Consider the following 288,358-nt stretch of genomic DNA (forward strand, 5'->3'; position numbering starts at 1 on the left):
TCTTAAAGGAGTGATAACCTTGTAGTTTATATATAAAATCCTGAACAGTTCCTTAAAATCATGTTTAACAATTCATAGGATTTTGTTTTTTAAAGAAACCATGAAAATGTGATTTGTGTGTATGTACATTCATGTTTTCTGTATTTATTACACAGAAAAGTAGAATCACCAACAATAAAAGTATGCCATTGTAAATGGCCTGTACTTATAAAGCGCCTTTTTTAAGGTCAGGGGACTCAAAAATTCTTTACACCACATTCAGTCATTCACCTGCACTTCCACACTGATGGAGACAGGCTGTATTACAGCAAAGAATGCTGTGGGATTCACTGACAGAAGAGAGGTTGCTGTAGGCGCCACTGGGCCCGCTGACCATCATCAGTAGGCAAAATGGGTGAAGTGTCTTGACCAAGGACACAACAAAGCCAGAATTCTGCCAAAAATCCAGAGACCTTATGATTACTCAAATGAGATGTTTTATCTAAAACTACTCTCCATAACCATTTTGAAGGCATTAGGCATGCAAGTTCAATAAGACTCCCAATAGATCACAATCGTTAGTTCCTCCTCATTCTTTGCTCTCTCTTATTTTATTATGTACCTGTAGATTCTCTACTATTCAAGTGTGGACCTGTTTCTGTACCCTTATGTCAAAGTCTTTTCATGTTAAAGAGTTAAAATAACTTAAGAAAGTAAACTGTCTGTGATCAACAGCATTTCAGGAAATCTCACCTCTGCTGTTTTTTCCTAGTTACAGCTAGTAAGGCAACTTCAGGCTAATTACTGTGCTATTAAAGGGGTCAAAATGTGTTAAATGAATTCATCATTAAATAACTTAATTTAAAAAAGTCATAAATGTGTTGCAGTAACAAAATACTCTAAATGAGTAATGCTTTGGAACCTTGCATGAGCTAACCTGTTAAGTTCAGATAATGTCAAGTTTACTGTTTATATTGAGGCTTGAATTAAAAAAATATTTATAGCTGAACACAAACATTTGCATTTCTAATTAGTTTGCAGCGGTGTTGTGTTAACAAAATCATAAAATGATGACATATGTGGCTGTATGAAAGAAAGTTCGAATTTACCTCTTGATGAGAACAGCTATTCGTTTTACCAACATTACTATCTGCAGTTTGGAAGAAAACAGTTCTGTTTTAAGAAGAAAGTAGTAGTTTACTTTCTCAGGTTGGTTTCACCTTCAAAGTAGCAAAAGTTACATGAGTAGTAGAGAAGGCACAGAGAAGGAGCATGAACTCATGTTTGTGATATAATAGGGGGCTCATGATTTTTGAATCTGCCTGCATAGCATGTTAAAAATGCACATGGAGAGAAGTTTACATGCACATGTTTTTAATAAACTGCCTATATTGGTGTTTTTTCCACATGTGCACTTTTGGCAGTATTCTGACTCCATACACAACAACTTAGACAAAGAAAGCTTGGGATTCCTGTCTTCTACACAATAGGTAAGACGTTACACGAGCAGCAGCACCTTAGAAAGGTCGACTAATGTTGGTAATCTCTACTACAAATGACGTTAATTAAGAAGGATGACCAAAGGCATGTTCTGTAGAGAAGTACAAAAAAAAACCTTACCACTTTCACACTACAGATTGTCTGGCATGTTTTAACTGAGGCCCAACACTGACTTGCGTTTTATCAGGAAAAAGTCATGATTTCGGGTGATGACTTCTTTAATAATTTGGAGAAAACCACACTAAAATGGGGTTGAAAGTAAAGGTTTTAAAACACTGAAAGAAACAACAATAAACAAAATAAACAGAGAAGGCAAATCACTTAAGACTGCATTTAAACTCAAGCAGGTTGTGTTTAAAATGTTTAAAACTACAGCTGTAAAAAAAATTCTATCTTGCTGCACATCATTTTCTGCCAGACATTCATATATGATCATGATTCCCTGACAGCAGAGGTAAGAACGGTCCCAGGATTGCTTAGTTGAACAGGTAGGAACTCTTGGATACTGCCTTCATTGCTGAGGCTGGAACAGGAAGACATTTACATTTCTTTGTAGAAAGTAAGGACATACAGACAAAAGTGATGTGTGCTGAGCATGAGGATCCAACAGAAGACGACAGTTTCTCAACCCTCTTTTTGGCCAAACAGCTGGCTTTGCAAATCTTTATTGATATTCTATTTTAATTCACAGATAGCTGCAGTGCCATTGCTGGGATCTAACAAAGTACTTTCTGCAGGAGAATTAATGCCTGTCTTGGACAATCCTGCTTGTTCCCCTGATCTTAATCCGATTAAAACCATTTGGGGATTTACAAAAATCAGTTCCAGACCATTATGGTAGCCCTTTGTAAGGATATACATGGAGGGATTTTCTCCTCTGCCTATAGCAAGCCTACTAGGCATGCAAAATTAGAGAAATCGATCAGTGCAATGATCGGTACTACTCACTGCTGAGTCCTTTTTTTTATTTTTCATTATTTGTTTGGATATTTTGGGGTTTTAGTGTTAAACATTTGTTTGAGTTTAAATGCATAACGATTTGCTTTCTCTATTTTATTTTAAATTGATGCTCAATTATCTTGTGTTTTCATTTTAGGGAAAAACCTACTAGTCCCAGTTAGGTTAAATGTGAAGAATTGTAGCCTATTTTGTTTTTGAATTCAAAATGTTTGAGTAGCCGACGCTGCTCGTAAATTTTCTAATACCTCACTTTGGAAGGGAACTCTTCACACACATTCATTCATTGAGCTTTAAATGTGAGACCTTTGGGTCTGGTCCTCTTCAGATAAATAATAAAAAAAAAACAATCAAGTGTTTCTTTTTTGTGAAGCAGCAAGAGATTGAGACAAGTTTATATTTTATAAATGTATGTGAACTTTGTCGCAGAGACAACAGATATCTATAAATGAGTTTGTGAGCCATTTTGCTAAAGAACTTGGACAATGGATGGAAGCAGTGATTTATGTCTCCCACCGGTGTGCTGGAGGCCTCGACCAACCAGGACATAGAAAAATTGACATTGCTATAAAAGCACAATTCTGCTTTTCATAGTGGACATTTCAGTCAAGCGTAGTGAGACTTTTGGGTAATTTTTAGTTCTGCCATTGAATTCAGTGTAATACTGTGAATTGTCATGTAACAAAGGATGAAAATGTAAAAAACCTGAGCTGCCAGTTTTCCTGATAGAGCTCCACTCCAGAAAACCAAACTGTTGGTTCCTGATGACGGCACACAAGTTTTGTTTTCACAAGTTCTACAAGGTGTGATGCTCTCTGTGTTGCCCATTTTTTCCCCCTTTTTTTTTATGAGACCCAAAATGTGTTTTACAAAAGGAATTAAAAATAATTCAACATGCTGTCTTAAAGGGTCGGTTCTCTCATATCCTACAGTCTGGTTTCATTGCAGGTAGTACAGTTACAGGTGCTGGTCATAAAATTAGAATATCATGAAAAAGTAGATTGATTTCAGTAATTCCATTTAAAAAGTGAAACTTGTATATTATATTCATACATTACATACAAACTCATATATTTCAGATGTTTATTTTGTTTAATTTTGATGATTACAAATGACAACAAATGAAAATCTCAAATTCATCATATCAGAAAATTAGAATATTACTGAAGACCAATAAAAACAAAGGATTTATAGAAATGTTGGCCAACTGAAAAGTATGAACATGAAAAGTATGAGCATGTACAGCACTCAGTATTTAGTTGGGCCTCCTTTGGCCTGTATTACTGCAGCAATGCGGCGTGGCATGGAGTCGATCAGTCTGTGGCACTGCTCAGGTGTTATGATAGCCCAGGTTGCTCTAATAGTGGCTTTTAGCTCTTCTGAATTGTTGGGTCTGGTGTATTGCATCTTCTTCTTCACAATACCCCATAGATTTTCTATGGGGTTAAGGTCAGGAGAGTTTGCTGGCCAATTAAGAACAGGGATACCATGGTCCTTCAACCAGGTACTGGTAGCTTTGGCACTGTGTGCAGGTGCCAAGTCCTGTTGGAAAATGAAATCTGCATCTCCAAAAAGTTGGTCAGCTGCAGGAAGCATGAAGTGCTCTAAAACTTCCTGGTATGTGGCTGCGTTGACCCTGGACCTCAGAAAACACAATGGACCAACACCAGCAGATGACATGGCACCCCAAACCATCACTGACTGTGGAAACTTTACACTGGACTTCAAGCAACGTGGATGAAGTGCCTCTCTTCTTTTCCTCCAGACTCTGGGACCTTGATTTCCAAAGGAAATGCAAAATTTACTTTCATCAGAGAACATGACTTTGGACCACTCACCAGCAGTCCAGTCCTGTTTCTCTTTAGCCCAGGCAAGACGCTTCTGACGCTGTCTGTGGTTCAAGAGTGGCTTGACACAAGGAATGCGACAGCAGAAACCCATGTCTTTCATACGTCTGTGTGTGGTGGTTCTTGAAGCACTCACTCCAGCTGCAGTCCACTCTTTGTGAATCTCCCCCACATTTTTGAAGGGGTTTTGTTTCACAATCCTCTCCAGGGTGCGGTTATCTCTCTTGCTTGTACACTTTTTTCGACCACATCTTTTCCTTCCCTTCGCCTCTCTATTAATGTGCTTGGACACTGAGCTCTGTGAACAGCCAGCCTCTTTAGCGATGACCTTTTGTGTCTTGCCCTCCTTGTGCAAGGTGTCGATGGTCGTCTTTTGGACAACTGTCAAGTCAGCAGTCTTCCCCATGATTGTGTAGCCTATAGAACTAGACTGAAAGACCATTTAAAGGCTTTTGCAGGTGGTTTGAGTTAATTAGCTGATTAGAGTGTGGCACCAGGGGCCATCAATTTTGAACCTTTTCACAATATTCTAATTTTCTGATATGATGAATTTGAGATTTTCATTTGTTGTCATTTGTAATCATCAAAATTAAACAAAATAAACATCTGAAATATATGAGTTTGTATGTAATGTATGAATATAATATACAAGTTTCACTTTTTAAATGGAATTACTGAAATCAATCTACTTTTTCATGATATTCTAATTTTATGACCAGCACCTGTACACTTTGTGAGTTATCAAATCTTTAACAAGACAAATAATGGATCATTTAGGTTAAATTCAGTATTCAGTATCTGGGTATAGCTAAACCTTGTAGCTTTTTCTTGTTCTTCATTATTCTTTGTTAATGCGTCTCCTTTAGAGGTAAATGGTCACATTATTTGTGTATACCAGAAAGACCAAAATCAAGCTGATTATGATCAAATAATGTCATGTACTCCAAGCATCCATCCTGATAGTGTTTAGGTCTATTTTGAGCCTAAATAGATCCCAAGCACTGGGTGAAATAAGCTGACATAAGCAGGTGTGGCGCCATCTACCAGCAATATCACTGAACTACCAGAAAGCCAGATGGTGGCTGCAGCTGCTAAATATATCTGGGTCATGCTGAACATGACGTAATGTGTTGTGGAAAAATCGACAGCTTTAAAAATAGAGCTGAAAACATTGCTAACACCAGTAGCACTATTTGGTAGGAATTGTGCTACTGTATGTTTCTGTCAACTTGCTTTAGCTCCAGCTTCAGTGAAGTCTCATAGTTGAGCTGTTTTCCTAGAGAAACTAGAGTTTTATCTTTCTTAGAATCAGACATCTTGTTGCACCTTTTTACATTCACTTTTTTTTTCGCAACTATACTGGAAGTTCCACTCTCATTTGCCTCCATTGCTTTGGTTTATTGACCGTTTGGCATATGGATGGAGTAATCCCAGTCACGTGATTATATTATTGTTAATATGGAAAGGCTATATGTACTCACAAATTGAGCACAAACCAAGCTTCAAAGAGTGTTAATTCCTTTTGTTGGTTTAAGGCTCAGTTCATAACATGTAAATTTGACACCAGGCATCTTTCTTTACTCTTGAACATTTTGACTGTTATGCATAACTTAAACAAATAAAGAAATTGACTTTCTTTATGGATTAATTAGCCGACAAAAAAGTGTAAGCTATCAATTTAGTTGAAAAAAATAAAGTAGAATCACCCAGTCATCTACATTTCTGAAGCAAGGACCTGCATAAGTCTAATTTAATAAATGAGTTTTTGTGAAACTTGTGAAAGAGGTGTTTGGGAAGCTTAAAGTAACTCTGAAATGTAATATTTGATGAAAGGATACTGTATGGACACAAAAGAAAAGTTGTAATTCAGAACTGTTGGAAGGATTTTAAAGCTAGTCCAAAGATGTGAAATAACATGATGTGTGGAAGAAAATGTGTTGGTTGCAGTCAGCAGGGTCGCAACATTAGAGGACATACAAACCAAATAGGTACAGTTGGGGTTGCACAGAAAAAGGCATGGAAGAATGGAAACAGAGGTTTTTCAATAAGCTTTGTGCATTAAATTTGGGCACACAAGGAATTTGACTACAATTCCAAGGGAAGTAAAAATCTAAGTACTTTTATGAAACATCTATACATTCCCATCTTAACAAAAGGGGAAGAAAAGTATGAGGAAGCACCATCTTCCTTCGAACAAGGAAGAGTCTTTTTCATCCTTTCTTTTGAGGACAGATTCACTGTTGCATCTCTAGTCCAGTCTGTTGCCCAGGGAAACAGTCATTTATAACCAACAGATTCCAACCCATCTATTTACAGTCATAGAATAGGTACCATTTGAGCTTTTTCAGATGTTAAACTGCTGTGAAAAAATACGCCTTGTTTCTATGGTTACACATGATGACAGCAGTCCAAAAGAAATAGAAAAAAAAAAATAGAAAATACATGATAGCGAAAAACCATCCTGCTCCACAGCCTCCAAAACCAGATGGAAAAGTTTTCCAATTAAATCATTACCTCAAGTAGAAAAGTGAAAATAAAAGTTTTGAAAGGAATAAATTTGAATGACAGTAACAGAACTATTCAAACAGGCTGCCACCTTGAGCTGCATTATTCTAGAAGTGCACAGAATTAAAAGAGAGGAAAACTAATCTATTCAGTGACATTGATCAGTAAAAAGTCTGAAGTTTCAGTCCAACTAAAAGATAATGGTGGAAACTGATGAAATAGATAAAAACATGCTCAGGCTTTTTTCATGTCTGCTTTTATACAAGAACACTGCAGCCTTAATGACGAAAAACACTTCTTTTTTATCTTTTTATCACCAAAGTTCATCTGAAGAAATTTAAGCTGTCAGAAAACCCAGAAAGACATTAGTTAAAGACATAAGTTAAAATCTATCAGGGTTTTTGTTTTTATACACTATTACATTTTCTTTTCCTCACTTTAAATTATTCCTCCAACTTTTTTCTCTCATCAAAGTAAAAAAAATTGCAATGTTAAGGTATTTCTTTCCAATTGTCAAGCTGATGAACCTGGCCTTCTTTTATAAGTATTTATGACTTGAATTCTTAGTTACAAAGCTTTCGGTTTATACATCTAAGACTATACATTTCAAGGCCTGCATCAGGCAACACCTGCAGAATACACTTCCATTCAGTGCTTCAAAGCCTTTTCACAAAAATGTGCAGACCTTCTCTATAAATATGCAGAACACTGTCACGGGCAAAAATATTCATTATTTTTATTGTGTTGAAGCACAAGCTTTACATTTGTGCATATTGTCGGAAGACAGTAAGCTGATGCATAACTGCTTTCAACACAAACAATCTTGAAATTGTGACATGTTTGTATTTAGATCTCTTGAATGAGTAGTTGTACTTAGTAGAACTTACTGTAAGTAAGAGTAGCACAACATCACTTCTAACGTGGGTTTTAAAAGTAGCCATCCAAGAAATCACTCAAGTAAAAGTAAAGTATTTTTTTATTAAAAAAAGGCTACTTAAATACTGAAAATCTCAATATAATATCAGATTTAATATTTAAAATTGTAATAAGACAGGTCAAAATGTAAAATTGTGTGCAGATTCTTGTATTTCAAATGCTATAATAACTAAAGCAAATAAATTAAAATGGATATCTAGGCAGAAGAAATATTTTCAGAATAATTTTTTACTTTAAACTTATGAAATCAGTCCATACAGTAGGCAAAATAAACCTGTTAATACAGTATCAAATCCCTCCAGTAACATTATTTATTCCTTATTGTACAGTTTAGTTTAACCTGATATTAGGTTGTTTCTTTTTACACAGTGTTTGGCTTTGCCTGGAGCACTTTTGTTGAAGACAAGCTTATATTGTTTATTCTGGGATGTTAATCACCGTTGACAGAATAGTCAAACATTTTGCTTCAAGAGGGGTGCTGATATTTCATAGAGATATTGCTAAAGTAAAAGCAAAATGTATGACACAGTGAAGTACTCCTAAAAGCATAAAAACTAACTCAAGTGAATATATTTGAGTAAATGTAATTAGTTGCTATCCACCTCTGCTTTCCTCTCCCTTATTTGTAACCCTAATGGTTACATTACTTATATTTCTGTTTGGACTCAAACTTAATAAGATATAATGTTAATGTCAAGTTTAAAGGATTATTAATTGGATTCAGGTTGGGACTTTGACTGGACCATTTAGTAAATAAATAAATATGCTATTAAGGAATATGATCTATCTTTTTCACTTTGGTGCGTGGCCTTTAGTGTGTGTTAAGAGGTTGTTATCCTGCTAGAAGTCGGATCTAATTTCAATTCAGTTTATTTATACACAGTAGCTCTAATTCACAACATGTCATCTCAAGGCGCTTTACAAAGACAGTTCATTTAGATCATCCAGACAGATTGGTTAAAAGTTTTCTAAGAAAAACCAGCTGATTGCATCAAGCCATTGACTTTGCAGGATTGGCTCCTCCTTGGTGAGCATGTGGCGACATTTTGTTGTTGATTCTGCAGCAATCCCTCACACTGAGCATGGATTAGTGACAGTGGAGAAGAGAAACTCCCTTCTAACAGGAAGAAACCTCTGCAGAGGAGCTCTGAGCCAGTTTTGAGGTCAAAAAGGATAAAGGAGAAGACATACCTGCTGACACATGGCTTCAGGGAAATTAAAATGACACTTTCAATAGCAGCCTTTTTCTTTTGTAAAGAATCAGACTGGAGCTGGATCTCTGCCGCTCATTTAGCTTTGGAAGGTTTGCATATGTGCCATATAGTTTTCCTTTTGAGGCGGTGGATTAAAAGATGCTCAATTAGATGTTGGAAACTTAAGATATAACCTTACCTTGGTTTAAAATTCTTCACAGCTTTATTTCTGGCCTTTCTGCTTTGTTCATCTGTCTTCATGATGCTTCATTAATATGTTCTAAAAATCTCTGGGACCTTGAGAAGTTTGATGGTTTTATACAAAAATTTATTGGCAACCAGTTAGACTATTTCTACTTTTTATATTTCTTCTGGTTGCAAAGCATTTTTTAGGAGTATGAAAGTGAAAAGAAGAAGATGTGTAGAACACAATTCAGATTTTTATGTGCATCGTTTCTCCCTCTTCCGTGAAATGTTGTGCACGGCTTTGGGTTCTGGGTTTGATCACATCTCCTATAAATCTCTGCAGATCTATGGTTTTGATGTGACAAAACCTGGAAAAGTCCAATGGGTGTGAAAAATTATGAAGTGTTTCACCTCGGTTATACTTTGGTGTCACATGTTGAATTTCTAACCATCTGCTGGTGAATCATTACAGAGCTCCTTTTAGAAGAGGAACAGAAACAGTGACTCCTGATGAGCAAAAGTGAATTTAAAATATTTCGGAAATTGCTTCAGGTTGTATAACTTAAACAAAACAACAAAAACAAACGAGTCTGATGCCAGCTCATTATAATCAGGAATGTCACTGCATCATTTTCTCACCCCTGTTGCTTGTTTAGGAGGTAGAGAAAGGAAAAAGGCTCAGGGGGATATACTTACAAATTGAAACTCTTGCAGAGTGCCTGTCACCTGTGCTTTGCATATGGTGACTCTAATTGCCGCCAGTCTCCACGTTTTGGGTCAGCAGCTATGTGGGACAAACCTCCTGCTGTTCCAGATACTGTAGCTGTTTGCTGCAGGCTGACAGGAAGCTAAAATCGCACCACCAACAGGGAGCTGAGTGCGGCAGGACGTCTCAGACTAACTTGTACAGAGCAGATCTAAACAGCTCTTACAACTACCAGCGACAAGTTATTTCATTTTAGAAGAAATTCTACACTTATTCTATTATTCATTAAAACTATCGAAACTAGATCTCAAACAGAAGCTCAACGATGATTTTCTAACTTAGATATCAGTCAGTGATGCTCTATTTTCACCGACTGTCAGTGTTTCTTAAGCTGTGTTTCTTCAAAGGAAGATAAATCCACAGCTGTTTCATGTTGGTTCCACTGAAAGACCAAACAATCTTCTTTTCATTTATTTCATCATTTCTTTTTTAGGCAGGAACTGACAGCCATTTTTCTATTTAACTCTGAATGTTTATGTATGGGGCTGCATGGTGGTGCACTGCATAACACTGTTGCCTTGCAGCCAGAAGGTTCTGGGTTCTATTCCGGACCCAGGATCTTTCTGCATGGAGTTTGCATGTTCTACCACTGATTGTGTGGGTTCTCTCTGGGTACTCCCACAGATAGGTTAAAGCTGAAGTCTGTAAGTTTTTAAAAATCACCTTTTTGTCATATTGGCTAAAACTGTCCCTTTGCCCAGACAGCAGTACATGTGATATGTAACCTGTGAAAAAAACTGCTTCAATTGGTCCCGCATACTGCCTGTATTTCAATCTGGAAAGAATATTTCGGGACGAGTCAAAACAACCAATCACAGCCAGAGGAGCGTCTGATGGAGTGTCAATCACAGCGCACCCCACCCCCCCCACCTCTCACCGCTTAACCTGCCGCCCGGCTGCCGCAGTCAGGAGGACGCACGTGGAAGTCATGGCGGAGCGACAGCCACCAGCGAAAGAGAAACTGCCCTTACTGCCCCTGCCGACAACTGCTTACACGGCAAACTTCGGTATAACCAGCATCTTATATCTAGCTGCTTGGCGGTGAGTGTTATCGCTCTTACCGGTTCACACTCCATGCCGCGTACGCTGCTTGGACGCTTCTGGTCGCATGCGGTAGCCGCACAGATGCTGTGAGAGGGGTGGAGCTTGGAGGTGGGGCATGAGTGAAGCAGAGAGGGTGGGGGAGTGGCGTGAAACCTGTTTTTCTTCAAATTTTCAGTCGAAGTCTGCTCTCTTCTCAATGTTACAGACTGCAGCTTTAATCTGCTTCTCAATATTGTCCTTAGGTGTGAATGTTTTTGTGCATGTGTGTTTCTGTGTTGTCCTTCGACAGACTGCCGGAGATAGGCACCACCATGACCCTGATGGGATATGCAGGTAAGGATGAATGGAAGAAGGAAGCTTAGTAAAATTGACTGATCTAGGGTTTTTTTTAACAGACACTAAAATAATTTTATAAAATCTCCAAAAGGCAGTTTAACTGCTGTCAAAGCTGTGTTTATGATTGAAATCATATGCATGATTTATTATCAGTGGTACCTTATAAATACAAAACAATCTCATCACCCTTGTAATGCAGGCATGTCCAAAGTCAGTCCCCGAGGGCTGCTGTTCCGCACGTTTTAGAGGTTTCCCTGCTTTTGCACAGCTGATTCTGATGATGCCAGTTCAGCAAAATCCTGTTAATCAGCCATCAATGAAAGTGAGTAGGGAAACCTCTAAACTCTGCAGGACAGCAACCAGAAGGACAGGCATTGGACATGCCCGCTTTAAAGTCATGAAAAACAAACCAGTGAAATAAGTTAGAAAAAAGAGTTTAGCATTTAAAAACCAGAAACAAATGCAAAAAAAAAAAGAATAGTATGAGATCCACAACAGAACAATGACAATCTATATAAATAAATACAGGCATTGAGGAGTGAAGAGTTATAAACCTCAACATAGAATTCTGTTAAATTGTGGTTTTCTTGAAAATCTTTCAAGTACATCACCAAGGTCTCCTTTTTAACAGAAATTTTCCAAAATACAGCAACAAGACATATTTTCAATATTTTCATATGATGCCAATAGACACAGACTAGCATTCTGTTATATTTATATTTCTTTTGTTCAGTAAAACAATGTTGGGTTTTAAACATTTTGCAAAAGAAAAAAAACTAAACCTATTCCTTAACATTGCATTTCAAGACTTTTACTATTTATCAGAATTAATGAAAATAATAATTGAACTTTATTAATCTCACACTGGAGAAATTCACCTCTGCATTTGAGCCATCCCCTAGGGGAGCAGTGGGCTGCCACCCTGTGGGGTTAAGGGTCTTGCTCAGGGACCCAGAGTGGCAGTCGATTGGAGTGGGGCTTGAACTCAGAACCTCTGGGGGCCAAGGCCCAGTCCTAACCACTGGGCTGCCGCTCCCCTACTGGTTTTACGCTGGCCATGTTCTACTTGGCACTGAGGCTTGATCCAAATACCTCTCATTATAGCTCTGACCTCCACTTTTCTTGGGGTCAACAGTAAAAAAGTCCATCTAGGGTAGAAGAGGAAATTCAGGCTGCTGTGCTAAATTTGGAAACCTTCAGCCTTAAAGACGTCATTATGCAACAGGCACATGCAAACAACGCTGGTCAAATTACAACTACAACCTCCTGGAAAAGAACTACAAAAAACAAAACTTAGACAAATGCAGCGAGCTGATCGCAGGAGAGTTCCTACCATTTTAACGTTGAACTCAGCTTGAAATCAAAAGATCATTTAAAAATATGTCTGAGTAATGAAATTTGGATTTCCTTTAAATGGAGTCACAAAGTGTGTCTTTTTTAAAAGCACATAGAAAGTGTACTTTGGGCTGATGACATCACAAGAGCTACAGGAATGAAGCTAAGTTGCTAATATTTGTAAACATTGGTATAGACAAACAATAGTGAATGGAAATAATTTAAGTTTTTAAGGCATTTGATTGGAAGGGGTCCAACCGGATTGGAAGCCCCTCCTTAGCTCTAACTCAGTTGGCTGTTTTCAAGTGTGAGGCTGGTGACAATTGCTGGTTAAAGGTGCAGGCGACACAGCAGTTCTACTGGAAAACTCATAAGGACTTCAAATTCACCCTATTAAAATGCATGAGCTGAATGCTGTTTAATGGATCAAGAAGATCAAAGACAATTTTGAGTAATGAACTCTGGCCTGTTTCCAAGTGTTGTACTCTTCCCAAATATCCCAGAGGTCTCTAGATTTACTCCCATGGCCTAAATGGTCAGAACAAGTAAACATCTCAGAAAGAAGAATTACTTAAAATATAAAGGGGGGAAAAAACAAGAAAATTTAAATGGTTAAGCATAACTAAACTCTAATCAGTAGAGTGATGTCACTTCAGGCATGTGATGACTAAAGCTTTATTTAATAATGATTAAGTAACAATTCCAGGCAAAATAGCTAAATACATTCAAAAGCTGTCCAAGCAACTCTGTTCCACAGTTGACAAAGTATTTCTAAATGAAGTTGATTGATTTCACATAAGAATCCAGTCTGTCAAGTCAATTTATCACAGCAAGGACCTCAGGAGACTTAAACATGGGAAGTAAAGGAGTTGTTCACTTGATTTAGCTTCGTTTTACCAACAGTAAAATAATACTGAAAATTATCGCCCAACGTATATTTCAAAAAAGACAGAAATGGATTAAAAAGCATCAAGAGGCAAAGTAAACATTGGTAAGGTCTACATCCGCATCAGAAATACACAACCATCTACACACAAAGTGACAAATTAGAGTTACTGATGAATTTATCATGCAGGATTTAAACTGCAAGAGGAAACTGGAGTACCTGGGGAAAAAACATCCACCCATGCACACAGAGCATGCAAACAAGAGCATGCAAAGTCCTCGTCGAGGTTTAACACACAACCTTCCCAACACCAAAGGGCAGTATAGAGGTGAGTGATGGGTCTTCTTTTTTGTTTGTTTTTTAAAAGCCACAAGATCTTTTTGACACAAATTCTCTATGTGTATCAAAAGTCGAACAAGAGAGACATTTTGTACTGATATTATTCTGCAACATTGTAAATCTGCTTCAAATCCATTAACTTCCTGTGCCTTACAGTGCTCAAAAAAATTATCTAATTTATACCAGGTGTTTAATCTATCAAAGATTGATCTATATCAAAAGTGTGCATGAGGGCAAGAGGCAAAAATGGTATATGCAAAAGATACTTGTGATTTATCAGATCAGGAAATTTCTTTGATAACTCACCCCTGTGTGCGCCATCAGGGTTCTCAGGAAGCCTAGTGGTGGAGGTGGGGAGGTTTTATGTTTATTTGTTTTTTAGTTTTTTTTTAGTTTCTTTTTTTTTTATCTATGCTACATCTATTTAGTCTCTTTGCTAATTAATCCCACTGCCTTTTCTCATAATCTTTTCTCCATGTTGGAGTCAATGTTCCTATCTCTACTTATTACTGTATGTCAGAGATGTTGCTCTGATCCACCTGCAGCAGAAGCAAGGCGGTTTCACACCAGCGCAGAAAAGCTGTTTTTTTTATCGGGTGGAAAAAGGAAAACTCTCTGAACTTCATCCCCTCAGCCCTGCTTTCAGAGCTGGCTCTATATCTATGGAGCAGCATATGTTCACCTGTCTGCAAGCGTTCAGGATGTCGATGAAACAGTCTAAAGAGTGCGACCTTTTCTTAGGTATATGTGCAAGTAAGTAATACCGTTTCCACGGTCCTTATGCTCATTAAAATCCAGCATATCTGCTTACAGTAACTTTAGTCTAATATTGACAATTTTCAGTGTAACCAGCATTTGTGCTGAAATAATCTGGACAGAGGCCTGTGGAAGGGAGGCCAGATATCAGTCAAGTGGCTGATATACTAAAAAATATATATATATATATTTTTCTGCTGAATGAGGATAAAATTGAGAGTAGGGGCCGTCACCCTAAAATACGCTGGCCTCTTTATGTTCATCCCTCTACACGCCTTCATTCAGCCATAAATGGTCTATGCAAAGCACTGTATGAATGTCACTTTGTCCAACTCTCCACCTCATTCACCAACACATCCATTTCTGTTTCCTAAACTGAATAATAATATTGATCAATCGGCTCATTTTAATACAAAGATGCATGGTGGCCACACTGCAAGCGGGATAAATGAAAAGAAGAGTTATGAAGGAAAATAAAGTTTGCTGTAAAGACTGATTGTAATCCAAGGCAATTTGCACTGGCTCTAATATCTCAGCTTTAGGGATAAATTCACAATATTATTCTTTTCCTAAACGCTAAATGTTGAGAATTATTTCAGGCAGAGAATTAATGAATTGTTGATTGTTTTCGACACCTGTATGGGGAATTTGTGTTGGTAAGAGCCAGCAGCCAGGAACCCCAGAGTGGTTAATAGCAGCAATAAATGTAATATAAGCCTTGAATTTGGATAGGATGTCCAGCTTGCTATCTATAAGAGTTTCACTGGTGACATTAAGATATTTTCAAACTTTTCTATAGATACAGGAGTTATATTTAATCTACATAAATCCACTGCCATTCTATATATAAATTTTATATGCTGAAGGTGTGTAATAGAGCTATTTTCCACATGCGGAGCAATGGTAACAATCAGCTTTTCTAAGCAGGTTGCAGTGATAGAAAGTAAAACCACCCTCTGCAGGTATGTGGATCTGATGTAATGGTCTGCCTGCAGTCCTGAACCTTTCAAAAGAATACCTGGAGAATTTTGAACCAGCGAAATGTGACAACACCAACCCTGAACTACTGAATAATTGAACACTTGTCTTGGGAGGAGAATGGAAAGAGTAGTGCCTGAAACACTTCATCTCTCGGTATTCTCAGAAAAAGAACATCTTGCTCATATTTTGTGAAGGAATATTACAGAGCAACAAAAGCTTTGGCATCCTGGCTTCTTTTGGAATCTCATGACTAGATTAATCACCAAAAATATCTTGAGTGCTGAAGGCCGAACAGTTTTCTGTGATTTTATTAAATAAGCAGAGTTTAAAAGCTTGGAAGTCCCAAATTGAAAAGCTGCTCTTCTGAGTGCAGTTTGTCTTTGTTCAGCTTTATAAGTCCCATCATGTGAGAGCACACCACACTAGTAAAACAAACTGCATCTATTTAAGCTTAGAAGAAATTAGCCAAATACTGTATAAAGATGTTTTCCAAACTTGCTAAACTTTTGAAATTCAAATAATTTTTAAGATAAATTTTTCTTTCATTAAGACATGAAGAAAAACAAATTAGCAATTAGATGCTTGCTACTTTGAATTTAGCAATAGAGCTGATGTTAGACCAGCTTCTGCTCATACTTAACATTATTGACCCAATAAAGAGATTCTTGAGCTCAAGTTGTGTGAGAGTTAGTGATCAAGTCATGTGACATTACCTGATGAGCCCTTCAAGCTGGACAGACACATGAGGAGGCAATTAAAATATTATTTAAATAAATGAATACTATTATTTTGATGCTCAGACCTCGGCAAAAGGCGTAGAGTCGAGTATTGCTAATGGTGATAGAATGAGCAGATCTATGAAATAAGATATGTCTTCCTCTTGGGGCAGTGAAGGGCTGGAAATGACAGCAGATAGGACCACAAAGAGGCTTAGATGCTATTGGCTGCTGGGGATCCTTGGATATGAGAGGAAGCTTGGTAAAGATGGGACTAAATGACTTGGCTTCCAGATTGACTGCAGCCTCAAAATCTGAGATTACATTTTCATCAATATGGATTTTTTACAACCAGGAAGTCAGTAATGTTATTATTCAACACAACACTAACAAAATTATACAATCTGTCATATTTTATCATTATAGTGACTGATACGAAAGACCCTCTAAGACTAATTTCATGTTTTGTGCCTGTACTGTAGATCAAGGAGGAAAGTCCAGACATCTTGCTCCCATTCAGATGCATTAAGCCCAAAGATAATATTAGATTCTCATTTATGTAAAAACAATAGGATTTTTCTGTTTTCTAAAATCTCTGCCTGCTCATAAATCATAGTGTTGTGCATATTTTTCAGTCTTTAGTCCTGTTTCCCTGACATATCTACAGTATGAGCTCAGGTTTTACTTTGACTAAGTGAATGTTCTCTCTTTAATCCCATCTGGAACGAAAACTGTCTGCTTTCTTTCTTAGACAGAGGCAACTTTAAAGTATATGTAAATCAGCTATTCTATCTTCCTTTTTTTTGTCTCCTTCTGTTTCTTTAAATCAAAGTCTGCCTTGTTGCATCAGGAGCACTGATGCAACATGGAGGTCCATCCTACTATACGAAGTCCAGTTCAGATGCAAATCAAAGCCCCACTCACCGTTCTCCTGGGATGTTGGAGTCTTCTGTTGTGTATGGGTTATCTGTTCGACCATTTGAATCATGGTGAGTGTAATTATGTAATTTCTTGTGAATAAGTTCCTGGACTAAACTGTAGATGCTTGGAAGCTGAAACCAGAGTCATCCCCCTCTGTTCAGCGAATGTTTTAACAACCCAGGACACACTTTAAATACATTTTACACTTTAAATCAAGAACAGAACGAAATAAGAGTTTCGGGTCCATTGTTTTAGTTCCATTCATCTTACCAGACATTGCTAAAAAAAAAAGAAGAAAAAAAGGAACTCCACAGCATGGTGCTGCCAACACCATGTTTTATAGTATGGGTGGTATAGTTAAGTTGATACCAGCTAATTGGTTGCAGTTTTGTGACTGGTTCATTAGACTTTATTCACGAATACAGTTGTAAAAATACTGACTTTTATTTTCAAAACTCCTGAAAAGCATTTTCTTTCCACCCCAAGTTTATGCACAGATCCATTTTCATTGGTCAAATGAAATCCTAGTGAAGACAATAAAGTTTGTGGCTGTATGGTAACAAATCGTAAAATGGTTCAAGGGGTATTAATTCTTTTTTAAGGCACACCATATATTCATATTTTAGAAAATAAACATAATTATAAGAATAAATAAATCAAATGAGAATTTGGAACGATTATCTTGCTGCTTCAAGGCACAGTTCACTGCAGGTTTCACTGGCTAATTATTCCAGCTCCACAATAGACCTGCTTCTCTAAGAAGAAAAGTAGGAATAAAAAGAATATTAATTACATTTTCTATAAGCTGCTGTCTGGAGGGATCCGTGCTTCCTCTACACAGTGCTGGTGTTTTTGTAATTAAATGCCCAATACAGAACAGCAGTTTAACCTCCAATGTGAAGCAGAATGTCAATTCTTTCCCTGAAAATGCAAACAAGCACAATGAGAAAAAAATATTGATTAAAAACAAACAAAAAAACCAACAACATCCTAACAGTTTAAAAAGGGTTGCAGTGAATAATTAGTTTACCTCTTCAGGATTCCCTCTGGTTTAATTGTTACACTTAAAAGCTACAGATCAATGAATACTTAAGTAGGTTTATTGTTATAGACAAACCTGATTAAATATATAAATAAATTTTTTGAATAGTTCTTTAATTTATTGAAGCAAAAACTTTTGACCAACCTGGTAAAAGGTAGTTTGCCACATTTGTTAACAGAACTTTTCAAGCCAACAAGATGTTTCCTGACAGGCCGGTAGAATCATGAAAACTTATAAATAGAACCTTAAATCATGAAGAGGATAAAAAATATTAAAATAGTATAGCATTGCACAAAACACAAAACCATCACCAATGGCCTGCTCATGGCATCTGACTCTGGATTACTCACCATCCTCTTTGACCTTCCTTTGAGGAAGGTCAAAGAGGAGAGAGTTCTTAGCATCTAGCCAAAGCTAGATGCTAAGAACTGTGTAGGGATCCCTGTACAGGGATTTGCCATTTTAGATGAGTGTCCACACATCTAGTGGATGAAAAAGTAGTGGAGTCAACATTTCCCACAATGCACATTGAAAAGTAGTGATCATCCATGGTCACTTAATGAGCATATGTATCCCAGAATGCTTTGCGAGAGCTCTCCTCACAAAGAATCACGTGATTTGTTGTGGCAGCAAGAAAGAAAAAAAGATGGCACAAGCAGCATGTGGGGAGCTGGGGTCATATGACCACCAGGGAGCGAAAAGCAGTATCATCTGTCAGGACGGTTAGTCATCTGTGTTAACTATCAAGTCCATTATATAGTGCCCGCTCTATATAGTGTTTGAGGGGGTAGTGTGGACATTCAGACACAGCCATAGTGATGTAAAGCTGTGTCGTCTGCATAGTTATGATAACTGATCTTGTTGTCTGCAATAATCTGAGCAAAGGGAAGCATTTAGATGTTGACTAGGAGGGGCCCCATAATTGAGCCTTGAGGAACCCCGGATGTGATGATTAAACTTTCCCTTCAGACAGATAAAAGTCCCTTTCCTTAAAGTATTATTCCAACCAGTCAATTGCTTTCCGATGGAGGCTAAACAGGTTTTCAGTCACTCTAATAAAATTAAGTGATCAATAGTGTTGAGTGGCGGGGGGTACCGGCCTAGAAGTCTAGGTTTTGCACTTGGATTCAAGAGGTTCTGAGTTCAAGCCCCACTGCCACGCTGGCTCTCTGAGCAAGACCCTTAATCCCTTGCACAGAAAGTGAACAGACATTTAGAATTAGTATTTATTTAAAACAGAAAATAAAATAAAATAAAAAATCTTCAACAATAGACCCCACACCCAAACACACCCAAACATTCCGCTACTGCATGGAGCAGTAGAAGTACTGCATTGAAACCTGAAGCTGAATCAACCTAAAAACAGGGCAATCCTGAAAGAAAACATCTTAGAGAGACAAAAGAAGGAGTTCCCCTTTTCACAGGACAGATATTGCATGAAAAACAGAGCTGCAGCATTAGATCAAAGTCTGTTCTGGTATAACAACTGCCTAGTTGATTCAGTTCAGTTTATTTATACTTCATCAATTCACAACAATTGTCATCTCAAGGAACTTTACTGGGGGAATATAACCAGATTGTACAGTCAAACTGATTCAAAGCTTTCTATCTAAGGAAAACAAGGTAATTGCAATGACCCATTGACTTGAAGGTAATGCCTTGCACACAGCATGCTTGTAGCGACAGTAGAGATGATAAACTTCCTTTAACAGGAAGAAACCTCCATCAGAATCAGACTCGGTGTGAGCGGCCATCTGCTGAAGCCGACTGGGGTTCAAGGAGATGGAAGCAGAAAAGTTCAAAGTTCAGACCCGAAGAGTCATTTTTAAAATTTGAAAACTGACATTCACAAATGTTCATCTAATTTGATTGAACTGAGGTTTCTAAGAGGAATTTAGTCAATAGGTCTGCAGGTCTTCAGGTCTGCACAATCTTATTTTTCTCCCAGTTCACTGTTATTTGCTATGCTTTGTTGATTTATCAAATAAAATCCAAGGGAAATGCAACAAACATGGTTACGTGTTTCGGAATAGACCAATACATTGTCCAGGTGAATTTAGTATTCTCCTCATGTGTTGGTATCAGCTGATGCGCATTTAGCAATCATGCCATGAGATCATATAAAGATCATGTATTACTGCTCCCTCCATCAGTAAGTAAGTAAGTAAGTAAACTTTATTTCTATACCACTTTTCACAGACCAGGGTCACAAAGTGCTGCACAGATTTATAAAAAGGTTTCTATAAATTAAAACAACATACAAAAACAGTAAACACATTATTAAACTAAAAAATGAGTTTAAAAAAGTGGGTCTGTAGTTGTTTCTTAAAAGCTATCCATTGGCAATGTTTATCTCCTAATAAAGGATCCTTTCTTTTAAACATTTGGTATCACTGTTTATTATCATTAAATGTAGGCAGGGAAACCAAAATGGTCCTAATGTATCAGAAAAAAAATGTCAGCAGCATTGGTTAGTGTAATTCAGAAGCAATCAGTATCACCATGTGGTTCTGGCTAAAGGTGTTTGAATAATTCTGCTGGGAACTGTGCAGTAAAAATGAGGAATAAGGAAAATGTAGAACATTAAAGGGAGAAGAGGAAGACGGAGGTGACACAAAATGTTCAGGGCCACGACACGAGGATTTGAAGCAATGTAAAAGGGAAAAAGTGTGAGATTATGAAAGTTAGTAAGAAGATGGAAGCAAAGCTGAGAAGAGAGCCAGAGACAGAGGGAGACAAAGGGAAACATGAAGTGAGGGAGAAGTGTCAGACGGTCGGATTAAAGGGAGAGAAAGAATGAAAGAGTGATTGGGGGTGACTGCTGATGAATAATTGGTGGTGAGAACACAGAGCAGTGACGCTCAGCCTTTCCCGCCGCCGCCGCTTTGCTGGAGGGCTCACAAACATCAAGCAGAGCATTAAAAATAGCAGCGATCATTTGAAAACAGGCCAGAGGAAAAGCGTATTTACAAATAATTACTCCCAACATTTGTTTCATCCAACTTGGAGGAGCGAGGCGCGGGATGTGCTACAGTACAACAATTCAACATAGTGGGAAAAAAAATAAATATTTGTTTCCTTCTAAGCGGGACTTTTAACTCAGAGGCAGCCTGACACCTGCTGAGACGATTGACACCAAGCCTCCTTCAGACAATTATTGTCATCCTGCCTTGTTTAGACTCCAGGACATTTTGGAAACTTTTGTTTTATACAAACATCTTTCAGACTTAACATGAATGATAAACAATAGTTCAGCTGCCAAACCTCCTGATCTAAAGCTGATAATTAAAGGAAAAATATTGAAAACAACTAATTCTACAAGAATTTTATCCAGGTTAGATCTACATCCTCCTAAAGACTCAAACAGTTTCACTAAATGGTTCAATGCTTCTATTCTATCAAAGCTTCACCTGATGAAACCGGTTTTATGAGGGGAGCAGAATATGGACCCTGATGGTAATGTGCAACTCTTTTTAAAACTATGGCCAAAACAGAAATATTGTGTTAAAGATATAAAGTCATGTTAGACTAGGGGTAACACATTAAATATCAGTGGGCTCCGAATAAAGAAAATCATCAACCAGTAAATTTAATTTTTAATTATAATCAGTTTTTTTAAACTGAATTTAACATTGAAATAAAATGAGGTGTTTATGCATTCATGTTATACATTGAATTTTTAAACAAAACAAAAAAACAATAGAACATTTTTCCATTTTAAAATCGAACGTGTTTTTTGAAGTAGAGAACAACAATCATTCAGTTTGGTCTAAAGACAATTTACTGATTCACATTCTTTTTATGGCTTAATGAGAGCAGTGGGCTTTAAGCTGCCCTGCAAGGCTTTTAAAACTGAGTTTGAATGGAGACAAAGCCATTCTCAAGGCACATTAAGGTGCTCATTCGTGAGCCTGGAGCAATGTTTATTTTTGATTATATTCATGGTGGAGAATCCTGCTTCACAGTAGTAGGTTGAGCCAAACATACTCAAATGTGCAGGGTCATCTTTGAACACACCATTTCACATTGGTTTCACTAGTTCACCACAGTTTTTCCCAGCAGTCCAAACTTTCTTTGTTCTCTTAGTCTCATCGTCTTCTTCTTTCCCATCGCCCGACTTGCCACAGGTTTTCCTGCTGTGTCTTAAAGTGGCTTGCTGCAGTGACCCAGACTGACAGCATCTAATTGGATAATGTGTATTACGTGCAGACTGGTGCCGGACGCTGCAGAGGGCTTTACCATATTAAAAGGAGAAGCGGTGCAAGTGAATTTAGACACCATCATTGGACAACATGCAGTAATTTATGAATGTTTTAAATGAGGTTGCGTCCGGATTAGTCAGCAGTAGGGTCTGGATCTGAACCATAGTCTGCTAATCTGTGACCTCTGTTTTAGACCAAAATCCTGTAATGATAAAATAAAGGTTATACAATCCAAGCGTACATCCTGAGTGTGTGTGTCCTGATTCAGGTCTTGCATCCTCTGAAGGTGCATATAAACTTACTTCACTAAGTTAACTTTTTCGTCTTTTTGTATAAGGCACACTACACTCTTTTACCAAACTGCACCACGTCTTGAACAAGCTTGTCATTTTACATGAGACCATAACGGTGATGTAGGGTGGAGGCTGTTAATGGGTTGTGGCTTTACAGGAAGTTGATTGGATTTGAGGTGCCATGTTTATTGCTTATCTCTGTGGTTTACCACTCAGCTGGTTGGCATGAAACCGGCGAAGTGCTGCTGGGGTCAGTTTTTCTGGTTCTTACTGTACTGTCATCTACCTGCAGTGGATGCTCCTACAATATGGGGTTAACATAACCTACTTTTCATTGTCATAAGCTGTCAGTAGTTTAGCTTTGTAGGCCTCCAGCAGTGGTGGTTCCAGAAAAACTTCATAGGGGTGGCCAGGGAAGGACCAATGTGCAAGGGTCCCTCCTTGATCACAATAAACCAACAGGTAAAAAAATGAATGCAAATCATATCTATGTTCCAGAGGTATCATGTAACAAATTACAATTGTTTTGCAACCTGGACTGACTGAGGTCTGTTTGTGAGGAAGTCTAGCATCCAGTTGCAGAGGGGTGTATTGAAGCCCAGCTGTTCCAGTTTGCCCATCAGATGCTGTGGGATGATGGTGTTGAAAGCTGAACTGAAGTCCAGGAACAGCATCCGCACCCGGGTGTTGTTCTGCTCTAGGGGTGCAAGGCTCAGGGGAAGAGCAGAGGAGATTATGTCTTCAGTGGAGCAGTTCTGTCAAATGTTGGGTGGAGACTGGAGACCATGTGTTCTTTAACCAGCCTTTCGAAGCACTTCATCATGATAGGAGTAAGTGCGACAGCTGGTACGCACTGTTCTCAGAGCCTCTCTGTCTGTTTTTTTTTTTTTTATAAGTTCCTAACCTTCTAGTAGGACATTCAAGAGGATGGGCTTTGGTCTTGGGCTTGACACCATTTATTTTATTTTTTTCTCCAGCCTCCAAACGAGATGCCTCTGCCTTGGGCTCCATCTCAAATTGTTGTGCCTTAAAGAATGTGGCTGATGCCCGTTTGAAACTATGTAGAATTTTCTAAATAAAACATAGTTATTAATGCAAATATACATAAAAGAAAAAAAGCAAAGCAACTAAATGTAGAACTAAAGCAATAGAGGCGATAGGAGCATTGCTGCATTCCTGCACTCTCAGGTAAAAAAAACGTATTGTTTTTAATGGTGAATTATTGCTGCACTTCAATGTAGCATCACGCCGGAGCCATCCAGTCGTTGACAAAGGATGCATTTGTCAGTTGAGTTCACCGCAGCCTCCAGGAGAGGATAAACATCCTCTGCAGGTTACCACTGCTAGAGTTTGTCTTAGCAACCACAGTCTTATAATAAATGTTTATAAATTATTATTTTCGCTTTAAACCAGGACTATAAATATTACTATTTCTCATAACTATAAAATATCGCTTTGTTTTGCAAAAGTAAATTTTAGATAAACAAGTCTAGAAATTTACTAATTTTATCATATGCAGATTTTTTTATGTAATGAATATGATAAACCTTTATCACTTCTTTGGTGCATCAACACATTGTTAACTGATTTAAAATGTTTTGAGTTTAGAAAACAAAATAAATGTCCCAAAATAATAGTCTAATTCTCAGTAATCAGTTTATAAGGGTGGAAGTGTTAAAAACGGTAGAAGTCTTCATCCATGGTGGCTATTCTGAAAATATAGCCAAGTTCATTTTAGATTAATCCAAGAAATTTGGATACATTTTGATTTTATCAAAATTTTAACAAGATGAAAATACTGCAACAGATAGTAAAAACACACAGCAAGGGGGTGAATTTTTTTCACATTTATTAATAGACAAAATGTTCTGTGGTTCTTTTATGTACATCAGTAATTACACGGTCAGGAAGCCATTCTCAAGTTTGATCTGTAATTCATCAGCTTTTAGTAATGCCTGTTTGTCTTACACTGCTGTCAGACATACAAAATATGCTGTAATCACATTTTAAAAGCCTGCAGAGAACTTGCCATTAATGAGTTTAAGACCATTCAAAAGTCATTCACAATATTTTCTCGTTATTTACAAAAAACCCAGCAACTGCTAAATTATACATATTAACAAACTACTATCTCAATATATATAATGCCGCTATACAAAGAGACAGAAAGAGGAGGGGCAAAGCCTGACTTTACAGCGACCCTATTCAGACTCTTTAAACTGTGAAACAAAGCCTTTTAAATACGCATTAATGCTGCCAGTGTTGGACAAAAATAAATCAACTTGTACTCTTAAATTAGACATGTTTTCCATCACAATTTATAAATATGAATTTTCTGTACATTTTGAAGAACAAATAGATTAGTAAGCGGAAATAAGGCTGAAGTAGAGTGAAGGTGTTACCTGGCAGAGTTAGAGGCTTTGGAAAGTGAGATCGATTGGAGGAAGCCGCTCATTTCTTAACGCCAGCACTGAGGTGACATCGTACAAGGTTCCTACACACTCCCCCCCTTAGATATTTAGAGGAGCTCGGGGCCACTTCACACTCAGCTGGCTTCAAATGATGCTGGGAGGTAATTGTGTGGAAAATCTGAACTTTAGGACTGAAGGTTCCTTTAATGCAACATCAGGACTATGTGAACGGTAAAGCTGGTGCTTTCCGTCAGGGTTGAGCTTTGATGCGTTACACACAGGGGGAGAAGATCAAAAGGCTAAACCTTACAGAGACCAGGTGTCGATTTGTGCTCTTTAAACTTTAGTTTGTCAAACCTATGGTGTCCAAGTTTAAATAAACACGTTAAAATAAAGTTTTAATATACAGTAATTACTATAAAAAGACATTCATCACCCTTGTCGGCCAGCACATCATGGCAAGGTAAGAACTCGTTTGTTGGAGGGGAGTTTTAGTCTCTCCCCACACACGGCGCCATTCCTTCATGCAGTATCTAAAACCAATGCATCGGGCTGCGTCCACAAAGCTGTACACAAAGAAACGTGCATTTTTTTTATTTTATCTTAAGAGCACATCAGCTAAAGAGAGCTTTTAGAACTTGACAATTTGCATGTTTTCCAAAAATGTGGTTCACAATAAATGCAATTCAATGATGCACTGATGGAAATCCTCTTGTCAACTGGACAAGGACTAGAGATGCACTGAGAACATGACTGCTAACGAAACCTGTTTACCAAGTCGCTAGGACAACCCAACATAAGGAGTTTTCAATATCAGAAAATGGTTTAAAATAAGTGAAAGTAAGCAGAGGTTTTAAAAAGCGGGCTAAGAGAGAAAACTGCCTGTCGAGATATGTCTGTGATTCAATTAGGCGTTGAGAACAAGAATTTCAGCAGATAACAGGAAGGAGGAACGGAGAAAAGCAAAGTTGAGCTGTGTTACGCTCTGAAATTCTTAATTAGGCAAACTAATTGCTGAAGTTCACTGCTAAGGACATTTAAGGTGGGAATCGATCAGGTAGAGTTAATTTAAAACGAGGTTTAACCCTCAGTTGAACGTTGTCCGCTCAGAGCAGGGAGGCAGAAAGAAAACAAAAAAGGAGAATCCTGCCCACATGCCACCTAAGATTTGATTTCTTAAGGAAAAATATTTTAACTTAAATTATTTTTTTTTTTCAAAAAAGCAGTTCAAAGGAAAGAAAAAACAAACTGGAAATAGAAGGCAATATTCTGAGCAGTAATCACCATAATCAGTGTTTTCTTTCCACTTTTTTTTTTTTTTTAGAAATGTCAATCTCACACAGCACTTTGACTGAAGAGCAAAAATATTACCGGTAAAAAACCAAAGTACCATTTGAAAATGTGGAGGAAACCAGATGTAGATCTTAATGTAAAACCACTTTGTGACTATGAGGGGGGGGGGCAGTGGCACGGGAAGGGGGGTGCTGCGGGGGCTGCAGCCTCCCTCGTCATAGCATCAGCCCCCCATGGTGGGGGGGCTGTGGAGTAACATAATATTGTACTTAAAAACATGAAATTATTTATGTATTTATTTTTTAAAAGACTGTGTTTGATATGGGATTAAAATGATGGGCTGTGTATAAGATATAAACTAATGATTCATTATTTTAATATTTCATAAAAAACTAGGCTACTCCCCCGGAAGCTTCCGCCATCTCACATTCGTTTAGGCATGGCTAGCAATACGTAGCAGAAACGTATTTCTGACTATTTCGAGGTAAGAAATGGTTTTAATTTCCCTATACTGCCGCCGAGCATTTATTTAGCGTTATTTATTTCTTATTTATTTATATATGCTGTGCCTATTCGTCGTAGTCCTGTGGCTGAAGAAGTCTACGCTAGAATAAGGCTGCACATCACTAAATATTGTGTCTGTATTAAGCTATTTAGTGATAAAATTTGAAATTAGTAAAATTTTTTTGTGTGTGTTTTTTGTTTCAGATATGAAGTCATTCCCCATATCCGTAGTCGAATGGACTTTCAAGACATTCAATGCTCAGTTTAGGCTATATTTAGGCCATGTTTTATTCAAGTATTCCTGATCCTGTTGATTGGGAGCTGTTTTTTGTTTTGAATGATTAAAAGAGAAGAAATAAAGTTTAAAATGTTCATGCTTTGTTCCGATGCATTTTAAATGGCAGTTTTTTGCGACAAATGTAGGCCTACAATATTATGTTAAAAACGTCAGCAACAGCCCTCAACATAATGACGTCATGTGTTTTCCAACCCAGCCATCAGCCCCCCTCGCTTGAAACAGCTTCCAGCGCGCCTGGGGGGGGGCAGCTTTTCATGACTTCGCAGAGACAAACACTACTAAATTTGTGACTGTTTGTAGCATTAACCGTCATCAAGGTCAAATGCTTCATTAATCCCCATTTAAGGTTGAATTGGCAAGCACTGCTCATCAGGTCTAAATGTGTCCCGGGGCAACAGGACACTCCATCACAGTCCTCAAACACCCACACCGTCCTAAAGAGGCGTTTAGTCAGCAAAGCAGAGAAACGTGGAGTGGGTGGAGCAAAGGCCAAATGTCTAAGATTGGTGCTGAGACGGCAAAACAGTCACTTACATTCTTCTAATGCCAACCATGCTTCAGAACAGGGCCAGTCAAACGTTCCGAATATTTCTAATACCATTGGAAGTCCTTTCACTGCTCTCTTGGTGAGTTCCAGCTGCTCGGACTGCTGACTGAGGACATTCATTATTTTAATCATTTGGCAGCTTAAGAAAGTCGCCTTCATGCATCATATTTTATAGACTTTAGCCTTTAAAACATGATAATTGTGAAAATGCATGAGCATCCAGCTTGTTATCAAACAGTGGTCACTGAGGGGCAATGCCATGAAAACATGAATGCTGCTGCTGTAAAACTGAAAGGGCAGAACCAGTCTGGATTACATACAGAGCTGCATTTTTATGGAAATCAGTTCATCCTCATTCTGTTTCCAGCTGCTGAAGCCTGCATTTTGAATCTTTTTCTTTTTCAACTCATTTTAATAAAAAGAAAACAGATTTTTGTAAATCATCTTTGTAAACTTCATGATACACTATAGAAGGTGATAAAACATTCAAGTTACTTTAAAATGAATAATAAACAGCACTGCTGGAGCTCAGCTGGTAAAGAAAAAGTTATAGTCGGGAATATTTAGGCTAATATAAAATGCTCTTTTCTGCTTACAGGTGGAAAGAAGAGGTGCAACAGTAACATTCAGTGGGAGTTCTGTTTAAATATCAGGCTTTAGCAGAAGCAGCAGATATTAACAGTAATCTCTAATCTAACAATAAACGCTAAAAGAAATGGCTTTCCTCCATGAAAATGAGTGGGAAAATAATTAAAACAAAGCAGAAGCCTCGAGAGTCGGCTTCTTAATGCTGCAGTGACTGCTGGAGCTGCTGAGTGGAGTTGTGGGCACTTTATAATTATAGAATGTCAACTTTGTTCATGCTTTCTGGTTTGACCTTTTCCCGATGCTAAAAGTGTGCCCTTTAACCAGTTCTACCGCGCCGAGCACACGGGAGAGCTTGCAACTAAACACAACAAGCTCTTTAGGGCACAATGCAGGTTATTAAACTGTTCTATAACAGCACTGTTCAGCAGGGCAGGAAGTTAATAACCATGTGAGGCAGGTGGAAAGATTTCTTCTATTGAATTATGTCTCCATCTTCAGTCCATAGCCCTGCAGGTGCTGTAGCAAGACACATAAGATGAATCTGAATGGATGAAACTGAAACAGACAAAATCGAGCAGAAAAATCACCGGAGCTCAAAATTCCGACCATCTTTAGATCTCTGAACGCAACAAACCCAAGTCCTGTTTGGCTGCAATAACAGGTCAGTTCGCACAGAGTCCTACGGCAGAGCTAAACTTCAGTGAACATCGGTCATTTCACACCATTTTTACAGCTTTTTTTGCAACAAGACAAAATAAGAATGTTTGATAGGGAGGTTTTAGAGAGGGGCGAATTCAGTAGGTATCAGGGAGGCTGAACAGAGTCACCATTTCATTCTTTTGAGCTCTCAGGGTCCACATTCTCTACGAAAACACAAAAAGATGAATGTTTGCAGCTTATTGAACTAATCCTGCTTAGATGTTAAAAACAGGTTTGAAATATGACCTGAATCATCCTCGGTGATTGGAGCCTCTGGTTCCAACATAAATAATAACCTGTCCCAGCCGGGAAGGCTTGGAAGAAATATTTAGAAAGTTCCTATATTCCTTTGGAGGGAATTTTGTTCCATCATTGTTGCAAGAAGAAACACATTTTGTAAAAAAAAAAAAAAAAAGAAAAAAAAGAAAAAATCCATAATGCAATCCAGAAGTTGGAAGTTACTTTTCTGTTGTCTCAGATTTTATGTTTTTCAAAACACCTTTTTTTTTTTTTCTTTACAGACCTTTTATTTTATTTTAAAGTTTTACTTTTTCCATTTTTTTTTCTCAAAATGTAAAAACTGAAAAAAAAAGAGAAAAAAAAACAATTCTGAAAATAATTATATAAAAAAGTCGGAGAAATCAAAGTTCCATTTCTTTGCTTGCATCAATAATGAAACAGAAGTGACTCCATAAAAATCTGGAGATCCAACTATTTTTTAGAAAAATCGGACATTTAAAATCAGTCAGAAAACGATAATCTGTGCATCTCTAATGACACCAGCAGGTGTTACATTTGATTCCTTTGGATTCTTCTTTCAGTAAAATGAATCAGATATAAAATAAATGATGGGTTGTAAGTTAGAAAGAAAAAAAAAATCACAGAGCTGAGAAAAGTTTAGTCACCAGTTGACATGCCCGTACACCCAATCTGTTTGGTACCGTTTAAATGCTGGCATTGGATCCATCGACAGGAGAACATCCATTTAAAGCCAAGGGTTTAGCTGAGCCCATAGAAGGTATGGATACAGATTTCATAGCTAACAATGAGAGAACAGCCTGTGTAGAAGCCTAAGAGTCACAATACTTTAATAGAAGCTCGTATCACATGACCACCTGTACTTATTTAATGATGTGAAGCTGCCTGGATGGTAACAAGCAAATAGCTTCCACTAAGCTCATAAAGCGGATCGACTTGTTGAAGCTTTACCAGGTGGCTCCATCCAGGTTTAGGGGCTGCTCAAAAAAACAGAGATAGTTCCAGGTGGGCAGCTCCACACAGGCCGATTGGAAATGTCAGACTCTTTGGTCTGGTTTGGCTGCACAGGGAGAGACCCCACAGTGGATCCTCGTTACCCGAAGGGCCAAACACGCCACCATGTCGCCCAGACGCCCGATAAGCTGCCCTCAGTGCCGAGCTGTTAACAACACAGCGGGCTCATAAACTGGAAAGCTGTGTTTTCCTGGAGTGTGTGCAGCAAGGCTTTTCCAGTTTTTTTCTCTTTTTTTTTTTTTCCTTCCGCACAATAAAATAAAAATGGAACAAAAGACCAAGAATAATTTAAATAAAACATAAACATTAAAGGTTGCAAAGTCTGGATGTTTTGAAAAACTACGAGACTAAGGATCTCTAGCAGCGAGCCGCGGCGCCTCGTCACCACCGAGGCGAGGTCATCGAATGTAAAATGTGTTTCATGGAGGAAGGGGAGGAGTCGGCGTCTCCTCTGGTCCTCTCTCAATGCGCCCCCCCCCGTCCTTGTCCCTGTTAGTTCTACAGTTTTAGGGGGGTGGTTGGGGGGGTCACTGAGGCTTTGTTCAGAACTCATGAAAGTGTTCAGTACTACTTCCCAGCATGCACCTCTCTCTGCCAGAGCGGAGCTGGCAGAAGCCTATAAAAACAGGGGGCTGAGGAAGAGGAATGGGAGGGGGGGGCGATGAAGAGCAGTGAGTGTAGGGACGGTGGGAACTGCGCTCAGATGCAGGTGGACGGCTGCGCTGAAGGCTGCTGTTTGCGACTCCTCAGGCCTCCAGACTTCTCCTTGTAGCCGACACACATCTGCTGGGAGACGTCGACCAGAGCGCTGGCCACCGCCAGACCTGCAGACACACAACCACACCACGGTTAACGTCCTACTAAAGGAGTCACGCTAGAAATCGAACCATGCATGTTTATAAGGGCCGCTTAAATTTATTATTTTGACATCAAACATCATAAAAGAATTACACAGTAATAACAAATGTTATACAAGTGTTCGTTTAAACAAAAAAGAAAAAAACATTAAGCAGCAACTAAAAAAAAAACATTAACTATGGATAGCAGACAGAGATGCATGCGCTTCGTGTTATCTAAAGGCATGCCTGCTCAGTCCACCCAAACCTTTCCTGAATAACACTGCTTCACCTCTAGGGGGCGTGGCACACAGTTTGGGAACAACCAGGAAAAAATATATATATGGGCCAAAAATATCAGCCAGCCGCTGTTTCTGTCTGACTCTATTTACCTCATTCAACTTTTGCACATTTCATCAAACCTAAAAACACGATTAACCTTATCCAGGTTTTATGGATTATGGTTAGTGATTATTTTAACCACTTAAATTTAGAGAAGGGTGGCGTGTATTTATATTGAAGCCCCATACTTTGACCAGTCATTGACTGCATTCAAAGTAAAACTAAATGTGATCTCTGTAAAGCAAATGCTACCAACAGTCTCCTAGCCGTAAAATGTTCTGTGCCTCTATTCATTATTATTTTTTGCAATTATTTTTCATGTTTTCTGTTTGCTAGTATGATTTTATCCTTTGATCTGATATTTATTTCTGTCATCCTTTGTTCTTAATCCTCCCTCAGGACAGTCTGACTCACCTACTTTCTTACTTTCTCCATCCGCGGACTTTAACAGACCCCCGATTGGCTAGCCTCTCATAGTACCAGTCCCCAGACCATCAGCACGCCCAGGGCTCTTATTAATTACTGTAAAGTCCTTTTGTCATAACAGAAGTGCCTGCGCTCTCTGTGGAGCGCTCCCTCAGGCACCATTTGTCTAAACCGTGTTAGCTGTGCTCCACCGTCTCATCCTGCTATAACGCTTTTAACTCCTTTCCCATGCAGCCTTTGGTCGCTTTAAATTCTCACACCGCCTTCTGTTGTTGGCGCCTCAGCCTCCAATCACATCTGTTCTCACCCTGCTTACCTCATTCCAAGATGGCCACCCATAAGGCCTCACCGAACAGCCATAAAGAAAACTATAGCTGCTATTCATGTCTTACTGTAGTCATTTCAGGCAATATCGGTAAACTTTTGGATCAGACGAGAAGCAAATATTTGCTCTGGGAGTTTATATTTTGCTGCAAGCTATTTGTTCTCAATGAGGCTAAATGCATTAATTATAAGTGATAAACACAGTTGGTTGGAAGTGTGCCTCAGCGAGTGTAAATACATGTTAATGATGTGTGCTAGAAGTTAGACGCTCAGAGACGCTGCGATCTGATCACCTGTGTGTGATTTTCATTAACACCAGCAGCTGTAAACCCCAAAGGTTCAGTCAGTTTAGGAAACATTTTAAAGTACATTTGAAACAGAAATCCTCTGTGTTAAAGTTGGCTCATTGTATCTATATCAGCCTTCTTTCTTATGTACATTTTATAGCGACCATAAATAATAAAACATCACAAAAGAGTTCATTTTGATTTAGGAGGTAAATGGTTTGATAAATTAGATTTATTTTTTTTATTTAATTTTCTCCTGTAGTATAGTTAGATTGGTTGTATTGTATCTGTGAACACTTTTTTTTTTTACTCCTGCCACATATTTCTAATCAATCTGGACTCTGACTGAGCTAATAGAATATATTGTTTTGCTTTTTGAATTAAATCATCTCTTTGTAGTTCTGGTTGGACAAAAGCAATCTTCAAAGATTCCAAATAAAAAGGTATTTGCATTAATTGTCTTTTAATTTTAGCTCATGCAATAAGTGTTCTACAAAGATTGTTGTGCAAATATGAACGTGCAAACTAGTTTGGTACCATGTCATTACAATGAGCAGACTGCAGTTAGAGAGAGGCTGTAAAAGAAAGATGAGGTTCTAAGCCACGGAGATTTAGGCAATAGTAAAAGTTATTTAAAAAATAATAAAAATGATAGCACTAAATAACGTTTATAGAATACTTTACATAGGTAGCCTATCTCTAAATTTTATAAACAAAAGAAATACAATAAAAAGGAGAGTTTTTTTGTTTCTTCAGATTGAATCTGTCAGCATGATCTTACTCCAAAGCTTTGTTTATTTTTAAATTTTTAGTCTGCTAAACTTCAAAGAAGTCCAGTGACAAAAGGCAAAAGAAAAGGAAGTGAACTAATTTAGAGGAGCATCAAGGAGCAAAACTGTGATAGTACAAATAACTGAACTAAAAGAACGCAGTACAAGGGAAGAATGTCAGATCAAAGAAAATAAATAAATAAAAAACCCAAAGGAGTGAGCAGCTGCAGCTTACCAGACTGTCCTGGAGGAGGGATGCCGCCGGAGCCCCTGGGTAACCGTACAAAGATGGAGAGCACAGCGGCTTTGTTGCCAAAGCAAGGCTCAAGGGCAATAGGTTTTGGAACGGACTGCGGAAGGAAGCAGAGAGAAAAAGAGCATTACAACATCACAAGCCGGCTAAATCTGAGTGATCACAGAAGCTTTGCTGTTACTGTTCTTGTCTGTGTCAGCAGCATGCAAAGGAAAAAAAATCTAACTATTCTCAGCAGAGATAAACAAACTGATCTGCAATCACAAATTCGACACACCAACCCACACACAGTGTGTGTGTTTGCAGCGTGCACAGCAGCTGCATATCAAACACAGACCCTGGCAGTGAGATTTAGGCTGGAGTCGGTGTACTCCAGTCACCACGGGCTGTGTGACACACCTGACTCTCTAATACCGATATCTCCTGTTTATCAGCATCTCATCCATATGTGGAGATGAGTTTCCCTCCTGTAAACACTGTCCGGATCAACCTCGCCTCGCATCCTGCAATATTCATGGCTTTACCTTGACAGAGAATGTGGATATAGAGAATGCCATCTCTGTGCCTGCATGCCGATAACTTTCTCCCTCTCTTTAGCTTTGTGTTGAATTTCAAAGCGTGCAAGAAACTGGGCCATGACATGGTTTCACACACCACCGACACTGCCTCACTGCACGTCCTCAGCCCACAGGTTCAGGGCCTTCTAAAGGCGGGTCTAGATTCCCTGGAGAGTTACCTTTAATGTCCAAAGTGGAAACGGTGCTGGAGGAAAACTTTTTTTTCTTTCTGAGCAGTAGTGTACTCCTCGCCCACATGTTCATCATAACTCATATCTGTCACTGAAACGCAGTGTAGAATGCACATCTGCAGTAATTGTATGCAGGCTTTGACCCATTTTACTCATTTATTCTCTGCTCCGTCTCTCCAAGCCACAGCTATCATACATTCAGGACAAGCAGACCGTTACACATGGAACTAAGGATGAGGTGTAAAGACCCCAATGTCCACAGGTGGAATATATATATATATACTTAGAAGCTTAGGTTTTTACATAAGAGTCTTTAATCATATTGTAACTGTTATAGTGCGGTCAAACCAGACGCAAAACCTGTAGAAATAATTTGACAGTTTTATGGCTTTTGCTCTCCTGACATTTTGCCAAAGATTTAACTGGTGAGCAAAAACAATTTGCATGGTGGACAAAAGGTTCTTCGTCGTAGCATTTGGTCGTCGGTTTCAACTCAATATGGTGTGCATGTATGTTACTGTGTGAGTAACAGGGTTTATATACTTTGGAAAGCCTGACAAAGTAGAAACACTGCTGTCCTTGGGTCCAGCACATTCTCCAGAGAAGCTTCCGGTTGAGAGACTCCAAAATCTATGGCAGGATCATGGCTGCTTTCCATGGAGTTTCAGTCTGGGACCTGAAGCCATCCCGAAGCCATCCCACTGTTGTCCAAGTAGGGACGACCCACCCGGACAACAGAGGTAAGGTGAGGTAGTGTAGTGGAGGTAAGAAAGGAGCGGTGGAAAATCAAAACAAGTATGTCAGTGGAGATAGCACCAAAACCGGGAAGAGGCAGCAGGCCTCACCCCCCTCAGGAGCTAAGGAACCACAGCGGTACATCAAACATGTCCACCAGGGAGAGACCAGAGTAGGGAGAGGCTACGGCATCTGGCCAGTGTCTGTGCTGGAGCTAAGAGAGGACAGCGAATGATGAAGTATTTAACAGTCCTTCTAAGGCTAAATTATAGAAGGCTTTTTTATTAAGCTACCTAAAAATCTCCTCAGAACTCACATTTCATCCTTTCTCAACATTCTTTTCTCCATTTTCCATTTTCATAGAAAAAAAATCTCCATTTCTACTGTGCTCCTTCACCATCCAATCAAGCCATGTCTACTTCCTGATAGTTTATGAATTTAGAAAAAATATAAAAGTTCAGATCTTTCAGCTCCTTTCTTTTAAATTCAGGAAAGTTACAGTTAGTTAACAGTGAAAGCCTCTGAGAGGTAAGTTTATTTTGTTCCAAAGACACTTAGCAATGTTTATTATAAAAAACAAATTAATATGGTCATTAATATGAAGCTACGGCTAACGTGAACAGATTGTTATGAGCCATTAACATCCCATAATCCATCAAAGTCCCTAGCTAATAACAGCATCCTTTCACAGTAAAACATGCGCAGCAGCAGACTGCAGCTCACATACCAGCTTCCTTTCACTCTTCATTATGTGAGACAGAACCTGTCAGTAAAACTCAACATCAGACCAGAAGTCCAATTTAGGTCTTCAGTCTTAAAACTCACAAGTCAAACTGGAGTCTTAAAGGAATAGTACACCCAAAACATGATTAGCCTTCATTTTCTACTCACCCCCATGCTGAACAACACTCTGGAGTACTTTTTTGATATCTCAAATGCATCTGGAGATCTGGGAGGCTTCTTGCTGTCTGCTGACATTCAAATAATGGAGGTCTATGGTGACCGAGACAGAAAGGTCCATAAAAGTCCACAAAAAACGTGTCAATATTCCTCCATACTGGTCGTCCAATGTATTCCAAGTGTCCTGAGTGGGTAGCATCCAGAATTTACTCGAAACAAAGTCATTTAGAAGGTTTTTAGAGCATAAACAGTAGTGTATAGGATTTCCTGAAAGCGCGCACATGCGCGATCACGACGCTACGGAAGCCGGCAGACCAAACCAGATGAAAGTGCGCATTCAGCGTCTGCTCTTCCAATAATGCAAGCGTAGAAGAAGAAATGTGCCGTTTACCTGTGCAAAGAAAGAAACAACGAAAGAAAAATGTCTGAGGACTTCAGTGTTGAGGAAGACCATGAGTTCTTTGCCGAGCTGAATGCGCTGGTTTGGTCTGCCGGCTTCCGTAGCGTCGGGATCGCACATGTGCGCGCTTTCAGGAAATCCTATACACTACTGTTTATGCTCTAAAAACATTCTAAATTACTTCGTTTCGAGTAAATTCTGGATGCTACCCACTCAGGAAACTTGGAATACATTGGACGAGCAGTATGGAGGAATATTGAAACGTTTTTTGTGGACTTTTATGGACCTTTCTGTCTCGGTCACCATAGACCTCCATTATTTGAATGTCAGCAGACAGCAAGAAGCCTCCCAGATCTCCAGATGCATTTGAGATATCAAAAAAGTACTCCAGAGTGTTGTTCAGCATGGGGGTGAGTAGAAAATGAAGGCTAATCATGTTTTGGGTGTACTATTCCTTTAAGCTCCTATTTTTATGAAATAAATATAATTTGAGTCTAAATCAATTCTGATTCAATTGAATTCAGAACTGAAATGAAATTTAGCTGTAGCTCTTTCAGGTGATTCTTTATTGAGTTATTGTAGCTGTTAACAGCTGTAGACAGGAGGGTCTGTGGACCTGGTAATAAAAAAGGATGTTAAAGGCTGTTCTTAATGTTTTGCGAATTATGAAGAATTATTTTTTTCATCCCCAGAGTTTCTAGAGGAGTCTACAGTACAAAACAGGTCTTGATCAGCTTGTTCAGCTTCTTGAAAAAGTGTGCTCTGGTGCTGCTTCTCCAGCAGGTGATGGCAGAAAGATCAAAATGTAAGTAGACCGGTAAATCGGTATTTTCAGCCTATATTACCGTTTTTTTCTTGAATCTTTCTTGAGACCTTCGTGGATGCATCAATTGATTGGTGCATTTAGTAGCCGTACCTTTAGATCACACATTACCACTCCCGCCGTTTCCTACTAACGTTTAGTGTTTAATAACACTTTTTAGTTAAAATTGAGAAACATAAAAGCTGTGAAAGCTTTTATGTTTATTGTGAAATTCTTTATATTAAAGTCTTATCCCCTATCCTTTACATACCTCCCTATTGTGGGACAATAAAGGGATTTACATTTTTTTTTTTTTACATTTCAAATAACCTGCATCCGTCAATCTCTACTCTGCTACAGACGTTTTGAAAATATGCAGCATCCTGCTGCAGCAAGATTTATTGAAAGTAGCAAGAATTACAAACAGTTGATCCGTCAGCTCCTTCAGAACAAAGCTGGGTCCATTGGATCTTATTTAGAAGTGTTAAAGAGCTCAAGGTTAAGTGCTTGCCACACTTTTTAGATTTCTACCTCTTCATCCATTTTACAAATAGAAATGAGTGTTACATGAAATCCTCTTAAATTATAGGGATATTGAAAAACAAGACTAAAAGGTTGATAAAAAAAGAAACTTAGCAAACCTGCTCTGAATTTAGCAAAAACCAACATTATTATTTTTTACAGAGCTGTTTGTGTTCCTATCTGTTCTGTAGAATATAGAACAGATAGGAACACGCTCTGTTCTCCAGTCGTGTGAATTTAAATGCCCAAAGGTCTCATATTTCTTAAGTTAATGCATCGCTGGAGACCTTCAAATCCATGTCAACAAAGTATTACGGCAACATGAATTCAATCATCAAAGAGTTTTCTTCCTCTTCGTTCGCAGATGTTTTTGTGTCCTCCTTTTACCTCCAGGAGAAAATCAGGACATTTTTAAAAGCTGAGGCCTTTGTACAAATGCCCTAAAGGCGTTTTTTCTTTTTTTTTGGTACAGATAAAACACACACACCAATATAACAGATTCTTTGTCAAAAAGGGCTTATGTTCTTTCCTGCTCATGAGTAATTGCATAGTGATTGCCGTATGCTGCTGGGATTTTCGTTGTCATAAATCTTTGAACAAAGACATTTCTTAACAAGTTTTGTATGTCTTTCCTACGTGTCTTAGAGCTTTAGACACTTTTCAGCAGTGATAGTCCAACCTTGGCCAAATGTAGCCTTACAGTCTCCCTGGGAACTGAGAAAGGTTAATAGTTCAGATGCAGACAAATGGGCTCCTGCTGGGATGGAAACAACATCGAAGCAGCAGCAGGAGCCTCGAAAGCAGGCGGATATTAAATTCAGCTACCACTTCTCAGCCCCCGACGTGTAGAAATTTTATAACTAAATTATTTAACAATGGCCTGACTGGGAGAAACGAGCCTGACTAAAGTAAACAAATGACTTCAATTAGGAAGACGGTCACTGACGTGTTATTTTCTCTCCATCTTCTTCCTCTGGGATCATCTTTCATTTTGCCCTTGTCAAGTTTATTTAAACTGGCTGAGCTGGAGACAGCTTTGTCCCATGGCAGCTCTACAGCACACGCCGTTTTGGATCCAGTTCATCCTGGAACCTTTGACTCAGACAAGGAAAGACTTACAACCAACATAGAACAAAAACCCAGCCCTGCCTTCCAGTTAACGTCTTTCAAACATTGGATTTTGTTCCTTATCCCTACTTTTTCTGTTTATCTTTCAAATAAAACTGCTGACTTTATCTTTTTTCTCTGGCCTTATTAATGAAAGAGTAATTCAAAAGATGTAATAAGCCACTGCTTGGGCCATTAACTAATATTGTTGCATCCTCTAAGGAAAACTAAAAACCCTTTCAAGGGATCTAGGAATATTCCTAACAAAATATATTTAATTTAGAAAAAAATATTTCCAATGGGAATAAAATCGAGTAGAGAACACTGCTAGCTGTTTCTGTTTACTTTTACCAAATGTAAATCAATCATTGTTACGCTGACGTCACCATGTTGTTTATTACACTGCAGTGTATTCTGGGTAAATGACGTATGCTTGGTCCTGTTGCCCAGAAAGCATAGCACAGATAAAAACAGGGTAATCTTATTGGGTGAAATATATAACAAAATAACAAAGGATGCATCATTTTGGAAGTAATTGGGGTTTTAGTGCATCATTAAAGGGATAGTTCGGTATTTTTGACATGAATCTGTATGGCATCCCGATCACCAGCGGCATGCAATCACACTGACTTACCCCTGGCAGCGTCCTGTGAGCAGAGTTATCGTCCAGTTTTGGTCAAGCCGAAAGTAGTCCTGCAGGTTTTTAGGTACAGCGAAATAAAACGTTTCTCTTCCCAAAACATTATGTGTCCAAAAGAGTGATATTTTCGCATCCCAAAAACATTGTAGTTGAAAAAGTCACACGTCGTTATCAATTGGTCCTATTTTCTCTCTGTTCGTATCAGTGCGCGCCGTCATTCAGACAGCGAGCCCAACAACAGCCATGTCTCCTTCCGCGGCGGAGGGAGACATGGCTGTTGTTGGGCTCGCTGTCTGAATGACGGCGCGCACTGATACGAACAGAGAGAAAATAGGACCAATTGATAACGACGTGTGACTTTTTCAACTACAATGTTTTTGGGATGCGAAAATATCACTCTTTTGGACACATAATGTTTTGGGAAGAGAAACGTTTTATTTCGCTGTACCTAAAAACCTGCAGGACTACTTTCGGCTTGACCAAAACTGGACGATAACTCTGCTCACAGGACGCTGCCAGGGGTAAGTCAGTGTGATTGCATGCCGCTGGTGATCGGGATGCCATACAGATTCATGTCAAAAATACCGAACTATCCCTTTAAGGCAATTTTGAAGTTGATAAAAAAAAAACTGCAACATATTTAGGCCAAAATGTTCAACTAGTCATGGATAATTAGTGTTTTTTTATTGACCTAATATTCTCAGAGGAAGCAGAATAAACTATAAAACAAAGCTACTAATATTTGCTGATTACAGCAAACATTAGAACCCAAAGCTTAATAAACTGACAACTTGCTGACAGCGGCCGGCATATGCGTGAAATCATAAACCTTAAAGATATAAAAACTTTCAAGGACCTTTAGGGATGGGTATCCTTGCAAGCTTGTTTTCAGAAACTTTCAAGGCCTTAAAATGTTTGTTTTTCAAATTCAAAAACCTTTGTGGATTTTGAATACCTGTGGATCCTTTAAATCCCACCTTCATCTTTAAATAAAAAAAAAAAACATTGAAATGGTTCAACTGTTGCAAAAAAATGCAAATATTCTGTCACTTTTTTTTATGAGCTTGGTCATCCATGTACACCTTGTGAAGAGAGACCTGCTGTTTTCAGGCAGCTCTTAGATTCATTTGATGACATGCACCTATCCCGTTTTCAAGCATCATCATCTGATATTCACACCGGAGATGAAAAGACTTTGCAAGTAGATCCAAAATTGAAGGAGACTTGTTTTCAGGCCAGGGTGGATTATTTTTCATTTCAACAGAAGATGTTTTATGATCTACGCTGGGTACTCATCAGTACAGAATCAAATCTCCAATTTTTGTTTCTTTCTGAAGCTCTAAGGGAGGTGACCCATTTTTGTGCTTTTTAGAAAAACAAACCTGTGTCTTTTTTTACAGGATTCAACTTCAAACTTATAGAAAATTCAATTAGCTGCTCATTTTAAATGCTTTGTTCCTGCAACTTTTTTGTTGTTTTTGTTTTTCTAAAGGTAGTGTCTTTTCTGGTGGTCTTCTTCAGAGGCTGTATCTTAATAGCATTCCCCAGCAGATGCCTTTGTTTTATAGCATTTAAGCCCCCCCCCACCAACACTCCAGAGACTTATCTAGACTGGCCAGGCAGAGCGGCAAAAGGTTTTGTTAAATTACCTTCAGTAATTAGCCCAGCACGTGGGACTGCTGCTGAGCCCGCACACGTTTATATACGTGCGCTAATGTGGGCGTGCGACACAGCGGCATGCTGCTTGCCTTTTATCCGTTGCATTTGTGTGTTGTTCACCAGCAGCCAGAGCTTGCTGTTAGGTCTCACCAGGTACAGACGCCACTGCTGAGGCAGCTTTGATGAGTTTTTCTTTGGCTAGATTCCTTCTCTCTGCCAAGAAGCTGTTAGAGTATAGCAATAGCTCAGGCTGAAGTGGATTTTAACGAGACACAAAACATTAATCGGGGAAAAATAAGCTGAGGTGAGATGTGGATGGTTAAAAATAAAGTTTGGATGTCTTTATCAACAGAGTAATGTGAGGTTAAAACAGTGATGGATGGATAGATGGAGGGACTGATAATGGGTGTGATTACTAATAAAAGACTTTAGAACAGGGGAAAAAAGGGAAAATTTCTCAATGCACATCTCTCTCTTTTCATACATTTTTAGACCTAAAAACACTGCATCGTAATTACATAGGTTCTCTATTCGTAAACCATTTAAGCATTTAAACATAAAGCTCTGTAGAAAACTCAGCCAGAGACCTTCAATTTAAGAGAACCTTCTGTGAAGGAACTGACAGCATAGCACAATTACACAAGATAAAAACAGTCTCTTTCTGCCCACACACGTCCCAGTTTCTCTTGTCCCTTTGTACCTCAAAATAAAAGCAGAGAAGAAAGTGTCACTAAAGTAATCATCTGTTTGCAAGGCTGGTGCTGCAGGCCTCATTTGGCACAAACCAAGTGTATATATCTCATTGAGGAAAGCAAGTTTGGACTTTCCATCAGAAGTATAAACAACTTTAATGATTTTCAACTCCCAGGGTGGTTCTCTGCTTTTTATATATTCCGATTGCAGGTCTTAATATACCGTACTACCGCAGCACTCTGATAAAAAGTAGGATGAAAACAAGGGGGGATAACCCGCACCAAGCCGCTCAGTCTGAGTTGGGAAGAGATAGTATAGAGCACACTCACACTCTGAGCAGGTGATGGCACAGAAAGCTGAAGAGGAAGATCTAAATTGGATCTCTGCTCCTGGGCTGCTTTAGCCCTGATGGAGAGGAGGAGAGCAAGCTGGGAAGAAAGGAAGAAATGAGGTCTAGAGCCAGGAGAAGAAAAGGTAATGCAAAAGATGTAGGGGTGATGGAGGTTGGCTGGATTTAACAGCAAGTTTCATCTTTTATTTTTATGGCAAACCGCAGTGTGTGGAAACATGGCGACACCCACACAAACACGTAAACAGCATATGGATACCAGGAGAAAAAAAAATGCCTTGTGCACGGAGAGCCAGCAGATAAGGCCCCCAAAAGAAGTCACGGACAGCTGATAAGACTCGTAAAAGGATAGTAAATTAGAGGAAAACACAAAGGTAAAGAAAGGATGACAGACAGGAAACAAGCGACAAAACAGCAGCAAAAAGACGAAGAAAGTGTTGCCTTAAAAATGAAAGGAAATACAACAGAGAAAGAAATATGTAAAGTAGTTTCTTAAAGCATTCGGAGTGGTGGAAAATGTGTACATTTTGTTGCGTTAAAACCTAAAACTTCTTTCAATTATCTTGGGTTGTATTTTGTGAATGCATAGGTACTGAAGGGTTTATCAGAATCTAAAGACAAGTTTTATGTTTGTAAAAGTAAAATAAGACAGAAAACATAGTAAGGCACATAACCCTGAAATAAGAATAAATACATAAAAAAAGGTGTTCTAAAATCACAACTCATAATTTAAAACATGAGGTAAAAAGGACAAGAAACTGTATTTTAGCCTTTTTTTTTTATCATACATTCATTTTCATCATTTGGTGCCCACCTTATTCGTTGTTCATTTTTTTTCTCTTTTTAATCTAACAGCGGCAGCATGTAGACCGGTTGTCGGTACAGAATATCTCAGCCCTAGACAAACTGAATGAAAACAGCGATTTATTTTTCTTTTCCAGGAATCATAGGAGAAATTAGGTTCAGACTTTAACTAGGCCAGAAATGTGAAAGCTTTAAAACCTATAAAGCCATTTTGCCCAATTCTAGCTAAGTAGAAGTCATTCAGAGCTACTTATTATTATATAAACTGGTAATAAAACACAATTTATTATCCATGATAATATCAGCATGCTATCTCTATCCAAAGATGTTAGCAATCAATACTAAAACTAAAAAACAAACAGTTGTTCCACCAATTTAATTCAGATATATAAAGGCACAGTTTAAGTGAAACAAAAACATGAGATTCTGAAGTAAAGATGTCGGTACTGTTGATTTCTTTTTAAAGTTTCAGAAACCGACAGCAATGCTGCTATTATAGTGTAGTGTTTATAGGTAACTAGGGATGCACTGAAAATATGGCCAACTAAGATTTTTGGCACATTTTTGTTGTCAGTTATGATCAAGAATATTCATTAACAAGTAACTCTACTGAGAAAAAAAATTGGTTATCAGCTAGTATGGTTGCAAAATATGGTAAAACATTTCAGTATTGTGCATCCCTACTTATCTTTTTTGTAAGTGTCTGCAATAAGAAATTTGTTACCATATTAAGCAACTAAATCTTTAGTTGTATTTTTTTGCTTTTGAAACAAAAAAATAAGAAGGATACATTTTCTTCAGAAGAATATTATTATTTTATGTAAAATAAAAATAAATATTTAAAAACATATTTCTGGTCTTTTTTCAAATATTCTTCAAAGTATCTCAAAGTGTGAAATGTGTTATTATAATACATTTGCTGGCCGGTTGTGTCCTTTTTAAGCATTATAAAGAGCGTAGAAAGTCCAAACAGCGACTTGTGGCTTTTTGGCCATTTTAGAAATGTGCCTTTATCTGAGCAAGTCAACACTGAGTTATCCAGGCCCCCATGATTGATAGAGGGACACAGAGAAGACCTCCTCACCAAGGAGTCTGTGTGTGTCTCTGTGTAGGGGTTGCATCAGTTGGTGGGTTGATTTGTTTATGACCAATATTTAACCTGTTTAGGATAAAATACCTAATTTTTATTTAAAAATATGTAACAAAATAAAGGACCTATAACTCCAAAGTTATTAGCTCTAAAAGCAAGCTCTGTGTAAAATAAACAATTAATAGTATTTTCTTTTTAATTTTCCAGCAATTCTGCTGATGTTACTAAGCCTGATTTGACTATTATGAAGAAATCTTTAATCCTGCAAGGCAAGGCAAGGCAAATTTATTTGTATAGCACAATTCAGTACAAAGACAATGCAAAGTGCTTTACATGATTAAAATACAGGAAGATAAAACAGAATCAAAGCAAGTAGGAAAAAATAAAAAATGCAGAAACAAAAAAAGCATATTAAAAACAGTTGGATTAAAGAATTGTTTAACTAGAACAGTCGAAGGCAATCCTAAACAAATGTGTTTTTAGTCTTGATTTAAAGGAACTCAGGCTTTCCGCACTTTTACAGTTTTCTGGAAGTTTGTTCCAGATAAGTGGAGCATAGGAACTAAATGCTGCTTCTCCATGTTTAGTTCTGGTTCTAGGTATGCAGAGCAGGCTGGAGCCAGAAGACCTGAGTGGTCTGGAGGGTTGATATACTGATAGCAAGTCTGTGATGTATTTAGGTGCTAAGCCATTCAGAGATTTATAAACTAACAGAAGTATTTTAAAGTCTATTCTCTGAGATACAGGGAGCCAGTGTAAGGACTTTAGAACTGGGGTGATGTGCTCTACTTTCTTAGTCTTAGTGAGGACACGGGCAGCAGCGTTCTGGATCAGCTGCAGCTGTCTGATCCACTTTTTAGGCAGACCTGTGAAAACACCGTTGCAGTAATCAATTCGACTAAAAATAAACGCATGGATTAGTTTTTCCAGATCATGCTGATACATTAGTCCTTTAATCCTGGAAATGTTCTTCAGGTGATAGAAAGCCGACCTTGTAATTGTCTTTAAATGCTTTTGGAGGTTCAAGTCTGAATCCAGCACTACACCTAGACTTCGGGCCTGATCAGTGGTTACTAGCTGAAGCGACTGAAGCTGTGTGCTAACTTTAGATCTCTCCTCTATTGGTCCAAAGATTATTACTTCAGTTTTGTTTTTATTCAGTTGAAGAAAATTATGGCCAGTCCATTGTAGCTATGCTTAAATGTCTCAGGTATTTTGGAGCCTCCAACAACTTTTCCTCCAGGGTTGTCCCTCATTTAGATCCATCACTCACTCAGTCCCATCTGACCAGCTTCCCTGTCACACCTGAGGAAGAGGCATCCTGCAGCATCAAAGTGCAAAGTGCGATTGTGTGTCCCCAAAGTGGCTTGTGGCAAACTCAAACCAGGAGTTAATGAAGCTTTCTTTGTTATTTTAAAACTGACATGGTCACAATTTGTGGAGTCCACATATAATATTTGTTGTGCAAGGAGGTGCTCCCACCTGAAGTGTATGTTTCTGCAGCACCTCTAGCATTAACACAGGGCTGATGTTGTAGCAGTCAGTCAGTCTGGTTGGTTGGGAAGTCAGGTTTTGGCAAACTGCTTTTTAAGCTGATGGATTAAAGAAAGCTCTGGAAGATTCAAACTATGCGATATTACTCTTTAAGCAACACAGAATTGATCTCTTAAGGCTGATTTATACTTCGAAAATATCTGCGTGTGTGTGGCAGTAAAAGTAGAGATGCCCCTCCCCTTCTGCAGACACTCTGCTGCATCTCTCCCAAACTGTAGTTGATCGCAGACAGTGCTGCAGACAGGAGGCCTCTGATTGATCAATTCTACACTATGTGTATTTCCTGTTTGGTACCTTACTGGCTTGTTTTGTGTGTATGACCACCATTGTGGAAAACGACTCGTGAAGTTGGATCAGCTATAAGAGCGAGGTGCGCGAGGACGCAGGGACCCTTTTTCCACCAGGATCCCCGCTCTTTTTCTCCCTCATGTCCCTTTGTTATCACATTTTGAGTTTTTCCACTTCCTCGTCTCGGCATTATCTAGACCAACAGCTACTTTGTGATCGTCCCTCTTGTGTTGTGACGTGGAATAACATAGCGCAGACCACTTATTTTTTCTAAAATGACTTGTAAAGACTTAACAGAAGAGGTGAAGTTAAACAGATTAAAGGACATCCTAAGGTCTCAGGGAATGAGTTATCAGATCTAAGGAATAAACCTAACCCTACTGGGACCAGATTGATCTAAGCAGGTGTCCCAGCGGCCTGCATACTGGGGTCCGGAGTATCATTTGTGGTTCTCTATTTCCCATGATTCATTGATGATCAAAGCCGATTGGTTACACTCGGACAACAATGGTAGACTGCTGTGGTGAAAATTGTATTTAAAAATTCAAGTTATATGTTCTATGGACCAAGCTAAACGTTAATATTATTACGTAATAACACAGTATAAAGGGGTAAGAGATAATTAGATCAATAAAATGATTAAACTATTTAAATGTCATTTTATTTCAAGGCTATGAAATAAAATCACACCAAAAATCAACTTAAGCTTTTTGAGGTAATATGAACAAATGTGGAAAAGATTAAAGTTGTGTAAATAATTCTGCAAAGCAATTTATTTCAAAATGGGCAAAAATAAAATAATAAAACATAAAAATAGAACAGGACTTAAAAATCTGCAAATAAAGAAAATAACAGGAATGAAACGCAAAGAGGTACTCAAAAATATGGCTTTTAAATATATAAATAATAAAAAGAGCAGTAAGAAAAAAATAGGGGCAGCAAAACTAATAAAAACCAAAATGAAAAACGGACAGTGAGCTGAAGACCAGGTGAGAAACAGGGATCAGTATTCAGTAAATCAAATTTCAGAATACTCCATAAACCGTTTGCTTTTTATTGACTGACAGGTTTCATTTTTTTTTTCTCACTAGAATTGAAAACCTTGGGCATCCATTCAGGAGAAAGATTGATTTGGGAAAATAAAAAAATAATGTATGTTTCCTGCCTCTTCCTCCACAGTTTACAGCATCACTTTAATAAGTGCAATGACAGAAAAAAAAAACACAGTGAGCAGCTTATACAGAGGCCAAATATGAATGTTTCAGAGTAAACAGAAAGTAGGAGAGTTTCAAAAGACAGTAAAGGATGTTTACATTTGATCAACTCCAAAAAAATAAGAGCATAAATTGTAAAAAGATGAGTGGATATCAGATCATCCACAGGAGAGATGAGTGGAGACATGAAAAAAGCAGCTTCTCTTCAAACATTCAACTCTGTGCTGATCTTCCCAGGAGGCCCTGCAGCCTTTGCTGGCAGTAACCTTGTGCTTGTGAGCCGAGTCCCCTGAGATGCATGGGCCTTGTCAGAGTCGGAGCCCCCGAGCCACCTTCTAGAAACAGCCCTATAATTCTACACTACATCTGCATTCAGAGGTCGTTCATCACTGAGTGCACAGTCACAGGTATGCTGGCCTGTGGCTCTGGGCCCACCGAAAGCCTGACTGCAATTCCCGTAACTTCGCACAACTCTTAACTTTGAGAACAAATTATGAAAACTTCACTATTCCTCAGTTCCTTCAGCATGAATTCAGTTGTTAAAACTTACAACGAAATCAATCTCTAAAGCTTAATAGATACATCTGGACCTGCTTTTACCTTAAATTATGTGGCCATCATCACCTTGGGAAGAATAATGTAAACCTTTTTCATCATACCTTTTGCATTTCTGTAAACTTTGATCTAACCCAAAGGTCATGATGCAATCAGGGCTTCATTTTGGGATTTATTTTTTAAAATGTTTTTCTTTGGGTTTATAGTAGGGGGCTACAACCTCTGTGAACTTTCTGAAAGGTCTCTGCAAAAACAAAGCCTGTACCTTTAATAGAATAGAGTAGACCAGGGGTCACCAACTAGGGAACTCTGGTCAGGATCCTTACTCTGTTTAGCCTTTCCCAGACTGCAGGACATTCTATGTGCCAACATGAATTTATGGTAGTTTCATTTAAATTAGGGTTTTCATCAGGCACACTTTTGACAGCCCAGCTGCGGCTCTACAGGTGCTCTCCACAACCTCTTTCAATCATTTTAGACTTATGGTCTGTTTACGATCTAAGATGAAAAGGGGATGAGACAGACAAGACGAGTGGGCAGAGAACTATGTGTGTGTTCTCTCAGGAAACGCTACACGACTGATCTGTTTAATCTGCCGTGAGTCTGTGGCGATTATAAAAAGTGACAACGGTAAACTCCATTAAGATGCGAAACATAAAAAGTTTGAGGAAACTAACCCACAAGTATTTGAGGTAAAAAGATAAAAAAACAAACTGACTTCTGTTAAATGAATCTTGCTTGCTGATACCTAAGCTTATTTCTATTACTTTGTGCTGCAACTGGATTCATGTGTAGCATAAACAAAAAAAATCTATTAAAGCAGTTTTCGCTTTTCAATTTTGGAAAAGATTCAATGCTATCTCTTAATGAGAATGCTCAAGATAGTGAGGAAATTGTTCTTTAAAGGTCAGGAAGTATATTCTTAAGAAATACGTGTATTACATTCTTCTAAAATGTAGTATAACTAGGAAAAGCACAAACAAGCTTAATAAAATGCTGAAGTTTCCTCAGTAGGTTTTATCTTTTCCAATGACCCACAGTTTTATGCAACATCCATACAGACCCCTTTGAGGGAGTGAGTTGAGGTACTGGACCCTCCTTAAAGTAGTTTAATACCCCTGACCAGACAATAACTTTAATCCTTTTGTATTTGTTAAAAGTACATAGTTTAGTCTATTCTATTAAAAGTACAAGCTTTTTTTTTTCTGTTTTAGTAAATTATTTCTTTCCATGTTTTTACCATAACAACTACATGTGACCTGGACTATGTTGCTGTGATTGTGGAACTCCAACAGTAATAAAACAAAGGAAACATCCAAGTGCAAAAAATATTTTGATTTTCATTTTTCCCAATGGCCAAAAAACCTTTTGTAAACCCAGAAACAATGGGCTTTTATTGGCAGTGGGAAAGGCTCACTGACCAGGAGTCAAACGACTCGGCAAGCGACCTGTGTTAAAATCACCTTCGATTGCCTCAGATCTGATCTGCATACAGTGGGAACATCAGACCTGGCTCGACCTGCTAATTTACGTGATACCATTAAACGCAATGTACATATGTCAGCACACTGCACCAGTCACGTCTAACAACAAACCGAAGCAACTCTTGTTTACATTCGAAAAAAACACCACGCAACACCGGTAAGATGGTAAGACAGAGTCTGAGGGATTAAAGAGCCAAAAAATAATGCACACTTGGTACATGCTGGTCCCCTTCATGCTGCTGCTCTGCACTGACGGCATCATCAACGCTAACCCAGCATGATGGCGTCACCAGACACGCAGCAGTAGGGGCACAGAGGAGATGCAGCTTGCTGGCAGGGGGTTAGACCCAGCTTTTTTTGCCAATGGGAAGGCAGCCAAATGTCAATTGTTAGCAGGTCAACCTGTTTTTGAAAAACCCGGGAAAGAGGCTAAGATGTTTTTCGAAGTTTAATTTCCGGTTAGATTTTTTTTCTCCAAATTTTTTCAGTTACAAAACACGCGCTTTGCTTATAAAAACCATGAAACAAAAAAAAACAATCCACAGATTTTTAGTCTCAGATTAACTTGAATCATCTTGATGATGCTATCTGCTTCACATCTAGGCCCCTACCCAAAGGTAGATCTGTAATCTTGAAAGTAGCTGTGTTTCCATTACAAATCTGTGCAAAACTATGTTGATATTCTGCTCATTTCAAAACTGTAAAGTTTTGCAATTGCATTATTTCCGCTAAATAACAATTACAATTAAATCGCACCTGAATATGTTTTTTGATGTGATAACTGCAAGCAACATGGCAGATGTAAACACATACATGAGATATATCAATAGTTCCGCCTTGGCTCTAATGGGCGCCATTACCCTCAAACTACTTTCAGTCTTACTTCTCACAAGGCAGTAAGGTCCATTTGCAGACTACACCACTCTTATGATGCAAATAAAAGTGTTTTCCATAGCCAGAGATGGGAAGTAACGAAGTACAAATACTTCGTTACTGTACTCAAGTAGATTTTTCTGATATTTTTACTTTACTACTTATTTTTATGGCGACTTTTTACTTCTACTCCTTACATTTTTACACAAATATCTGTACTTTCTACTCCTTACATTTTAAAAATTGTATCGTTACTTTAGTTTTGAATCATTTCAATGGAGTTACCGTTATTATTTTTCACGTCATCAATACCAAATTCAATCTAATTGGATGGGAATCTACGTTGCATTTGACGCACCACTACAAGATGAATCGACAAATTCGGCGGTATTCATTCGCGGCAAATCATTGCAGCTTGGTGGCGGTGGCGTTAGCATAGTAGTATGGACGACGAGATGATTGAAAATGAACACAACGGAGATCTAGTCCTATTGGCAGACATCCATTTAAAATGTAGGCAACGGCATGAAAAAGGTGAGTTCTACTTTTACTTTTATACTTTAAGTAAATTTACAAGCCTGTACTTTGTTACTTTTACTTGAGTAAAGAAATTTAATCAGTACTTCCACTTTTACCAGAGTATTTTTTAACACAAGTATCTGTACTTTTACTCAAGTACGGAAAGTGAGTACTTTTGCCATCTCTGTCCATAGCAGGTTTGGGAAGTATAAGACTTTTGACACGACCGAAAAAATATTTTAATTCGAGCGCAAAAACTTTTCATGTAGCAAGGAATAGAAGGAGCTCCCTGGTTTACAAACACACAGAAAGACCCAACTGCCGGATTGAAATGAGGTTTTTATGAGACGACGCAACACTCACCTTGACGTTTCCTCCTATCAGGTCGGGTGGCTCTTCGTCAGCCTCCAAAGCCACGTTGATGGTGGCAAAAGGCCGACTGGCCATCTGCTGCATCTCCCTCAGCAGTTGCTAGGAGAAAATAGACAAAGATGTCAGTAAGAAACAGTCCAATCTATAAACTGTCCGATCTTTAATTGGCTGCATATCTTTGATACAGATTTGTTTTGCCAAAACCTGCTAAGCTAATATGTCAGAACAGTGTTTATCTCAAGGCTTTTCTTGCTTGGAAAACTGCTCCATCTTCCTGAACAAACTGCATGTTTGTAGCGTTAAAAGATGGGATTATCCGCCTTAACTGAGAACATGAAGACATATTTACAAAAACTCCATCATTAAAGATTATATTTGATACCAATTAGTAATTTAGGATAAAGTATTTGAATTTGCCTTGAAAGGACACAAAGAAGGAAAGCATAAGGCACATCTGGTTTCCTACTACTTTCTCAGCATGTAGTCAAGATCTACATGGTTGTCCTAGTGACCTAGCTATTTGATTCAGGTGGGTTTCTTCAATTCAATTCAGTTTATTTATATAGCGCAAATTTACAACATGTCATCTCAAGGCACTTTACTGAAAGAATTCAACCAGATCGTATAATCAGTCATACAGTCATTGGTTCAAAGTTTTCTATCTAAGGAAAACCAGCTGATTGCATCCACTCATTGACTCTCATCCATCCCTCACACCAATCATTGAAAGCAGACACTCCCTTTTTCTGACAGGTCAGAAAAAGGAAGCATCATTCAAATCAACATGAAGCCAATTATTCATTAGTTATTCATTACTTAAGTAGAAAACTTGTTGACTTGGACTTATTACTATATATTATACCACCTTAGTACAGTAGCTTCATCTAGTCTGGTTCTGTTTGGCTGAACACCAAAAGTTGATTTTGGGTTAAGTTACACTTCAAGTAGCGTCCCTTGACTGATTGAGCCAATCACCTGTGGATTCCATGCTCCAGTTCTAGGATTAATTAGCTTTTAACCGAGCCCTTAATTAAAACTGATGCCTCACAACTTGTTTAGAGCTCATTAAGAGTACGACTCAATTGAATTTGACACAGATAAGAGGTATTTTCTTACAGGAACCGCTTTGTCTATTTAAACTTGTACATCAGAAAAGAACCAACTGGTGCCAACGAACTGTATTCTAATCGTTGTACATTTGTACACAGTGAAAGGCAGCGGCCCAACCTCATCTTCATTTGATTTACAACACAGACCATGGCCAAAGGAGAAGGAGGAGAGGTTATTAAGGATGGAAGGAGAGGAGGAGGAGGAGAAACGGACATTAAAGAATACATAAAGACGATGTAGAGTGAATTAAGAGTAGAGTATAAGGAGTCTGACCTAAAACTGACTGAGCAAAAGGACAAAAGGATGAAAACTGAGAAACAGCATTGAATGTCAAAACATCATTAACTGATTACCGACTTCAAGGCTGGTATAACATCTGCAGCTTTCATCAGAACAAGAAAAATAGATCTAGCTGGAGCAGCTATAAAGAAATCCATCAAAGCTTTTCAAGAGGTTAGACTATTGATCATCATCAAATATGTCTACTGCCACTTCAACTCATAGGAATTCAAATGCTGACAAAGAGACCTGATGTGTGCGTGGTCACAGTTTGGTTTATAAACCAACAATTACGAGAAACTCAATACCCTCCTTAAGTTGTCTCATTAAAATGAGTTGGCATGAAAGAAAAAGGCGCAGTCACTGCGCTTCAAACTGAAATCGGGCAGACAGAATGACAATATTTGTGTAGCAAGAGGCCACAGGTCCTCTAATGAAACCCTTGACGGCTTTCAATTAATCTGCTGAGTGCTTTCATCCTCTGTGAGGCTGCCAAATGTGCTTATTGACATGTTAGCACCTTCCTGCGAAATGTGACACTTACAATGATTTCTTTAATAGGGGTTATGGTGGAAATCTGAAGCCACCCATTTCTCATTCTCTCTCTCTATATATATATCTGTATTGGTAATGTTAAAAGAAAATTCATCCTCTTAAACTCTCACAGCTGTTCTTGCCCCAGATGTCTCAGCTGAAACAGCTATGCTAGAGCGAGCTGTTTCGTCGCTTTTTATCTTCTTTCACAAAAGAAGTTATCAATATTTGTTATTAAAATATATTTCAGACTTATGACGCTCTGAAGTGGTAAGCGGCAAAGCAAGAACAATCAGGATCCCAGCAGTACTCTGTTGAACATCCCGTACATGTGGTGCCATGTTGGCTTGTCATTGAAGTCTGGTTGACAGGCGGCAGGAGGAAACCAGCGGGATTTTTAGACGTAGCGAGCAAACCTGTTGGAAGCAGTATACTGCCATATGGTTCACGGTGTTTGTACAGCCTTTCATTAATTTAATGATTATCTTTTAATTGTATTCAATGAAAAATATCTATTTTTAACTTGTCTTTGGAGGAATCAGGGTCCAAGTTTTGCATTTGCTTTGCAGCTCTTATGTTGGATTTAGAAATGTTCTCCTCCTTTTCCGAAATGAGAGATGAGGTAAAGACCTACATTCTTCAATGCTTAGGTCATTTTGACATGCTAGTTCTATTAAAGTTCTAGTAGAGCTTTGCTTTACAGCGACTGCTTTCTCAGAGGGTGAAGGACGCATTCACACTGGTGGCCTGGTGAATATATTGGTAAAAGTAAGAAAGTTCAGACCTTAAGGGTCTAATTGGCTTTCACAAAGATGTTTTTAGACTAGCCATAAAAAAATATTATCCAGTTGCAGCTAAGGATGCACCAATTTATTTTAATTTTAATTCACATTTAACAATTCAAATCTAAAGGAAGTTTGTTGTTTACAACCAATAGTTGTTGTTTTTTTTTTTTCAAAGCAATGAGTCATCTTGGTCTGTAGAACCAAAATATATTGTATTTATATTTCATTACCTATGCTCATGTATATGATTTCAAGCTTGTACTTTTTTTACCTAAAGGGTCTGTGTGCAGATCAAAACAGAGCTGGGTGGCATAATGAGCAGAGAATAAAAGTCTAGGATGTTGCTATTGAATGTTACATGCTTGGTTGTCCTTGGGGAACACTAACAGGATAAAACATTTGTCTGATCATCCTGCAGCCATGATAAGGCAGCTATGAACCGGCGCAGCAATAGATAGGGAAAAAAAAACCAAACCGCTCTGACCATCGGTCTGTTTGGCTTATCAGAGCATGCCGTTTTTGCTGGCGGTAGCACAGGTGTTCACCTGCCTGCAAGGGCTCAGGGTAAGAAAATGACTGAGTCTGAAGGGTGCTGGGTTCCTGTTTTCACAGCACTTTTCTCACATTTATATGCAAATAAGGAGAAACACAGGTTATGTAGCAGTCCCATCCTAAAAGTCAGTGTATCAGCCTAATGGCAGTGTAATTTTGAAAAGCTTCCCTAACCAGGGTTCGTGCTGCACAGAGTCCAGAGGTAGGGAGATATCAGTCAAAGGGCTGATTTCAGCTAAGCAGGGCTGCTAACGAAAACCCTGGCTAGAATATCAGACCAAGACCCCCTCTTTAGCCAGGGTACCAACAACCTGACAGTGAATCTGAAGAGACAGAAAAGGTTTGGGATCATGAAAAGGAGGCTTTTTTTATTAAAGCTTTCGAACCAGTCACCTCAGATCATTTATGAAACACCATAAGAGGCAGGTGAGCAATTAGAAGCATGGAGGAGCTGCAGTTGTGTCAATTTATTTTTATCCAAATATTAATTAAAATCAGTCTGAATAAATTTTGAAAATCAATGACTTCATAAAATACATATAAAAACAGATTTAATGCTCCCAGGAAAAAAAAAAACTAAGCAAATTTAAATCATTTGAAATCGAAATTGGAATGAAAAAAATACACTTCTGGGTTTAACTGTACGCTGGAAAAACTGATGGATGTAGGAAGAGCATATGGACTTGACAGGCAGATGGCTGGGATGGCCTGTTGGACGGACGGAACAATGCCTGGACAATCTGGCTGATGACTAGGACTTCTACAAAATGATTAAGTTCTGAAAACAAAGAGCTCTCCATGCTTCTTTTCTTGAAACCATTCTTTAAACATAAATTGTCAGATTAAACCTTAAATTGATGAGAAAATCTAGTAGATGGAAGGGAGCTAGTGGATGAAGTACCTCTGATCCCTGAGCTTGGACTTTTTGTTTTTGTCACACAAAATGTATATAGTTAAGCAACAGGAGCATTAAGGGCCAGAACAAGGCTGCTGATAAAACAGAAAGTGGAAAAATCCTCATATTGGAGGGACTTCATTAAAGTTCTCACATCAAAGAGAACATCAAACATAAACCTAATCACTCATGACACCAAGAACTACAAGCAGGAGCTATAAATAGAAACATATTAGTAGAACAACAACAGCCATTAAATATGAATGACTCCAAAGACAGAGACACATGGATGAATCATAACGACAAACAATAGAAACCAGGCCGGAGAGGCTGATCTGCTCACTCTTTAAACTTTCCAGCATCACACGGGAAGCAATGAAAATGTAAATGAGCGACTGAATGTGCCGAATGTTGATTCATCATGATTAGACATATGGTTGCATGAAGTGTTTGACAGGCAGAACATGTCGTCTCATCACAGCAGAGACAGCAGAGCATGTAGCAACACAACATTACTCTAAGCACGTTTCACTCTTAACGGATGGGTGATTTATTTTGGGTTTAAATTGCATATTAATCTTTCACACTATGAAGTATAATCTTATGTAACAATGATCATGTGCTTTCTGCCTGACTAAAACTAGACCCTTTCTGAGCCAGATGATTAACTAAACTTTAAGAAAACTGGAATAAATTCTGTCTTCATCGAGTCGAGAAACCAGACGGCTACATGGCTTTCTGGGTGTGTCTGAGAAGGCAGGAATCTGCATGCAGACAACATCTTTACTCATAAGCACAACTCCTTGAGCGTCACAAAGCCGCTAAATTGATTTACCGGATAAAAAGCAGGAAAGGCAACTGAATGTTGCAGTAAACAAACTTTTTAGATTCAGCCCACCTCACTGAAACCTCTCTGCAGAACGGCTCGGTCTTCTGTCTGTTTCAACAGCAACAATTGGCCAAGGTCACAACCTCGCCCTTTCCAACGTAAAACAACATTTCCTTCCCAGAATATTCTTTAAATGAAACACTTGTTTACAATCATATTCGAGGACAGCCATTAGCAAACTTTAAACAGTTAAATAAAAAATAAAGTTGATGATGAACTAGTGGGGTTACCAAAGGTCATATAAATAAACCAGTAATGGAGTATTAAGGTCAAATAATTTCGACGAGTCAGGTCTTTTTCACATGGAGTGGTTTATACAACATTACTGTTGCAAGAAAATAGCACATTTTATAAATAGAAATTGGAAAAAAATGCAATCCAGGAAAAAAAAAAAAGTACTTGTAGGTCACTTAGCTTTCTCAGATTTTGTTGTATTCTATTTTTTCTCCAAATTTATTTTTCAAATTTAGACTTAATTCTTCATAAACCTGAGGGAAGGTTCAATAATCAGAAGACACCCTTCCTTAATGTGAAAAATTAGTTCTCTTTAAGTTTTCTTTTGCGTTTTCAGCTTCATTTTGATCCATGTTTCCTTGTTTTCTAGTTTTACTGGTTTAATTCCTATTTTGTGGTGTTTTCTAGATGTATTTGAGATCTTAGGTATTTCTTGATAGCCTTGTTGCCCTCTTGTGTTGGTCTCCTTTTCCCTTTTTAGTCTCCTCTGTTCACACCTGTGCCCAATCAACTCATTAGTCCTATCTTTGCTCTGTCTCTTATATATACTCTCTCTGTGCAGTCCCTCAGTGCTGGTTCCTCGTCTTTTCCTTGCTCCCCACGAGTTTTTCCCTGAAGTGGTCTGGTTTTCGGTTCATCTTAGATTTTGTACTTTGGTTTTTGGATGTTTGCCTCAGATATTTCATTAAATCTACAAGAACTCACCTCTGCCTCCTCAGCTCTGAATTTGGGTCCTCAAAACCTCAACCCAACCCAAGTTTTGGAACAGTCTAGCAGAGGCTTCACTCCTTTTAACTGTTTTTTGACTATAATTTAGATAATAATCAATATTATCTAAATTATGGAGTACACTAGTTTAAAAAAATAACAGGAGTGAATCCTGATTAGAATAATGTGTAAATCTCCTAACCGTATCTGGATAACAGAGAGTTGATAGTTTATCTTCAGCTTGTTAAGTATTTTAACTAAATATTAGTAGGGGTGCATGTAGGCATTTGGACCTCTATGCAGAATCTGATATTATGTGAAAACAGTTCAGATTTGAATTTCTAGTTTTGAAAATATTGTACAATAGGTTATATAATCATCCTACTCAGTGAAAAGACTGGCTCAGAAAGGCCTAAAATTATACATTTCAATGATTAGTGTATGAAAACTCCTCCTCAGCAATGTCTGAACACAATGGGCTCCTGCTTCTTTTTAACTGCTGGGCAGCCACCACCAGGGTTTTCAGCAGTAGAATTCAAGTAAAAATATATGGAGTAACCATTCTGGAAGAACTCCTTCAGAGCACATTTTACATTTCCAACAAATCTCATTATCCTGTGCTGTGAGTAGGCAGCTGCAGCACAACAAACAGCCAGCACTCCAAAGATACCCTAACGCTGTAGCGCTATGGTGAATGTCTCCTACTTCTTAAATTGGCTCTTGTTTTTCTCTGCAGGCCACTTAGTGTGACTGTGTCTGAAAATAGAAGCAATATTTGACAAAAACATTTACTATGGAAGTGAAAACATTGTACGAAAAACCTCCCAATACATGAGCGTAAAGATGGTCCAATCAAACCATTCTTCAGCTTTGAATACATTATCCCAAACACATGCATACAGAGAGAATTTATCTCATCACCGAATTACAACGGGTGAACCAATGTGCCTGAAGCAGAATGCTCAAATAAAATAAACAGAGAAGCCAATGTGTAAATGCTGGTACATGGATTATAAAACAGCATGAGCACAAATTATTTGATCCATGTAATTTATAGCCTTTTTCTCTTATTATTAACAATATTTAAATATTTTCAGACCATGGTGCATTTCCAATCGTAACACAACAAAATCTAAAAGAAAATAACTGCAATAATTAGACAGTCCTGGAAGAGAAATGGACATGCAAACATAAAAATCTCCAAACCAGAGATGCAAATGATCATTTCATGAATTTATCTAAAGTTAATTGATTTTATCGAGTAGGTGGTGAGCAGCCATTTTCTTAAAAACCTCAGTTTTGTTTTCCTTGTACCAGGCTATTTTCATTACATAGAATTTTTTTTACAATATGCTGAATTAAAATACAGTGCATCATTTAGTTTAAATATATATCGTGCCAGCTGTATTAAATATTGACTGAATAAACACAAAAATGCATAAAATATGTGAACCATTTAATAGTTTACGATTTACAGAGATTTAAAATTATCATTAAAAGACCCGGTATGTCGCTCTGACAGCCTTATGAATTTTACCTGTTTGAAAACCTGTTGTTGGCAGAAGAGTTTAAAACAAGGAAAAACAACCTTAGTTCAATTCACCTTTAACTTTCTGCTGCAACGGAGGACAGTCTGGATGAAGTGATAACCAGGAGAAAACAAGAGGCTTTGATCAGGTGGAGAAAATTTATGAGGAAGCAGAAGTGGAGGTTTCAAACTTTCTGCTGGACAGGTAAGGTCATTCAATATAACAGTGAAGTTTATGTTAGATGGAGGGTGATGTGCTCCTGCAGCTACTGGTAGAGACACCTAGTTTGTTTGTCATCCTACACTGGATAAGCTCCGCTGCAACAGTTATCAGCTGTTCTTTTTTCACAGAAGTCATACCAGCTAACGAGCGTTGGGTTCCATCAGTCCTGTTTTTTGGAGACATGTTTCATTTATTTTTTTTTATTTTTAGCCAATTTTATAAAAATGACAGAAGAAGGAGAAGAAGGTCACTTTTGGCTTCTGAAGGTCTCACATGATTTAAGTACTTTTCTGTCATTTGCAATTCATTTAGTGCACCACTAGATGAGGTAAATCTTACACACTGCAGCTTTAAGCTATTTAACAGCCACCTACTGCTAATTATTAAGGCAGATTGATAAGGTCTAGCACTTTCAATGAAGTTCTTCACATTTTCAGCCTATCATTTTGGTTTCAGCCAATCAGGTGGGAAGCAGGCAAAAACACTTCCCCCACCTAAAGAAATAAATACAAATTCTTCTTGCTGTTCCTCTTTCAAAGATGAAATTGTGGATTCATAAAAATCAGCTACACTGGTGTTCTCCTGCTCTGCATTGTCTATTTTGGTTCAGCTCAGTCTTAAATAAAAACCTGCAATGTGATTGACCAGCTTTTTATGGTCAGTTCTTAAACAGTTGAGATTGTATTGTGACAAAATGGATTCTGGCGTGTTTTTCAACCCACAAATGGTGGGAGAATTCAACTTGCAGGTTAAATCACTGGTCAGTTCTAGGCAAACCTAAAACAGGCAGATTTCAACGTTTTGATTCCCCAGTGTTCTATTCCTTAAAAAAAAAAAAAACCTTTGAAGACCAAACAATGAGCATTGCAAGCTTGTAAAGATTATTAAGTGGTGGAAAAACATATGCTGGTCACAATAAGCTTACAACATCACACAGGTTCATTTATCAAAATCACTGTTGCAATTAAACCATATAAAACGATGAGCAGGCCGATCAATAAGGTCACGAATCGACAACTGTATCCCAGACAATAAAATAATCGCACTCAGACATGTTTATAGTCACAAAGGCACATGCAATCTCACTTAAGCTGTCTGAGGGAATTGTATTTGAGAATTGTCAAAGTGAGCAGCAGTGTGCCAAAGAGATTGAGTGCGTCAGCAGAGCACTCTTCACAGGGAGGAAGAGCAGAAAAAGAAAGGAAAAGGAGGACATGGGAGAGACGCACTAACAAGAAATAGGAAAGGAAGTTGAAGGGGAAAGAGATTTGAAGATGGACGGCAAAAAAAAAAAGAGGAGAGGAGTGAAGAGAAGCAAATAAATAAGAGAAAGACAAAGACGTTGAAAGGATTCGCCCCTGGCTGCAGAGAGGAGAATGAGTGCGGCGTCGCCTGAATGCAGTGAACACACATCCTTAGTCCTCGTACTGCCGCACGTGGACCCACATACATGCAGCACATGTGCAGCACATGTGCAGCACAGTTCAGCCCACTAAATCAAGGCGTTTATTTATTGATGGCCTCTTTAAAAATGCTGTCGCTGGAGAGTCCTCAATCATCCTTCAGAAGCACAAAAGAAAAAGTGAGACGAGAGAGAGAAAGTAATGCTGGGGAGGGAGAAGGAAAAGGAGGGGAGGAAAATACAGAAAAACTGAAAAGCTGTGTGTGGGTGTATGGGGGTGGAGGGGTAGGGTATTAACACATTGTTAGATACCCTCACTTCATCTTGACATCCCCTCAAAGGTTAGATGGTGGGCAAAGGATGGAGTGGGCACCGATGCGTCCTCCATATTCTCCCGCCTCTGTTACCACCTCGCTTCATTATTTCCTCACATCCTGTTGTCCACACACCTCACTGTTCAGCTCTTTTCGATGTTTGTCTTCTTTTTTCTTGTATACGCTCTAAAAATTGCACTTTTTTTTATGCCACAGGGCTAAAATATTCTCTATCAAAAAAATACAGCTTTATGAAAATGCTCTAGAAAATAAAGTGATGCACCCATGTTTTGGTACGACACTTCTCTGGGATAAAACAGGAGGAGAAATGCAGTTAACATTCTCAGAGAAAAAAAAAAAAACAGCAGCCATCAAACAAACCAATTTACCGAGATCCACTGGGAGAGTACTTTATCAAAACAATGAAGTCAGAAGACACAGCGAGCCCATTTGAAGCTGCTCATTTGAACTAACTCAATTTGAAACGGATCTGGTGGACTGAAGATATAAAGAAATGTGTTAAATTGTGGAGTTCGACAGAGGATGAAACAAAACCATTGGTTGTGGGGGGAAAAAAGCAGGATTTGCCTGAATATGGTGTGAAACACTTTGCATCCTCTTCTGTTTTTTTTTATATCTGGTCACAGTAAGAAGAGGAGGGAAAGCCAGATATCTCCTTGGAAAATTCTACAGCTCAATTGAATCCATAACTCTAAGCCAGACTGAAGGATTAAAGCATTGGGGAACCTGAAAACTGCCATCATACCACTATTAGGATAAACCAGGGAGAGCTGCTAAAAACCTATGAACAACATACTGATCAATGAGAACTAAGGGTTCACATGCAAAGGTTATAAGCATGGAAAATTAGACCATTTGGATCACGCAATCGAACTGCATCTCTACATTGTCAACCAGACTTAGAAGATGGGACCGTTTGTCATTTTTTGTGATCTTATGGCTCAAAAATTATATTTTTAAAATGGTAATTGGTTTAACTATTCACACATGTACTGCATGGTTTGGTAAAAGATGAAACATTTTCATTCAGTTGAAAATTTTTTGACAGAGGACCTCAAACACTAAACATCCAAATCTTGTGCCTTTTTGCCTAATATACCACATGCAGCAATGAAATGTAGGTCATATACTTTGGTGATATCCACCTAAAAAGGGTGCTTAAGCAAAGTGGATCAAATGGGAAGATGCACTGGAACCAATCAAGGAACATGCAATAGGAAATGTGAGAGTGGGACAGGGCGGATATAGAAGTTAGAATTTCCCTTCCATGTAAGCATTTTTTAACTGAACTGAACTGAATTGAGGCAGTGCTCTACTATGTTAAAAATGAGATCCTTGTAAACTTTACAAATGAAAAATCATTTTTTTTAACAAATTTAGTTTAGCCTAAGTGAAGCTTCACTTTGTACTTCAATGTTTTAAGTGTTTGTTTATGATGATTGAGGAGGAACCTGCTTGTGGAATCAACAATAGAGTGGTTGCATCTCTAGGAAAAGATCTAATGGGCTTAAACACCAAATCAAACACCAGCTTCGCCGCACCATCAAATCTACCTAATTATATTTAACTCTCTGTGCACAATCAGTGATTCTACTCAGTTGAATTAGAACAGTTTTCAGGTTCGGTCTTGATTGGCTGAGCAGATACCAGTGCAACCAAGAGACACAGGGTCTCTATCAAATCTTTTCAGATCAAGAAGAAAGCATATAGATGATGTGCAAACAGCTCGTTCACAACCTTCATACCACTCTTGAATGCCTCTTTGTATCAAACATCAGATTTGGTTTTATTTACGAGAATAAGGTAACGTTTGCAGATAAAAATACAGCCGTTATGTGCTTCTTATTTTGAAATCTAACTTTCTTTTGCTGCAGATGAACAGAGTGCAGCGCCAATGGGGCCTTTTATAGTTCAGCTCCGCAGGATTCACAGACGACTCCTGCAGATCCCTCTGAATTCTACTTTTGGTGTGGTAGCCTTTCAGATATACATCCGCCTGTGAAGTCATTGTTGACATCTTGCTGTTATGCTAAGCTAACTCTGCTGTGTATCGTGTTTTTTTTCTCCTTTTTGATAGATACCTAAATGTCTAAGAGTTTAGGCCTTTTTTCCTGAAGTTTTTTTTTTTTTTCGTCTCCCATTTCCCTTCATCAGTTAATGTAAACAGAAACATGTAAAACCTTCTTAACCATAACCTGTGGTGGTTTAAACAATTTTTTTTAACAATAACGAATGGAGGCAAACCCTGCAGTCTCATTAAAGGTGAAAAGAAAAATTATCTTTGACATGGATTTCACAAATATGGTCTTATAACAGGCTGTGTAGAATATTCAATATGTTCCATAATGAGTGGTTCACCTAATTGTCAATCATTCTGGTAATATATTTATGTAAAGCCGTCCTAACTGCTCGTCCCCATTTTCACTTACCGTTGGTGAGTCTTACATAGTGGAAAAATTGCAAATCTTCTTTTGGAAAGTAAGCTTATATGAGCGATGCAAACAGCAATTTTAAACAGTGTGAACGAGGAAAAACGACCTTGTGCATGCTCTTGCACACTGTTTGTAGGCGTTCCCTCTCAGGAGTGGTTACAGGGTTGCGCATGTGCTTTTTTTATTTTTAATAGTGGAGAGGGCGGGTCTTTTCAAACATTTGCGAAATTACACGACTATACCTTTAATGCAAAGAACTAGGGCTGCAACTAACGATTATTTTAAAAATCGATGAATCGGCCGATTATTTTTTCGATTAATCGATGAATCGGACAAAAAAAAAAAATTTTATATTAACCTCTTTATTCCAAAATAAACATTTTAGACAGAACAAACAAGCACACAAGTACAGGTTGCTCATTAACTGTACTGGTGCAATATGAAAAATAAATGTTTGTGTAAAAACTACGCAAACTTACATAAGAAATGTAGCTGTACATCCACAAAATATAGGCTACTTTGGTTCATAAAGCGCAAAAAGAGACAGGCATTTTTGTTTTTTAAAGCCCCTAAGGGGTTCAACAATAGGTCCCCCCATTTCAAGAAATGAGTTTTTTTTAGACTAGAAGAGTTCTGCCTTTTAAGACAGGAAAGTATAGCAGTTAAAGTTGCTGCTTGAGAAAATACTGAACCATAGAGATAAAAATAGCCCTGTGATTCAAATTATAAATTGTATTTGGAATGAAAATGAGAGAACTAGGGGTGGTAAAAAAACACATCCTCCAAAGACAGATATTTACATGGGAATGTGGCAGATAATTAATTGACATATTACTGATCTTGCTGGATTTTGTTCTGCTTTACTTCCATAAATTCCAGGATCTTCTTTTCTTTATCTTTGCCAGAAGATTTAAACTTTAAAAGCCTTGCCCTCATAATTTGCAAGTTAATTTATTTATAAAGAAAATATAAACGCTGCTTAAACAAATTTTAAATGAAATTAAAAGTAAAATAAGTAGCCAACCTTATCCCTGTCTGTAACCTACTAACAAGGTAAGGAAAGCATCAGATGAGCTACCTGAGAAACTAACGTTACGTTTCCCCACTTTAAAACCAAACAAACATGGTTACTCATCCTGCTGATCAGCTCTCTTCACTGCCATCGAAGGCTCCAAAGTGTTTTCTTTTCAGGTGCTGCGTCATAACAGTGGTGCTTCCGTGCCATGTTAATTTCTTTTGAAAAAAGTTGCATGTTATCACTTTTTTCACTTTACAAAGCGCAGGCTATTTTAATTATTGTGATCAATTTGCGCCGTCAATCCCGGCGCATGCGCGCTTCATTTGCAGTCTGGACGCTGAGGGTAAACTCCTCACTAAAATCCTGCGGCTCTGACTGCCGCGCTGAGAGGGATTCCTGTGGGAGAGGGAGAAAGGCGTTGGGATGGGGGAGGCGCCCCACGGCAGGCAAAAGCCGCCAGTGACACCGTAAAAAGTCGCCAGATTTGTCGCTAGTCGCTTTTTTGAAAAATAGTCGCTGGAGGGGTCTGAAAAGTCGCTGAGTTGGCAACACTGCAACTGCGGCGCTGACTCGCTCCGCCATATTTTTTTTTCTTCCCCCGGATGACGGCGGCGGCGGATGACGCATTAATCGCGCGACACAACTAATCGATGATTAAATTCGTTGCTAACGCTTTTAAAAGTCGATTTTTATCGATTTTATCGATTCGTTGTTGCAGCCCTACAAAGAACAAAAGAAATACAATCTACTGTACGGCCAGTAGAGGCAGTCGGGTAGAACTGTAAATGAAGAGGCAAATATTAGGGCAAAGTAAACAAATCTGGAGACAAAGAGCCCCGCTAGGAAGAACCAAGCACCTCACAACAAACAAAAGAAGCGCAGAACCTTGGAATATAGTGGACTACAAAAAGAAAAATAAACATGCAAAGCTCTAACCACAGTGGTGGGTCTCCAGTGAATGCAGCAATTGCCAGATGGGAGCCATTAAAATGTTACCAGATCAATAGAGTCACCTAAAAGACATTAGGTTGAAACATGTAGAAAAAAAAAAGTGCAAGAAAATAATTAGCCAAAGAACCTTCAGAGCGCAAAAACAAAAAGCTATGTGTTCAAAAAATTTGTTCAGTTAAATATACTGAAAAATCGGCAATTAAAAACACATTTGATCTCAGGGCTCTTTACAGAGAAAATTCTATCAAATCATTCAATCAGATTGGTTAAAAAGTTTTCTATTAAATGAAAACCAGCTGATTCAGTCATCGACTTTGCAGGATTCGCTCCTCCTGGGTGAGCATGTGGTGAAAGTAGACGTTATGATTAAAACTCCACTTTAACAGGAAAAAACCTCCAACAGAATCAGGTTCAGCGTGCTCGCTCTCTATAGAGGCCCACTGCGATTCAAGGAGATAGAAGAAGACACATAAAAGGAGCTCAGAAGCACTGATCTATAAATAATTCTAGGTTAGAAAAGGTAACGGTACACTAAGTCCACGTTTGGCTATATCAAGGATTGGAACAATTAAGTAGACAAGCTCTGCTCATGTCAAAGAGCCCACAGCTATGTCTAGGAGAGAAATAAGACTAAGCACTTAAAAACCCGCTCTATTGTCTGTAATCAAAGGTGTTGTTAGTAGCAGCCCAGCTGATATTTCCCTCCAGCACCAGATGAAGAAGGGTCCTCACATGTGCAAAGGAGAAGGTAAATAAAATCCTGCTTTAAAAAATGTAGCATTAAGAACCATGCAACAACATGAGAGCATGTAAAATAACATAAAAAAAATTAATGAACCAAGACACTTACAAACATTAAACTGGTTGATGATCACTGTTGATCAGATGAAAAGCGTGTAATACAGGCTAAAGAGGCAACTTAGTTCACCATTTCAATGGCATCAGAGTTAAGAAAGCTGACTTTGACAAGTTACATATAGCCGTATTTTACATATAAAGGTAAAAACAAAAACAGAGGGAACAGATTTCCCAAATGCAACTTCTAGTTTATTTCAAATTCACTTAAAGGCTGTTTTCATCAAGTCAAAACAAATATCTTTTCTATGATTTCATATTTATTTAAATAACTGCCCCTTTTTTCTTCCCCAAATCCTGAACCCCCGTAGATTCAAAAATCTCATCTTACATTTGAAAAGACAAACGCCCCAAGTATCTAAACCTACAGGATACAACATCTAAAAATCATTTTACATGAAATATTTAAAGCTTGACATAATCATACGTTTGGTCAGATGGCAAATGCAATTTGATGGCTGACTTCAGGGAGATTGACTGACGGATCAGGACAGAAATAAACAGACAGCATGTTAGATGGGGTAAAGTGCTATTATCACTGTTGGATGCTAAAAAAGCAGAGTATGATTAAGGAAAGGAGGCAGTTGAAGAAGCGCTTATAGCTAGGTCAAAAAAGAAAAAAAACTGACATCAGAAGAAACTGAAGTAACACTGCATGATTCCCCGTTTTTGTTGCGTGTTCTCTTTGTCCAGGATAGCATTGTATGATTTTTACAACAATCAACCAAAATCCCTCCATTTAGAGTTATGGACATTGAAACAAATGAGATGCTATGTAAACATGGCTTCAAACTAAACACTTAGTATACAAACGGAAGTAGGCCTTCCCGCTCCCTATCTTGTCTTTGGAACTACAACCTATATCCATTCTTTAATGTTAACTGACCCGTACATCCACAGGATGCATGTGGTGCCTACAGATCTGCAGCCTCATACTGCCAAATGAAGGCTACTGTACACCATTACAACCCTAACAAGGGTTAAAGAGCAGTAGATTATTTAATTTACATATTTTCTCAAGCATTTTGTTGATTTTGGTGAGACCAGTTAACAGGTTAAACTATTGTTCGCAAAAAAAGATTAAAATACACACTTTTGGACTTGTTACGGGTTAAGATTTGGTCCATGGTATTTCTTTTTGTGTCTTACTGGGTATTTTCATAATTTCATAGCTGAACTGGTCGATAGGTTAAACTGGTCGATACTGTCCAAAGGCATCATGGGCACTTTAGTTTCTCATTGTAGCAAAGTTAGACAGATAGGGTATAATCCATTTTGAGATTTTTATATTCAAAACAGTCCCAAATCATACTGTGTTTAATTTTTTTGCTGATCACATTGTTGGAAATCCAAAAATCTCAAACAATACAGACCTAAAAGGGGAATTTTTGTGTTGCTAGTGTTATTTTTTTTTTTCTTTGGAAATACACAGGGGTCTCCTCACAGTGTTATTTACATGAAAAACCTTCAAAGGGACAAACCTCATAGGCATGATTAATGGACGCCTTTAATTGCCACCACCTAACTGTTTTAAATGTGGATAAGCAGTTTCTCAGTTGCAAGGATCCCATCAGATGGTGAGACTGTTTCTACTTTTCTTGAGCATATCCTGTGGTAAATACCATATTTTCATTCAGTGATGGAATTGCCCTTGGAATTTTCCAAAACAGACTGGTTAGACTTCCCTTACAGAACTCCAACCATTGGACCTGGTCTTGGATAGTGAGCAGAGGAATGGATGGATGCACAAGGGATTAAGAGTCTGGATAGCTCAGACTGTGAGAGATATATGTTTGTGCATTTGTGCCCTGAAGAGCCTGCACGATCACTGCTTCCAAACTCAAATTATTATTCAGAGTTCCTGAGCAATACCGTTGACCCTAGGTTGCTCTTTGCACCATACTTATTGTGGCAGGATACTGGTCCTTAAGGTACAGTACGGGTCAAGCACAAAGGAAGGAGAACTTTCCTTGTAAGACTGGAAAGATGGGTTGGTGAGTAATAGAATAAATGTTAGGCGGAAAGCAAACCTTTTTTTCCAACCAATTTCTCCATCTTTCCAGTTGCCCCAGCAACCAGCCGTTCCAGCTGCCCCCCCGAGAAAATATTTTCTACGTGAGAAAAAGACGTAATCTCTCCATGATGATGTTTGATTAAGTTGTTTACCTGGAAAATTATAACATCACTTTCAGTCCACAACTGTCTATTAAATGTAAGCTGCGTAAGAACCCATCAGACCAACTCATATTTAGCTTGATTCTACTGGAGTTTGGATTCCTTGCTGTATCAGGTGTGTCAGTGAAGAAGCTAATCCATATATTTGCATGCCCTGCCTTCAGAAAGCTTCTTCAATGACATTTTTAAAAGCCTGTATGAGGCCACTAAACTAAAACCACCTTTAACCTCTTACACCCTAAGGGGGTATAAATAAATTTCTGCCTGACAAAAACACACAAAAGTAAATAACTTATAGCCTCAAAGCTATTAGATTTAAGAAGAGACTTTTGGTACGTCTGTAATGGTAAGATGTCATAGAATGGTTTTCTGGTGTCAGCACCATTGTAGCTTTGACCCTGCCTGAAATATTAGGGACAAAATACAAAATATTTTGCATTTTTTGAACCTCGCCAAAATTTTCTTTGAAATAAACATTGCAAAACACTACCAAAATATTATTTATAGCACAAAAAAGTAGTACAGACTTTCAAATCTAAATGTTGTGTAAAAATATACCAAATTTGGACTCAATCAGATGAATCATATTTATTTTAGAATGGTATCAGTGAGAAATTTCTTAGGCGGAGAGGCCATTTTGGTACTTTTATCCATAAATGTCACCAAACTGTGCCAAATATGTTTTTTACATCAATACTGGGGTTTTGGTAAAATTACGAGGTCATGTAGCAGCTGGACCCGCCGGTGGGTCCGTAGGGTTCAAGGGGTTAACCCTTTTCTTTATGTCTTTGGTCCAGTGGGAGAGGAAGATAAATGCACTGCTTTGTTAAAGAACCAGCTATTAAAGAAACAAGACCTTTCCTAACACCATTGCAGGGTTAGCCAAATGCCAGAACTGCAATGGCTTCTGATTACTCTCCCTCACAGCTTGATGAATCCACTTATTTCTTATCAGACATAAGGATGGTTAGAATGAATATGCAGAGGCTGCCGTTTTAAAAACGGAAAGCATGTATGATCTGTCTTTTTAAAAAGCATAGTCAGTTCCCTTTGTGTGACCTTCACGGCCATCTTTAGCTCATCTGTACTCTCTCAGTCATCATCTGAACACCCCTCTCCCTACCTCTTACATCAGGATTGATCACCTCAGAAGCAGGCCTTTTGTTCAGAGCGATGGTGCAGCAAAGGATGACCTCAGGAGGGAGGATGAGATGGAAGGCATTGCTCACAGAATTAAAAATAAAATTCTCACACAACTCTACTGGGACAATCCTAATCTAAACATGAGGAACGCTATTGATGTCAGGTTAGTACACAGGTACTCTTGTGTTATCTAAAAGTTGTCAAATCACTATTCAGAAATACTTACAGCTATTCAAACTACTTATAAATGCAGTACAGTACAGAAGCTCCCCAGAGGTCCCCCGAGCAGCCCATTAGTTACCCTCCTGTCATTAGAATGATTCATATAAGGGCTGTTGTTGGGCAGAGAAAATTAGTTTAACAGACATTTTTTTTTTCTAATTTTCCTTCTGTTTAATATTTTTCCAATGTTAGAATTAAGGTAAGCTTAGGCTAGCAATCCTTGAATCTTTATAAGGTCTATCAGGTAATGTTTCAAAGTTCTAATAAACCTTATTGACTTCTTGACGATGGTTCAAACCCACAAAAAAGCCCATAATTATCTTCAGATAAAACAATATAACATAAACAATTCACAACCGCTTAACCTTACTGTGTTAACTTGGTTCTTTTTTTAGCTGGAAAATAGTTTTTGTGGCATGCACAATCAGCTAATAAACTGTGCTGTGTGCCATCTGCTGGTTTACAAATCAGAAACTTGAATAAGGGTGAATATCATATGCATTACAAGGATACAATGTTTTACTATGTTTCGGTCAATAAAACTAAAAGCCTTAGAGTAGCATTGCTATAACTGGTAATAGTATTAGTAAAGCTGTGTACTCCTGCATCCATCAACTGGCAGCAAAATCATAATGCTTCAGCAGCGTTAGCTGTTGCTACAGTAGACACTTACATTTAGATGACATTTCCTTCGCTAATCCAGTCCTATTCCTCCTGGCAATCAAAACTCTTTGTATGCTTTTTCATATTTGATCTTGGACATTTAAATAGGGGCTCTGTAAAGTACAATTGACAATTAAAATTACTGACAAGCTTTGTTGAAGTTCTATTTAAGGAGGGAGTCTTACTGTAATGTTTACATCAAGAGTGAATCGTTTGGGACTAAACAAGGAAGATAAATACTGAGTATTTCAAGGTGACCCTGTTATTTGTAGCATCACTAAGCAACAATTACCACTAAATCCTATATGGTACTTTGTCTGATAGTTTGATGCCTCGTTTAAGTTTTGTTCTTTCAATATTTTATAAGTTTTGTTCTTTCAATCAATTATAAGTTTTGAGATGGAGGTTTATAGCTCAGTTGTTCCTCCACAAGATGGTAAAAGGTTTACAGTTTCCACAGTAAAGGGCCAAAGTAAAGGAGAAATTTTCACTTAATATAGACCTAGAGATGTTATTGTAGTCACTGGTAATTAAGTACAATTAGCGCCCATTAGTATCACAGCTCTGGTCCATTTCTGCGTCATATGTTCGGTAAGAAACAGCAGGTTGCGCGGCAGCAGGGAAACAGAACGAGGTGGGGGGGTGGTTTCTCATGCAAGAAGCTGCTGATGGCGGCTCTAAAGTTGAATGCCTGCAGGACTGCCAGCGTGCAAAAAGAAAGAACAGAATAAATAAGAGTGAGGAACGACGGTATGAAAGCAGTGGTGTTGAGCATTCAAAGACCCAGCTGGGGTCACCTTGAGCTATCCGTCTCCCAGCTCCAGCTGTGAGAGACCCCAGGAGCAGTAGGGGATATAGCTTACTTCCTCTCATTTAATTGCACTCTGAAGAGAGCGAGACAAAACGAGTGATCTCCCTTTCTGAGGTGGATAAAGCAATCCCCTGGACTGGTGGGAAGGAAGATGCCTGGACATCGCTGACAGCTGAAGCAAGTCTGTCAGCGCTGCTGCTGCTTCTTGTTCTCCAAAGCACCAGAAGTGGTGCTTCTAGCTTCTGTGTCTTAATTGCTCTTTCCTCTCTTCCATCTTTTCATTTTATTTTCTGTTTGTAGTCAAATGAGTAGACGGTTAAAACAGAATAAACCATCAAAAGAATGGTAAATCATTAGCATATTTTCTGTTTTATATTTGAAGGACAAAACATTCCCCTTCTGAAACCAGATGACCTTTGAGTCGGTGGTTAAAAGTTTATCTCTGATGTTTCAGTTTGAGGTTGGGGATGTTTTCTGAGCTCTGAACTAACAAGCGACAAAATAGGCCACAAATAACAATAACAAAGTAGTTAGCGGAGTGCTAGAGATCATCAGAAGAGAAGACAAACTTCTGCATCACAAAGCTGACATTGTTAACCCGAACAGAAAACAAAACAACAACAACGGCTTCAAACGGTACGATTATAACGCCTCTCGTTACATTTTTTAATTAGGTTTCAATATATTTGATCAACGCAAAGCAGCAAATATCTTAAAGAGTAAACTAAGGATAGATGGTTCAGTTTATATAAATTAAAATGCATCCATATATTGTCAGCCTTTTCTTTTAGTCACATTAAGATTCATCTCTTTAACAGCTTTGTTCATCTATAGTGACATGTCTGCCCTTAATAAAAAATTTGATCTGATCTTTGACATATTCTTAAACATAAATATGTTTGGATCTAAAGCATTTTATTTCAACTTTAGCTAAAATGCTAAAGAGGTCACACACATTCTATTGTGAAAGTCTGAAATATAAAAAAAATACTAATATTTTCTTATGTTTAACTTGAAACACTGGCGAGTCTGAACAACTTTTAAAAGTTTTTTTTGCATTTCTGATTGAGGAGTGTGGTTGTGGAACAGGTGGAGCTCGACTTATTTAGGAAAGGATCCAAGGAAATCAAGTTACATAGTCAAGTACTTGAAAGGAGCAGCCCACATGGGGCTTTGAAAAGCACCAAGTACTGAATATGGACCAGAAAAATTATTTAATATCATGGTTACATATTTAAATGAAGCCAATAGTTGGGTCAAAATGTTAAGTTTTCTGGGGGTTTTTTTGCTGAAAATTATACAGATTTTTACATCAAATCTAAAAAGCAAGGCTACAGTCTCTGCTTAGAATGAAATAGGACACGCTGTTGGAAGAAAATTGTTACTTTTTGTCCGTAAGAGATATGCCTTTTTTCCTTTTCAAGTTTCCCCTTGTTTTATGTGGCTTTAACAAAGTGAAGGGGAAAGAAAAAACTATTTCTTTATCTAAATCTTGCATTAGGTCCTTCCACATTTTTTGTATTCCAATATAAATTTGAAATATCCTTAAATAAGACTTTTTAAATTCACTTAAATATTTTTTCTAAGGTCAGCAGAAATGCAAAAAAAAGTTTGCAGCATTTCCAGATTGCCAACCCCTAACCATAAAGTCTGAACCCGTGCATATCACCGAGGTCTTTACATTAATGAAGCAAATGAGTTTATCCAGCAGACATTTTGGACATGTTCATAGTAAAACATCATGTAAACTGCAATGATACATGATGGGAAAAGTGTTTTTCATGCTGACGTGTGGTTTTTCTTTTCATTTGCTAGAAGAAAAGCCCCTCTGAATGTTTATCCTTTTGCCAAGTTTTTATTTCTTACACACTATTCCATTGTTCTACTTTTAGAACAACGTTGCAGCTCTGGGCTTAAAATAAAACCAAGCTGTTTATTAAAGACAAAAATGTCCCCCTGGCAGCATTAGTCTAGAGCTAATAATACTTAGTGGAATCAGAAGTAAAGCTGGAGCCAAGTTAACCTGCCAAGGTGCCACAAGACAAAAACCTGATTGCTGCTGAGAGTTTGGAACGGCTACTAATGCTATCTTTTTCTTTTCACTAATTTCATTACATAAGCCCAGAATGCACAGACATAGACCTATGAGATGGAAATTACTTAATAGTTAAGATTTAGATCTAATCTTTTCCAAACTAATAAAGATACAATAGCACAGTGGTGCCATAGTGGTGCAGAAGTAGAGTATTACTGTAAGATATTCAAGTTAACGATGATTAAAAGGGGGAAGCACAAAAAATATAGGATTTTCTACAGCCTTTTGGGTCCTCCAGCTGCAACAAGAGGCAGAAATGTAACACTTGTTCGCTATCCTGCTTCTTTGACATTTTTTCTTTTGTAGATTTACGTTCAGGGAAAGGACACAATCTGCACCAGAAGATCAAATTTCAACTACCTTGAACACATTTTCTAAATCTGGAAAGTAGTGAAGTAAAACCAGGGACAACTTCAGCTGATAAGAAGGTTCTCAACCTGTGAAATAAAATTACAGATTTGAAAAAACTAGCTTAATGTTGGAAAACTCTGAAATAAGGGTCTACATTTTCTAAGGGTGGATGTTAAAAGTTAGACCTGCTAACTTCACAAATGTCGTAAGATGCTAAATACAGGTAGGGTCACTGCACAGTAACCCTTTATTCTTCAGTATTTATTAGTTATAATTTATAAATTACTCAAACAATCAACACATCTTTAGCTATAGTGATAGTACACAGACTCTTTATATTTCTCCACAACAGTCTTTGACCTGACTGGTGTGATCCTTGTTCTTCATGATGCTCTCTGCGCTTTAAACAGACCTATGAGATGATCACAGAGCAGTTGTATTTATTGATTAAACACAGGTGGATTCTATTTTTCATTATCATCCCTCATTTAGGTCAACATTGGATCATTCCAAGATCCTCACTGAACGTCTGATGAGAGTTTGCTGCACTGAAAGTAAAGGGGCTGATTCATTTTGCACCCCCACCCTTCAGTTTACGTGTTAAAAAAGTTTAAAATATCCAATACATGTAATTTCACTTCATGACTGTTCTCACTTGTTTAGAATTCTTCACAAAAAATATCTATATCTATCTATATATCGATAGATATAGATAAATATCTATATCTATCCATATCTATATATATATTTTTATATCTGAAGCCTGAAATGTGGCAAAAGGTCCAACACTTTTGCACAGCACTGTATATACATACGCACATATAGATAGGTACATATATATATATATATTTCTAATGTATATAAGCTAAATGAAATAAATTGTTAAGGGAATGAATTTATTGACTGTTCAGCTTTATGATAAAACCCAGCTAAAGTGATTTAAGGACACCCCTTCCACTCCATTCTACGAGCAGAAAGAGAATAAGAGTAAGTGAGAAAACCAGAGGGAAATCAGAACACAGCCTTTGGTCGTATGCATGATAATAATTTGCATTCAAAACTTTTTACAGATTTATTTTATTATTACAGCTTGGAGCAGAATATTTCCCAAACGTTTTTTACCAGGACTCTGTAGAAAAGGTTCCTGCAATGTTGCAAAAAAAGGGGAAAAGTGCTAATGTCCCAGTTCCTTTGATTAAATTAGTGTTAATGTATTCTTTTCTTTTTAAATAAGAGGCAAGTAATGAACTCTCAGCCATAACTGCATTTTGTTGACACTTCTTTTTATGGAAGTGGGAAATAAGTAATGCAGGTGTTACATCCTGAGTTTGAAAATGAGTGTATTCCCTCATCCTATTAACTGCTAATGTTTTGGATTGCTTTTTTTTTTTCCTTTGTTTTTTTATAAACTTGGCTTTTATTACAACATGTTAAAATGTGGAACAGCAAGTTTAGACTTTGTATTAAAGCATTCAGGGGAGCCCCACAGACTCTAACTCACTCCCTTGATTGGGTCGTTTAACAATTTGGCAGGAAGAACCGATGAGACTCAAATCCACAAAGCACTCCGACTCCGAAATGATTATGTATTATGGATCATCATGGAAAAGTGCACTGAATGGGAGGGTAACGGCTGCAATTTAAACTTGAAAATATAGTTTTCCCCCCTTTCTTACCCTGTCATGTGTGAACTTCATTCACATCCAGCCATCTGCCTGTGCAACTGCAGCGTATGGGTCGCCATGTTGGTGAGAGGATCCTCATCCTCACAGATGATCTGATCAAATGTGGCGCCAGTGTGTGTCTAGATATTTTCATTGTATTCCAGGTCCCTGCTTGTTCTCGATATATGTGTGCCAGTTTCTCCCACTCGACTGCCCCTGCACACAGAGCCATCTGCTAAAGATCGGATTTAATGCAGAGCATGTAGATAGTTGGTAAAAGTGTCGGTTTCTGCAACAGATTGCATATGCTCAGGCTTTTGAGAACAGAGACACTAAATAAAGAAACAGGATTTTATGCCAATAATGTTGTTCATTTTGTTAATGTTTAAAAAATCACTACCTCCAATCATTACTAGGAATAAAAACGGGGAAAGCTCTTCTTTATATATCACATATTCTCTTAGGTCATTTGTTAACCTGGCATAAGCCTGATTGATACGTGTAATTCATTCTGAATTCTAGATGATATAGATCTGGAAATCCTCCTATAGAAAGCATTCACAAAAGGGAGGGACCAGAAGTACAATCTTTGGCCTGATTGGGTCGCAGGGCTATTGCGAATTTATCAAAATTTTTATTCAGTTTAAATACAGGGTATTGTAGCTTAGACCGGCGCCGCCATGTTTGTTTTGCTTCAGCCTTCCGTCTGTGGTTGACGGGTGAACGGCATACATGTCATTGCATTTCCTTATTTCCGAAACATTTCTGTTTCGGCTGAACGTATCTGTTGGCTTCTGGCAAGACTTATTTTTGTTAGTTTGTGAATTCAAAAATCTCGCGACATTTCATCTTGCTTGCAAGGTAAGTGAAGAGTGATTTATTTTATAATTTAACAATACCAAAAAATTATTAAAGATAGTTCGTGCTGCAAGATTTCCTTAAAAGTCAGAAAATACAGCTCTCTGAGGCACAATTTATCTTTTCACTAGGCGTTTAAAAAAACATTGATACATAGATTATATGATTACTAATCCAACTAACTCGACACATAAAATAAAATGTGGTTGAGTACATCATCTATAATATTTACTTTTTTCTAAAATGTACAAGGAAAGAGGCTATACAGAGTGGGTGATCTACTTTTTCACATGAGATGTAAAAAAAAAATGTATCAACTATTGATTATGGATTAATGTTTTATCAGATTTAAATTTGTTCCATTCAACTATTTGATAATGTCATATTAGATGGAGTTCCTTTCAGTGCTGTAATGTTACCGCCGTCCATTAGATGATGCGGTTTGCGAGAAGAAATGCCAGAGTGGACGTATGCTAAAGCAGAAAGACCAATAAATCCAAAATCTGATTCAGGATTGTTTACTCTATTTAAGCAGAAAAGTGTATCAAATGAATTAATGTGGTTTTGTTTGTAAATAAAAACACCCCATAAACCCCTTAGGATATCACCTAAATAGCTCTAACATAGCCGAGCTGCATGAGGGAGCAGCATAACTTCACTGCTGGGTTTAGAAAACAACGATGTGATGATTGAAAGGTAGAGGACATTACACAAAATGTTTTGAACATTATAGCAAAAGACAAGCTAGAATAAACACTATTTAGGCTTTTTGTGAGTTAATAAAGTCATACAGACAAGATTTAACATCCCTCTGAGTGCAACCAGGACCAGAACCACCTGTCTAAAAGAGCTGCTTACAGTAAAAAATTCTGTCAGCACTGAATGCTGGATTTAACTAAAAACAGAAAACAATGTGACAGTTAAGAGTCCACTTCATTAACACGACGTAGCACATAGCCTGACAGTACATCAGAGCCACATACCCCGTCTTTAGTTAGTTCACATCTCTGTAAATTGGAAATATTGTTTCACATTTTTTAATAATTTTCAGAATCAGAATCAGATATACTTTAATAATCGCAGAGGGAAATTAAATTATATTTTATCTTATTCAGTAACCTGATAGGTTTCAGTTTTGTTAAATAACTAAAGTTAAATAACTAAAAAAAAAAATAATTATTCCGACAGTATTTAATACAGCGACCACCACAAATTGTTTAAATAACAATGTACTACTTTTAATAATTCAGCAAAATGTAAAAAAAAAAGAAAAAAAGCTTCTCGTGTTAACGAAACAAAAAGGAAACTACTTAATACAAATTAAAAGAATATTGCTGCTTATCAATTAATCATTAGTTGATTGATAAAATTAATCAAATTTAGAAGAACTGATTAATTAATAACTTTTCGCCCATTTTTTTCAATGGCAAATTCGTTTTTGTCTATAGAAATTGGGGAGAACTAATATTATAATATAAAATAATATTTCAGTTGTTTTCCTGAGTCTTCAATGTGAATAACTGCAGAATTCTGTCGATATAACATATTGGCTCAAAAATCTGGAGATTACACCCATACCCCTATTGGGAGCATGTCTGTGTTTGTGAGCTTTTATGTGTGTCGTATCTGACGGTGAGTGCTTTAGGCTCAACACTATGTTGGAGACTCTTATTCTGAAGTAGAAAGAAGGAAGCTGATCTTTAATTGCCATGTTGTGTGTGTAGACAGCTGGTTGCGACTTCTTGCTGACAACACTCTGTTCCCAAAGTCTTGAAGAAGCCTCCCACCACTGAGAGATTGTTTTTTCGTTTCTCTTGCAGGTTTTTGGGCTCCTTTTGGAAAATGAAAAAGGAGACAGTGACGGGCGGGAACCAGTGACAACCCTGGGACTGGTTAACCTTCAGCTGCTAACAGCAGCAAAGCTGACGTGTACCGAGTTGCTTTCTGTCAGGGCTAAATCTTTGGGATGTCTTGTCATTTTTAATTAGGCTGTACAACATTCTAGTTTAAAATACCCAACCAGACAATAGATTATACACAAACATTTTGTACTTGAGTTTTTTCTGTATTTCATCTCAGAGTTCAAGGAAAATGTACTGATCCATTACATTAATGCTGAGGTACATACCAAAGCATGATTACTGAAGAGATTTTAGAACAAAGCACATGCTCATGTACGTGAGGCTTAAGAGCAGCAGGAGCAGTCAGCATTGGAGGAATGTTAAGACAAGGGACAGCTTTTGGCACAGGTTAGGGGGTCAAACAGTTTGATCCATCAACAAGGAAGCAAATGGACTGGGGCAGACAAGAAAGATTGTGAAGAAAACAGGACACGACATGAGGCCTAGGTGACACTGTCACCTGCAAGATAAAATTAAAGGTGGGTCAGCAGTTTGTGGTGGCCAAGGGCGCGAACGCAAGGACACAGCCGCTAGGCTACTTAACAACTTTATTGCCCGTTTTGATTCATCCTGACCTTGAATATGGGACCACAAGAGAGCAGTGAGGCCACATACAGTCAGACTGTTTCTAATTTTCCAGTTGGGTAGCTTGGGGACAGTTTCAGAACAGTTATTTATTCCAAATTACTCACCAAGTGTCATTATTAACTTATGCTGCACTTTACTCTCATGTTTGTCAATGATTCAACCCGGGTATGTTTTTAATCCCGACCCTCTGGAAAACTGCATAAAAGTTAGAAAACCAATATAGTTCGTCATGAAAGAGATTTTTTAATATTAATTAAATGCAATATTCAAAATATAAATTTAAAACTGCATACCATTTAACACTTCTTTGTTTATTTAAGACTGGATAAAGTGGAGGGGCTTACAGTAGATAAAGCGTTTTCATGTTATATTAGGGTTTGTCAACTAATGCATTAGCAATATTATCACAATTTAATGAAACTATTTCAAACTGCTGAGGAGTAATATTTTGGTCACATTACATTTAACAAGAGTAAGACTGATTTTCTCACTCCAGCCCTATAGGTGGCGCTAATAGGCTTAAAGTGGGTTTGCAGCCCAGAGAGGGACAGAGAATAGCTAGCCCACAGTTTCATGCGTATATACTAGAATTGACAATGGACTCTAAACAAGGGCATAAAAAAAATCCAACCCTGGAACAAAACACCTACATGCTGGTTATTGCAAAGAAAAATCAAAATAAAATTGCGATCGCCTCATAAGTTGAAATTTTTGGGGGGCAAAATCATTTGTATGTTGTATTTATTCAGTGAAAGCTGACAAGGAGGTTCACTCTGTGGAAAGACATAAACTGCTGTTCATAGTCTCTCACCAGCCACAAGGATTAATGCAGCAATCCTAGAGTTCACTTTACTATCTTTTACTACCAATTTTACTGCCACTACTGCAAAATCAAGCAGCAGCCTTTTTTTGGAAGGGACATAAAGGTTTTAGTTTTGTATGGGGGTCTTATTAAAGTTTTTTTGTCTTGACTAATTCCTCAACACGTATAAAAACCTTTTGGCTCAGTCAGAGTCTTTGAACGTGTTTTGAAACAGCTCCCCAACAAACTTGTAAGCATCATAACAAACTTGGAGAACAAAAAAGGGTCAGGATCAATAAAAAAATTCATTAGCAAGTCAAATTATGTTTGTTACCTTTTACTACCTTTCAATTACCTTAATTTTGAGTTAATCTATTTGACTACATTTTAGTACCTCACAGAAAATCCGAAGCAGTTTGAACTGGAACTGTTACTATATAAAATGACAAATTTATTAATTCCCTTGGAGAGAAACCAGTAGAAACATATCAGTGGGAAATCTGCAGTTGGAGTTGCATGAAATGGATACACCACATGAACAATTTTTTAATGGTCTTTCATTTAAATTGAAATAATAGTAAGCTGTCAGTCTAATCTATACAAGAATAAATCATTTCTTATTGGTATAATTTCTCTGTGGTATTTTATTTTATTTTTTAATATTTTTTACATTTGGGTTATGAGATTAATTCGCCCATTTCGAAAGCAACTGTTTTTTCATGATCTCTAGGTAACCTATCAATAACTAAATTAAGATTAACAATTTTCTGACTATTTGAAAACTCCATATAGAAAAAGTGACTGAAATGGCCCAGGTTCAAATCTTCTTCTACTGTTTACAGAGAAAATTAAATCACTTCTACATGTCCTTCTGGGGAAATAAAAAAAAGGAAAACAGAACTCACAGGTACATCTGCTAAAAACAGTGAGTGACAGTTCTTACGTCAGTGAGCATCGCTATTTCACCGCAGCCTGTCTTGTAAGGGTCTTAGATCTTCCCTCTGATCTGCTTCCATTCTTCAGAAACTTTTATGTTTGGACGTTCCTTCACACAATCATCAAAGGAGCACATGAAATGGGGGGCCTGTGTTCCTGGCAGGGGGAACGTGCACGTGTTCAAAGAGAGGTTTTTCACTGACTCTTCTTCTGCATGTCACTTTATTACCACCCCATAGCTTTAGCCATAAAACATTTGATTAGGGGAGAAAAAACATAAAAGAAAAAGTTCAGTTTACACATCACAGGTCATTAAACAGCTTTCCGCCTATTTTATAGCATAATAGGTGATATTCTTTAAAAGGTGGCTGAGCCATGATACTGTGGGTGTCATTCATATTTATTACAGAGCAGAGGCGGTGAGGGGGAGGTGTTTATAAGAAGAAGGGGATGAAGAGGGCAGCTTAATGGGCTCATAAATATAAGACGGTATCAACAGACATCCATACAGTTTCCTCTCCTTCCCTCCCAATGAATGTAAAGAATCTAGAGCACAGTGCATCATGTCAGCAAAGGCAACAATCGTGATGCAATATATAGTTCTGTATTCAAATACCTCAGGGCGCAAGACAGGAGATTTATGCCGGCTTTAGAAGCAGCAATTTATGATGGATACATTCCCTCTTTTAAGAGGATTTTTTGGTGCGAGCGAGAAGTAATGGCATCAACGAAAAGTTTTGCAGAAATATTTACACTTTTTGAGCGTTTTGACTATACTATAAAACCACATATTATTGTACCTTAGCTTTTAGGTAATAGATTACCAAAAACTAGAGAATATTGTTAAGTGAAAGAAAGTTGTTTCCTACAATCTTTTTCTAAATTTAACCTAATCTGATTTGATTGAGGTTTGGAAATATGTAGGAACAGTTTGGAGACGGTAGCCTCCTCTGCCAACATGCATGCATACCACTGCAAAAAGTAAGATCCTCAAAGATATGATTGACAAACATTTGAATGGATGAGAGAAAGTAGTCTGCAAAGTTTTCCCCTTAACCCACAGAACACCCATTGGCTCTACTGACAACTCTACTAACCTGAGCAGATATGGATTTTAAAGAGTGACAATGATTCAATTGCATCAAACAAAGCTGAACAAAGACACTAGTTACGCCCCTGGGTTTAGACGTCCTCCAGGAGCTGCATCTGGATGATGGTCGATTTCAGTGTTACTACAGTCTGACCAGAACCCGAAACTATCCCACTTTGGAGAATAATCACCCAAACATGATAGGTAAGGAGAGCTGATGTTCGGGTAATGAAACGCCCTGGATATCATTGAGGATAGAAGTAAATAGGAGAAGTCCACCAAGCAGAGTGCATAAGCTGGGGGGAGGCTGTGGCAGACCAGGGTGATGCTGGAGATGGACGACGAATGATGATTTCTTTTAGGGTTTAATTAAAACTGCTTTTCTAAAAAGCCATTTGACCTCTGAGAAGCTTTCCTTACTTTGTCCTTCATCAACTCCGCTGCACTCACCCTTCACCCTACATCACAGCCAGTCCATCTAGTCCGTCCAATGGGTTATTGCAGCTTGAGAAGGTACAAAAGCTCAGATATTTCAAATCCTGAGATTTCAGGTGCAGTATAGCTCTCGCTTCAATCTACACAATGTTCCTGAGCCTCCCTCTAAATAGGGATAAGAGGTAAATCCATTGCTCTGGTTGTAAAAATCATGTTCATTATGAACTCAGTAAAAGAGTCTGGCCTTCTTGCACAACAACAGTCTACAGATGCATTTCACATCCGTCGCATTAGAAGAGTTTAATGGAAAATGACAAAATTGAACTAAGAATAAAACTGAATCAACCTTTTTCACAGTCTCTCTTATAATGGTTTTTGACTTTTTTGTAAAAGAGTAAATGTGCTTCAAATTCTTACACAGTGAATGTTTACCACACATGATTGATCAGCTACAGTATTTCTTTAATCCTAGGATCCTGAATCACACTTTTCTTTCAGAGTCTCTTGTTTGTACATACAGTCCCTAAAACCAGCTGGTGTGATACAGCCTGGCCAGCAAGACTAAACTATACACGGAATATTAGTCTGGAAAAGAGTGCGTAGAGATGGACTCTAACAGAAGGACCAGTACAGATGGCAGAAACGGTTTAGAACTGAGGACATAAAAAGGGACATCATTAAAACATCTTTTGCTGCAATTGCTATGGTTAGAGAAAAGCACTGTTGCATTATGGAGCCCTTCCTCCCATGCTGTGATTGGTCTAATCTGTTTTAGAATAGAAAGCATTGAGCCTCATCAGACTGATGTCTGCGTCAGCCTGGATGCCCAGACTAGAACTTTGATTCTTTACTGATCTGTGGTCCACATTGGTTGGTTTCCTCTACTTCCTGTTTAATACAGCCAAGTATAACCTCAGTATATGACCATATTATGTTTTGAATCACCTGATTTATTCACTAAAGTTGAAGGAAAAACTGCATTACACCTTTTTTTTTTAGATGCTAAAAAGTTTTTTTTCAAAAATTGCATGAGATTATGATAGAAACAGCTTTTTAGGGAAGGTAAAAAATTTCCATAAAAAAGCCCAGAAACTTTGTGGACAGCTTTACCAGAAGTGCTGGAGCTGTTGGAGTGACATGAAACTGAACCCTACGAATTAGGAATGGGATGCCTCCCAGGTTCATATGCAAGTCAAAGCAGGTGATGGAAAACTTTTTGCAATATACTGGTATGTTTGAACTGCTACAGGTTCATCATTAAAAAAACTACCTGTTCGAAGCCACTTCCTAGCCTAAAATTCTCAAACACTACCAGACATTCAGCCTGAAGGCAAATTAAGTCGTTCTATTGTTACAGTATTTTGCATCATGAAGCCCCCCTCCCTCCTCCTTCACAACTTCCTTATGTTGGATCTCTGCTTTAATTAGTTAGCTTACAGGCCTCTGTAAGCTGTGCCTGAAATCTGCCTGTGTTCTTGCAACTGTTGGGTGCTGATAAGAACGAACAACATTTCTAATTTCATCACCTAGTTTTCCTCACAGATGACTTATCAAGGTGAGCATGGGGGAAATACAAAAAAGAACAAAAGATGGGGTAGAAACATAAATACTTCCCATGCTGACCAAGTGTAGGTTAGTGTAGGAAAAGGAAACTTGCACTGACAGAAGGCATCTCAGGCTGCAGTGGGACTCATTCTAAATGAAAGGCCGGCGTCTTCGCTGACATTGAACGGCTGCTGCGGTTGGACCGGTCTAATGCCATCTGGCATCTGCAATTTCCTTCAAAGGAACTGTCAGGTCTCAAAGGAAGGCTTTGATTAAGGCTCTGACAGTATAGGGACATGCACACAAACAAACAGATGCATAGAAAAATGCTAGAAAAAAAGCTAACAGGTGGGCTACCTATAATTTAAAAAATACTTATAATTGTTTGTCTTTTCCTTAGAAAATAATCAAAGCATGGGCTGCGTTGAAACCCTGAACATGATGTATTCATGTGACAGCTGCAAGCACAGAACTATGAAGGCTTCGTCTGAAGGCTATTTCCAGGGTGCAGAAAAAGATTTGAGGCCAGTCAGACCTGTGAGAAATGTGATGGACTCAAAACGTCTGATCAGCTTAAATAACTGCATAATGTGAACCTAGAAGCATATTTTATGTCCTTCTCAGCATTATGGCACACCTGTACACCAACCACAATACATTGGAATACATCAAAGTAGACATCAAAGGAAAAGTCCAGTAATATTCAGAATTCAAACTTCTGAAAGTACTTTAAATATTAAATTATTACATACTTTTCAATACATGATCAGTGTGTTTAATGGAGAGCAATTACATTTGAATATGGTTTCTGGAGACATCCATGTTTGCCAAAGAACACTACCACCACCAACCAGTTTGTGATGTCAAGGTGTGGTTGCTAAAATCCAATGTCTTATTTAACACTCCAATCTGTAACATCTCAAAAGCCTTTGTTTCTATATGTGCCGCTGAAAAATCTATTTTTTTATACAATCTTTTTTAATCGTTTCTGATTTTCCCTCATGACAAAGTGTTTTTCTTATTTCAAGCTGCTTCATAATTGTTTATTCATCCCTGTGATTATTATTTTGCCTTTGAGATTTACTCACTAACTGATCCAACAAACTTTGATCCTCAGGCCGATGGCGACACATTTCACAACATAACCAACAGTCTGCTGCCTGTTCCATCTATGCAGCTTTTCTAAAGTGCAGAAAAGTTAGTTAAACGGAGATGAGATTAAACAGGAGCTTTTATAGTCGGTAAATATTTGGGTCTTAAGTTTTAATCGTTCAAGTGCCACATTTGTTATACAGCATAAATGTTTTAGCGGGAGGTCTGATACTTTTCCAGACATTATCCATCCTGAGAAAAACAAAGTAATTTAGAGCAAATAATGGGAAGCAAATTGCTATAATAACTTCAACTTCATCGATCTAAACAAATAAAGTCCTCTATTTAGAATTCATGATAACAAAATGTTTTAATTCTCATGCCTCTTATCTTTAAGAGCTTAGTTTTGCATTTTATGTCTGAAGCTTGCAGTTTTTTTCAACAAAATTGACTTAGAGTATCATATCAGCTATCAAAATACCCATTACAAAACAATGGGCTTGGACTCATTTTAAGAAAAGTATAAGGCAACCAGTGAGAACAAGCCTCAAGGCCAAAACCCTAAATGCCTGTGACTCTGCAATAATCATATAATATGAAATCACCTTGGTTTCCCACGGCACAGGGCCTTAAGTAGGATGAACAAGGGCATAAGTAGATGCAAATGTGTGTCACTGTAAGTCTGATGCAACCAATGTGCAACATGGAGGAATCAGGGATGATTGCGAGACTGACACCAGAAGGGACAGCGCTGGAGAGATCAGAACAAACGTGCGAGGTAAAAAATGCTTTGACTCAGACATTTGACCTGAGGGAAGAACATGACTAGCTTTCTGTTTGCATCTTTAAGGAGGTTTTATACACCGACTGTTTATTTTGCATTGCAGGCATGCTACGATCCAACAACATAGATTTAAGAGTGTAATGAGTAACAGTCTGGAAATAAAAGAATCAACCAAATCCTGCAGACAGAGACAAACTTGTCTGGAGGCTGATTCCAGATTTTTTAAATCTGATTATAATAGAGTCAAGTCCCTAAACCTCTGCTAATAAGATAAAGTCAGGTCCAAATGTGTTTAGATGTTGAAGTTCTTTCTCATTTTGGTCTTGTATGCAAACTATTTTGGAATTTTATAACTTATTAAATACCTGTATGAAGACGACTTGCTGACGACGAGAGCCTAAAATTTTGAACTCAGCAGGGTTTTGTCCTTTTTAAATCTTTACTACTTAAATAAATGTTTGCTTTTTGTTTGTAGACATTTCCCGAGGTTAAGTCTTTAAAAAATAAAATTCAGGTTCAGGTTCCGATAAGGTGACCTACTTGGCCAATTAAAACCATTCCCCTACTTCTGGGTAGCTGACTCTTTACGTTTTAGGTCATTTTCCATCCGTGTTACTAAATCCTCATGCAGGGCTACAATGACAGCTTTAAGACAAACATTCATGCCAGAGACGTACAAGGAGAGAAAGGTAAAACAACTGCCCTAAAACAGAGCGCTATATCACAGTTGCTGTCCACTGCATAGAGATGAAGTGGCAAGTTAAGTCTAACGGTATGTCAGAGCGACATACAGTCGTAGCCATTAAAAATTTCCCCATATTCCTTGATGGGCCCTTGGTCGGTCCCCTACAATTCCTTTTTAAACATCAATCTTTGTACTAAAACATTCTTTTTGTCATGATTTGTGGACATTAAGATCTAAAGAGAAGTGTCATATTCTTGTCAGACCCTGTAATTCAGTGAAAGTGGAGTCAGAGAAAGAAAAATGCACGCCCAGGAGATGGCCATTGGCTGGAAGTTGGAGGAGTTTTGCTGGGCATTGCAGGGGAGTAGGCTGCCATTGGGCTAGCGTTTGACTGGGAAGGGCAATTTCAAATGGCTGCTTCTCTACCCTATTCTTAAATATCCCATATTATGCAAAATGCACATATAAATAGTTTGTAACACTCACATGTGTCCTAAAGCCTGTGTGTCAGGTTCAAAAAAAAAAAAAAAACCTTTCACCTCTGTCTTTGGCTTTCTCTGCCTCATAGCTAATGTGTGCTGATTTTGTGCTTTTGTTAAATTAGTTTTGTTGGTAGCAGCCTGGTTAGTTATAACAGCAGATAGATGCAACAGCAGCAGCAGCTCAGGCTAAATGTGAGGTTTTGGTGAACTTGTTGGTTTATTGAAAAGTTGTTTAAAGTCTTGTGTTTCCAGCCATCCTTGGTAAAACAGGATGTTCTGTATTTAGAAGAAATATTTCCTGCTCTTACGAACAATTATACAATAATTGAAAAACAAGCGTTGGTACCTTTTACATAACAACTTCCTGTGCTAAATTGGTGGCTACTTAGCAGTTTGTTTGTTTTGTTTTTAACACAACCACAAGCATTGGCTTCTGCATACATAAACAGATGCCAGTTAGCACATATAACCAATCAAATCAAAATTATTGTAAGCGCTACACTTAAAAACTCTTGAGTTTAAAAGGGTTAGGAAATCAATAAATAGTCATGACGTCGACCCATAGCTGTTCAAAACAGCATTGGTAAATGAGGCAAGTAATGATAAAGAATCTGTCGGAATCGAACTAACCACATCTTCATAAACACCTGAGGAAAGTTGATGGTTAACTTGCGATTATACAGTAAATTAATTTCTTCTTTATTATGAAAAAAAAAGTTATTCACATCTGTGATAAAAAGAAGTTATTAAACAAAATATGTGAATCCTGATATGGACGTATATGTATCACATGTATCTTTAAAGACACCAATGTGTCTGTATGGAGCAATATAGGGCAAAGCAATATCTTCTTCCACTGCCTGCAGATAAAGGTCTATGACAGAGTTCTGAAAGGCTGCTAAATCTCACGACCAAACATAATCTTTTATGCACAGATAAAAACAAAACATCTTAGCTTTCCTAAGTGGGTGTACAGAGAGGCGGACATTGGATGCCAAAATATACTTCTTCAGGGGTCCAAGCCCTAATTCAACCAGACATCTGTGACAGAAGGTCTTGTTATGTAACTAACAGTTTTAAAAATGGACCAAAAGGCGCAATGCCATCTGCTGTGTCACAGTTAAATTTGCAATTCTGATTGGAGGAAGTGACTACATTAATCAAGTCCCTTGTTCTATTCTCGGGAGTCTTCAGATAAAATATCCACTTTATGGAAGAGACATATGAGTCAGGGCACAATCCTAATGTGATGCAAATACTGACTAAATGATCTTCATTTGCACATGGTATAATGTAGCTTTTAAATCATTATTTCCCACATAAACACTTCATGTTTGTGTTTATTTTTTGACTTTTTTGGAACCAATCACAGTGGATATGGACTTTACAAACACCTGTCAACCCCTTCAGGGTCAAGAAGATTAACATTATGCCAGGAAGTTTTCTATGGACAATAAACACCTGTTTTTCCCAACCGTACCCCTTTGACTTATAGAGTCCAAGTAGTGTTTCCAGAATAAATTCCTGCAGCTCCTTTAGAGTTTCTGTTGGTTAATTGGTAGCATTCTTAACAAGTTTTTTCAAAGTGCACGTCTCTTATTTGCAATAGGGACATTTTAACAAAATATAATATAACCTAGCATAACATAACCTAGCACAAATCATGTTTATGTTTTTCTCTTTTTACCTTTGTTCATTGCACTTTGAGAAAGTATAAATGTGCACTATAAATATTTACTTTAATTATATTTTATTTAGTATTCATTATTTTATTAATAATTATAACTAAATAACGTCATCCTGATGGCTTAGTACCTCGTCTTTCTGTTACAACCACTCTAAAACTGCCTGTAGAATATGCAATCTGCGCATTTTAATTGGGTGAATCACTTTGCACGTCTTTACATTTGCACAGCAATCTTTAACATGAATTACAACTTGACCAATTATTGCAAATAAAAAAAAAACTGCAACTTAGCATCCTTTATTTGTAATTCTTGAAGTTCAGAGACATATGGTCATATTCAATCAATTTTACAATCTATCACATGTTACGTTTTATCCCAATAACATTTCTCACTAGTTAAAATTCACTATCTCGATTAACCCAGTAAATATGAAGAAATTCCTAGCAGGGCAGCAGTGATTTTAATCTTTAATGTTAATATTATACAGATTATTTGTAAGCCTAAAAAGTTTAAGCAGATCATTAGTTCAGGGTGTGAAAACTGTCATTTTATAGGGTTCTGTTGACTTTTTACATCATTCCTTCCATTTCTTTTTCCTTGCAGTAAAAGCTGTTCATTTGATTAAGTCAATTTAGCCAAACAAAGCAAGGACCTATAGAGGGTGCCCTCTTCACCAGGTATAGAGTCTCATCTCACTCTTGTGAAGAAAATGATCTCTATCTGCAATGACGTCATGGGCTCTTCACCCTTAAATCATTCTGCTTAGATTCAGTTTGGCAGGTTTAGAGCAATCATGTTTACTGGCAAATTAATATTCCTGAGGGTCCAGTAGAGAATGGTGATTATATCAAACCTGGAAAAAATAATGTGCCCCAATAAAAGCTTATTTTACACAATATTAAAATAACAATGGAGACTTCCTTGTGTTTTTTATTCAGTAGGTGAATCATGATTTTGCAAAGGAAAAGTGTAAGTGCAGAACACAGTTTTCTAATAGGCAGCAGAATGAACTCCAATAAAATTGGACCATATGTTGGGAGAGCTGGAGGATGGTGGAGTGTTTATTTGAACCATTTCGCCTGTAAAAGCCAATCCTCTTAAAGTTCTATTGACAATTTTGAGTAAAGGTTATGCTGCAGAGGGCCCAGCTGGACGACAGCAGGTTTGAGATGGAGTGAAGGTGGAGTGGGTGCGAGGTGGATGTTAGCAGACCTCCAAAGGTGAGGGTGATGACAGCACTTTGGGGCGCGGTGACAGATGAAGGGCACTTTAGCCAGCATGGCTTATGTACCTGCACATAGTGTCACGCCACACACACTACTCAACCCTGCACTGCAGGCCCTACACAAACCCACACTCTGTCTACCTTTAGGCCAGTACTTCAAAAGGCAAGAATGGCGCTAATGAGAATGTGCTATGAGCGTTCATGCTGTCATCTATTCAGGGATTCTTCACCATGTAAATTATCTGACATTTCAAGGTTTTTATATCACGTTGAATTAGTTTAGCCAACAGAGTTTGTCAGGCTGGCTGACAGAAAAGCAAAAGCACATTTGTTCCATCTAAACTATTCAGATAAGAGCTTTTTGAAAGTTTTTTTTTTTCTAGATACAATAAAGAGCATTAGAGAAAGAATGTGTAACTATTAGCTTGTCGAGTCAAAAGCTGTTTTCATTTCCTCATAATTTCCAGACAGGTGAGGGAAGGTATGAGTGCTTCTAAGTCACCTATTAAAAAATATCTAACATTAATCATAAGCCATTTATTAACCTTATCATTTAGTTGTAAGATTAAAACTCTTGGACATAATAAAAGACAACTCTTGGAAAAAAAATACTGTCTTGGATGATACAAGATGGCATTAGAAATGTTAGAGATAACTGTTTTCTACTTCTATATTGCGATAGACTGCGATAGACTGCGATAGACTGGCGACCTGTCCAGGGTGTACCCCGCCTCTTGCCCATTGACTGCTGGAGATAGGCACCAGCACCCCTCGTGACCCCACTCGGGACAAGCGTGTAAAGAAAATGGATGGATGGATGGACGGACTTCTATATGAAGTGTGGCATATCCGTGCCCTATACTCTCCTCCTAGAGTTGGTCAGAATATTAGGTACAGCAGGGAAAAACCGCACAGGTTATAAAATGCTGCAAACCCTGTGTGAGCCACATCAGTGCATCATTGCATAAACCAGACCTTTCCTTAGTGCTGCAATGTTACCTTCCATCTCAGAAGAATGTTTATTCATCGAAAGCTGTAAAAGAAATAATGAAATCAGCATGAACAGAAAGTCAAAACGATTGCCCTAAAACAGAGCTATATTACACCCGTAGTCCACTTTATCAATGCAAATTGGAAAGTAAAGTCCATCAGTATGTTACTGCAACATACCCTGTACTTTAAAGTTTTACATCTTGGTAATGACCAATAATGCCAACATTTATAACATATGGTGGTAAAACATAAAACTTACAATAATCCATGATCTAAGCTGTGGCGCTTCAAAGAGAGCCTTTAAAATAGTTAACAATGTAAATGATAGACTAACTTAAAGTAGCTAAGAAGCCAATTGTAACTGTGGAGGAGCAGCATGGAACATTAGACCCTTAAGATTTATTGTGGTGTACTTTACAATATAAAGAAAATGTGCAAACCTACCAAATGTACAGTAACAGCCATTCAAAAGGGGCCTTCCCAGTCACACACCAGCTGATTGGCAGCCCACTTCCCTGCAACTCCCAGCAGAATCCCCTCCAGCTTCCAACTTACGGTTGCGCATATTTTTTTTTTACTCTGACTCCACCCTTTCACTTGGTTACAGAGTCTGACCAGGAGATGGCGCTTCTCTTTAGATATTAATGTCCACATATCATGACAGAAAGAATGTTTAGTACAAAGATTGATGTTTCAAAAGAATTTGTAGGGGACCGGCCAAGGACCCATCAAGGAAAGAGGGGAAATTTTGAATAACTACTACTGTAAATTCAACAAAAGATGACTTAGATTTGTAAGTTACTTATGTTTAACCATGTGACCTATTTACTTTTAAGCCTAACTTGTATATACTTTCAAAGTTTAGTTCTTTTTTTAACTCTACCATATAGAGTGGCAGCCTGAATGTAGGCTTGTATGTATATGTCTGTGTAAGTTGCAAAAATCTAAATAAAAATTAAGTGATAAAAAAAAAGAAAAAAAAGATGACTTAGAATCACTCATATCTGAAACAAATCCTGAATGCAAGTTTGTGCCCAGGGTTTGTTTTTTATACAGAAATAGACAAAAAAAAAAAAAAAAAAAAAAAAAAAATATATATATATATATATATATATATATATATATATATATATATATATATATATATATATATATATATATATAATTTTTTTTTCCAATAAAACATATTGAAGAATGTGGTTTTAATATAACGGAGTGTAAAAAGTTTTATGAAAGAATATAAGAGGCAAAAAAGCTAGCTAGCAATCCTTCTTGAACAAAGCACAGCTGTTAAACTGCAACATTGTGCTGTGAACCAACAGAGCAGCCATTGTTCCTTCTGTCCAGAGATCAAATCAATCAAAGTGTTTTAAATCGCTTTAAATAATAAATCCACTGAGGCTTAAATTCTGCAGTGCAGTAGAAACTTTATAGACATTGTCTCTGAGCCAGAAGAGTTCTACTGATGTCTACAGAATAAAACTTTATTTTTTCACTTCATTGTCTGACAAGTATTTTTAGGCAAATACAAGAAGTTTCATATAGCAATGTTTTGTTTTTTTTTGCCTTTAGCCCCTCTATCACTGCCTTTTCCCTGTAAAGATAGTGGGCAAGTCATTTTGCTAAGGGCACTGCAGCACTAGCATGGCCGACAACTGAGAATGACCAAACTTTCATCAGGATGAAAAGCTGACTTTTAGCTTGAGGTTATCGCTGATTTCCAGGAAGTCAGCTCAGGGTATCAAAACATCTAGAGGTCAACTTAACCCTGCATTTCATTAACACATCTTTGGATGGCTGCCGCTGGAATCACTTCTCTCAGATCTTGCAGTGCCATCAATTTTAACACCTGCAAGATTCTTCTGCTTTGAACTTCATTACATCCAAAGACGCTTAACCACTAAAGAATCATGTCTAATATAAGAGTAGAGCAAGTAAAAAATAGAAACTGAACGAAAAACAAATAAACTTGCTTTATTGGCTTAAAAAGAATGTGAATTAGAAATGCTTTGTCTGCTCTTTGCTGTGTCTGTGTCTGCATGATGAACAGAATGCAGTTTTTAAAAACATCTAAATACACTAATTTCTTCTTACCCCTCAAAGCAAAACAGATTTTTCTTCATCTAAAAAAAGAAAAATTTCGGCTGCTTTAATTAAACACCATCTCATCTTAGTCTAAGTGATGTTAAGAACATCCAGAAATTAACAAACAGACAGAAAGCTATCGGCATCAGATTTAATGCCTCATTTTCAAACTGGAGAAATTCGTTTGCAAAGAAAAAAAAAGCTATGACTCTTAAATTTTAACATTCTGTCCCAACTTCACTAATCTTTCATGCAGCCCATTAACATGTCATTCACAGGACTGATAAGCTGCCAGTGACACAAGAGTTTTTAGTTTGGCTTTTTCAAATTTTCTGTTCCAAATGTTAACTGAGTGAGTGGATGACTTGATGAGATTGAAGAACAAAACAGCCACAGGGAGTAAAGTTGACAATGAAAAGCTCGCAGCTCCATGTTTGAGCAATTTCATGCATTAATCATAATTTCTATTTCTTTCTGAAGAAAGAAAAATGATTTCCTTTTTTAAATGTTCTTTCAGAGTTTCACACATTTCCACTCAGGTGAACAATACGTGTTTAAACTTTTTAGAAAGGAGGTGACAAAGAACACCAGAATATTAAATAAGTTCCTCAGCATCTTTGAGCGTGTCTGCATCCTGAGCTCCATTCACTCTAAATAATAGAAAAATCTACTCCTATCCTAGTTTAGGATAGTATTTTTATCCTATATTAGATGAAATCTGTGTAAACAGCTATCAGCTGCTGTTTCGCTTCACAGATATAATACAAGCAGGTAACCGTAGTTCTGTAGCTCAATTTGAATGGAGATGAAGTGATAGATCTGAGGTGATTCAGATTCTTCAGCCTTTGATGGGTTTTGAAAGCTATTATTTAGCTTAAGGTCTCCAGTAAACCAAAGTGAGATCCAAAATCCACAAATGGAGAAAACATGACAATTGTGAACATTCCTAGGAGTTGTCAGCCTACATTCCTCCAAAAACCCTTTGGAGACTCATACAATGACTTCAGCTAAGGCCAGTGCTCATGATTCAACAAGAAGGAAGACACAAGATGGTCTTCAAGAAACAGTTATGTTAGAGGACACCACAGCATGGCTCATAGTGGGGGTCCCATCACATCTGCTTTGAAGCTAAAACAGCATCACACTTATTCTAAATCACTTAAAAGAAATATTAATAAAATATTTTAAACTAACCTGCCAAAAACCATTTTGTTTGGTTTGTGTTTTTTTTTTTTTTGGTTTTTACAAAAAGTCTGAAAGAAACCAAATAACTTCAATCAAAATTCCAGGTGACATCTAACCATGATGTCTACTATAGCAGGCAGAAGGCTTTCAATCATTCAAAATCATTATAAATAAGCGCCTAGTCAATGACGCTTGTATTAAAACAAGATCTAGACTTACTTCCCGTCGTCGTGACGCCCAGCAGCTCTGTTTGATTTTCCACACCACAGCAGCCACCAGCAGCAGGGACAGGAAGCAGCTGTGGGAACAAAGACATGAGCATCAAACAAGCAGGCGGAGAAAACTGAGGGGCGTCCGTCCATCTGAGGAGTTAATTTACAGCATTGTATTATAATAATACACATTATTCTGCAACATGTGTGAAGTATTCGTAAAACTACCAGCTGAGGTTAGCATTGCAACTAACCAGTTTATCAGCTGACTTCTTCCTTACATAGAAAAATCATAACCAGTCAAACTTCTACAGTATTGCTGATGAAGATTCTCAGTCATCCAGGTGAAAGTCATTCCGTAAAAGTTTAAAAAACAATCCACTGGACTTGGTTTCCAAGGTTTGAAGACGTTTCGCTTCCCCTCCAGGAAGCTTTCTCGATTCAAATGTCGTTTCAAATGACATCTGAATTGAGAAAGCTTCCTGGATGGGAAGCGAAACGTCTTCAAACCTTGGAAACCAAGTCCAGTGGATTGTTTTTTAAACTTCTACAGTATTATAAATCATCAGAATATTATTTCGTTTATTAATAAACTTGATTTTTTTTTCTTTCAGAAGAGGTTATTATTATGAAAAACTAAGCACCTTATGTGTTATTTAATATTACACCTGCTTTGTGGTGAAATAAGATGAATTCCCGAGGAGTCGCATCTAAAAATGTCTTCACAGGTACAGTATATAAAACCGGTGCTGAGGATGTCACCACTTTATATGGGGGGGAAGTGTTTAACAGCTGAGAAAGCAAGTGTTCAGGTGGAGTGATACAATTAACAAAAAGAGATGTAGGAAAGTCACAGTAGGGCTTTGTCTTTGCACAAATCTATAAAATAAACTAGAAAAGCACTCAGAGAGCAAAGACCCCCGCCAGCCAGCAAATTGTGATTTACACCTATATATAAAGGCGCACCTCAGCTAACCAGCATTGCCTTTTCTTGTTTGTTTGTTTTCAGTAAAATACCTCTGGACTATTTGAGTCCAATGCTGAGGCTGTCTACAGTCAATGTAGCCACCCTCTGGTTAACTGGGGAACTGCATGTCCTGCCAAATATCTCACAAAGTTAAAGAATTTTTTTGTAAATTCCTGAAACCACATTATGGTTCATGGATCATCAACAAAAAGTATTGTATTGTTCCTTGGCTTAAGGGACTGGGCTCTGTTAAAATGTAATTAAAATCCATCAAAAACTTTTCAAGTCAAGCAAACACTAAAACTCCAAAAAAAAAAAAAAAAACATAACGTCCTTGGCAGAGGTAATATTAACCTATTTCCAGCACAAACACATAGGTACATGCGGCGTTTCCCCTTTTAGGACAATGAATGATAATGATGTCAGTGTTTATCGGACTGCATAAATACTAAGACTGGGAGCTGTAATTGTAAACAGGATAAATTCCAGCAAACTCTTTAAATCCATCATTATCTCCAATCCCTGCAGGTTTCCTTCGCTCTCACCACATTAGCAGCATTAAAGGAAAACCTGACATTATACATTTTAGCTCTGTATCATCTAAAAATAAATAAAAACTAGCTTTAGGCTTCTGTGAGTCAACATGCTTGCTGCAGATGATGGGTTACTATTCATTAATGTGTCAAGAAGTCCTAATGAGCCATGCATAACTAATTCAGCAGATAAATGTTTCCAGAAGCAGTTTCTAATCAACAGAGAAAAACTGCAGGTAGACTCTGACATTTGTCACTTTAATATGTAAAAAAAAGCCAAGTTGTTATTTAAATGTTCTCTTCTGCATATGTCAGAAACACCTGACAAAAGACTTTGAAGGGAACTATATAATCACTGCAAAAATGAAATGACACAGACATTGAGTCAAAAAGTCCATTAAATGTTAAAGCTTTTTCCAAACACTGAATGGATGCGAGGTCAGGCTCAGTCATGGCTGTAATTTGGCCGTTACACTTTCTGTAAAGCAGCGAACTGCTTAGGCTGTGGAAATAGATTTCATAAACACCTTTTACCTGCTTATTACGCACTTATGAGGTACAACACCACTATTGGAGGGACTTCCATCAGCACAATTAAACATTTTGACAGTTATGGGTATGAGCACTTGTTTAGGTGTAGATATGTGTGAACTGACTTGTTTTGCGTTACCTTTTGTCAATCATTAAATCAATGACCATCAAATTTTTAAAAAGTTGTGCTCTAGGTTAAATGATTCAAGTAGAAGTAGTCAGATTGTTCCCTTCCAGGACTAACTATAAACCTTTAAGATTTACCACATGGCTACAGAGCTACAAAACAGGGCCAGGCCACATGGCTTAAATCTAATCTGAGATTATTTTCCAACAAAATCCAATTTGATTTTTTTTAATAGCAAATAGCAACAAAATTAAAACAGTGAAACCTGCTTGTAAAATGATCATGTTAACAAAAAATAATGAAAATATAGCAAACTGATAAAAAAAAATTGATTTAATTAATTTTGAATCGATTGCTTAACATTTTTGCAAAATCGATGTCTAGGGAACGAGATTGATTAGTTTTATAGTGACGCATGTGACGTTCACATTCAAATGAGCAGGAAAGATGCACTCAAGATGACTTCAAGACAGACAGCTGCAAATATAGCCATAGGTTGACTGAAGACATTAACACATGGAGGCTGACCAGCAACCGCCCTGTAGTTGTTACAGACAACGCTGCAAATATGGTTTGTGCAGTGGAGATAATGCAGCTCATGCATGTCTGCTGTGTCCCCGCTGTGTCAAGTTTAAACTGTCTGATTTACCAGTTTGCACTTTGTCTTTAACATGACAGGAAAAAATGAAATACATGAGTATTTTGAAACACAGTTGAACCACTTTCATTATTGCAAAAACAGATCGAATCGAAATTAATCGATTTAGAACTGTATGAATCAAAATCGAATCCATTCAGGACTTTGGCTAAAATACCCAGCCCTAATGGAGACATAAAAAGAAAAAGTAATGAAATGATGACCTCTGAGATACAGAGGCCAAATGAGTGGATCAGTTAAAAACAAAACAAAACTGATATTCCATAAATCTTAAACAAAAAAAACAAAAACTTAACTACAGCCTCTATGATGTCAAACTTTATTCATCCTCATTGTTTATTAAATGATCCCTGAACAACATCAACACCATTACTGGAACATAGCAGAAGCAGGCCATCAGGCTGGGATTCTTTCTTATTTTCAATATTTACATGTACTGGGTTCTCTCCTTCACTCAAATACCGTACATGAACTGCCTTTTACTTCTGCTGTGCATTTAATTAGAAATTTCCAAATCGAAGAACATCTTTACTTTCCAGTGAGTTAGCCTTTTCTCCAAAGATTAGAAACCTTAATCTAAATGCCTCTCCTCTTTCTAATATTGGCTGTAATACTCCAAGATCGTCGTTCATCGCCGCCTCCCTCCAATGCAAACCTGAGTGACTCTTTAAAGAGTCATCCATTCATAAATTTTGAAAAAACCTCCCTTATCTCCCCAGGCTGAAGGGAAATCTTAAAGAGATTCATCCGTTCAGCAATCTTATTGATCTGGTTTTCTGCTCGCTGCTTCAAGACTGACATGGAGCTGATGAATGATCCGCGTGAATAGAAATGAACCTCGCATCAAAGACTCTCTGCAGCAGGGGGGGGTAAAAGGAGATAGAAATAATGAAAAAGAAAGAGAACATTGTGAACAATGATGAGAAAGAAACCTTGCAGATCCACAGCAGATTCGAGTTAAAAGGAAAGAAAAACTATTGACAATGTAAAAAGACAAAGAAATGACAGATCAAAGGAGGTAAAATGTGAAAGAAACATAGAAGCAAACACCTTAAGGACTACATAAACGAGACATACCAGGCCGTATGCCTCATTAAATCTCCTGCTGCACAAGGACAACAAGACTCGCTTGTGGAGCCTCAGATCTCACTCGCACATGACACTGAGATCCCAGGATTTCACACAGAGCAGCGAGGAGCAGCTACAGGCCTGCACCAACCACCTGTGACAATCACACCTCACTTCTTTCATTCAAATGCACCAAGATAAATTACAGATGCGACACTGAAGCGACAACTAGAAAATGTTCACAGAAAATTGGAGGCTTAAATGCAATCTTTTTCTCCGTTTAAGCACAATAACCATGCTACTGGCATGCACCTCCATTCTGGAATGAAAACCCCTGGATAAGTCAGAGAACATCTTCTGACTTCAGCCTTTTGGTGCCAAAACATCAGATTATAGTGTTCAGATTTCTGTTGGTTCTGCAGAGGGTTTATCTAGCTGCATGTTGCCTGAAGGGCAGCAACGCCCACCACTCACTGCAGAGACCTGTTTTCAAGCCTTTCTAAAAGAGCGCTGAGGTAGCCAACAAGGAGATTGAAGGCTCTCCAAGGCTCAGTTTGAAAAGAATAAACTCAGCACCTAAAATACAATCGACTTCTTAAAGAAGACTTGCCAACCTCGAGCGCCAATGATGACAGGTTAATGGAACCGAGGTTAGGGCTCCTCTGCATCGTTACAGTGTTTGTTTGTTTGTTCAATCTTCTCCTAAAACATGTCACGCTAAATCTGATTTTTATGTCATTTTGGCTGAAACATTCAATTTTACTTCAAACTTGGTGAAGTAATTTAATGAAATTAACCTAAAGTAGACAGATCTGGCCGTATTAAAACTTTTCCTTTCAAAGTCAAGCAAGGCTTTTTATAGGGTGTAGATTCAAAGTCATCAGTAACAAATGTGGCTTTCCATTAGCGAAAAAGATGTATTGCTTTGATGAATACAAGTCTATAACATCACATCAGAAATAAAAGCGTTCTTATAGCTTAGGAATAGGAGTTTACATATCCACAGGGGAGACATAGGGAGACTCCATGTAGTGTCGTCATTTTTGATCAGAGTACCGTATTTTCACGACCATAAGGCGCACCGTACTAAAAGGCGCACTCTCAGTTATGTGTCCCATTTCTGTATTTAACACACACATAAGGCGCACCGGACTATAGGGTGCATTTTTTATATACCGGTACATGTCCTCTACTACCTTTAAATAGCTCTACTGCGTATTTAAAAATACAGCGGGGGCAAAACTGAGTATGACTGTGCTTTATTCATGTATTTATTACAAAGTATTAATCAAACCTGGGTGCTGGCCGTGAGACAGACACATCACAGATGACAGTGTGCTGTGATCACTCTTAAATTAACTTAAAATCCTGAAACCTGCCGACGGAATTTGTTCGCTTTTATTACCGGTATCCTGGTGCCTGCAGCTAAAATTATTTAGATGAAAAACACCTGCCAGCAGCCGCCGGTGAACCTGGAGGCTACCCGGCCCAGAGGCTGCTGATGAAGGGATTTCTACTGTCGGTGCACCGCTGGTATGTGGGGGTCTGAGCGCCTCCGACAGAAATAGATAATCTGGATGAACTGACAGCAATTATGAAGTTTTCAGGTGGACTTTCTCACTTAAAAACATATTAAAACTACTTTATTCCCACTGATCACAGCAAATATAGCTGCAAGATTTAGATTATTTAGATGAAAAAACACCTGCCAGCCACCGCGCTGAAGAGGAGGAGACCCGGCCCAGAGGCTGCTGTTGAATTAAGTTTTCAGATAGAAAAATAGAGCGGGAGCAAAACTGAGTATGATTGTGCTTTATTCATGTATTTATTACAAAGTATTAATCAAACCCATCAAAGTCATCATCCTCTGTTTCTGAATAAAACAGCTGCACTAAATCAGACATGCCAGTTTCCCCTTTTTCTTCGCTGTCAGAGTCACTTTCCGTGCCGGGCGGCTCCTCAGAAATAATGCCGGCTTTTGCAAAAGCTTGAACAACAGAGCCAGCAGACACGTTAGTCCAAGCATCTACAATCCATCCGCTAACGGTGGCGTAACTTGCCCGGCGCTGCCTTCCACTTATCCTGAAACTGTGGTCTCTGTCGGTCATCCATCACTCCCACGCCACTCGCAGCCTTACTTTGAACGGCCGCTTCACACCGATGTCGAGCGGTGGAAGTTCCTTTGTCAGACCCCCCCGGGATAACGGCGAGCACAGCATTTATTTTTTTTCACCATGTTTTTCACATCAGCTGTGAGATGGGCACGCATGGAGTCACATATTAAAAGCGATGGTGATGCGTGGAAAAAAACACCTGGTCTCCTCACATAGCATACACCTCCCTCAGCCACGCTTTCATCATCTCCTCATCCATCCAGCCCTTTCATTTGCTTTAAAATCATATGTCATCAGAGCGATGTGTCTGTCTCGCTGTCAGCTCCCAGATCAGCTTCTCTGATTCGTTGATGCGGCGCTTCCAGCAGCAAAACTTCAATTTTTTCCATCTCGAGCAGCAGCAGCGCGTTGGCGGTGCGCTCCCGACTCGCTCAAAACGCGCCGCGGGACCTTTTGCTGCGTCTATACGCTCGTCAACCGTTGACTTTGCATGTAAACTCGCTGCTTCTGCTGCACCTGCTGGGTCCGGTTCACAGCGAGCACAGCATTAATTTGTTTCACCATGTTTTTCACATCAGCTGTGAGATGGGTACGCATGGAGTCAGATTAACAGCGATGGTGTGGTGATGAGTGGAAAAAAAAACCCACCTGGTCTCCTTACATTCAGCCACTCTTTTATCATCTCCTCAATGAGGTGGTCTCAAAAGTCGCAGTTGCAACACACATAGGGCCCACCGCACCATAGGGCGCACCGCACATTTTGAGGGGAAAAAAAGACGTTTATGTGCGCCTTATAGTCGTGAAAATACGGTAGCTGAAAGGAGAAAAACTTGTCAGCCTTATGTACTTTACCTGTAACTGAAACTGTGTTGTCATTGAAGAAAATTTTCGTTTAATTAGGCTTTGTGTTATAAACAGGGCAGCTTAGTCCATCAAGTAGTCAGTCCGCAGACAAAGATGGCTAATTTGTTGATATTGCACTGGATTAGCTCCATTACAGAATTTAGCTGCTGGTATTTTTTTTACAAAAGTCATACAAGTAGGCAACCTAAGCTTCTTTCAGCTATTTTCAGAGATTTTCCATGTTTATTTCAGCTGATATGTCAAAAGTGATGGCAAAGCTTCCCCTGTTCTCCTTGCAGATGTCTAGTTTGTTATTTTTTACTGGATGAGCTTGGATCCAGCAGTTATTAGCTGCTGTTTAACAGCTTACAAGCACTGGCTTCTTTCAGTCCTGATTTCAGAAAAATGTGATGTGTTTCATCATTTATTTTAGATGACTAGACAAAAGCGATGGAGGTGATATATCCTCTCAGCTCAGACAGAGTAGAATGTCCCTTCTTGGCTTCGGTAGTAGGGCTCACACACCTTACAAGAGGCACCACTCTGTCATTGGTAGTTAATTCATTGCACCACTAGATGGGGGTCAATCTTCCACACTGTCCCTTTAAAATATATGCAAGTTTATAAATGTAGCTAAATCTGCCCACATGCCAAAGGTTTTCCAATTAAATGATAATGCCCTGTTGGCCTATTGCGTTCGCTTTTGATCACGCAAGCCTGAACAAGCGCTGTGGGCATTCATACTTAACCCTGATGCTGATATACATCGTCTAAAAAACAAGGAGGGGCAGTTTACCAGCTGTGTTTCAAACCCAAAACATTATTTCTCAACTTGTTTCCTTTTCTTGCAAAGTTTTAGACCCAAGAGTGAAACAATCTAGAGGAAAACACCCTTTTTATCCATTTCAAAAGGATATAAAACTGTAAAAGTTCAGACTTATTTACTCTGTACAGTCTAAAGATAAAAGTGACATTTTTATATTGATATATTTACGACAAACTAGCACAGATATTTCAGGAAGAATGTATGTATTCTATCTACATGTTACTCTCCTATTTGAAGTAAGAAAGGATTTATTTGCTAACTTCCTGCCCTGTTGCTCTAAGAAAGTGAAAACTGAGTTCTAATCAACTGGCCCACAACTCTGAATTCCAAAGGAAACATCAGGAATTTCAAGAATATTTCTGCTGAAGCATTAAAAGTATAAAGGAGAAACTATATATGCATGATTTATTAAGACCGTCAGAAACTGAGACTTAGTATCCAACATTAAAGCTAAAGTTAGCATCAGATTTGTTTCTTCCCATCATCCCCAAACTGGAGCTGGATAATAATACAGACTCTTAACAACACTTTGGTGATTTTTTTCAACACCATTTAAAAAGGGACCATTTACAATGCTTTCTTTAGAATTAAACCAGGATAAAATGGATCTAGGCAAAGCTGGGAAAGAATAATTTGCCCTGATTACACAATCATTAAAACAAAGACTGATGTTTTTTACACCTTTACACCGTTAGTGAAAGCCAAAAATGTGTTAATATTGTGTACCTCTTGTGTAATGAGTGGGACGTATCATTACACCCAGTTGTGTAGAAAAAGGCAATGATCAGAGCAAAATAATTTGTGTAAAACTTTCACCTTTTAACCTGAACCAGCATTTAATGTGCAGCAGGCCTGTTAATGATGCAATTAGAAACAAGCACGCCTCTAGTTTAGGAAACCGTATAAATAAGAGAACAATACTGAGATCCTAACCAGCTAGACACTCTTTTAGTATCAAATTGGTTGTGAAGAGAAATTCATTTTTCTTCTCATCAAGCAAAGATACAAACTGCTAACAAAAAGGCCATATGTGCAACTCTTCATGATCAAATAAGGTTAAAAATAATGCACAGCAACTGTTTCAGAGATGGACTGGAGAGTGGAAACAGAGCCAGAGGAAGTGCATTATAGCCACAGGCTACTTAGGCCAGCGAGGTGAGCTCTGACGTGTCATTGGCTAACCTGACAGCAAGACAACAGCCACAGGGCAAACACCGACACACTGGTGCTGTTGTCCGAAGCCAGCTGAATACTAATCCTCCTCGCTCCTGGCTTTCACACCAAGGTGGCAAATGAGACCTGCTCACTGGCCAAACAGCATTTCATTTTCACCACAGCTGATAAGTTCTGTTCACTGAACAATGTACCAGCAGCAGTTGCTCAGGTTCCCTTCCTGCCCTGCTCTTGTCATCACTAAAACCTGGAGCACCTGCAGATAGGTGGGACCTCTAATAGGAAGCCCAGCTACCTGCGATAGAACAAGGGCAAGGACGATGCAGCAGAATACAAATAGCTGTATGGTCTGTGCCGCCTTAGATGGTTTGTTTACCTACTTCTAACAGAAGCTACAGAAGGGAGGGAAAAGAAATGGAAATACATCTTTAGCATGTAACCATATGTACGATGTTGGATTTAAACCTTAAAAGGTAGCAACCTGTCACCGAGTGGCTTAATTAACTAACAATGCGCACATCAATTTGATGTTATCAATATGGATTTTAATGATTGTAACAAAACTTTTGACAAAAGAAAGAAAAAACTCTTAGCTTGTTAAAAGCTGCTTAATTGAAACTTCAACCCTTTTTCTTTGGAAAAATAATATTTTTAAGCACAATTATAAGCCCAGATCTAACTGGGAGTAACTTAAACAGGAAGGAAATGCAGTTTTCAACATTTTTAAAATGTTAAAAATGTGGCATACTTTTGGATTGACCCCCCCTTAATTCTGATAAACATCATTCAAACCAAAATGCTTTCAGGAGTCAACCAGTTGTTTCCAAACGAAAAGTTAGCTAGACTGATAGTCCGGGAAAAGAAAGCATTAACCAGATCTGTCATTCAGAGTTACATGGAAAAGATTTACAGCTCAGGTAGGGGAATCCGACAGGACAATTATGCCCTAAAGAAATCTGGCTCTTAGTGATAAGCTTGTTCAATTGCTTAAACAAAACCACTAGGATCCCATCTAGGAATCACCCAAACATGTGGAAGAGGGTGTTTGGACTGTATGTCATTGGTAGCATCATTTTGTAGCGCTGCTTTTTATTCATCAGGAAGAATAGAAACACTTACAGCTGATGAGAAGAGGAATTAATTTTGATGAACAATCCTGGACGAGCACCAGTTAGAAGCTGCATAAGTTTTAGATAAGGGCAGAGGGTTATTTTTCTGCAGACTAAAGATACAGCAACAAAAGAATAAATTTACTTAAAGTTAAAATCTAAATGATATTGAGAATATTTGATTAAGAATAGAAAACAGGTTGTTATAGATTTCATTTATCTAGACTGCAGGGTGTTTATTGGCCCTAATGTTCTGACAGAGAAGGTTTTAGTTGTCATAAAGCATCAGGTATCCAAGATGGCATCTAATGGAAAAACAAAGGTGAACCAAAAAAGAAAATCAGGGGAAAAAATGATTGAAAAAAAGGAGCTACTGAGGATATAGGAGGATTTCAAAGAGAAGTAGTCATAAAGGATGGATTCACCTAAAAGTAAAAAAAGATCAAGTTTACTGAGCCTTGTTCCCCTTTTATCCTGAAGAGATGAGCAGATCTAAGAGCAATAAACTGAGAACACATGCCTTTCAATGGCATTTAGACTATCTTTAACTGGGGGCGCCTTCACCAAGAGCCCAGTCCAGCCCAAAGATCAAGTTGGAGTCTGCAAGCTTTTATTTTTCTTACACCAGATAAGGTTTCACAGAATAAGGGTCTGAAAACACCGGAGTTCGGTGATGAAGAAGAGAACGACCAGGAAAAGACCAGAACAATTGGGGGAAAAAAGCAAATGTCTTCCTTAGGAATTTCAACATTTTGGATTTCTAACCTATTCAGACCAATTTAAAGCATTTAAGTTTCAAGTATTTTCATACATCACATTTACAATAAGAATCAAAATGTTCAAAGCTGACCATTCTTCTTTACAGCAGATTTTATTTCCTGTAAGACAATCATTCCACTTACTATAATTAAAAAGACCCGAAATATTTCCTCTATTGGTAAAGAAGCTATATAGTACACGAGTTACACTCTCGAAATAAGTGACATTATCAAAATATTAATCTTATCACATTCATTGAGATATACCAGTATGGCTATAGAGGAGTGATGTGGTGCTTTACCAATACTTTGAAAGTAATTCAAAAAGTTTCATTTTAAAATTGAAGAAAACTTTAAGAGTTAACAAATATTTTTTTTGTATTTATTGTCTAAACATGGATAAAGAAAATAAACAGATTTACTTTTCTAAACTTCCCAAAACTGAGCTGGAAGTTTGTAAATAGCAATTTTCTTCCTGTGAGGCAGCTAGTAATTATATAGATGGCTGAATGCTTTTCTTTGAAGATAAACAAAAGAAGAACACGATTTAGGAGCCATTTGGGCCCCGAATCCCCCCCGCCTAAAATATCTAGGTGATGCTTGCGGACTCAGTGTGTGTTATGTGTATCAAACTGGGGACCTTTTAAACCAAAGTGAGGAGAGTTTGCAGGTTTATTGTATTTGATAACGCTTAGGTTTAGGACTGAGGTGTGAACAGGGTTTAGGTTTGGTTTGCACCACTAATGGTGATCTTTAGGGTTATTTTCAGGGTTAATGCATAGAAAGGGTTGAACATGACTAAAGATTAGTGAAAGTCAATGGAAGTCAACACGTGGTCCCCACTATATACAGCCAGATGAGAGAGTGTGTAGCCATGTATTTGTTACCTTGTGGGGACAGTGTAAGGCCAATTTCCCCACTTTGTCGGTTTTTAAAGGCACTTTTGTGATTAGACAACTGGTGTTCCATCCTATTGACTTTTGTGGATTTTTAGTCATCATTTCATCCCCTTCTATGCCCTAACTAGTATTCATATGCATTCTGAATGTTTTAAAATAAAAAGACAAATAAAGAAATGCAACCTTTTTCTAAACAGAAAAGGAAATGAGAGATCCTGTCTAAAATATAAACTCAAATAAGAGTTCAAATAATGACAGCATAAGAGAGTGACAATTATCCAAATATAACCAGCTAATAATGGCTTCTTCTGAACGGTTTTCTTATATGTTCCTAAAGGCAAACTAGAAACAGCTAAATGGAATCAGGGCTTCATAAAACCTCAGCTGTTGTAAATCAGCCACAGAAAGTCGCATAGGTGCTGCTATGACCAGCATCAGCCTGAGCTTCTGGCCTCGATTGTAGAAGTTTCATGTGTTCCGCCCCAAACTCAGGTGGGACGATGGGGAAAGAAGGTAAATGCTCAGTGCCGAGCAAAGTGGGCCAGCTCATCGATTATTAAACAGGCAGAGAGTGGAGGACCTATCAGGAGGTTTAGACATGAGCTACTTCTTGGCTACTTCTGCAATCTGAATATAAGGTCAGACGCTAAAAAAGAGAAATGAAGAGAAAAAAAGTTAAAGTAATAAGAAGAGAGGAGGCTGTAGAATGAGTGAGGAGTTAAAATAAGAACCAGGGAGACAGGAGGAGAGGCGTAAATAGAGGAAATAAAGGAGCAAACAGGCAGTAAGGAAGAAGCAGAGAGGTAAACAGAAATGTAGTTCTGCAGCAGAAAATGTGTAGATAAAGACTGAAGGAGAAGGAGTGATTCACATGGGGAAGGAACAAAAGAGGGAAAAGCTTAGAGAGGAGAGTAAAGATTCTGTCACAGCAGCAGCAGAGGAAGCCAAGCACCTGGAGAGGCCCCTCAGGACAGGAGCGAAGGGTTTTAATGCGTGTTCAGGGTCTCTCTGTCACCCTTGCTCCCAGGTGTCCCATGGGGAAGAGAGAGCGTGTCTGTCAGTCTGCACCACAAAGAGTCCGTTAGAGCAAACAGCGCTGGGCTTTTGAGAGACTTAGTATCTGAAGGAAGACAGTAAAGCTTGGCTGCTTGGCTACCAGAATATTGATGGCTGTACAAATAAGACTCGTCCGCGCCTGCTTTATCAAATTTGCAGAGTAAAGAGGAGCTGCAGCTGAAAGCTGGTAGTTATTTTAGATGCCTTAAAATAAAAAAAACTCTGGAGCCAACCAAAACTATCAATTTAGAAACACCAAATGAGAAATTTCAACAATTAAGATAACAAAAACTTAATCAGAAACAGTGAGTGACACAAGCAGAAAGCGGAAACAACAGAAAAAAATTATTACCATCACAATGGACGACTTTCTTTTCTTTTTTTAATTTATTATCAAATGCATAATACTATTACTTCATGGTCTTTTATATCACTTGTATGGTTATGGTTAGAGAGAATATTCCTAATGGAAGAAACTAAATAAAAAAGCATTGATACCCATCGCAAGACAATCAAACCCATAATCCTGTCTGATAAGCAGAAAAATCCTCTTTAAAACAAATCAGCTTCATTAATAAACACATATTTTTTCTTTCATTATAACCACTGTTATCAATTAATTGAGATATTATGTAATAGACAACCACTAAATACTAAAGAAATGTGAAGTAGAAGATAAATTGTTCAGACATTTTTTTCATTCAAATACGATTAAATAAATCAGAGTTTATTTTAATAGGACAGCTATTTTTGATTAGAATATAATGCAGTGATGTGCATTAATTTTATTAAATCGTCCATTTTTTTTATACATTATTTGTCTTCATAACTTTTTATTAACAAAGTTGACCCCCAGACAGGAATGTAGAAGGGATGCATTGATTTATTGGCCTTCTGCTATAAGCCAGATCTATATGTGTAGTTCTATTTGAATCCAACATGGTATTAATCCAGCATGGTATAAATCTGGGAAGTCTCCTGTAGAATGTGTTCGCAAAAAGAGAAGGACATCATGTACAGTTCTTCAAGCTGATTGGGTACCGGCCTCCGTATTGGGTATTTTCAGCAAATTACAGCAGCAGTAGTAGCTTGATTTCTTTTCACTAGCAGATTTAACTGATAAATCAAACTCTTACCAAATCAGGTCGGGGGAGAACGCGCAAACATCTTCCCATCCAAAAAAGGCAAAAATCCCATCATTTAACTTGTTTGTCAAAAAGAAGGGTATTCCAGCTTAAACCGGTGCAGCCATGTTTGCTTTGCTGCAGCTTTCGTCCTCTGGTTGATGCGCTGACACCATACACATTAGAGATTTCATTGGTCTAAAACATTTCTGTATGATGCATTTTCTGGAGTTTGCAGATTAACAAATGTGGTGACAATTCATTGCTGGAATGATGAATAATTAGGATGTTAAATTGAGCTTAACCACTAATCTTTCATAATATAAACTTTGCACTTATGTAAGAAAAAATTATCCTGTGCTGCTAAACTCAAGTTTTATTCTTTAAGAGGTTTTTTTTTTTTTTTTTTTTTTCTAAATCTTGTATTGTGATTTTATAACAGCTGTTAAAGGGAGTACTGGCAATTATTTGTTTCCTCTTAAAGCACTGGTCAATGGGGCCTAAATTCTCATATTTCAAAATTACTGCAGCTACAAAATATAAACCTCGGTATCTTGACCGATGGAAACAAAAAGCTCTAGTCTTTACCTTTTGGGTAAAGCTGTTCTGTTTTTATTCCCTATCTAAACCCAGGCTAGCGTGCACAACAACTGATTTATATCTAGTGGCCAAAGACACTAAAAAGGATGCACAACGGGCTGATCGGAGTACAGATGCTGTAAACGAGGTCAACTTCATAACCATATTTATACTCCTATAGGGTGTTTGTATGGAGCTTCTAAATAACTCAGAAAAAGCTTAAATAACCACAGTGTGACAGGCCGACGCTGAACCATGGGATTGATTTATATTCCCTCTAAAGAGTCTTCCACGTTCTGTGTTGTTGTCAATCACCCGCCTTCAAGCCCGTCGGTGACACCAGTGACACTAATCCTTGGCGACATTTGTGTACAAACAGCAACACACAGTGGAAGCAACAGGAAGAGCGACGTCACGTCACAGCCGGGGTCAAAGTCAGTTTCCTCTGAGCCAATTTCCTTTGATTGATCTCCTTCCAAGTTTGAGGCCAGAAAAAGCTTTCAGCTCCATAATGATTCGATAAAAACAAATGCCACGGGAAAATGATATAGAATGATTTAGCGTTAGTTAACAGGTTACGGTTTAGTCTGACATCTGGAATTTATAGTATTGAACCCAGCTCACCTTGATCGTTCATGCGTTCAGCGGTCCAGCAGAGAGAGAAAGGCCCGGTCAATTTAATGTTTGTGAGGGAGGGAAGAACATTCCTATAGCTTGAAGGTCACACGTCAGCCCTTAATATCCATCTGCCGCCGATGTATAAACGACATTTGAGTGGATGTGTGGATTTCTGTGTGTGCAAACATTGTAGGGATACACCTGAGAGACACACACACGAGATACACAAGCACCAATGGAGCCCTTCGGCGTCTCCAACTGCCATAACATTGCAGAGTTTTTCTTGATTATATTCAGCAGCGGTAATTTTACGTGTCCGTGGGTGGAAAATGAAATGGTAATTTCTTCTGTTCCACTTCACTGACTTTCAACAGGAAACAATCATGATTTAGTCCCAAGCTGAGCGGCACTCTTTTCTTGAGTGAGTTGTCAAACCACTTCACAGCTCCTAAAAACCTGCAGCTGCAGAAGACCGCTAACATGAAATGTCTGCAGAGGAACAGCTTCGACTGATGCTTCGCCGCACATTCTACCAACATCAATTGTTCTGTGATATAAAAAAGGCAGGCTGCTTTTTTTTCTCCTAACATTTATTCTAATGAGCTCTGCCACAAGTGGCCCAACTGAAACGTTCAACGCCAGCTACCATACTAATAATAATTAGTTAGTGGTTGGTGTAACAGACCTATTAAATACAGACCCAGTAGAAAAGGCATCCAATGAAGCGTAGAATTTAAATGCTTGTAGCAGGAGGACGGCTGACATGAATGATTCATTTCTGGTGACACATTCAGTTCTGCACTGAGGACACAGTAAGGAAAAGCAAACTCCTAAATGATTTATAGGTTTTAGTGAAGACTCAGGGTGTTTACATGTACAGCAGTCTTACATTATTAAACATTTCAAGACATTACACAGAGAGAGGCTTCGTATTAAAGACAATAACTGTTTTCTTTACACCTAAACCCAAACAAGGCTGCATGAGGGGAAAGCAGCGATGGGATGGAGATCTTAGCCTTAGTTTCACAACTAATCAGATTTCTCATATCTGCCTTCTATGTCAAGGTGGACTTTCTTTTAATCATCTGGGAATTAGGTTATATTCAGTGCCCTCCTTTGTGTGTTGGTGCCTTTAAAAGATTGGTTTGATTGTTTTACTACAAGATCTGGCAAATCCAGCTCTAAGAAGTAAAGAAAAGAAGATACATGCTTCCGGGTTCTTTTCTTTCAAATACATGTCCTTAATATTCTAATAAGAGTTTCTGCTGATTTCCTTATGGAAATGCTAAATGCAAATATCTAAAGGCCAATTTAAATGGTTTTTAAAATCCATTTTTTTTTTTTTCATTCAGCCAATACACCATATGTAGACCCCACCACATAGAAAAGAAACACTCTTCACTGTAGAACTTGCTGCTGCTGAGGTAAAACATTTTGGACCAGATCATCAAAGAAAATAAGAAGCACCAAATTGTACATGCAACGTTTTTTAGTACGTGCAATAAGTCCACATGTTTTTGCTACAAAGATTGCTGCACAAATGTACAACACGAACAAATCAGTAGTTCCAGCCATTAAACTGAGTTCTAAAGGCAGTGTAAAGTGGTTAGAAAAAGAAAGATGAGGTTTAAAGCTTTTGAGATGGAGGTAATAATGATAGTTATCTTTTAAAAATAATAATAATAATCATTGTATTTGCAGAGTACCCTTACATAGCTACTGCTACAAACAAAAGTTTAAATAAAAAATAACCTTCCAAGTGGACAGTTACGGTTTATAAATCAAAGAAGAAAAAAGTCCCTGGTTCAATGAATAAGAGATGAAGAGAGGTGAGAAGAGAGGTGAGAGGTGAAAGAACACTTTCACCCTCCCCTCCTTTGTAGCAACAATAACTGCAGATATCTTTGCGGCAGATATCTGTTGCACGAGTTGAGTTTCTGATTTTGCAAACAACTTTGCGTGTAGTAAATGTTTTGATAAGCTTATCCTCCACCCATGAATTGCAGTTTAGTGATTAAAATATGATCTGGATATTGATGAAAGCAAACAGGATAAATGGTTTGCAGGTGCTGTCCGGTGAACTGCAAACGCAAATCATTTTGCACTCTCTTTAAAGATCTGCTATGCGTGGCAAACACGTTTCAGCCTGTTTAAGACACAGAAACCTTCTAAAGATCAGGTGGTTAGAAAGTTTTACTATTACCTTTTTAGGTTTCTGAAAAGAGACAAACAGAAATCCAAATAGCATTTTCCTTTTCTTTGTTTACTAAATGCATATATTTATTCAGACTGTGAAATATTTAGAGAGAGCAATGCTTTCACATGATAACAGAAAGGCCAAATCAAACCATGCAACATGGAGAATTAAGAAAGGTTGGAAGCCTGCTATACTCCTCTAATCCTTAATAGAAGATGGACAAGTTATTAAAAAAAATCAACTCAGTCTTTAATTAAGTTTTAAATTGGTAATACCTAAAATTGTCCCCATTAGTGCATAATTTAACAAAAACTGAAGATTAGAAACAAACTGCTGTTCCCCTCACTGTGTGCACATTGGAATATACAAAAGTATGAAAATGCTGCAAAATGATGAGCTAAATAACTGTAACGGAAAAAAACCCCATACAGGCTTTTTTCTCCATGGAGATTGAAATATCTGAAGGGTGAATTTAAGTATTCTTGATGGCAGAGGCATGACTCATTAATATCAATGATTCTCAGCCACCCACACGGCAACCCTGACTGGGGTATGGGCTGGGCAGCTGACTGGTTGCCGCTCTAAAGGACTCATCTAGAACCAAATGACATCTTCCTACTGTGGAAAAACCAAATGCACAAGTCGTTTTACAAAGCCGCAGTAAAAGGCTGCAGATTTAAATGCCTGCTGGGTTTTAATAATTGATCTCAAAGTGCAAATCCCTCCTCAGTCTGTTTTCATTGAAGGTGCCCAAAGCATGTCAGTAACCTGATAAGGATAGCAGATAAAGATCGAAGCTTTTACTCCCCCCCCCCCCCCTTTTTAACCAAACAATATTAATGAACAGATCAAACTGACAGCCTGCAACGCTGATGCATCACAATGAGAATGACTGCTAAAACCACAACACAGTGGTGTCAACTCAAGGCATGTACTATAGGAGCTGTCAAGCACCGACAAAAAAAAAACAGAGGTCCTCAGTGCAGAGTTATTTTAATATTAGCAGCACAGATGTGGAACTCCACTCTCAGGGGATGAAACATTTTCTGGGCCATCAGGCTTCAGCGCAGCACCAACTATTACAAGGTTAAATCCCAGTTTCAGTGAGTAAACACGCTGGGCCAACATGCAGTGATTGTTCTGGAACAATAGTTCAGGCACTCTTAGGTTCTGTTACTTTGATGCCTCAATCAGAGAAACATATGCAAGGTTTTGGGATGGATAAGTTGGAGAGGGGCTGGCTTTTTTTCCCCAACTTTTATTGTCATTACACTGTATGAAAGGGTCTGGCATTATTTATTCCTCGAAGAAATCCTAATTTAAAGAACATTTAACAAAAGCTACAAACGCAGCTTCCTTCTAAAAGCAATAATCACTCTGAACTCTGCTGTGCACAGATTTCTTTAAGGTTTTTGTGCATTTTTTCTACTTGTTATGATAAGAACGTCTGTATTATTTTATACTGTATTTGTTACACTGACTGAACTGTTTCTGGATTGTGTTTTTTTTTACTAAAATTTCACTGTAAGGTATTTTGTGACATTGAGGTTCATTGGCTTCAAATGAAAGCTGTTTTCTAGTCCGCGTGTGCTTGGAGCACAACATTGAAAATTTATTCACACTAGAATGCCGCGGTTACTCCAATTAATATTAGGCTACAAAACTAGTCCCAAATATAAAAAATGAATATCATGTACACTAAAAAACAAAAACCTTTTTTTTTCTTTTATAAAACGAAATATTCTGAGTCAGCCAGGAGTTCTGAAGACTGATGGAAAAATGGGCAAATAAAGGCTGTAAGCATCAACATTTCTGATTCTTAGCCACAGCCAACTAAAAAAGAAAATGTGAGGGTTTCCTTTTTACCGATATTTAGTTGATATTACTGTTTTCATTTTTTTGTTTTTATTTTTACAATTTTGATATAATAACTGATCTAAGTGGGTTGCTCTGTGGGGAAAGGCACATTTTACATTTATATTACTGTATGTTTTAAAGTCTCTATACTCCAGTTAATGATGAATCACTAAATTAGTTGACGATTATTGAAATAATCAATTAATATGATTCATTTTTTTCAGCCCCAGATAAAATACATGAAATGGGCGACACAGAGTAACTACAGCCCAGATGATGAACTTTTATAGTGAAGTTAATATTTTAATGAAAGTATTATTTTACTTATTACAGAGAGAGCAAGGTAGGTAAAAATATTAGAGTGGGGTTTAACTCTGCACAATTCTGTATCTTCAAAAGAAAATACTTCTCTCTGAGTTTCTCCGAGTGTCGATCGCTGAAGTGTTTCTGGCCCGAGAAAGAAAACATGGCTGGATATCTGAAAGTCCTCAGCACCCTTTCAAGGTCGGCCGGTGCGGCTTTCTCCAGAAATCCCGCAGTGCTTGCTCCGGCTGCAAATTGCCAGACTTTGCAACAAAGAAACTATGCTGACAAGCGCATCAAAGTGGCCAACCCGGTGGTTGAGATGGATGGAGATGAGATGACCAGGATCATCTGGGAGTTCATCAAAGAGAAGCTCATCCTCTCAAATGTCGATGTAGAGCTGAAGTATTATGATTTGGGTCTTCCGTACCGCGACCAGACTGATGACCAGGTCACCATCGACTCCGCCCTCGCCACCAAGAAATACAACGTGGCGGTTAAATGTGCCACCATCACACCGGATGAAGCCAGAGTGGAAGAGTTTGGCCTAAAGAAGATGTGGAAGAGTCCCAATGGAACCATCAGGAACATCCTGGGCGGCACCGTGTTTCGTGAGCCAATCATCTGCCAGAACATTCCCAGGCTTGTTCCTGGTTGGACGCAGCCCATCACTATTGGCAGACATGCCTTTGGTGACCAGTACAGAGCAACAGACTTTGTTGTGGATCAGCCTGGCAAGTTCAAGATGGTCTTTACGCCCACTGATGGAAGTGCAGGCAAGGAATGGGAGGTCTATGACTTCCCAGCTGGTGGCTGTGGAATGGGCATGTACAACACAGACGAGTCTATCACAGGGTTTGCACACAGCTGTTTCCAGTATGCCATTGGCAAGAAGTGGCCTCTCTACATGAGCACAAAGAACACCATTCTGAAAGCCTATGATGGCAGGTTTAAAGACATCTTCCAGGACATCTTTGAAAAGCATTACAAACCAGAGTTTGATAAACTGAAGATCTGGTATGAGCACAGGCTTATTGATGACATGGTTGCCCAAGTGCTTAAGTCTTCAGGAGCATTTGTTTGGGCTTGCAAGAACTATGATGGAGATGTTCAGTCTGATATTCTTGCACAGGGCTTTGGCTCTCTTGGGCTGATGACATCGGTCCTTGTCTGTCCTGATGGCAAGACTATTGAGGCTGAGGCAGCCCACGGCACAGTGACCAGGCACTATCGCGAGCACCAGAAGGGGAGACCTACCAGCACAAACCCCATCGCCAGCATCTTCGCCTGGACGAGAGGCTTGGAGCATCGTGGAAAACTTGATGGCAACCCCGACCTCATAAAGTTTTCCCAGACGCTAGAGAGGGTGTGTGTTGAAACCGTCGAGAGCGGCGTCATGACCAAGGACCTTGCAGGCTGCATCCACGGCCTCTCCAATGTGAAGCTGAATGAGCACTATGTGAATACTACAGACTTCCTCGACGCCATCAAGAAAAATCTGGAAAAGGCCCTCGGCAAGTGAAGGACTTGAAACGACAATAAGAGCCAGGAGGTGGCAATGTCACTCTTAAGTTTTTGTACCTCATTTTTAACTTGAAAGGTCAACAAATCCACTTGCGTTTTACCTGAGAGAGCATACACTGTAGGATTAAATAGTGTTCTTATAGACAATGAAATGACACAAGTCGTCTTTCCATCTGATGACCCCATAAACACCTGACCCATAATGTGCAAGTTTTATTTTTGTAATGTGTAATGTACTCAGTGCTGTGTTATGCCTGGAGCAGGATCGAAGACTGTCAGACATGCTTGCCAATAAATCTTGTTTGACCGATAAAAAAAACAGCAGCTAAGTTCCTCCTCCTGCTGCCTTGATGTTCTACCCACAGCTTTCTTTAAGAAAGTTTTACCTGTCATAGCATCTGATTTGACACAGATAATAAACACGTCCCTTCTGTCAGGTGTTTTCCCGCAGTCCCTAAAAACAGCAAATATCAAACCACTGCTGAAAAAGAACAGTTTAGACAAACTACTACTCCAGAACTACAGGCCCATATCAAACCTCCCCTTTATCAGTAAGATTATTGAAAAAGCAGTGTTTCAACAGTTAAACACTTTCTTAGATATGACCAGCCGCTTTGACGTGTTCCAGTCAGGTTTCCGTGCTCACCACAGTACAGAGACTGCCCTTATCAAGGTGTTTAATGACATCCGTATAAATACAGACTGCGGAAGAACCACAGTGCTGGTACTATTGGACCTCAGTGCAGCATTCGATACTGTCGATCACTCCATCCTGTTAGAGCGCCTGGAAAACTGGGTCGGCCTCTCTGGTACAGCTCTCAACTGGTTTAAATCATACCTAAAGGACAGGGACTTTTTTGTGTCAGTAGGCAACTTTACATCAGAGATGACAAAAATCACATGTGGGGTTCCCCAAGGGTCCATTCTGGGTCCCCTCCTATTCAATATCTACATGCTCCCTCTTGCTCAGTTAATAAAAAACAACAACATCAGCTACCATAACTATGCAGACGACACACAGCTTTACATCACCATGTCACCAGGTGACTATGAACCAATTCAAGCACTGAGGAAATGCTTAGAAGAAATCAATGCCTGGATGTGCCATAATTTTCTTCAACTGAATAAAAACAAAACTGAAGTAATAATCTTTGGACCAATAGAGGAGAGATCTAAAGTTAGCACACAGCTTCAGTCGCTTCAGCTAGTAACCACTGATCAGGCCCGAAGTCTAGGTGTAGTGCTGGATTCAGACTTGAACCTCCAAAAGCATTTAAAGACAATTACAAGGTCGGCTTTCTATCACCTGAAGAACATTTCCAGGATTAAAGGACTAATGTCTCAGCATGATCTGGAAAAACTAATCCATGCGTTTATTTTTAGTCGAATCGATTACTGCAACGGTGTTTTCACAGGTCTGCCTAAAAAGTGGATCAGACAGCTGCAGCTGATCCAGAACGCTGCTGCCCGTGTCCTCACTAAGACTAAGAAAGTAGAGCACATCACCCCAGTTCTAAAGTCCTTACACTGGCTCCCTGTATCTCAGAGAATAGACTTTAAAATACTTCTGTTAGTCTATAAATCTCTGAATGGCTTAGCACCTAAATACATCACAGACTTGCTATCAGTGTATCAACCCTCCAGACCACTCAGGTCTTCTGGCTCCAGCCTGCTCTGCATACCTAGAACCAGAACTAAATATGGAGAAGCAGCATTTAGTTCCTATGCTCCACTTATCTGGAACAAACTTCCAGAAAACTGTAAAAGTGCGGAAAGCCTGAGTTCCTTTAAATCAAGACTAAAAACACATTTGTTTAGGATTGCCTTCGACTGTTCCAGTTAAACAATTCAACAAAAACATGTTTTCTTTAATCCAACTGTTTTTAATATTCTTTTTTGTTTCTGCATTTTTTATTTTATTTGTTTTTTATTTTTTCCTACTTGCTTTGATTCAATGTTTTATCTTCCTGTATTTTAATCATGTAAAGCACTTTGCATTGTCTTTGTACTGAATTGTGCTATACAAATAAATTTGCCTTGCCTTGCCTTGCCTAACTGTATTTACCTTCTCTCTTAGTCGTTCAAATGAAACCGTTTTCAAAGTGGAAAATAGTCCTAATTCCACATTCATCAGAGCCGGTGATGCTTCAAACATTGATAAACAGCATCTAATGAGTGTAGAGCAGAGGTCTTCAACAGGGGGTCCGTGACCCCTAGGGGGTCCGTGGAGGTACTGCATGGGGGTTGCGAAACTTTTGGTTGATTATTATTATTTTTTTTTTATATTCCCTCCTGAATTGAAATTTCTTTAAATCCACATTAACATGAATCCAACAGACTGTAGTAAACAGATAAATGGAAGCAGAAGATGTCTTTCAGTCATCAATGCTCACATTCAGCGACACACAGGAGCTCTTTCAAGCTGGGCACCGTTTCATTCACAACACCTGTCCCATCAACCAGGAATCAGAAATACTGTAATAATCCCAGGGAGGGATTACTTTAGTTACATTACTCCATCTGTAATAGAGTGACTATAGGACCAGTTTGATATAAAACAATTTCATACAATATATATAATTAGGGGGCCCCCGCTCCATCTTGTCATCAGTTTGGGGTCCTTGGCCTGGAAAACGTTGAAGAGCCCTGGTGTAGAGCTTATAACATTTTTATTAATGGAGCAAAATGTTGCTTTTCTCTTTTAACAATGAATTCCTCTTATCAGTACGGATGCTCACATCGACCATAAAAAAAGGGCATGCATATTGCATAGCACCAATGACACCAGACCAATAGTGTCCCTACCAAAGTTCAAATCAAACCTACGCCCTTGCATTGAAGGGATGCATTGTTAGAAACATTGCATTTCCCTCAATCATCAGTCTGGACTGATGATTGACTGGGCTGCAAAGAAATTTGTCATTCAGGTCACTTATTACTTCAAAGCGTGCTTGCGTTAGCAATCATGTTTTTTAATTTGAGACTGAACCGGTGGGAAGAGAGAAAATGCTTAGGAAACATTTTTACAGCATTTCTGACTATTCAGTTGAAGATGTTTCATGATTCCCCAAGGCTTCTTTTTTTATTGCCCTAAATAAAACAACAAGATACAATTCACTTTGTGAAATGTTCACAAGAAAATCCCCAGATCTGTTAGAGTTTTAGGTTCCTCGCTGTATAAAGCGGTGTTTTAAACACTGCAGAGCTGAGGTAAGAAGCTGCCGGACAGCTGGGTGTGAATATGTGAATGCATCTGTGCCATGTTAACGTGGATGTTTAGTGCATCTGTTTTGCGGCTGGAGGAGAAAAAGAGAGAGAGAGTTTGTGCTGGTGCTGCAGATAACAGGATGGCCCCACCTTCATCTGTCCCCGCAGGGGAGAGCAGCACACGCACAACCGGAGCTCACGGTGAGAAAGCAAGATTAGGAAACAGAGAACGTCGCAGCAAATATGAGCAAACAATTTTCACGTTAATTAGCATCCCTCACCACCCCCGCAACACAGCGACCAAAGAAGCAGAGGCAAACGGGGACGAGCTTTGCTAACTTTAGGTCTCTACTCATCGGAGCTGAATCAGTGGCAGCCGACAGAAGAAATAAAAAAAGAACCTGCTGTGGGATTAAGAGCAAGTCAGGGGGAGTGGCAGGTTGGGGGTTCAGAAAAGGAAAGAGGGGGAAACAGAATGAAAAAGGATAAGTGGAGATGAAAGGAGATGGGAGATACGACACAAAAGTGAGAAGCAAGAGATGGAAGAACAGGAAGGAAATACGGGAGATAAAAGATGTGTGAGGTGGAAGGATCTAGAGGACTGCTTTCAAATCTGCTTCCAACACACAACAATGGCTGACAAAACGCTTCAATCTGCCTACTGAGTAAATAGTCTAGTGTCATGGCGGGGTGGGGGCAAACCAGAGCCGAGTGACAGAGGGAGCTGTAGGTCACATAACTTAAATGATTTCTATTCAGGAAGAAGTAAGGTTAAAGATGAGGTGTTTGCTAAACGATTCACATCATTTAAACTTTTCCACGGTTTGTGATTCACCACTAGAGATGGACCGATTCATCAGCCGGCCAATATTTTAGGCCGATATCAGCTGTGTTCCTGCATCAGTATCCAGTGACGGAGTCCTGCCATTATAACCAATCACCAACCATTATAACTGTTTAAGGTCCGTTTCTTAAATGTTTCAGCCTGAGAGCCAAAAATAACAGATACAGACTGGAGACAAACAGAGTTATTCTACTCTGAATGGATTTCTATATACAGAGTAAAGTAATTGGATTCAAATTTAAATACATAAAAAGACATTTACTTTTTAATCATTTTAAATCACATCCTGATCATTTATTTAGGACATTTATTAATTTTCTTTTACATTTTATAATTATATTTTGCATTTTATATTTAAATAAATAAATTTAATATCCACTTATTTAATGGAATAATCATTAATTTATTTCATAAACCTCAGGGTCTTACATACTAACAATTGTAAAAAATCTTTTCAGGACCCCCAACTGGTCTCTCATGACCTCCCAATGGATCCTGACCCTCCTCTTTGGAACCCGTCCTCTAAAGCTCTGATCAGATTCCAAAGCAGCTGCTGTAAACAATGCTTACCCCTCAGTATTATGCTGCCATCACCATGTATCACAGCAGGGATGGCATCTTCAAGTGTAGAGGGAATTCTTGTCCCATCTATTTAATTTTGGGGATCATTGTTAAGGGAGTGCTGAATATGTAAAGCTGTAGCAACTGTAGATGAACTTTCCATTTCCTCTCAGTTCTAGATGAAGTACTGTTTGATGATTCCCAGAATATGAATATAAGACAGATATGGATACTTTAGCAAGTGATTGAACCTCTGCATAATAAAAAATATATATTTTTCCATAATGAAACAGGCCTTGTTTATGTAGGCTGTGTTTAGGAAACAATGACTGTGATTCTCTTCTGGGCTGCAGAGACAAACACTTCTGGGAGACTCCAGAGAGATCCCACACATGCAGCCAGCCACAAGGCGGACACTTCTGTGCACCAAACACACAGTTCATTTTTTAAATCAATAACACATTACAGCAATTCCTTCTGATGTAGAATCCAGGCCACCCAACAACACGTGCAGCTTTTCAGACCTCCTGTGAAACAAGGCCATTCATTATATCCAATCTGTCCGGACTGATATGTTTGCCATCAGCGAACTACAAAAAACTTGCAACAAACCTGCAAAAACAACCATTTCTATGTTGCTAAAAAGCAGCAGTATGCAGTTCTGAGGGGGATGGGGGGAGCTCCTGACTCGCAGTCGGTTCCACAGAGGTGAACAACCTCACAGCTTTCATTTCAATCTTTCTACTGCCATCAGCAGCGTTTCCTGCTGCAGCAGTGAGGAGGCCGTTAAACACTCTACCTGCTGGGATCTTTGTGTTCAGATAGAGACTCCTGGGTTGGTCAGTGGGGCTAAACTGCTGTTTTGGAAACGTATTTATACAATGCATTCATAATTTAATCATTAAGCTTTTAATCACCAAAAAACTCAGTTTATTGTTTTGTTTTTTGATTTAACAAAAGCCTAAAACAGCCCCAACTCTGAGCCTGTCCAGCTAAGCTCGGCTGAAATGACCAGTCATCTATTAGCAGCTTCCTTAATGGCACAAAGTGAAGCCGCTGTGGATCCGATTCCAGCTTCCCACTGACACATGCCCATGTGTTCCTGGGTGAGACGTACGGCTACAGCGCAAATAAAGTTAATTACCACGTTTCTACTCAATGAAAGGCATCCAAGCATGATCCTGCCACCACCATGTGTCGCCATCTTTCTGCCTTCCACTGATCACACACGGATAAACATGGTTCCAGACCAAACAGCTCCTATGGATTTTTAACATTTACAATTATTTCGCTTCTCGTGTTTGTGCATCCAGATTGTATTTGGATTCATGGTCTTCTCTGTCTGGCTGAGTTGGTGAATCTCATATACATCTTTCCCATGCAATGAAGCAAGTGTTAGCAGCAGTCCTGCTGGGATGAAGAAGCTGTGCGGACGCATAAAACCCTCAGGTCGTAGGCACAGCTTGGAGTTTAGGCTTGTGAAAGAGCTTCATTTTCACAGAAAAGGTTTCAATGTGTATTTTTGGCTCCGTATGCAAAATTTTAAGAGTTTGCCAGGGAGAGCCGGACCAGTTATATCAAGGATCAATACAAATCAGACACACCTTGCTAGTTTCTCCTCCATTTTGCTCTCTGGACTACCGCCTGATGAAAAGGTTTCTATTGATGTCTGGGGGAGCTTCCTTGTGCTTTTATTTGCTGCTATCATAAATAAACACAAAGGGCTTTTTTCACAACCAAATTGAGCAAAAGCAAAGTGTAAAACACCAAATAAAAAACCAAGACAACATCAATGTTTTAGAAAAACTCTATATGTAACCAGATTGAGTTACTCTGGAGTATACATTTAAAAATGTAAAATACCTTGTACCTTTAACCACACAATATGCATCTAAGATATATAATGAGGTAATCCAAATAAGAAAACATGATAACAATAAAACTTATTTTAAAGACCAGTCAGTTTAACTCCTCAGGTTAGGGTACCAACCGTCAGAGAGAAGTGGACTCAACAAGTGGATGCAGAAAGGAAGGAAGGAGGAGGTCTGCTCCGTGGGGTGGATTAAGATTTTCAGAAAAGATGTTGTGCCTTGAACAGATCTTATCTGAAAGTGGCCGACTAAAACGCAGCTGGAATTTTCTCCCAAGCTTCTTAAAGCTGGATAGAGTGCAGAAAATCCCCAGCCGGTCAGTGAGGGGAAAGTATGCCAATCAGTCTCCAGACTTTGTGTGCCGGATGTGCTGCTCACCTGAAGAACGTGACGAAGAACTGCACCAAGTCCATAAAGTTGCTGTGCTGGGAGAAGGCAATCTGTTTAGAAAGGAAAATAGAAAAAAAAAACTGTTAGAAATCTGCTAGAACAAGGAGGATTTTACTGTGAAAGGTCAGCATTATGCAGCAGAACACACAGCCTGCAGGAATGTGGGTGACCTTGTACCCAGAGTGCTGCTGCAAACAAACCTCTTCCTGTTTCTGCATTGCTGACATTTTGAAAAACCATTTTATCAGACTTTTATAAACTAATTAAATACAGATAGGTTTCGTGTTCATGATTTCCTTTATCAAAGCACCCTTTCCCGATATGAGAAAGTAAATTATGAATTAATTTTGCTTAATTTCAATTCTGCTTTCATTAAGCAGAGTTAATTTTTCCAAGCAGTGGGCTACCACACCTGTAGAATGAAGAAACCATTAACAGAACCTGTCTGGCAACAGGAAGTAGGCAATAAGACACCAGTCAGTAAGACATCACATCCCCATCTAAAGGAATTCAAAATTACAACAAAAAAAGTCTATCTGTAGGTGAGAGCTCCTACTAACTGTCTTGAACAAGTGGCCAAATACCAGTGAAGAAAAATCTGCAGGAGCGTCCATGTAGCCGTCTGTTTGGACGGCAGTATTCAAAGATACAAAAGACCTGATAAGTCGGCTACGTGCAGCACAACGGGATCATATGCAAGGGACGACGCACGGCTAACATGATTAAACACTGCCGGACCCAGGATGAAAGAGTCAGCTTCGCCCCCCTGCCCCGGTGTTGTGATTAGGTAGGTTCCCTGAGGGGATCTGTTCCCCCCCTGCGATCATAGAAAAGTTTCTGCAGAGAGCGCACAGCCTTTTTATTCTTGTTCATTACCTTTTAACAGATACCTGCGCTGAGGTCTACGTGTTATTGATGGAAGGAAAATCACTTCAATCTCTATCTGCCTGTTCTGACCATCTAGCTCGACATCACGTAAACAAAACTGTATTAGACAGACAGTGGAAGAAAAGAAAAGTCATTGGAGTTTATAGGTTAGATATTTAAATACTTTCTAAAATGTAACCAATTAACTTTTATGATCCTTTCTCTTAAAAGAATCTAAATCGAAAATCAAACAGGAACAAAAATAAAGGATCAGAATTGTTTAAATTCAAATGATCAAAGGAATCTTAACAGAAAACCATTAATTCTGCTTTTTAGGGGACAAACCTGAAGAAGGACGTCCTTCTATCAGATGCCAGCAGGTCAGATTCCAAACAATAAAGCAAAACCACATCAGCTTTCTGTCCAAACTAAGAATGGAACTAGGACTCTGATACATAGGTCAAAAATTAAAAAAGACTTGATGCCACAATTGATAGTACATTTACTTTAGGTACTGTTGGTTTCAATAGCCTTTTTAGATTAATAAATAACCAATTAAAACATGCATTTGTATTTATAACTCTGTTTTTCTAAGGCTGATCAAAATTTATTTCATAGTCTGATGCAATTCAATGCAACACAGAAGCATAAATGGAAGAATCAGTCATTCAGAGAAATGTATGATGAACTAGAAACAGCTAGATTATGTTCTCAGAATCCAGAAGTGACGACAGTGTTTATCTTTCAAAGCTGCGGCCGTGTGTCAATAACTTTTTGCAGTGTTGCTACGAAGCCTGTTTCTTTTCCCCAAACTTCTCCAGTACAGCTGCCCAAGGTGCCAAGTCAGTTTATCTGATGCTCCCAAATCCCACATGTCAACAAGACGACGAGCCGGCATCGCTGCCTCACAACCGCGGCCTGTCTGAGAAAATAAAACCATTAATGAATCAATGAAGAAACTTCCTTCCTGCATACGTGGGCAGAAATATTCTCTATATAATCATCACAAGTGGCCCTGCTCCGATGACATCCTGTCTTAATCAACGTTGCCACGGGCAACGCATGCAGTGTCGTTTTTGCCTCCCCACTCCACTCATCCTCCCACAACCTCCCACCTTCACCTCAAAAAGCCTCAAAACGAACGTTGAAACCTCTGGTGACACAACACTGCCCCTCTCTGGTGTCACAGGAGGTACTGCTGCTTCTGCTGCCTGAGAACTCAGGTCTGTGATCCCAAATAAACCTTGGACCAGTGATGCTTGTTATTCTTCAGATTAACACAGAAATCCTATGCATGGGGAGGAAGGGAGAAGACCAGCAGGAAGAAAGGGGCTTTTCCTTCATTTTGGTTCATCCTCTAAATGAACAAAAAGTGATTTCAAACATTGAGACGTTTTTCTTTCCATGAGGGTTTTTCTGAAGGGGGCAGATTTTGCACACTCGTGTAATCGGACATATTTGAATCCCTGAAGAGCTTATAACCCTCAGACTATGTTCCTCTAAACTGGTGATCACTGAGAATAGGTTCAGAGGTGTCGCTGGCCTCATTGAGAACTTTCTGAAAAGATGATGACAACTTATGAAAATATCAGCTGACCTCCGAGACATCAAGTTATAAAGGAAAGAAAGGCAGAGACAGAGCAGGTCATCGAAAGTTATTAGCTGATGAAACAGGGGCTGAAAGACAAAAGGAGACTGAAATGACACAACTGGAACCAGAAGGGGATCAAAACTTAAAAGATACCCTGTCTGAGCAAAACGTTTGTCTTCTAGAAAATCCACTCTTTTACTTATAGTTTAATTTAAAACCACAGCTGTCACCTTAGACAACTACACACCTAATGAAGGAAAATGCCTTCAAAGGCCACCAACAGCACCTGTGAAACAGGTCATCCCTGACAACACATCTGAGAACAGCTACTGTTGCTGCTGATCTTGAGTGTCAGCCATGTTAAACAGATGATCACCAATCCCTGAGGGTTGCTTCTCTGCCCAGCAGAGACGTGTTCTTTAGGGGCTCACAAATGCTGGACTGCTGCAGGGTATGAGGAAGATAATGAGTCAATATTATTTTAATTGCCTCTAACGGCTCCTTCGTCTATGTTGGAGCTTTGAGAGACTGTGACAGCATCAATGGGGAGCGACCCAAGAGGTTCTACATTAGGAGGATCTGTGGAAACTCAACTTGTGACATGGCTGATGTATCTTTTTTCTTTCTTTAGAATAAACCCAGTAAATAGACTCCTATTTATTTGTTTCAGGGGTTATTTTTAATTGTTTATAAGGAAGGAAGGAAGGAAGGAAGGAAGGAAGGAAGGAAGGAAGGAAGGAAGGAAGGAAGGAAGGAAGGAAGGAAGGAAGGAAGGAAGGAAGGAAGGAAGGAAGGAAGGAAGGAAGGAAGGAAGGAAGGAAGGAAGGAAGGAAGGAAGGGTCATAATTCTAATATAATTTAATATAATTTTCGATTAAAATATCAGGTGAGCCAAACTTTTTTTACTTCACTGCAAGTAACACATAAAAGTATATTTTTCCTAATTTAAGCAATATTACAGATGTTGCTGTGCCGGATTTATCATGATTAAACAGCAAAAATGGTTTTAAGCCTGGACCAGGACAGCCAGCTGGACTTCTGGGCTTAAGGCAACATTGCAACTTTTAGCCACTAGGAAGCGCTACTGTGATTTCCAGGTTTGGTTCCCTAGAAAAAAGCTGGCAGCTCCGAATCAAACCTTCCATCCTATGCGTTTTGAAAACTAATAGCAATCCACATAATGTGTAGTAATTTGAATCAATGTTTTACAGCAGAATATGGTTGTTTTCAGACATCAACTAGAGTGCAGATTTCAGTTGGAGCCGAACTGTGACCACATTTTCAGGCCGCAGTAGTTTGGAGAATTAAAGTCCGATTGTGCTTTCATACTGACCCAAAATGGATCAAATTTAAGAGAATCTAAATTTAGCTCAACCTAAAGGTACAGGTGTGAAAACGCCATTTATGAGACTGTGGCAGAGGAGGATGCTGACTCTGCTGACTTCCATGGATGATGGAGCCAGTTCAACGACTGGCTGGTGCTCCCAAGGTGCAAAACTGGGAAAAGCAGCAGGAGAGAAGAGGTGGACAGATAGAGCGTCACACTCTACACCCCATGTCCGATGACATGGGGTGTAGAGTGTTTGTTTGTTTTTTTAACCTTTCACATTGTTCTGATATGGAAGATCCTGCATTTGAAAACTTTGACAACTGTTAGGAAATCACAAAGCTGTGGAAGAGGACGGCCTTTATCTATAAATAGGTGTTGCGGTTTTAGTATTTCTAAGCCTGCAAACCGCAATGAAAAAAGACTGTCATTAGCTTTAACTTTATGTCAAACTGCTCGGCTTTTATCAGCAGGTCAAAGTTTTTACCAAATCTGTAAACTGGATGCAGACATAACCTGATCAGTGCATCTCTGTTTTTCGTATTTTCCCTTTTTTATATAAATCTTAATCCATTCCTAACTAAAAAAGTTTGCTTTTTTCTTCAAGTTGTGGTTAAGTTTGCAGTTCCCCTGCTGCACAGGTAATAAAGATCTGAACTCCTGCTACCTCTCCTCTCAGACTGCTGTGACCAGCAGGCGGCAACTAGCGGCCCAGATAAACGCTCCATGGCTCCACAATGATCTGGGAGCAGCCCAGGCAGCTGATAGTTGCAGCTACTACTCCAGCACAGCAGGGTGTCAAATTAGAGGCGGATCTAATCTCTACCATATCAGGCCATGTTCACTAAGATCACAGCTCCTTAATGTAATTAGTCTGGGATTTGTGTTTAATTACAAACATCATTGCATTTTGGATCTATTCTCCATCGAGGGGGGAGACAAAAGAAACATGGGAACGGGAACTCTTTCACTGTAACTCATTTTGCTTTCATGATCCGACCTGCTCAATTTCATGCTTCAATCCGAGCTCCAGACTGGTAGATAAATGCTACTGATTAATGGACCTCTCGGGTGGTTTGGTCACAAATCTGATTAAACACGAGCCGTGAAAAGAGTTCTAGCGACTTCCGAGCAGGTGAAAGCTAACAGCAGAGGTGTGAGGACAGTAAGCAGAGAGAGACTTCTGTGCAGCCCCCCCCCCCCCCCCCCCCCCCCCCCCCCCTGAGGCCTGCAGAGTGAGCTTAGCTCCCACCCGCGGCCATCTCTGAATGCAGCATGTGTTTCAACTTAACATTCCACTTTGCCCTCGCTCCTTCGCAGTTCGCTGCTTATGAGGAGTTTTTCAGGGCTCCGATCTGCGCCTGCCAACACCGGAGGACCCACCACCTACGATTAGACACACTAAATCCAGCAGCACAAACTGCAGCAGATCACTGAAGGCGAGAGAAGCACAAAAAGGGAAGGAAAAAAAGGAGATGAAGGGCTGTTAGTAAACAGTGAAAGAGGTTTGAGATTAGCAGCAGCCGAGGAGGAGGAAGAGTTTTACCTCTAAAAACTCCTCAAGTGCAAAGCAGCTGACCTGCGCTCTTAAGTTTCAAGAAGACGGGTGAACTCCTACATGATCCCACTCAGCAGGATGGATGATGAGGTGGATCAGCTCCGGATAAGAGGAGGAAACGCTCTCTTAACTTGGCTCAGCTGGCTGTTGTGCTTCGATGGGAGGCTAGCTAGCAGCAGCTGGACTGGAGCTGAGAAAAAACCCAAATCCCTCACAAAGCTGAGCATGGAGGCAGGATTGGTAGTTTTTTTTTTCCCCTATAAACTAAGAGAGGGCAGGGGGATGGCGTCTCCATAGTGTGACCAGTCAGAAAGCCGCTCAGGGTGGAAGATGGCAGGGATCTCCTCATTCTCCTACTACACCACATCAGCCTGCTGGGACATTCATTCACGCAGGACAGACGTCCTCTCAGTAAAAAGAGGAGTGAACAACAGGACTACAGCTCTGATTCAATCCAAGCTTTTAATATTTACCTTCAAATGTTCAGATGTTTTGTATCTTTAAAGCTAATTTAAATCATTACAGAAGCTCTGATGTCGACTTCAGGATGAATCTGAGGACTAAGCTTTGAAACCCTCCTCACGACCAGAACTTTACTAATCAAATGTCCAGGTTTTCCCACACTATGTTAAAATAAACTCACACTTTTCAAGGTATGAGTTTGTTGAGATGCAGAAAGTCAGATTATTTTTCCTCAGGCTGTAGAGAAACCCTGAGGAATGGTTACAGAAAGGCCAAGGCCAAGGTGCAGCTTGTAATGGCCGTTATCACATCATTAGTGGGACTTTGGGTAAATGTTAGTACAGGGGTTCCCAAAGAGGGTGGGGCACCCTTATGGGGGGTTCAATGTAAATACAGGGGGGGGGATCGCAGATTTGAACTGAGTGAAAGGAACAATTATAGAAATAGAAAAAGAACTTTATAGAACTTTATTGATCTCCTAAGTGCACTGGAAAAAAATCGGAATCTAGATAAGTCATTTTCTCTTAAAATAAGTGCATTTCTTCTTGGATTGAGGAGGTAAAAGAGCCTTTTTGCCAAAAGAACAAGACTATTTACATTTAAAATAAGAAAACGCAATTGTATTATCTTATTTCAATTGCATGATATCAAATTACCTTATTTTAAGAATAAAAATGCTCATTCCATTAGCAAGCTACCTCATTTACCTACTCAAATGAAGGGTAAATACATGTAATTTAATTGCAGTGCCCAGGGAGTAGTGTGGGGTTAAGGATCTTTGCTCAGGGAACCAGTGTGCTGGCTGTTGGGATCAAACAGGGTACCTGCTACCCTCTCAGAGCACAAGCGCATTGCTCTGACCACTAGGCCAACACTCCCCTAGTATATTTAAAGAGAGGTCCATCCATCCATCCATCCATCCATCCATCTTCCTCCGCTTATCCGGGGTCGGGTCGCGGGGGCAGCAGCTTAAGAAGGGAGGCCCAGACTTCCCTCTCCCCAGCCACTTCTTCCAGCTCTTCAGGAGGAACCCCAAGGAGTTCCCAGGCCAGCCGAGAAACATAGTCTCTCCAGCGTGTCCTGGGTCTTCCCCGGGGCCTCCCCCCGGTGGGACGTACCTGGAACACCTCACCAGGGAGGCGTCCAGGAGGCATCCTAAACAGATGCCCAAGCCACCTCAACTGGCTCCTCTCGACGTGGAGGAGCAGCGGCTCTACTCCGAGTCCCTCCCGGATGACCGAGCTTCTCACCCTATCTCTAAGGGAGAGCCCAGCCACCCTACGGAGGAAACCCATTTCGGCCGCTTGTATCCGCGATCTTGTTCTTTCGGTCATGACCCAAAGTTCATGACCATAGATGAGGGTAGGAACGTAGATCGACCGGTAAATCGAGAGCTTCGCTTTTTGACTCAGCTCTCTCTTCACCACGACGGACCGGTACAGCGCCCGCTTCACGGCAGACGCTGCACCAATCCGCCTGTCGACCTCCCGCTCCCTTCTTCCCTCATTCGTGAACAAGATCCCAAGATACTTAAACTCCTCCACTTGGGGCAGGACACCCCCCCTGGCCCGGAGAAGGCACTCTACCCTTTTCCGGCTCAAGACCATCGCCTCGGATTTGGAGGCACTGATCCCCATCCCGGCCGCTTCACACTCGGCTGCGAACCGATCCAGCGAGAGCTGCAGTTCACGACCTGATGAAGCCAATAGGACCACATCATCTGCAAAAAGCAGAGACGCAATCCTAAGGCCACCAAAACGGATCCCCTCAACACCTTGGCTGCGCCTAGAAATTCTGTCCATGAAGGTAATGAACAGAATCGGTGACAAAGGGCAGCCCTGGCGGAGTCCAACTCTCACTGGAAACGAGCCCGACTTACTGCCGGCAATGCGAACCAGACTCTGACACCGGTCATACAGGGACCTGACAGCCCGTATCAAAGGGCCCGGCACCCCGTACTCCCGGAGAACCCCCCACAGGGCCCCCCGAGGGACACGGTCGAACGCCTTCTCCAAGTCCACAAAGCACATGTAGACTGGTTGGGCGAACTTCCATGCACCCTCCAGGACCCTGCTGAGGGTGTAGAGCTGGTCCAGCGTTCCACGACCAGGACGGAAACCACACTGCTCTTCCTGAATCCGAGGTTCGACTATCCGACGGACCCTCCTCTCCAGCACCCCCGAATAGACCTTGCCAGGGAGGCTTAAGAGTGTGACTCCCCTGCAATTGGAGCACACCCTCTGGTCCCCCTTTTTGAATAGGGGGACCACCACCCCAGTCTGCCAATCCAGGGGAACTGCCCCCGATGTCCATGCAATGTTGAAGAGTCGTGTCAGCCAACACAACCCTACAACATCCAGGACCTTCAGGAACTCCGGGCGGATCTCATCCACCCCCGGGGCCCTGCCACCGAGGAGCTTTTTAACCACCTCGGCGACCTCGCCCACAGAGATTGGAGAGCTCAGTCCAGAGTCCCCAGGCCCAGCTTCCTCAATGGAAGACATGTTGGTGGGATTGAGGAGGTCTTCGAAGTATTCCGCCCACCGACCCACAACGTCCCGAGTCGAGGTCAGCAGCACACCATCCCCACTATAAACAGTGTTGGTGCTGCACCGCTTCCCCCTCCTGAGACGCCGGATGGCGGACCAGAATCGCTTCGGAGCCGTGCGGAAGTCTTTCTCCATGGCCTCTCCAAACTCCTCCCACACCCGAGTTTTTGCCTCAGCAACCATCCGAGCCGCATGCCGCTTCGCCCGCCGGTACCCATCAGCTGATTCCGGAGTCCCACAGGCCAAAAAGGCCCGATAGGCCTCCTTCTTCAACCTGACAGCATCCCTCACCGGAGGTGTCCACCAACGGGTTCGAGGGTTGCCGCCACGACAGGCACCGACAACCTTGCGGCCGCAGCTCAGATGAGCCGCCTCAACAATGGAGGAACGGAACATGGTCCACTCGGACATATTTTTAAACCTCTCTCAATGAGAGGTTTAAAAATATATATATATATTTGAAGGCAATGGTGAATTCTGTTAATGAAAAAAAAAATTACAATTTAGTGATTGAAAGGCAATTGTAGTTTATTTTACTGTAAAACACTTCGTTGTAGTTGAGTTTCCTTTGTTTAACTATCAAGATTGTTTGGAGGGGGCACAAAAACCTTCTTTTAAATTAAACGGGAGTCCATCGAGAAATGTTGGGAATTTATTGGGATAAACTTTCTTCATCCTGAATACACGAAAGTAAATCTACAGTACAGTGTCTTCTAACCTCATTTTAGGCTTCTCCTTTTTTTCCATTGCAAAGGAAATATTAATTTATCTGCTACTTGGCCATCAATTGAATATCAGCAGATTGGTGCATCTCCAGAGTTACAGTGCTGTACTTCTGCTTCATACCTGTATAGGTATAAGGTGAACAATAAACCGCTGAATTAAACAGGGCACCTTTGATATTGCAGCAAACACAGGGTCTAATAAACAGCAAAACAGCTCCAGAACTCAGGAGAACTGTTTTCTCTCCAACATCTGCATCAGACTGGTTTTCTAGACTCAGCAATGAATGTAGCTGAGCCATATTAAGACTCACTGCCAGCTCCAGGGACAGTAGACAAAGTGTTTTATTCACCTCAGCTGCCAGGAAGTAAAAACGACAACGCTAAAAATGCTCCTGGTCAGCGAAATAGGAAACTTCTTATCTCCGTTCAGTTTACCTACATCCCCAGGCTGCTCTGACAAAGCAGAGCCTCATGAGTTTGAACACGTCCAGATCATAACAAATACAACAGGCACTATGAAAAACAAAGATATTCGTAACGTAGATAACACAGCAAGTGGTCAGAGTTAGAGTCCAGTTTTTTAGGGCAACATACATTCATATTTTATTACAGCTTTAAGCAGTGAGGCTTAGCCTTATCTGGGATAAACACTGTTTTTCAAACTGAAGAACGGAGGGCCGACCCCGTCCTGGTTCTACGTTCATCTGTCTGTCAAGTCTAGATGATGACGAATTATAGAAATACAACAAAAACACTGCAGCAGATGTTAAGTTTAAATAAATAATGTATTTACCATTAATTTCAGCAGGTAATTAAGATTATCTGCCAATGGAATGAGTATTTTTACCCTTAAAATAAGATAATTAGATAACATGCCATTGAAATAAGAGACTGCTGTAGTTGTTTCTCATTTTAAGTCTAAATTGTCTTATTCCATTGGCAAAGTGTCACACTTACCTGCTCAATTCAAGAAAAAATGCACTAATTTTAAGAAAAAATGCACTTATTTGATTTAATTTTTATTGTGTAACTAAGTGGATCCCTTTCTGTTTTACTTTCCTGCCGTGGCAGCTTAGGTAATGGCGCTGTTGCACCTTGACGATTTAGCCAGCATATGCCTGACGTCCCAGAATCTTCTAAAATGCTGCCAATACACCATTATACAGTAGCTGTAAGTTAGAAACACGTTCAGCGGTCATCTAGAACACGTTCAATACATTGATATACGTTGGAGATAAGTTCTTCATCAGTTACACATAAGTTATGCACAAGTTACTCATAGGTTTCGGATAAGCTAGACACCACAACTTATGAGTAACTTAGACTTAACCTATGTCAACACTCAAATAACTTACCTGTAACTTATGGCCCATGTATGAGCATAGGCTAGCATACATGCCGTATGTCGACATGTGCCAGCCTACTTCAGTATGCTCATAACTTATACAAAACTTGAACGGATCCATGCAGAAAACAAGGCAAGCGAGCAGCAGCTCCTACTAGAGAGGGTTCACAAATGTCAACATCTAGAGACATCCTGTGATTTGGCCAATAAATATCACCACTATCAACAGATTCTGGAAAAACTCCAGAAAATACATGATTTCTGCTCTTCAATGGCATGAAGAGGCTTTAAAAAAGGTCTGTGCTTTCTACTTTGTCATGTAGTGTGATGTTGTCAGCTTGCTGTTTGAGATGAAAACAACAAGCAAGCATGCAGTGACAGTGAGGAGGGAAAAAAAACTCCTTTAAACAGTAAGAAACCTCCAGCAGAACCAGACTGCATGAGCAGCCTCCTACTGGGATTGACTCTGAGCCAGTTTCATGCCAAAGGGATGGAAAGGAACACATCCAGTAGGTCAGAGTCCATAGTAATGTCTCGGAGAGAAACAGGACTAAACACCAAAATTTGTTATCTTTGGGCTCAATCTGACCTCAGAAAATTAAACCTCTAAAACTGATTAAAATGAAAACTTGTGACCCCAACATCTTCATATTTGTCTGTTCAGGATGTAAATATATATATAAAAGCAAATTAACCCAACGTCAGTTTCAATAGTTCCATTTCTCAGTCTCCCCATACAAGCGGCTCCACCTTAACTTTTTCATCTTTAGTAAACTGGTTACAGCTGATACTGATTTTATATCTCAGCCAAAAGCGGATCTGTTGGGGCTTGAGAAACAGCAGTGGAGTTCATACTATGGGCGTGTTTTCTGTAAGAGTAGGATGCCTCATAACGAGGGTCTGCTTTACATTTAGCTTCTGCCTCTGTCTTATTCTCCTCTAAGAGTCTTTTGTGGTCAAAGAGCTGTAACGCCTTTTTGGAAAACCTTTTCTCACAAAAATTCAGCTAAGTAGAGGAAGAACAGACCGAACATAAGGAGAAATTAATCAGCCGGCTGCTTTTAATGCTTTTATAGGTTTCCACCAACCCTTTACACATTCTCTTTAGGGGAATTGTATTTTTCAGCCCCCACTGAATGGTGTCAAGCTCATAAAAGTTTTTACCCTTCTCCATGTCATGTTAGCCATCAATGGTTCTCCCACTGCTATGGTTATAATTAGGTAGGGTTAGGCCAATATGTTTTTTAAACATAAAAAAAAGAAAATTGTTGATAAAGTGACCCCGAATTCATCAGTTAAAAATCCTGTTGTTTCTCAACAGACCCCTGTTATATACCGGGGGTTTGCAACCTGGGGCTCTGGAGCCACAGGTGACTCTTAAGACACTTGACGATATATATATATTTATATGTATATATATATATATATATACACTATATTGCCAAAAGTATTTGCTCACCTGCCTTGACTCACATATGAGCTTAAGTGACATCCCGTTCCTAATCCATAGGGTTCAATATGACGTCGGTCCACCCTTTGCAGCTAGAACAGCTTCAACTCTTCTGGGAAGGCTGTCCACAAGGTTTAGGAGTGTGTTTATGGGAATTTTTGACCATTCTTCCAGAAGCGCATTTGTGAGGTCGCACACTGATGTTGGACGAGAAGGCCTGGCTCTCAGTCTCCGCTCTAATTCATCCCAAAGGTGTTCTATCGGGTTGAGGTCAGGACTCTGTGCAGGCCAGTCAAGTTCATCCACACCAGACTCTGTCATCCATGTCTTTATGGACCTTGCTTTGTGCACTGGTGCACAGTCATGTTGGAAGAGGAAGGGGCCAGCTCCAAACTGTTCCCACAAAGTTGGGAGCATGGAATTGTCCAAAATGTCTTGGTATGCTGAAGCATTCAGAGTTCCTTTCACTGGAACTAAGGGGCCAAGCCCAGCTCCTGAAAAACAACCCCACACCATAATCCCCCCTCCACCAAACTTTACACTTGGCACAATGCAGTCAGACAAGTACCGTTCTCCTGGCAACCGCCAAACCCAGACCCGTCCATCAGATTGCCAGATGGAGAAGCGCGATTCGTCACTCCAGAGAACGCGTCTCCACTGCTCTAGAGTCCAGTGGCGGCGTGCTTTACACCACCGCATCCGACGCTTTGCATTGCACTTGGTGATGTATGGCTTGGATGCAGCTGCTCGACCATCGAAACCCATTCCATGAAGCTCTCTGCGCACTGTTCTTGAGCTAATCTGAAGGCCACATGAAGTTTGGAGGTCTGTAGTGATTGACTCTGCAGAAAGTTGGCGACCTCTTCGCACTATGCGCGTCAGTATCCGCTGACCCCGCTCCGTCAGTTTACGTGGCCTACCACTTCGTGGCTGAGTTGCTGTCGTTCCCAAACACTTCCATTTTCTTATAATACAGCTGACAGTTGACTGTGGAATATTTAGGAGCGAGGAAATTTCACGACTGGATTTGTTGCACAGGTGGCATCCTATCACAGTTCCACGCTGGAATTCACTGAGCTCCTGAGAGCGACCCATTCTTTCACAAATGTTTGTAAAAACAGTCTGCATGCCTAGGTGCTTGAATTTATACACCTGTGGCCATGGAAGTGATTGGAACACCTGATTCCAATAATTTGGATGGGTGAGCAAATACTTTTGGCAATATAGTGTATATATATATATATATATATATATATATATATATATATATATATATATATATATATATATATATATATATATATATATATATATATATATATATATACACTGACCTCAAAGATTAGTGAAGAGGATAAAATAAACACTGAAATCAAACAACAGTCTAGCGTGTGTTTAGGAAAGGCTATGGAAGCCCACCTGGATCTTAATGGGCCAGGTGAAGTTGCTGACGTAGACAAAAAATGTTATGTTTGGGCTGTTTCGGAAATCAAAGTTCTCGTTGGAGAAGCTTTCTTTGAACTCTTTGATGTTGCTCCGTGAGACGATGGGAATCTCCTCTCCAGTCTGGGTGCCTGCTGAGGGACACAATGACAAAAAAGAGAGAAGGAGCAGTTCAACAAGCAAATAAGACACCGGAAAGAAATGGGAGGCATTCATGCATTGACTCAGAGTGGATGCAGCAGGAGAAAAAAAAAAAGCCAGAAAAGTCACCAAACAAACTGGAGACAACTACGAGAAATATAAGATTTAAGACAAAAATATGGCTAAAAAGCAGAACATAAAAAGAATTGTCAAAAATTATACTAAATTACTTGTCGAATTACTTTCTGTTCAATACTTAAAATTAAAATACCTCAGATCAAAAACAAACCTACATAAGTGGAATATGAAAATATTACATTGCAGAAATCAAAGGCTACATTTTATGATAACCAATTATCTTCTGAAATAACCTGAAATAAGAGTCAAAGAAAAACGCCAAATGGTTTCGTTTTTAACCTTAATAAAAGCTCAAACTAATATTTTTCTTTCTAAAACAGAATATGAAATGAAACCAAACATACCTGTAAAACTCGTAGCCCAGGTGATGTTCAGATTGAAGTTCTTGGAGGCATTGATAAACATGTCTAGATCACGGCTTGGCTGCGGGGAGAGTTGAAGCAGAAATTGAGAAAAGGAAAAATTAGCAAAAGCCATCAAGGAAAAAATATTATTTTCATATAATCAACTCAAAGCACTTGGTTACTGAAAAATTAATTCAGTAACAAATCAAAAAGCAAAGAAGACAAACTTGGGAGGCAGGAGAAGCACATTTACAGATGTTTAGACAAAAGCAATAAAATCCAAACTCCCAAAGTAATTAAGGCTGTATTAATAGAGTCAGGGGCAGCTGGTTTACATATACGGTGGACGTGCATCAAGGGGTGTCGAGAGGTGCAACCGCCTGGAGCAGTTCTTCTTGAAGCCTTTAGAGCACACATGGGTAAACTATGGCCCGTTAAACTTTTTAACCCGGCCTGCCGAACTTAACTTGCTCCAAATTATAGTAAAAACCCATGGATGTGTAAAATCCTCTTTCATTTCCCGTCCCCCTGAACTTCAGGCAGTTCCTTTGTATCCTGTATTTTCTTATTAGATGAACTAATTAATCCAGATATACCTGACCTCAGTACCCATCATCTAGTGCGAAGAACGTCAGAAGTGTCTGAACAAATTCGGTAGAAAAGTTGGGTCAAAAATGCTCCGACTTCAAAAAGCACAGCTTTCAGTATGAGGCTTTGGGTGCCTTTTTGTGAGCACAGCATGACTAAAGGAAATGGCCTCTTACACTTAGATCAACATATATTTAGAAATGCTGTTGGTACGTTTTTATATTCTGTTCTATGAATAGACAATTTTTCTCTGACAAAATCCAAATGTAATGAATAGATTTTTATAGCAGTTCTTCTTTACTTGTTTTAGATGCCACATTTCTTTCCCAATTGCAGTTTCATTAAAAGCAAGGAAAAGCTTTTCATTTCAATTACTTCCTAAAATCATAAATTAAAGGTTACAAATATGCAGCACTTGCAACACTTTGGTTAGTTCTTTGATAAGGGAGAAATGCAATCTGGTATATTTAATCAGATGTTTTCTTTTTTTTAATCTAACTTTCCTGGTGAATAAAAAGCTCGGCAAGCTTTTGTTCCAGGGAAAACATCAGTCTGACTAAGATGAATTCATTCCTAATAAGACATCACTTTTTAGTTTAGAACATTCATAAGATGATTATTTAAGATCATCTTGTTCAAGGTGAGTATTTAAAGATACAGCCTTCACCAAATCTGAATGAGCCTCAACTGTTTTGCAAAAAGAAACATGGGGTATTGAAACACAATGGCCTGCTGCACTTTTCAGATTCTTCATTTCACAGCCTTTAAAAAAAAAAGCAATTTTCTGCTCTGCATCATTCAATGATGAACTTCAGGTGATGCCAAAGAGAAAAGAGCTGCTGGTGGCATGATGATCCTCGTCCTGAGGTGATTAACTGGATTTATTTATTCCTATGCAGCGGACAGCTGCTGTGACAGTGGGGTGTTTTCTGACTGACAAACCTCGTCAGGTGTGGCCACAAAGTTGATGGCGGTGTAGTAGCGGTCGTCCTCCTGCGACAGGCTGAAGGTGAACTGGTAGTCGATGAGGAGCGTGTCTGGAGGGAGAAACAAAAAGAGAAGTCTGGTCTGAAGGTCGCACAGTAACATGCTTTCAGACAATGCTCCGGGTGGAAAATGATCCCCATTATTTCTCCATTTCCATTTCTTTTTTTCTGGATCGTGTGTGTCTGTGCGTGTGCTCCCTGTGATAAAGGTCATGAAACAATTACTACACCCAGACAACAGAGTCAATGTCAATGAGTCAGCCAGATGTTTGAAGGTTGAAAAAAAAAACTTAAAGGCGTCCTTGTTGTTTTACACATTTCTTGGGACTTTTTTTCCTCGTGATCTAGATCCCCACAATTCAATTTTCCAGCCTCTCTTCGGCTTTATTGACCCGCACAGGAAAACCTATTATCTTTGTCAGTATGTAGCCACACCAGCTGCTGTTTTCTAAAAATATAGGATGCCTCTCATCGGGCTCGAACCTTTGAAGAAAAATAACAATTACCAGTGAGAAACATATCTATCCTCACTGGAAAAAATCTTTTTTGGATCAAACTTTGCAGCTGCAGCTCAGTTTCCAACTTTTAAGATTGCATCTCTCTGTAGTTTATCAGATGCACATAGTCCAACGCTGTTTAGATTATTAGTATGATCTAAAACTGTAGAACATCAAGAGATGGTGAACTTACAGCATCAAATGATTTTCTTGGCCTTTCTCCTCCTGTTGGGGCTTCTCTCCTACAGACTTTATCTGTCCAAGTATTTTGTATTTACACGAATCCTGGAGACTTGTTTGGTGCTGTATGCTGTTCAGCTCACTGTCAACTGCTCACTTGAAACAGGCTGAATCCATTTACTTACAAACCTAACGTAAGAGGTTGCTACATGGAGGTGCAATGTTGGTAAAGGGGAAGTGCATGAAAGAGCTTTATTTCAGTGTAAGTCTATGAGTGATACTTAAAAAGGTTGCTGATCCCTACCTATTAGAAAATGTTTCTTTGGCTTTAAATATTGTCAAGTTTTGCTTCTTTGTTTAATGATGAACAATGATGAAGTATTGTAGCAACAAAAAAACATACTATATGTATATACTGAAATTTTCCAGAACATTTGTGAATACAATTTTTCTTCCCATATTTTTTTAACATGTTTAAAAAATATATATATATTTTTTTCTTTACACATTTATATTTTCATATTCTATTTTTTATTTTCCCCCTTTCAGATCGAGCTTTATGGATTGCATGAAGACACATTTCTATCGGTGTGCACGAACATTAAAACAATTCTTTATCGGTCAATGTGCGAGTTAACTTGGGTTGAAGTTAAGAAAATGTGATCAGTGGAACACGATTTGAAAAGAAAGCTAAATTTGAAAAATGAGATTTAAAATGCAAAATATTTAAAATAAATGATAAAAGGTTTTGAGAAAAAAATGGAAAAAGACAATTGAACAAAATTCCCTCCATATTATGTGTGCTTTAATAGAAGGTGGAGGTGCTAAATCATGTGCGATTTTAAAAGTTGATGATCAAATACCTTTTGCAAATACCTTCAATGTGCATTTTCTATCTAGGACATCGACTCTTGTGACCTTAAAAGTATTGTGGATGATTTTCATGAATTTTTAAAAGACCCGCACTCTCAACTTAAAAAAAAAAAATGCACATGCACAACCCTGTTCCCACTCCCGAGAGGGAAAGCCTATTATATGTGTGTAAAAGCATGCATGAGCTTATTTCTCCTCATGCACAATGTCTTTAAAAGTTGCTATTCTCACAGCTCATACAAGCTTACCGTTCCCGAATGTCCGCCCTAACGCCTAAATCACTCAATAACTGTAGAGAGTGGGGACTATATAGTGGAAGAAGTTGACTAAAGGCTGATTTAGTCAACTTCGCAGACACCTGCTGCACCTCTCCCAAATCTCTCCCAAATTGCAGGTGACCGCAGACAGAAGACCGGCTTGTTTTGTTTTTATGACCGCCATTGTGGAAAATCACTCATGAAGTTTGACCAGCTAGAAGAGCGAGGTGCGTGAGAACGCTGGGACCCTTTTTCCACCTGGATCCCCGCTCTTTTTCGCCATCGGACAAACCTGCCCCCACTTCCTCACCGCCTAGGCCGTATCTTAAACCCACAGCGTATAGCGCAGACTATGCTCAAAATTGAGCATATTAAAAAATATCTGTGTCAAGCTCACTGCGACACACTGCTGCGGGGAGTATAACCAGCATTTTGCTCCCTGTTGGTCACATAACTACTCCTCAACTGCAAGGTGCCTGCATCATCTTTGTTATTACTGCTGTGACAGGAAATCCCATAATAACCTTTTCTCTTACGACCCTCGCCCATTTTCAATGAACAAGCCTGAAAGTGGGCATGTGCAGAAAAAGGTAGCTAACGGGACGAGCACATAGGGCAGCTTTATGTAAACATATCACACATCAGAATGATTGACAATTAGGAGGACCACTTATTGAGATGATCCACCCGGAAAAAAAGAAAATTTTCCACTCTACTTGTAAATAGAAGGCAGGAAACTTCTGACGGAGCTCTGCGCTTCCTGACAGTTTTCCATTTCACTCTTTTAGTCTTTCAAATAAAATCCCCAAAAAGTACTTAAATATTTGGGTTTGTGACCTCACAAAATATGTAAACTTTTGCAAGGCGTGTATCTCAGGGTTGAAATACAGGGAAAACTGGTCATTAGGTAACAATTATCCTTTTCATCTGTTTGCATGTGAAATAAGCAGTTAATGTAGTCCCACCAGTTAGTGTAAAAACATTCACATTAAATGAATGCTGTAATTATTTGATAATTACATGGTTTGCTGCAGAGGCAACCATGCAAAGCAAGCGAATGTCAACTGTGGCTATCAGTGCTGATCCAACGACTGGATGCAATCAGCTGGGCTTCCTAAAATAATGTGAGCCAATCTGACTGGATGGTCTCTGTAAAGTGCCTGTAATGACGTGTTGTAAATTGCGTCATATTAATAAACGGAATTGAATTATACGATCAGCCTTTAATGCTCATGCCTCTATAAAACTGTTTATGTCACTGGTAAATGGGCTGCTGGTAATAACACGTTCTGTTGAACTCCATTAGAAATCACTGGCTCCTCTGGCTCAGGGTCACTGCCACAGGACACACATCTGAGCTTAGCCAGATACTAAACACCTCAACCTGTGACACACCATAAAAAATAAATACAGAACTTCATTTTAAATTAAATCATTAAATTGATCGCTAAGCTGAAAAATCGAAATGTCTGCCGTTTCATTGTCTGCTGTTTAACTAACCCATTAATTCATCATTCATATCATAAAAAGAAATGATCATTTAGTATTATGAAACAGAAAAATCAAGGTAACTATTGTTAATAAATGTACTTATCATGCATGTAATTAAAGTATCTTATTTATTTATAAATTAATATAACAAAACAACCTAATAATTGAAAATATAGAAATAACATGATTAGCATCATATCTGTGACATTTATCATTTTTATCTGCAGTCAGTTCATTCTCCATTTCATGAGCTATTTCTATGCTGCTCTGCTATGTTCACTTGTAAAAATGGGAGTAACACTTACAGTAGCATGTCCCTTTGAGGGGGTTGCCTTGGTAACGGCTTTCCACTTCACACCTTAAAAACAAAGGTGGAGAAAAGGTGAGTCCAAACAGGAGGTCGGTGCACAGAGAGAATGAAGTAAATGAAGAGGGAACAAACGGGAGCGCTGATTTTCCATCTGCTAAATTAACATCATGAAGTTGAGAATGAGGAACAATAAACCTGAAAGAAATGAACAGGAAACAATTTCCTGCAAAAATAGGACAGATATGGTCTCATTACCATACTGATGACCATTCATTCATTCATTATCTGTGGGATTAAATGGATCTCTCCAAAGTCATATAATCATAAAAGCCAGGGAGAAGAAAAAAGGAAAGAAAATAAAACAAAACACCAAATGAAAGAAGCTTTCTGCTGCATTAAAGGCGCCAGGACAGGCTGGTGAGTCATTTTAGTAACGTTTTAACTAGTAGGGAGGATTAAGCTCTAAAATTTTAGCATTTGCTGTTTGAAAAACTGTAGTAAAAATTATAATCTTCTTTTTTTATGTATTTCTCTTCTACTAAAGAGACTATATAAAAAGAAACCCATACATTTTTTTTTTTACTATTAATAATGTGGTAACCAATATAAAACACAAATGCTGCCTTAAACCATTCCTTGGTAGTTAATATCAGCCTAAATGCAGCAACAAATTTCCTTTCATCACATCTCCATGGGAATTTACTGTATCTATAGCATAGCTTTTATTTTACCAAGTGACAAACATTACTTTATTAGTCTTCGGCATAAAAACCACCTGGGTTCTTTAAAGATACTCAAATGCTGTAACCGAAAGCAATACTTATTTGACATGGTGTCAATGCCAAAGGTAAGGGCTGGTTCCATATTTTTGCTCTTGATAATCATAGATTCCTGAATTATTTGCACATTAGAATAATAATTCCTCAGACAGCCTTAAAATATTGTCAAGTTGGGTTTATATTTGGGATAGTTATTTGGCCTTTATCTGCATATTTTTTATAAATAGCATCTGTGATTCTGTTGAAAAAGATGAGCTTTAAAAAATATTTTTATGCCTTTAATTATATGATTTATTTCCCCATGGTATGAAAAATCATACAGAGTATTGAATATAGTTGTATTCATGACAGTCCTAAAATAAAATTTAAGTTAGTTTATAACTCTGGCACAGGGAAAAAAAAACATTTTCTGTAAATAAAAATCTAAAGAATGCGACATGCATCTGTATTCTTGTTTCCCGAGTTCAGACCGTGCAGAGCTGGCTTCAGCTACTGCTATTAGCGCTTTTTATTGTCTACTGATGAAAAGCATCTCAGACTTAGACTTGGACGTAGACTCAACTTTAAGTATTATTTATAGTTTTAATTTTGAACATGTTTTTTCCCCCCATTTGTAGCACTCCACAGCTTTTTAAACAATCAATATTGGCTGTATTTAAAACATTTTGTGACCGTAGCTCCAGCAGATGTTGGCGGTCATAGATGTGGGATCGATGCCTGGTTTGTACTGTTCTAGGCAGCATATTTTGTGGAATTGTCAAGAGCTGAAGGAAATTTCTGCAGCGTGATGCTCTCACCATGTTGATAGTGGCTGGTTTACAGAGATTCCTACTATTGAAACGAAGCAACATGAAGACCTGACCTGAACACCTTCCTCCTTTTCTGTGCTGTATCCACTAAATGTGTGGTTGTTAAAGGTAATTATGACTTTTTGTGGTGTTTTTCTGCCGTTCGTTTTTGGTTAAAATATCACAATGTGCTCTTCCACCATTCCAACAACGCAACATGAACTGAAGGATCCAAGCCTTCACACTGATCGCTGAATTTAAAACTGACTCATCAGACCAACTTACATGTTAGCAATCTGATGCTGTCCACTTTTGGTGTTTCTAGCTTCACAGGGAATTAATTTAGTAATTTCAAGCTTTCCGAATAGTGGAACATTTTATTTATCAGAATGCAAACACAAGCCACGCTGTTGAGATTTTAGCTTAATAACAATAAAGCATGGATTTATTATAATATTGATTCCACTTTAGTAATAAGCTCCTAAAGAAAAATACAACATCTTAAGGTATAAGGGAGCTTCATCTTACTTTGCATTTAGTTCATAATACAAAGATTCCAGGTTCGTTAAATATACCATATTTCCATTGTATATTATTTGTGGAATTGAAATATATAAATATGAATGAAAAACAGCAAAGACAAGTAAAAAGAGAAACTTACATGTGGCATCTATCTCCTTTGATGCCTTTAGTGGTGCAAAAGCACTTGCCATTGTTGGGGTTGCACATACTGGCGTGGCCATTACACTTACAGGCTGAAAAGAAAAAAACAAATAAATACAAAGAAGGTTACATTTCTCTTACGACAACTTTATTGGCTGCATATTTGGGAGACTTTTCACTTTGAAAGAAGAGATCTGGAAAAAACGTGTTCAAACTTGAATTGATTAAAAATGACAGTTGGGTTAATATGCTAAAATTGTCAACATGGCGCCGCTGTGTTAGGGGCACCCTTTTTATGTGGGTGTGAGATTTCCATTTTCTACTGAAATTCCCAAAGCTGGTTTGGCAGAAAATAGCTTATAGCTTCTCGAACACCTACAATAAAGACAAATCCATCTGTTTGAAAATATTTAGTGCAGCAAAAACAACAAAGGTCCACCACCCACTCTTATTAAGCAAACACACCATGAGGAACACATCTGTTAAACAGGCTAGAAAGCCCAGCTAATCAACCAGCTGATATCCCTCTGTGCTGCGTGATATTATATATTAATAATCTATTTATTGTTGCTTAAAACTACAAGATTCAGTGTCAGAATGCAACATATTTAAAGTTTTAATTACGCCAACTGCGATAATCATTTGTTCAGCTGGAGAAATATTTATTTCTTCTCCTTAAATAAAACTAGATAATTTCATTGTACATTTTTTAAACTACTTTAGGCAATGAATCTGCAACCTTTACAATCCAAAGAGTCATTTTGCTCCAAGTCCAGCTGAGAAAATAGTCCTTCAGAGCTGCAAATATTACACAACTTTTAGTTAAAACATTATTTCATAGAAGTGATCCACGATATCAGCGTGCTATTGGTATTGGGCGATAGTTTTAAAACTAAATATTGGCCGTTTCCACCAGTGCAATTTACTGATATATAAGGCACTAATTTTATGACAATAAAGTACCAATTGGTGTTTGAATGCGTCACGAAGGAGATTCTAAAGTATAAATGTTTTAATTTCAACTGGACAAGTTTTATTGTTTTAAGTTTCATAAACAAAACAATTGCAGTGACTGCAGAAGACAGGAGGGAGAAGAGTTTATGCTGTATATAATAAAATGAAAAAAAATTGCTATCACCTAGCTGAGATGGTAAACATTTTCTATTTTTTATCCCTATTTTTGTTATTTTTTTTAACTGTTGTTATTGGCTTCTAAAATAAGAAAAAAAAAGTTTCAGAAGGACAAATATTTAACAAAGAATGACTCCAAATTCATATTTCTGTAGTTATTTTGTCATTCCATTTTGAAAATGTTATTCAGATATTCTGTAAAACACCATCTAAAGCTTCTAGGGCTGGAATCTGTTATTATCCCAAACTTGTTGGTTTTTGGACCATTTGTAGTCACTATTAAAAGCCATTGTAGAGGCAGGTTGCAGGTTGCTGCAGGTTGCTTTTTAGAGCAGAGGTCTCCGACTCCTCCAGATATACCACCCTGCAACCTTTCGGTACATCGCTGCTCCAAACAAGCTGAATGAAATGACTCATTATCTCCCCACTGAGCCATCAGGTTTAGTGAAGGCCTAAAGATGAGACACTCATTTGATTCAGGTTTGTTAGAGTAAGGATGTTCCTAAAAGCTGCAGGCTAGTTGATCTGGAGGCCTGGAGTTTCAGACCACTGCTTTAGACCACAAACTAAATTTAGCTCATGTTCATTTTGTCTCGTTTTCCTTTTAAGAAGGAGGAGTCAAATTCCTGGCAACTTTGTCCAGATTTTTTTTTTTGGTAGTTCTAAACATTAACAAAGAACATGGGGGGCTCCTACTCTCCTGCTGATTGCTTGGAGCATTAAACGATCAAACTTCGGGGTGAACTTGTTGTAATTTTCACTTTTATAAACTGAAATCTTTCAGCTGCGTATCATTTTTCTGTAGAAATGTAAAATCTGATTTAGTTCTGTTAAGAAACGACCTTTTAACCAATTCAAGAGCAACGTCGCTGAAGAGGCCCTACCGCCCTTTTGCATTGCTGAGGCCTTTAATTAACAAATAACCAAACCTGAAGATTAGTTTCCATTTAAATAATTTCGCCAATTCGCAGATCAAAACCCATTCTGGTGGGAGAGTTAACAGAAACTAATTCCAGAGTCAGACGGAAACACAGAGTGCTTTGACAAGAAGAGTGATGGTTTAAATAACAGGCAGAAGCTTGGATAAAAAATGAAACGTAGCTTTTCCATGTGCAATGCAGCAAAATATTTAGGAAAATTCAGAACTTTTCCAAAATCTGTGCGATTCTTGTTAGAAGCTCAAACCATGAACTTTGTTTAAAGATCTTATTCTCAGTGCGAAGTAGTTTTTTTTTTTTAAACCTAGAATTAAAGATAATCTCATTTTTATTACAGATTTTCTGTTTAAATATATAAAATGATTTGTCGCTGCACTTCCTGTATGCTCTTAAACATAATTACAATCAAAGAATGAATAACAGTAACAACCTGGTCTAGTGATGAAGGGTTACTGATGCAGGTCCTCGTAGGAGTGAATTAGGTAGGAGACAAAACAACAATATACAACAATACCTGCAGCAGTAATTTACCAGAAAGCTACAGCGGGCTGTCGAGACATCGAACCAGTGATTTATGGCCTGATTGACTGACTGTCAGTATCAGATGTAGAAGAAGTAAATCTTTAATATCCCAGTGGGAGGTTTTTACGGTGCAGCTAGGACTCAGAAAACCAGCAGACATAAAAATGGACTGTAAAAAAGTGACACGTTAAATGAAAAGTGATTTAGAGCCGAGCTGAGTGCCTCGAGGATACTTACGCTGGCAGCTGCCCCCATTGGTCGGATCCCCGTAGAAGCCGGAGATGCAGCTCTCGCAGTGGCGGCCGGTTGTCAGATCCTCGCACTTTTCACACACGCTCTCATTGACGCACTGACTGTGACCATTACACTGACAAGCTGGAGAGAAGTAAACGAAGCACAAACTGCATTAACATCACACACACATACAATCCCTGGAGGAACAGAAAAACAAACAAAATAAAGGTTTAGCAATAAAAACAGCCTCAGGGCCAAACATGAACACATCAACTCGCTCATTAGCAAACACAGACAATGTTTAGGCAGGGGAGTGGAGAGGTATGGAGCTGTCAGTCAAAGCAGTAGGTCTTCTGTAGCGAATGATGCTAAAAATGATCTTTGCCTCTCAGGTTTCGGGTTTACAGTGGCTTTTAAAACCTCTTATATCCAGAAACCCTTTTTTTTACTTCACTTTGAACACACCATCCCAACAAAATGGTACCAGCATGATGCTGAGGGGGGTTATTTTTTCTTTTGCAACAGCAGGAAATCCAGAGCAAAAAAAAAAAAACTGCTAGAAGACATTAAACATAAATATTCATCCCACTGAGCGTCCCAGATGTTCTAGAAACCATCAGGTTCCAACTACGTTACGAAAAATATGTAGAAGTCTGAGAAGCTTTTCCATACATACTGTACATAAACAGTAACGCTGATAAGTCCCTCCTTAAGATGTTTCATCACATTCAACACTTTTATCTGCGGCGTGGTTTGAAGCCTACTTCGTCTTCAGATAAAATCAGATAAACTCCTTTCTTAAAAAAGGCAAACTTTCTCCATTACAGATGGAAATAAACAGAGTGGAGCCAATCTGCATGAAACTAATAAAACTAGCTATTCCTATAGAAACAACCAAGCATTCAAACGTGACGCAGCATTACTTTTTCTGCCATTTTAATTTACTCATACCTTCATCTTGAACTTATGTGAATTACTTATCTGCTGCTACCTTACTATGATATGTCTCTGAACATTATACATTACCAATACATGCTTTATTCATGTTCTTATGGGTCTCTGTGGATGTTCATGTGTACATCTGATAAAGTATAAATAAAGCATAAAAAACAAGCTAACACAAGCCTTGACTGCCAGATGCTGTGAAGAAAATGTTCTTCCACAGGGACAGAGAAATTGGTCAGGAACTGAAACACGCTCTCTATCCAGTTTGCAAGGGCTTCAGCCTTATTGCAAAGAAATAAACCTAAACTACTTCGCTTCCAGCTAGCATAGCAGAGATTGACCGATACATGTTTGTTAAAGCCAATGCTGAGAAAGATTATTCTGGCATTGGTCTAACTGATTTGATGCGTTACCCATTTTTTGGGAAGCCATTGTTAAATACAATGTTGATTTTGTCTTCCTTTATTTAACATAATCAAAATAACCAATTAAACCAAATGTTACAAAAGTTTTTATACAAAAAAGAAACATTTATTAACAAATCAAACTAAACATCCACGATGCATAGTAAATGGAGGGGAAGGCGATGTTTGTGCTATTCAGTGGTTCCTTAAGTGGGGGAGAAATAAATGACCCATTTTTAAAGTTGGATTGATTAATGGATTGATAGGAATGTTGAACTCTATTGTGCAGTAAAATGAACAGTTACATTAAAACTGTTGTAGTTTTAAAGTGGTAGCTATGTGATTAAAAAATTATTATGAAGTCTAAAATCTTTCTGATGTGCACTTAAAAATTCTGATAATAGCAGTTTGGCTTTTTTTCAAAACATAAACAAGTAGCTACTCTCCATGCAGATTTGTAACAATATATGGGTGCAGATTCAAGACCATGAACCACTAATATTTCACATTATGAATTCATGCTGCTTCTCTGCCCTCTTCTAATTTCTTTGCACCTGTAGAATATCTTCTACTCACCTGTGGATCTGTAACTTTTGTCACTTTGAAGGAGGAAGCAATCAGAGAAAGTAAACTGCTTGTGATTGGCTACTGTTCAGGAAATCCTACCTTTGAGACAGTAGTGTTTTCTTCCTAATTACAGCTAGTAACGTCTGCAAAGCATCTTTCGGCTAATAGCCAGCCGCTTCAACAGTTGAATTTTGATTTCATATCCAAAAACCATCTCTATCTTTAACTTACAATTTCATGAACACAATCATAGACACGAAAGAAAGAAAAAAAAAAAACACAGAAGCTGCAAACTGATTAGAAATGTAAATGTATTCAGTTATAAAGTTTATTTAAGCCTCATTTTCTTCAATGTAAACAGATAAGTTAACATTAGCTTAGCTCAAACAAATTTCTAAATTTAACATAAATCATTTTAGAGCTTATTGCTACTGCAGTCAGAACCCATTCGTTACTGTTAAACTAAGTTGTTTAATGATGACTTCAATTAAACAATTATTAACATTTTAAGAGAACAGCTATTAGCTTATAGATGCTATGCTAAAGTTTTTAGCCGCAGCTAAGAAGAGAAACCATCTCAAAAGGCAGGATAACAAGCAAGCCATGAGCTCAGAAGAGAACATTAGCTAATGCCCAGGAGACATTAGTGGCCAAGTAGGTCTCGACAAACAAAACATTTAAACTACAGGGCGCGTTTTAAATAAAACTGCTTGTATGAGTATTTTTTACATGTGAGCATTTTTGGAAAAATTCTGACTTGATAGATGATTGTTCCTTTTATTCCAATATTTACTGCAGTTGATTTTTCTTTGTTAAACTGTGGAAAAAAGTAGCCATTATGTCGGGGTGTAAGCTTAGTTTTGAGCTCCCATCTAGAAAAGTTTGGGAGCACCTGAGCTATAGTGACCTGAAGGCTGAAGAACACGTGTACGCATCAACTGATGGCGATAAAAGGAAAAAGAGCCAACATTATCCAGAAATGTCAGCTGGCCGATGTAACAGTCTATTTTAATATACATACACCATCCCCCTAAAGTTGGGTCTAGTTATTAATAATATATTACAGCCTTGCTCCATACAGCTAGAGAGAGAAATTCAGCTAGAGGGGATTGAAGAAACCACCAGGAAGCACTTTTTAAAGCTTAAATTATAAACACAAGACACAGTGAACCAGAGACATCTTCAAGACAACTACCGTCTTTACTCATGTTAAAGGGTCTAAAACAAGCTAACAAATGATACCCTAGAAACAAAGCTAAACCAGATAACCTAAAAGATTAAGAATGAATAAAGTCATGTGACAGACAGTCAAGCACAGCAGCCACAGTGAAACCTCAGTGTAGATACAGGTTTACATTCATTCTTTCTTGCTTTTAGCCTTCAGAAAAAAATCTAAAATACCTGAAGCAGCGCAAAACACTAATGTTTGGTTTTATTGTTCAAATCTGAAAAGAATAATCTGTTTCTTTTAACCAATTAAAAATAACAGAAACCAGGTAGAAAGAAACATAATTTTAAAGTTATGAAAAGGAAAATGTTAAAAAAAAAAAAAAAAAAAAAACGGAGACGTCAGCGAGAAGAGAACTCCTCTAGTCCTACCTGGACAGTGGATGAAGGACCAGTTATATTTGGCTTCACTTGGACACATGCTGGAGTTTAGTGAAGGCTGCGGACTGGCAGGCAGACCAGGCGAGGTGGACGGAGCCGGGACCAGAGTCTGGAAGGGTCCTCGATAGGAACCCTCGATGCACTGGCCCTTCCCTGTGTTACTGGGGTCCGTGCACCAACCGCAACCTGGCTGGTCCAAACACTGACCACATGTCCTGTAGCCAGAACAGTTTTCAGCTGCAGCAAAACACAAGAGAACAGCAGGACTGTTAAGTTATAAATAAAACAAGTTTCATCCTGAAAACTGAACCATAAAGTAACAAACCAACGATCTAATCCTCCGAGGTGTATGATTTAAGATGAAATTAGATTAAATTGTAAAATTCCCAAAGGAAATCCTTTATGGTCAGGTGCTTCACACATGGCCTAAAGAGCATTCATAATGTAAAGTGTTACCAAAACCATTAAACTATGCTTTTTATTATTAATAAAGCGACAAGAACATTTAAAAAAAGGTCTTCTCATCGATATCAGGACTTAAAGCAGATTGTCCATTTCTATATATATATATAAATAAAACCCTAACAGCTAATGTCTCTTATTTAACACGATTACTGCAGAGGGTTATTACACAGGGTATTACCGGTAAATGGGTATTTACATAAAAAACATCAGTGAGCACCTGTACCGGCGCATCCATAGGATGCGTTTTTAGAAGCAGTTTCCTCTCGGGGTGAAACTGCTTGGACCGTCTGATGTTCTCATGTTTAAACATGTTATAAATGTTGCTACTTCTTGAATTCTTCAGCATGAGGAAAATGTATTTTATTTTCTCATTTGTTTAAGAACTCTTTACATCCTTTTTGATCACCCTGTTCTTTTTCATAATATTCACTCGGTGTCTCGCTATGGGATGCAGCCTCCTGCAGCCCTGATAGAAGCATCTATCTCAATCTGCCAATCCTGATTGGCCGGTGGAAGTGCCCATCATACGCCACGCCCCGTAGCTCCGACTACTAAAGCGTGTGCGGATCACGGCACTCCAATTCAAAACCTCTTCTCACCTGAGAGCTTATCTCACGTCGGAGCCTTCGCTAGCTTAACTGCCCACAGACGGACCTTGCTAGTTTCCGTCGCCGGACGCTAGCACTGTGCTCTGGCTTCTGCCCTGTCCGCTCACTCCAGACCGGACCGGTGTCCTTTTGTCTCTCTTCACGGCGGAATCCCTCTCGGCTCCCCTCCACGGACGCTCGAGTCGGACGAGCATTTAGCACACCAGCTACTTCCTCGACCCCGCCACGCTAGCACGCCAGCTAGCTACGGTTCCTTTCCCTACCAGCACTCCAGCTCGTCGGGAAATGGCGGCCGTCCAAAACCCCCACGCCAGGGGAGACTACCGTCTTTGTGGCTGCGGGAATAAAATTTCAGGGAAGGACACCCACCCGGTGTGCAGTACCTGTCTGGGAGTCGACCACGCCAGGTTGGCCCTAGAAATTCCCGGCTCCTGTGGACACTGCAAAGTGTTCACGGTTAAGAGCCTCAGACGCAGGCTAGCCCGCCAGGTTAGCGTCTCGGACTGTGACCCATTCCTCCCCACCGCCGCACAAGGTGCAGCCGCGGAGGAGGACGTGGACACAGCTGGGGAAGCTCCGGAGACTGACTACGACTGGGGTGCCCAGTGCGAGCAGCTCCATGCCCCCCCGTTTCCCGAGGAAGACGTGCTGGAAGTCAGCCCCATGGAGGAGGATGACGACACCTCGTTCCTCATATCAGAGGACGAGGAAGAGGATCACACCTTCATGGCCCCAGCACAGCCTGAGAGGCCTAAACCGCCGTGCCCTTCCGCCAAGCAAGACAGGGGAGCGAGCTCACCAGCTCCCTCCCTCCATGTGGACCTGCTCGACGTGTGCAAACGCGCGGCAGAGAAGCTGGAGATTCCCTGGCCGGTCGCAATAGCGAAGCCCACCCGGTCCCGCTACGAAGGCAAACGGCTTCCCCTGGCACGAAATGCGGTGAAGCAGCTTCTCCCTGTCTTCCCCGAGTTGCTGACGGAGCTCTCCAAAACATGGACTAGCTGCCCATACAGCAACAGGAGCCCTATTTGGATTTGGGTTTTGTAATAAATATGGAAAAAAGCCACCTATCTCCAACGCAGGAGATATGCTTTCTGGGATTATCCCTGCGCTCTGTTCCGTTCACAGCCCGCCTGTCAGAGGAAAGAGTGACGGCTTTCAGAGCGTGCCTTGCACAATTCCGTCTGCACAGGTCTGTCCAGTTCAGACTGTGCCTTCGGTTGCTGGGTCTGATGGCCTCAGCCATCCTCGTGATTCGCCTCGGCCGCCTTCACATGCGGGACTTTCAGCGCTGGGTCGCTTCGCTCCGAATGGACCTCGTGCGTCATGGCGCACGGCGGATAACGGTCACAGCGGACTGTATAACAGCTCTGCGCTGTTGGCGAGCCCCGTCCTTCCTGACCCAAGGGGTGCCTATGGGCACCGTCTCGTCCAGGAAAGTGGTAACCACGGATGCCAGCCTATCAGGCTGGGGCGGCATTCACGAGGGCAGGTCTGTGAGGGGTCGCTGGAGCCAGGCCCTCCAGCGCCTTCACATAAACTTTCTCGAACTTTCGGCGGTGTTTCTTTCTCTGAGACACTTCCTCCCATTCCTCTCGGGTCACCATGTCCTGGTGAGGACGGACAACACGACAACAGTGGCGTATATCAACCGCCAAGGGGGCCTGCGCTCCCGCATGTTGCACAATCTGGCGCTCGACCTGATTCTCTGGAGCAGTGCCCACTTTCTCTCCCTGAGAGCGACGCACGTCCCGGGAGACTTGAACACGGGTGCGGACCTGCTGTCCAGAGGCGCGCCAGTGTATGGGGAATGGACGCTGCACCCACAGGTCGTGGAGCAGATATGGGCGCGCTACGGGCGCGCTCAGATAGATCTGTTCGCGTCCAGGGAAAACGCTCGATGCGAGCTGTTCTCTCTGAGCACTCTGAATGCCCCTCTGGGCGTAGACGCACTAGCGCACGCCTGGCCGCACGAGCTGCTATACGTGTTTCCACCGCTGGCCCTGATACCCCCCACTCTCGCCAGAGTGAGGGCATTCAATCACAGACTGATCCTAATAGCTCCGCACTGGCCAGCGCAACACTGGCTGGCGGAGATATTCCAGTTGCTGTGCGCCCAGCCTTGGGAGCTGCCGCTGCGCAGGGACCTGCTCTCGCAGGGTGCGGGGACAGTGTTCCACCCACACCCGGAGCGACTGCAGCTGTGGGCCTGGCCCGTGAGTGGCTTAATTTAACCACTGCCGGGCTCCCTCAGAGTGTAATTAATACTATCCAAAACGCCAGGGCTCCCTCCACTAGGAACCTATATGGCTCCAAGTGGGGACTGTTTGAGCGGTGGTGTCTTGAACGGGACTACGTTCCTTTTCAGTGTTCTGTACCAGCGATTCTGTCGTTTTTACAGGAACTGATTGATAAAGGAAAAGCTTTTTCCACGGTTAAGGTTTATCTGGCAGCTATAGCAGCATGCCATATAGGATTTGGAGACAAAACGGCGAGCCAACACCCTTTGGTTTGTCGGTTTATGAAGGGCGCACGCAGGCTCCTCCCCGTCTCCAGACCTTTGCTGCCTCCGTGGGATTTGTCGGTGGTTCTGGAGGGGCTTAAGGGACCCCCATTTGAACCGTTGTTGGGGTCCAGTCTTAAACATCTGTCTCTCAAGACAGTGCTGTTACTGGCCCTGGCCTCTGCGAAACGAGTCAGCGACATTCATGCGCTCTCTGTGAACCCCGCATGTACCCGGTTCGACCCGGAATACACGCGTATGGTTCTGAAGCCCAACCCGGCCTTTGTTCCTAAAGTGGTTGGTTCTTGTTCACCGATCGAGCTAGCGGCGTTCGCCGCCTCCCCAGGTGAACAGCGAGCGCACACGCTGTGCCCTGTTCGAGCCGTGCGCTCTTATATGGACAGGATGAGGTCTGTGAGGGGTCGCTGGAGGATGAGTGATCACTTCAGGATGAGTGATCAGCTCTTTGTCTCCTGGGCGGAGCCCCGTAAGGGGCAGCCGATCACAAAGCAACGCCTCGCCCACTGGGTGGTGGAGGCTATAGCTTTGGCGTATGGAAGCAGGGGTCTGCAGCCCCCGGCGGGTCTGCGTGCACACTCTACCCGCGGGATGGCTGCGTCCTGGGCTTCTGCGTCCTGGGCTTTCGGGGAGTGTCCGTTCAGGACATTTGTTCAGCGGCGAATTGGTCTTCGCCTCTGACTTTTGTCCGGTTCTACATGCTTGACGTGTCTGGACCGTGCGTGGCCAGTGCGGTCCTAGAGTCATAACTGACCTTGTGGACCTTCCCCATCGGCCGGTTCTTGTTCGATAAGCTGTCTGGCAATACGGGAGCTACCATATCCCATAGCGAGACACCGAGTGAATATTATGAAAAAGAACGTTTGGTTATCTAACATAACCCCAGTTCTTAGAATAATATGAGCGAGGTGTCTCGCCAGACGGCCCTTCTTGCAGGGCGGCGAGAAGAGGTTTGCTTGTTGAATTGGAGTGCCGTGATCCGCACACGCTTTAGTAGTCGGAGCTACGGGGCGTGGCGTATGACGGGCACTTCCACCGGCCAATCAGGATTGGCAGATTGAGATAGATGCTTCTATCAGGGCTGCAGGAGGCTGCATCCCATAGCGAGACACCTCGCTCATATTATTCTAAGAACTGGGGTTATGTTAGATAACCGAACGTTATAAACCCTCAGGGTCTCAGAAAGCGCCAGTAATATCAACCCTCAGGTTCACTCACACTTTAACAGTCAGGATTAGAGAACATTAGGTAATGATGAAGGCCCAATAATATCATTATGATTTATCAAACAACTCTTTTATTTTTGCTACATAAAGTGGAGGTTTTGAAATTCTACCTTGCTAGAAACTGCATCTCAGTTTAATTGTGATTTTTTTTTTTTTATTCATTTAACTCTTTTGTTCTGCATCTTTTACATTAAATATGATTTTGTCTGAATGTGTTAAAAAAAAAAAAAAAAAGATTTTGAAAAGCAACCTTATCTTCTTTCCAATAACTCAGATATTTTAAACAGCAGAATATTTGGCTTCTACTTAAACACGCCTAAATTAGCAGTGAAATACAGCTTATGTCTTGTGTTGATTCTGAATAAATCATGTTCTGTGCAGCAGAGGAGATTAGAGGGGATTACCAGCATAAATTATATTGTTGCATTATGCACTACATACTATACTGGGACTGAACATGTTTGTCATTTCTACTTTTCAGTGTGACTAAGAATAACAATGAGCTTTGGATTCAAACTGTGGCTCCATATGAAATAAAACCACCAGAAGAAGACGTCTTACGCGGACAGCTGCTCAAAGTGTACCACTCCATGCATTGCCCAAAGGGGAAGGAGGCAACGTAGGCGTTGGAGTCGACGCACTGCTTCATGTTGCTGCACCACATGCACTCCGAGGTGCCGCTGGTGCACTCGCTGCAGGTGTTCCGCATGGCACACGGGCTCTTGCACTGCTTGGCACTGTGGTTTGCTGAGATGGGAGAGAAGGGAGAGATTTAATGCAACGGACAGCATCTCCCCTAGAAAAAAAGGAACTCAGAGATTAAATTAGGGTTTTTCCTGTAATCCAACATTCTTCAAGGCTGATTTTCTTCTGCCAATTTTGTTAAAAGCGTTTTTTACATGAAAAATGTTCAATCCCAAAATAGAAAATTTGAAAAACCATTGGACTTTTTACTTCTGGGGGCGGGCTTTTCTCTGGAGTCAGAAGTAAGGAAGGGTTTCAATCGGTCTGCATGGATTTTAGCAATCACATAACTATTGGTGAAAAGCAAGTGGTCGCATTAGGCTTAAAGTGAAGAGAATGTCTGTATAATGCACTGAATAATACGATTCATGAGAATTTAAAAAAGAGAAATTTCGAAAGAACAGCATGAAAATATACAATCTGCTAAAAAAAAAAAGAATAAAAAAAAAAAAAAATGCTCAGGGAGCACATGCATACTCCATCCAGAAAGATTCTGGGTCAGGAATCGAACCCGGAACCTTCTTGCTGAAAGGCAGCAGCGGAATCCACTGTGTAACTCAGCAGCCATGATAAAAAAAAAATAAATTAATAACTATTAGGAAAAATACAATCTGAGGAAACATCAAAGTTAGTATGATTTTTTTTTTATTTCAACTTACCGTATTTTCACGACTATAAGGCGCACTTAAACGTCTTTTTTTTCCCCTCAAAATGTGCGGTGCGCCCTTTGGTGCGGTGCGCCCTATGTGTGTTGTAACTGCGACTTTTGAGACCACCTCATTGAGGAGATGATGAAAGAGTGGCTGAATGTAAGGAGACCAGGTGTTTTTTTTTCACCCCTCACCATCGCTGTTAATATGTAACTCCATGCGTGCCCATCTCACAGCTGATGAGAAAAACATGGTGAATCAAATGGACGCTGTGCTCACCGTTATCCCGGGAGGTCTGACAAAGGAACTTCAACCGCTCGACATCGGTGTGAAGCGGCCGTTCAAAGTAAGGCTGCGAGCGGCGTGGGAGCGATGGATGACAGACGGAGACCACAGTTTCAGGATAAGTGGAAGGCAGCGCCGGGCAAGTTACGCCACCGTTTGCGGATGGATTGAAGATGCTTGGGCTAATGTGTCTGCTGGCTCTGTTGTTCAAGCTTTCGCAAAAGCCGGCATTATTTCTGAGGAGCTGCGCTGCACGGAAAGTGACTCTGACAGCGAAGAAGGGGAAACTGGCATGTCTGATTTAGCGCAGCTGTTTAATTCAGAAACAGAGGATGATGACTTCGATGGGTTTGATTAATACTTTGTAATAAATACATGAATAAAGCACAAACATACTCAGTTTTGCTCCCGCTCTATTTTTCTACCTGAACACTTAATTCAACAGCAGCCTCTGGGCGCGTCTCCTCCTCTTCACCGCGGTGGCTGGCAGGTGTTTTTTCATCTAAATAATCTAAATCTTGCAGCTATATTTGCTGTGATCAGTGGGAATAAAGTAGTTTTAATATGTTTTTAAGTGAGAAAGTCCACCTGAAAACTTAATAATTGCAGTCAGTTCATCCAGATTATCTATTTCTGTCGGAGGCGCTCAGACCCCCACATACCAGCGGTGCACCGAAACTAGAAATCCCTTCATCAGCAGCCTCTAGGCTGGGCAGCCTCCGGGTTCACGCAGTGGCTGGCAGGTGTTTTTCATCTAAATAATTTTAACTGCAGGCACCAGGATACCGGTAATAAAAGCGAACATATTCCGTCGGCAGGTTTCAGGATTTTAAGTTAATTTAGGAGTGACCACAGCGCTGTGTCATCTGCGATGTGTCTGTCTCATGGCCAGCTCCCAGGTTTGATTAATACTTTGTAATAAATACATGAATAAAGCACAGTCATACTCAGTTTTGCCCCCGCTGTATTTTTAAATACGCAGTAGAGGTATTTAAAGGTAGTAGAGGACATGTACCTGTATATAAAAAACGCGCCCTATAGTCCGGTGCACCTTATGTGTGTGTTAAATACAGAAATGGGACACATAACTGAGAGTGCGCCTTTTAGTACGGTGCGCCTTATGGTCGTGAAAATACGGTAATAACATTGTTCTTTTCTTGCAACAATAATGGACACTCCATACAGAAGAACATCATAGTTCTACAATTTATTGGTTTAAAGAGCTGAATAGCAATCTATTCTATCATAAATCATTATTTTGAGGGTTTGTTTTTTTTAGACCATAAACATATTTAAAATGTTGTATCAATTTTCTTCTAGATCATTTGATTTTGTCCATCACAAAAGCTGAAACAAGCTTATGGCTGTAATGTGTGAAAATGTTTCAGTGGAGGAAATCCTACCAGGTCGCTCACACAGGCTGCCATTCACTGGGTTGATGCAGGATTGGGCCTTCAGTCCAACGGAGGACGGTTCAGCCAGGTAGCCACAAAATCCTGCGTCACTTGGCTCTCCGGGCAGCCACTGCAGGGTTGTGTTGGTGAAGGGTGACAGTTCCTCCCAGCACCAATAGGACACGTTGATCTTCCTCAGTCCCACCCAGGGAGTCATTGTGGTCTTATACTGATAAAAGAAGACAAAGATGATCTTATCCATCTGCTTTTACAACTTCTATTCACTTTTTAAATGTCTCTCAGGATTAAAGGAAGAAATAAAGCTGGAAATGGTTGTTCCCCCAACAAGCAGATTAATGAATGAGGAAAAAACTCAGAATCACAGAGACAACATGACATCCATCTTCATTTTGTTTCAGCAAAACACAACTTTACCCTGATAGGAAAAGAAGAAGGAAAAATGACAGAAGTCATTAATCTGAGCCGTCATCTTCTCTGCTGTAATGGAAGGTTTATTTCACTTGACTTTAAAGGGCTTTAGCACTTAAACCCATGTCAGGTCTGCAGATATGTTGCAGTTTAAAGAACAGACAAAGCGCAGAGACAAATGACTGTAGACTGACATGTAATTCCAGTTATTGGATCAATTGATTCTGTCAGGAAACCCTTCCAACGGCTTCTGTCAACATCAGACAGATGGAAGTCATTGAGGACACCGAGAGCTAAACTTCAGCCAAAGAAACACTGATGAACTCACAAAATAAGCCCAGCCTATTAAAATCCCCCTTTAGCTGTAATTTCTAAAACAATATAATACAAAATTAGAATAAATTCATTCAAGCCCAATTTCAGAGTAAAGGGTGGAATTTAATTAATCTGCAATACGAAACTCTAAAGTTACAATAAACAAATAGTTTTACAACAATAGCTTTGGATCAATTGGAGCAAAACTGAGAATGTAAGATGTTTCTATTCAGGGCTCTCAGAACAGTTTGTTTACTTGTACTCAACAGCTTGAAGAGGTGGAACTATTTTTCTATAATTGTGAAAGTTAGAGAAAAAAAAATCCAATTAAAACACTTCTATTTTAATTTCTCTCTGCGGCTTCAAATTCAGTTCCATTTGAATCAAACAAACACTTTTGATTTAAAAAGGCCTTATTTATGGGGATTAGATGGGAGACATTTTTAACCCCAGATGAAATCTGAACAAGATGATGTTCATTCACAGACACTCTTCGCCAGTCTAACGTCATTTGAAATATTTTATTTAAAATAGAAACGTTAAGCTCCCCCATGTTTTTTTCGTAATTAAATTAAAATCCTGATACAAATGTGAGACACACTTTAAGTTAATAACAGACTTTAATAAAAACATGTTTTCCTTTTTTCTGCTTAATTATAAGCTACTTCATGTTGGTCCATCACAACAAAAACCTGATAAAATAAATCAAAGTTTGTGTAATTGTCGCTGTAACGTTCAACCGAAGGAGAAAAGTTTCAAAAGGTCAATTCATTTACAAGCTGAGCACAAAGTAGACAAAGTGGAAAGGTTAAAGAGTAAAGAACAACAACATTTTTACTTGACAAGGAGACAAATTCATTCAGTTAGTAATGATATAAATGGCTTCATGGATGATTAGTCAGTTGTTGGGATGGATTTCTGGGTTTTCTCTCTAATAGAGCAAACGAAACGTGTCGGAGCTCTGAAGGGAAAGATCTGCTCTTCTGAAACTTGTTTCATGCTTCCTGGTCTAAAAACTAGAAAGAAAAAAGATAGAATCCAAGCAAAGCTCAGCGACATCTTAGAGAAAAATATTTATAAAGGGGGCGGGAAAAAACAAAAAGGACACCTGAAGCTAAATTTACAAAGCTCATCGTTTTAACGTATGAACAGAAAGATAAAAAAAAATCTTAGCATTATGCTTGTTATTTTATAAATCACTTTTGTCTTTATGCTTTAAAGCAATAACTTAATAATTAAATACCGTAATTTTCAGACTATTAGCCGCACCTGAATATAAGCCGCAGAAGCTAAATTGCATGATTTGTACATATACAAGCCGCATCAGACTATAAGCCACAGGTTTTTTATGTTTAATGTCCGTCTTTCTCACTGTCGTTCTGTCTTGTACCACTCGCGGTAGAAGTCTGCTTCCGGAGGACCTCCGCATTCCCCCCCGTGTGTGGCTACCGTACTTGTGTGTTGAAGCAAATGTGACGTCAGCATGGTGGATGGTAAAATCCATAGATTTAGCAATTACCCCAGTGACCGTTAGTCCATAGATAAGCCGCATTGTTATATAAGCCGCAAGGTCGAAAAATGGGAGAAAAGTCGCGGCTTATAGTATGAAAATCAGGGTAATTAAAATAGAAAAACCTAACAAGTTTCTGTATTATATGGATCTGATTAAACTTGAGAAACTGCTGACAAATTAAAGCCAAGCGTTGCCATCACTGTCTAATCCGCTACTGATCGTATGACCCTTTTCCCAGACTGGCGCATCCAACACCACTAACTATGGATCCCTCACCAAGACGTTCATGATCTGCAGCTCCTTCAGGACGAAGTCCACCTTCTTCTGCGTGGTGAGGGAGGCCAGGACGGCGTTGTGGTTCCTGCAGGCCAGCTTGGCGTTATCGTATGACTCGCTGGTTGTGTTGAACTTCAGACAAGAGTTGCCCACGAGGTGCCAGGTTTCACCGCACACGTTCTCTGGAGTAGAGCGAAGACATGCTGTACTGAGTGAGATCTTTAATGAATGAGAAACGTTCATGATTCCAGTTTAAAACTAAAGTCAAACTGCAAAATAAGTCAAATGTTTTACGAATAAAAGATTTCTCCTTGACCATGTACTCAGTTTCAGGCTATGATGCCACATTTGACATGAAAGGAGCTCCGGATTAGAGGTACCTGGCAGTGAGATACAATCCTGGTTGCGATTATCCCACTGGCAGTTCTGGTCCACAGAGCAGCTCTTGCAGCTGGTTTTCTTGTTGCACACAAAGGAAGGGTTGTCTTTGGGGCAGCTTTCATACTCTGATATGGATCCCTGGAGGGAAAAAAAACACAAAAAGATGAAAACAGTCATTTTAGACAAATACTGCTCATTAATAAACCCTTCAGATTATCATCAAACTGAAAATAGAAAAGCCGACCCTTGTTTATGAAATGTTTGAGCATCGGTGCTGTTGGAGAGAACTGAGGAAGACATACGAGCTGCATCTGTGTGTCTGACAGCATCTAAATGAGGACTGATTTGATCGCAGGGCAACAAATCAGACCCAGCTCTGCAAACAAGTTGGAGCTCTGATTGTTTCTCACTAATGACACGTCCCAGTTTAAAAAGGTGAAGCTAATCATGGAGGAAATCCACAGAAATTAATCGACAGCAGCACTGATCTCCCAGAAACAACCGAAGACTGCAGGAGTTTTTGCAGAGCAGAAGGGCTCCTCATTTCTTCTAAAAAAAAAATCAAAACAACAAACCTTTCTAATGTCATCAGCTAAGTTTACATGAAGTATCGTTTCTTGATTAGATAGAAGTCTGTTTGGATTAAGTAATCTGATTACACTGTCGCTCAGATCCAATAATCCAATGATGAGGTAGAGCAGAAGAAGCTCATAGTTAGTGGTTCCAACATTTAACTACTGGCTGCTGCTCCAGATCAAAGCAGTGATGGAAGTTTCTCCTATTTTTCCAAAGTGAAAGATTTTTCAAAAAGAAAATCTACATAAACTCCATTAAAATAAAATCCATAACTAATCAACCCATGAGCAGCACAGAAAGTTGAGAAGAGCCACATCCAGGGAACGGACATTGAGATAGTGGACTCTTAAAAGTACCTAGGAGTGAACCTGAATAACAAACTGAACTTTGCTCATTACACTGAGGCTCTGTATAAGAAAGATCAGAGCAGAAACTTCCTGCTGAGGAGACTGAGGTCTATAACGTGTTGTGGTTGTGGCATCAGCCATCTATGGAACTGGCTGTCATAGCAGTGGCTTATCTGTAGCTGAGAGAAAGCGGCTGGATAAGCTGATCAGGAAGGTCAGCTCTGTGATTGGATGCCTTCTGGAATCATTTAACATCTCTGTTGGATAATGTCTACCTCCCCAAGCATAAATCTGTTTCAGAACTGGAAAGCTCCTTCAGTGACAGCCTGCTGCACCTTAAATGCACCAGGGAGCGTTATCGCAGATCTTCCTCCCAGCAGCTGTAAGGCTTTATAACCACCACTGTTCCCAACAACCTCAATAAGTTGTTATATTCATGCTGATTTTGCAGTTTTTACCTTAATCAGTTAAATAACATGCTGCTGTCATTTTGCACATATTTGATGTTGCTGCTATTTTCAAATATCCATTACTGTAAAAATGTCCATAGCTGTATATTGGTTATTTATTCTCCAGGTGCACAATTTGATATTGTTAAAACACTTTATAGTACAGTATTTTATTGTTTATCTTTTAATAATTCACTATTTTGTTATTCTTATACATTTTTTAAGGTCCATGCTTGAATGACCATTTTTCCCTATAATCTTTTTTCTGCTGTAAACACCAGTTTCCCCATTGTGGGATCATAAAGGGATTTTCTATTCCATTCTATTCTATTTTATATCTAACTCAGGAGCTGCACCTTACACTCCCTGTTATAAAATAAATAATCATTCCACAAAAACATTTTCTTGGTGTGAACCTCAAAGTGTTAAACGTAACAGAAGGATAAACAGAACTGAACATGTCAATCTGTCTATCACATTAAATCCCACTAAATACGTTCAGCTGTGTGGTTGTCATTTGACAAGATACAAAGAAAAAAACTACGAGCTGTGAACATCGTTGTGAGTCGCTCTAAATTTAACAGGCACTGAAACCACTGTTTTTTTTCAACAGATGATATTGGATATATTTTGGTAATATAATACCTAATGCAGACTGTTTATCTGTGAACGTGAACCACTTTCTATATCTGCATTCTCCAACTATGTGTGTGGGAGTGTTTGTGGTCAGGAGGAAAAAGATGGAAGAGAGATGATGAGAAATAAGAGATTCTCTGAGTTACTATTCTGTGGCTCAAACAGAAGAACAGAGGAGGCAACCGGTGGAGAACAGCAGAGAACAGTTTGTGTTCTGCAGGGAAGACGTGTTCAACTTTTAAAAGCTTGACAAAAACCTTTGGCTAATTTTGCACCAACGAAGGTTTATGGGGTAAAATGGCCTGTTGTTCTACAGCACTTTATTTTGCTTCCCTGTTCTACATGTTCATCTATTAATGAACACGTTCACATGTGGGAATTTGCCAACTTTTGAGATTTTTTTATTTTTCTTGCATTATTTCTAAATGCTGATTACTAACACAAATCTCGTACCTTTTGTGTCCAACATGCACTTAAATGTACTCATTGTTGAATATCAAAAACTGCAAACGATTGAGAAATAAATGCATTCTCATGATCTGTGCGGGTTTGGCCATAGGAAGGGCTGAAAAATACTGAAAGTCAATGGGAGTCAACACATGTCCTGACTACATATAGTAGAATGAGGTGGGGAGTGTTTGTGTTTGATACCGTGGAAGCGGTGCAGTTGCTCCCCAGAGACAGACACTTCCCTGAGCACCACTGGCAGCCGTTTGTGTTGGCCGTGCAGCTGTAGCAGTCTGTGTACTGCTCACAACGCTCATCGTCAACATCTGCAACAGGCAGAAAGACACATGACTGCTCTGTTTCCACCAGAGAGAAGATAAGTTTATTTTGTGGAAAAGAGACAGAGAAAGATTATGGGTGAAAAAGATCATCAGACATCAAGATATTTCCCCAGAATTATCTACAACTGACAGATTTCAGCTTTTTAGTTTCGTTTCTTAAAACAAATGAACATTACAAAATAATCTTTTTTTTTTTTTTTTATATGTTTGAAAACATATCAGCTAAAAGAGTTGATGAAGCCATAAAAAGAGCTAAAACCAGGCTTCATTTACAGCTGTCAGATATCATTTTTTGAATAAACCACAGAGCAGTCACAACCTACCGGACTTCTATCAGGCAACAAACAATGCCTTACAGCAGCATTTATACCCCTGAATAGGGATAGGAATTGAAAACCGGTTCTTGTTCAGAACCGGTTCCATGTGTTCCAATTCCATGGCACCGTTTGGCAACTTGCTTAACAATTCTCTTATCAATTCCAGGCATTACCAGAGCCTAGGGGTCTGGGCAGCACAGCTTACGTCACGTTTTTTACGCAATTACGCACACGGCATTCAGTAAGCAAGTACGTCGTGACCAGGCGTAAGTCTAGAAAAGCGAAACAAAAAAAATGCCGCCCCATCGGGTAAAACGATCGAAAGTTTGGCATCATGTTGAGGAAGAGAAAGGTGGCAACAAGGCGCTTTGCAATCATTGCAAAGTGGCAATTACATCCGTGGGAGGAAATACATCCAACAAGCAGAAAAACCTACGCACACAACATGGGATACATTTTAACAAATGCCGTGTTTTTGATGCCTTCCGGACAGAAGCTAAAGTTACGACCACCATGGAAGGCAACTCTGGTGGTAAGTAGCTAGTTTTATATCACTGGCAGTGCTTAATGTGGTTACTAGTAAATCATATACCATTTCTGGAAATAAACCAATTTCCTACCTCTCTTTGGGATTATTAAGAGGTTGTGCCTTTCTTGTTAATCCAGCCCTTCATTGCTAGCATGTTTAATTAGAACTACTGGTAGCTGGAATTCTTACATGATTCTAGCTATTGCAATGGATGTATTGAAACATGCTACGAAGTTGCTCAGCAGTTCAGGAAACGAGAGAAAGATGCCACTCGTTTATTTAAATCAGGGGGAGATAAGTTTATTTCCCGAAATTATACAGTAATGCTTTCTCATTAAACGGAATCAATAAGTGAATCGATAAGAAATCAATCGTTTCACAGAATCGATAAGGGAATCGGCCTCGTGAAAATCTAATCGATTCCCAATCCTACCTCTGAAACTTATTATTTATTGATAGATTGGGTCAGAAATTCCATCTAAACCTCCTAGAATAAAACCTCCAGTGTAGTCAACAGAGGCAGATTTAGACCTTTTTTTAAAATTGGATCTTAGTGACAAACGGCATCTTATGAGAAAAGTTGGAAAAAAAGAGGGAAAATTAGAAATGTGGCCAAATGATGTTAAAAGACATGGAGGCTCATGAGTAACTAATGCGACAAAGTTGTAGTAAAGTGATGAAATTAGTTAGGAAAAAGCTGCTTTTTACCAACTGAAAGGAAATAATGACGTCAATAAAAGGGAGTATTTTCATTATGAAGAGTCAAAAACAGGCTTGTTTTACTGCAGCTTGGTGTCACCTACATGACCTGGTGCTACAGGAGGCCGGGAGCTGGGGATCAGGACTGGAGCTGCTGCTCTCCCACGGCAGGCAGGCTTCCTGGCTGCTGTTCCACATGCAGTGGATCCCAGGCCAGGCCCGGCTGCAGGACTCCAGGCTGGAAAAGGCCGAGCAGCTGGGCGAGGTGTACATCAGGACGTCGCTCAGCAGCAGGCTGTTGAAACCGCCGAACACGTACATCACACTGTGACACACAGAGAAGGAAACAGGTGAGAGGAAGAAAGAATGATGAGCTTCCCCACAGTTCTGAGTGGTTAGGTCCAGAACAGATCCACCTTAGTGATCCCTCTGACTCTAACCTACTCCTTATGAGTCCACCTGATAAGCAGCAGGAGCAGGCAGAGCTGTCTGTTGACCCTGCTGACTGTTTGTGGATGCTGGGTTAATAAGGCTGTTAGTGAACATCTCTGCCCTCTGCCCTTCATCCAGCTGCTGGGATTTCACTGTGGAAATATGTGTGCTGCTGATTATCACTGCTAGGCCGTGAGGATCATTTGTTCATCTCTAACCGATGTCCTGCTTGTTCTGGACTTCCTGCTGAGCTCACAGATGAGGAGAACAGAGGGAGGATCAACGTCCAGGGAAAAGGTGTTTTATTTAGCAGGATCATTGTTTTTAAACACTCCAAGCAAAAATATTCAAAATTCAAAAGGTGTGGTAAATATATAAGAATAAAATATTCAGTAGGAATTACAAAAACCTAAAATTTTCACCCATTTCTTTATTTATGGGTTAAAAATCTAACCGTGTTTTTAAGTCTGCCTGTACCAGGATTTATAAAGGATATCTGTTAAATTAGGTACCAGTTAAAACCGTCACAACACTTTTTATTAGAAACTGCAACTGTGGTGGAAATGTTTCGACTTTACTAGAGAATCATTAATTCTAAAATTATTGAAAACTGACAACTTTTTAGAAAAGTTTTCTTGTGGGCAAATTTAGTAAAATCCAAATAGAGAACAATGACACAAATCGAAGGATACTTTATTACCGTTCTGCCTTAATAAAAAAACATTTAACTAATCGTTACTTAAACTTAACCTAAGACAACCAAGGTGTTTTTTGTATAACCACACAATCATCCTGCTGAATGATTCCTTAAATTCTGTTAATTCAGCACATTATGTTCTGGATGCGAGCTTATTCATTTAGAAAAAGGTTTCACTCCTCACTGCCGATAGGCGGATTAAAGGAGAGTGTATCAAATGGAAAGTGTGGGACCCATTTAAACTTCCCTGAGAAGAAAACAGAGATGTGCTTCGTCTGTAAACCTTAATTATATCATAGCAGCATGTCGTCCATTCAGCTAAACCTGAGCAGCAAACATCGCCTGCAGCAGATTTTTTTCCTTCAGGAGACATAATGACATGAATTGATATAAAATTTTATCTGAAAATAAAAGAAAAACTCCATCAAACAGTGTGGAATACAACTTTTCTCTGATACTTTAAACAGAGGAAAAAAATATATTTTAACCTTTTCCCTCCTAATGGGGGCAGACTGAGCAGAAACCGCACGGCATGTGGATGTTAGACCAGCTTAGTTCAAAGTCTGTATAACTGTAAAACAGTTCGGCCCAGTGCTGTTGCCGCAATAGCTCAGTAGTTATGCCAACGCTAGAAAGCTGGAGTAAGAATTGAGAAGCAGATATAGTTTCCGTTTGCCTTGAATTCATGTATATGCTGGTTAAACCCTAGTATTACCTGCCTGTTAAGTGTCAAAGATAATGTTTTTCCTAGCAGTTTATTTAATAAAGACAGCTCTTCTGTCAGGATAAAAAGTAATAATCTTCGTTATGTATGTAACAAAGATTTGGGAATTAAATGGGATCTTACAGTGCATTCAGAATGACTTTAATCTAGAACACTGAGGCATATCTTGATATGGCTGGAGCCGGCAATGTCTCCTCATTTACAAATGTGTATAATGTAATGATGCGACATCTGATGATGTGGGGAGTGTTGACCTAGTGGTTAAAGCAGTGTGCTGATGCTCTGATAAAGTCCGAAAATCCCCACAGCCTCCACTCTGGGTTCCTGAGCAAGATCCTTAACCCACAAATGCTCCCTGGGCCCCACACGATGGCAGCCCACTGCTCCCCAAGGGGATGGGTTCAATGCAGAGGTACATTTCTCCAATGTAAGATCAATAAAGTTCAATTATTATGTGGCAGGGTATAATACTGGAGTTTTATAAAATGCTTCCTTAACCTTTATTCAGGGTTGCTGCTGACTAACCTCTCTGTTCTGAGTAAGATGACCATTCTGTAGAAGATAAAGTCATGGTTTCTAATCATTTAATAGATAAACCTTATAAAGTGTGATTTAAAGTGGCTGTTCTGTGTGATATCTTCTACAGAAAGAATCGAGGAGGGAAAGCTTAACGATGTAAACACAGAGCTTTACTTCACAACCGTTTGAGACCAACCCAAAATGAGTCCGGCCAATCACGTTGCACTTTAAGGCACAAATACAGCTGTGACTAGAGTAAGTGCTGCCAAGCCAAAATATACATGGCAGCACAGGAGGATGCTTGCATAGCTGCTGACAATATCGTCCATGGTTACAGTCCTTGGCTAAAATCAAACTTTTTTGTTGTTGTTGTTTTTTGGTAGGTGGGCCCTTTGTGTCACTTTGTCCAAAAAGCTCAGGATGTTCTAATAAATATGCCTTAAATAAATTCCATGCATGCAGTCCCAGATTACTAATGTGTAGAACTAAACCAGAGAGTTACAGATTAGCAATCTAGTTTAACAAGTTAATTTCTGTAAGGACTTTTAAAATAGATAAAAATATTCACAGACTTTAATTATGTTAAACTAATACACATTAATATTTCCTTGTTAGGTCTGTTATGATAACAGCAATTAGCCTTAGGGTAGAAGACGTGGGAAAAGCCCTTTATATGATTACTGTAGAACTGTTAGCTATGCTGTGATCATATTCTTTAAATTATACTGTAATGTTTTGCTACGAACACAGATGCTTCATGGAAAAAATGGCATTTTGCTTCCTTGTATACAGTTGTACAGTGTTTTTAAAAGAGGGCCACAAATCCACACTAAGAGCCTGAAAGTTTTATTATTATACTGTAAATGTGTTCATCTGTCATCCCAACCTGGGAAGAGAGAGGAGAAAATAAATAAATGGGGTTATATGATGACTTATAGGATGATTCTGTGGCCTTGGGGACCCTTATTGAAATATTCAGTCATAACCCTGATCATACTTTATTTCTTTTTCAACCAACCGTCAGATTATTTACCTTGGCATATCTTAGCTTTTCTTTATATGAACGTTTCTTCTGCATCTTCCACTTTCTGGAGGCTTTTCTCTTTTTAACTGTTCAGCTCTTTACTGTAAGTACAAAATAATCTCTTAACACCACCCCTAAGGCCAGAAGCTGGCCATTTGTGTTAATATTTGGTGCGTTTTCTGCAACAGGATGTATAATTTATTGAGGCAGGCGGACTATGGATCGGCTGGCAGAGATGATGATACTGGATGAGTCATTGTTTTCTACCATGCCATTATTTTCTAGTCCTAAAAAAATTATCCCTGAAATGATACATGGTAACAAGCAGGATTCCTTCTAGGTCTGAAAAACAGATTTGATCTAGATTTCTGTTCTACAAGATAAAGTAGTGATACCAGAAAAAAAAAAAAAAGTGATGACACTTCCTCTTCAGAAAGATGAAGTCAATTGCAAATAACTAAGGTAGAGACAGAATGAACTGAGCCTCCAAACATTGTCTAACTTTTGATAAAACAAACAAGAACATGGTCTAGAGACCCTTTAATGAAATTTAACTAAACAATAAAATAAAGATGAAGCATATTTATTAGGGGTGTAAATAATAATCGTTTTGTATCGATATTACAGCTTTCATTGATTTATTTCAAACTTGAAACTTTGTTTAGCCTGTAAGGTCTAAAAAAAAATAAAAAATTAATCGATTAATCAAATTGAATCAAATCGTGGTGTATTCTTAAGTATCGAAAATAATCGAATCGTTGGGTCAGGAAATCAATACTGAATTAAATCGCCACGATGGGTCTGATTTACACCCCTAATATTTATATTTTTAAGCTATTAAACCATAACCTAAAATATAAAAAAAAAAAACATGTTGGATGATGCTGTTTTTATTGCTCTTAAACATACATTAGAAAAATTAGTATTTCAACCAATACTTTGAGTTAATTCTGGTTCATTTCTGTGGGGCAGAGGGTGCAAAGTTTAGAAACCTTCACTTTACAGTAGAAAGGAGGATCTGGTCTATGTAAATGTTTTCAGAAGCAGCCTAGTACAAATTCTATCTTGCAGGTAATTATGAAGAGTTTGTTCTTTATAGATCAACTACAGCAGCAGGGTAGTAGCTACAGGTTCCTGTGTTTTATCTGCTCTAATTGTCAGCTTCAGTCTGGTTTAACCCCTAAACCATGGAGTAACAAGAGTCACACTGGTTTGTTTGGGTCCTGTTCTATTAAATAGCTGTCAGATAAGGTTTCCCAAAGGAAACTCATCTTAAAAAGCTTAGACCCACAGTTCACCGGCACTGAGCTTTATGTGTCCTTGAAGCTAATATCTAAACTGATAGCTTTAGCTCATGTCTTCTGGGAGCTTTGCTACTCTGCTGTAACAGATACAGAAGCTTTGCAGATCATTTAAAGCTAAACTATTGATGTTGTAGGGTTAGTTTTCAGCTTGCAAGTGGCATATTTTTTTTCTATACATCTACCCCATACAGGGACTGTTTCCCTATTGGCTTAAAATAGTTTGTTATATATTTTCAAATAACACTCCTAATTGTCCTTTCAACAAAGTTTAAAGCTTCCTGCTGCAGGTGAGCTGCTGTACTTTGTGGGTTGCAACTCTGCTGTCAAAAGAAGTCTGACAATCTGGATGAATGAACAGGTAAGTGTACTGATTTTAAAGCATGTCAGGATCTTTAAATAATATATTTTTTTATTGTTTTTGAAATAATAAACTGTCCTACTTCCTCCTTAAGGAAGGTTTTTCTACCTGTCGCTGATGACAGCAGAGTGTCCAAAGCGGTTGACATCATGGTGGAGGTCTGGTCGAGGCATCACTGTCCATTCGTCACACGCTGCAGCGAGAAGATGAAGGAGACGTCAGAGTGATGGCCCACTCTCACACATTCAATCACACACATTTTACAGCAGTAAAATCTGATGCAGACGCGCCTCGGGTGGTTAGAGAGACCTTTAACAAGTCTTCTGCTGGAGTCAGTCAAACTAAAAGGACAACCTGTCTGAGACACTAAGAGGGAAACTACACAACAAGGTTAACGTGAGGTAGAGAGAATCTGCAAAATATGAAAAGATGTGTTCAGGTTAAAATAATAAAAATTCAGATTTCATCGAAAATGCTTTAATTTGTGTGAGTGGAAGATCTTTAAAGGCATATATGTGAAACAAGGAAACTCCTCCAGCTCAAGCTTGAGTCTGAGTTCAGTATGTTTAGATAAGCCTGTATCAGCTGACTTCATCATGAAAAGCTCAACTACTCCAGGTTTAAATGAAGGCCCAACATCAAATCTGACAGCAACATTTAAAAACTAGAAAAGCAGTCTGAGAGCCCAGACGTCTGCCCAGAAGCTCATTTGCCCCCGACATTTTGTGACTTCCACCTTTAGCTAAAACCTGTATTCACAGGATCTTTCAACAACTTCCTGGATCCAAAGGGTGGTCTGGATCATCACCAACATTTAATGAATTGTTCCTTGGACTGAGATGCACCTTTGGTAAAAAAAAAAAAAAAAAAATGAAAATAAAAAATAATTAAAATGCATTTGTAACTTTTAAAGCTATCCTGTACAAGACGGACAGACAGAGTAACCTGACTCCGCCACATGGATTTGCTCCGCATATCCATCTGGAAACCTTCCGTTAATTTTTGGAAGGGGCGAAAATACTGGTTAACTGATTGGCCTATGTTGGTGATAGACGGGCCAAATAAACCAATCAGATCAACAAAGCATATGACGTACTAACAGAGCGACGACGAAAACACAACCACAAGCCAGGCTACTTTTGCCCAAACCTCTGAAAAAAGCCTCCAGAGCTCTGTTTTGCTCTTCTTTCAGTGAAGAAATACTCTGTAATTCCGATAAAACTTGCTAATGTAAAATAACCACATTGTACATTGTTTGAGTGTGCATATAACAAATAAACTGTTTTATCCAACTCAAACATTTTTTTAAATATTATTCAACACTAGGTAGAATGAGAAAGCATCATGTGATAATCGAGATCTTTTCTATATTTTTCTGTTGTTTAGCATAATTTGCTGATGTCTATGGGAATGCTAAAGTGAGCAGCTAACTTTCTTTCCACTGTTTAAGCTCTGTGCTCTTTGAACAGTTCTCCATTGTCGTCAATGGAGCTGTCAGGACTGTCATACATAGACAGCTCTGACTTAAATAGATATTTGGGTTTATTAGGAGAATCACCACAGCAGCAGTAGGTACAGCTCTGGTTCACACGCTCACTGCAAGCCAGGCTGGAAAGCACACACACCTGCTGTGAAAAACAGAGGAAGTCTTCAGTCTCCCAGAGAAAGGCCTGCCTACATGTAGAGTCAGTGCCATCTGCTGTGATAACGTGGTATCGCAGGTGGGACAGTGTAAAGTCCCTCAGATCAGGGATTCATGACAACAGCAGCAGACAATGCCAGGACACCAGGCAGCCTAAGAAATCTGCTCTTTAATTGAGTTGAGCTTGTTAAGAGAAGGCTTGGTCCATTTTAAATGTAATTAGCCAACAATTACCAAAGGTGCTGCTGCCAACAGCCTTGCAGCTGGCTGGGGTTTGGTGGATTATACTGTCAGCTTAGATTCATCTTGTAAAAATCAGAGAGGATGGATGATGATGGGGAAAACTAGAGGTTAGGAAGATGTTCAACCCGTCACAGGAGTCAGTATTTTCTGATGCAGCTGTGCCACATTATGATTAATCTACATGGAGTAGAGAAGAAGTCACCTAAAAACTTTTCCTCCAACTTTACTGGTTGTCAGTTAACTTTCTAATGACAGAAGTTCCTGAGGCCATCATGAAGCCTGGTGGGAAATCTGCCCCACTTCCCAAGAGATTCCAGTCTCCAATTAATGAGCCATTTATGACAGCATGGCAGAACGAGGCCAACGCCATCTATAACAATGTTTCTAGACTGATAGGTTAATGAGAACCTCCCCATGGTTCCTGCCTCTAACCCCCATCAGGGCAGGCACCAACCTCTGGGGCTTTAATATAGTAAATAAAGGAATAAAGCTTATTTTTAAACATTATATGATTTTAAATTTGGTTTCTGATTCCCCATTGGTTTGAGTGGAACCGGTTTGACCGGCTCAGCCCTCACTCCCAAAAGTTTAATCACACTGATAGTTTTTACCATGAAAAATAAATAAATCTGTTTTCATAGCAGCTGCATCAGATTTATTTTTATTTTAATCTAAACTATAATTTGAGCTGGTTTTATTTTTAAGGGAAGAATGATCATTATATCTGCAGCTGATATTTTTTTCTTCATCCTTTAACATTTAGGAAAGAACTAAAGCAGGAGGAGGAGGAGGGATCATCGCCTCAGTTATCCTCGCCAACCAAAATACTTCTGACACTGCTACCTAAATGATGTTGGCCCGTTGTTTTTTTTTTTAGTCTGTTAGCATGTTTTGGAACATCTTCCTGATTTTAGACGGAGCTATAACCGGCAGCAGTATTCAGGTTCCAGAAAAACTCAGCTCTAAGAGGTGAAGTTGGTGTTTAAAATATCTACTTCCTGTATTGCAGATTAAACTGGTTTACCGCTGAGGTGTGATGACAGTAATGTGCTCGTAGCTAAAACCGAGGCTGGACTTGCACTTCTCTGTGTAGCAACTGAAAACATAAATCTAATCTGCTGCTGGTGAATGATGGATGCTCGGTGTGAATTAATCACTGAGCACTGTTTAGGGTCACTTTTACAGTTTTTGGGGATTATTATCCATGAGCTGTTTAAAGCAGTCTTAAAATGCCAGGTAATCAAAGTTTTAAAAAATGCAAATTTTCCCATGGCGAGGCGCAAACTCCCTCGCTAGTTTTAACATATCAAGCAGTTCCAACACAGCGCATTTCAGAGCAGATGAGCCTGCAGAAGCAATTGGTTCCATCAGCTCAGGTCAGGTCATAAATATTTGGCATTTTCATACTGATTTTGTAGTTAAACTAGGTTTGTCACGGTACTGAAATGTCAAACTTGATATTGATACTCAAAATATTCAATATATTCAAATATTCACTCACTGATTTTGATTTGAATTAAACATAAAACTACAACATCTAATTGGTCATTTAAAGCCCAACTTTAGGTTTTTTTTCAGTCAAATATTGCAAAGAAAAAAGTCTAAAAGCAGCAAAACAAGAAGATGATCACTGTGATGTGTGGCAGTGAGTGTTTGGATGCACCAATGCAGGGCAGCCAGATCAAGCCCGACAGCTTTGAAAATGAATGGGCTTAATAAAAAAGGAAGCAGAAAAACAGCAGCTCAGCAAAATGAATTGTTATTAACATGTGAAGTGAGAGATCTAGAAGTCAATCTGTGGAGGAGGTCATTCCTCCCTAAAGGAGCGGAACCCCTTAAGATATTCTGTCATTTATTAATCTTTCATTTAAAGCATTTAATCTTTGTTTGTTGAACATCTCTAGCCTGGGGATGTAGTTATGCATATGGGTGTCCTTCCTTTTGAATGCTAATTGAATTGAATCGTGAGCTAACTGAAGATTCCCGCCTCTAGTCTGCAGTGAGCAGATAGAACATGAACATAGACTGACAGGCTGCTGAACCGTCTGCTCAGAAACAGACCAGCTTCCCTGAAACATGCAGCTACATGCATGGACTATCCTAAAATGCTCCAGGAGAAAGGTTTTTACAGCAGATTAGAAGCTTATTGGTGGTTTGATGAACGTATCAGTGAAGCTCTCAAACAATAGAAACAAAGGAAGATATTTCTTCTTTATCCCAGGTTCATGTTAGGATTATTGGAGATTATTTAAGGTACATCAATAGTGGGAATTACAGAAAAATTTAGCAAATCTAAAAGGCCTAGTGGAGAGTTATCTGCATGAGAGGATCTGTTCTATAAAGATTACATTGATTCTGGTGATGATATTAGAAAGATGACCATCAACATAATGCTGCACATATAGTGATTAAAGTGTAAACATCTGTGTGGGCGTTACTTACCCAAACTGTAGGCCAGGAAATCAGCGGAGAAGCACTTGGCACCGTGGCTCATGGATGTGTCGTTGTGCGTGTTTCCTCCAAACACCAACATGGTGCCGCTCACTATAACCGCCGTGTGAAGGTAACGGAAGAAGCCGCTGTCTCTCAAAACGGTCCTGCACGACCAAACAGACAATGGTTACACCTCTGCTCTCACCCCAGCTGAGGGGTTTATAATCGGAAGATCCAAAGCTAAAAAAAATCATACACTAGGAATAAGAACAGCAGCCTGCAAAGGGTTCTATTTCATCCCTACTGACCGCCAGAGGGCGGTGCTGAAAGCACTGAATGTTCCCTTCGGGCATGCGCAGTTCGAGTAATTATACCAACAGAGTCACACCTGTGACACCGGATGACCACTCAGAAGCTATATAGCCTGGTGTCATCCTTTGCTCTGCTCCTTTTTTCTTCTCGCAAGCGGTTCGCTAACTTCCCCGTTGTCTGAAGCCCCTGTCTCTTGACCGGAGTTGCGGTTATTCTCCGCCCTCCCAGGGCTGCAACGGGTCGATTCTGAAGATTACGGTAGGTAAGTGAGTTGTTTGCTGGTGATGGTAGCGTCCGCGCCCCCTCTCCCGGCTCACGACTTTAGCTTTTTACCTACAGCTTCGTGCTGTTTTGTTCCGAACTGGTGACGGCAGCGTTTTCGCCCCTACTCCCAGTGTGAATAACTTCACTGTCGAAGTTATATACGGCTAACGTAGTTAGCTTCTTTAGCTTGTTGGTGTTATACCTGGTGACGGCAGCGGTTTTCGCCCCCTCTCCCAGTATATTCCCTACTTTTGCATCCTTTTTTTCACCGGTCTGCGCTGCTATAATTACTGACGGCCGCTGTTTTCGCCCCCTCTCCCAACCAAGTGTGGTCTACTTCGTTGCCGAAGTTGGAGACGGCTAACGTTGTTAGCCTTTTTTGGTTTGTTTGCAGCCTTCTTCATCGGTCTGCTTAATTATAAATGGTGACGGCAGCGTTTTCGCCCCCTCTCCCAATATCAACCTTTTTTTGCAGCCTTTTCGTTGGTCTGCTCTCTTAATTGGTGACGGCAGCGTTTATCGCTCCTACTCCCTACTTAAGTTGCCATACAGCTAACGTTGTTAGCTTTTTTTGTTTATTGCTTTTATACCTGGTGACGGTAGCGGTTCTCGCCCCCTCTCCCGGTATCGGCCGCCTTGTGTCCGCAGCCTCTCTTGTTTTATCCGCTATAATTGGTGACGGCAGCGTTGTTCGCTCCTACTTCCAACTTAAGTTTCCATACAGCTAACGTTGTTAGCTTTTTTGGTTTATTGGTTTTATACCTGGTGACGGTAGCGGTTCTCGCCCCCTCTCCCAGTATCGGCTGCCTTGTGCTCGCAGCCTCTTTCGTTTCTCTGCTGTAATTGGTGACGGCTGCGTTTGCGCCCCCTCTCCCGATTTTCGATAACTTTCTGTTCTTTAAGCCTTGTCGGCCTTCGACATGGATGGCTCTCACAGCTGCATAGATTGTGGGGCTGCCCTGCAGGCAGAGGATGGCCACGACCTGTGCCCTACCTGCCTTGGACATGAGCACCTTTTGGAGGCGCTGTCTGAGAACCCCTGTATGAACTGCAGCTTTATGCCCCATGCAGTGAGGGTGGCCCGGTTGGCCCAGTTGTGCCCCCAGGAGGGCTCGGACCTTCCGCCCTCTGGGCAGGTGGTTCCCCCCAAGCGTTCTAAGCGCCGTGGTGGGACCACAGCATCTGTGCCCCTCCCCCGGAGGAAGCGGGCCAAACCTGACCAGGGCCTGTCCACAAGGGTGGAGCAGTTGTCAGCAGAGCTGGCAGAGATGAAGTCCTTGTTGCAGACACGGCAATCTGATCCCTCGCTCCCAGTGGTTGGGCTCTCTTCCCCACCAATGCCCGAGCTGGTTGTAGAGGATGACGTTATCTCTCTGGCTGCCTCCGCTTCTCATTTTAGAGATGAGGAGGAGGCAGGGTCCTCTCAAGCCTCTGAGGCTGGTTCATTTTCATCTCAGAGTGCGGTTGGAGAGGCCGGTGACGGTTCCATGCGGGAGGTCATGTCTATGGCCCTGAAGCAGCTGCAGCTGGAACTCCCACAAGGAGAGGCATCCAGCTCTGGCAGTGCTTTTTTCAGACGTGGAAGGGCTCCTACTCCTTTTTCTGTACCTCCATCAGAGGAGTACCTGAAGGAGTTACACGCCTGTTGGCGGGAACCGAGAGCGCTGTCACGTCTCTCCTCGGATGGTCGTGTATTAGCTGCCATGCATGAGTCAGTGAAGGCCGGCCTGGACCGTATGCCAGCAATTGAACCAGCTGTTGCTTCACTGATTGTGTCACCAGATGAAGCCCTGCGTCCTGATGTCCGGTGCCCGCGGACTCAATGTCGGGTTACAGATGACCTCCTCTGTAAGGCGTACAATGCAGGAGCGCGTGCTGGCCGCCTTGGCAATTCCCTGGCGCACCTCATGTTTGCCCTGTCTGCATCTGTTCAGGACACTGGTGGTGCAAGTGCGGCGATTGGTTATAGTGACGCAGCGCTGCAGGCCTTCGCGCTGATGACCAGAGAGCTTGGACGGGTCATGTCTTTCCTTGTCCAAGCTCGTAGACAGGTCTGGTTGGCACAGTCTCCTCTGACTGAAGCATGCCGTAGGACCCTCAGGGGTGTCCCGGTTGTACCAGGGGAGCTGTTTGGATCAGCTGCCTTGGAGGCGCTGGAACGGACTGCTCAGGCACGTCAGACTAGCCAGCAGCTTTCCGGCCTTCGCAGGAGCATACCTGCCTTTCCCCAGCGTTCGGGCCGCCCTGCCACTACCCCCAGCGTTCAGCCACGACCTCAGACCGGTGGCAGACCTGTTGGTTCCTATCCCCATGATGTGCGGCAGAGACCGACAAGGGACTTTCGTGAGCCAGTCTGCCGCCCTGTTAGACAGACCCGGGCCTCAAATCCTGGACGCCCTCCCCCCAGAGCCCCCAGGGGCCGTGGGGATAGAAGATGATGCCACCGGGCCAGCCGTCGGACATTTTTCCCATCAGCAGCTGAATTTCTGGGCTGCTCATGCCGTAGATCCATGGGTGGTTGCCACCTTAACCAATGGCTACAGGCTCCAGTTCCGACGGCGGCCCCCCCTCTCACACCGGGTCAAGATGACTGTCATCACAGACCCGGTGAAATCTCAGGCACTAGACCAGGAGCTTTCCGCCCTCCTGGGCAAGGGGGCAATCAAGTCTGTAGATCCTCTGCAGCAACCCAGAGGCTACTACTCCACATACTTCCTTGTGGCCAAGAAGACCGGCGGTTTTCGCCCCATTTTAGATCTAAGGGGACTGAATCGGTACCTGAAGGTCCTTCCCTTCCACATGCTCACCATAACAGAGGTCCTTCAGACCATTGTGGTGGGAGATTGGTTTACATCAGTAGATCTGACAGACGCCTACTTTCACGTGCCTATTGCGGCAGAACATCGCCGTTTTCTCAGGTTCGCCTATCGGGGGCGCCATTGGCAATTCCGGGTGCTCCCATTCGGGCTCTCCCTTTCCCCGAGGGTGTTTACTCGATGCGTGAAAGCAGCCCTCTCTCCTCTACAGGCCTCCGGAGTCAGGATTCTGCCATACCTGGACGATTGGCTTCTTTGTGCTCCCTCTCAGGTAGCTGCCTCTCGGGATACGTCCCAGCTTCTACTTCATGTGTCAATGTTAGGCCTCAAAGTCAACTTGGCAAAGAGTTGTCTGGTTCCATCTCAGACAACCACCTTTCTTGGGATGCATCTGGACTCTGCTACCATGATGGCCCGTCCATCTGTTCACAGGGTGGACGACATACTCCAGCTTGTCCGTCGATTCAGACTGGGCAGGGAGTTTCCCTACATCACCTTCCTGCGAATGCTGGGCAAACTGACATCAGTCACTCGTGTCGTGCCCTTAGGGCTGCTCCTTCTGCGTCCTTTGCAGCGATGGCTCAACAGCTTTCGCCTAGACGCCAGGCTGCACAGGCATCGCAGGCTAATGGTGACCAGGAGCTGCCTCCATGCCCTAGCTCCTTGGCGAGACGGGACCCTTTTGTCCAGTGGTGTTCCAATGGGGCTAGTAGTGTGTCGAAGGGAGGTGGTCACCACGGATGCCAGCCTCATGGGCTGGGGTGCCGTGTGGCAACAGAGAGCTGTTCGGGGTCTCTGGGACCCAAGGGAGCGCAACGAACACATAAATGTGCTGGAGCTGCGGGCTGTGCACATGGCCCTCAGGTGCCTTCTGCCCCACCTAGAGGGAAGGAACGTGCTGATTCGGACAGACAACACCTCTGTTGTTTATCATATAAACCACCAAGGTGGCACCAGGTCAGCACGTCTCTTGAAGGTGTCGAGGGATCTCCTGGAATGGGCGTATCCCCGTCTGTGTACCCTGCGCGCAGCGTATCTGCCAGGACGGCAGAACCAGGTTGCGGACTCTCTATCCCGCCAGGCACCTGCTCCGGGAGAGTGGTCTCTTCACCCCGACGTAGTGCGCATAATCTGGAACCTCTTTGGGCAGGCAGAGGTAGATCTGTTCGCCACAGAGGAGTCGACCCATTGCCCCCTATGGTATTCCCTAACCGGGATGGCGGGCGCACTGGGCCAGGATGCACTGGCTCATCCATGGCCGCAGGTTCTCCTGTATGCCTTTCCACCACTCTCACTGGTTTGGCCGACTCTACGGAGGGTTCTCGAGCAGGGCCACAGAGTGTTGCTGGTAGCTCCGTTCTGGCCAGCGCGGCCGTGGTTCCCGCTGCTTTGGAGTCTGTGTCACGGTACTCCATGGCGTCTTCCAGCAAGGAGGGATCTGCTGTCTCAGTTGGGGGGACAGATATGGCACCCCAACCCTCAACGTCTCCAGCTGTGGGCATGGCCCCTGGGAGGCTGACTGGGTGTTCAGACACCGTGAGACACACCGTATTGAGTGCTAGGGCTTCCTCCACTCGGCTGCAGTATGCTAACAGATGGCGCCTCTTTTCTCAGTGGTGCTCTGCCCACAATGAGAACCCGCTTTCCTGCTCGGTGCCCACTATTTTGGAGTTCCTCCAGTCTCTCCTTGATAAGGGCCGCTCTCCTTCGACCCTTAAAGTGTATGTTGCAGCAATTTCATGTCTTCACCGAACTGTTGACAACCGTACAGTGGGGCGCCATGAACTGGTTTCACTTTTTCTGCGTGGTGCTCGTAGGTTGTGCCAGCGGCCAGCCCCACGAGCCCCAGATTGGGATCTGCCATTGGTTCTCACAGCTCTGTGCCACCCTCCATTCGAGCCTTTGGCACAAGCAGAACTCAAGTGGCTTTCCTGCAAGGCTGCTTTCCTGATGGCTATCGTCTCAGCTAAGAGGGTCAGTGAGCTACATGCTCTTTCTGTCAGCCCTAGGTGTATCAGGTGGAATCCAGATGGCTCTGGTGTTACCCTGTGGCCTAATACTGCGTTTGTGCCTAAGGTGTTGTCTCCTTTTCACCGTAACCAGCCATTGCGGCTCGCTCGGTTTCAGCCTCAATCTGGTACAACTGAGAATGAGTCGGAGTTGTTGTGCCCAGTAAGAGCGTTGGAGGCATACATTGCAGCCACCGCCAATCTGAGACGCTCGGACCAGCTTTTCCTATGCTATGGGGGTCCAAGGTTAGGCTGTCCTCTTTCTAAACAGCGTCTGTCCCATTGGATTGTGAGTGTCATCTGCCACGCCTACGCTGCAGGTCACTGCTCCCTGCCAGTCGGTGTGAGAGCACATTCCACCAGGAGCGTCACCGCTTCCTGGGCTGCTTTGAGAGGGGTTCCGCTGGAAGCTATATGTGCTGCTGCTTCATGGGCTTCCCCAACCACCTTCACCAGGTTCTACAGTGTCAATGTGGCTGCCCCTCATCCCCTGGGTCAGGTCCTTTTACAAGGTTCTGCTGGGCCTCCTCTGTGAGGTATGTGCTCAGGATTCCTTGTGACATCGTTGGCATTAGTCATTCAGTGCTTTCAGCACCGCCCTCTGGCGGTCAGTAGGGATGAAATAGAACGAAAGTTACGTATGTAACTACGGTTCTATGAATCCCGGATGACCGCCAGAGCTTCTCTGTCACTCAGAATCCTTGCTTTTGCGAGAAGATTCTGTAGGAGCAGAGCAAAGGATGACACCAGGCTATATAGCTTCTGAGTGGTCATCCGGTGTCACAGGTGTGACTCTGTTGGTATAATTACTCGAACTGCGCATGCCCGAAGGGAACATTCAGTGCTTTCAGCACCGCCCTCTGGCGGTCATCCGGGATTCATAGAACCGTAGTTACATACGTAACTTTCGATTTAAACCTCCTGAAAACTTTGATTTATGTTACAACCACAAATACAGTTTATTGAGAAAGTATATGATGGATAAACACAGAGGAGCATCAGAGGAGAAAATATTTTAAAGGTATTTGTTTTTTTACCCATTAAAAAAAAAAAATTATGTTTCTATGGGGTGAAATTGGCTTCATTGTAGTTACAAGCAAACCAGAGGTTTTAAATGGTAGCTTGAAAAAGATGCAATCTAGAAATAACACTTTCTAATCAATAAAAGTTTAAATAGTAATTAGACGCATTGCTATTGGTCTGGATACACATCAGTGCCATCTTTATATATAAAATTTGAAAAATAAATCAGAAAGCAGTTATTCAGAACCTTTTTTTTGTTAAAGTATTTTTTTCAGTTTCATTTCTTTCCTTTTTTTTTATATGAATTTATAAAATGTGCTCTTTGCTTGAAATAATAATGGAACAAAATTTCCTCCATAGTTTTCAGCCTCATCATCTATAACATCAACTGTCAGCCTTGCATATCTAGACATTAAACAGTTTGTTGAAACTTGTCTTGAAAAAGTTTAAGTATAAAGCAGCTGCACATAACTGTACCAGGGATGCAGAGCATCATCACCGAGTTGTCGGTACCGACAGATATCTGCTTTAAATCTAAAATATTGGGCATGAGCCATTCCACCAAAATAAACCACCAATATTAAAAGATATTTATTTTAAAATTATGAATTCTATAATTAAATTTAAAAAACAATTTATTTAAACATATAAGCTCTTACTTTATATGTATAAATAGAGTGAAATAATTTGGTGATTCTGTATTTTTAGGGGTCACCATTCTGTTGTGTTGTTATTCATGAAAATGCTGCTAATCTGCTCAGTGTGCTGCAAATACACAATAGAGAATAGACACCATTTAATTTTTATTGGCTGTCAATCTATGAAACTGGAGAGCATCCATGAACACAAACACAGTAAATGCCATAAACCCTGGATGTCTGTGTCTCAGGCTCAATCCAAACAACCCATGCTACAGCCACTGTGAGTGCACTGATAGCTATAGCAACACAAAGATAAAAATATATTTTTTTGCATTGCCCATGCAACTGGAAGAAAGAAAAAATAACAAATGAAAATAGAAGTTTTTCCAATGGTTTAATTTATGGACACTTTCATAAAAAAATTTAAAAATTATTTTGTATTTTGCATTGAATGAAACTCTAAAATACCACTTTTTTAAAATAAAACTACATTACCTTTTTCTGTAAATCGTTTGCTTTTAAAATAATGCCTCAGTGAAATAAAATGCTCCTTAAAAATATATGATAGCTAATTATTTTTTTTTTTTCCTGGCCAGTAAAAATATGCTTGGCGGGTGAATAATTTTATTTTCCGGTCCACTTGGCCACTGAGTCAAAAAGTTAACTTTGGACCCTGCATATAAAATTACATTAAAAAAAAAAGGAGACTTTCAAACTGATCTACTTAAAAACTTTTGTGATTAAAAAGGTAGCTAAAGAAAATCTCACCATTTCCTTTTGTCCACATCAAACTTGTACAGGTCTCCTGCCAGGCCATACTTGTTTGCACTGAAGGCCTTGTAGCCCCCGTGGATGTAGATGGCTCTGGTGCTGGGGTCAAAAACACTGCTGTGGCCGTAGCCTCCTTGGACCAAAGCGCCTTCTGTACTCAAGAAGCTCCACTTGTTTTTGACTGGAAGGTCACAGAACACAGTTAGTGAGACACTGACGGTTAAAGGCTTTATGTAGTAGAAATGTAATGAGATCCCACAGGCATATATAGAGAAAAAGAAAAGACAGTAGACGTGTCAGGGTTTTTAGTTTAGATAGAAGACTTCAGCTTAGTTTGAAAAGTGTTTTACAGGCAAACAGCTAGAGCCTACGGTTCCCCCATTTAATTTTTTCAGTGAGAAAAGCTGTTGGGACACATTGAGATCTCTGACAAGTTTCCTGTCAACAAGAGACTGAATAAACCTGAACTCTTTAGTCCTATGTTACATTGAAATTTCTCAAACTTAAAAAAAGAAAAACTAACAAAAAAAGAAAAACACAAAAGCATCAATAGTCTGATCAGACAAACCCAGAGGCTATGTGGTTGGGTGTTTACATGCCTCCGGCAGAATCTCCGTTTGGGCGGATGGCTGAGCTCGTGGGAGAAGTTCAGTGGTATAGGCTACAAAAAGTCGGGCTCACCTACACGCAGAGCCTGGCCTCTGGAACCCAGCTCCTTAAGGGGAGCTGGACTCTCTTTCGTGAAGGTGTGAAGGGCTAAGGTGGGTTTGTCTCACACCAGTACAGCTCTCATGCGTTCCCCTCTCTGGATGAGAGGGTTGCATCCCTGCACCTTTAGGCCTGGGATGGAACTCTGACTGTAGTCTCAACCAATGGCCAAGACTACCCCACCTTCTTAACACGCTTGGTGGGGGGTGCTGGACAGCGCCCATCTCGGGAGCTTCATCATTCTACTGGAGGACTTCATCACATCCTTGGGAAAACAAAAATTACATCTCAGACTGACATTTGACTGTATGTCATGAAGATTGGGGGTTCATAGATCACCATTTGATGATAAGTTGGATACACTGAAAGAGAAGGAAGTTGGCTGATAAAAACTTTTTTCTGGGAAAGGTTGATGGAGCCCTCAGTCATGGATTTATTCAAGCCCAACCCCTTGAAGAGCTTCTCTGATTTCAGGGCACTGTTCTCTACCTATATTTCGATGGGTCCACTCACAGCTTATAAGGTCTGCAGTGCCTGTAAAGGCAGCAAGTCACTAAAGGATGACATCAAGCTGAAGGAGTCCCATCAAGCCGGGTTTGACTGTGGGGTTTCTAATTCAGCAAAAAGGTCCCATGAGGCCAAGTGTGTTACCATTTTGGGCGGATGCAAAACAAAAAATCTGGCCTGGGAGGAGTTTGAAGAGATCATGGAGATACCATAGGTTGGCCTCAGGCCCTGACCCCCTTCCCTTGGAGCCTCAGGATGGGTCAGAACTGCCTCACTAACACTGTTTATAGTGAAACCCTGCCCCTGGTCTAACAGAGTGAGGTGGCGCTCCTTTAGAAAAAAAGGTTTGTTCTGAATATAAGGGGATCTCAAACTCCCAAGGAAAGCCTATGCCAGGGTGCTGGAGAGGAGAGTCCAGCTGATTGTCTGATCTTGGCTTCAAGCGGATCAGTGTGGTTTTTGTTCTGGAACATTGGATCAGTTCTTCACCCTCTGCAGGGTGCTTAAGGAGAGTTTGTCATACTGGTCCACAAGGAGTTTTTAGACCTGGAGAATGCATTTGATTGTGTCCCTCAAAGTGCCCTGTGCAGGGAAGACCAGAAATATGGAGTCAGTGGCCTTTAACTCAGGGCCATCTAGTCTCTGCACCAGCAGACCAGGCGACATTAAGTCTTAGGGCCTTTTCCTGATGCATTTTAAACTGCAGCAGGGATGCCCTCTGTCACCAGTCCGGTTCATAACCTTTGTGGACAGGATTTATGGGTTCAAGGGCTGGATTTGGCAACAGCAGAATTTGTTTTGCTTTTTGAGGGTGGTGGGTTCTGCTGGCTCCCTCCTGCGATGGAGCGGTTCACAGCTGATTGTGAAGCAAGCAGGATGAAAATCAGCTCATTTAAGTCCCAGACCATTGTTCTCTACCGGAAAAGGATGGCTTGCCCCTTCAGGTCAGAGGGGAGTTCACATCTCAAGTGGAGGAATTCAAGTATTCTGGGGTCCTGTTCAAGAGTGTGTTTGAATGGAGCTGGAGAATGATAGAAGGATGGGTGATGCTTACTCCACAATGTGTATGCTGTTCTGATCTGTTCTGGTAAATGGAGAGCTAAGCCTAAAGGTGAACATTCTGCTTTTCTAGTCCCAGAACACACTAAAGGGACTAGGTCTACCAGCTGGCCCTGGCATTCCTTGGCTTCGCCCAGAGGTGCTGGATGAGGTGACTAAGGCAAGGTAAGTTTGTGAGTCTCTGCTGAAACTGCAGTCCCATTGGCTTGGTCCCTGCCAGGCGGAAGATGACAAGTAAAAACACTAAAGCATTAACAGTCTGATAAGCTCACCAATGTTGTATTCTTGCACACGGCTGACGTAACCGTAAAGAGGACAGTGTCCAAACAGGACGAGCATGACAGGATCTTCCCCGTCTCGGATGGGAGGGACTATGTGGGCTGAATGTCCCACCACAGGATACTGGTCATTGAGCCGGGGGTTCAGAAGGACCCACGTTTGGTTCTGGATGTGGAAAACCCAGAGCTGACTGGACACATTTCCAGTTGAATCAATTTTTCCTCCATACATATAGATCTTCCCCTGAAAGAGATCAGAAAAAGGTTTCATCCAAATTAAACATGGATCAGTTAAATCATTTAGATAGTGAGATTGTTATATAGGTCAACATTCTTAACAAAACAAGCCGAGTAAATATAAAAGTCTAGAGTCGTTAATTACGGCATTTAATTGGAAAAACATCCAGGTTTTCATTATTTCTAAAGCTAGAGCTAACATGAACAGGTTGTTATGAGCCATTAACTGCCTATAAGCCAACATCTCTGGATGATGATGTAGCGCATCCCTTCACAGTAGAGCATGCCAAGAAGGTAGGCAAGCAGTCTGTAGCTCACATAGTGGCTTCCTTTCACTCTTCATTTCAAGAGACCATTAGGCTCCAAGTTACAATAACGAGATAGTTTATACTGTGTGTAATGCTTACGATACTCATTATTGTTCAAGTTTGAAATTTGCTCATAAATACTGCCAAAATAGAAAACAAAAAAACAACAGTATTAAAGCAGTCGGTTGTTAGAGTCCTAGCCATTTATAGAGCATTTTTATGAAACAATTAAAGGCAGCCATAAAGACCAGAAGGTTTTCAGCTTTAGGAGACTGATTAAGCTTTGTGTAAGTCAGTCTGCCAGTCAGGCTAGCATATTGTGTAACTACCAGCGTCCTGCTGCTCAGTCCCCATGCTTCCACAAGGCTAAGCTAAGCTAGCTGCCAATCACAATTTGTCAGGTTTAGGTTTTAAAAATATGGCGAGTTAAACTTTAACCATTAATAGCCATCTCTTCTTTGAGGTTTTGAGAGATCATTTAAATCAAAGGCACTAGTGCCAAAAATTCTTTAGTAAGAAAAAGAAAATCTTCTAAGAGTGTAACATTTAAATTTAAGGCAGAAAACAGATGAATTATTTAACGGTTTAGTATTAGGAAGAAACAGGGAACAGAAATTAACTTGGAAATCTGTTTTATTTCTAATGAAAATATAAACACCGAATTCATATGTCTACAGTACATGTTTGTGGAATAGGCATGCATTGATGTGTGTCCTGCTTCTCCGTGACAGATTTTTTTCAGGTGTATTTGAGTACGACGGCTTAATATAAATGCATTCACATAAAGGTGCATATTCAAGCTGCTTCCTACAAATCAACATTTCTCTGATTTATTATTTCATCATCAGGTCCAAATAGGTTTTCTGGAATTCTGGAGATTCTGCTTCACTTCACAGCAGCTTATCTATATTGGATGTTTTATACATTAGTTGCATACATGTACAACAGGAAGTATAGAGAAAGGAATGGAGGATAATGCTTCCGTTTGATTTAGCTTCCATCGATTCCCTTCTCACTTCATCTTCAAACCATCCTCCAAGGAACTTAAGGCTAATTTGCCTGATAAAACCGATCCCTGCATGACGCAGCAAGAAGGAAGTGATTTTTATTGACGTTTTGAGGCCCACTGACAGCCACAGAAACCATCCTCTCATGTACCTCGTGCAGAGCTAAAGAGTGGCCGTATCGCGGGGTGACCGTGTTGACAGAGGGGTCCAGGGTCATCCATGTCTTCCTGCTCAGGTTATACCTAAAGGAAAGGAACAGAAACATGAACTCAGTCTAGATTTCATAATGTTTTACATTGATGAGCTCCATGACTTAAAAAAGTTCCTCTTCTCCCCTCAGGCTGTTTCGTAAGCAAAATCATCAAACTGTGGAAAACAGTCTAAAGCATATCTATTAATGTGAGTCTGTACAATACTCCTGGAGGAGAAGTTTATCTGTAGCAGCTATCTGAGTCGAATTGTTTAAACCAGAGAGGAACAGATGCAGACTTAGATACAGACAAGAGGGCTCAGTGGTCCACGTCCCAAACCCACAGCTTCCTGGTGGAAGCAGAAATAGATCAAAAATATCCAAACTGGGATCATTTGTGGAGTTTTAAAAAATCTGGATGAAAGCCTCCTTTTGTTGTTTCCCGTCAGGCTTTTAGAGCTTCAACCATATCAGGTTGATTAATCTGAAAGAACATTTAACCAAACATTTGATCCTTTTAGTTGTTAAAGCATTTCTAGAAAGCCTCTGAGGGTTTTCCAGTAAAAGGGATTTACATCAGCTTCTCAGCTCATTCTTACGTAGAGAAAGTAGCCTAAAGTGTCCTTTCTTTTTTCCCAAGTGAAATCATAAGGAACACTCTTAAATGGTCTGACATCCTAAAGTTAACCCATGTACCTTAATCTTGAAAATCCCATTATGTGGTTGTTCTTCCTATATAGTCTCCAAACTTGCTTAATAATAACCAGTGAATTAAAAAAAGGGCTGAATTCTTTATAAATCTAAGGTGATTGTTTTCATAGGAGGGCTGCTGAAGATGAGCAGCAAGCATGTATGCAGTCTTAGAGAGGTGAACTTACGCTTTGACCATGTGATAGTCAGAGGTGTTAAAGACATAGCCTCCGATGACCCACATGATTCCCTGGTCTACTACAGCCTTGTGGGACGCTCTGGCCAGCCCGGCTTCAAGGTACTCCTCACGGCTCCAAAAGGAGGAATTGGCAGGAACCGAGACGGAGCAGCCTGGACCTGAGGAGGGGAGGAAATGACCAAGTGAAGGCTCCATAGGAGGGACGATTTAGGAGAAGAGGATTGGTTGTTCTGTTTTGCAATATTGGGAGAACTTCTACTAGAAATGTTCCTGAATTTAACTGCTGAAGCTAACAAAATTATTCACACCATATTTCATAATTTGCAATAACCTCAAAGCATTTAAAGATGTTTTAAATAAAAGGCACAAAGTAAAGACAAATTGTGAAGCAAAAGAAAGCATTATTAAATAATCAGAAAAGTTAAGCATCCTTTTTTATGGATTTACTTTTGCTCATTCTTTAGTGCAAAGCAGGTCAACTTTATTCAGATTAGACTTAGACTTTCTCTGAACAGGGATTATTAAGGTTTGTCAAAGATGTTTGTTTAAATTTTAACCTGGACTTTGACTAGGCCATTATACCATGTTAATATCCTTTGTTCTGAAGCATTTCACTTCAGATCTGATGAATGTTTCTGGCCTTTGTCCAGCTGCAAGTCAAACCTCAGCACCAGGTTTATTTTTTCCGCCTCCAACTTAATTCTCCAACTCTGACAACTGTTTATAAAGCTGAAGAAGAAGAGCAGGATTAAATCATTATGCTGAAAATCCAGGTTTTCTTAGCCTTTCACTAAATTTGCATGATGCATTAAGTGAGATAAACTATGGGACTGATACAGTTCTTCAAATGATGCAAGAATTTCTGCTAATTATCTGGAATAAAGTTTTCTTAAATCCTGTTAAACTGTTCCAGCCTCTTTGTCTTTGTTAAGGAGCTCATTTCTGTTGCAAAACGTTGAAGCCTTAATCTGATGACATGAGGATGCCACAAGCAGTTTTAAGATATGCAAGATAAAAGTGTGGAAACTAAACTAAAACATCTATAGAAAGCTTGATTGCTAAAATAACTTTTAGCTGCAGCACTTGATGTAAAGCCGGACTGATTGCTGTTAAACTGAAGTAGTGAAGCAGCGTCATCAGTTTGGTCAGGGCAGAGAAATCTTACTAATAATAATAATTAGGGATGAAGATGCAGGTTTCCGGCCAATCGGTGATCTTTAAAGAGCCTTTACTGTATAACTGAAGCTGTCAGGTGTTAAAAGGTCCACTTACAGCTTCAATGTTTCCATCCTGGTCTACTAGATAAAAACAAACAATACCAGTTATATCTGTTTCACACATCAGTATCGGCTGATCACCGTCTCCTAGAATATTAGCGCTGATCAATCTGTGCATCCCGGGGAGGCTAACGGTTTATAGCTAATGTTCCACAAGTTCATATTGATGGATATCCTGTAGTAATGCTCTCATTAATAATGATGAATTAACAGCAAATGATTATCTAAAAATAGATTCTAATCTTATCAACTTCATTTGAGCAGGTAAATATCATGCCATTATGTTTTCAAAATAAGATAACTAAACATTATATACCTGAATCAAGTTAATGCAGTTTTTTCTTTTTTTAAACATAAATTATCTTTTTTCTTAGAGAAGTTTATCCTGTTATTTTTTTGCAACCAAATGTGATGTTTTGTAAATAAAATTTGAAAAAATAATAAATAAATAAAATCAATCCTTATATTGAACTTTGAAAAACATCTTAATCAAAATACATTTTTATGGTAACTTTTCTGTCTCAGATTTTATTTTTTCCAAATACTTTCATATTTAATTTCCAAAAAAAATTATTCTACTTTTTAAATCTTATAAAATGTATGTGTTTAAGATTTTCGAATTGCATTTCTTTAAAAATGCATTTTACAGGGCGTGAGGAGCGAAGATGTATTTCTATTGGTCAGCGGGATGTTTGTAATTGTATTATATTGGTCAATGTCTGCGTTAAGCAGTAAATGTTTGTTTTGTTTTTTTTGGCTTGAAGTGAAGAGATTGTGATCTGTGGAATGCCATTTGAAAAATAAAATGTAATCTGTAAAAAATGTATTTAAAGAAGGGACATTTTAAAAACCAAAATCTGAAAATATTAAATGTGTGTAAAAAAAAAAGAAAAAAAACCCAAAAACATTAGCTTATTTTAGTTTGCATAAATAAAGTTTTATAAAATTGAAAAAAAAAATTATTATTATTTTTACATTTTTATTTTTGAAAGAACAGAATCAGAGAAAACAGCAAAGAATCTCTATAAATTCTTTTTGGATCAGAAGTTTTTTAATGTTTAATATCTACAGTTCTTTATCTTCAAATTCCATTTACAGAAAATGTGCTTTGCTTGAAACACTACAGAATTAAATTCACTTCATAAATATTCCATCGGTAAATAGTTTTACCTTCTCAAAACCAAGGAAAATATACTCATTACAAGAACAAATGTCTCATATTTCAATTTTTGCAGCTTGGAATTATTTTGACAAAAATGGAAAAGTTGTAGAGACGGATATTTTCACTTACAGGTTAGAAGTTACAGAATTATTTAGCTTATTTATATGTCCTTTAACACACATTTGAACTGTTATTTTCATATAAATCGAGGGAAATGCTCTTTTAGGAAAATTTTTATGGTTGCCTTTTTGTTTTATGTGAAATAACTCGAACAGTTGGCTACATTCACAGGCCCCTTCCTGTGTTTATGAACCAGAACAATGAGGCCAAAATAAACCACAATCGGCGGAAAATTATGGGTATAAAGACTGGTAGCAATAAACTCCACCAAAGAAATAAAGACATGGTTTCTGATCAGGCCCTTTATGTCCGGTTCCTCTTCTGTCTGTCCCTCCATCTTGATGAGATTAATCTCCTGTCCCTGATGGAGTCATAACACTTCACCACAGTTTACATGGTTACAAGGAAGAAATCATTTGTCAGAAATCATGGAAAAGGAGAATAGATCCAGGACAGGTTTGTTCTGATATTATTAATATAAAAGCAAATCCTCAGCAGTATAATGTCTCTTCAGCGCATTAAAAAAAGTACACTCTTGTCCTTTCAACAGACACTTAAAGCTGTAACTGCAACAGAAAGATGGGAGTCAAAGCCCGCCTCAATTCACACACATCTGTCCAAGTTTGCACTTGTTGGTGTAGAAAATTAAATCTTTCAGAAGGCGGCAGTAAAACGAGAGAGTCTGCAATTCCACTGTGAAAACACCATGACAAAGGCAATAAAGGCCAAAGAAAGTGGCCGTCTGTTCCTTACCTCCCTCAGCTTTGCTAATGAGATAATAGTGCAGGTAAATTAAGCAGTAGTGTGTTCATTGAGAGCAGAGGGCCAGACGGTCAGAGTCAGGGACACAATATCACCAAAATAAAAGGAGAAATAAAGAGCTTCTGTTTACAGCAGCTGGATGTTTGGACCACAGAAAGATTCAACAACAGCTGATGGAAAATCCAAGTTTAGTCAGATAATAGAAACAATGAATCAAGATGAAGAAATCAATAAACACTCAAATGCTTCGTCTGAGTTGCTTTTTGCTAAGTTAGACTAAATATTTTCTTATTGCAGTGGATTTTAAAGAGTCTGGTTATTTGAATAACTTGCATATAAAATTATAAGAGGGCCTTCTGGTTGACTAGTTAATTCTTTTAAAGCTAAAGAATTTTTGAATTTTTTAATAACTTAAGCTTATTCATAAAATTCTAAAGACTAGCTCTTAGTCTGGTTCTCAGAGGTTGCAGCCTCGGTCTGTACAGAACCGGCCTTGACTCCACAACTGCTTCATACTCCGAGCAGCAGACTTTATTCAGTTACTAAAGTGCAAAAGGTAACACTAATGAGGGAAGGCGTAAGGCTAAAAAAAGAGACTTTCCAGAAAGATTAATCTTTATCCTGTTTTCACAATTTTTATCAATATTGTCATATTAAAATATTTTCCTGAAATCAAGCAGCAACTGCTTATTAAAATAAAGAAAACAATTGCAAAAATACTCGGTAGATGAGATGAAGTGAGCAGTACAGCATGATCTCCACCTGAAATCAGTGTTCTACAATGATAGCTCATTTACTCTGGCAGCAATTTGCATTAAAAATATATCATTTTTCTATAAATTGCACATCATCTTACATTCATATGTGAGAATATTTGCCTAATAACATTTTACAGGCAGATCTGCAGTTATAATGTTATTTCAAATACCCTATCAATGAAACGTGTTCCCAGTTCTCCTGCTGCAGATCAGACATCAGCTGATTAAAACTGGGAGGCTTTCATGTGAAACACTGCTTTGAAGAGAACATCTAAACTAAAGTGGTGATATTTGGGTCAGTCTGGTTACTTATTCAGGGATACTGGAATAAATAACCATCTGCATGCTCTGGGATTTCTCCATAAAAACAGCAGGTGGATCAAACATTAGCTGGATGAGAGGTTCATAATGACAATGCTGAAGCTCTGACTTGATTCTAAATAAGCAGAAAGGGGCCAGCGATCAGAGAATCTAAATCTGTTAGGATGGGCATCTACAGCTTATAAATCAGAGATCAACTTAGCTGTGAGGGAACGTCTCAGCATTAAGCAGCTGTTAACAGTTTGTGTTCCTTTGAAAGGGAAAATAAATGTTTCAATTTGTTCTGAACTCTCTTAGTAATTAATCTTTTCAGATTAAACTGTTCAGGCTTTTCTTTTAGCTTTCATATCATTTCCCAATTGCTTTTCCCAATTCCCGACCTTCTCGCCATGTGGCAGCAGAACCAACGTTTTGCCTCCTAAAATTGCACTTTCTTAACATGCTTCCTTCCCATGGTCCCTGCTGCAGCACTTCCTGGAAACGTGACTTTGAGTCTAAAAGGTCAAACACTTCTTCATACGGAGCTGGCAGAATAAAGCTTGTGATAAAGGTTTTCAGCTTTTCATTCCTAAAATCTGGTCTGTTTTTACTGCGACTCAACAGCTCTGCATGAAATAGAGGGACTTCATCAGAGCTGTTCAGTCTCATCTTTACTTTTTTTCCCCCCACTAAAGCAGCCCCAGCACGGAATGAAAGAGAATAGTAAACACCAAGAAGGCAAACTGTGTTTCACAGAACATGTCATATCAATAATTCTCCCTAATAAAGTTTACAACCAACTGTTCTGATAAAGAACCACTGATTTCAGCTCTAACAACCGAACCTGCTTTAAGCAATTTGAGCAGACTGGTTAGGGAAGAAAGCTCCAATCAGAAAGCATGCGAGGCCTACCTTGCCATCCTGCTTTACAGATGCAGCTCTTTTCCTGGCAGTGACCTCTTTCAGGATAGCCGCAGTCATCCAGGCAGTATGGGATGTCACAGGCTTCCCCCTTCCAGTTGGCTTCACACTCACAGTAAACCAAAGCAGTGGAGTTCCCCACTCTGCACTCACCTCGGCCAGAGCAGTTGTTTGGACATGTGTTCACCCTACCATTGAGAAATGATGCAGAGAAACAAGGAAAGAAAGAAAGAAAGGATCAACACCAACTGGGAGGAATGTCTGCATTAGAGAAACACTGAAAGAGGAAAAAAGCCTAAAACCAAAGCCTAAGCAGGCTGAATGTTGAGATCTGTTTATGTTTCTTTGTTGATTAAGCAACTATTTAAGGATTTGGAGTCACTTCAAAGGCTCTACCGAGATGGTCCTACAATGGTCCTCTACCGAGATGGTTTGGCTACAATTCTGGTTGAGAAGTTTCTCAAAAGTAAGTTTTAAATATGAGGATTTGGAAATAAGTTTGATCTGATTTTTGATTTCTCTCATCCAAACATCTTAATAATAAAACAATGGTAACAAACACCTTAATAATGTTTTGTTTCATGTCCTTTAGCAGGTGTTTGGCAGCGGTAGTCCAGCTTCTAGATGAATGTTTCAGAAAACTGGACGTCTGCTCTTTACAGAACTAATCAGAGAAACAGAAACTGGTTGGTTTCCTGGCATGGACCCAGTTTATTAATTATTTTCAGGGAGGCTGACATGGGGGGCTTTGTTAGATGCTTCATCTGTTCTTAAACACGGTTGTGTCCAGGTTCTACTGAGGCTTAAGGTTTAAGCTCATTTATTCACAAACTTGCTAAATCAATTTAGTTTCCGTCCCTTAAGCATTTAAATAGATTTTAAATGCTTTAATGTCCAAAACTTTCTTTAAAATGACAGAAATAGCTTTTTATTCTGATATTTTATCTATAATATTTCAGCTTAAATAACTTATTTGTGATTCCTAACCATTAGAAAGTGAACCAGCTGTCTTTTATTCTCAGTTGCTTTGGAAATAAACAATTGTATCATAATGTCTTTTCTATTTAAACAATCAACTGTTAAGCAATTTTATTTTTTGGTATTAATAGCTAAAAACTTTGATACTGAAAAGAGTAGAAAAAAAAAAAAGTTCTGAAGGTTTCTTTTAAATCTGTTGAAATAAACAAGGACTTATAGCTTTTAACATTTGGTGAATCCATGACAAACTAAACTAATGATTTCTACGGAGAAAAAAATAATCCATTATAGTTAAGCTTTCAGCCTTCAAAGCAGGACACAGCAGAGATGTTAATTTCTCTCTTGGAAAAGGAAGGAAAAGATGCAAAGAGCTCCCATCATTCTTTCATGTTCCTTCTTTTGAGTAATGGTTTGATGTTTAGGCTGCTCCGCCTTTCAGACACCAGAGAGCGGCGGCCTGAGGGCACACCGCCTTTATCCAACTGTGTGTTCCTCATCGCTATGGTGACGGTATCAGTGACGTAGAGAGGAACATGGGGATGTTTATAGCAGACAGTGACTCAGTTTAATTCAGTTCAAAAATACTTTACTGATCACAAAGGGAATTTAAATGTTTTCATAACTCATTATTGGAGTTTCTTCAATCTGCTGTTGTAGATGTTAACAGCTGTAGGGAGGAAGGACCTCCTGTAGCCGTCATGTTAAATGTTCTGCAGAAATCAAAGAATTTAATCCTGATCCTTGATAACGATTTGATTCAACTACTGAATGTCCAGTTCCTGGACTTGAGCTCCTCCTTATTCAGCAGATCACAAGTTATTTTTATTTCATCTTTAGTGTATTTAAAAAAAACAAACAAAAAAACAGAGAAACACCTTCAGTTTTTGACATCAATGTGGTAGTAATAGAAGGCAGCTCACCTGTATGAAATATTGAAGCCTGTGAGGTTGTAGGCGGCATCGCTGAAGAAGTGCAGCAGGGCGTAGCCAGACTGAGACACCACCTCAGGAACCGTCTCATTCCCATATTGTTCAGGAACAATCAAACCACTGTAATCACATGAAGGTACATTAAAAACTTTCCTTCCATTTCAAGCACTTATTAGATGCTACTGATTGGGTAAAAGCATGCTATGAGGTTTTTTTATATTTAAAAGACGAGGTATGTTGATGCTTTAAGTGTTTACAGGTAGTATGAAACAGGTCCATATGGGCCAAACTCTATTATATGCATTGAACCATTACTATTAGACAATAATAAATGGTAATACTATAAAAAATACTGTCTCAAGCAAAGAACATCTTTTGTAAATAAAAAAAGGAAAGCTGACTAGAAAATCGTCCTAATCAAAAAAGTTATTTTAGGACTAACTTTGCTGTTTTAGTTTTTGTTTTTTGTTTTTTTGTTTTTGTTTTTTTTTCTTACAGACTTTCTAGTTTGATTTTTGTTTTGTTTTTTCTATTTCAATTTTACAAATTAACATTCCTTTGAAATTGCTTTCCTCAAAAGTGAGGAGCGAAGACGTCTGCATTGGACTTTAACAACATTTTCCAATTTGTACCACAAATTGGGCTTTGAATTTGGGTTGGGGTCTGATGTTTTTTTTCCCCTCCATATTCACATTTGCTTATCATTTAAAATGCACAATAAAGGTGTATTGTTCTATAATCCAAATACTTATTTTTTTGGTAAATGTTAATTTAGCAAAAGTATCTAGATTTACATTATATTGAAAAATAATGAATAAATTAAATAAATGACACCTTTTCCTTCTTTGTGCATCTTCTGTTTTTTTATAAGAAGCGACATCACGAGTTAATTTCTCCATAGTGAGATTAAAAAAGTTCTATCTAATCTAATCTAACTAAAATAATCCATAGGTGCAGTACTGATATTCAACCCAAACATTTAAGTCCAACTAAACTGAATTTTAACATGAAGAACCCCCACCCCACCCCACCCCAAATCCCATTCAACGATACCAACCTGAAAGCAGCCAGCAGGGGGGCATAAATGGAGTCGCCGTCGTACACGTAGAGGTGGTCCCAGCTGCATTCAGTGGCAAAGTGGTTGAATCGTAATCGCAGAATGGTGTTTGGTCTGCAACACAGAACAGCTATTATAATGTCTGTGATCACTGGGCAGCAGGAGGATAAACCAAACTTTAAAATGCATCCCATTCCATTAGTTAAATAACAACAATAAAAACCGCCCTCAATATATTCTCCTCTTTAAGCTATAACATTATGGTCTCTTTGTAGTGCAGGTCTTTTCTGTTCTAGATTGTTGATTCTTGGTAATGGGCACTACAGAGTTCAGCAGCAGAACAGGATGTTAATAAAAAGGAAAAAAATATAGTTTTCTTTATCATAAAAAGTTAGAATATTCACAAAGAACCTTATTAACCATTCTGAAAGTTAAATAAAAACCAACATTAATACTCGTATGTAAACACTTCAGGGAACAGGCCCACAGTAAGAGCGCCGCCCGTTAAAACAATAAAAGGAACAATAAAAAACCCTGCACCAATACAGCTTTAGATCCTGCTGGTTGTTTCAATCCAAGTGCTAAAAGGATATGAGAGCAGCAAACTTGGAGCTATGACTTAACAACAGAAAACAGTTGAATAAACTGAAATCTACTTTCACAAAGCAGGTTTAATGAAAAGTGAAGTTTTCTATACCTGAAATATTGGAAACTACGAATTTTCCTTTGCACAAAGAAAGTTTCCTCAACCAGTGTTTCAGTTGCAGTAGCAATATTCTCCCCAGGGCTAACCTGGTCGGTAGCAGGTTTTGTTCAGTAAACTCAGAGCGGCCTTTCTCTGCGCTCTCCTTTAGGGCCACTCACTCTGTTTTATTTCCAGATTTATTCAGATATCTGTTCTAGTTTTGTGCATAAAAAATAAAAAAATAAAAAAAATAAATCCTTCACTTGGTCCATTTGACATGTCGGGTTTTAAAAAGCAACATTGCATGTACTTTTGATGAGGATTTGATTAATTTTTCCACAGAGAATTAAATATTTATAGGGAGAGAATTCTACATCTCAGTCGACAGGATATGAGATTTATTTGTTTTTAAAATAAATAAAATTTATTGATTTTTATTTATTTTTACATTAGCTAAATGAAGAACTACTCAAATCATTTTCAGATTACACATACGGTACATAGATGATGATTTCCACGGTGTGAAAAGGAATTACCTTAGGATTAGGATTCACTCTGTGATAACAACCTGAGCCTACTGGCAAAATTTGAAGCTATTTTATGGGACTGATAACCGCAAATAACAACCATGGAGCTGCTTTGTTCCCGCTGATCGCGGCGGGTGTTGCTGCGGGGCGGGTGGGGGTTGTAGTGGCTCTGGCCGGCGCGCGTCAGACGTGGCTTTGCTGCTTTGGCTTCGTCCGGTGGGGGACCGGCGTGGTTCACTCCGCTCTGGCTTTGTGCTGCCCCTCGGGCTGCTGGGGGGGGGGGGGGTTGCGCCGACTGCGGTCTGCTCTTCTTGCGGTTTTGCGCCGGGCGGCTTTTCTGCTCTTGGGGTTGATTCTGTGCGCGGTGTGTTGCATTGCGCGCTGTTGGCATCGGTCTTGGTGGGGTGGGGCTGCGCTTTTGGCCAGGGGGGCGTTTGGGGGGGGTCCCGCGGCGCTCGCGGCCGGTTCGCGGCGGATGCGCCTGTGTGTTTTTCCTGGGTGGTGCAGTCACGGTGGGTGTTGCGGCCGGTCGCCGGGGCTTGGTGCCGGGGGGCGGGGCGTGTTTCGGTGCTCTGTGGGGCTGGGGCGTTTCGGTCGGTGCCGTGGGGGGGCCGGTGTTCGGTGCCCGGCCCTACTTCGGGGTGGCCGGCTGCCGGCGGAGCCTACGGACTCGTCCCCGCGGCTCCCCGGGGCGCCGGCATGGCGGTGGCTGGGGGGCTTCTTCGTGGCTGTCTCTCCTCCTCCCTTGGTGGGGGTCTGATTTCCGGGGCTGGCCCCTCCTTGGTGCCTTCGCTCTTGGTCCCTTTGGGCGCCTGGGGCTTTGGGTCTCCCAGCGCTGGACTCAGTGCTCTGGGGGTGTGCCTCTCCGGCTCTCCACAACCACTATTGAGCATTTTTTCTATGGTTAAAACTTTACATGCACAAGTTCACCCTCACAAACAACTACAGGTGCTAGGCTCCAGGTACTTAGAGATTCACTTCCAAACAGAAACCCCACATTCATATCTTCAGGTAACACAGAGTACATGTCAGACTTAATAATATTACTTTAGCAATAGTTTCAAGGTGCTGCTTTATGGTATATCTCGTACCGTGTCTTTTGGTTGTGCTGTTCTTTTTTCATCTCATTACAGGTGATGAAGCAGACTGAAAATGTTTTGTCATTGTTTCCTTTCTATCTCCTCTTTCTTTCATCTTTTGTCCTTTTTTTTTCTTTTCTCTTTTTCTTTTTTCTTCTTCTGTTTTTCTGCTCTACTTACATTGCAGTGTCCATATAAACTGTAAAACTACCTGCATAATTATAATAAAGCAATTTATATGCATGAAACAAGTGGAGCAGTATGGCAATTGCCATACCGCTACACTTGTGAAAGTAAAATCTGTTGGGCTCCTTTTGGCATCAAGACAATTATTCTTATTGCCACCTTGCCAGACAGGACACTGTAAAAAAAAAAATAAATAAATAAATAAAATAAAATAACAACCATTTACTGGGAAGATGACATCTGACGTTGCTGCAAAAAGACACTTGATATTTACTGTGTAAAAGATCAGAGAATTAACATTAGGAGTAACCCCATGAGATGAACAGATTCTATAAGAACAATGTTTTTATTCTTCATCTTCATCTACTGCCAGATTATTTCACCAACATAGAAACATTGATCCACTACCATTCAATAATTAAAACCGTAATGTTATGATGGCCCTAACAGGCTATGGCAAGCCATATTGATATCTATTAGTTTTACTGAAAATGTATTTCTGATAGCTGAAAAAATGTTTATTCCTTTTTAAGTAACCATTTGAAAGAATATGACATTCCCCACATCTAGAATAAATGTCACTGTCTAGAAGTTAATTTCAGATTATAATATTCCTATTGCTAGTAGTAAGCATTTACATTATTTTGACTATGAAGAAATGTATTTCAGATATCATAAAACAATATTCAGTCAAGCTGATGAAGGTCAAAATGGCCACTTAAAATGTATGATCATTTCTATGTAAATAAAACTTAATTCTTAATAGTTTAATTTTGTTTTTTTACTTTCTGAGATTCAGTTTTTGCTGCAAAAATGTAATTTAGAAAATATAATACCTTCAGTCTAGTAGCGTGATTTTTATCAGGAAGAATCTTATGTTAGTGATCTACAAATGGAACAGAGCTTTTAATAAATGTAAAAACAACCTGCCACAGGCCACTTCATACAAACGTACGTATTAACTCCAGCAACACACTTCTCCTTCACCATCTTCTTCTCCTTTGCAGCTCTATTAAACACATTCTCCATTTTTATTTTCCATCAAAATCTCCAGCTCCAGTGGGGTGAAATAGCCACTTCCTGTTGTCATTGTGACACGTCGAATCGGGGCTCTACTGATAATAGCTTTTCATACTTGTTTGTTCAGCTCTGAGTGGACCTACTTACAGTTGAACCTCAGAAACCTCAGAGTTCCCGACCTTAGGCCAGACCAATTCAGAGTTTTTTAAACCTGCTTTGTGAAACAGACACCAGAAGAGAGTATCCGCACTTATAAGCAAACATTAAGAACAGATTAGAAAATGTAAAATAAAATGTGATATGTTTCCAAATCGTTTTTATAAAAATTCAGAGGAAAAAATATGGAACAAAAAAAAAACAAAAAAAAAACAATTGATTAGGAAGTTTCATATTCAAGGGAAACATGACAGAACCAGACTTCAGTGTGTGGAGGACGCTCTGATCTACACATTACTTTTTAACCCAGATAAAAAAGGATCAATCTGCAAGCTAATGTTAGTGTATTCACCTATCTTGTTAAACATTTACAACTGTGTAGCAAAGCTGTGAAATATTGGAAACCTTTGGAAACCTCACAGTTGAAACAGTAAAGTAGTACAGCTAAATATTAGTAGACTGAGATAAAAATAGTTTAAAAGGTCAACCTTCAATTGTTTTGTCTTGTAAATGTTAGAAAATTCCTGCTTTATACAGACAAATCTATCAGATGCTAAATGTTCCCAGTGGTGACTATAGAAATACTAAGCAGGAAAAACAGAAATATTTTAATGCATTAAACAAAGTTCTTACACCAAAATCAGTATTGCATTAAAGCTTTAAAAAACGAATAATAATAATTCCTAATCTGTTTTTCTAGAAAAATCTGGAAAAGGTTGATAAGATCTCTGTGCAGAAAGAATGAAACGTAAAACAATATGAGGAACCAAACAAAAGAAGACAAGGTACAGAGAGGAAGAAATAATTTTTACCAATGGGGAATTATGGGAAAAATTATTATTATTATTATTAAATAATCGTGAACTAATTAGGTAATCGAATCAAATCAACTAAATTGACTTATTACTGCTTATTACCTGCCATTACTGGGATAAAAAAGTCAGCAATGAATAAGTCAAAACTGTACAGAAACTATAACTATTTTCAATTTAAGATGAAAAGTGTTCTTTGTAAAAATGCCCTACATAGAGGGGCTTTAGCTTTCCCTGATTCAAATACTATTTCACAATTATCTTGTAGCAAGAAACTTTTCCTTCACGATTTTTAGTTGTTTAATTTAGTTCTATGCAGGGGAAATCGTTGCAATATCAGCTCAAATTAAACATCCAGAATCTCTAATCCATCTTATTTAAACTTTATGTTAATAATTAATGAGTCCTTGTTTTCATCTGTTTAAGTCATCTCACCTCTTTTTTTTTATATTCTAACAACAAAATACGTAGCACGATTTGCACAGATGTAATATTAAGTAATTACTCAAGCTGCGATATTTGTAACACATTAGTTGGTCAATTACAAAAATCAACAGAGATCAATCAAATACTGTGATGTCCTGATGTGATACTGCTAAAAATAATCCATCTGATATCAGCCAAAAAGCTTATATCAGAATATATCTAAAATATTCAGCATCAACAGGTCACTTAAAAAAAAAAAATTAATAGATCAATATTAATAGATAATAGGTCCCAGAAACGACAAATCTTTGATCAACAAATCGATGACTAATGGTGCATTCAGCTGCAGCCCTGATTTAACCAAAAAAAGAGGTATGTTATGATTTACATCAGGTTTTTCAAGCTCTCTGATAAATACATTTTTATCATAACCCTAAAAACTAGTATTTTTTTATTATTATAGTTTATCATGTTATTTTCCAAACACAGATTCCTTAAAACAGCTGAGATGTTAAAATCCCATTCTATGTAAGCCTATAGGTAACTTCTATCTAATTTGTACCTTAATTGTGATAAAGAACTTTATATTTGTTCAGGACTCCTGTTGATGCATTTAGTGAACAGAAAGACAAACGTTTCTTCTTTTTCTCACCTGCCAATCAAATCGTTTTCATTGGTGCATCATTAAACTGAACAATCAGAGTCTGCAGACAGCAAAGCAAGCGTGTAAAAATAAGGCTTTGGCAGGAAAACATGCGATTCTACAAAAAACGTCTTGGGCTCCAAATCTGGTTAATGTCCTAAAATAAAATCATTCACCAGAGCACAAAGATCCCTTCTGCACTTCTTTGGAGAAAACAGGATGTAAGGGGGAATTTTTTGCAGGGTCACATGTTTGTCCTGAAAAAACTTTATTCATTCAAGTAAAGCGGTAATTCCTTCTATTTTGTTTTCTTCAATGAGATGAAAATTAAACTACGCACGATTGCAGCCCCAAGCCCCTTCATTAGAGAACACCACTTGTGACTAGTCAGACAAATTAAGGACTGGCTGAGGAGATGCCACAAAACAGAAATGTCCTGTCTGACATTAAGAAGCTGTCTGTAGAGAACCTCTGAGTAGGGGAACTATTGGGTCAAATCACTGGCAAGTTAACACATTTAACAAGGAAATCAAAATACATCTGGTGGTTTGAAGATGTTAACTATCTGAAACCTTTTAGTTTAAATTATCAAGACAAAGTTGTTAGTGCCTTGCATATAAAGTACATGTCTCTTAGTCATACCGTTGCATGATGGGTAACATAATTAGGTCTAAAGGGCTGGTTATACTCCCCACAGTTGTGTGTTGCAGTGAGCGTGACGCAGACATTTTTGATTTATGCTCAATACTGAAGCGTGGTCTGTGCTATTCCACGCCACAATGCAAGAGAATCACAAACTAGCTGTGGGCCTCGATACGGCCGAAGCGGTGAGGAAGTGGGGGCAAGTTTGTCCGACAATGGCGGGACATGAGGGCGAAAAAGAGCGGGGATCCAGGTGGAAAAAGGGTCCCAGTGTTCCTGCGCACATCGCTCTTCTAGCTGGCCCAACCTCACGAGTCGTTTTCCACAATTGAGGTCATACAAACAAAACAAGCCGGCCTTCTGTCTGCAGTCACCTACAATTTGGGAGAGGTGCAGCGGAGTGTCTGCAGAGGGGACGGTGACGTCTTTGCGTTCACTGCGACACCTACGCAGACGACCTAGTTTCAAAGTATAAATCAGCCTCTGCTATACTAGAACCTGCAGAAGAAAGACAGGAAGCCTACCATAGTTGTTTAATGGTATTGCTATTGACTGGTGTAAAATTAGACAATCACACACTGCATATATATGAGATATCTGTTGAAACAAACCAACATTAGATCACGGTTTGTTATCAACTGTTTACATAATTAGTTAGAGCTAACACCATTAGCAGCAGTTAATGCAAAAAATAATGTGAAGAATCAAAATCAAAGCAGAAGATAATGACCTGTTTAAGGTGACAGTAAAGCATATTTCAGTCATTGTAATACATAATTCTGATATATCTGAGAAAATCTTTTTATCCAGATGCCAAATGTAAACAGCCTCAGGAACTGGAGCTCTTTGTAACATAGCTCAATTAGCATCTCCAAGCAACAGCCACACAAAACACCAGCATCTTTAGCCAATGCCCCCCTCTTCCACATTTGCTCCTCATCATCTTCATTTCCTTGCGTCATTTCCTAATTCTCATCAATTTGAGCGCGCTGTGGTGAAAAACGAAAATGTTTAGCGTTTCACATTGCTGTTTAGGCGGGACAGAGCTAGGGCTACAAGACCTAGCATGCATCATTTATCACTAATGCATTGCAGTGTAAACAACACGGCGAGATCCGAGTGACAATATTTTATTTACAGTTAATATTAACTTAACAGCTTATAGGATTTTCACAGTTTTTTCTAATTACCTGGGGGGAAGAAAGAATATATGTATATACATATATACATATAAATAACAGATTAAAACTAATCATGGATCCCTTTAAGATTCACATCTACTAACTGAAGATTTAGACTTATGCTACGTTCACACGGACGCAGCAAAAGCAGCAAAATCGCGTCTGCTGCTTCATTTTTGCTGCTTGTACCAGTGAGTTCTGACGCGCGGCTGAAGCAGCTTTGCTGCTCTGGCTGCGCGGTGCAAAAGTGTGTCTGACGCGCGTTGGGCGGAGCTTCACTATCCTTTCTCTGCTTTGCAGCTATATTTGCTGTGATCAGTGGGAATAAAGTAGTTTTAATATGTGTTTAAGTGAGAAAATACACCTGAAAACGTAATCAGTGCCGTCAGTTCATTCAGATTATCATCCTGCCTTCCAATATTTTTTCTGTCGGAGCCGCTCAGACCCCCACATACCAGCGGTGCGCCGACAGTAGGAATCCCTTCATCAGCAGCCTCTGGCCGGGTCGCCTCCTCGCGGTTCACCGCGGCAGCTGGTAGGTGTTTTTCATCTAAATAATCCAAACTGCAGGCAGCAGGATAATAAAAGCCAACATATTCTGCCGGCAGATTTCTGCATTTTAAGTTAATTTAGGCGTCAATAAACAGTTTAAGAGGAGTGATCATTAGCGCTCTGATCATCAGCGCTGTGTCTCTCTCCCTGCCAGCTCCCAGATCAGCTTCTCTGATTGGTTGACGCGGTGCGTCGAGCAGCAAAAATTCAATTTTTCCATCTCGAGCAGCAGCGTGTTTACGGCGCGTCAGATGCTTAAACGTGCCCGACGCACTGCTTCAGCTGCTCAGACGCGCTGCGACTGCTGCTCAAAATGCGCCGCGGGACCCTTTGCTGCGCCTTGACGCGCGTCAACCATTGACTTTGCATGTAAACTCGCTGCTTCTGTCGCGCCAGCTGCGTCCGGTATGAACGCAGCATTAGACTCTATTTTATTTATCCCTTGGGATTACTCCTTCAGGAAAACTCTGGCTCCAGTAGCTTATATAGAGTAAAAAGAGCTAAAGCAAAATGACATTAAAAATAAAAATACAGAATATGATTTTTCCTCCCATCCCAGAAACTGACCCAGCTTGGATGGGGATGATCTGTGAACAAAGATGTAAATCTTGTTGCAGGCTCTCATTTGGATTCCGTTTTCCCAGAAAAAGGACAAGAAGTGTTAAAGTAAATGGGGCTGACTATATGTATAGCACACATTTTCATATTGAAATTTATTTTTAAAAAGCATCCGGTTCTCTCTGCCTCTGAATGTCAGTGTTTGATTTAAAACCGTCATTTATTTTTGTGAAAGCTTTCCTACATGAACAATTGTTAAAAAGTCCAAGGGGTGCAAATACTTTAAACACTCTTAGTGCTGTGGATGAACAGTGTCACAGTGATTTGATAAAGCAGAACATTTCCTCACGGTACAGAATGGGCTTATTCTGGACAGCATGAAGAAAGTGGGACATCTTGATGGTAATGCTGCTTTTATGGTTGGCTCCCTTTGATCAGCGAGCCTCTATAATTTGACACATGCTGGACTTATTTATTAGAGTTGATAAATCTGTAGGCAGAGCTTTGTGGGCTTCGCTCTTCCAATCCAACCCCTGGGAGGCAGATATGCTGACCTAAACCAACAATATTGGATTTACAGTTAATTTGTTCCCAATTTTCATCCATCAGCTTCACAAAAAGCATTTCCCTAATCATCAGCAAAGGACTCTACACAAAATACCTGCAATGAGTTTGCTGCCATTTTTATCAACATCAGAAGCTTCTGATTCAGGAGAAGACAAAAACTATGATTTAACTATGATTTGAAAACAACAAAAACAAAAATAAATGGATAGTTTTTGCTGGTATTCCTGAAACTACAATGATGAGATAGCAGTGCAGCTCTATGTAGCATGCTAGCAAATGGAGACAAAGCAGATCAATAAACATAAACTTTGGTAAAACAACTTGATTTTTAGGCAGATTTGTTCAAAGTAATTTAAAAAATACCCAAGTAAAGGTAAAAATATCCTATGTGCCAGTATTCTGTTTTTCCCATGCATATACTTCAATTCTATATTGAAAATTGAAGAATGTAACCTTCTGTTGTTAATAAAATACAGATTATATTAAAAAAAATATGGTCCCTTTAACAGATACATTCATAGATTATTTATTGATTGAATGATTTTAACAAAAAAGGTTCGATCCTTTACTTGAGTAAAAACAATGGAGGTAGAATTTGTAGAAATCCTGCTTTAGGCCAGAAAAAAAAAAAACAGGTTTTCAACATTACATTCCATCTGAAATTAGAATAGCAGCGAAGCCATGGTGTAGAACGACATGGATCCAATACCGTGCTGGCTGCCTAATGAAACTAAAAGTAAATGCATCTAATCTGTATTAAACACTGAAAAAGTTTTGAAATAATTTAAAGCAAAACTCATAGAATGGTCAGATTTGAGGACGATATGTAGAATGAAATGCGGTGGTATAACAACATTTTCCAGCGCTACATTATCATCAAAATGGCAATATGTTTTCTTTGTTAATGCATGTACATAAATCTGTATAAATTGTACCATTAGACATTATCATGATGCGTATTGGATTGCCGAATTCTTGACAATTTAAAACCCCTGTAGATATACTTCATAACTGCACACCTCTGGTTTCAGAGTTGGTTGATCTTGAAGGAACACCTTCAGCATCACTGGTTGATAGCAGAAAACTTCTGTCAAGTTGTTTCTTCTTCATATGTAGCAGATTCAGTTAGCGAATCATTTCTGTTGTTTTCTAAGATTATTTTTTTAAGCCATAATGTCTGCTTGGATTTTACCAGGGCCCGCTGAATAACTCCTGCTTAGGTTTGTAGCAAAATGGGAAGAATGGCAAAAGGCAGGAACACTCAATGGGCCCCTGCTGTAACAATGAGAACAGGACTATTTCACTATGTTAAACAACTTTATGCTGTTTTCACTCCAAATGCATTTAAAGCATCAAACAGGCGTCGGAAGCCTCATCATGGAAACTTATGCACATTACAGTTAGATGAGCGTATTTTGGTCCCACCCAATGGGAGACAGAGAGAGAAAGATAGGTGCGGCTTAGCTTTATTAACTGTTAAAAGATCGGGAAAGAAGAATTCCACTTCAAAACTTCATCAGTGCAGTTAAGCAAGATTATGATTCTACTTTGATATCTTCTGTAGCCGTCCTGAGCAGACAGATAGTGGGGGGGGGGGGAGTTGTTACTGGGGATCCCCAGAGACCGCTCCCTCAAACTGGCCAAGCTCTCAGGGATTTCCTGCCCCTGTTCATGGCAGCTGGTAGTGAATACAAGCCTAGGTTGTTGGTAAAAACTTTAAAGTTCCAGAATATAAAATCTAACATTTTTGTTTTCAAATTTTGACATACTAATATTGGCATTAATTCTAAACAGTTGTGCTTCAGTTTAATAAGACATTATTTTAGTGGAGTGAACAAAGAACTTTGACTTTTCTGTGTAAAAGTGGTGGCTGGCCAATAGAGGGAGCTATAGTGCCGCCCCATCCACCCAATGACACAGATTAAGACATAAAAAATGTGTATATATATATTTTTTTTATAATTTAAATTAAATTTACGTTTAAAATATTTCAAAATATGTCAATGTATATCTTTTTAGATGTGTAAGATAAATATTTTATCTTTAATGACTAGTAAAGCGTCATTGCATTTTTCGTCAGATTGGTGACGTATTTCCGCCCTGGGCGCAAAAATCTTTGCCCATCAACTCTCGTTAAAACTTGGAAACGAGCAATAGCTCCTCTGCAATACAAAGGCATAGGAGAACTCTGCTTACAGGAAGTGTATTTGCTCACCACCTCCCGCAACGGTGCAGACGTTTTGCGGGTAAAAGAGAAAGAATCTTGTTTTTTCAGGACCTGGTTTAGCAAGAAGGCTTGCCTAACTGCATGCAGCGAGGCTACCACTTTATTCTGCGTTTCCTGCATCCTTTTTTAAACCTTAGGATCTGACCCAGCATGGATAAAGACAGGTAGGACTGATTTATGGCCCTTTGCAGAAAAGGCAAAGAGGAATAAACAATCTGGGATTCACAAGGAAAATAATATAATATAGTGTACTTTTTCTACATGTTTGTTAATGTGCATAGTTGCTATTAACTAAACACATTCTCTGAAAAGAAATATTTTTGATATATATTAAAAAATATAAAGCTGACTAATAGCTTCTCATTTTTATAATGTGCATATAAATAACTGGTGTGATACTATTGGTTTTGGATATACGTCTATTTTGAATTTACAGCCCAAAACTCCATCAGCCACTACTGCTGTGTACATCCAAAAAAAAAAAAAACAAGGAGAAAAAAACACTTTCCTGGATTTTTATGTAAAACTTTTGGCATATAAACTCTTAAAATTGTTAAAATTGTACATTTCAGGTACAATTTTAGATTTGAAATTATAGCTAAAAAATATTTTCATATTTACAATAAGGATGTGGCTGATGATGCAGAGCTGTCCTCACATGAAGTCTTGAAAGTTGCAGTTAAACATGTACTGGTACTGAATTTGGAAAATGTACCAACAGAGAAGAGATCTGGAAATCTTTTAGAGCTGAAGAACCAGTAAATTAAAAATATTATTTTGCTATTAAAGGACTTATTAGTTGCAGCTCTGCTAATGGACACCAGGTCATTTTTTGTAGATTTTTCCCATAATTCCCCATTGGTAAAAATCTTTTACTCAAAATGAATTTCACTAAAATCTTTACTCATTTAATATAAAGGAATTTATGAGTTGCTTGACATTACAAGTGATTTAAGCATCTTATTTTCACAATCAAGGATTACTAAATGAGAATTATCTGTGTGTATTTATAGATCGGTAAGATTTAAAAGAACATTTTTCAGGTTTTTTTAAGACAGATTGAAACAGCTAATCTCCTGATAGGCCATAGGCTGAAGCCTGTATCGTTCAGGTTCGCTCCACCTATTTAGGGACTACTAAATGACAACTACAATAAAATCCTAAGTGCATTTTGAGCCCATAACCAAAAGTTCTCCAATCACTTTGCGCCAGTATTTTTACAGTAATTACTTAAAAGTGTAACTATATCGGTAGCCTGATCACACCGTTAATCTATGCTCGAATCAATCCGCCTAGCCGTTAGCCAATCAGAGCGCGTCCTTCAGGTACGCTCTTCCACTTCAGAAGCGGAAAGAGGAGTACAACAACAAACATGGCGGCCCCCATGGAGCAGAGCGTTCCCGTTGGATCAGACAGAAAACGCAAGAAAAATGTGGATTATATATGCATCACACACATATCATCGATGGACAAAGAACGGACACAGTTGTTCGTTGGAAGAAGCTGGTTGTATGTGGCCGTAAGTGGCTAGAAATTGACGGAATCGACCGCGCGTTGGCAGAGGCTGTATGTGTACACGATGAGTCCGCCAGAAATAACAATGACGATTCCACGTCAACCCTGGCTTGTTCAGAAGACTCTTTCTGGCTTCTTGGGGGGAAAAAACTTGGTTTTCATCCAACTTGTTATAGGCGTTTCATCGATAAGAAACGAATTGCCAGTGCTGAAAAACTAGCAGAAAAACGGGGAGCATGTGATGGTGACAACAATGGTTCTGATTCTGATCACGAGTCTTCCACAAACACGTCCACGACAAGCCGGCCATACTCTGCATAACGGTTGAGATCCACGACTAAATCATTGAGGTCTGGCAATGTACTACCTGCTGTCTGTATAATTTGCAAGAGGGCTGACCGCTTTGTGAAAGAAGGACACAAGACAAAGAAAGATAAATTGGTCCAAGCAGAAACTATAAATGCTGGTGAGTAGATCATTTGCAGATTGCATCTTTGTTTGTGGCTTATAACCAAAAGCAAAAGTTATACATATGTTGATTTAAAAAAATGCATGTGTAATTGGTGCCAGCCCAAGCCTGCTCTTTTCATTGTGAAGTAAGCTTATGAAGGCTATGTGTAGGGCCTCAAAAATAATAAAAGGCATTATTATGAACGTGAAGTGATGATAGGCAATTAATTCATTTGTCAAATAATGGTTAGATTTTAAATTTGTCACCCAACTACCAGTTCAGTCTCGTAAAACAGAGAAAAGGTATTTGATATTATTTGTTGGCAGCTGGTTTATGATTGAACTTTTTTAACTCTTTCTTTGCTAGGGAGTTTGGTTAAAGCAACTGAACTGCAAACGGATGAATCCATCCTCAAGGTTGTAAGTGGAAAAGATGCTACAAAGAATATACAAGATTTCTGGGGGCTACAACAAGTGATGAAAGGTAAATTTCAGATAATTCAAGTAGAATATTTGTGAAATACAAATACTTGAGAGTGAACCATATATTGATGGTAGGGTTACATTCTGGGGTTAAACATTTTTGAAAGTTGATTATTCTTACAAATGAAGCCCAGTTTATAGAGAAATTATATTGTAGTAAAAAATGTAGAATACACATTTGGATGCAGTTTTAAATAAAACATTTTAACCATAAATTTGTATGAAATGAGATATTCTATCAATGTTAATTTTAAGATTGAGTAAGCATTTTAACTCATCTGTATTTTGCATTGTTTCACACAGGATGCCAGAAGCCTGGGAGTATGCCACTGTGTACACAGAATGAATTTTGTGAATTTGGGCACAGTTGATTAAAAAACAAGAAATCTTCAGGATGAAAAAGCTCTCCTCCCTGTTCCAGAAAATGATACGAGAACACCATGGTCAAGGAAGTGACAGGTAATTATGATTCATTAATAGATTTTGATATTATTCACATCAGGGCTGCACAATGGTGCAGCAAGAAGGTCCTGTGTTCAAATCCAACCCTGGGTCTTTCTGCATGGAGTTTGCATGTTCTCCCTGAGCATGTGGGGGTTCTCTCCGGGTACTCCAGTTTCCTCCCACAGTCCAAAAACATGACTGTTAGGCTAATTGGCTTCTCTAAATTGTCCTTAGGTGTGAATGGTTGTTTGTCCTGTATGCCTCTGTGCTGCACTGCGACAGACTGGCGACCTGTCAGGGTGTACCCCTAGCCTGGGTGCCATTCCGAACTTAGTCCCGCCCACAAGGTTTGAGGTCGGGGAAGTTCGGTCTGGCTCTGCTCCATAGTAGCGCGAGTATTAAAGCCCACTGTCAGGCGATCCAATCAAATTGTCAGGGCGGGCTTTATACGATGATGGACAGATGATCAAGAGTAACGTTATCAACCACGTGACCAAAGCGCGCTTGGGTGACAACAACAATGGCTGCCGCTGGAGAGTTTGGGTGAGTAGATTCTGCTATTAGGTCTGTTCTAGAAGATATCGACAGCAAATTAATTTTAAAAGAGGAACAGAGAAACGCGATCAAGGCTCATCTTCTTATTCTAGGCGTGCAACTGCACGCTTTGATTTTTGTGGACAACAACTATACGTCGCTTAACATACGTCACGCACTCCGTTGCTCTTATTGGTTGTAGATCTATCCAATTGAGTGCAGAGGCATTTTTTTTCCTGGTTCGTTCAAAACACGCCCCATAATCACAGCTCTATGGAGCAGCATCAGACTCATATTCTGACTAGAATTGAGTCGGACTACGTCAGGCTAGTGTACCCCGCCTCTCGCCCAGTGAACGCTGGAGATAGGCACCAGAAACCCCCGCGACCCCATGAAGGATAAAGTGGGATGGATGGATTATTCACATCAGCATATATTTATTATTCCTTGTCAATTTTTCACAGATCAGATCTTCTGAAGAAAAGACTGAGGCAAGACTTTTCCCAACTAAATTTCTACAAGCCTCGGAGGAAAAACCTGAGTGAAATGGTATTTACACAAGCTACAGGACTTCTCAACAAGGGTTCATCAACTGAAACTGAGTCATCAGGATCGCAAGAGACTTTGTCGAGTGGTGGAGAGACAGTTCAGAAAAGTGGTACATATGCAGCACAATGAGGCTGTACCAGAACCATTTATAGTGCAGGTATAACTCTTAAACAAGCAGTTAAGAGTGCCCCTAACATCAGTGCCAATTGGCCTCCTACATCTGAGGATCTAAATATTTCCTCAGCTAGAAAGATTGTGCCAATTGAACTGTATAATTCACTTGCTTGGTGCATAGGTGTAAGTGATGAGTTGACATTATCTAAGAAGGTTAATGTTAATTTTAATAAAAGTAATTGTTTAAAAACAGAAATGTCTTTGTGCCTAGTTTTCATTGTTCAAATTTTAGCTGTGTTTCAGTGATTTCCTAAAATTTTGCGTCCAATATTGTAACTGGTCTGCTAGGTGATAAAATTCACACCACTTTTCATAATAATTAGTTAACCAGACACAAAAGGATATCTTGCTATTAGAGTTTTTCAATTGAAAATTCAAAGAATTGCAGTTTTCATGTGCAATAAAGATATATTTTGGGAGATTGTGAAATTGTTAAAAAGTGTATTTTTTCATTTAGAATAACTCCTTACTTAAAGCACGCAGGACATTGCCGCTATATAAGCTCTGAGTAAGTATGAATCTCTGTGGGAATCTAAATTCTGAGTCTGATAGCCTTAATAATAAAAAAGTTACAAGGGTTTGAAAATGGTAGAAGACCCAAATTTGTCACTTTTTTGGGTAAACTGCCACCTTTGGCACCCATTTTCTCAAATACTGGCAGGTATCCCATGGAGAACTTTTTTTCCCAGCTCGAGTACATATTTAAGATTGGAAAACTGCTATCGAAAAGTAGTCCCCAGGTTAGTGGAGTGAAATCCTATTTCTAGCCTCATTTTGAGCTTCAGCCTATGACCTATGAGTGTCCTGTTCTCTTACAGCCTAAATTATCCAAACATCCTTGCAGTACTTTTAAATAAGATCTCACATCTCTGCCTGCTGGGACTTCACAGGTAACACCTTAGGGATAACAAACAAAGGAATGTTGATTTCTATGAGCTAACGCTTTGACTTTTAGAGCAAGTAACAAGATTATGATTTGTACCAGGGATTCAAATGATCAATTAATAAATCAATCAAAGTTGATAGATCTTCGCAATCGACTAACTATTAATTAATTAGCATTTTCTTGAAAACCAGAGTTTTCCCTCGATCAAGAGGTTCTTTCAAAATTCTATCCATTTGATTGGACTAAGCTACTGAGCAAAGCAGAATGAGCACAAACTAGCAAAGCTAAGATTTGCAACAGAAATGCGCCATACTTTATAGATATTTTTTGGAAAAACTAAAAAGAAAAACAAACATAACTTTCCTTGTAATATGATAAATAAACATGCACAGTTCAAAACATATTTGTGTTTTAAGGACCTAGCTTATTTAAAGTGTTACCGGAGGCTATGCTTTGCTTAATGATAGATAGCTTCACTGTACTTACTGTCCCTCAATGAGCCAGGTGCACTTGGTCTTGTACTGATAGTTTCCTGGACCATCCGTCAGGTGACCAGACGGCCCGGTAAGCCTGAAGGAGAGACATGAAGAAAATGAGATAAATCCACAAATATTGATGTGCAAATTTAAACAAAAACCTTTTAAATTCAATACAAAAAAAAAACAGACAAGAAGTAATACAATGGTAAATAGTGGTATTTCCATAGTTTCACAAATAAGTAAATATTGCATCACAATACAACCTAAAAAAAAAAAAAAAAAGCCCTGTTGCACAAGAGTTAGTCAATCAATCACAGAGAGCTGGTAAACACTAACTTCTGCTGCTTTACGTCACTTTAGGCAGGGAGCAACAGCGTCTGATGACTATGTAAGTTGGTAATGCTGTTAATAGTCCAGAATAGCCTGTTGTTGCCTGGTGCTTCATGTCTTGATTATACAGCAGCAACAGACAGGAGCTCACCAACACCAGAGAGTAAGAGTATCACTAATGATGTAGGTCTCAGGGCACAGCAAGTCTGCCAACACACCCAGACGGTTGTTTTCCACAACACTGTCACCTTAAAGTCTGCAGAGAAAGCTGCACACGCCTTGGCTCCTTAGCTAAAGGAGCCGGTCAAAGATTAAATCTATTACGTCGGAAACCAGATTGTATTCTTACAGTTTTACAAGACTTATAAAAACAGAGTGCTTCTGGAGAGCAAAAAACTCATAGGTCCCAGATTTGATTATATTTGTTATTTGTATCTAAGTAACAAGTGTGCTGCAAGCTTTTGTTTTAGAGAAAACTTCCTCCCTGAACTACCCAAAGTTTATCACAGGTTTGTTTTCACTGGCTTACATTTCTGCGTAGGCAACCTTTCAGTTAACATCATGTATACCGCTTAATAAAGTTTATATATTTCTGTGAAACCTTTATAAGTTTGACATTTCAGTGCTTGCATTTTCAATGTTTGACTTTTCAGTTTAAAAATGTAAAGTGTTTAGTTTTTCCAATGCTAAATCTGACATTGATGTTAGACTAAATCAATGTTTATTGTCATTTTGTGTGTATACAAAATGAAATTTCATTTTTGTACAGTTTTAAGACAGTGAATGAGCAGCAGTTTAGTAGTGAAATGAACATTTCTATTTCATAAAGTGCAGTAGTGATCAAATGTAAACATTGTGGGAGATAAACATGGTGCAAAACGCATTGATACGGAAGTTCAGAGCATTTCAAGACAAATATATTGGGTGGAAATATGCAGCATTTTGGTTTGGCGTCATCAGTGTGATGCAGAGTCAGTGACCTGATTTAGAGGTGGGGGTTTTTTTTGTTTTTCTTTGAAAAGTTCAGCAGTCTGATGGCAGAATCTGCTTGACCTGCTGTTGCTATGATGTCAATGCAAGCTATCGTGGATTAGCTCTACAGGATTGTGTCATTAACTCTGCAGCAACCCCTCTCACTCAGCATGCATGTTGAGACAGTGGAGAGAAAATTTCCCTTAAACAGAAGAAACCTCACAACCAGGCTCAGTGTGAGGAGCCTTCTGCTGAGGCCGACTAAGGGTTTGAATGGCCACACAAAAGAAACAAAGGAGCACTGGTCCAGGTGTCACATCTTAGAGGAAAGTAAGAGGTCAATGGCAGCAGTAGAAGCTTTAATGGCTTAATTCAGGAGCTGATAATGGTCCAACAGATTAATTATTTTATTTAAAAATACTTTACTTTTGCAGGCTAAAGTAAAACCAACCCCTCAAAGATTCTGCTAGGCAAAGGAACTCTACTGAGTCCTATGATGCCCTTGTCTTTTCATACCATAAACATTAAAATTGAATATGAATTTGGGAATTTAGTCATTTTATTTGGTTTAGAATGGAATGTTAATATCTTCCAGTGGTCTGTACCCAATATGAAAGCTCTGCGTTAGGATTATTCCAAACTTTTAACAGCATGACCCAAAAATCCCCTGAATGACGCCTTGTTCATCTTTGAAGCCCATAAATTCAGCACGTCAGCACTATAAACAACGATGTTTATGAAATTTTATGATATGGCAGTAAACATTCAGCAAAAAACAAATTTTACATGTTTGTTGTGGCAGTGGAAGGAGAGTGGATCTTTATATATCTGTTTTTACCTGCATGTCCTTTTGGAAATCTAAATGCTATTAAGCAACAGTTAATTAAATAGAGGAATCAATACAGAGCTATTACACAACAGAGGTCATTTCAGTGCAGTGAAACAAGAAATTCAGAATTAGTAAGCTGCACACACACATAGACTGTAACACACATACACACATATATATACAAAGTTACTCTCAAAACTTTTTTTCTTAAGAAAACCAAAGTACGGATCTCTGCAACAGCTTTAAAAGCAGGAGCTTCCCTTTTACATGCAACATCCCATCTCCCTCTAAAGTCCTTTTTAAGCATCTCTAATGAAGACGGCTGCCTTGATGACAGGTCCCTTCTGCAAACACTGCCAGCCATCAGTCCCACCAGGTTTTAAACACAATCATTATTTAGATAAGGGCTGTGTGATTTTTACTAAAAAGATAATTGAAATTTATTTCAAACAATATTGTGATTTTGTTTAGATTTTTAGCTTGTGCATGTTTAGCTCCAGGCTTTATTTTGGGGCTTTGAGTGCTCTCTTCAAAACTTGCCAAAACGCCATTAAAAAAGCATTTCACTGTGAAAAGTGCTGCTCTAGCTCACTTGCATGGATCTGGAGGCTAGCTACAACTCCCATCTTCTCTTCTTTGTGCCAGTACCCAACATTAAGTCTATTTCTGCCACTTGAAAGGGCTGGAGTGAGAAAGTTGGTGTCTTACTCAAGTTGTAACAAAATGTAACATGACCAAAGGTCTAGTGTCTCTGTGTTTTGAAAACTTTATTGAGTATATATTGCATACACAATCAATTAACCAACCTCAGTTTAGATCTCGGCTAATATTTATATGTATATTTGTATTTTTTGTTTAAAGACACTGACCTGCTGCACATTTATTTTAATATTTTGCAATAATATGTAGTTTTTCTTCCCATATTTTCCTAAAACTGTCCCATTTTACGGTCTCCTATTCACTGTTCTTTTATTCTAAACCTACCTGTGAATATTCTTGCTTCTGCTTTAATTTGCCATCACTTATCTGTTGCTCCATTTTGACTTCCCCAAGAAGGGAGAATAAATAAAAATATTTCTGTTATATTCTAAGTCTGAGCCAGTAGGAAATTCCACATAAAAAAACCTGCCATATGTAGCCCTTTCTGCTAGCACTTATGTTTACTTTTGAGTTTATGAGCAGCCTAGTGTCTGTCTGATCAAAATAAAAATTCTTAATCAATCTTTAATTAACAGTAAAAAAAATAAAACAACTGAAGTACCAAATGTTAAATATCCACAGAACGAAAAAAAAAAATGAGCAGATGTTTATATTCTGCGGGGAGATGGATACAAGGAAAGCCAAATATTTAGACAGGCATTGAAACGGCAGCCCATTCTAATGAGAAAAGCTTCCCTGCAGCAGAGACAAGAGCTCTATAAATGACAGTGTTGCAATGATGAGAGCAGAGTAAACATCAAGCCTCATTCAAAAGCAACAAGGCCCCAGTTCAGTCGCCCTGCATGGAGAAGGGAGCAAAAAGGACAGCGCAAAAACAGTTATTAGGAACTAGAGTTTCTGAAGATCAAGTGAAAAAAGGGTTGAATGTAAAGGATATTATTAACAAATACACAAGGTTTTTAGCTCACTGGTAAAATAAAGAGCACTGGTTTACTAATTGGGCATTTTATACATTTCTTTTTTTTATTCTAAATTTGGTCCGTTTCAGTCCTCCTTTAGAGAACATAAAACTAGGTGTTTTTTTTCTCCATTTGGTTTAAAAAGTATTTTGTAATATCATCTAGGGAACTATGAACCTTTAAATCAGATTTAAAATGCTATGAAACTCTCCACTTATCTTCAACTAACTTTAAAGGCAATTTCCCCATCTGTCTAAATGAAAAATCTCTCCAACAATAATTTATGCACACTATATAGCTTTAATGCACAAACTTGCCATTCTGTTGCTGTTTATGCAGGTAGAGTCATTCTACTATCCCACCGAGAAGTTTGTCAAAAACACCTGGGGCTCCTCCTCTGAACAGGACCTCAAACACTTCCACATCTGTTAATTTTCACAGCACAGGTTCAATTACAACCTACGAGTATAAACATGTCAATGTGGATCTGTTCTGAATGAACCCTGGTGCAAGTAAACAAACATCGTTATCAAATCATTTTATTTGTCCCCAATAAAAACAGGACAAAGTTGATTTTTTTTAATTAGTTGGGAGAAATGTTCCCTCTAAGGAGTACGCTTTGCAACGGCACACAGCTAGCGCATTTTCAATGTACAAGAAAATCTATACAGCGCACAAAATAAAATCCAACTAACTAAATCATACAGACCAGTACTTTTTTTACTGCATCATTGTGAAATACATTTAAGAATTGTATTTGGATGAACATGTTCAATAAAACTGGAGTGTACTTCAAAAAAAGTTCAGCAACTATCCTAATTCAGGTCATCCAAATAAATAATCCAGCATTGAGAAGAATATGTGGCGACCCAAATTATTTATCAATCTAGGCTTCCAGAACAATTCAGCTCAGCAGTTTTTAACGGCCCTGCTGTCCAACAAGCTCACAGCTGAAGTCGCACCTGTTCACCGTGCAGTGCAATGCTTCATGTGTCTCTTTTTTTCTAAATTCAAGTATGTGATGAAGAAAAAACGCCAACAGGAATCATTTTGAGATATGGTGGCAACAGCGCTTAGATGTGAGGAGCTAAAGGAGATCTCACAGCTAGTGGATATGCGTGCTACATTAAAAGCATCCAGTGCTGATTGTGACAGATGATTTGGTTTAATAAATCAAATCAAAAAAGCATTAAGAACACTCTTAAGGTGGCATATCTGGACAACTATTGGAGATGAAAAATAAGTTATTAGTTTTTTCAGTTTAAGCGGGCCAAATAACTTCAATTAAAATTAAACTAATGAAAACTGCTTATTCTTTTAATACACCATGTAACGTGCTATGATCCCAGGTTTATATTAGTTTTGTGGCTCAGCGGTCCTCAGTTAACTCAGGGAGCTATATATGTGCAAAAACATGAAAATCAGAGGGAACTATGGTTGGGACCTTTTTTTTTTTTTTTTATCTGAACACATTTTAAACCTGCAACTTCGAGCAGGCAAGCATAGAAACAATCCTAGAAAATGTTGGTGCCTTAAAGTTTAAAAATGGAAACTAAGGATTTGAAGACTGTTATTAGCTTCCAGAAACCCAACAGTGACAGGCTACCTAAAACATGAAACTGAAAACAGACCTTAGAGGAAAAGGCACCAAACTGGTACATCGCTACACAATGATTGCATCAGAAAGCCCAAGAGCTAGTGCCCATATGTAAACACACACCAGATGCTAACACTGGCTCTATGTCAAACAGACAAGGAACTGATTCATGAAATGTGTCCCTCTGCAGAAGAACAGCGGCCTGAGATTTCAATGCCACTAATAGAGAACTCTATAAAATCCCCTCACACTAATAAAATATCATTGCTTGCCTTTCGGTTGTTTTTGTGAACCATGAGGAATAAAGTCGACTTTTGTTCTTATAATTTATAATTTAATCTGATCCGTCTATGGGTATCAACGCTACATATAACCACTATGGACACAATTTGGAGTAAAACTAATAAAAGTAACACAGGAAACAACCTGAATATTTTCTAAGAGGTGCGATTTCCTGAGTTTTATTCCTTAAGAACCATAACAATTAAACTTGATACTGATTTAAACCCCTGCAGTAGGGTGTTTTATAAATCAGTGTAAAGCATTTAGAGATGCAGTGTTTGTTTGATAAGCAGAGATTCAGACCAATAGGCTCCATGAAAAAAAAAACGGTTATAAATCAACTAATTAAAGCTAGCAGAAAAGATCAGAAATAAAGGAAGTATTGTTCTAGATAAGGTTCTAATTCATTGTTAATTTAAAAGCCTCTCTCATGCTTTTGTGCAGCCAGTTGAATTCATAAATCCTAGTCAGACAGCGAGCTTCAACTTTCCTCGTCAGAATTTAGACTTCAAGTGTCTGTTTCAATTATGATGATAATTAGAAATCCACCGATCTGATAACCAGATCAGATATTGGATTGTAAGATGCCAATCTGGTTGATTTTTATTTATTTTTTCCCTAAATGAACACAGCAATAAGTACAGCAATCCAACCACTTCAATTCTATGTTTCCAGTGCCGATTACATGATCATGCAGAACACACACAGCAGCTCCTGATTATTTAAATCTGTGTTAATTTGTCATCTTTATTTAATTAAACAATTTTTATGGCATTACTGATTCCTTCACTTCCATGGTAACAAATACAGTTAATTCATTCAACAGTGGTATTGGATCAATATCAGTGTCTGATTGAAAAAATAAAAGAACTTTATCTTTAATCATAATGAACTATATGAAATGCTAAATCTGTCTGATCGTGGCACAGAATGGTTAAAGTGAATATTAAAACAATGTCAAGCATCTAGTAGAGCATGCTGCATATCTACACACATTCATTATAATCGTAATAAGTTTAAAATTAATATCATGAAATTTAAAAATTCCCTTTATTAAATAAAAAAAAACACTGTCTGCTTCCGGTTAGCACATGAAGCTAAGTGAAGGCTAACTCAATCTACTATCTTTAGGGATAGAAAACTGGAGACAGTCTAGTGTTGTTAACTTGGTGACACTGGGTGTGTTCCATTTCAGTCGCTGCGTCCTCCAGGGACCCGGTCAATCTGGACCAGATCATTTGAGGTCGGTAAAAATAAGGACGCCGGAAAAGTTTTGGCAATGGATTCAAACAGTCCAGCTTTCTCCATCCCTACAGCTCTGTCACCCCGTAACTGTAACAGTTGACACACAAAGCAGGCAAATAATGGAAGCCGAACTTCTCACTACTGTTCTCGGTGCTAATAACATTTTCAAGGAACTTCAGCAGCATTACCTTCATCAATTATATAATATGTATGGTCTCCACACTGCATAGACATTAGAACCAAAGCCATTTGCACAGGGACTGACGTTTTTTTAAGCCAAACATATCTGCCACATATCTGACTCAGTAACCATTTAGAACAACTAAAGTTCAGATAGAACTATTCGCATGCTTGTACTATATTAAACTGCACTTGCAATATTCACCACTTTTGATTTGAAAAAGCTTCTTGGATGGGAGGCGAAACGTCTTCAAAACTTGGAAACAAAGTCCAGTGGATTGTTTTTAATATTCTTTTTTGGAATATTTCCCTTTTCCTCTGAGCACGGACAAGCCGGCTTGCTTGGACGCGCAATGAATCATGGGATATCCAGGCTACATAGGACACGCCGGACCTGTACTTCAAAACGGGAAAAAAGAAGGCTGCATTTGACGGCCACATAATGAGGAGTCTTCCAACCCGAACAGGCCTCGGCGCCGCGCTGTGATGTAATAAGCCACAGAATCTGGCCTTGGGAGGACGCAGCCCCTGAATCCAAACTCAGCATTTGTCTCCACATCTAATGACTTTTCAGACCCATCTAGCAACTTTTGTCTCAAAGAAGTGATTAGTGAAAAATCTCTTCATTCCTCCATTTTTGGTCATTTTAGCATCCTCAAATCCAGTCTTCAAGAGCTACTATCCTGCAACTTTTTGATGCACCACATTTTTAACACACCTAAATCCAATGAGTGGCTCATTACCAAGCCTCTGCTGGGCTAAATGAGGAGATTGAGCCTTTCGATTCAGATGTGTTAGAGAAGAGATGGATAAAAAAGTTACAGGATGGTAACCCTTGAGGACTGGACTTGAGCACCCTGAGCTATCTGAAAGCCTTGCATATCAGGGCGAAGAGAGCAGACCTGCTCCGCTTTCCCACAGCTAATGTACGACAAAACCTTAAAGTTAATATGTTTCCGGATGGGTTCACAAAGCAGGATATAAATATAATTCTAATATAGTATTCACTCTGGTCTTTTTTTCTCTGAAACTTTAGAATCACTGATTTACCTCCTGATGCAGTCTGGATTCAGGCAACGGATAAAAATTCATACATGATTTCATACAGCAAGTTTAACATATGTTGCATTTTAAACAACATTTTAATGACTGTGGCGTAGTTAATTATTGTAGTTTTGTTTCACTTACGCTTCCAGAGGATACCTAATCTAAATCTATGGTCGATCATAACGGAAAGGCAACACCAGGCTGTTTTTGCAATGTTTTTGTTAAAATTTAAACATTTGTAGATGTAGAGAAAAAAAAAAAAACATAAGTAATGCGCAGAAACTTTCTTGACATGCTGTTTGGCAAAAGTAAAGTACTTTTAAACATGTGGAAATGTGTTAGATTACATTACAAATTGTTGCTTTGATGCATTTTAGAAATTTTTTTATTAATTTTGACATCTTGTTCCTTATGACACCTATATCTGATTTGATGCATATAATACAGAAAAAAATATATATTTTGTCCTAAAGAGACTACACCTAGTATTGACAAGAAATTTTATAAGAATAGTTGATCCGAAACAGATTGATGAATCTTTAAAGGGTCTCTACAAAACAATTCAATTAGCCACATGTCAAGGCTGTTTACACAGATTTTACACCAATAACCAGGTCTCTGTGATATTGCCCCATAGCGACACAACAATATGACTCAAACTTGAGTGTATCAGAGCACCGGTCGTGTTTTATATTGTCGAAAACCTAAACCAACCTATCCAAAAGGTGCCTAACTTTAGAATATATGTTGAAATGCCTCCAGCAGCTGGTTGGGATTTCTTTTCTTATTCCATGACCAACTGCTGAGCACACAAAACACAACACGGCTTATGAAAGTCCAACTTTACAGCATAAGTAGACGGCAGTGTGCTGAGATGGCATCACGAGAAGTAACACATTAAACCAGGCAATAAAATCCCTTGACTTCTTTAAAGGCATTTGTCCAAACTGAGAATACAGCTTATAGAGAGAACTCAACTATTTGCATCATCTGGGCTGGATGTTCACACAGGCATAAACCTGCCAGGAATATGAATTATGAGATCAAGTGATGTAGATTTTCATAACAGTTAAAGAACAACCAGAGGGAAGCAAAAAAAGACGCCAAAATGGGACACATCCTACTGTGTCTTGTACTTCCTGCTGTATTTTTTACTTGAATTCGAAGCTTTTTCCACAGAAAAGTGGCTTCATCAGCATCTGAATATGTGTTCCCCTCCATTTAAATCAATATTGCAAAAAATGTACATCCTTGAATTTTAAATGTTTCAGTTTCAGGAAGTTTCTCACACCAATACTGTGCCTTAAAAAGAGTTATTAATAACTTTATTAGGTTTTGACCACAAACTTTAATGGGTTTTAAAGGAGTTTTATGAAACAGGGCAAATAATAACAGACTTTAGGGAATAGGAATTCTGAAGAGTGACAAAAGTGTTTTTCTGTTTGACAATTCTTTTAAAATTTAAACCTTTCCATAAAAATCTATCCCCCCTTAATTCGGTCAACATTAATATCATCTTTCTCTGGCGTTACAAATGCTAATTACTTCCGGGTGCTTCCTCATGCCCTTGCTACATCTAGAAACCAAATTTTTTTCTTTACAAAATGATTAAGATCAGTCAGGAAAAGACCAAAAAAAAATAAAAAATCTAAGGTAACCTTGGAACATAGGCTACGTGCACACTGCAGCCTGAAGTGACCCAAATCCGATTTTTTTTGCCATGCGACCTGTATCCGAGGTTTTCATGGCTGTCTGAACAACACAGATCCGATTTTTCCCAATGCGACCCAGGCCACTTGGTGGTCCTGAATCCAATACGAATCGGATCTCTTCAAAATGCAACCTTGTGTCTGAACGGCCAGGCCGCATCCATCCGACCTTAATGTCATTAATATCAGACAGTGGTCACTCTTCCTTCTTCTTGCTACACAGAAGTGGCAAGAAAAACAACAACAATAGTGGATAATAATGCGGAGAGAAGTATTTAGGTTTAACCATCTTGAAAAGATTGAAGTTTTAAGGTTTGGAAAGATCACTAGACGTGCTCCGGCACAACAATCCATGTTTACTTCCGTAAGCACAGAGCATGCTGGCCTGCGATGACATTGCCTCCTCTACTGTGCATTCGGGACACTTAGGTTGTATGAATGCAAACAGAGGTTGCTTTGGAGGAGCTGCAGAGATTCACAGATCAGGTGAGCTAACATTTCCATTAGTCTGCATTTGGAAAAAAATAAATACACATAAGGTCAGGATGGAGGAGAAAGAAGAGGAAAAACATGAGACGTTGGCACTGAAGTTCTCTGAACATGTGGAGGAAGGTTCTCTGGTCAAATGGGACCAAATGACCAAACACTAACTGTAGTAAGGAGCTCTGAGCTGGAGGAATAAACGAGTTATTGGTTGATAGAAAGATGGATAAAGCCTAATAAAAGGCAACCTTGGAAAAAAAGGATGCAGACTTGAGAATGGGATGGAGATAAAGAAGAAATTGTGGCAATACTCTGTCTGATGAGACTAGAGGATGAACTTTTGTGGAAAGAATCAACAAGGATGTGACTCCAGATGTGCAAAAATAAAAAGATATAAAGTTTGAGGCTATAATTGTATAAAGTTCTGTTAATTCTAGTGCAAGAGACCAGGTAGTTGTGTTTAAATAGTGAAGTTAGTTTTACATCACTTCTCTTTCATAACGTCGGTAGGAACCATTAATAAACCAGTCACTGTATGACAGACAGCAGTGTTTTACATTTCATTGGAGCTCAGCTCCACTGGACTTTTATAAGAGCAAACTGCTCCTGTGTTCACCGTGAGCCGGCCTTAGAGATAAAAGCAGCTTTGTCTGGTGATCTGTGTACCTGAATCGCCCTCCGCAGTGCTGGCATTGGTCCCCAACCCAGCCGGGGAAACACAAACAGCTGCCCGTGGCGTTGTTACACTGCCCATTCATGCACGGTTTGTCGCATTCCTTTGCCTCGGTGAAAGCCGGCAGCCCGGAGAGGAGCACGACGGCCGAGAGCAGCAGCGCAGTTGTAAGCATCAACAACCTCCTGCCGGGGCCGGAGCCGGAGCCCGAGCAGGCCCAGCGCGTCTCCCCGTACATTCTGTCACAAAAGATGGCTGCTGGATTCAAGCGGTCCGCCGCTTCGGGGGAGAGCCACCCGGGGAGCCGTCAGCCAGCGGGGACCCTTCTTATCGACGCGGTTGTATCGTTTCCCTGGAGGACGTAGGGAGGTTCTTGGCTGAAGAAAAGCTTCGCTGGTTACTTAGTTTCCATCACTGAGTGGCTGTTTCCCAGCGCCGCACTGAGCCGCATACAGACGTCTAGAAGTGACGTCATGCCGCAGCGTCCGAGCCATTAGACCTTTATTTTGAAAGCGGCTAATAAATCCCCATTGCTCAAATAATAATTAGTTTAACGGGAATTTATTTGCTTGTCTATTTATCTTTTTTTTCTCTTTCATAACTTTTTCTTCCTCATGGACGATCAACCGATATACATGCCGCAGCGTCCGAGCCATTAGACCTTTATTTTGAAGGCGGCTAATAAATCCCCATTGCTCACATAATAATTAGTTTAACGGGAACTTATTTCCTTCTCTATTTATGTTTTTTTCTCTTTCATAACTTTTTCTTCCTCATGGACGATCAACCGATATACAATAAAAAATAAAAGTAGAATGTATTTAAACCAGCTAAATAAAGCTATGCAAATCCATTAAAAGAATGCTAAAAAATAAATTAAAATTAGGAAAATTTGTGATATATTTAATTTACTAGGTTTTTAATAATTTTATTTATTTTCATATCAACAAATAATGGAGTAATATTTTTTTTTCTCTATTATATTTATTTTTTGTTTATTGTTGCATGTATGTTTCTTTTATTCGTATTTATGCCTTAAATTTTGGATCTATGAGTAAAAGAGAAATATTATAACAGAGAAAATAACTATAAAGGACAGAAAAAAACTGAATGTGGAACATCAAATACATTTCTAAAACTATTTCTCAATTTTAATTATTTGACATTTTTAAGCATTTTTTATATATTTGGGCCATTTATATATGTTTACTTTTTTCTAATTATCTCAGAGTTGGTCAACAGAACCCTAGAATAAGAAAATATTTCATCACAGTATATTGAGGAAAGTCAGTTGTTAAAATTCTACAAATCAACAAACTTGAAATATTGCTTTTTGTTAATCTGATTATTTAAATATAAATTAAAAAGCATGCAGCAAATGCATCCATTAAACTATTGTTATGATTAATAAGTAGAACTACATTATTTGATCATTGTTTTTTTTCTTTGAATTGTTTTCAATATTACATTTTTCCAGTTTACTGTGATGTGTAAAAGACATCGAGAATTAACATAATCTCTCACTATTACAAATCACAATTATTTTTGCTACAAGAATCAGCCATGAGGATTTTGATCACGAGGTGAGGCTGTGAGCCAATAGCCATACTGTACATTTGATTCCAATGTTGATAAGATTCTCAAATTTAACTACGGTAGGATTATACAGTACATGGGGATGGGGTGGGGTGGGGTGGGGGGGTCTGTTTTACATTATTTTTAGCCTCATAAAATAATGTAAAGCAGACTAAGATATAATGGAAACATGGAAATGGAAACCTCAAACATAAATAAAGTTAAATTTTACTCCCCTTGCAGATTAAATTTCTGTAGATGATGTACTCTCCACTCCATGACCCCTTTTTGATTCCTTCTAAGTTACTCACCTTTTCATTTTAGCAAGATATCTGGATTTCCTGCCATGCCAGATGATGGAATCATGATCCATCTTAACTGTTTAGTAAATTACCGCCTTTGTTGGCCCTTTAATGTGATGCCATTGTCCTGTAACCTTAGCAGAAAAAAAGAAAAACCCAAACTGATAATGTTCTTCTGTGCTCGATGGCAAAAACGCTGTTCTTTTTCTTTTTCCAAACATAATTATTATCAGATGCAGTTCCATGAATGACATTTTGATTTCAGAAGTCGGGGAGACGCAACTATTTTTTAAAATATAACTAACTTCAGGGTGTTTGACCATCCAATCAGAGACCCAATCCAGTGGCGCATCAGATGTTTGTAAAGTGAGCTTCTCAGGAGGGACAGCGGTGACAGCCAATCACACAAGACGGAGGTAATAGCCTGTGTAACATTGTTTTTAGACATTAAACATCATACACATCATAAACGGATGTTTCAAAAAGTGCACGGGACATGCCCCCCTGTCTCCCCATGAAAACTGACTTAATTTTTGCTGTCTATGTTTTCAGTACCAGGGGGATAACAGGGGCAAAACCTGTGCTACGGGGGCACTGGCCCCGGTTCCTCCTATCTAGAACCGCCCATGGTCATTACAGTAAAAGCTCCCTTTTAGTCTCATTTGTCCACAGCACTTTCTTCTTAGCCTTTTCAGCAGACTGGGACTGCACATATGCCTTCTATAGCAGCATAAAGAAATGTTTTAAATTTTTTAGACCATACCAGACAAGTGCTCTAACAGGTTCCCTCCATGGAACCGAGGGGTTCAGACTAAGGGGAATTCAGTGGTTCATTTCATTATTTTTCTATAAAATTTGGAACCGTTGTAACAAGACAATAGCTGGTAATCTTGGAGCACAATCACTTATCTACTATTTTGTTCCTGAGGAGTATTTTGGTCTTTAGTGGAGAAGTTGGAAGTGAAGAAATCGATTCACTGAGCTGTTGTGCTTTATATACTTCAGTATAGGAACATATGTAAACGATTGCTTTATGGATTTGAGCAACATGGGCACATGATCTGTGGGAGACAGAGTTTAAGTTCTGCTGTAGGGGATTCAATGTTTATTTTACTTAATGGCATGCGAACAAATTTTTTAATTTAATTTCATGCTTTGTTTCTTTATTTATCTGGGGTAAAATTAAACTGCCCTGACATCTAAAGTCTGTGCTTTTTTTATACAATCATAGAAATTCAGCCTGTATTGTTTCACTGGCCTTGCAGCAGAACATATTTTCACTCTCTTTTGCCCAAGATGCCTTCAGGAGTACTGTCCCAACAAGGAAAAAACAGGATATGTCGAGGTGTGTGTGTGTGTGTGTGTGTGTGTGTGTGTGTGTGTGTGTGTGTGTGTGTGTGTGTGTGTGTGTGTGTGTGTGTGTGTGTGTACATCCTTATGACCTGTTTAAATGGGCAGAAATTGGTGACATTCATTTGTATAATTCAAAAAGTGATATTTTCCTTTCTGATTTATTAATGAAAAGTGTTGGCTTTAGACAATCTGATATCCATCCATCCATCCATCCATTATCTGACACGCTTCTCCCAATTGGGGTCGCGAGGGGTGCTGGTGCCTATCTCCTGCAGTCAATGGGCGAGAGGCGGGGTATACCCTGGACAGGTCGCCAGTCCATCGCAGGGCCAATCTGATATCACAAATCTGAATTTTAAATTTGTTTCTCAATGTATTTACAGAGATGTTAATAATGTCGGGAACAAAAAATTATCAATATTCAATATGTGAATATTGACTATGGATTACACTAAAGATTTTATTGGAGAGCAATAAAACTTACTAAGTCGTGGAGATAGGTATTAATTATGTCTGATCATTTTAATAAGGACACTATGAATTGTTGAGGTATATTTTTTGAGGTATAAACTAGGTCACCCTGACATTGATTCGTACAACAAAGTTGTTTTCCAGGGGTTAAATTGTGTTTGTCCAAGGGCAAGGCGCGGCTCATGGGGAATCTTAGGCCACACCGGAAATAAATTACATTTCTAATTTTTTAACAATACTGAAGCCGACCATCAGATCATATTTATTTGATAAAAGGCCATTTCCACTTTTATGAAATGTGGAGTACCATAGCATCGAGCTACCACAAAGATCTGACAGTTTCCCTTATTCTAGCTCATGCATAGTCTCAATATCCATGTACTGTGTTTTGCAGCGGATTAGCTTTCCCAATTAGATATTTATGGGATAAAATCCCTACATACTGTATTGTTCAGTTTAGTTTAGTTTATTTATATAACACCAATTCACAACACATGTCAGTTCAAGGCACTTTACAATTTAACCAGATTATGTAGTCAAACTGATGCAAAGCTTTCTATCTAAGGAAAACCAGTTGATTGCATTGACTCATTGACTCAAAGGCAATCCCTAACACCAAGCATGCTTGTAGAGAAAGTGGAGAGGAAAAACTCCCTTTTAACAGGAAGAAACTTCCAGAAGAACCAGGCTCAGTGTTAGTGGCCATCTGCCAAGGCCGACTGGGGTTCAAGGAGACAGAAGCAGACATACAGAAAGAAGCAGAGATACAAAATGCAACTGTTAACCAGCTCCACAGGTGGCCAGCTCCCATATCAGAGGATGAAGAGAGCACATACAGTTGGTCACAGTCAGAGAAACAGGACTAAACTGAAAAACAAGCCAAGCTCCAACATCTATAAACGATGGTGATACAAACAGACAGAGGAATCATTACAAGTTATTGTGTTGCTCCATTTGATAATCACTATAAACTAAACCGGTGATTGTTAATCATTTCAACCTACGAATCCTATAAGAACAATCTAACTGACAGACAACCCTTAATAGTGCCCATAATTCCTTTACTACTCCTTTATTCTATATGTAATTAAACTCATAAATTGAAGTAGTTATATTCAAAAGATTTTAATGACATTAAATTTATTAATTCACCATATTAAATGTATTTTTATTATATACTTGGATATCTAATTGTGCATTTTTGAATGTTAATGTATATTAAATATTTATTTCATGTATTAGATAGAAAAATAAATGTTACTTCTGCTTAATTCATGGTAAATTTATAAAATTCAGTCACACTGATGTTTGTCTGCGTGGAGAAGAGGAGGATGTCAAACTTGTTCCTGAACTAAACTGTAGAATTGTTGACACACACAATGGAGCTTGCACTCTAACTTCTGCCTGTATGTCTCCTTGTTCTTTTTTGCCTTTAAGTAACATCTGTATACTCTTCAATGTTTTTGGGTCACCCTTACTTACCTTTTGTGATTTGATTTACCAAGAGTAGGTTTTGGTTTAGAGATGTATGCGTCTTTGACATTTGATAAACAAGTCCAAAGTTTTTTTTTCTCTGTTAGAGCTGTTGAAAAAGTGTAAAAACACAGAAGATTAGCAGAATGAGACTTGATTAAAATCACCAGATATTTGCCATAAATGCATCAAGGTGATGTGTCTGTTACTTAGCAACTACTAAGCTGATGACATTACAAGCAGTATTGCAAAATTAACAAATTTTATAGCAGAACAACACTCTGGGTAAATAACACAAATTAGAGCGACCTGCCAGCCCATTCATATCTAGACTCTAGAGACAAAGTGTAGCAGTCACATATCTTTGATGACACCATCTGTTGTCCACAAGCACTGCTAACCCACCTACTTTATTTTTTTTTTTTTCTATATCAGTGTCTGCTTGTTTGCACAGAAAGTCATGGAGAGAGACACTGGTGTTTGGGGTAAAATCTTGTAGCCATATTTAAGTGAAAAACAAAATACTGATTTCTTGATATTCTGGCTTAAATTTCATCCAACCTGCTTCTCAAAGATCTTACATTTCCAAAGATAATTTATGATCACAGCAGAAGTAAGGATGATGCTACAGGGAATAAACCCCCTCAAGGCTGCAGCCCCAACACCATCTCAGTAGTCATATAATGCAGCTTGGATGTAACATTGAATGAATAGAATTAGAATTCAACTTTATTGTCTTGACATTGTCACGTACAAAGTACAAAGCAACGGAACTCACTGAATTAACCCATCCCTTTAGGAAGCAGTGAGCTGCCATTGTGCGGCACCCAGGGAGCATTGTGGGGGTTAAGGGTCTTGCTCAGGGACCCAGAGTGGCAGTCTGTGCGAGTGGGGCTTGAACTCAGAACCTTGGGATTCAAGCGTATTACCCTAACCACTAGGCCACATTTAAGGTAGACACTGCAGTAGTAGGACTTATTAGAGACAACAATGAGTCCAAATACATAGAGGAGCTTGAACCCCTGGTGCTATGGTTAATAGAAAATAACCTCAAGATCAGTGTGAATAGGACTAAGGAAATGGTGGAATTGAAAAACATTATCTTCTTCCCCTGTACCTCAGAGGAGCTGCTGTGCTACAGGTATCTGGGTGTGCATTTATCCAGTGACCTCACCTGGAGAGCCAACATTTCCTGTCTGGTCAGGGAATCCAATCAGCATCTCTACTTCCCCAGGAACCTGCAGAGAGCTGGACTTGGGAGCACAGTCCTGGGGAACCTTTATTTGTACTGATCTTATTAGATCTTGTGCTCATCACAATATTCTTTATGAAATCCTTGAAAATTTTGTAGGAATTGATAAACAGCACTAGGTTGGTTCAAATCTTATTTATCTAATGTGTTTCAGTTTGTTAATGTTAATAATAAATCTTTCTCAGGGTTTCCTGTGGAGTACTACAGGGATCAGGGCTAGGACCAATTCTCTTTACTATGTATATATATATATATATATATATATATATATATATATATATATATATATATATATATATATATATATATATATATATATATATATATATATATATATATATATATATATATATATATATATGCTCCCAATTGGTAGAATTAATAGACAAACATGGGATTGATTTCCACAGTCATGCTGATGATACTCAGGTATATCTGTCTATAAATCTAGATTAAACTAATACATTAGATAGACTACAGGCCTTTTTTATTCCATGACAAAACCCTTAACAAAAAATGTGAAACATGTTTGCAAAAGGTCAAGCTTATCAGGATTCATGTTACTACAGTTGAAGTTTGTTGGTGTAACAATCTTTTGGATGGAGTTGCTTTTAAAAAGATCAAAAAAGCTGACTAATGTTAACTTCTGATGATTACTCTTCCTGTTCTTTATCATTTCTGTACACTAACATGTGAATCTCCCTCTCAGCTGGTCTATGAATCACATTTTCCAGCGCCACAAGCTTCTAAATAAATATGACATCTGATGTCAAGTGTCTAAAATTGTAATAAAACTAAAACGGAACTAAAGTAACAGTGGAAAAATTAATCACTGCTCCTAGAAATGTTCAAACTTCTGTTTATTTGCATCAAACTCACTGGAAAAACATGGATTTATGAAGAGGTGAATGTATTTAACATTATATTCTGGCCTTTTAAAAAGAAAAAAAACAAAAAGCATGAAAAAGAATTAGACCTTTTTCTATGAGGTGCCCCCAGGGACATAAATCAGAATTAACTTGCATATACACATATTAAATTACACTCTTCCATATAATATACTGAAAACCTCACACAAACACTAGTAAAAAGCTCTCACATAAACTAGTGAAAACATTGACCTCTTATATAATCTACTCAAAAGCTCTCATACAAAGTAGTGAGAACTGTTCATATAAACTGGTGAAAAGCTTTACCTTTCATACACACTACTAGAAAGCTTTCATATACACTATTAAAAAGCTCTCATATACACTAGAACGCTCTCATATACACTATTAGAAAGCTCTCATATACACTATTAGAACGCTCTCATATACACTATTAGAAAGCTGTCATATACACTATTAGAACACTCTCATATACACTATTAGAACGCTCTCATACACACTATTAGAAAGCTCTCATATACACTATTAGAACGCTCTCATATAAACTATTAGAAAGCTCTCATATACACTATTAGAACGCTCTCATATACACTATTAGAAAGCTGTCATATACACTATTAGAACACTCTCATATACACTATTAGAACGCTCTCATACACACTATTAGAAAGCTCTCATATACACTATTAGAATGCTCTCATATACACTATTAGAAAGCTCTCATATACACTACTAGAATGCTCTCATATACACTATTAGAACGCTCTCATATACACTATTAGAAAGCTCTCATATACACTATTAGAACGCTCTCATATACACTATTAGAAAGCTCTCATATACACTATTAGAACGCTCTCATATACACTATTAGAAAGCTGTCATATACACTATTAGAACGCTCTCATATACACTATTAGAACGCTCTCATATACACTATTAGAAAGCTCAAATATATGGTCCCCCTCCTTTAATTTAGGCAAACATTGCTCAAATATCACCGAATCCAGATGGTTTGTTGTTGATGAAGAGAGGAATAAACACAGTTTAAGATTTGCAGCTAAATTAATTTGTTTCCATATTATGGAACTGCTATCAGGCACTTCCCATCATCTTATATCAGTAATAAAAAATTATAAATACAAATTTGGTATTTGGTGACTTGACTTTTATTTCTGTCAGGCTGAAGTGAAAAAACTTGGAAAGAGACTGATTCTCTTGGCGTTTAAAATAACAACACAAAACAGCATAAGAAAACCGCATTTATTTTTTTTTATTTTACAATTTTGTAAACAACAGCGGCTGATTAAACTAAATGTCTCACCTTGTATAATTTTACGACTTTTTATTTAACCAAGAAATGATCCGAAAGGCCTGGGAAATGATCAGATCCGCTTATGTAGCTGCAATGCGCGGCGCGCTCCCGACACAGGTGGAACAGATTTTCACATGGGAACAGAATTTCGCACAACACCGGAAAAGGATCTCTGTTGGAGCAAAAACATAAAAAATAAAGTCGAGTAATGCCCATGCTTCTGTGAGTTGTTTAGCGGATAGCTGAGAATGAATCAATAATTTTATTTGATACAATTTCGGCCGGAGATAGCACAAAATGTACGGAGCTAGCCAGAATGACCTCCGTTTAAAACAACTTCCGGTGTAATGACGGTCCTTCCTGTTTCACTGAAACACCTTCCGTTTCAACTGAAACACCTTCCGTTTCAACTGAAATCCGCTAATAGCTTTTCAGTAGTGTGTATGAGAGCTTTCTAGTAGCGTGTATGAGAGCTTTCTAATAGTGTATATGAGAGCTTTCTAATAGTGTTTATGAGAGCGTTCTAATAGTGTATATGAGAGCTTTCTAATAGTGTATATGAGAGCGTTCTAATAGTGTATATGAGAGCTTTCTAATAGTGTATATGAGAGCGTTCTAATAGTGTTTATGAGAGCTTTCTAATAGTGTATATGAGAGCGTTCTAATAGTGTTTATGAGAGCTTTCTAATAGTGTATATGAGAGCGTTCTAATAGTGTATATGAGAGCTTTCTAATAGTGTATATGAGAGCGTTCTAATAGTGTTTATGAGAGCGTTCTAATAGTGTTTATGAGAGCGTTCTAATAGTGTTTATGAGAGCGTTCTAATAGTGTATATGAGAGCTTTCTAATAGTGTATATGAGAGCGTTCTAATAGTGTTTATGAGAGCGTTCTAATAGTGTTTATGAGAGCGTTCTAATAGTGTTTATGAGAGCGTTCTAGTAGTGTATATGAGAGCTTTCTAATAGTGTATATGAGAGCGTTCTAATAGTGTATATGAGAGCTTTCTAATAGTGTATATGAGAGCTTTCTAATAGTGTATATGAGAGCGTTCTAATAGTGTATATGAGAGCTTTCTAATAGTGTATATGAGAGCTTTCTAATAGTGTATATGAGAGCGTTCTAATAGTGTATATGAGAGCTTTCTAATAGTGTTTATGAGAGCGTTCTAATAGTGTATATGAGAGTGTTCTAATAGTGTATATGACAGCTTTCTAATAGTGTATATGAGAGCGTTCTAGTAGTGTATATGAGAGCTTTCTAATAGTGTATATGAGAGCGTTCTAATAGTGTTTATGAGAGCTTTCTAATAGTGTATATGAGAGCGTTCTAATAGTGTATATGAGAGCGTTCTAATAGTGTATATGAGAGCATTCTAATACTGTATATGAGAGCGTTCTAATAGTGTATATGAGAGCTTTTTAATAGTGTACATGAAAGCTTTCTAGTAGTGTGTATGAAAGGTAAAGCTTTTCACCAGTTTATATGAACAGTTCTCACTACTTTGTATGAGAGCTTTTAAGTAGATTATATAAGAGGTCAATGTTTTCACTAGTTTATGTGAGAGCTTTTTACTAGTGTTTGTGTGAGGTTTTCAGTATATTATATGGAAGAGTGTAATTTAATATGTGTATATGCAAGTTAATTCTGATTTATGTCCCTGGGGGCACCTCATATTTTTCACACCTCATTGAAGGGAAAAACTATGGAATCACTTAGAGTTAGGATAAAAAATAAAGGAATCAAGATCTGAAATTGTTTTTCTAACTGCTTGAATTCTCTAAGCCATGGATTTCAGCTTTGCATTATCCTGAAAAAGGTCATTTAAGAAATCCTTACTTTTATGACCACAGAAACAAAAAAACATGTGAAAAAAATTTAAACATTTCTTTTCTTTGTTTACTTATTCTAAAGGTGCATTAATCAGGATTTTGCGGCTTTTTTTAACCTATTTTTTGAAACACATGGACTCATTTTGATGGGAAAATCAGAAAAACCACCCTGAAAGTATTTTCTTCCTGCTAAAAGCAATCATCACATATTTATATTAGGAGCAGAGGAGATATCTTACTTGAGTTTAAAAGGTCAGCTGATTTTTTCCTTTGCAGGAACGCCCAAGCACAGTAAGCCTAGATGAAGAGACCTTTGGAACATCTATGATTTGCTCTTATCAACGATTGCCAAATAAAGGCTACATGCATAAAAGCTGCATCATTAATGTCATTAGATGGAGATGTTAATGGCTCTCCTTTTCCCAGTATATAAAGGCAAGATTGAACTAATAGTTGTCCTCTATTATTTTACTGGAGCACCTTTTTCTGAGTGTGCTGTATACACTAAATGGCTTATAGCAATCTTTAAAATAAAATCCTCTTTAGCTTCTTTCAGCAATCGCATTCTGATTTCTATTCTTCCATAGATATCAGATCTGAAGAGGGCAAAGTTAAACTCTCCTACTCAAACTCTAGATCTCTGTTGCTCTTCCAAATATGCTTTGCACCTTATAAAATCAAATTATAATACACAAAAGTTGTAATGTGAGAAAGAATACAGAGAGTTAAGTCTTTGTAATATGAGAAAACATGGGCCTTACTAAGAGGTAACAAAAACACACCTAGTTTTGTCAGATATTGGAGTGCAGTTGTAGTGTTTTTATACAGGAATCTCAAGTAAACACTGCATATAGATAATTTCATGTTTACATAGAGCTGACCCACAGACCTGAACCACAAAAACATTTCTACAAGTTCACCTTCAGCAAAAACCATTCAATTTAGAAGTAACCTTTCCTGTTTAGGGGTAAAAGTACGATCATATAATGCTGAACTAACAATAAAAGAAAAATAGTTGTGTTTTTTTCTTTAAAAAAAAAACAGTCATTCATTTTTCTTACAAAAAAAAAAATACATACATTTTCGTTTTTTAAACTCCAGGCATCTACCTGTTTGTAGGTAATACTGTATCTAGTGAGGTGTTATTTGTATCTTTAGCCACTAGGTGGCAGCAGATAACCACTCATCTCTAATTGTAAGGGGAGCTCTTGCCTCTGAGAGGATCTGTGTGAGAAGATCTGATGGTCCATCATTTAGCCTTTGTTACAAAGACAAAGCCTTATTTACTCCAACGTTACTATATGAGTATACTTATCAAAACAATTTTCCAAGGTCTGTTAATACTACTTTGAAATAGAATCACAGTTTTTATTATTGATATTTAGCCAACACAATGAATCGTATCAGATAAAAAAAATATTGGAAATAGACAAATACCTCATCTGGATTAAACATTTCCCTTGTGTAGCCGTTTCAATTTCAACTTTTTTTAGCCGTTCACGTTTAAACATCAAAATTCAATGAATACTTACGAAAGTGTTTGTTCTTAGACCACAAAAAAATTGACAAATATAAATTTGATGGCAATTATTAAAAAATTTACAAAGGTTGTATATAATTGTAGCTCCAAGTCTCCAGAGGTATGAAGACCAAGAGACTGAAATGTTTCCCTGATTCCCTTACATGGGTTTGAAATTTTCAGGCAACAGATTTTAATTTGGATTTAGGTCTGGACTTTAAACTGCAAACCCTTCCATTGTAGTTCTGTTTGTATTGTGGTCCCGTTGGTGTCATGACCTTGGCGCTGATGCCTGGTGTGATTACTCATCTCATTTACTTGCACATCTCTGCCCAGTTCTCATTACCATTCATCTGATCCACCTGCTTCTGCCTCTATTTAACCAGCCTTCAAACCAGTCATCACTGCCAGATTGCTTGAGCCTTTGGTGAGAGTTCTGTAGTTTTCCTTTTTGTTCTAATGGCCTGATCCTGACCCGTTCTGCCTCCAGACCTCTGAGCCTGCCTTTCCCCGTTCTGATCGGTTTACCTGACCTGTCTTTGGACTCCTGTTGGATTTCCGCCTGTCTATGTACCAAAGCTGGAACTGATTCCTGACACTGTCCTTGTTCCCTTAGGTGCCTCTTCGGACAACTGATCTCTTGGCTCTGACTCCAAGGACGTCTTCGATACTGGCCTTGGCTTCATCCTCTGGATTATCCTGCCTTCCTTTGTCTGCTGGGCTCCGATGGCCTGAATGTTCTCCAACCTCTGGGACAGTAGCTTCTGGAACTCTCTGGGCGGCGCCCGCCTCGTCTTATTGGCTGCCGGCGGGCTGGAACCTACCTCATCCTCTGGGCTCGGACTGATCTATAAGACCAGGTTAGTGACTCACACATTCATTATCATCCTTCACCAGATAGACATGGATAGTAACCTGTGTTCTGCAGATTTTCCCGCCTTAGACGCAGATGCTGTTCACTGCAGTTCCGTCTTAAATAAACATTTTGTGGAACCCGTCTCACCGCCTCAAAGACTGGGTCCTCTTGTTCTGAAGTTGACATACCCAGGTTTTTAGGTCCATAACCTATACAGTCAGTCAATAGCCCTTCTACAGTTTGCTTGGCACTACCATCCCACCTTAAAGTTCATCCTGTTTTCCATGCCACCAAGTCTGTTCAAGTCCTCTGTGCCCACCGTCCAGACCTCCTCGCCTGTCCGGGATGTAGGTAGCCATCCTGCCTTCTCTGTGCGCTGCATAGTGGATGTTCGTCCCTGTGGTAGGGGCTGCCAGTATATGGTCAACTGGCAGGTTTATGGCCCCGAACATTGCTCCTGGGTCCCAGGTTCCTTTATCGTGGATCCTGTGCTCATCTCAGACTTTGTTGGCCTCTGTTAATGGTGGGGTACTGTTGGATCTCGTTTGTTTTACTTTTCTCCTCCCTAGGGTGTGTTCTTGTTAGGCAGAGTCCCTGCTGGTGCCACTTCGATGTAATCAGGAGGCAGTATTAAGAGGAGTGGATTCCCTAGGACGGATGCCAGCTGGGTAACTTCAGCACTGTGGTAACCTACCTGCTAGCTCCACTGATAGCTTAAACTCTTGGTGAAAACTTACCTTCCTTGTCCTCCTCTCCTTACATTCATGCTGTCTACAAGTCTGTCATCTATGTTTTGCAGAAATCAAAATATATATTTTTTGTAAAGTGTTATACCATTTAAATCGGTTTATTTAATTGGTAAAATTGCCAATTGCCTAGATGCCATAGGATATATATATAGTGTGTAATTCAATTCAATTCTGTTTATTTATTTAGCTGCAATTAAAAACACATGTCATCTCAAGGCACTTTAAAGAAACATTTTAATCAGATCATACTGTGTCATTGCTTAAACGTTTTCAAAGTAAAACCAGCTGATTGCAACCTGTCATTGACTTAGCAGGCTTTGCTCCTCCTGGATTATTATGTGGCGACAGTAGATATTCACTTGTATTGTTGTAGTTGACTCTACAGCGATCCCCACACAAACCATGCCCACATTAACAGAGGAGAGGAAAAACTCCCTTAAACAGGAAGACAACTCGTGCAGAAAGAGCATTAACTCTTTCATGCATAGTGATCACTACAGTGTACAGCTGTTTAAAATTGTTTTTTTTTCTATATATATGCCTTCAATTTTGGGCACTTATGCATATCCACCTTATTTTTAATGGAAGTAGGGACACATTTAAGTGACAGATTTTTTGAGTGAGACTTCTGGCTATTTACTGCCTGTCACTGGCCTGTCAAGGCTTAGAAAGTAGGACCCAGAATTCAGCTGGGACCGGCTGACTGGAATCTCTGTAGAGGTAGAAACTTAAGTTAGTGACCAAGAAACTCAGACCGGGAACAAAAGTGGGCATGTGAGTTACTAACCTGGTTCTTAAGCTATGTCCAAGCCCAGAGAAAGGAGTGGAAAGCAGCCGGAGGATTTCTTCACAGCATGCATGGGCCCGCCGAGAGAATTCCAGGAGTGAGGCAGAGCACACTGATGGACGGAAGCCAACAGACAAGGAAGAGTAGAAGAATCGGGAGCAAGAATCCAGAGCAGGTGTCAAAGCAGGAGCAGTCCAGGCCGGAAAATCACAGAGATGAAGAGCTACTGAAGGAAAAAATAACCCGGGGTCAGAGGACAGATCCAAGGATGTAAACAGGCAGAATCCAAACAGAAGTCTGAAGACAGGACAGGCAGGAAGTAGACCGGAACAGGGGCAAGCAAACTCAGGAGTCCAGAGGCAGAAACTAGTCAGGATCAGGTAATCAAAAACACAACTGGGTACACTAGAGAACTCGCACACAGGTCTGGAATAATCTGGCACTGATGGCTGGAAAAAGGGCAGCTTAAATAGAAACTGGAACAGTTGGATAAGATGAGAGAAAATGAAAACTGGGCAGAGCTAAGCAGGTAGAAAAAAACAAAACAATACTACAGTGATCAGTACCAAGATCATGACACGGCCAGCTAAAGCAAAAACTTCTCTGCAGCAGCTGATCCACCTTATTTTTGAATGCAAAAGTAAATATGTATCCAACTTCCGGTTTTTTGGAGGCACTTACTTTTCATCACATCCTTGGCCCAACTACTGCTAGCTTGTCTAAATCGGGGAAAAAATGGGAACATTTCAAACAATTGCTGCGTGATCAAAGTGGCAGGTCAGTGCCACACTCTGAAACTATCCGTGAGTGGAGGATGATATGAAGAGGTAGCTTCAAATTACGGGAGGTTAAAGGAGAGAATAGACAAAAAAGGCACTGATCCATAAATACATTCTATGTTAGAGACGGTAACAGCAAACTAGCTCTATAGGTGACTCTGTCTAACAAAGAAACAGGTATGCAGCTCTGAGCCAGTTTTTATTAAAAGAAGGATGAATTAGAACATACACAGTCACTCCAAAAAATGAGCCAGTAGATATGCTTAGGAGAGAAACTGGACTAAACCCTTAAAAACCCAACTCTATAATTTATAATGAAAGTTGTTGATGGCAGCAACTTAGCTATAGAGATAGTTCAGGTATCTCAATAGAGAATAAATGTTAATTTCAGTTGATTCATATTTCTCTTCCCTTTCAGGGTCACTCCTTGTTTACCTTCAACCTTTCAGACGCTCTCAGAGGCAAGAGCTCTGCTCTTCCCAGAGGTTTCCTCTACAAACAACAATCAGGAGCTGAATAGTCGTCTGCTGCCACATAGTGGATACCCATACAAAATACACCTCAGCAATAAGTACAACAGACAGTGGAGCCACAAAGTTTAGTGTTAGCAGGGGACATAAACTAACCACAACCAGACTTTCTGTACAGTGAGACTATTAACACTGTTTACATTTTATAAGAAAAATTAAACCCTTCAGTCTGTGATTTTTTCATACTTAAAATTGATTTATCAATATTTTTGTGTTCTTGTGTACACTTGAAAGTATGAACCTGAAGTATAGCTACTTTTGTTAAGTATAACTTTAAGTATGGGGTATATACACTTAAAGCTTTAGTATACTTTAATAAATGCCATGTATAGTTAACATAAGAGTAATTTAGTATATAATTGATAAGTATACTACAAGTACACTGAAAGTATATTTATTTATTTATATTTATGTTTTGCCTCCTCATGGTTCCTTTTTAAAGGGCAGGGTTTTATACAAAATAAATGCAGCAACAAGACAATAACATAACAGGTCACCAATTTAACTTGTTTAGCTCTATAAAATTTAAATGCACCTCTCCAATTTCTAAGAGAAAAAAATTTTATGAATATTTTTTAATGTATGACCTGAATCACTGTACAAAAGACTGCCTTAAGATAGCCATTATTACACTGTTCGCATGGCATACAATTATGGCAATTTTCCTATTACATGACTAATAATTTTTAATCTAGGGTTATCTGGGTGGTGGGTGTGTCTGATTTGCGCCAATTCCCAAGTATCACGCCATCTAGTGGAAAAGAATGTGTACAAAACAACAAAAATGGCGCCGGCAACGCATGTGGGTCCATTTTTAAGCGAGTGTCGGTGATTTAAAAGTAATTTTGAGTGATAAAAATTTTTCTTTTCTGATCATTGCACTTGCCCGGCGGGCAAATGCAATGAAATTTGTACTCTCCGGACAATAAAAACTACTTGCCCCAGGCGATCGGGCAATGGTTAACATCGAGCCCTGATGATGTTCTGCAGAACAAATGCCTGTAACTCTGGCATAATAAGTCGTATGGATGTCATTCCTGCGCCGTTTAATTCGCAACGGATAGGGAAATGAAGATTTAGGGCTATTTCTGTTCAAACTGTTTTTGAAAAGACTCAGCACTCTGGGAAAAAAAGAGGGACATTGGCAAAAAAATGCATGAAAAATGTTTAAAAGTTTGTGTTGAACTATGTTTAATACATCAAAAACCATAAAAGATAAAGAAATAATGTTTAGACGGTAAGACAGGCTTTGATGAATAAATATGCCGACTTTCATGTTTCTATCAAAAATGACGATGTAAAAATGTGTTTAGTTTTGAAAGATTTGAAAGATAAATGATATTGAAGAAATTCCTTCCATGTGAGTACTAGAAGGGTCTGAAGATGTATGCCAGTACCGGTCCGTGGGTCATTTGGTACCGGGGAGCACAGAAAAAAGTATATATATATGTATATATATATATATATATATATATATATATATATATATATATATATATATATATATATATATATATATATATATATATATATATATATAATTTATCGGCGATCAGAGTCTGAGTGATGTTTTATTTTGAAAAATATAAAAAATTTTCTCCCGATTACATCAGTCGGTGCATCTGTGCCTCTTGATACAGGTTAATTCAGTTCAAGACGCATCCTATCTATAACATCCTATCATTGTGAAGCGGGATTTTCTGCGGTTACAGCGACCAAAACAAAGCTACGGAGCAGACTGGACATCAGGAGCACACTTCATGTGTCACTGTCTCCGTTTACGCCTAGATGGGACCGGCTTGTTGTTTTGTTTTAATACTGTTTGTATTTGATTTTATGCCAGTCGTATCATTTTACTTGATCGTATTCCCATATCCCACATCCGTAGACAATTTCCTGATTCACATATTTTTTAAAACACCTGAACTGTTTTGTTTTTTTTGTTGTTTTTTTTTTTTACTTAATGAGAGCAGTGGGCTTTAGGCTGCTCTGCAAGGCTTTAAACCTGTGTTTCAATGGTAACAAAGCCATTCTCAAGTACATATCGAAGTGCTCACTCGTTACCCTGGATCGATATTTATTTTTGATTATGTTCATGGTGGAAAATCCTTCCAATGCTTCACAGCAGCAAGTGGAGCCAAATATACTCTAAATGTTCAGGCTCCGCTACGGTTCGGCCAGGTCAAGATCCGCCACTGCAATCGCACCAAACAGGAAAAAGAATGGTGATAAGATCCGATTTGTCAAATTAAAATATAGTAACAACAGATCGGTACAAAAACGACAAATTAGAGCATTATTCATATATATAAAAAAAAAAAAACTAACACTGTTTATTTAAAAGATTAGATGCAAACTATTGATACTTCAACATACCAGGAAGCAGATTTCTCATCTGCATCAGAAACCGCTCATATGCTGTATGCTGATGGGGATTTTTTGAATGTTTCATATTAAATTAAGCGCTCATTTCTGCATGTTTTGCTCCTACGAATTAAATTATAATATCGCGCATGCTCTCCTCAAGCTCCCAGGATAAGTCAGAGCGCAGCAAGACGGGAGGAACAGCGGAGGTTGTAGGCTTTGCTTTCTGAATGCAGGGGGTCTGGTACATCACCGCTTGTACAGCCATTTATTAAGGCGACACTCCACGGGCAAAACGACCGTTTTTTTGGGGTTTTTTTTTTTGACATGTTTTCTTTAGGACTATTGTAAAGAAAACATCCAAAAATAAGTTATTTGGGAGTTTATTTAACGAGACTTTGTCTGTATGCGAGCCCAAAGCCCTGGAAGGGCGGCTCTATGGAGCGTTATTTGTGCCTTCAGGTTGAGTGCGCAGGAACCAATCCGAGCACGCAGTGAGACAACAAGCGCGCGCTCAAAACCGGTCTGACTCATGCTCAAATCTGAAAAACTCTTCCTAACACTATTGTCGCGCTCAGTTCCATCTCTGCGCATGCTTGGATCAGTCTCTGCTCGCGCTCGACCTGCTCTCTCCGCGCTCAACACCAGCCGTGCGCTCGACTCTGTCTTTGTGCTCGTGAATTCAAAATCTGAGAGTTTATCTCATGATTACGAGATAATATCTCGTAATCATGAGATCTTTTCTCATAATTACGAGATGTCATAATTATGAGATAATATGTCATATTTAGGAGATCAGGAAGGACAGTCATTGCTGATCTCCACTACATGAAACGTGAAAAGTGAGTGGGTTGTTGGATTTAATATGCTTTTATTTCCTTTTAGGTATGTGATAGAGGTCTGCGCGGGACAGATTTTCCAGTCCCGCTCCTGTAATAGTGTGTCCAGCTCCCTCTAGCAATTCCCGCATGATTCCGACGTTCGCTTACTGCTCAAGGCAATTCGTGCCATTAGTTTGAGGAATTAAACACGCTGTGCTTAGCTGAGCACATAATTGGGCGATTCTTCCCCGCATATGCATGACGCCCGTTAGGTGACAGGAGCTGCAATATCCAGCACACTGTGATGTATATATATGATAGACATAAACTGATCAATTATGACTTTATTTTACATTTTATTTTAAGATTTAAGAATCGTTTTTAGTTTGCGGGACTGTCGCTTATCACCGCTCCCGCCCACATCCGCACTGTGCGTTCTCCCTCCCTCCCGCACCCGCAATGAGCTTTCAATTTTTGTCCCGCGCCGCACTGCTTTGCATTGCAGGAATTCCGCGGAAGTGCAGGGCTCTAGTATGTGAAACAGGGAAATGCTGAGGAAGAAGCCCACTCTGACTGAAGGCAAGCATGCAATATAAATAGCTGAATAAGCAGGTGGAAATGATCGGGGTTAATCAGCCGCAGGACCAATTAGACAGGGGAGCAAGGAGGAAAGGAAAAAAACGAACCATCAGCGCAGAGATCATGACAGCTTCAGAATTGTTGAAAACGACCAGGTCCCAACTTCATGCAGCATGTCGATTCATATGAAAAACTAAAACCAAACAGAATCTGTATTAATAGAGCTGTTGACGGATTTTCACGTATGGTCATATCGCTGCATGCTTACTCCACAAGTAGTAATCCCAGGGTTATAGATGGATTTATTGATGAAGTGAAAAACAGGAGCGGAACTCCAACGCATATCATGTTAGACCTGCAGAGAACTGTTCAGTGGAACAGATGCAGATATTCTTAACAAGTAATCATGAAGACCAGTTTTGTGAGAGATTCTACATTACAGACTCAAGTAAGCATAACCAAATATATAGATATTATCTCATAATTACGAGATATTATCTCATATTCATTATATCCACACAGATTTAATTTCTTTTGACAATGTAACAAGGGATTTTAGAGGGTTGGTGTCCTTATCTCTCTATTTTATAAAAGATTTATCTTTTGCCACTGAATATTTAGAGCTCAACAGGAACACGGTTAACAAGAGTGATATAACAACCTGGTGTGTTGATTTGTGTGTCTATATTTTGAAACTGTTGTCTTAATTGTGTTTTTTCATTGTCCTCCAATCATCAGGCTGAAGCAGATGGTCAACTTTCCACAGTTATCCAGCTCTCTGCAATTAAAGGTGTTCACCTAATGTTTCGTAGACTAAATAATTGTTGAATATTTGTATTACTTCCACGGGTATGGATAACAAAAACACATTGTTACTACATTGGAAGCAGACCAATGCCCTGTTGAACAACTATTTGGAGAGAGGTTTTCAGACATACACTATATTGCCAAAAGTATTTGCTCACCCATCCAAATTATTGGAATCAGGTGTTCCAATCACTTCCATGGCCACAGGTGTATAAATTCAAGCACCTAGGCATGCAGACTGTTTTTACAAACATTTGTGAAAGAATGGGTCGCTCTCAGGAGCTCAGTGAATTCCAGCGTGGAACTGTGATAGGATGCCACCTGTGCAACAAATTCAGTCGTGAAATTTCCTCGCTCCTAAATATTCCACAGTCAACTGTCAGCTGTATTATAAGAAAATGGAAGTGTTTGGGAACGACAGCAACTCAGCCACGAAGTGGTAGGCCACGTAAACTGACGGAGCGGGGTCAGCGGATGCTGACGCGCATAGTGCGAAGAGGTCGCCAACTTTCTGCAGAGTCAATCACTACAGACCTCCAAACTTCATGTGGCCTTCAGATTAGCTCAAGAACAGTGCGCAGAGAGCTTCATGGAATGGGTTTCCATGGTCGAGCAGCTGCATCCAAGCCATACATCACCAAGTGCAATGCAAAGCGTCGGATGCGGTGGTGTAAAGCACGCCGCCACTGGACTCTAGAGCAGTGGAGACGCGTTCTCTGGAGTGACGAATCGCGCTTCTCCATCTGGCAATCTGATGGACGGGTCTGGGTTTGGCGGTTGCCAGGAGAACGGTACTTGTCTGACTGCATTGTGCCAAGTGTAAAGTTTGGTGGAGGGGGGATTATGGTGTGGGGTTGTTTTTCAGGAGCTGGGCTTGGCCCCTTAGTTCCAGTGAAAGGAACTCTGAATGCTTCAGCATCCCAAGACATTTTGGACAATTCCATGCTCCCAACTTTGTGGGAACAGTTTGGAGCTGGCCCCTTCCTCTTCCAACATGACTGTGCACCAGTGCACAAAGCAAGGTCCATAAAGACATGGATGACAGAGTCTGGTGTGGATGAACTTGACTGGCCTGCACAGAGTCCTGACCTCAACCCGATAGAACACCTTTGGGATGAATTAGAGCGGAGACTGAGAGCCAGGCCTTCTCGTCCAACATCAGTGTGCAACCTCACAAATGCGCTTCTGGAAGAATGGTCAAAAATTCCCATAAACACACTCCTAAACCTTGTGGACAGCCTTCCCAGAAGAGTTGAAGCTGTTCTAGCTGCAAAGGGTGGACCGACGTCATATTGAACCCTATGGATTAGGAACGGGATGTCACTTAAGCTCATATGTGAGTCAAGGCAGGTGAGCAAATACTTTTGGCAATATAGTGTATCTCTTGTTTTAGGAGAGTTAACTATGTCTACAGAGGAGGCACTATTCTACTTGATAAGTGTTACTGACAGACATGTGAGATAAATGTAATTGCTGAATGGATACTAATAAACATGAAGCTTGGTAAAAACGACATATTTTACTATCCAAAATACAAGGTAACAATTATAAAACCGCATTTACTTCTAGCAACTGCTCTAGAATTTCCTGAAGAGCCAATACTTGTTTAAAAGCATCAGGTCAAAAACTTTTACTGAATGCCTTTTTAACTTGTAATGTGGAAGTACAGAGAAAAGTGCTTTCCGCTTCAACATTAGAAGCATTATCACAAAACTTGATTTTTCAGAATATATAAAACAACAAAATGTTGACATGTGTATCAATGTTTTGGAAAAAGCCTCACAGACCGGCTATAAACCAATGGCTGCAGCAGATGTTATCTGTCCTCCCTCTGGAAAAAATGATGTATATATTAAAGGGCCTGTTGAATCTGGAATAACCTTCATTAATTATGTCAAGTATTTGAATATCTCAGAAGAGATTTAAAAAAGTGATTGAAAAACAAGTGAACTGCAGTTCCCAAAGACAATTTATTTGAGGACATAAACTGTTAAATGTAATTCTCAGTATAAGAAGTTAAGTACAAAATGTGATCAGTTGCATTGGAACCAATATTGTGTGAGGAAATCTGATGTTTTTCTTTTTGATTGTATTTTATTTTGACTTCAACAATAACACTACTACTGCTGTGGTTATATTCTGTATATTAATTAAGATGTTTGTTTAAACTGCTAAAAATTTGAATACATTTTGGGAAAGAAAACAACAAAATGTTAATATTCGACTGTCTGAAAAAAACATTGGTTGTCACTCTAAAATACACGGCATAAAGCAGACTTATTGACATAGCGGATACCTTTGCGTGTCGTGAAAATTAGTCATTTCTGACAAAATGTAAAGTGGGCAAGAAAATGTTTAAATTTTTTTTCCCACAGTATTTTATTGTCATTACATTTTCACAAGTACAGAGCAACAAAATGAACACCCTGCATTTAACCCATCCCCTTGGGGAGCAGTGGGCTGCCATAGCAGCCGTGTCTCCATGATGATGCAGCACAGCGTAAATCTTTCTAAGTTTTAACAAAATATTTTAGTTTTGTAGCATTCATAGAAATATGGTCTGTTGTTTCTAGATTAATTTCACAAACTGAGCATCTGTTATCATCAATGGTGAAACAAATTCTTAGTAATTCTTTGGAGGGGTAGATAGCATTTAAGATTTTAAAATCTGTTTCTTTAGCTTTGGGTTATATTTGGAGTTTCAGATAGAAGCTTCTTAATTGTTCAATCCCTTTTTTTCAAATAATATTTGTAGAATATTATTTTTGTTTATCTTGCTGAGGAAAAAAGTTTTGTTTAAACATTACCTAATTTTAAGGTTATTCAATTTTTGGGGTCAAATGCAGAGAGCGAATATCCCCATTGTGGGACAATAAAGGGATTTACTTTTTTTTCTAATATATATATATATATATATATATATATATATATATATATATATATATATATATATATATATATATATATATATATATATATATATATATATATATATATATATTTTTTTTTTTTATTTTTTTATTTTATACTTTAGCATATAGAGTTCATTGTGGTAAAAGCTAGTTAGGAATGATTAGGAGCAACCCTCTAAATATATTTAGATTTTGAATCTAGATTTAGATTTAAAATACATATTAAGATTTCAAGTAATTTATTTATTCTGAATGTCTAATTAGACAATTGTGTTTTCAAAGGAAAACCCGGAGTACCCGGAGAAAAAACCTAAACTAAGAAAGTCCTAAAATAGAAGTGATGGTTTTATTCTAAATGTTCCCCTGTAAAAGGAAGGGGAACATTTAGAATAAAATCAAATAAAATATCTAATAAGTAAATGTTTTTCTAAAGGAATAAAAAAAAAAAAGTGAAGAAACAAAGAAAGCCCAGAAATAAAAAGCTAAAATTAGAAAAAAATAGGTGAGGTTGTGTATGTGTGAAGCAGGAAGTAGACCCTCACTTCTTTAGGAACAACAGGTTCTTAAAAGGTTTTTTAAAAGCTGAGATGAACCTGCGAAGTGGGGATTTCCTTGGTTTGGGACGATGACTTTCTAAATATTGTAGAACAACACTCTGAATAGGACAAACAGGCTGTGTTATAATGGCGTTACGTTCCATTTCAGGTGAACCAAACTCATTTTCAAGTTCTTTGCAGATGTCTCTAACAACTTTTTTCATGTTTTCATTGTTTTCAGCAGAAGTAAAGTCTTCTATTTTAACAATTTCCTTTCCTGATATATTAGACAAGATCTGCTTCATTTCTTTGGAACTCAGGGGTCCACCCTGTTTCTTCAGGCATTTTAAAACTGCAATCATTACCAGAAATGCCAAATCTTTGTCTAGTTCTTTTTCATTAGAATCTAAATCAGATGTCGACTTATCAACACATCTCTTAGGCATAAACCCTGATTCTGGAAACGGATCTGATTCTGGAAATGGATCTGATTCTGGAAACGGATCTGATTCTTGAAACAGATCTGATTCTGGAAATGGATCTGATTCTGGAAACGGATCTGATTCTTGAAACGGATCTGATTCTGGAAACGGATCTTTGCTTAATTTCTTGCCTTGAAACCTTTTCCTTGTCAGCTCCACAGAATCAGGCAAAAATGTAGCCTTTTTTTCCAATGAAGAATAGGCAGCCAAACATCCAAATGCATCTGGGGTGGAGTCCTCATTTCCTTGCGTCCTGGAACTTAGAGAATTGGTTTCCTGGATTTGCGGTTGGTCTGGTGTATACGGGCTTTGTACAACCGTATCCTCAAAGTCCCAGACCACACCGCACCCTCCGTCTTCCTCATTTATCAGATCTGTTTCCATGAGGATAGAGTCCTTGTTTTCTGGCTCGCTGAGTTTCAGAGAATGGGTTTCTGGGCTTTGGATTTTGGCTGATGTATCACATATTTCTTTAACCATTTCACAGATCTCTGAGACCACATCACAAACCCTTTTGCTGAAACTTTGCTGAAACTTATTAGTTTCCCCTGTTTTCCATAGAAAGACATTATGGAGAAACATCCTCACCTCCTCTTGTGTTCTGGCATACAAGACATCAGGGCTAATTTGGATCTGGCCAGAAATGTCTCTTACTTTCTGTAAAGAGAGGACAGAGTCTGAAAGAAATTTTCGTTTTGGACGAACAAGAGGTGGATGAAAATGGCCCCCCAGTAAGTAGAAATATAATTTGTCTGTCAGCTCCCGTTCCAACTTTTGGGTCGTCTCATTCAGTAATGGGTTTTCCATGGGTTCTGCACACAACTGCATAATTTGAGGTTTTATGCAATTCAAATACATCAGGAGAAAGCAGTCCGTGCCGTCGATCTTTAGCGCTTGTGTGCTGTCGTCGACCAGCGAAAGCTCTGAAATGCATTCATTTAACATGATCCATTTCCATCCGTTAGATGAACAGTCATTTTCCAGTTTTACCAGTTTTTCAGTTGAATGCAGCGATTTTTCCAAAGAAGATACCATGATTCTGAATTGCTCCGCTATAAACTTGGAAAATTCTCGTGTGCTTGTTGTTTCTGACTGTTTGTTACCTGGAGCAGTTCTGTGGCATAGGAAAAAGCGGCTGATCATATTCATAACTGTTAGGATGTTAATATGTGGGATGCATGAACATTTCGCAGCTGAATCGTCTGACATACAGTAATGAAGGTCCTTGTGAACAGTTTGGCGGATTTCCTCTGACAGATGCAATAATTCAGTGGAATCAACATCAGGAAGGTCTTTTGTATGTTTAGTTAATATCTGAAAAATGCTCTTAGTAGCTGTTCTTTGGTCAAAGTGACTTTTTATGCTTAAAAGACTTCTTGTCTCTGAAAAGTCAGGTGTGGTCTCTGCTTTTGGTGTTGCCTGTTTTGTCATGAATGTGTTCGAATATTTGACAAAACATCCAGTTTTGACTCTGTTTATATGTTGTTGAACACATTTCAATGTATTTTGGATCATTTTGACGTAGTTTTTCCAGTTGGTAAAGTGTCGGCTCACGTATACTGCAGATTCCTCAGGGTAATTGGGGGACTTTAACATTTCATTGGTCAGGGATGTAACTTTACTAGAGATCTCCTCTTGCATTAAGATGTTTAACTCCTCGCCTTCAGGACAGAATTCGGGTTCAACATGCAGGACATTTGCGATTTCTGTTGAAATCATGTTGGTCAAACTCACTCGGATACTTTCCGTTGGGGTTGCGGTCTTTACACCAGGCTGCAGATTCTCTCCAGTCTGTGGAATAAGGATCCTCAATGCATTTTCCACACATTGCTGAAAAATGGTGGTGATAATATCTCCCAGGACTGTTGTTATTTGGGAATCCGATAGACCCTGCGAAAGCAAGGCCCACTGGGCTGGTGACAGCGTTCCCAGCATGGGTTGGACAATCTCCTCCAAGTTTCCAGTGGCGATGTAAATGTGGTTTTTCATTTCTTGTCTTGACTCAGACATTTCTGTTCTGTTTTGGTTTTCCAGCAGGTAGTCAACAAACAACATGCAGTCCGAGCAGAGGTCACTGTAAGAATGGCTTCAGTGGAATGATTACCTGGACAGACTAGGCGGGTCACGAAATGTAAAGGAGGCGTGGCTATGTGACGTCATAGAATTAGACCGTTGGATGTCTTTTGGTTTAACCTTCCTCTTCCTCATTTCGAGGACAGCTGTTGCCCTAGTAACCGGCGGGAACTCAGCGACTCTCACTAAAAGTTAGATATAGAGGTTATTGTTAGACTGGCGACCTGTCCAGGGTGTACCCCGCCTCTCGCCCATTGACTGCTGGAGATAGGCACCAGCACCCCTCGCGACCCCACTCGGGACAAGCGTGTAAAGAAAATGGATGGATGGATGGTTATTGTTGATTATTCCTTCTAATTTCTTATTTATTCTTAGTGTTCTAGAAGTAACTGACAGGTTAATAACAACCTAGCTGCTAAAGTTGTCCATATAGCTGTCATATCCTCCCAGATCACTGGCTTCCTGATCCTCGTTCGGAGCAGGGATCAGAGAGGCGTTCCCGATCTTCGCTATTTCTGCCACCATCAGGCGCATCATTCTCCACCACATGCAGCATCTCAAGCTTCTATTTGAAACTGGGAGAGTCTGTGAGGGACTCAATGGGAGCGGGGCTGCTGTGTCCAGCTGTGTTTCTCCATCAGCAGCTGTTCATCCAAGGCTTTAGTAGCCTGCAGGTTCGCCTCCCGCGCGTTAAGACGCTGCACTGACTGTTTCAGAGCTTCAATGCACTCCTCACAATGTTGCTCAAAGCTTTGGAATATTCAATCATTTCTACTTGGCTCACTAAACGCACACTTTTGCCCATTGTTCCACTTTAACTGGTGAACATCTTAACTGGTGACCAGGGGCGGATCTAGGATTCTAGGGGATCGGGGGGCTTAGCCCTGAGGGGGGAGATGAGAGTGTAGATTTTCTGCTAAATCCTGTTCTAATGTAAAATATGACAGATTACTGGATTAAGGACATTTCTAGTGGACTACATGCTATCACACATAACAATTCCCCCTCCATAACATGGGAAGAAATCCATTTACCCGCCTCCCTCCTTTGATCATTATTTGCCAGAACATGTAATGTATAGCTGTAGGAAGTATGAGAGACAAAAAATACAGGTGAGAAGGAATCTTGAACAGGAAAAAGAGCAGTTTAATCTTATAAACATTTTAAGGAAAAATACTTATGATACAGCCTATAAGATTATCTCTGTTATTTATTGGAAACATATAGGCTATATAATCAATTAGTATTTTATTTTATTTTTTATTTAGTTATTTGTTTGTTTATTTATTTTGAGCACGTGTTCTGATCCACAATCCTCACTGGTTGGTGGCGAAATGCAACAAATAGTTGTTTGCCAACCGCCATTATAAAGAAGAAGAAGAATCATGGAAATGTTGGTAATTATATTAAGCTTACAGAATGGGTGGAGGAGGTTAGACCAGACAGGGTGGTGGTCTTTACAGATTCCAAAGAAGTTTTAGAAATCATTCAGGGAGAAGGAAATGATAGAAAATATCTAGTATTAGAAATCCAGTACAGTCTATAGCGGTGGGATTGATATTTGGTTAAAAGGCAGAAATATGAGCAAAAAGGGCTCAAGACGGAACAATAACCATTACAATTCCTTTTGGGAAAGGTAAATCACTTTTTTAGATTGAAGAAATGGAAAAATGGCAAAAGAGATGGAATGAAGATAGAAAAGGAAGAGGATTATATAATGTCCAAAAATCAGTATTAAATAGAATCATTAATGAGAGAATCAGAATCAGAAATACTTTAATAATCCCAGTTACATTTTTATATAATATATACACACATCCAACTATACAATATAATAAAGATAAAAAAATAAGAATAAAAGGGGATAAAATATATACACATATAGCTATTCTGTATATCTGTACGTATATCTATGCATATGTAAAAACTAAATCCAAATACAGTGAAAATCCAAGTAAAGTGATAAATCCAAGTAAAGTGATATGTGGCGTGCCAAAATAGTGCATAAATGTCAATTGTGGGGGGTGGGGCTGAATCACTTGAGGGAGGCGTTATAGAGATTGATGACCTTAGGTAGGAATGATTTCCTGTGGCACTCTGTGGTGCATCTGGGTAGGAGGAGTCTTCTGCTGAAGGAGCTCGTCTGCTGGACCAGTGTGTCGTGGAGAGGATGTGCGTCATTGTCTAATCGGTCTCCGCCAGTCACGTGACTTTTGTTGCTAAGACGCCGTTTTAGGTGGAAAAGGTGTAGTGTAAACAACCGCAGCATAGCTAAACGAAGGACTAAAGGCCTGTTTACATAGCAGCCTGTCCAAGATAAGTCATTACAGTTAACATAAGCCTGAAAACAGGGGCGGATTTAGGAAAATCGGTCTCCGCCAGTCACGTGACATTTGTTGCTAAGACGCCATTTTAGGTGTAAAAGGCATAGTGTACCGCGCCCGAGGTAAACAATTGACGTCACTTGGCGGAGACCGATATGGACTGAAACCTGGACAGCATCCAGAAAGGAAGAAGTAATAATCATCAGATTAAGAGTGGGTCATACCTATTTAAATTACAATTTATATTTAATAGGGAGGAAAAATAATGATAAATGTGAATGATGTGGAAAAAAAGAGAATGTAGAAGATGTACTGATTAAATGTAAAACTTATTAACATGAAAGGGAGAAATTGAGGACAGGCAAATAATGGAGTCTTAATGGAATATTGGGAAATGAAGGAAATAAAATAATAATATTCACTGATTAAAGAAAGCACTATTAATTTATTTACAGAATACTAAATTAAAAAATAGAATTTGATGTAATGCCGCTACACCATTATGTACAGTAGGTGGCAGTATGCAACTTAAAGATGCTTGTGATCTGCCATAATAGAAAAGAAGAAGAATTCGTTTTGTTGGAGTTTTCATTCCATGCCACATGGGGGCGATAGCGCAGCCTCTCATTATCTTGTTTTCTGCTTCTAAAGTAGGCTGATACCATTATGATAGCTTTAGAAGGGTTGGTTGATGAAAATGTTAAAGAGGAAAATAAATATATTATTGCATCAGATAGTCAAGCTGCATTATTAAGTATCAAATCTGGCAAGTCTTGTAGATTAGATTTGTTATTAGATATATATCACCTATTAGTTCAATTCAGTTCAGTTTATTTATATAGCGCCAAATTCACAACACATGTCATCTCAAGGCACTTTACAGTTCAACGAGATCATACAGTCAAATTGATTCAAAGTTTTCTATCTAAGGAAAACGAAAGTTACTACCGTAACTACGGTTCTATGAATCCCGGATGACCGCCAGAGGCGGTGCTTCAAGCACTGAATGATCATTCTTGCGCATGCGCAGGTCGAGTATTAATGACAACAAAGTCAGCTGTGACCTGCCGGGGACCCACGTGACTCTATATAGTCACGTGGCACCCGGCAATCAATCCCTCAATCTTCTCGCGAAAGCAGAGATTCCGAGGGACCAAGCACTCTGGCGGTCATCCGGGATTCATAGAACCGTAGTTACGGTAGTAACTTTCGTTCTATTTCATCCCTACTGACCGCCAGAGGCGGTGCTTCAAGCACTGGATGACTCATATCAACAAGGTCACGAGGAATCAGCAACATTCAAGGAACAACGACTACACCACCCACCTAATGTGATGTAGAGGCATGCTGCTCGAGGATTCCCTGAAGCGGATGGGGCGCAGCCACATTCACCCTGTAGAACCGAGTAAAGGTACTAGGTGACTTCCAGGAGGCCGCACGACATATAACATCCAATGGCACCCCAGTCATAGCAGCAAACGATGTCGACATGCCCCTTGTAGAGTGGCATTTCACTCCCGCCGGCAGTGGCCGGTCCTGCAAGGCATAAGCCTTGGAGATCAAATCCACAACCCAGTGTGCAAGTCGCTGCTTAGAAAGTGCCTGACCTTTCCGTGAGCCAGCGTAGCAAACAAAAAGGCTATTTGTCTTTCGGAAGGATGCCGTGGCATTGATGTATGTCTCAAGGGCACGGACAGGACACAGTGGTTCAGAGGGACTTCCGGAGTCAAACCGGGCAAGATGGAGAGGCTGGGTGCTGCCTGCTGGCAGTGATACCTTAGGAATAAATGCTACATCAGCCCACAGTGTAACGCCTGAGCCATCAGGATTCCACCGGCAGCAGGGTTCGGCTATCGAGAGAGCCTGTAACTCCCCTACACGTTTTGCGGAAACCATAGCTAAAAGGAACGCAGTCTTCAGTGAGAGCCATTTGAGGTCCGCCGACGCCAGGGGCTCAAATGGGAGGGACCGAAGAGCCTCAAGCACAAGAGAAAGGTCCCACGCCGGTGCCACAGGGCGGTTGGGTGGGTGCAAACGCCGAGCACCTCTTAAAAACAGTACAACATCCTTGTCTCGGCCCACAGAACAACCATTCAGCCCAACATGCCAACAGGAAATGGCAGCCACATACACCTTTAAGGTAGATGGGGACCGTCCTTGATCCAGCAATGCCTGCAGGAAGGTGAGTATGTCAGAAACTGAGCACTGCACCGGGTCCTGCCCTCTATCACGGCACCAGGTCGCAAAGACCGTCCACTTGTTAGCATAGACAGCTCGCGTGGACGGCGCCCATGCATTAGCCATTGTATGCCCTATGGACCCAGTGTATCTTGAGAAGGTGGACCCCGGCCTTGCAGGGGCCAAATCCAGAGCTGGAGCCGGTCCGGTTCGGGGTGCAAGATCTGACCCCCCATCTGGGAAAGAAGGTCTCTCCTGGAGGGGAGACGCATTGGCGAGCCGGAGCTGAGCTCGCACAGTAGAGGAAACCAAGTCCTCGCTGGCCAGTAGGGGGCCACCAGCAGGACCCTGTGCCCCTCCTGACGTACCCTGAGGAGAGTCTGAAAAAGTAGGCTGAATGGCGGAAAGGCATAAAGGAGGGTCCTGGGCCAGTCGTGTGCCAGAGCATCGTGGCCCAGAGGGCTGCTGTTGTCCAACGAGAACCAAAGGGGACAGTGAAATGCGTCCCTTGAGGCAAAGAGGTCCATGTCCGCCCTGCCAAAGACCTTCCAGATGCACTCCACCACCTCTTGGTGAAGCTTCCACTCCCCTGGAAGCGGCTTCTGACGGGATAGAAAATCTGCTGGCACGTTCTCCGGCCCTGGGATGTAGGCTGCTCTGAGGCTGGCTATGCGTGGAGCTGCCCAGGTCAGAAGCCGTTGAGTCAAGCACAACAGTTTCCTTGACCTCGTGCCCCCCTGGTGGTTGATGTGAAAGACCACTATGGTGTTGTCTGACCTCACCAGCACGTGCTTCCCCCGCAAGCCTGGAAGAAAGCTCTGAAGAGCCAGAAGCACAGCCTGTAACTCCAGGACATTGATGTGTTCCCTGCCCTGCCGCTGGGACCATGTCCCCTGTGCCATTTGACCCCGCCAGGTTGCACCCCAGCCCGTGGAGGATGCATCTGTAAACACAACTTCCCGACGACACGGGAGGGAACCGAGCGGGACCCCTGTGGTCATAAACAACCTCACCCTCCATTGGGACAGAGACTGAAGACACTGAGGCCCCACCCGAAGTCTTCGGAGACGATGAGTGTTCCGTGTGGGATCCAGATTCAAGCTGTTCAACCACATCTGGAGGGGCCGCAATGACAGCAGCCCCAAGGGCACTACGGCGGACGCAGCTGTAAGCATGCCCAAGAGTCGAAGATACCGCACAAGAGGCAGCGCCATGCCGCGCCTGAATTCCGGGAGCACGCTCAATATACTGTCCACCCGCTGGGGTGACGGGCAAGCAGTCATTGAGATGGAATCCATGGCAATGCCCAGGAAGACAGTCTCCTGTGAGGGGGTCAGACTGCTTTTCTCCATGTTCACCTGCAAGCCCAAGCATCCCACATGATGGAGCACTAACCGAGTATCTCGAACCGCCTGGTCCCACGTCGCGGCACAAATGAGCCAGTCGTCCAGATATGGGAGGATCCTCAATCCCTGTGCCTGCAGAGGAGAGAGGGCCGCTGCAACACATCGGGTGAACACCCTGGGGGACAGTGAAAGTCCGAACGGGAGGACCCTGAACTGGAAATGCCTCCCTTGAAAAGCAAAACGAAGAAACCGCCAATGGGGCGGAGCGATCGGAACGTGAAAATAAGCATCCCTGAGATCTATGGAAGTGAACCAATCGCCCGGGGAAATCGCCTGCAACACTTCCTTGGTGGTCAGCATATGAAAGGGCATGGCCTTCTAGTACACATTCAGGCCTCTGAGGTCCAAGACTGGACGCAGGCCCCCGGTCTTCTTCGGAACCAGAAAATACGTGGAATAAAAGCCCCCTGGATCCAGCAGGGGGTCCACAGGCACTATAGCACCCTTGGCCAGCAAGGTGCAGATTTCTTGGTTCAGTGCCTGTGCCTTCACCGGGTCGTGGATCACAGTCATCCTGACCCGGCCAGGGATAGGTGGCCGGCGGCGGAATTGAAGACGGTACCCCCGGGACAGGGTGGACAACACCCACAAGTCCGGGGTGTGGGCAGCCCAGAAGCTGAGCTGTCCCGGGGAAAAATAACCGACCGCCGGCCCTAAGGCATCATCTGCGGGTCCCCCGGCCCTTCGAAGGCCCGGGAGGACGCCGGCCAGACTGCGCGGCTCGAAAGGGATGAAAGGACCTCGTCCCAGCCTGGTCTCGAGCTCTGTTCCTCCGATCTAGAGCAGGTCCCCGGACCGATCTCTGACCTGGTAACAGACCCTGGGGCTCAGTGGGAGAAGGAGAAGGCACTAAGGACCTCCGTGAAGGACCCGCAGCTGCCCAGGTGCTTACTGGCTGGCGATCACGTCTGTGAAGCCCTGCCAGCTGTTGCCTCGTTCTAGAGGCCTGAGCCGTACGGTCCAAGGCGTCCAGTGCCGCTGAACCAAAAAGCTCCCCCGGGACCACAGGCAGGGCCCGGAGGGTCCTCCTACAAGGCTCAGTTAGTGGTGACTGCGCCAACCAGACCTGGCGGCGAGCATGAACCAGTGTGGAGAGTGTGCGTCCAAGTTCCCTCGTCATAAGAGCAAAGGCCTGCAGAGATGCATCAACCAGGCCTTGCGTGGCATGATCCAGCGGAACAGATTCCAAGGAGGAAGACAGGGCCAGCATAAGATGGGAGAGAGAGTTCCCAATCCGGCCCATGCGGGCCCCAGAGTCATAGGCCTTACAGAGAAGGTCGTCGGTAATACGGCACTGAGGACGCAGACAACGGACATTGGGCCGCAAGGCCTCATCAGGCGGGATTATAAGAGAGGCAATGCCCGGTTCCACCGCTGGCATCTGCCCCAAGCCAACCTTGGGTGCCTCCTGCATAGCTGCCAGGACCCTGCCATCCGTCGTCAGACGTGAAAACGCCTTGGTGTCTGACCAGCAAGCATGCAGTTCCCGCACATACTCCGCCGAGGGAGGAACCACAAAGGCAGTCTCTGACCTACTGCGCCTAAAGAAGGCGCTGGAAGCCGCAGGCTGGGCCTGAGGAACACTAATCTGTAAACGGGCAAGAGCCGTTCGAATAGCGGATGTCACAGACTCCCCCGTATCCTCCTGGGAGGCAATGGAGTCCGACCCAGAGGCCCCGGAGCCCAGCTCCGGAAGGTCCTCACAGAAATGGGTGCCAGAGGCCGCCACAGAAACAGCATCGTCGTCATTGACTGACGTTTCATCCTGCTCGGTAGGGAGAGCCGTGCCGCGATCACCAGCAGTCTGAAAGGACTGGAGGAGGGCTTTCATTTGGGCCAGCTCAGTAGTGAGATGATCCACTCTGGTGGACAACCTCCCTGCATCGGTCCGTCTAGCACGCTTCGTTGGTACCGAAGGTGCAGCCACAGTAGATCGTTTGCACACCGCTTTCTCCATCGGCAAACGAGCACGCGGCGAAGCGCTCGCCCAGTCGGTAGGCTGCTCCAGTGCAGCCAACCGATCCAGTCTGACCGACCGGGGCATGACGCGACAGTTGGGGCAAGCGTCATCTGACAGCGCCTCCCGGAGATGTTCCACACCGAGGCAGGAGGGACACAAGTCATGCCCGTCATCCGGCTGAAGTGGAGCCAGACAGGTCGAGCAACATAAATTATCCAGCATCATACTGCTGAAAGGCGTGATCAGCCTGCTACCAAGGACAAGTCAACACGAGCAGGAAACGCTACTGGCGACTCGTTGTAGGAAAACCCCCGCAGAGATTCCAAACTCAGCGTGAGCAGAAACGCCACTAGCAAATCGATTATTAACTAAAGATGAACTCAGCACGAGCAGAGACGCCACTGGTGAGTTTAGGCAAACAACTATAGAAGAACCCAACGCGAGCAGAAACGCTACTGGTGGGCTTAGGCAAACAAACTGAAAACAACTCAGCGCGAGCAGAAACGCCACTGGTGAGTGTAGATAAACAAACTATAGAAGAACCCAACGCGGGCAGAAACGCTACTGGTGGGCTTAGGCAAACAAACTGAAAACAACTCAGCGCGAGCAGAAACGCCACTGGTGAGTGTAGATAAACAAACTATAGAAGAACCCAACGCGAGCAGAAACGCTACTGGTGGGCTTAGGCAAACAAACTGAAAACAACTCAGCGCGAGCAGAAACGCTACCGTGAGTCAAAAGAGCCACAAAATTAACGTGGCAAATCAAAGCGAACAGTAAACTACTGCTGAGAAAAGAACGAAAACTTACCAGTCACCGCAGATCTGGTAAGGTGAAAGCAGCTTGTGCAGCCCCTGGAGGGCGAGACTTACCCGCAGCTCCGACCAAACCCGGTCACGGGGCTACCAGCAACAAGCAGCCAGGAAACTAGTGGTATACACAGAAGCAACCAGCTTCACACGACCACACTCCGGTACTCAACACACCTGCGCGCGAGAAGAACAAAAGGGATTGATTGCCGGGTGCCACGTGACTATATAGAGTCACGTGGGTCCCCGGCAGGTCACAGCTGACTTTGTTGTCATTAATACTCGACCTGCGCATGCGCAAGAATGATCATTCAGTGCTTGAAGCACCGCCTCTGGCGGTCAGTAGGGATGAAATAGAACCAGTTGATTGCGTTGACTTTTGACTCAAATACAATCCCTCACACTAAGCATGCTTATAGCGACAGTGGAGAGGAAAACTCAGGAAGAATCCTCCAGCAGAACCAGGCTCAGTGTGAGCGGCCATCTGCTGAGGCCGACTGGGTTTCAAGGAGACAGAAGCAGGGACACAAAAAGCAGTTGTAAAAGGCGGCCCGATCCAGGAAACACACAGCCAGGCAGACGAGCTCCGAGCCAGCTCCCATGCCAGAGGACGAAGAGAGCACATCCAGCCAGTCACGGTCAGAGAAACATTGGAAAACAGGCTGATCTCCAGCATCTATAAAACAAGGGTGTTGATGGAAGCAGCACAGCTGATGTTTCTCTCCAGGATGACGTCACAGCCAAGCAGGAACAGACGAGGCAAAGCTACTCTGAGGAAAAGCAGAGAGAGCATAACGTTGAACTAAAAGATTCTGCAGAATAGGAGAATAGAGAGAGAATGAAGCAGACTGGTGAAATGGGGGTCCCTATGTCCTCCAGCAGTCTAAGCCTATAGCAGCATAACTATAGAGATAGCTCAGGATAACCTGAGCCACTCTAACTATAAGCTGTATCAAAAAGGAAAGTTTTAAGTTCCTTCTAGGAACGATTAGTAAACCTGCAGATTGAGAGCAAAATGCTCTGTTAGGAACATAAGGAACATTCATATCTATGATATAAGATGGAGCTTGGCCATGTAAGGCTTTATATTTGAGAAGGATGATTTTCAATTCTATTCTGGATTTATCAGGAAGCCAATGAAGAGAAGCCAGGATAGGAGAGATATGATCTCTCTTTTTAATTTTCATCAGAACTCTGGCTGCAGCATTTTGGATCAGGTGAAGGCTTTTTTCTACACTTTATGGACTTCCTGATAGTAAAGAATTACAATAGTCCAGCCTTGAAGTAACAAATGCATGGACTAGTTTCTCAGCATCACCCCTGGACAGGAGAGTTCTAATTTTTGCAATATTCCTCAGATGAAAGAAGGAAATTCTAGAAACCTCTTTGATATGGGATTTAAATGACAGGTCCTGATCAAAAACAACACCAAGATTTTTTACTTTATTATCTGAAAGCAGTTTAATCCCATCCAAATGAAGTGACTGACTAATCAGCTTCTTTTTCAGAGACTCTGGTCCAAAGACTATACCTTCTGTTTTGTCTGCATTCAGAAGGAGAAAGTTAAGAGTCATCCATGCAGGATGGTCAAACAGCAGCTAGCTGGGCCTCCTCAGATACATCTGATTCATGCCTTTCTCCTGTCTAACTCTGCCTGGTCTCTAATTGTCACTAATCTCATCCACCTGCGTCTGTTCCTTTATATTTGGTTCAGTTCCAGATTATCATTTGTTTGCTGTTTGTTTGTTCCCTGTTAGATGTCTTTAGTTTCTGTTTTCAGAAGTTTTCGTTAGTCCACGGTTAATGGCCCTGTCCCAGTAAGGAGATTATTCCGGAGCCAGTTTCTTCAGGTGTTTTTATTCCAAAACCAGTGCTGAGAGCGTTTCAGTGTTTCCCTAGTAATTCTAATCTCCTGAATCTGTTCCCTCTTAGCCGCTGGCCCTGTGTGTACCCATCTGATCTGTTTGCCTGAACCTCCTTTGGACTCCTGCTGGATTCTGCCTGTCTGCTTCTGTCTGAGCTGGTTGCTCGATATACGGGACTCCGAACCTGCCTTCACATCTGATTCCCTGAAGCCTGGATCCAGAGATGGGAAATGTGGAGTCAACAAGTCATCTCCATGTCATGTATTTGTTTTACCCACCTACTGAAGCAGGTGAGTCCAATCTTCACCGTGAATCAACCTGTGCAGATTGGACTCACCTGGTTTATTGGCTGGGTAGATTAAATACATGACATGGAGATGACTTGTTGACTCTACATTTCCCATGTCTGCCTGGATCCCTCTCTTTCCTGTTTGGGTTGGAAAATCTAATCGATCCGTGAACTCCTGGATCCCTGAACTGTTCCTCCCTGATCTGTTCTCCCCTGTCCTGGATCGGCTTCCTGCATATACACCAGGGCACCAGCATCTGGGACACTCTGGGTGGCTCAGGGCTACATCTCGTTGGCAGTGCATCGGCTGATCCTGCCTATTATTGAGAGGATGGACTGAACTGTTAAACCAGGTGAGAGACTCACTCTGCTAATCATCTCCTGTTAGTAGGGTTGGGAATTAATAAGATTTTCACGATTCCGATTCTCTTATCGATTCTGTTAAATGATTCGATTCTCGTATTGATTCTCTTATAGATCCTGTTAACAATGAACTTGGTAAGTGCATGGTGACATTCGTCTACCTTCACCTGGGACATTCTATTTCTGCCTGCCTCGGCGGAAACAGAAGGCAGTGAACGAGAGCTGCCAGCCTCTGAGCCAGCCAGGCTACCCGTCTCGTCACCTTTCTTTCGCTGCCTGAACTGCGGAGCAACTTCGTAGCATGTTTAATAACCCTAAAGAGCGGTAGGAAATTAGTTTGTTTCCGGAAATGGTATATGATTTACTGGGAACCATATTAAGCACAGTGATATAAAACTAGGTACTGACCACCAGAATTGCCTTCCATGCTGGTTGTAACTTTAGCTTCTGTCCGGAAGCATGAAAAACACGGCATTCGTTAAAATGTATGCCATGTTGTGTGTGCAGGGGTTTCTGAATGTTGGATGTATTTCCTCCCGCAGATGTACAGGTGCTGGTCATAAAATTAGAATATCATGAAAAAGTAGATTGATTTCAGTAATTCCATTTAAAAAGTGAAACTTGTATATTATATTCATACATTACATACAAACTCATATATTTCAGATGTTTATTTTGTTTAATTTTGATGATTACAAATGACAACAAATGAAAATCTCAAATTCATCATATCAGAAAATTAGAATATTACTGAAGACCAATAAAAACAAAGGATTTATAGAAATGTTGGCCAACTGAAAAGTATGAACATGAAAAGTATGAGCATGTACAGCACTCAGTATTTAGTTGGGCCTCCTTTGGCCTGTATTACTGCAGCAATGCGGCGTGGCATGGAGTCGATCAGTCTGTGGCACTGCTCAGGTGTTATGATAGCCCAGGTTGCTCTAATAGTGGCTTTTAGCTCTTCTGAATTGTTGGGTCTGGTGTATTGCATCTTCTTCTTCACAATACCCCATAGATTTTCTATGGGGTTAAGGTCAGGAGAGTTTGCTGGCCAATTAAGAACAGGGATACCATGGTCCTTCAACCAGGTACTGGTAGCTTTGGCACTGTGTGCAGGTGCCAAGTCCTGTTGGAAAATGAAATCTGCATCTCCAAAAAGTTGGTCAGCTGCAGGAAGCATGAAGTGCTCTAAAACTTCCTGGTATGTGGCTGCGTTGACCCTGGACCTCAGAAAACACAATGGACCAACACCAGCAGATGACATGGCACCCCAAACCATCACTGACTGTGGAAACTTTACACTGGACTTCAAGCAACGTGGATGAAGTGCCTCTCTTCTTTTCCTCCAGACTCTGGGACCTTGATTTCCAAAGGAAATGCAAAATTTACTTTCATCAGAGAACATGACTTTGGACCACTCACCAGCAGTCCAGTCCTGTTTCTCTTTAGCCCAGGCAAGACGCTTCTGACGCTGTCTGTGGTTCAAGAGTGGCTTGACACAAGGAATGCGACAGCAGAAACCCATGTCTTTCATACGTCTGTGTGTGGTGGTTCTTGAAGCACTCACTCCAGCTGCAGTCCACTCTTTGTGAATCTCCCCCACATTTTTGAATGGGTTTTGTTTCACAATCCTCTCCAGGGTGCGGTTATCTCTCTTGATTGTACACTTTTTTCGACCACATCTTTTCCTTCCCTTCGCCTCTCTATTAATGTGCTTGGACACTGAGCTCTGTGAACAGCCAGCCTCTTTAGCGATGACCTTTTGTGTCTTGCCCTCCTTGTGCAAGGTGTCGATGGTCGTCTTTTGGACAACTGTCAAGTCAGCAGTCTTCCCCATGATTGTGTAGCCTATAGAACTAGACTGAAAGACCATTTAAAGGCTTTTGCAGGTGGTTTGAGTTAATTAGCTGATTAGAGTGTGGCACCAGGGGCCATCAATTTTGAACCTTTTCACAATATTCTAATTTTCTGATATGATGAATTTGAGATTTTCATTTGTTGTCATTTGTAATCATCAAAATTAAACAAAATAAACATCTGAAATATATGAGTTTGTATGTAATGTATGAATATAATATACAAGTTTCACTTTTTAAATGGAATTACTGAAATCAATCTACTTTTTCATGATATTCTAATTTTATGACCAGCACCTGTAATTGCCACTTTGCAATGATTGCAAAGCACTGTGTTGCCATCTTTCTCTTCCTTAAGATGAAGCCAAACTTTTGATCGCTTTACCCAATGGGACGCCATTTTTTTTTGTTTTGCTTTTCTAGACTCATGCCTGGTTATGTCGTACTTGCTTACTGAATGTCGTGTGCATAACTTGTGTAAAAACGTGACGTAAGTCGTGCTGTTCAGCGCTAGGCTCTCATGCTGTTAAGCGAACTGCCAAACGGTGCCATGGAATTGGAACACATGGAACCGGTTCTGAACAGGAACCGGTTTTTGATTCCCATCCCTACCTGTCCGATGATCATGGTCACTTACCTGTATTGCTGACATGTGGGAGCAGGTTGGTAGAGCCTTGCAAGTGTTTCTCATCCTCGCTCCTTAAGGTCTGCTCACTGCCAGATTGTTAACCCCTATGGGTTCTGACAGAAGTTCTGACAGGGTTCTGACAGAAGTGTAGCAGAAATCACGTGTGTAAAGAGAGCCAACCGAGAAACTGCTTGACTTGTAGCCAGGGATTTGTCTGTATTTCTGGGTTTTGAAACAAAAATTCATCAGACTTAAGTGACTTAGTTAGCTCAGTTTACAGACTGATCTAAACATTTGTAGATCTTAGTACGCATTTACAAATCTTAACACACATTTGTAAATCTGATAACAGATTTGTGACTTTTTTACACATTTGCAAATCAATTACACACAAGTTATTTTACACAATTGCAGATAGTCGTACAGACAAATCTCCTCACACATTTTCAAATCCCACTGCACACACAAAAATCTAGATACAGACACACAACTCTCTGCACAAATTTGCAAATAACATTGAAACAATATTGCTCCCATAGCCAACCTCCATTCAATTTCAGAAAAGAAAAGCAAAGAAAATCTGTCGGCAAACTGAACACAGAGGGAACCAAGCTGCCTGAACAACGGCTTGGGGTAAAGGTGGAGGGAGCAAATGCGTGGCTGAGCCATGAATCCCTGCAGCGTAGCGTGGATTAATAGGCGTTGCAAAGGATGGAATCCAAGATAAAGCCGGTTCAGGTGGGACCAAACGTGAGCCTGTGAGAAGCCTTTTTAAGGGCCTACAGTTGTGAGTCCGAGCAGAGAGCAGACACTGGATGTCCTGGGTTAGAAAGCAACATCCCAACAATCAAACACACACTGTAAAAACAATCTAGAAATAAGTAAAAATTTCTTAAATTAAGTGTATTTAACCTTAATTTGAGTAGGTAAATGAGATACTTTGCCACTCTTAAAGCTTAAGTGTGTAATTTTCAGCGACATCTAACGTCCAGACTGCAGACCGCAGCAACATGAACATCTCCCCCCCAACTGCTTCTCCCCCCCAACAGTACGGCGAGCGTTAAGGGACAAAATGTCTTCCACAACGTCCGCATCACCTACCTTCTCAAGTGATGAGGTTTGTTTACATAGATAATTTTACAGATAGTATTTCATTAGTCTGTGTAGGGTATAGATTTCATGTAGACTTAAGATAATAAATATACCCGTTATTTTTTCTACATCGTTGTGAGGTTTTGGTGAGCTGCTTCGCTAGTTTGTTGGCTCTGCTCTGCCGTAGCGCAAAGATGTCTGCCTCCATGGCTGCGAGACCCGCTCCTATGTAACTAGAAATAACGAATTCTAAGGCAACGCAAATATTAAGGTTAAGAGGCTGAGCTCGTAGATGATGATAAATAATAAGGGTGCTCCGATCAGGATTTTTGGGGCCGATCACCGATTGCTGAAAGCAGTATTGGTTGATACCGATCACCAGTCACCGATCACTGGGTCTATCTGAAGCCTTCTATTCAATTTTAAGTCTTAACAAAAATGTATATGTATTAAAATTAACAGAAGATAATGTATTGTGAATTGTCAACTGTACTTTTATTGACAGGAAACGTTCAACATTTTACTAGAAACATCTTAAACAGCTTAGAGCTTAACAAATAAGCCATATAAATAAGATACAAAAAATCTGTCATTGTTAATTTACACAAACTTAAAGTGTACTTAAACTTAAAGTGCAGAGCAAAGAAAACAAAATCACTGATCACCGGTCACAGATCACTGGGTCTATCTGAAGCCTTCTATTTATCATGTCATATATTCAAGTATAATAGTCTTAACAAAAATGTACCGGTATATGTATTAAAATAAACAGAAGATAATGTATTTTGAATTGTCAACTGTATACTTTTGACAGGAAACGTTCAACATTTTACTAGAAACATCTTAAACAGCTTAGAGCTTAACAAATAAGCCTTATAAATAAGATACAAAAAATCTGTCATTGTGAATTTACACAAACTTAAAGTGTACTTAAACTTAAAGTGCGAGCAAAGAAAACAAAATCAAATATTTTGGGATACCATGGTAAAAAGGCATAAGGTATGTATTTTAGGCTTGTGCGGTAATGAACTGAAAATAGAAGCCAAATAGAAGCTAACTTTAAAAGTTCTTTTAGCTCCTTTAACTCTACATACATTTAAAGTGCACAGCATGGAATCATGAGTCAATGAGAAAGAAAGAAGAGGAATAGAGATTAGTAGAGCCATTTCTCTTAAAGCTTACTTGTTAAGCATCAATGGCAGATTTTTCTTTAGAAATATAAGCATCTCTGCATTTTTGGCAGACAGCTTGTTCCTCTTCTCATCTACAATATTCCCTGCTGTGCTAAAAAGTCGCTCACTATCTACACTTGTGCATGGAGCACAGAGGTAGGCTCGTGCTGCTTGTGCGAGAGCGGGGAAACGACTTGAAATGAAATGAGATTTATTTTGAACATGATACAAATATAAAAAAATAAAATAGTGCACAGTAACAAGCAGTGCATAAAAAAGAAAAGAAAAATACAGATATTTGTTTCCATTGACATATCATGCTCAAAAATGGGGTAGGAAGAAGTGAAAACTTATTAACTCCTACCCCCTAAACTTCTATTGTCTCGCCAAAAAACAAGCGGCTGTCCGCTCCGTGGGATGACTGGCTCTGATAGGTAGAGGTTCATCTGCGATGATGTTGAGCTGCTGATGTCACCGCCACCATGTTCCCCGTCTTCATCCAACAACTCAGCATACATAGCGTGTAAGGAGCCAGCTCGTGGGACTTTCTCTGGGGGCTCGGTGCCAGTGTCTTCCAAACTTGCCTCACCATTTTGCTGCTCCTGTCCAGTAGCAAGGACATCAGAAAGCAGCCCGCGAATCTGGGGCTTGAGTGCGTCGGAGAAATATCTGTCTTTATACCTGTTTTTTGGTTGAAAAGAAAAATAAAACTTTAATGGATTTACTTAAACAAACAAGAATCAGAAAAACTTTTTGATCTCAAAGGGCAAATTGGGTTAAGTTACAGCCTCTCCTTTCAAGAAAAGAAATAACACCATAGACATTGTTCCCTTATTTAATATATTTCATAGTTTATCCTCTGCTCTTGTTTTGATTAGTGAACTAGTTTTGCCCAAATAAGCAATAGCATACTCCAAATTTGCATTTTTACTCTGTAGTCTTAACTCTTCTTCCAAATGTTTATTTTTCTAGGAAATCCCAGCCAGCCTGCCTACTAAAAGATTAGAACACCAATCATTTCAGGCATGTATCAGTCATTTAGGCCAAGATGGATTTTTTTCTTGTAAGAGGAATTTGGAAACTTACTTAAGAATTCAATATATTCAATTAATATTGACATGAGACACAGAGAGAGAAAGAGTTGTGTGAATTAAGTTCTCACCTCGGATCGAGCACTGTTGCGATGGTATACAGGCGCTTCGATTGAATGTCACTGAATCTGTACTGGACCGCTTCCAACAATGTGGCTTTCGAAGTCTTTACACCTTGGTCCGTCTCAGCGGCTTTCTCCAGAAGACGGGTTAAGGCTCTGATGGATGGTATAACATCTGCAGCCGATGCAGTTGATGAGCTGATCTGGTGCGTGAGCTCTTCAAACGGGGCTAGTAGAGAAATCATATTTTCCACCAATTTCCACTGGCTGCCAGTGAACATGGAAGGCAAGTCATAGTCAGCTCCATAAGCACATAGGGCACGCTTCTGTTCCATCAGACTACGTAGCATATTAACTGTACTGTTCCACCTGGTAGGTACATCCTGTTGCAGCCTCTTAATAGGCTGGCCAAGTTGCTTCTGACTATTTTGAAGTCGAGAGTAGGCAAGCTGGGAATGTTTGAAATGACCGACGATGCATCTTCCACAGGCTATTATATCAGCGATGCTGCGTTGTGATAGAACTCCGTCAGCAACGGCAAGCTGCAGTGTATGAGCCATGCACGGCAGGCTGGGTAGATCTGCATCCCTCATAGCCTTTACCATGTTCTTGGCATTATCCGTGAGAATAACGTGCACTTTTTCCTTCGGGATTCCCCATGCGCGAAACATTTCGCAGAAAACGGCAGCAAGAGCCTCCGCGGTGTGTGACCCCGAAAATTCTTGAGAATGAAGAACAACTCTTTTTAACTCAAAGTTCTGATTAATAAACTGCGCAGTTAGGCTCAACATGGACATGGGACATACATTTGAACTCCAAATGTCAGCTGATTGATGTGATATTGTCCTTCATTAGGGTGTCAACATGTGCAAACACGGTTTGGTATAACTGCGGCAGGCAAACATCAGTGAAATATTTACGTCCGGGCAGAGTGTAGCGGGGATCCAAGTAATACATGAGTCGCCGGAACCCTTCGTCTTCCACAATTGACAGCGGCTGGTGATCGAGGCATATGAATTCCATTATTTTGGCTGATATTTCCTTTTTTTTTCTTGCTGTCATTACTGTAGGGTTGCTGTCGTTGCAATGTCTCCGTAACAGACAGCTGAGTGAGTGGCGCCGGAACTGCACACTGCTCTCTCTCTGCCTTAGCGCTAGCTAACTTTGAAAACTCCTCGTACTCCTTTCTGTGACTAACCTTCAAATGTCTGATGAGATTGGTGGTGTTAAAATGTCTTTGGAGCTTTCCCCCTCGAGGAATTTCCTTGGCACACACGTTGCAAATCGCTAATGTATTGTCATTTTCAGACACCTTGAAGAACTGCCAGACTGGTGAATGTAGGGAGGCCGCCATTTTAGCCGTCCGTTTTCTTCTTCTTCCCCACTTCCAGTCGCATACCAATGCAGATCAACTACAGCGCCCCTAGAGGAATCGGAGGAGTGAATCCAACAAGTAGTGCGTCTAATCGGCCCGTCTGATCGGCCTTTATGGAGACCGCCGATCAAACTATTTAAAGCCTTTATCGGCCGATAACGATCGGTGACCGATCAATCGGAGCACCCTTAATAAATAACATAGTTATGTATAATATATTACATTTCTGACTGTATATCCCTGTGTGACCAGCAGAGGAGGTAGATCTTTTTAGGCAAGACGCACCAGAGCACGGAGTAGTCTCCAATGATTTATTAACAAATTTCATTAAAACATTTTTCTTTTAAAACATGGCCTCAGGCCCACTACTCAGCCCCTAGAAGGAAAAGGCATCAAAAATAAGGACAATTTAAATTATTCCCAAAAAAAAAATGAATGAACAAACAAATGCAATGCAAAAGAAAACAAATTAGTAAATGAAAACAAAGCAAACAAATTAGTAATTTAAATAATAAGCAAACAAACGGCAAAGAAAAGAACACAACCACTGCAAACGATGGGACAAACTGTCGTTGTCCGACTTCTAATGTCTTTTCACGGGGCCAGAGGAGTCGTGCCCCGCTCGTTCTGCCAGCCCAAGCGTCAGCAGGCTCCGCCGAGAGCGGCCCAAACAAAACCGGCAAGACAGACAAGACAGCAGGAGCGTCCAAGCGCTGCAACTCCGGAAGAATCCCAGATGTGGTGACACAGCCGACCAGGGAGGGAGCGGATCAGCAGGCGAGGGCCGGACGGAAGCCGCTCGCTGCACCAACCCCCAACTGCAGCCGCCAACGCCAGCTGCGCAACGCTGCAGAAACGCACGGCAGGTATTGCACCAGAACCCGACAACAATCCCCAGCCCAGATGGCAAAATGGCACTTACTATTTTGGATGAGTGGATCGAGCACACCAGCCACTTGGGCAGCCGACACACAGTAAGGAAACAAAGCACACGCACCTCGCAGCGGACTGCTCAGCTTTAAAGCTATCTGCCCCGCCCCCCAATCAGTCACTACACCTGGTGTGTGTAGTTGGGAGGGTGGAACACCATCCCACCACACCTGTAATTATTACACACTGTAGCTTTAAAATAAGATAATTACCATAGATAATATGCACTTGGAATAAGACAATGCGATTGTGTTTTCTTATTTTGTGTAAATTGTCTTGTTCCATTGACAAAATGTCTCTTTTACCTCCTCAATTAAAAAACAAATGCACTTATTTTAAGAAAAAATGACTCATCTAGATTCCGATTTTTTACTGTATGGTTAAATTCACGATCGACGCAAAACTGACTTATTTTTGGGAAATTCTCGCCTATTTTTGCATACCCAAATGGAAAAGCAAAAAACGTAGGAGTTTCTGAATATATACATGCAAATTGGGTGAGTAAAACACAGCCCAAGCTGCATCAGTTAAAACATGACTCAAAGTAGTTTTTTTTATTCTAGAAAATTGTAGGTCTTTTTTTGAACAGCAGTAATAAATACGTGATTGCTTGTTGTGGCCGCTTTGTCATGTTTACATTTTGACATGCTGCTATATCTGTTAATTTTGCTTTGGTGCTCGCGGTGTCCATAAAATGAACTTGGTGGTTGAATTGTGGAGAATCTAAGCTTTCCGACGATGTCTAATGTGTCTATATTGCTAAATATTTTACCTGTGTAATTTTCATGCATTCTGAGTTTTTATTTGTAAACGCTTTAAAACGGGTCGCCGGCGACCCGGTGGGTCAGGTGAGATGCAGAAGAATCCAAATTTGTACTTGCAAGTTGAAATTCACCCATAAGAGAGTTTGAGCACAGACTTTCAACAGGTAGATTTTTGGTTTGTGTCAAAAAACAATGACAAAAAAAAAATGTATTTGTGGAATTAATTCATATAATTATGCTTTGGAAATAAAGAAGTTTCTATTCTCAAACATTAATTCTTATTTCGAATAAAATATACAAATTATATACAATATACAAACATTTTGGTTATCAAAATGCAAAAAATGTATTGACACAATGACCGATGAGACAACTGTGAAAATTGTAGAGAACAGTTTATTAAGTTCAGACTTATAAGAAGTCGTATTTCAATGCGCTCCATGGCATGAAGCGCTCAGTATTACACCAACCCCCAAAGGATTGATCACGCCAACAAAACATAAATAAACCAAATTGACATATTTACAGTTCAACAAAGGGGGAGAGAAACAGGATGGGTGTGCAGGATCAAGCAACTGCCTGTCCAGCCAGAGGCCTGAGACACACAAAGAACTTCATTTTTATTTGAACAATTATCTGAGAAAACTGCTCAGGTTTAAAAAAAAACAAAAAACAAAAGGATGAAAAAATTAATGGAATCACATTTTCTATTGTCTCAAAAACGTGTTAACCTTCTGATAATACACTAATCAGTAATGCTGGAGTCAGTACACAAAGATGATACGGTATAGGTAGGTGAATAAAGTACAGGATTTTTTTTTTCTTTATGCAACAGCTCTTTGGAGTAAACATATTTCCAGAACCTCCAGAACAATTTCTCTAGGAAAACCCCCAATAATTAAAGAGAAGAATTACATATTAATTTTACAAAAACATCCTCTCATAAAAGGATTGAACTAACTTACAAAAATGTAAATGTAAAGGGTTTGGTTAGATGTGGCTCAATCATATAAAAAGCTCTTAACAAACAGACTGTGAGGATGTTTTGTTTAGAAATAGAAAAGAGTAGAACTTTATTTTTTTTTTTTGTTTACCATGTACTATTCTCTATATGCTGATCAGGTCAAAGAACGAAAAATCTGCTTGATTTCCTGCGTCCGACTTAAATTATATAAAAACCTGCAGAGGAATGAAAAAAACTGCACTCGTGAAAAAGAAAATCTTTAGAAAAGTACAATCATAGAAAGCACAACTACAATTAACAGTTTGTGTGTAGTTCCAAACAGGTCATGTGACTCTTCCAGCACATAAAACAAAGGCCATGAGGATTAGACAACCGTCAGCAGGTCCAGGTTCCCCACAGGCTGAGCAGAGAGGATTAAACAGTGATGACTTCAAGCAAATGCTGCTTTCCTGCAACACATGAGAGCTGAAGAACTCAGGATGTGTTCATTTCTGTAGAGATGCACCATTTAAGCTACAATAGATCAGACATGTTTTAACTTCTCAAAACTGAAAATACCTACAATTTTGGGTCTGTAAACACATCAGCTAACTTTTATGCACCTTTTTGGACTTGGATAGAATTTACCATCATCCAAACTGAGTTGTGGTTATCACAAACTCCTAATGCTTTGCTACGGTTTGTTCAGAGATTAAAGTCTCCTCCCGATTATTCAATGCATCTCTACAAATAGGGATTTGGTTATTTTATCATAACCAGCAGCCATCAGGTCTTTCCATCGGCCTGGAAAAGGTGATCAGTGGATCTGTAGGGTTTTTGTGAGTGAGCAGGAAAGTGTTAAATCACAACGGTCAAGATAATCCATAATATGAGGCGAGTTATCGGTTACAGAAAAGTACACTTAGCTGTCCTTCAAATGGCAATCTGGCTCCTGCAAGCTCCCCTCCCTTCTTTCAAAGCAAGGCAAAGCTCTCCATTTTGTTGCCCAAATGAATGAAAACAAACACTGAGAAGTTTCCAGGATGTGACCGCTGTCATCTGTCTGTGTGTGTGGGGTCACACTGTAACATTCAGCTATCCATTAATGGCAAAGAGCGAACCTCCTCTTTGTTTCGTCTCTCACAGTATATCACACTATCTTACAGTTCAATATGAAAAAAAAAGCCTTTTACAAGCAATGGGGCCTTAGATATGTACAACATCGCACAAAGTTATCTTAAGAAAAGGAAAAGATATACACAAGGTTTGACTTCAGCTATGTACAGATAGTAAAGAAGAGGTGTTAGAAAAGGTTGAAGCACCTCGGAAAATCGATCTGGAAAATTTACTCAAAGGAAAAAAAAAAAAAAAGAAACTCCCATTCATTCCTTCATTTCCGGTCTGATCCATGCAAAAAGACATAAGCTCAGCATTCACTCTGAGAGGGCAAACCGCCCCTTTCTAAAGGCAAGTCACATCTGATGGACAGGATTTAATCTCCTTTCTATGCAATACAAGATCTTATTTAAAAACGATTATGAAAACGATTCCTTTTTTTTTTTTTGGTCTCCCAAATCAGGCAGATTGTGTCAGAAGACAAGCATCAAAGGCCCCTTTGGAGTGTCCCCTTGGTTTGGATACCTGAGGTGTAGCATGTTTGTTTGAAGTGAACACTGGTTCAGTGTGGGAGCGGGCAGCATGTTTAGACCAGATCTTTTTCTTTAAGCATCGCTGTCACTGACTTAAGAGTTAAGAATGATTACATCTGCCATGCTGGAGAACAGAAAGCAGCAGTTTTTCTCACAGAAGAATCTCAGGTAGATGCTGCAGATAAATGACTGGGCAGTTTTACATAGAGCTGACTGGAAGCCATAGCGTTTCCACATCTGTTATTCAGATTTTGTTTAAATACCCACAAAGACATTTCTGCAAGTCCACCTTAAGCAAAGTCCATCCCCTTTGGAAGTAACCTTTCCTGTTTAAGGGTGAAAGCAGGATCTTATAATGCTGCATTAACAATAAATGACACAAGTTTGCTAAATTAACGGTGCAGGATATTGTCTGTTTTTAAATGTTTGTGTAAGTTTTCTTGGTTGATGAGATGATGATGACCAGGGGGGGCTTGGGTAGAATATCAGCGGATTGGGAGCTAGGGAGGGCAGATTGAAGGGGACGGATTTTCAGCTGGATGATGTCTGACGTGAGGGACGACCCATTGAAGAGGAGCTGTAGCTGCGGGAGCGCTGCCTGACGGCGAGCCGGCAGGGCAGCTCCAGCTCCTGGAAGAGGGACATGGCAGTGATGTCAGCTGCCTCCGGACGCTCACTAGGACTCAGAGACAGCATGCTGCGGACCATGCTCAGCTGTTAACACAGAACCAGAGATATCCGTCATCCAAACAGTTCAAGAAGCTCATAGTTCTCATTTCACTTGTTATATTTTCCATTTAGTTGCGCTGAAACTAAAAAACTTGATGGCGATAAACTTTGATTTATATTTAAGAGCAATTATTTTAGAAGTTTTTATTGCCAAAATATTGAAGGTTTCTGTGATCTTACAACAACTAACACTGTTAATTAAACAAAATCAATATATATTGGTCAAGATCAGAATGGGCATTTCAGGCTTTTTAAAGATTGTTAATCGGTGCACCGCTAATTTGACCTTAATCCAATTTTTTCAAGACAAACTTGGACAAAAACAAAATCTATGCTGAAAAGTGATATTATTGAACCATTTTATTGGTAATGGTTCTCAACCACTTTTATTTGTCCATTTAACTTTTTTTTGTAGTAGCTATTTAATTTATTGATTTTAACTAGCTTAATTAAGGGCTTTTATTTGAAAAATGTTGAGCCTGGAATTTGTCAACAAATTTGTATAGTTAATAGAGGTTGTAAATTCATTTCATATGTGTGCAGAGTTAGCTATTTGACCATGATTCAAGTTTAAACCATCCTGTTAATCTAACCCACAATGGGATTTATATTAACAGGAAAACATACGGCAAACCTAAAGCCATTCTATTAAAGATTAAGAAAGATAACTGCATATAACTGCACAGGAAGAGAAAGGGAAGCTAGTTTGAGCTGATTGAGCTAAAAACAGGAAGGAAAGAAAATAAAGAATAAGTCTTAAAACTTTGTATAAAACTATGCATCTCTGCTTATGGAGCCAAGATGTAAATTTCAAACATGTTACATCAGCTTTAATACATTAGAGTCTTAAATTCTAATGTGAGAAATTGAGAAGATACATAAGGGATATCAAAACTTTTACTTTTGATTATATGGCTGAGTGAAGACAATAATACGGCTGTAAAAAGGGATTTTTCTTTTTTTTTTTATTAAAGAAGATTAAAGTAATATTTGTTTATAGATAAATATATCTTATTATGTTAAAGGGAATCAAATGTTTCTGAAAACCCAATCTTTAATCTCTGTGACCTTCCATTATTCTGTCTGTTTACTCAGTATAAGTAGTAATAGTTAGTGAGGTGTTATTTGTATTTGTAGCCACTATGTGGCAGCAGGTGACCACTCACCTCCTGAGCGTTGTTTTTGGAGAAAACCTCTGGGAAGCGCAGATCTCTCACCTCTGTGAGCGTCTGAAAGGTAGAAGGTAAACACCTGTGAGTGGAGCGGTCCTGATGGCTCATCATGAAGCCTTTGTTACAGAGAGACGTAAGAAATCTCTATTATACTTCATCAGGAACTGACAAATCTGCACGATCTGACAGAGAATTTCTAAACAAAAGCACAACGTTAGCTTATTAATGTTTATCCGAAACACAGGATAATATATTAGGGGGTACATTTCTTAATGAATTAACACCCTAAGCCTGATTAAACATTTTTGTAGTTCGAAGCATAGAATCTTCTGCATGTTGAACTATTGCATCTTGTCAAAGATGCTTTTATTGTTTCATGTTTCAACCTCAAACTTTTATAAATCTTTAAGGAAAGCTTTACTCCAGACTACAAAGAATTACCCATAGCTGTGCTGTTGAATTTAAATTATTTATTAAAATATTCTACATGGTATACAGTTACAATTGTAGCTCCATATCCCTCCAGGTCTGATCATCTAGAGACTGAAACGTTGCCTGTTCTCCTATGTATAAAAGCAGACACTCTGTCAGGCTGAATGTTAACATTAGTTTACATATGTTGAAGTCACAGATTCTTAAATTGACATTCTTGCTTTGATATAAACCCATCAGCTGTTAGTTTATGACCATTGTTCTGCCGGGGGGTCAATGTGTGGCGAATTAAACAGATTTTCTCCTAGTCTGACTGGTCAGGTTTCCTGTTCCTAATGATTCCCAGAGGATGATGGTGCCAACAACTTGTTGCTGTCACTGCTGTCTTCAGTTTGATATCTATTGGTTGTTTTCTGCCACCGTTTTGGTCTCATCCCACCTGGTTACCTACTCCAACAATATTTACTACGTCTCCAACATGGTTTGTGGTAAACTTTAAAGGTGTTAAAGGGCTTTTTCAGCGCCTGCTTCCTGTTTGTCATAATTCACAAGGACACATTCTTGGAATTATGCAAAGAAATCAACTAAAAACGAACATAAAAGCAACTGGCTACATGATTGAAAAATTTGTAACAGCAATAATTTTATCAAGCTGCATATATGAAACGGTTTCAGCTTAACACGCTAGTCGGCTCACCTTCAGGATCAGACAATGGTAACTTATTTCCTGATCCAGGGAATATTTTCCTGTTTTCTAGATTCTCCCACCTGAGTTGAGAACATATGCAGCTCCCACAGACACCCCACTGATCATTGGGTGTTTCTTACATGTATGTTTTCCAGGCAGAGAGGAACTTGTTGGTAGGTTAGCAGGATAACCATAGTTCTTCCCTTTAAGACTGAGCTGTTCTGAGATATGTAAAGTTTGTGCTAAAGCTAATACATCCTAAAGGCTGATTTATACACAGAAACCAGGTCGTCTGCGTGTGTGTCGCAGTGAGTGCAAATATGCCCCCCCCTTCCGCAGACACTCTGTTGCACCTCTCCCAAATTTTAGGTGATCGCAGACAGGAGGCCTCTGATTGGTCAAATCTACATCCGCTCTACACTATGCGTATTTCCTGTTTGTTACCTTACCGGCTTGTTTTGTTTGTATGACCGCCATTGTTGAAAACGACTCGTGAAGTTGGACCTGCTAGAAGAGCGAGGTGCATGAGAACGCTGGGACCCTTTTTCCACCTGGATCCCCGCTCTTTTTCATCCTCATGTCCCTCCATTGTTGCACAAACTTGCCCCACTTCCTCACCACCTCGGCCAGATCTAGACCCACAGCTAATTCCTTATTGTCCTTCTTGTGTTGTGGCGTGGAATAACATAGCGCAGAACACGCTTAATATTGGGTATAAATCAAAAATATCTGCGACAACCTCACTGCTACACACTGCTGCGGGAGGATAACCGACCCTTTAGTCTGCTGTAAACTTCTTCTATATCACTGATGTGTCTGATATGTTCGCTGCTCTTCAAATGTTGTTGTTCTCTGATAAATATTATAACAGACAAAAAGCAGAAAAACAGTTTAATATATTTTAAGAATATTCTAAGTAACAACACGTTCACTGATGCTACTCTTTTTTTCTTTGCATATCATTCCCCCCATAAAGAGCGTTCCCTGCTCTTTTTCGCCCTCACCCAGATGGAAAAAGGTGCCCAGCGTTCTCACGCACCTAGCTCTTCATTCACTGATGCTACTCTTTTTTTCTTTGCATATTGTCTCCCCCCCCAACCTTCTGTACCTACTTTTTGAGCTACTAAGAACTGCTGTGTTTCTCCATTGTATAAAAAAAGTTCATTTATTCAATTAGGACCAGCTGCTCTAGATTAGAGTAACATTAACATTTTAAAACCATGAATTGTTTTCTGTCCACTTTGCAACAATGTATTACTTTAGAAATGGCAAAAAAATAACAGGATACATTGAAACTTGTTGTTGTATCATTAAAAAAGGTGAAAAGGTTTAATGGGTTTAAAGCCATGAGCTAATTAGATGCCTGGGTGTTTGCTGACTCACCCTCACTCTCTCCATCTGGGTTCTGAAGGGATACAGCAGCTCAAACAGGATCAAACCCAGTGAGTAAATGTCCACTTTATGAGAGTACGAGTTACCAGAGAGCTGCAGGAAAAAGAAAACACAACAAACCAAACCAGCAGGTTTATTTTGTCGCTGTTTGTAACACAGTGAAAGCAAATATTCCACACAGCGTTCCCCCACCTGCTCTGGACTCATGTAGAGCTTGGTGCCGACCTGGCCTGTGTGCCGGGTGAGGAGGGGAGCAGGTGTCAGGACGCTCGGCTCCTCCTCATCATCCTCCTGGTCCATAGCAGTCACCAGGCCAAAGTCTCCCACTTTCACCACATCATCCATGGTGAAGAAGATGTTGGAAGGCTGCAGAAAATAGACAACTTTGCTCTAAAAACGAATTTTTTAGAGGATAAACGGAGGCTTGGCTTAGATTAGGTATCCGTTTACCTTAAGGTCTCTGTGCATGAGACCCTTACTGTGCAGGAAGTCGACAGCCTCTGCGATCTGCAGGAAGATGTCCAGACATTGGTTGAGCTCCCTCTGGTCCGGCAAGCAGCGCTGAGCCATCCAGTCCTTCAGGTTCTCCTTCCGACAGAGCTGCATCTGGATGTACAGGTACACCTGCAGGTAGGAGGGTTTTATTTAAGTTGCAGTCCAATCAAGAGAACAAAAAAAAGTAGCTACCATTCTGTTATACTGTGAGAAAGCAAATGAGATCAAGACTTCATTGAGATAACAGGAAGGCTGGATGTGTCACAGCAAATCCCACTTTGTTTAATCTCTTGAACATTTCAATGTTTGAAAGTTTGAAATGTTGGAGGCCTTCTGGAAATCTCAGAGTTGAGGTAAGGATTTATAATCTGCAGACACATGGATGAGGTAATGCTAACAATGTCAGTCATGCTAATTAACATGTTAAATACAGTTTAAAGAACTTTTCATCCCTAAATCAGCTGCTGGACATTTGGGGTTGAAAAGGGATACTTACTGTGTTCGACTTTGCAATAGGCTTAGCTGGGGACATGATGTAGGAGAACTGATTTAAGCAGGTCTACGCTGGGAGAATTAAATTGGTGTCTTATAAAGATTATCGGTAAGCAGATATTATTGGGTACTTGCATTTTTTTTTGCTTGATTGGTCGATAAACACATTTGTTAGCTGATTCATTAGTGCATTCAGCATCCATGCCTCCAAATGGTGCGAAGTATTGCTCCTCCCTCTATTGGTCCTCCATTATTGTTTTGTTTTATTTGTTAATAAATGTTTCTGTTTGTTTAAACTGAGACTTATGTAACAACTGTTATTACTGAGTGATTCTTATCATGTAAAATCAGGGGCTCCCAAACAATTTAACTAGTGACCCCAAAAATAACAATGCAACAGACTTTACATTATAAATACTTTATACTTATTTATATTAAGTTAAGTAATTTTATTAATTTTTAAACAAATTTATTTTTAAAACATTTCATTATTTGATACATAATTTTAAATGTATTCATAATTATTTAACAGGACCTTTTTAGTTTTTTTAAATGTGCAATATCCAGTTTAATAGTGTAATTATTTAAAAAATAATTTTATCTGATTCATGTTTTACATATAAATGTAACAAATCTTTATTTATATTTCATGGGAAATTCACAATTATTATAAAAATTTTCTTAATATATTTTTGGGCCTCCATACACCTCAGGGATCACATCAAGGCTGTGAAAACCAGAGGCATAGAGATACGAGAGTTCTGACAGGCAACGTTTTAGAGAGCGACGGTGACACACAGAGCTTCGATAGTTTGAGGGAAGTTAGCCGCTCATGTTAGCATTTCAATTGAAATTATTAATTATTTAGAATAACTATTAGAAAATAATATTTAAGTTGCTCTGCTCATCTTTGATCATGTAAACAGAAGGCCAACATCTATAAACAAATGAGTCAACATGAGAGAAGAGTGAAACAGGCTCACATGTCACATGGCTAACACTAGAGCTCTATAACCTCTCAATCAGTAAGCGCTTTAATAGTGGTGGTTTATTTTTTTAAATAAATACAGAACGCGCTCCATCTATCACAGATCTGCTTGTTTTTCAAATGAGCCGAACAACTGGATGCCCTGGCATCCTAACTCATTGGTCTTTCAGTGGCGCAACTTTCCTATCTCCATTGCTCTGGTGAAAACCATCTCCTGACCCCCCCCACTTGGTGTCTGCCCACCTGGGGCATCCTGTTCCCTACTTTTGGTAGCGCTGATGTAAATAGTGGAAGATAAAGTAAAGATTTGGCATATCTGCCAAAAAAATAAAATAAAAAATCAGCCCTGAGAAATCAGCAGCACACGTCAGGGATCAGCTAGACTGATGTCAAAATAATCTGTATCAGTTTAAAAAAACTGTATTGGTCAGTCTCTAGTTTTTTTACAATGTAAAATTAATGTAAATTATTATCTTACTAATAATAGAAGTTAAAACAAATAGTAAACACCTGTCCAATCAAAATATATAAAAGTTATTACGTTTTGCTAATGAAGAGTGTTTGGTTTGGATAGTTTCTGATGAAGAGGAGGGAGCAGAGGCTGCGGCCCCCTCCACAGATTCCCCCCTCCCCACCTGCTCTGTCTCTGGTGAAGAAATGGGAGGGAGTTGCTTCGTCTCATACGACTGCACGCCATGTTTGTGTTGCTGTAATTACCAGTGCGCCGCTGTCAATCACAACCACAACTATTTTCTAATAGTCAAACCATTTATCTATAGCAGGGGTCACCAACAGGGTGCCCACAAACACTAACAGGCCCTCCCTTCTGAAAATACAACAACTCACCAGTGGGCTGTTTAGTTCTGTTGCTCCTCTTTTTTAATCAAACTTGTATTTATAGAGATTTCAAAAAATCTAAAATCAAACAGAAAATTAGAAATGAAAAGAAATAATTAAAATATGGTAAATATGCATAAAGTTTAGGTGAAAGCCGCCACCTATGACTCAATACCCATGAAGTAGCTCTAAGCCTTAAAAAAGTAGGTAACCCCTGACCTATAACACTGATTCCTCATATGGTGTCGAATGTTCGCCTCCATTTGAAAGGTATAAATATCACCCAGTTTTAGAAATTAAAAACTAAGTGAGCTACATGTCAAATAAAATAGATAGAGTTGTGTTAATAACCTTTGGGGAAGGCTGGAAGCGCTGTGGCGCTGAATTAGCAGGAAGAGCCAACGTGAGCGTGGTTGGGCGAGGAGGACTGGAGGTGGAAGGTGAAACAACCTCCTGCTGTCTGCTGAGTGAAGAAGAAGTTTTCTTCTCCTTCAGTGTTTTGGGACTGGCTGTGTTCGGCCCTGAGTCTGTGTCAGCCTCTGCATCTCGGTCGCAGCCAGAGTCCTCGAACACGATGTCAAAGGATGAGGAGGTGCAGTCGCTAGGCCCACGGGGAGGACAGAGCTCGAATGAGTCGGGGGTGTCTGAGGCGTCGGGGTCTGCCTGGCTGTCCCTCTCAGACATCAGGCTGTCGTGGCCGAGAAGCGGCTGGAAGGAAAGGTTGGTGTCCTCTGCCTCAAAGCCCACTGTGCTGTTGGAGAGAACCTGAGCGTCAACGGACGCCTCCAGAGTGTCTCCCCCCGGAACAGAGGTGGGGGACAGAGAGCTGGACACCGGTACTTTGAATGACAGCACCTCCATGGGGTCCAGGATGCTCATTGGCCAGTCAGCGGTACTGAAAACGAAATAAGAAGTTACATTCAAAGTGAATATGCAGAGAATTTAAGCTGAAATACAAACAAAACACCCATCTAACCTGACATCCTTATGCAATCTCTGGTCCATTTCTTCCTGCCAGCCCTCAGGTGGGCTCTCCTGCCAGGCGTTGAAGTACCGGATGATCCCAGGGTGCTCCAGCTTGGCCAAGGCCTTCACCTCTCGCATCACCTTCTCCCGGGCCAGCTCCCTGAATGACAGGAAACTGAACATGAGGCTTCACTCTTTCCTCACATATGGCTGAAACACCTCCATTATTTCTGCAGCTTTGTATCTGATCCCTCTGGTTAATGGTTGGACTAAAATAAAAAAAAAAATAAAAAACTAGGGACCTTTCTTCCTATGAGTTTCTGCGTCGTTTCAGCCTCAGATTTTCCATCTTCTCCCTTCTTTACATTTGCTACAGTCAGTTTTTCCCTCAAACATGCCGTCTGGTTTTGTTGTTGGTTACAGCTTTAACCATAAATACAGTCTGATTACCCAAAAACCCAACTGCATAAAGGCATTCAGCTCTATTTTGGGTAAAACTATCATGGTAACAGGACCAACCAGGGCAACAACAAACTGTTTTTACTCGTCTCATATTCTCATTTTAAAATTGTGAAGCATTAAAATAAATTACAGCTGCAAGACTCTTACAATTAGAATTAAAAAAGTCACTAGATTTAAAATACAAAGGCAAGCAAAGCTCCAAGGGTATGGAGTGAATTTCATTCCATTATTGTTGCAAAAATGTGATTTGTAAATGGAGATTAAAAAAAATAATTTATCGAGACATGAAACTGAAAAAAATTACAATAATAAAAAAAAAAAGTTTTCGAGAGTAACTTTTCTATTTTCTAATATTTTTCATATTTTCTTTTGGTATTCTGTTTTTTCAAATGTCTACTTTTCAAATCGAGTTTGATGACATGCATTATTTCAAATTGCATTCATTTACTTCTGGTGGTGACCTTTCCTCTGGAGGGAGGGGTAAAGAATCCACACATTTTTGAAGAAATTTAAATACATGCAATTCTAAAATATAAAATGGTAATTTCTTTAGATTTGAAAAAATAAAATGTCATAAAATATGATTAAAAATGTAAAAAATATATACATTCTGAGAAAACAGCAAAGTAACTCTCAAAACCTTTTTTTTTTCCTCATTTGCAAAACGTGTTTATTGTTTGCAACAATAATGGAATAAAAATCACTCCGTACCTCCACGCTTGTCTGGTTGAATAATAAATGCAGTGCTAATATTGGTTTCAAACAGCCAGTCCAGCCGGTGTGTTTTTCTGTGTTTAACAAGTAGGCAACAGCTTACATAACTAGCTTCAGCAGCTTTAAAGGAGAACAGAGCTAAAGGGAGCGCTAACTGCCTCCAGCAAGGAAGTTTGCTCCAGCCAGCAAGAGCCGCTACCTGTTGGGCAGGCGGATTCTTTTGATGGCGTAGTTGCAGTCGTCCACTTTATTACGGGCTTCAAAGACAACACCGAAGCCCCCTCTGCCAAGGCACTGCACGGGCTCGAAGTCTGTCAGGTACCTGAGGGGGGAATAAACGTTGGTTATTACTGAAAAGAAGAGTGGAGGCTAAAAGTGTCCAGTTAACAGGTAATTCCACAAAAAAATTCAAGCTGCGAAAGGCCTTTTGTTTGGATGGCAGATTGTTAGATTATCCTTAAGGTTAAAAAGTAGCCAGTACTCAAAATAACATAGGAAAAGAATCCAAATAAGTTTCATTTATAACACTTTAAAATTCTAGGCGAAGAAAATAAAAGGTTAAACATAGAAAACCTAGTTAAAAAAATCTGTATTTTAGGAGACCAGACTGTCAACCGACAAATAGAATGACTCTTTATGTATCAATGTGAATCAATAAATGAGCACAAAATGATGCTGGACAGCTGGCTCTCACATTTATCTGAGGACTTTTAGGAAGAGACAGAATAGTATCCCGCTATGCTTAAGTGTTAGCTTCAACCTAAATAAGTAGTTTAAGTTTTTCATTTCTCTTTTTTATAAAGCTGTCATCTAAAGTTCAAAGAAAGATATTGATTTCTCAAATCTTTAAAACCTCTTTCAGCAATTCAAATTACGGAGTCAATTTTGTTCCATTATTTTTTGCAGGCAAAACAACAGGTTTTGTAAATGAAAAATTTCAAAAATGCAATCAAGAAAAGAAAATTAAATTCTTAATAAAAAAAAACAAGTTTTGAGAGTTTGCTGCTTTCTTAGATTTTGTTTTTTCTTAATATGTTAGGTGTTATATTTACTTTTTCCTAAGTGGGATTATATATTTCCACATTTTACTTTTTTTTGACATTTAAAATTTTTACTTTTTTTCACTTTTTTTTTAGAGTGATTCATTTCACATTGCATTTCACAGATCAAATTCTCTTCATTTTTAAGGCACTCTTTGTTGTTGCTAAGGTTCATGCAGACCAATAGAAATTAGTCTTCATCCCTCCCCCAGTAGTGAAGGGAAAGGGCAATTGAAAAGAAAGCAATTTGTAAAACTAAACCTGAAAAAAGAGAATTTGATAAAAAAAAATCTAATTTTGAAATATGTAAAAACTGAAATAGAAGCTTGAAAAAAAGGATTACTCTCAAAATATTTTTCGAAAAAAACATTTTTTAAAGTTTAATTTCTGTATTGCATCTTTTTCAATTTTCCATTTACAAACATGTTCTTTGATTGCAACAATAATGAAACAAATTTTATTCCATACAAATTAACATTTAAGGCAGGACAGAATGAAATTTTGACTGCTTGCATCTTTTAGATTTACCTTGAACGCCTTCCTCCCTCTCTACACCAGAAAGCATGTGTGAATTATGCATTTGGTCCTGATCTCCTTCCCCCTGACTATCTGGACTTGTTTTTATTTCAGCTGCTCCAACAGTTGCTGCTTTTTATTTTGGGAAAGCCAAACTAATCTGTGATCCTCAGCTTGGAATGAAAGAAAGCAATGGAGTTCGAATCGTGTTGGTGTGGGTTATGAAAAACATTCAAGAATTTTTAAAGGGACGAGACTGACAGCCTACGAATGATGGCTGCCGTTTATATTCTGGATGTCCCAACGAAGAAGTTAAAAACTTCCAAAACCGCCCTGGCATGATGCGACGCAACACCATGACCCTGGCGGCAGATGGAGCAGGGCGGGGCGCCACTGGACCAAGGTCGTCCTGATTTGATGGCAAACAGCTGAGTTACCCAATCGCACATTACTACGACTCCTATCTCTGCCTTGTCCTATTCAAGGCAGGCTGGAAGACCAGTGGTCACCATGGTAACAAGGCTCAATCTGTAGCTACACCTAAACATGTGGGGCTTTCTAATACCAGGGTAATAACTTCTGGAGCAGCAGCAGGGGCTGAAAGAGAGATGACAAGCGGGGACACGCTGCCCCGTGGTTAGTTAGTGGAGTACCTGGACACGTATTCACTGAAGCGGTTCTCCATGGCAACCGCCTCTCTGGATTCAACAACTTCAAGGTCAAACTTGCTGTCAGTCTGGCACTGTGTCTCGGACTCTTTCCGTTGCTTTGGTAGAAACACCAAGGACAGGAAAAAACGCATTAGTTAGACCCAGCATCAGCCGTATTCCAGGGTGTGGCCCAGTGGGGCTGAGAACTCTTACCCTCACATAGGCCACGGGGGCAGGAGGGTGGAAGAACCTGCGGACCACGTAGGTGGTGGCAGCGATGCAGAAAACAATGGTGCCAAGGATTTCCTTCCACCAGGGCAGCAGCAGCACTGGGTCCTTCCTCCTCCTGTTGTCCGATCCCGCCTCGTTTCCCTTTATCAGACTAATGGCACTTTCTCGTTTCTCCCGGTAATTCTTGCTGTAGGGGAAGTAGTAACCGTTGTCTGTGACGAGAAGATGGGAGACGGCATTCAGAGCTGTATTAATTCATTTAGGTTCTGCTTGGTGAAGCCATAAAAATTGCCTCTCGTTTGATCAAATTTCCACCGAAAACGTTTGTGCTTTATTTGATTTTACAGTTAAATCCAATTCAGATCATTTATATATGACCAATTCACAACACATGCCATCTCAGGGCACTTTACAGGGACAATTTAATCAAAGAGACAATTTCATCAGGCAGTTGAGCATATTAGGAGATCATGACAGATTTCCCTCCATTGGTTTCTTTATAAATAGTTTATATTTTTTGAACCATTTATGCTGCAGTTACAGATTACAATCTTTTTGGGAAGCCTCTACCAACTTTATAATATGAACTACTTTGTGTTGGTGTCTCATCTGAAATTGGAGGATTGTGGTGGTAAGTAAAGGGGGCATGTAAAGCACTGCATGATTGTGTGATTGTCAGGAAACCATGAGGTGTTTACCGTATGGATACTGCAGAATGGACAAGGCTCCATTGCTGTATTCATCGTGGGAATACTTGTCATTACTCAGACATTTGTCAAATTCATCAGAGCCGACCAGAGCTGGAGTTCTGGATGGGGACTCTGCAAGGACAAGAAAAAGGAACTTCTTGGAAAAGTGGCATCTCTTTGGTCAGTCTCCTTATTGTCATCAAACCCAGTGTCCCTGGAGTTTATTTCTATCTGTAAGAACAAGAACACTTACGTATAAGAGGCTTCCATTTAACAGTGGGGACTGAAATTACATCTTTCTCTGATCCGATAGCTTTAGTCGGGAACTTTTCAGAGATCCTTACTGATGACTGGAGGTAAAACTGCCCCTGGAACATCCCTGGAAACACATTCATGAACAAAATTAATTGTTTTCCCCTTAAAGATTAACAAAAAAAGGATGAATAGAGGAACTTACCGAGGTAGACACTGGACTCAGCAGCACTCCGGTCCAAATCAGGATCCTCCTCTAGATCGTCTTCAGACTCTGATTGGCTGCTGTAGGCCGTGTCATCAAATAGGCTGATCGGTGTGACTTTACCCCCTCCCACCAGCCAGGCGGAGGCGATAGGTGTGCAGAACTGCGTGGACACAGTGAAACAGAATGAGCTGCAGTACAGAAAACCCTCATCTCTATGACAAATTGATGTTGGCCTGAAAATCTCACCTGATGCTCCCAGACCAGCTGTCCATTTGGCTCGGTGCTGAAGGCCATGACCTTCCAATCAGGAACAGACACTTTGATGACGAGGTCCAAATGTTGGTTTTGGTTCTGCTTGTTGTCCATTTGCTCCCTCTCCTTTGGTTCATCGATGATGACTCTCTGGCTTTCATTCCAGGTGTCCTCGTTGGCCACGTCTCCTTCAAGGAAGTTCATTCCAGACTGCTTCTCAGGGACCAGCTTCAGCTCAAAGCTGCCAACACTGAAGTTCCACCTGAAGTCACGACAACAACAACTTCTCAGTTCTAAATAAGTAATAAATTATTCATAATTAAAGGATTTATAACAAACCTGAGCCAGTTGAACACAAAACAGGAAGTGTTCTTATTTTGTTTTTATTTTATTATAGTGATTTTATTAGCACTAACTGGTTCTGGATTGTTATTACAGGAGCTTTTTTCTTGAGTTTTTTTTATCCATTTTACCAGTGAAATGGCCTTCAGGGGACAAGTGTTGTGAATTAACTATAGTTATAGGCAATACAATACAGTTGTCAGATTATTTTCTAATGATCTATGCTTATTGTAGCTTTGCCTACCAAATAAATTTAACAAAAAAATTAGTGTAGATTGTAGATGCTCTAAGAAAGAGAAAAAAGGGGTATGTATAAGATTTAGAATTTATATGGAAGTGGAACAAATAGGATCTTTCTGAAGTTGAAAAGATCAGAAATAGGTTGGTCTCAATGCCATGGAAGAATATGGTCTGAGAAGTTTATGGACAATAAAAAGATTTCCATTAGCATGCAGCGTACTGTAGCCTTACATTGAGAGTCCAAGTTAATTATCAAGTATTTAGGCCGCAAGTCTTAGTCCAGTCTGAATTGTTATTTTTGCAACTAATGTGATTTCAGTCGAAATCTTAAAGTTGAGCTGGCATGTTTGATTGAAGTTCAGACTCGTTCAGGGTCAGACTTTTCCACCCTGTGTAGGAACTCTGGTCAGTGTGTCCTGCACCTGACAATGATAACTTACTTCTCCATTCCTGATCGAGGCCTGATGGCTCGTACGGTTTTCTGAGTCCTCTGCAGTAGGAGGACGTCCTCTGCCTCAGTCTCCTCGTCCCCCCAATGACTGCAGCCCCCCGCAGAGCAAATGTACCGAATCTGAAGCAGAGACGAAAACCAAGCGAGGGTTAAAGTCTCCAAGTGAACAGTAAAGGGAACCAGGGGTTAAATCTTTCAAACTACCATCATGATATAACCACCTTTCCGCTGTAGGCCCCCAGACCATAGGTAGTGATGGACTTGCCCCCGACCAGGACAGTGTCCTCTCCGATGCGGTAGGACGACTCCAGCAGTGAATCAACACTGAAAGGCACGGCCTCCATACTCTCTCTGTTCGGGTTCCACTGGAACAAGGCACCGTCCAGTGAAGGTATAACCATCTTATTGCCAAATACCTATGGACCACAAATGAAAGCATTCAACAATTCTGAAACAGAGCTGTGTCTTCATATTGTTTTCTACTCATTTACTGCCAAGCTGATGAGCCATAAAAATTATGATGATTTTTTTACGACAAAATACTATGATTTTAAACAATGTTTTAATAAAATATTTCCTACATTTCTTTACTATTGATCAATTGAATCCAAACTAAAAAGATACAATCCCAAAACCGTTGAGCCTAAATGCTAGTAGTCTGTACGTTTATCTACTACTTCATAAATATCGTCTGAACAGCTATGTCAGTATTTACATTTTACTTAGAAAGAAATGTTTGTAGTAAAGACAGACTAAGCCTGTGTCTGAATGAAAGTGGATGAAAAAGTAGTGGAATCGAAATTTCCCACAATGCACCTCATCATATCCCTGAATGCTTTGTGCAGGGAGCTCTCCTTGCAAAGCATTATGGGATTTGCTATCACAGAGGCCCACTGTCGCCACAGGCTGTTGTTACTTGACAGTGGCGACTATTGAAGATGGCACAGGTGGAGCTACGGGACCAGTGGGGAGCGAAAAGTAGTGATCATCTGTCCAAACGGTCAGTTAACTGAGTTCACTATAAAGTCCACTATATAGTCCCTGCTCTATATAGTGATTGAGGGATTTACTGTAGGGGTTGGGGCGGACGTTCGGACACAAATCAAAGTTTTGGTAATAGGCTGGTTTTTCTTTGACGTTTAAATAAATGTTAGAGTTTAGTTTCAGATGAGCACGATCAGTTTGGTTGTTCTTGTCTGAAGCAGAGAGCAATAGCAGAGCCCCTCCCCAACCTGTTGCTGCATACTGCCCAGTTTCAAGATAAAAGAAAGCGCCTTAACTATTCCTTAACTACCTACAGAACAAATCAGTCGTTAGGATGCATCTCAGAGGAAGTCTAATGAGGCTCATTAGAGAAGCTCAGGAAGTGCCAGATCCTAGCAGCTTAGTGATGGAACTCAGAAATGGCTACGTTTCTCTTTTGTGTCTCCCAATTAAGGCAAAGAAAACGAACAAACAAAAAAGTTAAATCAGGGTTAACATCGGTCAAGTTTTAAAGAGTTGTTATCGACTTGGCAAAGGGGCTCAGAAGTAAGTTCAATGTTTGCTAAAGCTAACACTGGCTGACTTGGCAACCAGGTGGTAAACCAGTTGGAACAAGAGCAGGTAGTGTACCACCTACTGAACGGGAGGAATTAAGCTTGCAGCCATCTTGTTTTAGGTCATTAGTTCTTTTTTAGGTATGCAAACCTTTCCTTCCTGTATAACCTACAAATGGTGCTGCGAAGCAGAACTTCTGATCCTTTAGAACATTATGTATGTGCTGTGAATCTGAATTTTCCACTTCACTGCACTATAGCACACATTTTAAAAAGTACAAGTTGATATGGGTCTTCAACACTGTAACATTTTTTGAAACCAAATACAAATGATCAAAAAAAAACTTTTATCCACCATGCAAAAAAAGCTCTGATAATGAGACTGTAGAGCTTTAAATTCTGTGACATCATCTGCCAACAAGTTTCACTTGTTTTTAATGCATGTGTATACACTGGAACACTTGTCCAAACAGACACCATCCGGCACACATCCGCCCACACAGCCGTCTCACCGCCCCCAGCACGCTTGGACTCAATCCACAGACTTGGGACCATTACACAACTATGAGATTAGGTAATTACCTCAGATCTGGATCAAACCGTGTGACTGTGTGATGGGATCATTGTTTTGCTGGGGAGGATGAGATCATTGCAATACTTGACCCTAATCCTGATTTAAACTCTTCAGCTCAATTTTAGCAGGAGGAAGGGAAAGTGTGAAAACTGTAACATCACTTTCTCTGGGGTCTGAACTTATCCCAGATTTTTATAATCTACTAGGGTCAGAAATTTTTCAAAATTTTTAATCCTTTAAACATAGATGTATTTATTAGAGAGTAGAACATTGGCACATGGTAGGTGGTTTAGAGGGAGGAATGGTTAACAGTCTAAACAGATCCCTCAGTGCTGGTATGGCTGCCAGGCTGCAAAGAGGTTTCAGTAGAGAGAGGGAAACTCTCTCTGAGTCATGTCGCTTCTGATGCCCTAATCCATTCCTGTGATCTGCCCCAGTCTTCTGACACCAGTTAGCCTTCTCTCAGCCATGTAATCTCATGAAGGGTTATGCTCTCCTCTGTGGAGTTCTGTACTGTCTGTTCGATTGGATTGACCCACATAAAATCTGGATCAGCAAGTTACCAAGCTAATGCACTAAAAGTTTGCTCCAAACCGTTTCTACATACCTACGTACATATAATATATATAGATCTATATATAAATCAAATGCACATTATGAAATGGTGAAAAGGAATATGTGTATTATAC

General features: G+C 39.7%; 4 protein-coding genes and 1 long non-coding RNA gene across 7 annotated transcripts in view; 2 read left to right on the forward strand and 3 right to left on the reverse strand.

Moving 5' to 3' along the window:
* Window positions 1-30,551: 30,551 nt before the first annotated feature.
* atrn (attractin) lies at window positions 30,552-222,769 on the reverse strand. Of its 3 annotated transcripts, XM_038304648.1 has the most exons (29): window positions 222,298-222,769; window positions 211,346-211,429; window positions 194,564-194,677; window positions 193,498-193,626; window positions 191,591-191,787; window positions 186,289-186,457; window positions 185,372-185,462; window positions 183,663-183,912; window positions 181,114-181,297; window positions 173,290-173,444; window positions 169,071-169,155; window positions 164,009-164,229; window positions 162,223-162,344; window positions 159,563-159,701; window positions 159,183-159,364; window positions 156,659-156,878; window positions 154,138-154,323; window positions 148,748-148,993; window positions 145,236-145,373; window positions 142,406-142,499; window positions 140,173-140,225; window positions 136,526-136,620; window positions 134,996-135,074; window positions 134,349-134,506; window positions 121,044-121,105; window positions 93,326-93,404; window positions 50,870-50,977; window positions 33,553-33,667; window positions 30,552-31,156 (listed from the first exon to the last, which is right to left on the reverse strand). In XM_038304648.1, the coding sequence occupies exons 1-29, from the start codon at window positions 222,540-222,542 to the stop codon at window positions 31,032-31,034; spliced, it is 4,125 nt and encodes a 1,374-aa protein (XP_038160576.1). In that variant the 5' UTR covers window positions 222,543-222,769; the 3' UTR covers window positions 30,552-31,031. The 3 variants fall into 3 exon arrangements, 1 of the variants encoding a protein (XP_038160576.1); XR_005282435.1 differs by lacking the exons at window positions 30,552-31,156; window positions 33,553-33,667; window positions 50,870-50,977; window positions 93,326-93,404; window positions 121,044-121,105 and adding an exon at window positions 132,515-132,883 and having other exon boundaries at window positions 134,234-134,506; window positions 222,298-222,768; XR_005282434.1 differs by lacking the exons at window positions 30,552-31,156; window positions 33,553-33,667; window positions 50,870-50,977; window positions 93,326-93,404; window positions 121,044-121,105 and adding an exon at window positions 132,515-132,883 and having other exon boundaries at window positions 134,230-134,506; window positions 222,298-222,768.
* LOC119796212 (isocitrate dehydrogenase [NADP], mitochondrial-like) lies at window positions 112,764-114,503 on the forward strand. The gene has a single exon (XM_038304661.1). The coding sequence runs from the start codon at window positions 112,822-112,824 to the stop codon at window positions 114,178-114,180; it is 1,359 nt and encodes a 452-aa protein (XP_038160589.1). The 5' UTR covers window positions 112,764-112,821; the 3' UTR covers window positions 114,181-114,503.
* Window positions 206,987-210,397, forward strand: LOC119796218. Its single transcript, XR_005282436.1, has 4 exons — window positions 206,987-207,805; window positions 208,157-208,273; window positions 208,576-208,731; window positions 209,715-210,397. It is a non-coding gene; the product is annotated as an uncharacterized LOC119796218 (long non-coding RNA).
* Window positions 222,770-236,807: 14,038 nt separating the features above from the next.
* LOC119796233 lies at window positions 236,808-248,476 on the reverse strand. The gene is made up of 2 exons (XM_038304704.1): window positions 247,076-248,476; window positions 236,808-236,903 (listed from the first exon to the last, which is right to left on the reverse strand). Exons 1-2 carry the CDS (start codon window positions 248,474-248,476, stop codon window positions 236,901-236,903), a joined length of 1,404 nt encoding a protein of 467 aa, XP_038160632.1. The 3' UTR covers window positions 236,808-236,900.
* A 20,627-nt stretch (window positions 248,477-269,103) lies between these two features.
* Window positions 269,104-288,358, reverse strand: part of eif2ak3 (eukaryotic translation initiation factor 2-alpha kinase 3) — a 47,010-nt gene continuing 27,755 nt past the window's right edge. Inside the window, exons 3-18 of the mRNA XM_038304652.1 lie at window positions 285,779-285,973; window positions 285,547-285,677; window positions 284,519-284,786; window positions 284,270-284,432; window positions 284,066-284,191; window positions 283,822-283,944; window positions 283,106-283,335; window positions 282,896-283,008; window positions 280,886-281,008; window positions 279,521-279,670; window positions 278,896-279,439; window positions 276,183-276,356; window positions 275,925-276,098; window positions 275,724-275,825; window positions 273,215-273,277; window positions 269,104-272,033 (exon numbers count right to left, since the gene is read on the reverse strand). Of these exons, the coding sequence (XP_038160580.1) occupies window positions 271,851-272,033; window positions 273,215-273,277; window positions 275,724-275,825; window positions 275,925-276,098; window positions 276,183-276,356; window positions 278,896-279,439; window positions 279,521-279,670; window positions 280,886-281,008; window positions 282,896-283,008; window positions 283,106-283,335; window positions 283,822-283,944; window positions 284,066-284,191; window positions 284,270-284,432; window positions 284,519-284,786; window positions 285,547-285,677; window positions 285,779-285,973 (2,862 nt within the window). The 3' untranslated portion in view covers window positions 269,104-271,850. The remainder of the gene's footprint in view (window positions 272,034-273,214; window positions 273,278-275,723; window positions 275,826-275,924; window positions 276,099-276,182; window positions 276,357-278,895; window positions 279,440-279,520; window positions 279,671-280,885; window positions 281,009-282,895; window positions 283,009-283,105; window positions 283,336-283,821; window positions 283,945-284,065; window positions 284,192-284,269; window positions 284,433-284,518; window positions 284,787-285,546; window positions 285,678-285,778; window positions 285,974-288,358) is intronic.

Source organism: Cyprinodon tularosa, unplaced genomic scaffold (genome assembly GCF_016077235.1).
Source record: "Cyprinodon tularosa strain WSP-4 unplaced genomic scaffold, ASM1607723v1 ctg54, whole genome shotgun sequence".
Lineage (NCBI taxonomy): Eukaryota > Metazoa > Chordata > Actinopteri > Cyprinodontiformes > Cyprinodontidae > Cyprinodon > Cyprinodon tularosa.

Excerpts from the sequence above, each read along its gene's own strand:
- LOC119796212 (XM_038304661.1), top strand. The coding sequence starts at position 112,822 with ATGGCTGGATATCTGAAAGTCCTCAGCACCCTTTCAAGGTCGGCCGGT.
- atrn (XM_038304648.1), bottom strand. The coding sequence starts at position 222,542 with ATGTACGGGGAGACGCGCTGGGCCTGCTCGGGCTCCGGCTCCGGCCCC. Across the intron at positions 148,994-154,137 it reads CACTTTGAGCAGCTGTCCGC|CTGAAAACTGTTCTGGCTAC; the intron begins GTAAGACGTCTT and ends GTTTTGCTGCAG. Across the intron at positions 142,500-145,235 it reads CAATGGGGGCAGCTGCCAGC|CCTGTAAGTGTAATGGCCAC; the intron begins GTAAGTATCCTC and ends TTTTCTTTTCAG.
- LOC119796233 (XM_038304704.1), bottom strand. The coding sequence starts at position 248,476 with ATGAAAAACCACATTTACATCGCCACTGGAAACTTGGAGGAGATTGTC.